The sequence below is a fragment of the Drosophila eugracilis genome, unplaced genomic scaffold, assembly GCF_018153835.1.
Source record: "Drosophila eugracilis isolate 14026-0451.02 unplaced genomic scaffold, ASM1815383v1 contig_649, whole genome shotgun sequence".
NCBI lineage: Eukaryota > Metazoa > Arthropoda > Insecta > Diptera > Drosophilidae > Drosophila > Drosophila eugracilis.
The window spans coordinates 1,047,677-1,292,983 of NW_024573535.1; the positions used below are offsets into that span (position 1 = coordinate 1,047,677).

General features: G+C 40.3%; 14 protein-coding genes and 1 long non-coding RNA gene across 23 annotated transcripts; 10 read left to right on the forward strand and 5 right to left on the reverse strand.

Moving 5' to 3' along the window:
- The first annotated feature begins 5,308 nt into the window (after positions 1–5,308).
- Positions 5,309–25,154, forward strand: LOC108109687 (cell wall protein DAN4). Of its 5 annotated transcripts, XM_017218289.2 has the most exons (7): positions 5,309–5,445; positions 8,725–8,921; positions 16,729–16,836; positions 22,144–22,511; positions 23,038–23,173; positions 23,249–23,473; positions 23,844–25,154. In XM_017218289.2, the coding sequence occupies exons 2-7, from the start codon at positions 8,775–8,777 to the stop codon at positions 23,907–23,909; spliced, it is 1,050 nt and encodes a 349-aa protein (XP_017073778.1). In that variant the 5' UTR covers positions 5,309–5,445; positions 8,725–8,774; the 3' UTR covers positions 23,910–25,154. The 5 variants fall into 5 exon arrangements, with proteins under 5 accessions (XP_017073778.1, XP_017073781.1, XP_017073779.1 ...); XM_017218292.1 differs by lacking the exons at positions 22,144–22,511; positions 23,038–23,173; positions 23,249–23,473; positions 23,844–25,154 and adding exons at positions 19,498–19,843; positions 20,177–20,667; XM_017218290.2 differs by lacking the exons at positions 22,144–22,511; positions 23,038–23,173; positions 23,249–23,473; positions 23,844–25,154 and adding exons at positions 17,903–18,248; positions 18,646–18,762.
- Positions 25,155–31,997: 6,843 nt separating this feature from the next.
- LOC108109666 (transcription factor 15) lies at positions 31,998–32,907 on the forward strand. The gene is made up of 3 exons (XM_017218245.1): positions 31,998–32,245; positions 32,466–32,596; positions 32,655–32,907. The coding sequence occupies exons 1-3, from the start codon at positions 32,013–32,015 to the stop codon at positions 32,747–32,749; spliced, it is 459 nt and encodes a 152-aa protein (XP_017073734.1). The 5' UTR covers positions 31,998–32,012; the 3' UTR covers positions 32,750–32,907.
- A 635-nt stretch (positions 32,908–33,542) lies between these two features.
- On the forward strand, positions 33,543–37,257 carry LOC108109703 (DNA replication ATP-dependent helicase/nuclease DNA2). Its single transcript, XM_017218332.2, has 3 exons — positions 33,543–34,271; positions 34,330–35,367; positions 35,426–37,257. The coding sequence occupies exons 1-3, from the start codon at positions 33,726–33,728 to the stop codon at positions 37,142–37,144; spliced, it is 3,303 nt and encodes a 1,100-aa protein (XP_017073821.1). The 5' UTR covers positions 33,543–33,725; the 3' UTR covers positions 37,145–37,257.
- Positions 37,258–40,709: 3,452 nt separating this feature from the next.
- LOC108109684 (serine-rich adhesin for platelets) lies at positions 40,710–80,183 on the forward strand. Its single transcript, XM_017218282.2, is given in 14 exon segments — positions 40,710–42,109; positions 56,822–56,885; positions 57,992–58,177; positions 58,298–58,812; positions 58,873–59,058; positions 59,125–59,390; positions 59,451–59,921; positions 59,983–60,933; positions 61,001–65,753; positions 65,867–66,329; positions 66,527–71,298; positions 76,034–76,538; positions 77,576–77,893; positions 79,265–80,183. Coding segments are annotated over 14 exon segments (13,977 nt in total). The 5' UTR covers positions 40,710–42,100; the 3' UTR covers positions 79,783–80,183.
- An 896-nt stretch (positions 80,184–81,079) lies between these two features.
- LOC108109636 (vitellogenin-2) lies at positions 81,080–82,696 on the reverse strand. Its single transcript, XM_017218212.2, has 2 exons — positions 82,406–82,696; positions 81,080–82,338 (listed from the first exon to the last, which is right to left on the reverse strand). The coding sequence occupies exons 1-2, from the start codon at positions 82,689–82,691 to the stop codon at positions 81,245–81,247; spliced, it is 1,380 nt and encodes a 459-aa protein (XP_017073701.1). The 5' UTR covers positions 82,692–82,696; the 3' UTR covers positions 81,080–81,244.
- Positions 82,697–84,254: 1,558 nt separating this feature from the next.
- Positions 84,255–85,881, forward strand: LOC108109634 (vitellogenin-1). The gene is made up of 2 exons (XM_017218210.1): positions 84,255–84,531; positions 84,598–85,881. Exons 1-2 carry the CDS (start codon positions 84,312–84,314, stop codon positions 85,695–85,697), a joined length of 1,320 nt encoding a protein of 439 aa, XP_017073699.1. The 5' UTR covers positions 84,255–84,311; the 3' UTR covers positions 85,698–85,881.
- A 1,531-nt stretch (positions 85,882–87,412) lies between these two features.
- On the reverse strand, positions 87,413–105,181 carry LOC108109682. 2 transcript variants are annotated; one of them, XM_017218279.2, is made up of 7 exons: positions 104,403–104,419; positions 104,064–104,219; positions 93,136–93,272; positions 92,566–93,075; positions 92,360–92,489; positions 91,732–91,881; positions 87,413–89,601 (listed from the first exon to the last, which is right to left on the reverse strand). In XM_017218279.2, exons 2-7 carry the CDS (start codon positions 104,125–104,127, stop codon positions 89,204–89,206), a joined length of 1,389 nt encoding a protein of 462 aa, XP_017073768.1. In that variant the 5' UTR covers positions 104,128–104,219; positions 104,403–104,419; the 3' UTR covers positions 87,413–89,203. The 2 variants fall into 2 exon arrangements, with proteins under 2 accessions (XP_017073768.1, XP_017073766.1); XM_017218277.2 differs by having other exon boundaries at positions 104,064–105,181.
- LOC108109683 (putative gustatory receptor 9a) lies at positions 94,002–95,927 on the forward strand. The gene is made up of 3 exons (XM_017218281.2): positions 94,002–95,459; positions 95,534–95,686; positions 95,748–95,927. The coding sequence occupies exons 1-3, from the start codon at positions 94,653–94,655 to the stop codon at positions 95,811–95,813; spliced, it is 1,026 nt and encodes a 341-aa protein (XP_017073770.1). The 5' UTR covers positions 94,002–94,652; the 3' UTR covers positions 95,814–95,927.
- Positions 105,182–106,149: 968 nt separating the features above from the next.
- Positions 106,150–117,389, reverse strand: LOC108109680 (collagen alpha-1(XI) chain). The gene is given in 12 exon segments (XM_017218273.2): positions 106,150–106,677; positions 107,281–107,396; positions 107,458–107,509; positions 108,186–108,296; positions 108,788–108,976; positions 109,050–109,238; positions 109,295–109,799; positions 109,931–110,028; positions 110,095–110,292; positions 110,294–110,579; positions 113,304–116,752; positions 116,812–117,389. Coding segments are annotated over 12 exon segments (5,745 nt in total). The 5' UTR covers positions 117,205–117,389; the 3' UTR covers positions 106,150–106,518.
- Positions 117,390–117,922: 533 nt separating this feature from the next.
- On the forward strand, positions 117,923–119,755 carry LOC108109705 (RNA-binding protein NOB1). Its single transcript, XM_017218334.2, has 2 exons — positions 117,923–118,094; positions 118,158–119,755. Exons 1-2 carry the CDS (start codon positions 118,020–118,022, stop codon positions 119,490–119,492), a joined length of 1,410 nt encoding a protein of 469 aa, XP_017073823.1. The 5' UTR covers positions 117,923–118,019; the 3' UTR covers positions 119,493–119,755.
- Positions 119,756–119,956: 201 nt separating this feature from the next.
- LOC108109706 (NAD(P)H-hydrate epimerase) lies at positions 119,957–121,418 on the reverse strand. Its single transcript, XM_017218335.1, has 2 exons — positions 120,709–121,418; positions 119,957–120,228 (listed from the first exon to the last, which is right to left on the reverse strand). The coding sequence occupies exons 1-2, from the start codon at positions 121,311–121,313 to the stop codon at positions 120,006–120,008; spliced, it is 828 nt and encodes a 275-aa protein (XP_017073824.1). The 5' UTR covers positions 121,314–121,418; the 3' UTR covers positions 119,957–120,005.
- A 481-nt stretch (positions 121,419–121,899) lies between these two features.
- Positions 121,900–176,170, forward strand: LOC108109686. 2 transcript variants are annotated; one of them, XM_017218284.2, is made up of 9 exons: positions 121,900–122,183; positions 122,958–123,023; positions 136,539–136,579; positions 152,792–153,858; positions 167,267–167,438; positions 168,013–168,150; positions 173,562–173,821; positions 174,033–174,125; positions 175,597–176,170. In XM_017218284.2, the coding sequence occupies exons 4-9, from the start codon at positions 152,911–152,913 to the stop codon at positions 175,699–175,701; spliced, it is 1,716 nt and encodes a 571-aa protein (XP_017073773.1). In that variant the 5' UTR covers positions 121,900–122,183; positions 122,958–123,023; positions 136,539–136,579; positions 152,792–152,910; the 3' UTR covers positions 175,702–176,170. The 2 variants fall into 2 exon arrangements, with proteins under 2 accessions (XP_017073773.1, XP_017073774.1); XM_017218285.2 differs by lacking the exon at positions 136,539–136,579.
- A 5,164-nt stretch (positions 176,171–181,334) lies between these two features.
- Positions 181,335–183,567, forward strand: LOC108109639. The gene is made up of 3 exons (XM_017218216.1): positions 181,335–182,648; positions 182,710–182,857; positions 183,386–183,567. The coding sequence occupies exons 1-3, from the start codon at positions 182,351–182,353 to the stop codon at positions 183,510–183,512; spliced, it is 573 nt and encodes a 190-aa protein (XP_017073705.1). The 5' UTR covers positions 181,335–182,350; the 3' UTR covers positions 183,513–183,567.
- A 1,491-nt stretch (positions 183,568–185,058) lies between these two features.
- On the reverse strand, positions 185,059–186,414 carry LOC108109649. 3 transcript variants are annotated; one of them, XR_001772524.1, is made up of 5 exons: positions 186,181–186,414; positions 185,808–186,112; positions 185,547–185,723; positions 185,279–185,481; positions 185,059–185,232 (listed from the first exon to the last, which is right to left on the reverse strand). It is a non-coding gene; the product is annotated as an uncharacterized LOC108109649 (long non-coding RNA). The 3 variants fall into 3 exon arrangements; XR_001772523.1 differs by having other exon boundaries at positions 185,059–185,204; positions 185,796–186,112; XR_001772522.1 differs by having other exon boundaries at positions 185,796–186,112.
- A 2,780-nt stretch (positions 186,415–189,194) lies between these two features.
- LOC108109696 lies at positions 189,195–235,462 on the forward strand. The gene is made up of 4 exons (XM_017218322.2): positions 189,195–189,795; positions 226,255–226,469; positions 227,832–229,134; positions 230,966–235,462. Exons 1-4 carry the CDS (start codon positions 189,531–189,533, stop codon positions 232,765–232,767), a joined length of 3,585 nt encoding a protein of 1,194 aa, XP_017073811.1. The 5' UTR covers positions 189,195–189,530; the 3' UTR covers positions 232,768–235,462.
- The last annotated feature ends 9,845 nt before the right edge of the window (positions 235,463–245,307 follow it).

A 245,307-nucleotide genomic window follows, 5' to 3' on the forward strand; every position in this document is an offset into this window, starting at 1 on the left:
ACTTCCAATTCCAATTCCAAGTCGCTCGATTTAAAGCGATGTCAACGTCGCCAGAATTAATTGATGCGCCATGAATTGCCATTCAATGGCAGGGCCGATGGGCCTGGCACTTTGGTCGGAGTACTATATATATATATATTATATATCTTCTACCATATATAGTCGCATTTCAGGGTCTTGTTGGGCCCCCAAATTAATCGCACAGGGCGAGGTCTGCAAATTTGATATGGCATCTTGGCATTTGGCTGGGAAATAAAACTGCAGGCAATGGCCAAAGTAATTGTATTTAATTTAGGTTCGTTTTTTATGTTCTTTGAATGTGCATTTTAGAGGCATTGAATAGGCAGGGCAAAGCCTTGGAAAAGTACAGAAAATAATGCTTAATTTTATTAATTACCATATTAATTTAAGGAGTGTATAAAAGTATATGTTAAATGCCCTTTTCTACGCGAAATAAAGGAACTCTAAACTTTGTTTACTAACTTATTATTGTGCTGTCAAAGAAGTCTTGCGGTATTTTCGCTAGCTGGCGCTGAAAGGGCGTAGTTCTTGTTTTGTATTCGTCGCATCAGGTCGTACTATATCTTTTTGGAAAGCTCATTTCACGCGCTAATACGCGTTTGATTGATTTTCTTTTTCTTTTAAGTAGTTCCTGAGTTATAGCATCGCAATCATAGAGCAAAATAAGGTGAAAATACGGCATATTTTACAGTACTTCTACAATAAAGGCAAAAATGCATCTCAAGCCGCCTATAAAATTTGTGCAGTTTATGGACCCGATACAGTTTCCATTTTCACCGCACAACGATGGTATCAACGTTTTCGTTCTGGTGAAGAGGTGATCGAAGAAGAAGCGCCACGCTCCGAGTTTTCTGCCAATAGGAAAGCGACCTTCTATGAGAAGGGCATTATGAAGTTGGCTTCTCGTTGGGAACGCGTCATCGAACAAAACGGCGCATATTTGACTTGAATCATTAGCATTATTGTAACCAATTTCATACCGCAAGACTTTTTTGACAAACTAATATTAAGCAAGAATAGTAAATAACTTAAGAACTTAAACAGAAGAGAACAAACCATCATCACCCGCCTCAGACTAGGACACTCATTCTTAACGAACGCCCACTACCTCGACAGAACAAGGAACAACGTGTGCCCATTATGCAACATCTCTCAGATTGACATCCCTCCCTTTCCACGCAAAGATCCTTATTCCTCAATAATCCTGATCCAATCACCTCCATAGCTAACCCCACAGATACAAACTCTTTAAACATCCTCAAATTCCTAAACTACTCCCATATCACCTCCCAAATCTAACTAAATCAAAGTTTTTGTAAATAAAATGTAAATAGTAATCCATAGCATGTATATACTCATAAGCCAAAAATTCACCAGCCATATTCTAACTTAAGCCGAGCTGAAGGCCCTAGCTGCTATTGCTCCTAGCCATTTGTTAGCTCTTAGTTTTAGCTAATTGTTAGCCTTAGATACAATAGTTAACAAAATTTTTAAAAAAATATTTAAAATATATATAAATATTAAAACAAATATGTAAAGTCTATATATGTATTTAATATATTTTTTATATAAGGCTAAGAATTGGTTTAAAACTAAGAGCTAACATTTGGCTAGGCAGCTAAGAACTTCAGTTAGGCTAAAATAAGATGATGGCTTTTATAGATTTAACCTAAGCATATACAAAATATTAAAAGGGCCTGATATTTACATTATATTTACAAAATATGTGATTTACTTAAGTTTTGGAAGGTGATTCGGGAGTTGTCTAGGAACTTAAGAAGGTTTAAGAAGTTTGTATCTGTGGGGTTAGCTGTTGCAGTGAACGGATCTGGACTTTGTAGGAATAGGGATCTTTGCGTGGAGAGGGAGGGGCAGATATAAAAGATAAAATGGATGTCAGTCTGTTCTTCGATCTGTCAAGAATATATATATATATATTCCAGTTTTAGCTAACTTTTATATGTAATTTTAGAGTTTAATTAAAGAAACTTTTTAGGGGCAAAAATGGCTATTTTGCTTAGAATTGTTAAAAATTTATTCGAGCACAATAAATATGTTTAAATTTTAAATAAAATAAAGTATAAATAAATAATAAAACAAAACTTTACATTACAAAAAATCCAAATAAATATTTTTTAAAGTTTTCTTTACTAAGTACCTAAGAGCTAGAACCACAAATTAAAAACAGAAAAACCACAAAAATTATTCATTTTGGGATTTATCTCATATTAAGAGACTCCACAACTTTTACAGACAAAGTTCAAAGATAAGATCACATGCAAATAGCAAACGCCTCAGTAGGCGTGGCATTGTCATTAGAACAACAACAACAACAACAACAACAAGAACTAGACAATAGAGGCAGAGGCCATTAAAGCCAATTTCGTTGTCATTTTCGATTTGGCAGCTTTTTGGCTTTGCAAAAGCGAACGACCCAAGCCACTGCGACTAATTTCATAATTTTTGTATTTTATGCAAAACGCTGTCGCTGTGTATGTGTGTCAAAATCTAATTCACCTTAAACTGATTTCAAACGCATGCAACTTTTAGTGAGTTTAGTTTTAGTGAGTCTGACTAGTCGACCGACCGACCAACCGACTGACTGACTGACTGACTGCTCGGCTGCCTTCGCTTTTGATTTTCAGCTGTTTTTGCCTTGCTTTTGCTTTTGCAATCGCCGAGATACAGTATCTTAGCTCGAACCGTATCTCAGCTCTAGTTGAGCTCGGTACCAAGCGGCGTATGCGTAATTTGTAGCCTGCCATGCATGTCTGCCTGCACTTCCACACTTCTGCGCCAGTTGGTCGTTAACCCAGGGCGTACCGCCAACTAAACAAAAAACAAAAACAACAAATTTACTAAACAGAAGAAGAAGAAGAAGAAAAAAACCGCCAACCGGTTACCGGTTATCCTTCAGAGCGGCGACAGTCCGCCGCCGAAGGTAACGCGGTTGCCCAGTCAAAAAAAAATCAGAAAGAAAAAAAAAATACACACATTCATATATGAAAAGCAAATAAAAGAGCGATGTTCGAACCCATAATCAAATCGAAGCGAATCAAATCGAATCGAAACCAATGGAGTCGCATTGGGCACTAGCTTCCGGTTCACACTGCCAGCACAGTGGTCTCTTTAAAAAATGATTATTAATGTCTTGAATCTTGTAATAATCTGACTAGTTTTGGGGCAGATTTAACAAAAACTAGTAAAGGAAATGGTATGGCAAAAGATACTTTAAGAGGAAGTTTATTTTAATAGCGGCTTAACTTTTCTGGACAGGAGAACTTTTTTTAAAAAACACAAAAAGGTTATAAAAACACTTTGAGCTTATTTTTGCAGATAATTTATACTAAAACAGCAATAATAATATTAATTACCATATATAATGATAAAATAAAATATATATTTGCAGATCAGAAAGGTGGATTATAGACCTTTATCTAAGATAATGTCTCAGCTTAACTTAAAATGCAAAAGACTTTTCCTTAACATGGATTCTTATATACTTCTTATTAATAAATATATAAAAAATTATAAAAATATGTTTTATTAATCTTTATTTACCTACTAAAAATACATCTTCCCAAGAAACCCTCTTGGCCAGCCTTCACTGTACCCTAGGAATTGGAATTCCATTCACTCACGCACTGAAAACTATCAAAAATGTCGTCCATGCTGCTGTTTCAGCTTCTTGGGAAGGTCAGATTAAGGCTACATCTTCATCTCAATCATCATTATCATCATCATCATTATCATTAGCAGCTTAACGTTCATTATCATGATCGATCATTCAAGAACAAATCCGAACTGTCGCTAACCACAGATCGACGACATTGTCTTGCGGTTGGTCAGTATTCGATTTTTCGTTTTCTTTATTTTTTTATTTTTGCTGTCCAAAACTTTTGTGCTCTGTCGAAGGTTTCTGCTTCTGATTATCATCGAGTGGCTTTTGGCCAAAGTGCATGGCCAGCATGACAGGGCGGAAATTTTGTGGCCAACCTTTAAGCCCAGTTAGACCGAAGCCAAGCGGAGAGCCCACTAGACTGGGCTATGGTGGCGCAGTCCAAAGAATTTTGAATACTGAAACAAGTTCAGTGAACTTGAAGGAAGTTTTAAAGTGAAAAACTTGTAATCTTCCAAGGAATAAGGTTCTAACTTGTTGTTATGACGATTGTAATACCAAAGATACAAAATAAGAATGTTTTTAAGGGAGTTTAGTTCGCGTTTTGCTTGATTTTGGGTAACATTTTTCTGTATTTCAACTTTAACTTTTAAGAACAAGATAATATCTCATATCTGTATAGCTCCCATTCAACCCAATCCTTTTCATGATTGGGTTCAACCCTCTTAGTTCTTAAGTAACTGCAAACAGTAAACTTAGATATTCTGACTAGTAAGATGTCACGACTTCCATTAACCCCACGATTTTCAGGTGATTTCCATAAACCTCCATCATCTGGAGTTTTTAGTGGTTTTTCCGACTAACTTTCGGAATGCGGAATGGTAATGGGCAGGCAATCAAATGGAATCAAATTGAATAGTATGGATTGTGTGATTGGCCAAAATGCAGAGCCGACGATTACTTGGTATCGCAGGGAGGCGGCATATAAAAAATGAATCTTTGAGATGCGCAGCTGCAGGAGGTTGTGTAAGCCAAGCCAAGAGTCGCTGCTACGCTGCTACGCTGCTACTAAAAATAAAAATGTAAAAATGCTAAAAAAAAAAAGAGGGAAAATGGTGAAAATTGTAAAATAAAACTGGCTCTAATCCTGGCCACGGCCCACTGACAAACTGAGCCAGCTGATGGAGATTGACAAACTGACAAACTGAAGCTGGCAGTCACGAGGCGGAAACTTTTCGCGTAATCGTGTCGTTGTCGAAAAAAAAACAAAATGGGAAAAATACAAAAGAAAAAAATATATACAGGAGACACTCGTAAAAAATGAAATAAAAAAAAAACGAAAAGAAGAAGACAAAACACCACTAAAAACCACTCAAAAAGCCTGGTCAAGCTCGGCTCTCGGGCGACTCAAGCTTGACTTTGGCGCTCACTTTCGTTTTCGTTTCGAGCGGAATTCGAGCGGCGATCTGCGGAGCAGATTTTGGAGCGAATTGAGGCGACGCGCGAGCGGTACGGCGGAGGCGGTAAGGCGGGCGTTTTTTTTAGCGGCGCCGCTGCCGACGCCGCTGCCGAGGTTCGCCGCGCGCTTTGTCTCGAGCTTTAGTCGCTTGTGTGTGATAAAATCACGTTAGTAATCAATTGCAGGCCCAACAGCCCAGACCACAAAGAGAAGCAGTCGCAGTCAGTCGCACCACCGATCCACGATCCACTGATCCACCGATCCACGCAATTGTTGCTGTTTCTTTTCTCAAAGAGCCAACGGCGATACTTTTTTTTTCGGCTGTTTACTATTTTGGCCAACACGCGTATGTATCCCCACCAACAACAATGTGATGTGCTAAAAATAAAAATCTCTACAAAAAAAAAAAACACCAAACTCTTATCGTTATCGCGAGGATATAAACTAAAAACTAAAATATTAAAGAAAAAACGGAATGAAAAACTAAAAACAAAAACCTTTTACATGCCTTCATATTTTTTTTCTACATTTTTTTTGCTGTGCTTAACAAATCTTGAAGAACTTTTGGTTTTGTGAATATGAAAACATGGAAAACCCAAAGAAAACACCGAAAGAAAATTCCAGAGCCAACGAAAAAAAAATCACAAAAAAATCAAAAAAAAAAAAGAAAACCAAACCTGACGCGTGTGCTGAACTATTTTCGGTTTTGTCTCATTTCTCATTTGCTGCATTCATTTACCTTGTTTCGATTGCCCAATTAATGCGAGTTGGTTAACACAAAAACGTTTTTGATTGCCAATTTCCAAGTTGCGTTTCGAGAGGTTTCGTGTGCAGTGCTGAAATCGATTCGAAAAAGGGGGAACTGCCTACTACCAGGAGGGGGGAGGGACTAAAGTGGATCTATATACAACTTCAAGGAGAATCTGGCCAAGCCGGTTAATAGGTTTCCCAGAAGTCTTAGGGCTATATAGTTCCAAGACTTGGTTATTAATCAAACTGTTTTAGTAACTTACTATGACTTTAGAACTTTGAGAGCAAATCAGCCAGTTTTCGCCTTCATTTAGGCTAAATTCTTTATAAAGAATCGAATTTACAAAGACTAAACTGTAGTCTTAGGTTTAGCATTTAGCTGCTTATGATCATAGAAAATCTTTAAGAACTTAGTTAGGAACTATAAAAGCTGAAAAAGCCTTTGAAATATCACACATGCGCACCGTTTCCCTGAACCCCAAGCCAAACAAGGGCGAACTTTAATTGCAAAACTTGGCACAGGAAGTACACTACTTGAGCAGCATTTTGAGTGAGAGTAAAACAGCGAGTCACTTGTCTTAAATCAGATTTCGAAACCTCCCTCAGAGATCTGAAATCCGAAATCAGTAAACCCCACTCAAGCCTTGATTATCGGCGTTGTTTTTTGGGGCTTTGCCTTTTAATTACGACATGTCCATGTCGAAGCATGCACTCAATGCCAGATGCGGATTTTTTTATGAGTTTTATGATATTTGTGCAATTGCCAGTGAGTCGTAAGGCGTAATCATAAAGCCCCGAGTTCCGTATGCAAAAAAACAAAAAAAAACAAAAACAAAAAAACAGAAAAACAGAAAAACCAAACAGACAAACTACAAACCGAAAGGTATATGTCAAGTCACGTTGTTGATCACTGATCACTTTTCGGACAATTGTTAGAAGCAAATGGATCAGTTAAGAGACAGAGAGAGAGAGAGAAAGATAGAGAGAGAGATAGAGAAAGATAAAGAGCAGCTGAGAGCTGTGGAAAGTAAAAGCAAAAGGCCCCGAAAGATGACATAACATCTGTTGCCGGTTTTCGCTCTTTCTCTTTTGCTTTTCTGTTGTGGTCTCATTCGTTAAGTTTTTGGCTTTTGGCGCTTACGCCCTACTTTAACAGTTTTAACAACGTCTTCGAGCCAAGTTAAGACGAAGAAATGACGCTGTCTGACCATCAGCATTGCATGTTTGCCTCGAGGTGGCAATTCCGATTGCCCCCTTTCTCTACCCTCTTCTTCCGCTCTCTCTCTCTGTCTCGTTTTTTGTATTGCAAAATTGTTTGACTGATTGACTGATTGCCTGATTGACAGCAAAACAAAACAGCACAGCAAAGGCGGCCAAAACAAAACGGCCCAAAATACACATTCAAGTTCATTTCTTGCATGCCTCAGCTGAAGATGACTTGGTTTTTGGCTCTTTGATTTTGGCTTATGGCTTATGGCTTTTCGGTATTTCCCTCGAAGTCAATTATATTATTTAAAATGCTTGATGCCAGTATTCAGGTTAAAAACTTTTGAATTTCAAATTGGAGAATTTCAAGATTATTTATGTGGAAAATGGAAAAGTAAAGATATTATTTAAGAATCTAAAGTTGGCTTTGTTCTCATAAAAATTAACATATGTCTAAAGTTTAAGTTAAAGACCATCATAAATTGTGTTTCAAGACATGCATTTTTAGTCCTGATATAGTCTCTCTATCTATCTATTCCCATCTATAAAATCAAATGAGAATATTTCCATTTCAAAGTTCAAAGTAAATCCGCAAATAGCTTAATACACCTTTTATGATAGCAGACTCCACCTATTGGTGACTAATTCCGCAATCTTAGACATGCCAGTCAGATTTAACTTTTCACTAACTGATCTTCAATTGCCAAAGCCTTAACCTTTGAGCCTGCTAAGTCAGCTCAGCATTCGTGTCAAAGTCTAATAAGGCAATCAGCGATTCTAATTTGCGGTTTCCCTTGCTATGTACTTAGTTTCTCTCATTAAATTTTGGGATGAGTCATTATTATTTTTTTTGTTTTTGCATACTTATTGACCAAAGAAATTATACCCCTCGCGCTCTCTCTCTCTCTCTTTCTCTATCACTCTTCCTTTCTCTGTCTTCAATTAGAGCTACGGCTTTGGTTTGTTTTTAATGCATTTTCTCACATTTTTGTGTGTAATTACGGATGATGCCTGCCTTTTCGCACCTGCCCCTCTCTCGCTTTCTTTCACTGGGCCTTATTCAATTTCTTTTTAACAAAAGCCCAGCTTTGAAAAGCTTTTGGCCATAGAAATTGCACAAAAAATAAAAGCCAGACACACACACACTCACACACGAATACAGGTTGCTGGCCAAATATAAAAAGTAAAAACAAAAAAAAGGAAAATTACATAATTTTTGTTGTGATTTATAAATTGCTCGCCGTTGCAGCATACTGCTGGGATTACTCATACGCCGAGTTGCCCAAGAAATGTCCAATATTTAAACTTGACCAAACCGCCACCATAGTTGGCCATCGGCCGTTAGCCATTGGCCATTGGCCATCGCCTATTGACAGTTATCGTTAGCATCCGCATCGCTTCGAAGACCTTGGGGGCCAGAGAATAGCCAGCAAACCAAACAAACGCTCGGAAAAAAACCGAAAATCAAAAAAAAAATTAACAAACCACAGACTCGAAATCAAATATGCTGCTTTTTATCCGATTTTTTTTTGGCTTTGATTCCATTTTATTTGTTTTTTTTTTTCGTGTAATAAACGCGCTTGATAAGAGAAGGTCAGAAGGCCAGATGGCCTTATATCTCCGTCTTTGTCTCTGCATTATCACTAATAAGCATGCCATCTCTTTCCAGCACACCCACACACGCCCACGTCCCACACACACGCTCGCAACAGAGACAGCATGAGGCAGCCAAGCAGACAGCACATCCTGGCAGCAGCGCTACTCCTCTGCAGCGCCATCTGCCTGGTAAACGCCGTACCACTACCCCAGCCCGCCAACGGCAACAAGGAGCTGGATGTCCTCCAAATCCCGCTGGCCAATGGCAAGGTGAGTTTTTTAGTGATTCTTGGGGGATTAGTGTTGATATTTTTTAGGCATACAATTTTCTGTTAATTTATTTAATTAAATTTAAAGTGCATTTTTCTTTCTTTCTAATATTTTCCATATTTCTGGGGATATAATTTTACAAATTTTAATGGCTAAACTTAAGTCATTAATAAACAAAGTTATTGTTAGTATCAGTATCAGTATTAACTTCTCTTAAACGACTTTTATGTATAATTCTGACTTACTATATTTATATATATCCATCAGTTGATGCTCAAAAAACCTTTAGATAAGATTTTTATTCATGCCATAAAATTATATTAAAATAGGTTTAGGGCGCTATGAATTTCTGTTTAATTCTGGGTAGACTCTTTAATAGCTAAGTTAATAATTTTTAAAAATTTTCCAAAAGTGTTTTCCCTGAAATTACTACTTTTTACTATATTTACTTTAATGTAAATTAAGGCGATCATTACTGAATATTATTTTAAATGATTTTTTGCGGATCGTCGAATGGGTGTAGCCCTGATATTTCTCAAGCACTTTTAATTCCTAGGAATTACAAATAATATAAAAATTCATGCTTAGATTTAAGGATCTTCTTACCTTATCAAAAACGAAAAGAAAGAGTTTTAACATCAAGGCCTTATAGCTTAACAGAGATTTAACATCACTGCCTTACAGCTTAACAGGGATATAACATCAAGGGCTTACAGCGTAACAGAGATTTAACATCAATGTCCTGCAGCTTAACGGTGATTTAACATTAGGGGCTTAGAACTATCGATTTTTTTTGGCTTGGCGTTGCCAGATGCCGTGGAAGCAGTTCACTATCTATCGCAACATGATTATTATTTATGTCTTATTTTTATTTATTTTATTATTATATATTATTAGGTAACTTAATCATAATTTATTCAGAATTAAAAGAAAATTTTCCATAGTTAGATAGAGTTTTAACGGGTCTAAAATAAATCAAATAATCCTTTAAAAATTTGAGATTTTCTTGCCTAAAAAGTGGGCTTAAACTTTCAACTACTCCTTATATCTTCATGATATTATCTCAGATTATCTCAGAAAGTTAACCAATATTTTTCAGAAATATATTATATTTACGAAAAAAGGACAACTTTTATCAAAAGGGAAAACCATTTAATTCCATTTGATAAAATTCTAGGTATTATATAAACTAAACTTTTCCACTTTGAAATCATGATCTGATAAGAGCTTTTTCGTCTTAAATTCCTGCTAAAAACTAAAAGTAATATTTACTTCACCCCAAGTACTCACAATTAAAAAGACATAACTAAAGACTCACTTAACTTTACTTTAGAAATTAGCACTGAGGTGGCAATTCTTCTGAGAGGTATCAGATGTGATCAGAAACATACGAAATCTTGTTAGTAAAATGCCATTAGATTAGTTAACAATCAAAGCGGAAATCACACTTACTACGCAGCTAATTAAGGATGCAAAATGCATTTCAATTGCAGGTAACTAAAATTCTAAAGAGAGCTATCAAATTATATAAAAAAGCCTTAAGCCGAACCAATATTTGCAGGGCTGACTATATCAAGATAATGATAAAGTACCCAAAGCCAAACAAGCGAGTGCGTAAAACAAATATTATCTAAAGCTTTCATAGGCTTTTCCCATTCGTGGGTGGTTCGAAAAGTAATTGAAAACTTGCCCTAACTCGGCCTTATTATTTAAAACATTTAAAACGTGAAAATGTCGGTGGTAAGCCCTATTAAACGGTTAACTTGTGCCATGGGAATGCGGTAATAAAACAATTTGGGCCCATAAACTTCAGCCTAATTGGCCAAGTTAATGGCTAAAGTGCTGGAACTCTACGAGAGACTCTCGTTAACATTCAGTTGGCTCAAAGTAGCGCGTGCTGCTGCCTCAGTTGCCCTTTCGACCATATTTGCTTGACAAATTTGCACTTGGATTGGGTTGGCTTTTTCGGCAAGGGGGAGGAAGCGGCCAAACATGTTGGCTAAAACTTCCTTTTACTTTTTGGTTTTTGGTATTGGGTTTATAGTTTTTGGTTTTGGCTTTTGGCCAATTCGGGTCTCGGGGTCTCTGGGCCCGTCCAACCTGCGTGACTGGATCAGAGCTGCGATCTCTTCGAGAGCAGAGCAGACCAGTTCCAAGGAAGTTGGCACACTTGGTACCTGTTTCCTTAGTTGCTGCTGCTGCTGTAGCTGCTGCTGTATTTTAGACTCAGCTGGGTGTTGGCCTGGCCTGGGCTGGCCTGGCCAAAAAAACCGGACTCTTTGCCGAGCTGAGCGTTGAGCAAGCCGGACTAGAGCTCTGTTATTTTATTACTTAATTGCCTAGCAAGAGACAGTTCCCCACAATTCCCATTCCCATTCGTATTCGATCATCGCCGGGGATCATTGTATCACTGTGCCGGCAATTAGCACCCCGTACGGCCCAGCCCCCTGCTAATTTGTTGGCCAAAAACTATTCGGCCAGAGAGCTGTCCAGTTTTTAGCATTGTTTTATGTCATTTTATGGCTTTCACTTTGTGCAACAAATTTGCACAAATCTCCGAAATCCGTAAACCGAAATCTCCAGACAGCCCGAAGGCTGTGTAAAAAAAAGCGCAACTCGCAGTATTTGTCAATCAAATGGCTGGCATGCAATTATTATTTCTGAATGTTCGTGTGAAAAACCATAAATAAAGCACAAAATTGTTTTCCTGGTAAGAAGTTATAAGATTTTATATGTCATATTAGAGAGAAAACCAGTAAATAAACTGAAAACTGAAAGGAAATAAAATATATTTATTATACTGACAGATGCAGGGCCATAAATTAAACAGAAAAATGTGCAAAACTCCGGTAGTTGTTAACTAAAAAGTTGTTAAAAAAAGTAGTAAAGGGCACTTAACGTATAAGGTAGCTAAAAAGTATTGCATTTAAAAAGATATATATCTATTTAAATAGCAGCTATAAAAAGTGCTGTAATGATAGCAACCTCTGGAAATCTTTCACAAACCTTTTCCCTCTTAACTGCAGCTTGCCAAAGAGTATGAAGCAAGTTTAAGTCATGTTACCATGCACTACATAATACATGTTTTAAATGCCTACACCCACGCTAACATCTTTGAACATCTGCTGAGAGATCCAAAATAAAGTTAAGTCAAAACTTCAGCCCAAAAGCAAAAGTTACACAAAACGTTAAGCATTTGTTGTTGCCCAATTCGAGAGCCAAAACTGGGTCAAAATTTAGCCCACAAAACGCTGATACGTTAATGAAGTCGATATATATGTATATATATACTGCTCATATATATAGTTCAGTTTGACTATGAGCTGATGTTCATCTCGGCGTGTTGACATGCCTTGCGCCATAAATCATTTAACGAGACGATGACAATGGCGATTGAACTAGCTGGCAAGGAGAAAGAGGGGAGGGCAAGTCTAAAATCTGTGAAAAATCGGAGAAAAATATATAAATAAGCAGAGCTGCGGAGAATTTTCTTTGGTATGTCAACTGCAATGATATCTCCATTGTTGCCACTTTACTTGTATTTTTATTTGCTTGCCTCTTTGTGTCGCCTCGATTCGATTCGTTTGCTCACTGGCTTCCTTGGCAGCCAGCACGTGGCAAAAATGATATAACAACAATCTGATGGCAGGCAGGGGACTGCAAAATATCTCCAGTCTTTATATAGTATTTGTATTTGCTTGTTTTTGTTAGGAAAGTAAAGTTCTTCTTACTTTAACTTGAGATTTTTTGCTTTTATTTTATGATTCCGATTTCTGTCTTAGAAGAAATCTAGCAATGCTACTTATAGGTAATATTTAAATAGTATTTCATGAAGTTTCTTACTATTTTTTGAGCTCTCCTCACTCTTAATACCCATTTTTAATAGCATTTTAATGATGCACCCACCACCCACCGTCGAATAAACATTGTTTTGATTTCTCGCCAAGTGGAAGTCGACTACCTAGTGACAGACTTTCCGCTTATGTAACCACTAGCTCCTGCTCCACCCCCTTCTTGTGAAGCCCCTGAGGCAGGCAGTATCACCCCCCTTTGCCACTGCACTGTACAACTTCCTCTCTTCGCGCTCTTGTACACATATCACGCATACGCCGCATTGTACGACAAGTAAAACGTCAATTGCAACGGCATGTTGTTGCTGCTGCTGCTGCTGCTGCTACTGCTGCTGCTGGCAATTTGTTGGTAGCTGCATTTTTGTTAAGTGGCAAACGAGACGCGCTTGCCTTGTCTGTCATGTCAGTCAGATGGAAACTAAAGACAATTTATACGGCAGGGAGTCCAAATTGTAGTCTCTTTGGAGGCAAAGAAAAAATAACATTCAAGATATCTATGCATGTTGTCTTTTGCGATTAGCCAGTGCTTGAGAATAATTAAAGCCCGGCCATTATCCAATAGCCGTAGTTTAGTCTTGTGGCTCGTTTGATTTATTCATTTTCGAATTCCAGTTTCGCCCATTTTTCAATTTAATTTAATTGTGTCGCGTATTTTTTATTAGCCAACGAACAAGGCCTCATTGGTTGGCTAAAAGCCTTTTGCTTGCCTCTGGCCCAATGGATTACCAAATGGGCGTGGCAGCGATTTATCTGTTTAGATATAGAAATGAATCCAATGAGCGGTCATGACACGCACTGTCGATGAGGTCGCAATTTGCAATTAAGTTGGAATTTCAATTTGTTTTTATGGAATGCTTGGGGTTACATGGCAGCTTCTCACTAAAATTCATAAAAAATATATAAATTTAAAGCTAACTAAGTGATTAACACTCGTTGAATGAGATCAGTTAATGTTAATAAATATTAATAATTTATTGATTCACTAAGTAGATCAGACATTTAACTGATTAAAAATGCAAAATAGAAGACCAAAAGTTGGCATAGAAAAACTTTAAATTATATTCAGTAAAATCATCGCCCAGCCCAGCTTAGACTGCATTTAAGTTTATCAAAATATATATTAAAAATGGCTATTAACATATTTATCTTTCATAAACCATGACACATAATTTAAAACTAGATTTCCTTTATCAAAAGTGTTGGCCAAATCCCAGACTAAATACCATTTTAAGCACCGAATAAAATATCCACAAATTCAAAATAAAAAAATATACCAGTTTGCAATGTTAATTTATGCGCAGTCTGCCCCTTATCGAATCTAGTTTTTATTTGTGATTCGGGGACTTAACACCCGTCTATAGCTCTTTCTAATAGAGCTCGACTAAGGCAGTGATTTGTTGGATTTTTATTGATTCGAGAGGCGCCTTAAGTTGGTTAAGGTCAAGGCAATGTATAAGTCCAAGCTTTTTGAAAAGTCTGTTCAGCAATTTGTTTTCTTTTTGATTCTCTTTTTTAATGATTTTTTCTTTTTTTTTTTTTGGCAAGTTTGGCTATCGATTAGCGATTGGAATCGATTCTATATAAGCGGCGTCTTCCGCCTTGGCATAAAATGAAACTGAAAATGAAAATGAAATTCCCAACATACTGCCGACTGCTTAAAATTCACAGCATTCGCTTTAATGACGTTTGCCACGAGGCAGCTAGGCAGCCAGGCAGGCAGGCAGCTTCTGGGCCTGAACTCATTTGAAATTCATTAAGATGTCCCATAAAAACGTAACTTTTGCCTTAAGTAGTTTCTGGCCCCCCCAAACGCCCTTCTCTCTGGGCAATATCCAAACAATTGTCGCACTAAACTGACACTGACAGACAGCTTAAAATATGATGAATACTTCAGGGGAAAAAAAGTAAAAGAGATAGAGAGTTGGCAACAGTTTGTTGGCCAAACTAGCAAAAGTTTATTTTATGCTCCTCATCATCATAATCATGGTCGTCATAATCATCGCCGCTGCTGCTGCTGCTGCTGCTGGTGACTTCCGCCCGCGTGTAAAAGTCAACTTCCGCAGTGACTTTTGAGTCAATTAAACACTGCAACAGCAACATCCACTCTTCAGATATATATATATATACAGTCTGGGGATCCCATTTCGAATCTCTTTTGCCTTTAAGTAGCATTCCAAAAGTTAGCCGGGCTGAAAAACGTGACAATTTTATGGAAATACCCTGCAAAATGAGATTAACCGGCTAAGTTGTGGTTTCCAACGAAAGGCCAGCCAGAAAGGTGGACATACATATATAAAAGCCATTAACAATTGGAATAATAGGCAATGGATAATAATAATAAAAAAACAATGGTAGAATATAGACAATTGCCTCATTAACCGTGTCTATTGTCATTGATGATATATGGGATCCAAGTTGACAAGTTCGAGTCATTGTCTGCTGGAAGTTTATAAATATTTTGCAAACAAATGATTGCAATTGTTAAAGCTTATTATTTATAAATATAGTAAGAACCATAAGTTGTTAATAATGGGTGTATGATTAACTTAAAGGTGATTTTAAAACAACTAAAAAGAGCAAAAGATAAGTCCATAGAACTTAATTCGAATATATTGCTGCATACTTTCAGGCAGTTGATAATTTAAAACCCTAGAAAAGTTCTATATCGCATTCGTACGCTTTCTACTTATATTACTCGTAAATCTTTAATGCCTTTTCCCACTGATCAGACCCCATAGACTATTAAGAGTATTAAAACTTTGACTTTATTGTCCGATATTGAAATGGTTGCCCAGCACAAACCTATTTTATTTTTTTTTTAGCTTCCTCGAGGAGCGGCAGAAACTTTTCCAATTGTTAAAGTGTTGATGCTATATTATTAGATTGTGCTGCTTTTGAGCTGCTTGGAATCCCTTGCACCTGGTGGCACCTTGACAATTGTTGCAACTAAGAAGTTGCTGTTGCTTTTTTGCTTTTTTGCTGCTTAGTGACTCGTGCTGTTGATTGTCCAAAAGTTAGTTGCCTTCTTGGCCGCTCATTCAGCCATTCATCCACCGCCCACAAAATGCAATTTTAATGCAATTTGAAAATTTATTGTGCAATATTTTCTTAGCTTAGACAGCTTATTGCTGTTGCTGTTGTTGCTGTTGTTGCACAGTTGGCAATTGCCCATTAACGTTAACAACTTTTTGCAAAGTCATTTGGCTTTCTGGGCCTGGGCCTGGGCCTTTTGAGACTGAGCCTCCTGACTCTTGCTTTCTGTTTTTGTTTTTGTTTTTTTTTCTTGTTTTCGGGGTGAAGAGCACTACCGCACCACCACCCACTGAACTTAACTGAACTTAACTGAACCACTGCACCACCCACTAAACCTAAACAAGGGGCCACTTAATGTGGTGCTGCAGCGATAGAAGATCTCTTGTAACCACTGAAAAACCCCAAGAAAATTACAATTTACACTTGAAACTTGATTACAAACACAAGGGGGAGTGAGAAGATGAAGGGTTTCTCCATGAGGGGGGGGACTTGGGGGTTCAAAGGGGCGCCACTAGCAGCAACTCATTGTCTAAAGTGAAAGTTTTGTCAATTTGCGGGCACTTTGGGGTCTTTTGTTTTCTTTCGCCTGGCATCTGCTGCTGCCACCTCATCTTCGCCTCTGTTTCACTGCCAGATTATGCAACAGATGGTACGAAATTATATAGGTATTATTGTTTACCTCGACCGCAGACAAAGTAATTCACACCTGAAACCAGTCATCATTCGCCAACCTGAAACTCAACTAGTTGAGTATCAAATGGCTAAGGTCACGAAGAAAGGCTTTGTATCAAAATGCGACTTGATGACTGGCAGATTCTTGGTATTATTTAATATTAATTAATAAGATAAAGATTTTATTCAAATGGAAAAAAAAGAGAATGCTTGAAATGAAACTTATTTTGGATTTATTTTTGCATTTGCAGGAAATCGATGTCTTGACATTGGGCGCCAAAGACCAAGAAACATTGATAGCCGATCGCAATAAACGAACGATTGGACTGCTGCGTGAGCTGTTCCCCGACATCACCAAGGTAAGAGCTTTATAAGATATATAACTATATCTATATATATATACATGAACCATTAGCCGTCCCCCCCTCCGAAGACCCTCTCTCTCTCTCTCTCTCTCTCTCCGAAATGTCAGCCAAATCATATATATAATATTTTTATATATAACAATCCGCTTAGACAGTTTTAGCCCCCGGGGATATAGGTTCCCAAAGAAAAGAAAAAAGATAAACATAAACCTTTTGTCTATATGAAAGTGTATTGAATTTGGCGCCACGCGAAATGTTTTCCTCACATAGGAGATCAATATGCAGATCAATCGTCTAGTGAATAATGTATTGCAACGCGTTGGGCCCGTGGTTCTGGGCACGATTCTCAATCCGGGATTCGATCGGGGCCTCAATCCCCGGCAGCCGATCAAAGAGGACACTGATGGGGATGTTAAGGAGGAAGGGTCCAAGGACTATGACCAACTGCCCGAGGACCTAACCGAATTCAAGCCCGATGGCGAGTTCGCAAGGGAACGCTGAAGCGCTAAAGAAAGAAAAAGAAAGAATTAACAAACAAACAAAAAATATGTAGCCCTAAGGCTTTATCCCCATAAAAATATTGGCTTGGTCCCCTCCTCTCCTCCTGGAAATGTGTTCTACCTTGAAAATGTTGCATGTTTTTATCTTTAGGCTTAGCAAACGAGCACTCAACCACCCAACCACCTCCTGAACTCAGCATGCCAGCACCACCCAGTAGCAGAGGTTGAACCACCACCATCCACGCACACCCACACCTACAGACACGAACATAGACACCCACAATCTACCAAATAGACAACCACCCACAATTGAGTTTTCAGCCTGCAAACAAATACAGATATATAGCAAATGTCATCCCAACAATTGGCCAAGATCATCAAGAACAGTCAACAATCGACCAAATCTGCAACCAATCAGCTACTGCATCAGCATCTCATGTGGAAAGCACCACCAAACGAACCACCAAAGAATCTCATTTACCAGTAAACCAGTAAACAAAAATCAAAAACCAAAAACAAACCACATATTTTCTGTTGACCTTTCGCTGATCTCTTGCTAGGAAATCGATTCGATAGTCAATCGCATTATAGCCCAGGTGATTCGGGTGGCCGGTCCTGGTGTGCTGAATAGCATATTGGCCGGAAATCGCGGTGGTGCGGGTGGTGCAGCCGGCGGTAGTACAACGCCCACCTCCGATTTCGATGCCGATTTCGATGCAGACTTTGACGATGACGATGATGTGGCACCATCGAGCAGTCCAGCTACGAGGAGTGCAGGCAATGGTGCACCTGCACCACCACCACCACCACCGAACAGTGTCAACGAGGTGGAAGAAAGCCGTCGGGTGAAGATTGATCTGCCCACTTTTGCACCACAAACTGGAGGATCAACAGCTGGATCGAAAGGTGAAGAAAGCACAACCAATCAAGCATCTTCATCCCCAACAACAACAACAACAACAACCACCAGTCCCAGAACAACCATCACTAGTACCACTAGCACGCCAGTGGAGGAGCTGGTCCAGTTATTGCCGCGCTCCCTGGAGCCGGCAACAACCGCTGACCCGCCGATAACAGCAACTTTGCCTGCAACAACAACCACTACTACTAGTACTAGCACCACTGATTTACCCCCACCAAAAGAACCCACAACCACCACCACCACAACCACAACCACAGCCACAACCACAGCCACCAATATCCTGTTTCCCAACAACAACAGCATCGATGAACCACAATTGCTAACAATCATCGAAGATATAAATCGTTTATTAAATTCTACCAATTATTTTATTACAACCAGAGATAATCTAACAACAACAACAACAACAACAGCCACAACAACAAAGGCCACAACAATTGACAACAACAACATTACGAAACTATTGCCCGTCTTTGATTGAGCACTGAAAATACAACAACAGCAAATTTATAGATTATAAAGGCAAATACGGATTTGAAAGCAACAACAACAACCATCACAACAACAACAACAACAAGAACAACAACAACCACCACATAAGGATGATGACGAAGAACAAGAGAGAACATCAGCAACATCATTTAGAAGAAGCATTTTCGATTTCGATTATCGATTTCGATTTTTTTAGAGACCTTTGCTCATTCCCTAACAAACGTAGAAGAAAGCTACAAGCCGAAAGGGTTTTAAAGTGGTTCTAGAAGTGGCTGAAAAGAGTGCGAAAATGTTGCTGAAGAATTGGAATTTGAAGAATTGAAACTTATTATTAATCGGGACTAGAAATCGGGACAGTAAAAAAGTTCTTCTTCTCTGTAAATTTATTAAAAAAAACTTTCGAAAAACGTAAAATACCCAACTGAACCACTTTTGAAATCGCTTCGGAACCACGCCCCTCACTCCCACGTAGAATTCACCCTCTGAATCGCTCCACACATGTACCCATGACAAACCCCATTGTATATTGTTGATACACCCACCATATAGGCCCCAAAGTTCCTCCGCCCAAGCCCCTGACCAAAACACCAACCAACCACCCGCATTGTATGTTATCAAAACTGAACCACTGAAGCTAACTAATCTCCCCTCCCCTCCACTCAAATCTACTCAAAACTCTATGCACCTGCACCACCGAATCTAAAATCGTATGCGCACCACTTCGATTCGTGGTTGTTGTAGCAAATCGACGAGCAGGCAAACCGCATTATCTCTAAGCTCCTGAGAACTCTCGGACCCACGGTCCTGCGTACCGCCATCCAGGGCAATAGTGCCAATGCGGCCAGGACCAGTTTCGATGCGGACTTTGATGATGATGACAATGATAGCTCCAAGAACAGCACCAGCAGCACCACCTCCTCCGGTGACGACAGTGGCACTCGTGTGACCATCGAACTGCCCACCTTCGAACCGGATGATGAGAACGAGATCGATGCCGAGAAGAGCAGCAGCAGCACCAGCAGCACCAGCACCAGCACGAGCACCACCAGCTCCAGCACTACCACCTCAACCACCGAGTCCGATTAAAGTGCGTTTCATTTGCTACAACAACTGTGAGATAATCACAAAAAGATGAGCTAAAATGTCACCAAAATGTATCAGCAGTTGGTAAAACAGATAACAATGGAGTTTTCAAATCCCTTTTAGACATCCCTAAATGAGATTTGTAAACCCTAGTTATATCTGTCAAGCCATTAATAGAGCATTTTTCATAATCAAATGGCGTTTCATCATAACACCATTTAATATGATAAATTGCAGATACAATTTTGGCTTTGATATTAAAGAGCTCTATCACGAAGTACTATTGAATTGGCATTTAAAATTGGTTTCCATTTCCCTTTGAAATTTCTTCGCGCAGCACAACAACAACAACAACAACACCCAACCACCCTCTACAGAAATTGAAATAAACATTAAAGGAGAATGATAAAATGAAAGTGAAGTTCTCATTGAATTGGCATTGTTAACCAACACTTGATTGTTTTGAAATTACCTTTACAACACTGGTTTTTAGCACACGCACATACTCACCAGCTCTCTTCTCTCCCGCTGTCTCTGTTTTTCCACTCTCTTGTATCTCTGTCTCTTGTATCTCTCCATCTTTATCTTTGCCTTCTGTCCCAGCCATCTTCTCTTACAACTTTTCCCATTTCAACTTCCACTTCCAAACTATAAGCCATATCTTCTTCTTAAATCTATCCTGCCTTCTCTCATGCGCACCCTCATTCCACTTAGGTTAGTAGGTGTTTTTTTAAAAATTAAAACTTATATATTTTACATTTATATTGTATTAGTTGTGTAAGCCATTTTTTAATACATTTCCAAATATACCGATATAATTTGTATCCACTTGAGACTTTTTGCTCAAACCAGAAACAACATGTCGTTTCTGGGGATATCAAAACTCTGCAATTGGTGTCTATAAGTAGGCAATGTATTCCTCATTTCTGTATATACCACATTAAATATTCCCTATGCCTGCTTTAAGACACCTTAAAAGGGGGTTTTGATATCGCCAGAGACTTTCGAAAGCCCTCAAACCTTCACACACACTTTTGGTGCCCAGACAGACTCAAAAAATAAAAGCGTGTAAAAACCCCCCCCATTAAGCTCATTTGTCGCTCGTGACACGAAGGTTAATTGTGGGCACGGTTGGGTGTTTTTTTTTTTACCTCACCTCACAGCACTCGTCTGTACACTCACCACACTCACGAGTGCATTTATACATATATCTCTCTGCTCTCATTCCCAGCAATATATTCGATACTCGGTGTACTCATTTCCGCACTCATTTTCGCCGTCTTTGTTTTTTCCGCCCCGCCGCCCTGAATAAAGAAGCAAAAACAAAAGAGTTGACAAGGATTTTGTACTTAATTTTCTGTTGGCCAGAAAGAGAGATTTAATTGTCTTTTATAATTTAACCATAGAACTTGAAACGCTTGAAAAATATATACCCAAAGGAAGCGTGAACGATAGTCGATGATGTGTGAGAAAGTGGATTTCTAGACTAAGCGCTCCTCTCTAACTATCTATCTAACTCTTTCTATCTGTGCTGTCTCGCTCCTTTTGTTTTTCTCTTTTGCTTATTTTTGTATCTTTTTCTCTTTATTTTCATGTTCCATTAAAACCCGATTCGATTTGTGCAATGCAAATAACTCACCACCAAAACAATCAAATCAAATCAAATCAATCGAAAAAAAAATACGAACAACGCTCCACCGATAACTGATAACCGATAACCGATAACTGATAACCGATAACTGATAACCGATAACTGATAACCGATAACTGACAACCGCAAATGTATACACAAATACATCGAACGCATTTGTGCACGTATTCGATAACTGCCCATCAATCAATCGATCGATTTCGACACCACAATCGACCAAAACAAAACAACAAATCGCCTGTGCAAATGATCAATCAAAAACCACCTAACCACTCTGTCTCCACCTAACCTCACATTCACCCTAACCTCGCAAACGATGACATAACCTCACTTGTGTTGAACTCACCACACTCGACACACACACACACACTGAAAAAAAACTCGAATACAAAACGAAAAACACACAAACTACACGTCGCCGAATCCTACGCTTTGCCTTACCCTCAACCCCTCGACCTTGGGCTTCTCACCCACCACCCCCTTGGAACCACCCAATATCCTCTCCTCTCCCCCACCCTCACATAATCAACTCCAAAATTCGAAATTTCTAAACAAACACCCACCAACAAAAAAAACAAAAACAATGCAACAAATGCCCTATCAAAAATATCGCAAAAAAAACCTATGACAAAACCCGAAAAAAAAACCAAAAGAATGGAGCCACCGATACCCAGATCGACCTATCGGCCATCAACAAGCAATTGGAGGAGACTATCCGAGTGGCCCGTCAGGTGAAGGAGGCGGAAGCTGCCGCCAACGCTGTGGCCGCCCAGTCCCTGTCCCCATCCTCGTCCTCTGCCTCCTCGCCGATCGCCCAGGCGCCCATTCCCCTGAAATCCAACGAGCCCATCCAGCTGAGCTTCAACAACGAACTGCCCAGTGTCTCGACCTCCGCAGGTGTGAATGACAAGGCCTTGAGCACCAACGATCTGCAGCTGTCCGAGTCCAAGTCGCCGGCGATCGATGAACTGACCCTTGACTCCGCGGAGGAGACCGCCGAACTTGATGATCGCAACAAGAGGTAAGTAAAGGAGACATTCACTAGGTATTCAAGACACCAGGAAACTCATTTCAATGCCTAACTGCATGGCTTTGTATTTGATATACAAACTTCTTTTCATTTACTTAACTTAAAAAAAGATTTATAAAAAAAAGATATTTTAAGAACAACACTTAACTAATTCAACACTTTCCTTACCTTTTCACCCCTACAACAACTCAACAAAAACTCAACAACAAATCAACAACAACTCCACAAAAACTCAACAACGTTTCATCAAAAACCCAACAAATTGAAATACTTGAAACATTGAAAAACAATTTCACATAAATCAAAATTCAACAACAAATAACAAATATCTCATATAAAATATAAATATTTATAAAATCAAATCAAAACTCAACAAAATCTGAAATACACTCAACAACCACTCAATACGAATGGAATGGCCTCATCTCAACAACAAAATTCAACAAAAAATCAACAACTAACTTATAAATTGAACCGAAAATCAACAACAATTCGATTGGAATGGCTTTATCAATAGTAATCTGTTCAAAAGGTTCCTCAGCTTCGGCGGTGCGGGTCTGGCCGGCGGCTCAAGCGGCGGTGCAGGCGGCTCCCCCAGTGGCAATGCCCTGGGAGCCGGCGGCTCTGGCAACTTCCTGCTGGATGTGGTTAGGGTGAGTATCAATCTTGTTTGATTTTTAATGACTACTAATTTTCGACTTACCTAACTAATCCCTTACCAACTTCAGCTTTTCTCGGGCAGCGTTCAGACCCAGCAGGGCGATGAGGCGGCCAACTCAGTGGGCGGTGGTGCCAGCAGCAGTAGCAGCGGCAGTTTGGGTGGCGATGGAGATGCGGATGGCGATAGCACCCGCAATGCCGATGGCTACACCGAGGGCATTCCCGGCCCGGTCACGCGCCTTGTGGTGCTGGCCAACCGCGGTCTGGCCAATCTGGTCCAGGACTTGATACTGGTAGGTGTTTGAGTCAGACAAGGATTTAAATGGGTTTTCAAGTGGAAAATTTGTAATTATGGGAGTGACAGAGAATCAAATTTATAGTGAAAGTTAGTTCAGAAGGTGCCTAAAAGTATGCAATGAAAAATGAGCATTGTCTTTCAGAGAGAAAAGAATGCATTTTCAGACTTGAAATTTATTTTTGCACCCTTTGAAAGACTTATTAAGTTATCAAAATCATATAAAAACATTTTTCCAAAACCTTTTTAAGAATTTTAAATTTTACTTCAAGGCAATCCAGCCCTTCGATAGTGCCAAAACCTTATATTAGTATATTATAGATCTCATTTCTATAACCCCTCTAATCTCTAACCCTTTCTCTTTCCAGCGCGTTGCGGCCACCAGCGAGAAGTTCGTGAACTTCAAGGCCAAGCTGATAACGGCGCTGATCTAAGGTCAACGGTCAGCACCGGCCACGCCCTCGCCCGAATTAGTCAAGTCACCAACCTGTACAGAGTCAAATGCAGCAGATCACCCTCTCTATCTCGCTCTCCCCCTGTCTCTATCTCTCTCTCTCTCTCTGTCTCCCCCCCAAGAAACCGCTACTTCCACCCCCCAACACAACCTTCCACACACACATACAAGCACGGCCACGCCCACTCACTCACACGGAGACAATACTGTTGTGCATCATTCGATCAAAGAAATTTCCCGGCAATTTCAACATTTTTTTAAAAATTTTTAGCTAATTTTTTTATAACAAAAAACGGAATTAGTTTGATTAACTAAACACAAAAAAATCATAAAATTATAAGCAAAATTGCAAAAAAAAAACAAAAAACGAAAACACAAATCAAAGAATTTTATTTATATATACCAATAAAACAAAAAAAGAAAAATGAAAGCAAAATTATGAAATTATGAAAAAAAAAAACAACAACATGAAAATGTATATGTATAGAAAGAAGAAGAAACGCCTGATACAATTATTCCTGCCCTAGTACTATATCTTTCTACTGTCCCGACTATCCCATGATTTTCCAATTTTTCTATTGGCTTTTGTAAATATTTTGCTATTTGCAAATTTTCCTCACTTTTTTTCCTTAATTTGTAATTTGCGCCCTCGCCCCCCACAACCCATTTCCCACTCCTTTTTTTTGTGTATATTTTGTGTTCTATTAAAAAAAATCATGACTGTGGTGTTTTATTTACTATTATTTTTAATTATTTTAAACGAAAACGAAACGAAGAAGAAGTCGATAAAGATGAAGATGGATATGAAAATGAAAATGAAAATGAAAATGAAGTTGAAGTTGAAAAGGATGAAGAAGGCGAAGAGACACGTCAAGTTTCTATTAGAAGAAATATAGCCGAGCTTAATGTTTTTTTTATTTGCTGTTGTTGGTCAAAGAACCCCCCACCCCGAAAACACCCACAAACACAAAAACACACACACTCGCACATCCACTGAAGCATACTCAATATATAAACCGATCGATCCGATATGCCTATTATATACATATCTATATATATATATATAGTTCCGTTCTTGTTCGACTTCCCCTGTGCCCCCCTGGATTTGTTTGTAACTCCCCCTAATCCTAAGCGAATTGTGTTTTTCTCACTATGATTTTTTTCTAGCCTAGCTAAGTGAAACTTTCGAAAAATGTGTATAAAATAAAAGTGAAATGATTTTAAATACTTATTGTTTGTTGTTTTTAAATCTTAAGAGGGTTAATAACACGGTTTTGGGTAGCCTTTCTGGAAATTAACCGAGACTGAGATTTATCTAAGACAAAATTGGTCAAATAATCAATAAAAAGTTAACATTTTTACAGATAATTTCTGAAATCTTATACAAGTTTTAATATTTCAGAGAACATTTTATTGGCCAGCCTTCTGCAAATCATCAGAAACAGAGATGTATCTAACATAAAACGAATCAAACATTTTTCTTTTATGTACTGCATCCAACTATGGGGCTTGGCTTCGGATTCTAACGTCATTCGGATTCATGTCATTCAAAACCGGGCGTTGCGCATAATTGCAAATGCGTTACGTACGGTACGTTAGAAACAAAGCCCTAGAAGATGACCTCCACATTCCCTCTATTTGGGAACAGATAAACAGGCACTCGAGTCGGTACAACGATCGTCTCACAGCTCACACCAACCACTTAGCTTCTTCGCTGGCTAATGCAACTACCAGAAGACGTCTAAAGCGAAGGCATCCAGCCGATCTCTGGACAAGAGGACGACAAATTTCTCGAGTCCTAAAGCAGTAATCTAGTATTAGTATTAATAGTATTAGTATTTAGCATTGATCTCTAGCTGTCTAGTTATAAAAATTTGTTAATTTCCTTCCTGCTATGTATTTATGTTATTTGTTCATTGTTGTTCTCAACGTATTATAGCCATTAAGTTGGATGATTGACGTTTAATAAATGTATTTATTGTTATATCAAAAAAAAAAATGATCAACCATTTGTTTATTTTTTATCTAAGGCTTACAATTGGTTTAAAACTAAGAGCTAACATGAAGCTAGCAGCTAAGGCCTTCTGCTCGCAGCTAGTTAATGGCTTGGTTGTCTTTTAACTATATAAAATAATATATATAAATGGATGAAACATCAAATATATCAAGTGCCAATTTATATATTTTAAAGATAATCTTGAAATTATGAATAAAATTATTCAAGTTTTGTGATCTAAAACAACAGTTTTGACTCTCTTTTCTGAAAATGATCAGAAACTGAGATATATCTAAAATAAAATGGGTTAAGCAGTTAATCGAGAAACGCGGAAGGTGAGTTAATCATAATTAAAACTATAAATATTTTATGGATTTTTTTTACACACTTATTGACTATATTTTGTGAGAAATGGAAATCCATTTTTTCATATTTAGAATTTCTGGAAGAACCTTTTTGCAAATTATCAGAAACTTAAGTTATCTAACATAAAATTAGTATAATATATAATATATTAAATTATTATATATATTATTATTATTATTAAAAAAGTCTTGCGGTATAAAATTGGTTACAATATTGCGATTCAAGTCAAATCTGCGCCGATTTGCTCGATGACGCGTTCCCAACGAGACACCCACCCTACAACACCCCCCCCCCAAAAACGCCCCTCCCCCTAAAAAAAAAAAAACGAGGCGGGCCCCCCCCCAACCCCCCCCAAACAAAAAAATCTAAAACATATTAATACCAGGGGGGGGGGGGGAAATGGAAACTGTATCGGGGTCCATAAACTGCACTAATTGTATTGGCGGCTTGAGATGCATTTTTGCTTTTATCGTAGTAGTACTGTAAAATACCCCCTTTTTTTTTTATCTTAATATTAGAAAAAGAAAATCAATCAAACACGTGTTAGCGCGTGAAATGAGCTTTCCAAAAAGATATAGTATGACCTGATGCGACGAATACAAAACAAGAACTACGCCCTTTCAGCGCCAACTAGCGAAAATACCGCAAGACTTTTTTGACAACCTGTTGAAATATGATTTGTCGGGCAACAATCGATATACAAACTTTGGTCACTCTTAAGCTACCCTTTTATTGCTTTATGCGATATTTTCTTATGTATTCCTTCTTCTTGTATCTGCTTTTGAAGACGTCACCACATATTGTCGCGCAGCCTTATTAAACATATAAACTTATAAGTTACTCATGTTAAACATACAGCTTCTTATCCGAGTTCCACAATAAATAAAATATCATATAACCAACAGGTTATGGGCCCAGGGCTCGTGTGGATAAAAAACTGTGACATTAATTTAAATTACTGTGTGTGATTGCGAAAAAAATTAATGAACATGAGTGGACACGGGTTATGTTCCATCGAAAAGTTGGATGAGGAAAATTACGCGGTATGGTCGGTACAGATGAAAAGCATTCTGGTGCAAAGTGATCTGTGGCCAATTGTGTGCGGGAGAACTGTGAAAAATGAAGGGGATAGCCAAGAACAAAACGCATTGTTTGATACACGGGACGAAAAGGCATTAGCAAGCATATTGCTGGGTGTAAAGTCGTCGCAAATTAACTTCATAAAGAATTGCACGTCGTCAAAAGAGGCATGGGAGAAATTAATGAGTGTGTACCAGCCGCGCGGACCAGCTAGAAAAATAGCATTGTTTAAAAGATTGCTGCGAATGAGCTTGCTAGAAAGTACAAGTGTGCAAAGCTATATAAGTGAATTCTCGGACATAGTGGAAAAGTTAAACGAAATAGGAATGAACATAAGTGAAGACATGCTTACAATTTTGTTGCTAACCGGCTTAGGCAAATCATTTGAAAATTTCGTTGTGGCAATCGAGACGCGAGAAATGTTGCCGTCCTTATCTGACTTGAAAATAAAAATTATTGAAGAAGGACAGAGACAACAAGTGAAAAGTGAAGTTGCGGACAGCAGTGTGCAGCAAGCATTTATGTCGCGCGCGAAGAATGTATACCAAAAGGGTAATACAAAAAAGAAAAAGAAGTGCTATAGGTGCGGACGCGAAGGTCATTTTATAGCTCAGTGCAAAGAAGAATTAAAAAATGACAAAGACACAAGCACTGAGAAGAAGAGAGCCCTTGCTATTCTGGCGAATGTGAAGAAAACTGACAATTTGAGCAAATCAATGTGGTGTCTGGACAGTGGCGCGACTGTACACATGTGTTGTGATAAGTCGTGGTTCGTAGAAATGAGAGAGCACAAAGAAAAAATATTTCTTGCTGGCGCCAATTTTGTGTTGGCCGATGGCATTGGCACTGTGTGTGTTAGTGTAAAAAGTTTCACAATAGAACTGAAAAATGTGTTGTATGCAAAAGAGTTACAGACAAACTTTATATCGGTGGCTAAAGCAGTTGAAAATGGATATAAAGTCATTTTTGATAACCACAAAGCAGTGATTAGGGATAAACAAAATGTGGACATATTGAAAGCGTGCAGATATGGTGACTTGTTTATGATTGACATAAAAATGAAGCAGTGTATGTATTCTAATACAAACAGCAGTGCAATGTGGAAATGGCATTATCGTTTTGGCCATATAAATTTGTCAAGCTTAACTAAAATGGCGAGTGGTGGAATGGTGAATGGTTTAAAAACAGTTAATACAAAAATTGACTCAAACAGCAATGCGTGTGAGACTTGCGCCAAAAGTAAAATTAGTGTGAAACCATTTCCAAAGAAATCTGAAAGTCGTTCAGAAGAAGTGTTGAATTTGATTCATTCGGACATATGTGGACCAATGAACAAACCGTCTGTCGGGGGTGCGCGTTATTTTGCAACGTTCATTGACGATCACTCGCGTTATACAGCTGTTTATTTTTTAAAATCTCGTGATGAAATACTAAGCGCATTCAAAGACTATGTTGTGTTTGCAGAAAAACAACGCGGAAAGAAAGTAAAAGCAATTCGAAGCGATAACGGGCGCGAGTACGTGAGCCACGCATTTGGACAATTTCTTACTGAAAACGGTATAGTAAGACAGCTGACAGTACCCTATACTCCACAGCAAAATGGAGTTGCCGAAAGAGCAAATCGCACTCTGGTAGAAATGGCCAGGAGTATGTTGATTCATTCAAGCGCAGATGAGAGCCTGTGGGCTGAGGCAGTACAGACTGCAGCATATCTGCGCAATAGGTCAGAAACAAAAGCGTTGTGCAACATGACACCATATGAGGCGTGGGTTGGCAAGAAACCGTATGTGTCGCACCTCAAGGTTTTTGGCTCAAAGGCAATCGTATTGAATAAAGCCCATAAAAAGAAGTTTAGCCAAAAAGGTAATGAATACGTTATGATTGGCTATTCAGCAACGGCAAAAGCATATCGTTTGTTTTGTCCTAAATCAAGGAAAGTTATTGAAAGCAGAGATGTTATTTTCATGGAAAATAATGTAGGTGGATCTCCAAGCGATAAAATGGAAATGGCATTGTTTGATGATTTTGTAGCAGATAATCAGCAGGCACAAGACAACAATGATGAGCAGCTTCAGGCAGAGGATGATTTGGACGTCGGAGAGGATGACTTGGACACAGGAGATGATCAGAACAGTGATGAATACGAGAGTGCTATCAGCGATGAGGCAGAGCAGCCTGCTGTATCTGAAACCCGTGGACCAGGGCGTCCAAGACTCGTTAAAACTGGCAAGCCGGGGCGACCACGTAAGCAATACAACTGTCTGAATATGCTGAAGGCAGAGGATATACACATTCCAGCAAATTTGGGTGAGGTTAATCAGTCAGGAATGAAGCAGGAATGGTCAGCATCGATTCAGAAGGAGATGGATGCGCTAGAGGCCAATAACACGTGGGATCTAGTGGATCTGCCACAAGATAAAAGGGCTATAGGCTGCAAGTGGGTATTTGGCGTAAAGGTTGACAAGGAAGGCTATGTAGAGCGCTTTAAGTCAAGACTAGTTGCCAAAGGATGTGCTCAGCGCTATGGTGTTGACTTCTGGGAAACATTCTCACCTGTGGTCAGATACCCGTCCGTTAGAATGATCATGGCATTGGCGGTTGAGAAGAAGCTGCATTTGCATCAGATGGACGTATCTACTGCTTACTTGAACAGCGAGCTATCGGAGGACGTGTACATGCGGCAACCAGATGGGTTCGTAAGCGAAGAGTTTCCCGAGAAGGTCCTAAAGCTAAAGAAGTCTCTGTACGGGCTTAAACAAAGCGGCAGAGAATGGAATACTAAGCTCGACGCAGTATTGAAAAAACTTGGTTTTACACCGTGTGTCAGCGAGCCGTGCGTATATGTACGCAATGGACAAGGTAGTATAAATATAATAGCAGTTTATGTTGACGATCTTTTACTTGCCAGCTCAAATAAAGATGAACTTTTGGGCATCAAAGCATCAATCGCTAATAAGTTTGATGTTGTGGATGGCGGCCAGCTCAATCACTTTTTGGGCATCGAAGTTGAGCGCGATGGCGAAACTGGCAGCATAGCTATCGGCCATAAGCAGTATGTCGAGCAGATGCTTCATGCCTGGGGCATGTCAACATGCAAACCTGTAGCTACACCACTGGAGGCGGGTCATCAAGTCAAATGTGATGACGCCAAATGCAAGGCCATTGACGAGAAAGGCTATCAATCGTTAATAGGCACCCTGATGTATTTGGCTATAACAACTAGGCCAGACATACTACACTCGGTAGTGAAACTGGCGCAGCGCAACGCCAATCCTCACAAGGAGCATGAAGTTTCGGCAAAGCGCGTGCTGAGATATCTTAAAGGCACGGCTAACATGAAGCTTCACTATCAGGCTACTGGAAAGGAGATACATGGATACGTGGACGCTGACTGGGCTAACGATACTACAGATCGCAAATCGTATAGCGGGTACGTCTTCATTGCTGCTGGCGGGGCAATTTCGTGGGAATCCAAAAAGCAAAGTTCGGTGGCACTTAGCAGCACCGAAGCCGAGTACATTGCCTTATCCACGGCAGCTAGAGAGGCGATATATCTGAAGAAACTATTGTATGAAATGGGTTTCTTAGAAACCAAGTCCGTTTTGTTGTATTGCGATAATCAAAGCGCACAATGTTTAGCTAAGAATCCGATTTTGCATAAACGTAGTAAACATATTGATATTAAGTTTCATCATGTACGAGAGTTATATACTAAAAATGAAATAGATGTTAAGTATATAAGTACTAATGATATGGTCTCAGATGTGTTAACTAAAAACTTGCAAAAGAACAAACATGTAAAATGTATTAATGAAATGAATTGTTATTAATATGTATAAAGTATATGATTGTTGAGAAGGAGTGTTGAAATATGATTTGTCGGGCAACAATCGATATACAAACTTTGGTCACTCTTAAGCTACCCTTTTATTGCTTTATGCGATATTTTCTTATGTATTCTTTCTTCTTGTATCTGCTTTTGAAGACGTCACCACATATTGTCGCGCAGCCTTATTAAACATATAAACTTATAAGTTACTCATGTTAAACATACAGCTTCTTATCCGAGTTCCACAATAAATAAAATATCATATAACCAACAATATAAATATAAAATATAAATATTAAATATTAAATATTAAATATGGGTGGGTAAATGAATAAGTGACTGAAAGACTGACTGAATGACTGAATGACTTACTGTAACGCATGCGTGGCATGTGTGCGGTCCAGAAAAACCAAAAGAAAATATTGAATATAGAGAAGGGGAAGGTCAGGGTCTAAGTGCCACTTCCGTTTTCCACACACACAAACAACCAAACAAATTGGCCCAACAAATCGGGGATGGACAAATGAAGATGGATATATATATGTTACTTATCCTTGGATCACCAGCCACTTGATGCACAATTAGCACCGCACAAGTACGCAGCATTCTCCGGTTGTTTTGACAAGTGCGGAGAAGGCGGTGGAAGCGGTCTCGTTATTGTTTCCCATCTTCACGCACAATTTGTCGTCACTAGCCGATGACTTAATTCATTTAGCAGAACATAAATGTGCAGGCGGGATATAGAAGTGGATATAGTCCGAGAATCGGCCAGAGAGTCCGCTCAGTTGCTCCGCAAACGCTGTGGCTAACGGATGGCGGTCTCATCATCATCGTCGGCGGTCAACTATTTGATGGCTTTATTTGCCCAGGATAGTAATAGTAGTGGCAGTGTCAGCGGCAGTGGAGGCAGTGGAGCAGCAGCCGATTCCGAGGACTCCCAGTTGGGTGTGGAGCTGCAAGGCGGGCAGGGAGGTCAGGGAGGAAATTCCAGGCGGCGACCGCCAAGACAGAAAATCAACGCAAGGGAACGCTACAGAACATTCAAGTAAGTTGAGGGAAATCGAAGTAACTGCTGGTAGAAGTTAGAACGAAAAAAGATTTTAAATTTAAAAGTTTAAGAACATACAGCAGTGGTCATAAAAATAGCTATTTTTTGGCATAAATAAATATAAAACATAAAAATATTTCGGAAGCAAAATATTTCTTAAAATTATTATTAGCTTATTAACTTTTAAAGAATTACTTTTCCCACCCCTAAACTCCAGTGTAAACTCCGCCTACGAAGCTTTGAGAAACTTAATACCCACGGAGCCCATGAATCGCAAATTGTCAAAGATCGAGATCATCCGCCTGGCCAGCAGCTATATAACCCACCTCAGCAGCACCCTAGAAACAGGTGAGTTCTAAAATCCCTTAAAATAAATTAAGTAAATTGAAAATAATTTAATTAACAGGAACTGAGTGCCAGCCTTGCTTGCTACACAAGTACGAGAACGAGGGAATCGCCAGGCGGATCAGTATTTGCACTTTCTGTTTGAAAACCAAATGAAGTCTTAACTTTTCTGAATATTATATTTTAAACATCTGTTTCTTGTCGTATCTTTTGCATTTAAAGTATTTTTTAAAGAAATTTTTGAAATAAGCGCCAAAGCGAGGCGACGCCCATAGGAATTTTCTGGAACTAAATGTTGACAGAAGGAAACTGCTTGCAAAAACTGAATTGCCTTTCTAGATTGTAATATTTTTGTATCATTTCGATCTCTTATTCTTAAAATAAATAACAATTTTAATAAAATTAAATTATATATAAACTCTTTTCCTATTTAGGTAAAGTAATTCTAATAATTTCTAAAATGGGCTTAAAGCGCCATCTTAGATGATTTGCTTAAACTAAGTCTTTAAAAGCAAACTGCTTGCCAAAACTGAACTGCTTCCGTTAATATAATTATTTGCTAACTCTTGATATTGCAATAAAAAAATCAAATTAAAAATATAAAACAATTAGTCTAGTCATAAAGGTATTTATTTTTACATATTTATGTATTTCGTGTTTTTTTTGGATTACTTTCTAAAATCGTGAAGAACACAAAACATTTTAAATGGCGCCAAAGTGTCGCCCTCTGGTCATGTATTTTGCGCAACTCACCACACCCGCTGTGAGAGATGACAAAAAAACTAGCTAAATCAGATTTTAAACAGCAGGAGAGATAGCCAAATCATCTATTACCTTCTAGGTAAAGGATTTTTCTCAAATAGCGCATGATTGGTGTTATAAACTGTTGGTGTTATCTGTTATTAACATGCTTAACGGCGTACACCATCCTGAATTCTCATTAGAGACAGTAACAAAACGTAAAATAAATACTAGCTATTAAATAGCTGCTTCACACCGCGCAGTAGGTGTTTTGACTATTTAACCAGAAGTGACAAGCGGTCACATTATTTGCGCCAAAACGAATTCTACGCTTAACTGAAAAAAGTAAATATCTTAAGTTATCATTTAAAAATAAAAGAAAGCTTCCGCGATGGCCACAAAGCGTGTGCTGACGCCCATTAAAGCGGAAAATGGCAATGCCGAAGTGACATCTCCCAATCCGCAGAAGAAATTCAAGGAACAACTAGAATTTCCAGCAGATGAACTGGAGAATATTGATTGGGGCGACAATGATGACTTCGATTTGGAGGCGATTGGAGCTTTGGATTCGATAAGCAACCACCGGTTGGACCTGAAGCAATGGCAGCGATGCCAGGTGGAGGAAATGGAGCAACTGCCGAAAAAGCAGGGGATCAAAATACACGTTAAAAGGATTTCTGGCGGGGATCCGGAAACAGCTGTTTGCCAACTTCATGCCCCTTGGAACAGCATGCCATTGGCCGTCGGGGATACTGTCTCCCTGATAGGCAAGTGGGAACCGTCTGCAGGATGCTATGTGGTCGATAAGGAGCAGGGATTCTGTGTCTCGCAGCCGGATTTCCTTATATCCGGCACCACAGTCACCGGTTCTCTCTTTTGTAAGCGAAAATCGGTGCTGCAGGAGCGGTTCCGGGGTCTGGATTCTGGAAGTTCAGTAGTAAGTACCCTTCCTGATTCGCAAAACTCAACTAATCCTGGTCTTATTCCCCTTCTAGATGGTCATTGGCACTTTAGTCCATGAGCTACTACAAAAAGTTCTCCGGCAAAAGCTGTCCGTCAAAGCACATATCCAATCTGCACTGAAAGAGATGTTGGCCAGCTCTTCTCTGGCCCATTTACTCTATGCCAGCAATCTCAGCCAAGCGGAAATGGAGACGCAGTTGTACAAATTTGTCGATCCCATCGTCAGCTTTGTTTCCCAATACGTAAAGGGTGAAACGCCGACTGTCCTACCGCCAGAAGTCTATCGCGGACGCATCCACGAGATCCGTGATATAGAGGAGAATCTTTGGGTGCCTCAACTGGGACTTAAGGGCAAGGTTGATGTCTCTGTGAAGGTCAAGAATCAACTGCGTAAGGAGGAGATCATACCACTGGAACTCAAGACTGGCCGAGCCAGCTTCTCCATGGAACACAAGGGGCAACTGCTGCTCTACCAATTGATGCACTCCGCCCAGGGCAGAGACACTAAGTCGGGATTGCTTCTGTACCTCAGAGAGGGTCTCTTACGAGAGGTTCCCAGCGGAAGAAACGAACAGAGGGATCTCGTCATGCTCAGGAATGACCTGGCTCACTGGCTCACAAAGGAAATTACCATACCAGATGGCAAGGAAGATCCTTTGGAGCAAATGCAGCTACCCGAGCCCGTTTACCATCACAGCGCCTGCGGTAATTGCCCGTACAGCACCATCTGCTCTAGCTTTGCCGAAAGGGACGCGGATTTACAACTAAGCGAATCACATCCCCTCAAGAAACTAATGCCACAACTCTTGGGGCACCTAAAGGAGCCGGATCACGCCTATGTGCAGCACTGGTGTGGCTTGCTGGCTCTAGAGGAGCAGCACAATCGTCAATCCTCACACGCAAGATCCTTTTGGACAGAGGATCCTGTGAAGCGCGAAAAACAAGGCAGAGCCATTGGTCAATTGAAGCTAGTAAAGGGTCAAAAAGTGACTTTAGATGAAGGACGCTATCGTCAGAGCCTGGAGCTAGGTGAAGAAGCAGATGCCAGCCGGGATCTCAACCTCAGTGGGGTAATTTTGTTCTCAAACATCTTATTAGCTGTATGCTAATCCGTAATCCTTCTTTCAGTTCGACTTGGGTGAATATGTGGTGATCAGTTCTAGTTCCCGCCTAGCCATTGCCTCTGGTTATATTGCATCTATAGAAGCACGACGTTTGGATCTACGTCTGGAGCGAGATCTTAGCCAGCTTTATAGTCAGGAAACCTTCATTATGGACAAGCATGAGTCCCAAAGTTTTGCAACTTTTAATTTTACCAATCTTGGAATACTGCTATCCGAGGGTGAGCGTTTCCAGGAGCTGAGAGATATTATAGTGGCCAGGAAGCCACCAGAGCAGCACAAAGTTCTGCCCAAGATCATCCTAACCAAAGGAGCAACCTTGCTGCAGGACTTAAACAAAGTTCAAAGGGCTGCTGCGTTGCGGGCATTGACCACCAGCAGTCACCTCTTGATTAAGGGTCTTCCTGGGACTGGTAAGACCCAGACTTTGGTTTCCCTGGTCAGATTGCTGCATCTACTCGGAAAAAGTGTGCTCATCACAGCCCAAACTCACTCGGCGGTGGATAACCTTCTAATGCGTTTGCTGCCTTTTGATTTGCCCATGATGAGATTGGGTTCTAGCTCTAGAATTCATGTCCAACTGGAGGAGATTAGCGAGGAAAGGCTTACAAAAGACTGTAAGACAGTGGAGGAACTGGAGAAGGCCCTAGAAAAGCCTTCCATTGTGGGAGTAACCTGTCTAGGAGCTGGACATCCGCTCTTTCAGCGTCGCCAATTCGACTATTGCATTGTGGATGAAGCCACGCAGGTTCTGCAGCCCACTGTGCTGCGTCCATTGATGTACTGCAGCAAATTCGTCCTCGTAGGAGATCCAGAGCAGTTGCCACCAATTGTTAGATCCAAAGAAGCCCGTCAAAGGGGAGCTGATGAGACTTTATTCCAGAGATTGGACTGCGAACAAGCCACTGCTGTCCTAAGCTTGCAATATCGCATGAACAAGACCATCACCCGGCTGGCCAATGAACTGACTTATGGCGGAGACCTAAAATGTGCCTCGGACGAGGTTTCCGATGCCAAATTCCAAGTAGAGCTATCAAACCAAGCACCCCGCTGGGTGCAGCGGTCTTTAACAACCCACTTGGAGCAGTCTGTTACGCTGATAAATACCGGAGATTGCCTCGAACGTTGCCAGGAATTCATTCAGGCATCCCAGCGCTTGGCGAAGACGTGCTCTTCTATAGAGCAATGTTTTGGCGAGGACAAAGATGAAAATAAGAAGCAAAACTCCAAAAAGAGAATATCGAAATACACAAACTACTGTGAAGCGGGCATAGTGATGCACTTGCTCAGGCATTTATTAAAATCCGGCTTCGAGGCCTCAAGGATTGGCGTCATAGCCCCCTATCGCGCTCAAGTGGAGCTCCTCAAGAAGCTGGCCTTCAAACTGGATCCCCAACTGGAATGCAATACAGTCGATCAGTTTCAAGGCAGAGATAAGAACTTAATCATATACAGTTGTTCCAAGACAGGCGGTGAGGCTTTCGATATGGAACGCTCGCGGGAGGCCGAGATTCTGGAGGATCAGCGGCGTCTTACTGTGGCCATTACCCGTGCCAAGAATAAGCTCATTGTGCTGGGCGATATAGAGTGCCTGGAGCAATATGGTCCATTCCGCCGACTCTTTAAACACATCCCGGACAGATGTCGTCTTAAACTGGAGGAAGGTCGCATGGAGTTTGCCTGGCAACGGGTACAAGAGGATCTCACCAGCCTGTTGGAGATCTAGGTATTTGATTTAATTATCTTTATTACTTGTTTTTTTTTTGTGTTTAAAATTGGTTTTTAGGTGATTTATTTTAAATAGTATTATAAATACCAAGCATTTAGGTTTGAAATAATTCTGAATTGGTCTTCTTTATGGGTAGTTTATAGGATATTTACAGCTATTAGCTGCGCTGTTCCAATAATTTTTCGTTTTCCTCTTTCCGTCTCATTCCGTCGCCAACTGCAATATAATTTGTTCTTGTTTCTTCCTCGATCATCCTCGAGCTCCTTTGAATTCCACCAACACTTTTTCGTTTTCTCTCTCCGCCTCATTTCATAGATAACTGTACTTCTTTCTTCTTCGCTTATCCTTTGACACTTGCACTGGAATTCATTCCATATAACTTTTGTTTGCCCTTTCAAAATTATTTCGCTATTGGCGGGTTAGTAAAATAAACGATGAATTGGATAGCGAAAAAAAGTTTTTGTTTCTCTCAGTGCACAGCTGCAAACCAACATAAAAGCGTCACTAAATATGTGCAATTAATATAATTTGTTCTTGTTTCTTCCTCGATCATCCTCGAGCTCCTTTCTATTCCACCAACACTTTTTCGTTATCTCTCTCATAGATAACTGTACTTCTTTCTTCTTCGCTAATCCTTTGACACTTGCACTGGAATTCATTCTTTGTAACTTTTGTTTGCACTTTTAAGATTATTTCGCTATTGGCGGGTTAGTAAGATAAACGATGAATTGGATAGCGAAAATAAGTTTTTGTTTCTCTCAGTGCACAGCTGCAAACCAACACAAAAGCGTCACTAAATATGTGCACGTTTTCTTGAATTTGTGTTAGTTAAAGCGCTGCCATAAGATAAATTTGAGCACTCCTGCTTTAAAGACTCTTGAAACTGAAACGCTGGAATTACTTTTCTTATAGGTTATAGGCCTTAAAATATCTTACGGATTTAATAATCTGTTAATTTCTGAGATTCTTTACTCATGAAAAGCCCTCTTGGGGTTTATTTGTTAATAATTTAAATTGAAAATTGTTTGGAATAAAATCTAAAGAAGTATACTGACTAACCCTTAAGCTTTGGTTTTCAGGATTACTCAAAAATATCTTTTGATATATTGTTATTAAATCGCATTTTGTGTAATCCTTTAATCCCACGAAATAGCTTAATAAACAGTTTTGCTTCCTTGAACTATACTATATATATAGTTTCTTAATACTCCCACCCACTCCACTCAGTTAACGGTGGTCCGTGTGTGTGTGTTTTTCTACCTTCTCGGCTGCACCTTCTTCCTTTTCCTTAACTCACTACCCAGCACTACCCCTTCCAAACGGAAGTTGGGCACCTCGAGGTCTGAGCTGCTCCTCTGCGTGCCCTGAATGCATATATATATATAAGTATATATTATATATATGTATGTACATATGCCATATGGATACCCGGGAAAGGCCCTCTTGCAGCGGATGCATTTAACAGCCAGGAGCGAACGTGAGTCATCCTTGAGATGATTATCGTATCATTATCGTCATCCATGCCAGTGTGTTATGTTGGCCCCGGCCAAATGGCAGTTACCAAATGCGAGATTGATTGCCGTCCGAGGCAAGAAAGGCAAAAGCCGAAATAAAAACGAAACCAAATGAAATGAAATTCAATGAAATGAGAAGACAGCTCTAAAAATAAGACAGAAATTAAAGGCTAGGTTAGCTAACCGAAGAGTTAAATACCCTAAAAATTTGAACTTATTTAGTTAAATATTTTTAACCAGCAATTGAATCAACTTTTTAGGTTGTCAAATTTAATTTTATGTTATTAAACTTAAGTCAGCTGTAAATGCAGTTTAGGATCGCTCTTCTCCGAAAGATCAGATGATTCTACGAAAGCTGACATACAATTATGTAATATATTATAAATAAATGGGAGTGAGATAGTTTAACTATCGAATTTGTAGAGAAATTAGTAATTAAAATCAGGATCCCATTACTTAATTTTTGGTTTATAAAAGTTTAATTTTCCCTCACTTTCATGTAGGTCTTCAGAAACTCTTTAAGATGTTCATCAATTTCTGAGTGACTGTAAAATTATAATTGGTATTATTTTGTATACCTTTTGAACTCACAAAATTATATAGAAAATCTACTTTAAAATCAGAATTCAAGAGATATTTTTTAGGTTGAATTTAAGGTCAACTTCCTGTTGGTACTCAGAAACTTATGCAGAGTTAATTGGAAAAATAGATGGGAAAAAGTACAAGTAGTAAAGGACATCATTTAACTTTTTTTAATCACTAAGTCACTAGTTTATACTACTAAATATGCTGCTTTAAAATCAAGTTTATAATACCATATTAAAGTACCTTTTTTGGGTCACCTTTATGCACGAAGAAATAAGAATACCCTTTTGAAGAGTACGAAAAGACGAAAAACTATTGGAGAGCAGAAAGCGGGCAAAGTCGCTTATAAGATATTTAAGTTGGGAGTGGAGTGACAGAGAAAGAGGAAGAAAGGCCCAGAGCAGTAACAGTAACAGCCAACATAAACAAAAACAACAACAAGCATAGGGGGCATAAGCAAATCGCTTGATAAAATATTTGAAATTCATTTCGCGCCGCCGCTTGGCAGCCGTTGGCATTTTGATGACAGCATTTAATGCTTATTATGTAAACTCTTTTTTTCAAGAGGAAGGGAGGGGGGAGAGGGTATTGGGAATGAAGTGGGTCCAAAACAAAGGTCAGCCACAAAATTATTTGGGCACTGAATTGATTTTGAGTTCCGGCCAAACCCTAAATGTGGTTTTTTTGAAATACCCAGAAAGGCACACACACACTCCATCTCTCTCTCTCTTTTCCCATCTCCATTCATCCACTTGTGTGCGCAACAAATTAAGCCCATTAAGCGTCTTTGGCCAGCAACAACATCACCTGTTGCAATATATCGAACACTCCAATCCCAAGATGATCCACAAAAGCTTGGGGCATTATCTATAAAGCGGCTTAGAGTCTATGGGAAGATGCTGGCTGGCTGGCGAATGGCGAAAGGGAAATTTAGGTTTTGCACAGATTTCCTTGAAAATTGCACAAAGTTAAGTTAATAAATCAAGCGTTTGTATGTTATGAACAAGAGAATTAGGTGATTAAATTGCCTTTAAATGTAATTGCATTCAATAAAAGTAACTCCTAGGGAAGCCCCTTCAAATATAATAGAAATAAATACCGAACTTAGCCTTAATGATAAAAGATATAGCAATTAGTAATACTCTTAAATTTAATTGAGTTCATTTAAGTATTTAGAAAGTTACAAAAAATATAAATATTTTTAACTAATTAACGTAGTTTTAGGATATATTTTAAGGCTAAGTAGTTGCTATTTAAGTAATTGATTTAAAGAAAATTCAGCAAACTTGAATGCCCAAGAAAGGCTTTTTGTATGGCCTTAATGTTAGTTTATAAATAAATATTTATTAAAAAAAAATATTTACAGAGAAAAAATATATTTTCTAAAAGTAGATATTTACATACTCCCATAAATTAATTTTATATTTATACGAAAAATATTTTAAGGGGAATCACCTACAGCTTAGCGTTGTCTTAATTTGAAAAATTTGTTAGTTTTTCTATCAATAAAGTTAAACAAACCTTTTTAAATATTAAAAACATATCTCAGATAAACTAAAAATCCCAAATCACAACAAACTACAACCAGAATGTCTTGCACAATTCGCATTTTCCTCCATTATGGCCAACAATTAGTGGCCGATTTCACTGCCATTTAACGCCAAAACCGCAAAAGTGTGTCCATAATTGATAATTTTCTGGTCTCGAAGCATAATTAAAGCAGCGCCATTAGTTTTCAGTGCTTTTTGTTTGTTTTTGTTGGTAATTTTAGGGCCCAAGAACGACGTTTGTGTGTCTCTCGACTGCTGCTGGCAGTTTAGCTTGGCCAAAAGTGCCATGTTAACTGGTTTAACAGACGGCTTTTGCGGCTGCGCAGCAACTGGTTGATGTTGCTAGTTGCTGTTGCTGTTTGCTGTTTGCTGCTTGGCCTCTGTTATGTCGCATGTTGCTGGTTTTCTGGTTGCTGGTTGCTGCTGCTGCTGCTGCTGTTGGCCACGCTTTTTGGCCACCAAACGGATTCAGTGCAGCGGCGACTCTCGAACGGTATTGTTGGCTTTAGCGGTAACTCGTTGCTGGCCGTGCATACGAAAGAAGATACTTTTAACATTTTTTTTTCTTTTGATTTTGATTTTGATATTTGAGTCTCAGTTCGTGGCTGGAACTTTTCTTGCACATTTTTCTTTTTGTTTGGCGGCCTGGCTTTGGCTTGCCTGGTTTTTTTTACTGTTTTTCTTGTTGATTTTGCGTGCCTCGAGTGAATGTGGAAAATTTGCAGATAGTTTTTTCTGCGATTCGATATGTGTGTGGATTTAGTTATTCAGTTATTGGGCCAAAAAGAGCGCCGCCGCGCCTGGCCGAAAGTGAAAAACTTAATGCGCAGACGTGTGTAACAGTTTTTACTTTCGGCCTGGTTAAATATTTTTTTTTTTATTCGGCATCTCCAATAGTTGCTTTTGTTGGCTGCTGATGTTGTTGTTGTTGTTGCTGCTGCTGCTGGGAGGCAGTGGAGCATTTAGCCAAGATCTGTGCAGATTGCATAAAATACAGACACAGCAGCGACAACAACAACAGTAACAACAACAACTGCAACCGCATTTAGCCCAGTTTTCTGAGCAAATATTTTCCAAAAGCTAACGACAAAAAATCTCACACTAAATCTTAGCGTTATTTTTTCCTCCTCGTCGTTGTCGTCGCGTTTAACTGAAATAATAACAACAACAACAACGAGAGCAGCAGCAGCAACAGCAACAACAGCAGCAACAGCAACAGCAACAGCAGCAACACCATTGCCAGCAGCAACATCTAGCCCAAAGGAGCCTTGTATTGCCACCTCGACCAGCAAAAAGCCGCCAAAATGCTTCCGGTAAGTGGTTGCAGCAACTGCAAATGAAAAAAAAATTCACAAACAACTCTCGACATTAACTGCAAAACTGAGAAATCATTTTTATTTCGCTGTTTTTGCCGCTTTTGTTGCCTGCATTTTGTACGCAATTAGCGCAAATCTGGCCAAAAGTCGTAAATATTTGGTCCAGTTCAGCATATCGACTGGATTTCCTGGCCTGGGCCCCCAAAAAAGGGGGGCTGGGGTGTTACTTTTTTCTTTTTCTTTCTTTCGTTGGACAACCTTGGCAGGATGTGTAGTTCCGAAAGTTGTTATCCTTGCCCAGGGCAGAAAGAAGAAAAAAAACCAGGAAAGATCGCCAAACTGGTTCCTCTTCGTTCTCAGCTAACTGAATTATTCATCGAGGCCGCGTTTTCGATTTCGTTTGCCCGGTTTGACTTGATATTAAAAAATATGTCTCTCTTAGATGATTGCATAATTAATGTGTGACACATCGTGCTGGGCGCAAAGAATTCTTCTGGGCTTAACTATGAGTCTTCAACTTAGTAGCTTCTATGGAAAGTAAAAGTATTTTCGAAGAAGATTTGCTAATTTTTATGGGTCATCTTCTGGTTTTATAAACTTAGGGTGTGTTTCTTAAAGTTTTCGATATTGGAAATCATTAAAATCAAGATAAGATATTAAGATTTCAAATTATGTTCAACAGCCTGGTTAAGTTTGCCTTCCTTGTGCATATTTACATATGAATGCCTAAATCAAATATTTATGTTTACTCATGCTAAAATTTAGACAGCAAAAGTCTTTCTTAAGCTAGCAGTTTATGATTTTGATTTATTTTTATTACATTTCTACACATATCTCAATCTTAGTATTGATCTTTTTAGTTAGTATTTTCTGCCTATTTTGTAAGCTCAATAAAATCAGCTTTCTGTTGAGATGAAAATGAATGCTTGATTAGTTATCATTCAGGTGAGGAATTCAACGAAAAGTGAGAGGGACGAGGCAGATGCACGCCTACATAAATTGGTCTAAAAATCAATTTTTACGATCTCGGGTCTTATGCAATGGCGAAACTTTTACCAGATTAACACCTCTGAAGACGACGATTGCAATTCCCATGCTAATCGAAGCGATCGAGTGCAAAACTTTCAAACACGAACCAAAATCACACACAGAGAGAGAGATATGTACATTGCACGCATATTAAAAGATGATGATAGACTTTTACTACGTTTTTTTTTTTGCTTTTTTGGTAAGCCCAGGGGCTCAAATCGAAGTGAGTCTGTAGTACATCCGCTTGGACCTTCGATGAGGCATATATACTTTTGTAGCCCGAACCTATGATATTTCTCTGGCTCATGCAAATTTTCAGCTGCGCATGCGCAGAAAACTCGTTTTCGGAATTTGGCTTTTATTTTGTTATTTTTATGGCTCGCTTTTTGTTATTTTTGTCAATTTTCGGCTTGAACTTATTTTTGGCCACGTTATTTAGTGTAGAGCCGCGGGGGCGAAACAAGTTTGGCGACAAGTGCTGCATAGACTTAAAACCAAAAAAAAAATGATGAGTCTCAATCTCATTTGACGTCAGGCCGCAAAAATGCGTGAGAAGAGGAAATCGACTATGGCTTTTGTCTTCGAAATGGTGAGAGAGAGAGACGGAAATCGTTGGCCCAGCCCCAGAAAATAGCAATTTGCAAATTCATGCAACACAGTCAAACACAGCAGACACTGCAACTGCAACATTGCAATATCCCAACGCCAACGCAGCCGCACCCCAAAGACAATGACAGTGAACTGAAAGCAAGACGAGTGGATCTGATGCGATCCCAAGCCTCTTCCATCTGCTATATGCTATATGCATATATTAAATCAGCCGCCTATTCAAGCATCTGATTTTCAATTAAATACTCTTTCTAGGGGTTGCTTAGGTTTCTTTGTGATTTTTAAACCAAGCAAAAAAGAGTTAAAATCATGAAAAAGGTGTAATTTTTGAGAAATTTTGTAGAAGCTGCTTGTTAAAAGTTGGCCAATCTTTTGTTAAGTTAATAATCAAATTCTTAAGTTGAATTATCTTAAAATATTTAACAAATTTATGGCCTTCTTATAATCTTATTTTTTTACTATCTACGATTTATGGTTATTAACCAAAGTTAATAAGATTTGAAAATAAAAGATTTATGGCTTTGTACGATCCCATTAAAAGCTGGCTTATAAATCTTCAAAAATAACTAAAAAACTGCCAACAAATATAACCAGTAAATGATTAATTTCATATTATATTTTTGCATTGCAATAAATTAATAGCAAAACCACAAAGAAATAACCACACACAGTCATTAAGTAATGAAGAGCTCTGCAAAGGCCAATTATGCGATGTAATTTGTTTTATGCCAAGGCATAAGCCGGCAAACATATTGAAATTATACATCCCGAAGATGCTGATCTCGTATAGATATGTACGTATAATCTGACCCCGGAGGTGGCACATCCGCCTTGAAGTCGTGGAAAGGTTTCCAGATTGGCAAATCGGAATTCGCAGCCGGCTGAAAGTGAAACCCGATGAGCGAGCGGAGAGGTAAAAAGTGAATGTATATATATATTGAAATTGTCGAGCTGCGGGTGGGAGGGGGGTGTGTGTGATGCGTTTTGGCATTTTATTCAAAAAGCATTATAGAAGAGTGTCATTAAGTTACCGGTTTTTGGGCTATTAAACCGCATTGGCCTGAAATTCCAGCATTCCCAGTGCAATCGCTTTTGGTAATTGTATCTGTCAGATGCACAGATACACGTGCATCGCGGGATCTGCCTTCAGTTTCATTGCAAAATTTGCCATTTTTTTTTTTTTTGTTTTAGCTGCCTTTACTCGTTACGTAGACGCCATCGGGGCATCAGAGGGTTAAGTCAGCTAAAGGGGAGGGAAGCGCGGGTTAAGAGCAGAGACATGCTCCAGAGACCGCCGGGATGATTCAATTCCATGACAACGACAGCGACAACAACAACAACAACAACATAGCTAACCAGCCATGTCTGCGAATTGTGGTGGGCGCTAGGGGGTTAATACGGTGGCAGGGGGGGTGTCTACTTCGGCTTTGATTTGGGAACATGCAAATCATTAACACACCGACAGCCCAGGGGGTGGGTCGGGTGGTCTCTTTGATATCCGAGTCCAGATATCACACCGAATTCGGTTGCAACTTTCAACGTTTTGCAACCGCCCTTTAAGCTCTGATTTTGGTTTGTCTTTTGTTGTGGATTTGTGGATGGTACTTTGTAGCGGGTACTACTGTACTTTACTATGATATTTCTTTATTATTTATGAAGATTTCTAGTGATTAAAGGCTCTCAACGTGCATTTATTTATACATTTTTATAGTTCTTAAGAAGCTTAAAGTTGTCTTTGAAATGAAAAGAAATCAACTTCCTTCTTCACCATTAAAGCTTATATATTTTTATTTTTAATAATAATTTTTGTTTTTATAAAATATATTATCTAATCTTTATTAAAAACACTTTAAACAATAGAAAATAAATAAATGCAGTGGCTCTTAAGGGCCACCTCTTGGCCAATTTAAAATCATACTCAATGGCCAGACTTTCCATCTGGAAATCAGATTCCCACCCTTGAAGCACAGCCTCTGGGGCCTTTTGGCAGCACTTGAGACGTAACTGTTAATTCAACTGACAGATATATAAGCATATATAGCAAATATATATATATATATATATTATAAGTCGGTGTTTTAACAGACAGACTCATGGATCGGTTATGCGGCCTGAAGGTCAACGTGTTTCGCGGTGGGGAAAAAAGCAAGAGTTATAAATTAATTTATTAAGCCAGAGCAGCGGCGAGCTGGCCAAGTTCCACTCTCCGCATTTAAACCCGTTTGCCAGGCTAGCTGGCAGCAATAACAAAATAACAAAGCACTTGCTCAAATTCCTGAGTCTTGACCAACAACGGTCTAACTGACCCCCAATTGGTATTTAAAAGAATGTGACTGCATTTGCCACACGACCACAAATGGCCGAAACGAAACGGCTAAGCTAAAATAAATCAAAATGAGGAATGGCAGAGGGTGAACAATGGCCACTTTAATTGCCACAAGGATGGCGTCTAAATAAATAGACAGCTGGTGACAGAATAGTGGGGAAAATATAGTACAAAAGATCTATGAAATTAGTTTAATTTAGATTGTTTAAAATATATAATCAACGTCCATGCTCTGAGTTCTCATTTGTTTTCGTAAATGCTCCCTCCATATCAACTTCCCAGCCGATAAGCTTTGAGCGCTGGCGGCGCTGTTCCATTTTTCTTGTTCCTCTTTCCGTCTCATTTCGTTGCCAATTGTAATATATTTTGTTTTTGTTTGTTCCTCTATCATCCTCGAACTCCTTGCTATTTCACCAACACTTTTTCGTTTTCCTCTCTCCGCCTCATTCCTTCGCTAACTGTTCTTTTTTCTGCCACGCTCATCCTCGGACACTTGCACTGGAATTCATTCTTTGTAACTTCTCTTTGCATTTTTAATTTTTTTTTCGCATTTGGCGAGTGAGTAAAATGAGTGATGAATTGGTTAGCGAAAAAAAGTTTATCTTTCTCTCAGTGCACAGCCGCAAACCAACACAAAAGCGTCACTAAATATGTGCATGGTTTTTTGTAGTTGTGTTAGTAAATGCTCTGCCGTGAGACGAATTTCCTGCTTTGTAGAGTATTAATATAAGTCCTAGCCTAATATTACTTGGCTTCTCTTCATTTGTTTGAAAACTTTGATGACTGAATTGAGCAGAAACTAAAGAATGGATAAGAAGATATCTGGGTGCTTTCGATCTTTTCAAAAATTATGTTATTATATTACCTTTAATATATAGTTTAAAAGATTCAAAAGACATAAGCCCATTCATAATTGATTACTTATTATACTTTCAAAACTCTTCAATTTCTCCCTTTTAATAACTAATTTAAAACCCTTTCTAACTTCTTTCCCAATTACTATTTATTTTCTCATCTTTTCCACTCTCACTTCCTTTAATTTCCATGTAATTTTCATTTGCTAATCCCAACAATAATCAAAATATCAAAATAATGAAGAAAAGAAAAAAAAATCAAAGTCATGCTACGATCTAATTAAGTTGAGTCCGGCTAATCGGATGTAACAATGGCATTATCTTTATGGGCAACCAAATCTGTGAGTTAACCCGCCCCGCTCTTAACCCATTTGGGTTTCCACTTCACAAGCCGCTGAAAATCATCCAAAAATTAGCCAGTGACCAGCTTTTGACCTCAGCCTCTCTCTCTCTCTCTCTCTCTCTTTCTGTTGCTTGTCTTGAGATTTTCATCTGCAACTCCTCAACTTGAACCTGAATGTGCATCACGATTATATTTTTTTCTGTTTTCTTCTCGGGTTTTCATGTTTTTTCACGGGTTTCTGTTTTATTTTTTTCTTTTTTGGGGTTTTTGGTTTGTTGCCGGATGCGCCAGTCAGCTTGTTTTTTGTGTTTTTTTGGTTTAATAATTTCCACTGAACGAAATTGAAAGTGAGCCAAGCTACAGAAGGCGAAACAACGGTTAAAAGTTAATATGAAAAAAGGTATAAATAAATTGTATACTAAAGCCGTGTTTAAAAGGGCATAAAAGTTACGCAAGATCGCCGCCGCTCTTCGATTGAGCTTCTTTGGTTTCCGTTTGGTTTGGTTTCTTTTTCTTTTTTTTTTACATTTGGCTTTTATATTTGGCTTTTTATTTGGCTTTTTCATTGTGGCAAGATGACATAATTGGTTCAAATGGGCGCCAAAGGCAGAAGAAATGCTCGTGGCTCCTTTTTACAACTGTTGTGTTTTCTTTTTCCATTATGGCCAATGGCAATAAAAGCCAAAGCCAGCAACTGGTGGTGCAGAAAAAAACAATAAAACAAGATGAGCTGCCGTATAACACCTGCCGTTAGCCCCGGCTAATTTCGCTTGCCTTGCCAATTATCGCTTAGACCCGCTGATAATTGCAAAGTAAATGTGGTGCCACTTTTTGTGGCTATTCCCTAAGACAGGGCGGGGGGAAGATGTGTTGCTTTGCTTTGCCGAGGGGTAGGCGGTATGTAGAGGGTCTGGCAGACGTCCAACTTTCGATTTCACTTTGAAGTGGCGGGGCAGTTCGGTTCGGTTCGCAACTTACGCACCTGAATCACGCACCGAAAGGTGTCGCCAGCTTGCCATTTTGTAACTCGGCTCAAAGGCTATTGACTGGCAAAAAGAAAAGAAATGGTTAAGTAATAGTTGTTAGTATGCATTAACATAAGTTATCAAGAATTGAAAGGTGACAACTTGATATTTGGGGGATTTTTTGGAAAAAATATTGGCATTTTCAGACCAATTTGAGGTTTTAGATTCGTTTTTTTATGTCAAATACTATTTTGTCCTGTTAAGTTATACTTAAAATGTTTAAATTTCTAAACAAGCTTTAAAAAAAAGTATTAAAATTTTTAATATATTATATATAACAGAAGAGAAGTAGATATAAATATTTAATAATAATTTTCAATGCGTGAAAAATGCAAGTAAATATGATTTTTATAGTGAAATATTGACAATTTTAGTAAAGTTGTTTTTAAAATTTGTACAAAAAATATTCTTATAATTTATACCTTTCACCGTAGCTAATTTTTGATTTAATTTATATACTTCACTCTACTAATTAAATCACAAAAGTTTCCCTTTTTTTGACAGGTGATCTTTAAAAATGGCAAATTAAATTAACGCATAATTAATTGATTTCTTGTCTGCATTATATTTGTATTAGCTCTTTGGGCATTATCGTTTTCTTTTCAAAAGCTTTCACTACTGTATTCCGAACTTGATTTGTTTGCTTTTCTTTGACGTAACTGTGTGTGTGTTGACAAATCGCAAAAATGTTGGCCGTCGTTTTGATAAATGACAGTGGCAAAAACATTTCACTCAAGAAGAAACTGAAGAAACCGTAGAAACTGAAAAATGAAAAACTGAAGAAAGATACATGGGTTGCACTTGCAGTTTTCTGGTTTTCATGTCATGCAAATCCGCTCGTTAATCCTCCGACGACTTTTCATGGTCAACTCAGGTGTGCGATCCGAATGGCAATTAAGGTGACCGAACATTAATTACGGTATTAGCCTGACAGCTGGTCACACTGCCAGGGAAAGTTTATGACCAAAATGATTGAGTGATATTTTTTAAATAGAAATTTCTTAATGGTTTACTTCTAATTTTAATTATTAATATTTTTATTATTAAATATAAAATACAAAATAAACAGTTAAAATCAGCCACAAACTGCTATCTTATCTCTCAATTAATTTCTTTAATTTACCCGTTTTTTAAAATACAATTTTCGTGAGCCTCATCGCCGTTTAACCGCTTTTGACTTTCGCCAAACATCTGGCCAAAAGTGGCATCGCCAACCCCACCCCTACCCCGCACTTGACAATCTTTATCGCCTGGCAATTTGCGTTAATGGGGAAAATTGCACCATTAGCAGCGACAAATGCAAAGTGATAAGCAGTTCGTTCGGCCGGCCAGTAGGCGAAAAACGGGGTAACACTTAATGGCCAGATCCGATGTCTTGTTTGTTTTGACCAACTTGATGGAGCACCTTGAAAAAACGAAACTGAAACCAAAACCAAAACCAAATCCAACAGACATCAAAGACAACGCAATTGTATCGAAATGATAATGAATTGGGGGAATCGAAATTAAAATTCTCTGCCTGATTCCGACTGACATTTCACGTTTTATTTGTCTCGATTTGATTGGATTTCATACTTTGCGATTAGGCCAGTGAGTCATTCATTCCACTCTAAACGGATTAGTTCCAGTTTCGAAAAGTGAATCACCATCATCATCATCATCATCGTCATCATTGTCGTCATTGGTGTCCCGGAAGCTGGACACTCGAACGGTATCGATTCCATTGGCCCATCATCCTGACTGCTTAGACCATTCAGGCCTTAAATTGAATTTTCACGCTGCAGCGCCCGCCAAAAAGGATAATATTTTGATTCGACAGCGGAGTAGAGCTTAAGTCCGCTAAAATGCGGCCAAATTGAAAATGTTGGAAGGGGTCTCTCGTCCAAGTGGGAAAAATACTCTTACTTTGAAGATTATGTCGGTGATTATAGTCACAATTTTGTAAGTTTAAAGAAAATTTGATTGGCATTTATTAGACATTTTATTAATCAAATTTTAGGAAATTGTTTAATGTAATTGAAGATAACAAAATGTCAGTTTATAATATGATTTTCCTTTATATGTTACCTTAACCCACCGTAATAACTTCAAATAAAAACAAAGTTTGATTCAAAAATCTTTAAAAAATTATCACTTACAAACCCTTTGTGATTTTTTGACCCCAAAGTGGCCCAAACTGAGTACCAAAAAGCCACAAAAATTTGACGAAATTCTCATTAAAAGGCAGTCGCAAAATATTTGGCGTGTAATTGGATTTAATGAACTGCCCATTGTTGGGCTCGTGACGTGACGACAAACAATGCCGAATCGCAATGATGATAATGATGATGCTGATGCTGATGATGCTGATGGCGATGAGGATGGCCAAGAGATGGTACATCATCAAGGCAAAATGCAGACAATGGAACAAAACCGAATGAACTTGAATTCTGAAGTTGGCCAAATGCGAAATGCGAAATGTAAAATGCAAATTTTGACATCGATGCAGGCGATGGGTAAGCTAGTGAATGGATGAGCATTGACATTGATCACGGGAAGATGTGAGTTAGATCCACAGATGGATCGAAGTCGGATGATTTGGAGTTGGGATTTCTATTTTATTGGCGGGTTGGCGGGTACCCGGCCTTGACAGGCACTGTCTTTAGTTTTTCAGTGGGCCAGTTTCACAATCTAACGATTGACATAGACGGTTGGTTTATGGCTCAATTGTGTGAGAGCTGGAAAACCGCTTTTCTTTTTTTGGCCCCCGTTTGCTGACCCATAATGCATTGATCCAGCGGCCAAATAAAGATGGACATAATCTCACCCCAACTGCAGCATCCGGCGACATCAACTTTCGCTTTTCTCATCGTTATTGGTTTGGGGTTTGGGGTTTTTGGTTTTTGGTTTTTGGTGGCCTCCTGTCACGCCACAAGGCGATTAAGAAAGCCTGCAAGGAGCAAAAAAGCGGAGCAGTCCGAGTCTTGGCAACATATTGAGATGCATTGGGGGATCGGTGGACTAACCAACTGGTTCCCTAAGCGGAGTCAATGACTGGGTGACTTCTGCTCCGTAATTGGCAACTCTTGGTCAACGCAGAGTGCGTTTATTGGCAAACTGTATTTTCTTTTTGGCCCGGTCCGGTGGCTTTTCACTTGGCCAAACGATTCGACTCCATCGGTGGAGTGTTCAAACGAGATTTTCTGCTGGTGTCATGACCGACAGGTCAATTGGAGAAATTGGCCAGGCTATGTGTTATATAATTGGAAGATATCTTTTTTTTTAAGTTTATATATTAATAAATAATATTTAAGCAAGCTTACCGCTTCCCTATCTAAGATTTTTCGAAATATTTCTTACTTTTCCGTTAATTTTCCTCTTGCATCTTTGTCATTTGGCCTGGGCCTGGGTCCCTCTTCTATTTACCTTCTAAGCTTGATTATTGTGTTCTGCCGCTGGCCATGATTCAGTTTGGGTCGTGGCCTGGTCTGTTTGGTTGCCTAATTGAAAACGGCTTGGTTGGCCAAAGACTTGGGCTCGCTGAGATTGGGAGACTGGGAAAATGAATTCGCACGGTAATCTCGATGTTGGCCAACAATGCTCAACTTTCGCACGGCATAAATCCCTGCTAAATGCATGAGTTAAATGCATCAGCTTATCGGCAAAGATCTGTGGCATTGTGCCGGTGGTTTTAGGTTTTAGGTTTTCGGTTTTTGGTTTTTGGGTTGTGGTTTTGATTTTGGTCGTGCCACACCCATTCACCCTCTCAAGGCAGGCGGGAGGGCGGCTGTGTGATGTTTTCAAAGTGGCTCCGGTTCTCTGGACAAGTGGAGTGGCCTGTTCAAATGTCAAAACTTTTGTTTACAAAACTCTTCAGTGCGACACACCCGCTGGCAGCTTGCTAAAATTCAAGCAATCCCCCGAAAAGCGAACGAAACGGGGCGTATACGCAATGTCTCTTGGCCAGACATTGATCTCTGGGCCACGTTGTTGCTTTTGTTGTTTTGTATTTTTTTTTGTATTTTTGTGGGGCGTTGACATTGCGACGCTCTTTGGTACCTGAAACGTGACATGATGTGCGGCACATTCTACGTGCTACGGAAATTTCCAGTCAATTTCCAGGCGGGAGCGGTACTGCAGCGGACCCTCTTTGAATTTTAAGTTGCATTTAAGACTCAAACTGAACTGAACTGAACTGTACTGAACTTTACTTTACTTTATTTTACTTTTGGCCAAGTCATGCTGCTTTTCGGCTGTGTAAATGTGTAAATGCTGATCTGGGATGGTGGCCAGCTGCAGAGCTCTGGGATGGATTATGAATAGCCAGAGCATTATCTGCGGAATTTTCATATATGTGGCCAAGATTGATGGCCAGCAGACCAGCAGACCAGCAATTTACTCAAATATTCACACATGATTCACGGGTGTTCGACGTAACAAGCAACCAAAAGGAAAAGACAAGCTGTAAATATCTCCAGCAAACTTCACATAAATTTTGCAGTCGGAAAAAAAACTTTAAGCTTCCTAACAACATACTCAAAAACCAATGAGTCACTTTCGGGAATTTCTCATATATTTGTTTGGTAACCAAAATTCACTTCTTATGGCCAAAACTCCTTGTAAATTGCCTGTTACAGTTAAGACCATAAACCTGGCTGGGCAAATTAAAAAATAAACCATAAAATTCACACCATATTTATACAAATTTATGAACTGTTTTAAGTTAATGAAGTGCTTTTTTTTAACGGTATTCAAAGTTTCATTGTTAGAGCTGGCCAAAAACTAAACTTGGTTTAATTTCATAAAAGTTAATTATTGGCTACAAAACGTGCGAGTAAACGTCAATTAATTAATTTAACACTAATGACTAGGTGCAATTTCTTTAAACGCTAAGCTGCAGTTTAATAACAATTTTATTTTGATTAATTTGGCTTAAAATTTGTGTTAAATGGTATTGGCCAGCTGGTCTTTAATTTCTTATAAAACTTCATTTGGGAAAAATCCTAACTTATTAATATTGTACAACATTCCGAATGACTAATTTAAGCAGCTTTTAACTTGGCCAAAAGTATCCATGTGTATAGCCACTTGATTCATGTCTGTCAGTCGTGGAAACAAGCAACTTCTAATGGACGACAGCTCAAGTATCGAGTATTGAGTATCTGCATTGGCAATTCGCTTCTCATGATCGCAAAGTTCTCGAAGTGGCAAAGGCAAAGCGGCGACCTGCTCTCAATAACAGAAAGAAAAAAACCAAAACGAGAGCAACTTGCGGCGATTTATGAGGCAGTTAAGCTCGGCTTGATTCAAGGTTAAATCCAGATTTTATGCAAAGCCAACTGCCACCGAGAAACAGCCAATATGTACGCAACTTTTGTGCATTTTTTGCGCGTTTTTTAAAAGTTTTTTTTTTGTTGTTTTTGGTTTTATTTTGTCGTAATGCGATGCCTTACGTAAGCAACGGGCTCTCCAGCTGCAGTTGCAGTACACAAACATATATATATATATATATATCTGTATATATATATGTATAGGTGAGTAGTATGTGTATAAATGTGCCACACACACTGCATCTCCGCAAGTGTTGCAACTTGTTGTCGCAGCAGCAGCAGCAGCAGCAACATCAGCCAACTGCAGCAGCAACTTGTCCATAAATTGTACCGCCGCTGGGGCTGTAAATCCGGCCAAAAACGATTCTCAATTTTGGCCCGCTGTGGAAGCTGCTGTTTAAGCGCCCTGCAGCAACATCAACAGCAACAGCAGCAACACCAACATACCCGACCATGCCACATTTAGCCTGATTTTAATTGCCAACCGCTACTTGCAATTAAAAGAAAATAAGGCTGGACAGATACGAAAAACAAAAACAAAAAGCAAAAAAATGAAAAGCTGAAACTAAACTGAAAACAAATCTGGCATTTGCCTTTAAGTACATGTGTTGCCGATGTTGCTGCTGTTCACTTTGCGTAAAATCGACAAATTTGTCAAAGCAAAGACTCTGCTGGCCAATCAATGCGAAATGCGAATGCGAAATGCGAATGCGAAATGCCAATGCTCATGCGCATTGTACAATCCCAAATTGTTGTCATTTCATTTTCATTCAAGTTGTTTAGTTTTCGTACTTTTTCTCCATTTATTTATTTAGCTTTTTATTTCGTTTGGTTTTTTTTTGGCATGCAATTTTATGTAAGCAGCTGCTGGTGCAGTCGCTGCCATAAAGCAATGTTAAGCAATGCGTAAGGCAACCAAACGGGCCAACTACCAGCCAGCAACCACCATGTAAATGATGGCTATATATAAATGTAAATTGCCAAAGCGTTCCATAAACATATCTTGTTTACCTATGCTGGTCCAATGACCCAATCAATGTCCACACACATTTTTATAAATATTTCTTTAGCTTCGCTTCGCTTCGGTTCGATTAGCTTGGCACTGGGTAAATATGCCATTACCTCCCCCTATCTCTCTCTCAGCCAGAATTGTCTTTGGCTTTTGTGTTTTGGCAAAAAGAAAGAAAAACAAAAATGGGACAGCATTACCACCTCATCGAAAAGTATGCCGGATATGGATACAGCTGCGATTTACGGCTAAGAGGGGAAAGCTTCAAATCGCTAAAGAGCTCAAAAGCTATATATATATATGCACTCCCCCTCTCCCCCCACGATGTTAGAAACATTTTTGTGGCATTTTGCAAGTGCAATTTGGTCGCCGCTTTTAGGGAAACTCTTGGCTTGCATCTGGGTTAAGAACTTAGAAGGGCTACTACAGTTAAAAGCCAATGAACCCTACTTGAAGAAGGTTTATTCTGCACTCAAAGTTTGTGCTTCTATAGCAGCTTTTAGCTGGTTACTACTGATGCTGCTAAGGGCTTGCACATGCAACATATTAGCTTCCTCGAGACTTCTCACGATTATATGCTGAATTTTATATTTTACAATAAATTATTCTTTAAAAACTTAAGTTAAAAGTATTTCTTCTTGAAATTCTTTAAAATAATACAATTTTTCCTACATTTTGCCTCATTGAGTGCAATATTTTTTAAGTTTGGCTTAAACCAAGTTAGTAACCGACTTACATATGTATAAACCACTGTAGTTTTTCTAGTTCTTTTTTTCCCATAACTTGATTGATTCGACGTCTTTGTGATTTTCTGTGCCGCTTATTTAGTCTAAGATTTGTCGTGTTAGCTTTTTGTATCAAATTATTTATGCAAAAACCAAAACAAGTGAAACTAGTTTCGGTGAGATTAATCTTCTCTGACTTGTGAACAAAAATGTAGCCTTCAAAAATGGTGTTCTTCTTGAGAAGAGCTGACAGAAAGATCTTACTACTCGTACTAGCAACTGCCTCAAAAGGAAATCCAATTTTAGTTAATGACTTGAAGACTTCCCTTGGCTGATTGCCTTTATTTATAGATAATTGTTTTTTTGGCAACAAGAAAAGAAAGTTCCCCTCCGGCTGGTAAATGCAATTAGCAAACTTCACTGAATCACTGGTCAACTGATCATCTCATAGCCATATAGCATATATTATATACGGTATATAGAGAGGTTTTAAAGACGAGAGCTGGCCAGGTTGCTAATTAGTTATGAGCCTTAGCAATCCAACCTGTTCGTATCTCATCACAGGCAGATGTTTTTTCGATTGTGATGGCGATGTTGATGGCAATGTTGATGATGCCTTGGCTTGATCAATTTTTATTTCCAGGCACTTTGTTGGCTATGTGTAAAAATTCACTTCGATGAATGAACGATTACGGAGTGTGTGTGTGTGGTGTGAGCCCAAAAAAAAAAAAAAAAAACCGGCATGGCTCACACACACACACACACATACGCATACGCAATCAAAGTCGAGTTTTTGGTACGGATTGCTTATGTAATCTGGTGTGTTGTTTCTCTTTCGGTTGCTGACCAAAATCCGAAAAGATTTGGGCCCATTGTGGCTGCGGCTGCTGTTGTAACACTTTGGCATTTTAATATGAAAATCCGTTTAAGATATTTATGAGTGTGACTCACTGTGTGAGCCGCTCCACAAATACAAATACCAACAAATAGCAAATAATAATACAGTGTAGTACCGCTTCCTAGTCAGACCGCCCCTCTTATGACACTAACAAAACAGGGCGTGGCATTTGCATCTGATTAGCTCGACTCGATTTGCATATGAAATTCATCTCGTCACAATATGTGATTATGTAAGACGCGATTTGATGGGCGACCTTCATGGGAACCACATCTTTGAGTTCGTGTCTTTGGTCTTTTGTTTCGCCCAGATTTATGCGGACCTCACCGATCACCAATCTCCAATCTTCAATCTTCAATCTCCGATCTCCCGCGAATCTCCGCGACCTATCCATCGATGTCACTGTGTCAATGCTGATGGCCCATGGCGATCGCATCTAGCAATCTCGATATGCTAATTGGGGCTGCCCGCCGATGGCTTCCGCCTCGTGCTGCTGCTGTTGGCCAAAAATCTGTGGGGGGATCGAACTGATATAATTATTGGCCAAATTAAATGTTTAATGTTCTCCTTCCTCTATTGCAGTTCCGGCGTGGAGCGGCCTGGCAAACGCTCTTCCTGCTCTGCGCTCTCGCCTATTGCATAAATGGTAAGTGTTACTCTGATTATTAAACTATAATAAATAATACTAAAGAATTTGATGAGTTTTTGGCTAGATTTATGGTTAATTGGGTAAAAATAACAATAAAGCATTTCCTTTTGCTTTTATTGAAAGTTTTTTTATTTTTTGTATAATATTTATGGCTGTTTTTAACTTTTACAAAATTATTTCATTACGTTTCTAACTTTGGCTTCAGAAGCTCTACTTTAGGGGTGCTCAAATTAGTCCTAACGGCAGAGCATTCACAGAGCAAAACAAATACAAGAAAACATGCACATATTTAGTGACGCTTTTTTGTTGGTTTCCAGCTGTGCACTGAGAGAAAGAAACCCTTATTTTTGCTTACCAATTCATCACTCATTTTACTCACTCGCCAAATGCGAAAGGGACTCGAAAGTGAACTCAGAAGTTATAAGAAATGATTTTCAGTGCAAGTGTCTGAGGATGATAGAGAAGAACAAAATATATTACAGTTATAGACGGAATGAAGCGGAGAGAGGAAAACGAAAAATCCTAGGTGGAATGCATGGAGTTCGAGTATGTTCGAGGAAGAAACAAGAACAAAATATATTACAGTTAGCGACGAAGTGAGGCGGAAAGAGGAAAACAAAAACTGTAGGTGGAATAGCATGAGTTCGAGGATGATCAAGGAAGAAACAAGAACAAAATATATTACAGTTAGCGACAAATGAAAGGAAAGAGGAAAAAGAAAACTGTAGGTGGAATAGCATGGAGTTCGAGGATGATCGAGGAAGAAACAAGAACAAAATATATTACAGTTAGCGACAAAATGAGGCAAAAAGAGGAAAACGAAAAATTGCAAGTGGAATAGCGCCGCCAGCGCTCAAAGCTTTCGGAAGAGCAAGTTGATAGGAAGCAGGGATAATTTACAAAAACAAATGAGAACTCAGAGCACAGGCATAAGCATATCCATGCTCTATTTTATATTTCATTTAATTGCTAAGTGATGTAAACTCCCTCTAAAGCTGTTGATATATTTATTAATTATTATAATTTAACATAAAACTCAAAATATGCCTTGTAAACTTTTACTAAATCTCTTTGTTTTCCCTATCACTAACCATCACTAACAGAAGCCAGCAGCGAGGGTCGCGTGGTCTGTTACTACACAAACTGGAGTGTCTATCGACCGGGCACGGCCAAGTTCAATCCACAGAACATAAATCCATACCTGTGTACACATTTGGTGTACGCATTCGGTGGATTCACCAAGGACAACCAGATGAAACCCTTCGACAAGTACCAGGACATAGAACAGGGTGAGTACGGAGTCTGTCGTAAACACAGACACGCCCCCATTCCTTCCGGCGAGTTAATTTGACTCGGCTTTAATTTCCTGACCGTCTGATGACCATCCATCCCTCTATGACTCTAATCAGGTGGCTATGCCAAGTTCACTGGACTCAAAACGTACAACAAACAGCTGAAGACCATGATTGCCATTGGCGGGTGGAACGAAGCCAGTTCCAGGTTTTCGCCATTGGTGGCCAGTAACGACCGTCGTCAGCAGTTCATCAAGAACATCCTGAAATTCTTGAGACAGAACCATTTCGATGGCATTGATCTGGATTGGGAGTACCCAGCCCATCGAGAGGGCGGCAAGTCCCGGGATCGCGATAACTATGCCCAGTTTGTCCAAGAGTTGAGGGCCGAGTTCGAAAGGGAAGCGGAGAAAACTGGACGCACTCGTCTCCTGTTGACCATGGCAGTTCCCGCTGGCATTGAGTACATCGACAAGGGTTACGATGTCCCCAAGTTGAACAAGTATCTGGATTGGTTCAATGTCCTGACCTACGATTTCCATTCATCCCACGAGCCATCTGTTAACCACCATGCTCCGCTCTACTCGCTGGAGGAGGACTCCGAGTACAACTACGATGCCGAGTTGAATATTGTAAGTTTGAGTCCTAAGAACACATTATCTTACTATATAGATTCCAATATAATCATGCAGGACTACTCCATCAAATACTATCTGAAAGCGGGTGCGGATCGTGACAAGCTTGTCTTGGGCATACCAACCTATGGACGATCCTATACTTTGATCAACGAGGAGAGCACCGAACTGGGAGCACCTTCAGAGGGTCCAGGAGAGCAGGGTGATGCCACGCGCGAAAAGGGATATCTGGCCTACTATGAGGTTGGTTAACCTTAACAGCTTAAAGGGTTCTTAGAGTTATGACTAACTTATTCTTTTCCCATTCAGATCTGTCAGACCCTCAAGGACGACCCCGAATGGACTGTGGTGCAGCCGAATGCCAATGTTATGGGTCCCTATGCCTACAGGCGCAACCAGTGGGTGGGCTATGACGACGAGGCCATCGTGCGCAAGAAGGCCGAGTATGTGGTGGCCCAGGGACTGGGTGGAATTATGTTCTGGGCCATTGACAACGATGATTTCCGTGGAGTCTGCAATGGAAAGCCATATCCCCTTATTGAGGCGGCCAAGGAAGCTATGGTGGAGGCATTAGGGTGAGGCAAATATACTTTTTAGATATTTTCAAGGTTTTCAATGTTCTCAATCCCCTTTAGACTGGGCATCAACGAGGTTGCCAAGCCAAGTGGTCCACAGAAACCTTCAAGATCCCGCAGTCGCGATAATGCTGGAACCAGGAACCGTCTTAACGGCAAGACCGAAGCACCACCCAGCTCCAGGAGACCCAGTGCCACTAGAAGACCAACAGTGAGCTCCACCCAACCGCCACCGCCAAGCACCACCTTTAAGCTGACCGAAGCTGAGGGATCCTCTCTTTACATTGGTGGCCGTGCATCCACCACGCCACCACCACCAACGACTCCGGATCCAGGTTCTGACTTCAAGTGCGAAGAGGAGGGCTTCTTCCAGCACCCCAGAGATTGCAAGAAGTACTACTGGTGTCTGGATAGTGGACCATCTGGTCTGGGAATTGTGGCTCACATGTTCACGTGTCCATCGGGACTGTACTTTAACCCAGCCGCCGACTCATGCGACTTTGCCCGCAATGTACCCTGCAAGACCAAGAAGTAAATATAATGGTTTTATAATATTCAAAATCCTTTACTAAGCCTTCATTTTCCACCTTAGATCCACCACTGTGGCACCAATAACCTCAACAACCCCTCTGACCACGACAGTGCGTTCGAATCGAGTGACAGCTGCACCCACGGCTCGTCCAGTGTATCCACGCACGACCAGCAGCACCACAACCAGCACTACGACCACCACAACCACCACACCAGCGAGTGTCGATGAAGATCTCGAGTACGAGGAGGACACCGATGAACTATCGCCTAGCAAGTCAACGGATGCTGAGGAAGATCCACAAGTGATCAAGGAGCTGATCGACTTGATTCGCAAAGTGGGTGGTGTGGAGCAGCTGGAGAAGCATCTGTTGCGCAACAAGGACGGATCGATTACCTTGAAGGAAAATTCTGCCAATGGTGCAGCCACCACGCCTTCTACCATTAGCAAATCTCTGTATGATCGTGTGCTGAGTCGTCCTGGAACATTGAGTTCTTTCAGTCGCAATCGTTTCAAGCTCAGCGAAGCCACGGAGACGAGCACGGAAGCAACAGCTACCAGTGCTGCACCCAGTGGCAGCTCCAACAGCTACTCCAAGTACTCCTCAGTTCTGAGGGGCAACAGCCGACAGGGACCACAAAACGAGGGCATCGAGAAGCTGGCCGAGTTCGATGGCTTCTTGAAGGAGCGCAAACAATATGTCACCATCAATCGCCATCGATCTGCCAGTCAGGGTGATGAGGAGGAGCATGCAGATCAGCAGGAAGAGGAAGAGAACCTGGCCGAAGTTGAGACAACCACACGTCGTCCATTGAGCTCGGTAACGCCTTCGTACACAAGTCTGCGACGCACAAGGCCCACTACCGTGGCACCTCCAGCAGAACAATCCCAGGAGGAGGCGGAGCAGCAAACCCAGACTCAGGTCAAATCCTATGCCACCTTGAGCCGTACACGTGGACGCACCACGGCATCACCAGAGGTCACGGAACCAGCGCCCAGTTCGACAACTAATCGGTGAGTAAATAAAATACAAAATAAAATGATTCTTCTTTTGATTAATCGATAAATCTTCCCTTGACAGTTACAAATACTTTGAGCGCACGCGACCCACCAAGAGTGCCACTGTCGAGGATGCCGAAGATCCCACGGAGGACGAAGAGGAGGAGTACGAGGACGAGCAAAAGGACATTGTTACGGTACAGAGCAAACAAACCACAAACACACGTAAATATGCGAGCATCGGCCGCAGAACAACCACCACCACAACGCCAACACCAGAAACTACAACAACAACTGCCGGCACTGAGACTGCCAAGGCCAGCACAACAACAACAACCACCAACAACAACAACAAGAACCACTACAACAGCAGCAATAACAACAACAATGTGAAACTGAATAACCTAATACCAACAGAAGAGAACATCACAGCAACACCCAGCACCACCGCCCAATCCGAAACCACCACCACAACTAACGAAACCACTGAACCAAACGAAAGCACCTCAACCACCACCACCACCACCACATCGACAACTAACAACCTGCATACCACCACACCCACACCAATTGTAGCATCCACTGTCCCAACAACAACCGCCAACAACAATGGCATTAACTCAGACTCTCTGCTAGCCACCGAGCTGAGCGAAGCCTCGCCCACCCATCTCCCTCCCAGTCCCGACCTAGAGACCACAACGCCGACTACAACCCCCTCAACCACAACAACAACAACAACGGAACCCGAACTGGCCACAACAACAACCACACCGAAAACAACAACAACAATCACAGGCAACAACGAACTGAATGACGTGAACAACGTGGACGAGGACAGCGAGGTAACGAAAACTAAGACCCAATACAAGTATGCAACGACCAACCGTCGACGTATAACCACAACAACAACCACGAACAACAACAACAACAACAGCAACAACAACAACAATGCAGAAGCAGCGAACGATGCTAGTCCAACAACAAACGGTTTGAGTAGTTTAAATAGAATTAGAACCAACCCGGGCAGAAGGCAACCCCAACCAGAACAGACCCAAACCACAACCACCGAACCAAACCTTTCTAGTCCCAGACCCTTTGGTTATCCCCGACGTCGCACACGTCCCACAGCCAGCACCACCACCACCACCACCACTTCTCCCCAAACCGATAACGATAACAATACCGATAATAACGATAACGAAACCGATGCAGTTGCTCAAGTAGTGAAGAAGACACGACTATCCCAAGGGGATAGGCCCAAGGTGAGTGCCAGTCTTCCAACAGCAACAGCAATCAACACACGAACAAAAACCTCCTCACTGCACCACCAAGAATCCCAAGTAGAAGTAGCTGGTAACGGTGGCAATGATAGCTTAAGGCATGAAGTAGTTAGCTCTAGTTTAAGTCAATCCCAAAACCACATCGAAACCGATGTCCCCAGCACCACTACCCAGCTTCCTTTCAAGTACACTTGGCGAGCGGTGCGTCGTCCCGCGTCGCAGCGTACTGTGGTGCCTAATTCTTTAGCGGGTGACGACAAGGACTCGCGGCGCTTTGCCGGCAAGCAGTTGAACACCGTATCAAATGTGGAAGAGGAGGAGCTGCAAACCACCACCAAGTTCCGCAGTCGTCGTCTGAATTCCGCCGAAGACGAGTCCGAGGTGGCTCTCGAGGTGGCAACCCAATCAGCATCTCACGGTTCCCGCAGCTATCAAAGCATCCAACGCTCTGCTAGCAAAGCTTCCACAGATGACTCTCAAATCCGATACAAAGCCATCACTCGCGACTCCGAAGGTGGTGCTCATCTCAGTGCAGGACGCAGTTCAAGCTTTGTCAGGAATCTCGGTGAAGCTGCCAAACCTACACTTCCCCATCAGCCTATAAGCAGAGGTGGACAGATCGTAGAAAGCACCACCGAAGATGAGAATGTGGCTGCCGAGATAATCGATGATGAAAAGAGAGGAGAGACCAAAGCCCCAGCTGGAAGTGAAAATGCAGATGATAGTAACACTGCCACCGAACAGGAATCTCCCGAAATTGTCACAGAACCTGCACCACCACAGCTAGAAGTCACCACTCTGCCCTCAGAAACTGCAGATGTGAGCTCTTCAGAAGCAACGATTAGCAGCACCACTGAACAAACTGAAGCTAGCAGCAGCACCACTGAACTGAATTCTGTTGTTAACGAATCCAAGGATGCTTTGAGCACAGAATCTGGAAAGCAAGAAAGTTCGGATACCGAAAACCAAGAATCCGCTACAGAAATCAACTCTTCTGAAGCTCCTGCCAGCAGCTCAACCAAACCAACTGAAGACTTCAGCAGCAGCACCACTGAATCAAGTTTGGAAGCCATTGAAAAAGAAACTTCCTCTAATATCAGCGAAGACTCCACTGAGGTGCCTGCTAGCAGCTCAGAAGTGCCAGAGAGCAGTAGCACCACTAGCACCACAGAAGAAACTACAGAAAAACCCACTCGTCGTTCTTTCAACCGCGTTAGTTCAACCACATCAGAAGCCGTGCCGGAAGAAGAATCCACTTCCACCGTAGGCCCAAGACGTCGCGTTATTGTACGCACCAGGACCAGTACCACCGAGGCAGAAGACGAAGCCCAGACAACCACTGAGGGACCAAAGCGACGTAGTTTTTACAGAACCAGCAGTACAGACGCACCTATCAGCACCACTGAAAAAGAAAGTGAAGCCCAAACAACCACAGAGGGTCTTAAACGTCGCAGCTTTTACAGAACCAGCACAACAGAGGCACCCAGCAGTCCCTCTGAAGTAGAAAGTGAAGTTGAGACAACCACCGAGGGTCCAACCCGTCGTTCCTTCTTCAGATCTAGCACCACTGAAGCATCTAGCAGCACCACAGAGGAACAAAGCAGCACCACTGAAGCAGCAATTGACGTTGAGACAATCACTGAGGGTCCAACGCGTCGGTCGTTATTCAGAAGTAGCACCACTGAGACTCCTACTAGCACCACTGTAGCTTCCAGCACTGCCTCCACTGAAGAAATTAACAGCAGTTCCATAAGCGATGAGGCTGAAACAGATACCAGCACCACTCGACGTTCGCTTTTCCGCAATAAAACGCCGAGCACCACAGAAGCTGCAACCACAACAACTACAGAAGAAAGTGAAGTGAGCAGCTCCACCAGACGTAGCCTTTTCCGCACCAGCAGTACCACAGAAGGCACGACAACAACTACCACGGAAGCGGCCAAGGAGAGTGAAAATGAAAATGAGGCAACCACAGCTTTGCCAAGGCGCCGCGTTATAGTTCGTGGCAGTTTCAGACCTCGCAAGGAGGGAGATCTCTCCTCTCTTCTAGCAGCGGATGCCAACAAAAGAGCCAGAAACCACAGCACCACGAGCACCACAGAAACACCTGATGGTCATTCGTCTTCCTCCAAAGAAGAAGAAGCCGAGCAGGAAGAACCGCAAAGTGTGGAGAAGGTAAACAGTGGCCGAACTGTATTAAATGCCGTTCGTAACCGCACCACCACTAAAACCGAGAGCTTAGGCAATGGAGTCACGCGCACTCGCACCACCTACGTGCGCACCCTCGGGGCTGGCCAAAAGGTTGTTAAGCGCATCCACACCAAAACGGTGGAGGAGAAACCGGCGGAGTATGAATACATTGTCGATGAAGTTACTCACCCACCAACGCCGAGCACTACCCGTCGCACGGTGACCCGCAATCGTGGATCCGTGCGCTTTGAGAGCAATGATCTCTCTTCGCTGCTGGCCCTGGACTTTGCCTCTCGTAGTAACCGTAAAAAACAAGGTCAAGCTGAAACAACGGTCACCAAAACGAGAAGACGTCTTCTGAAGAAACCCAAAGAAACCATCGAACACGAAGAGGTTGAAGAATTCGAGTATGAAGCAGGTCAAGAAGCTGGCAATGAAGTGGAAGAAGATACGCCTCGTGTTAGCACCACAGCTAGGCCGATAATCCGTAGAACCAGACCGACTAGAGGCAGTACTACAACCACCACAACAACCACTGAAATTCCAAATGAAGTGGAGCCCAGCACTCGGAGGGCAAGCTTTGCCTTTAAGCGACCCTCAAAACCCAGCACAACCACTGAAGAACCAACTACTACTTCCACTGAACCCACAACCCCTTCAGAGGCTACCACCAGAAGGGTGCTCACCTTCAGAAGACCCGTGAGCACAACTACCACCCAGTCTCCAATTGAAGATGGGTCCACCGAGGAAGCCACGTCTTCTTCTACTGAAGGTACCACCAGGAGAGTTCTTGCCCACAGAAGGCCAGTGAGCACAACAACCACCACACCAGCTCCCGTTGAAGATGAGTCTACAGAAGATCAGCTAGCAGCCGCTAAGCAGAAGTTTGTAAACCGCCTCCGAACCAGCACCACCACGACAACAACCACCACAGAAGCAACACCAAGCACCACCGAAGAAGATTTGAGTGATCTTAAAGTGCAGCTTAGCAACGCCATCAACCGGTTGCAGTCAGAAAACAAACTAGAAAGCCAGACAGTCACGAAGGGAAGTGAAGCCTCCGAAGACGAAGGCGATGATAAGCTCTCTTTACCGATTTACCACAGAAGAAAGTACTATCAGTATGTGAAGGATTCACCGATTACCTATATAGACAAGTCGCCGGCACCACCGGATATTGAAAGTGTGACCGTAAACATTAAACAGCAAATCCACGACGTGTTCAATGTGAGTGAAAATGAGACACCAAATAATTCTCTAGGCGAAGATGGAGAAAGCGAGGGCCATCGCCAGGCGATGGAGCAGGCCAAGGAAATCAATGCCGAACTCGGTCATTTTTTATTGAAAACCCCCGGGTCAAAGTAGGTCACCCGGGGGCAAAGTTGGTCGGATCAGGAGAGGAAACCCTAGATGATGATGAGATAACCGCTGAGATCGATGAGGATGAAGATGATGAGGTTAGCGAGGGAAAACTCAAGTCAATCCAACGACAAGGAAAGACCTTTAAAACTATACCACTAGCAACAGACTCGAGCAATGAGACCTCCAAGATTGTAAGCTTCTCTCTTCTAGAAGAAAAGGAAAGAGGCGAAGAAGACGCCAGAGCTTTACGAACCTATACCAGATTGAACCGCACACGCTTGACCCCGTCCACCAGATTGCGCGAGAAGACCCAAAGTGAACCACTAGACACCACAACCCGGAGAAGCTACAGTGTTCCTCAGCGTTTCCGTGTTCGATCAACAACACCCACGCCAGTGGCAACCGAAAACAGTGAAGAAGTCGATGACGAAAATGAAAACAAATCTGCAGAAGAATCACTAGTGGGCAGTACAACTACTGCAGTGCCATCCACTAGCTTTATAAGAACCCCAACCAGAAGGGTGTTCACCCCCAGAAGACCTGTTAATGCTGTTGAGGATTCTAATTCTTCTGATAACGGTAAGTTTTGTTAAGTTTATTTTAATAAAGTTTGAAGTTAAAAATTAATGCATAGCTGGAAGCCGTAAAACTTAAAAAAATAAGCCATTTAAATCTTTCTACAAACTTAAACTTATTAAATCAAGTCAAGTTTTAACTTCAAAAAAATGAGGAAATTATAAAACAAAACTCATTTTTGAACGATTTATTCATTTTAGATAACGACAAGGAAGAAGATGTGAAGGTGGAAACCACAACAAGGCGTTTATATGCCGGCTTGACTAGATTGAGAGGAAGAGGAAGCACCAGCACAACCACCGAGGAAGCCACTGAATCAACCACCGAGGCTGCAGCCACAACAACCAGAAGCACAAGGCAACCTTATGCGGGCATAAATCGCAGAGTAACAACCACAACAACCACTGAGAGCCCAGAGGAAAATGAAATTGAAAATAATGAAAATGAAAATGAAAATGAGGATAAAAATGAAGATTCGACCACAGTAAGTTCTCAGAGCGAGACCAGTGAAGGAACAAAAGAAGAAAGTAAGGTGGAAAATAAAGAAACAGAAGAAGAAATTGAAAATAAAGCCACCGAAGAACCTGAAGACAGCACTGAAGAACCCGAATTGGAAGCCCACATAGACGATGACAACGAGATCCCGCTGGAGGAAATTCGACCTAGTACAGAAGCCACAACAACAACCACCAGTACACCAGCTAGCAGCACCACACGTCGTCAGTTGGTAATTCGTCGCCGCTTAAATGGCACCACAACAACAACAACAACCACTACGGCCTCCCCAGTTGCTGATGAAAATCTAGAGAACGAGATCGATCAAAATGATACGGAGAGCAGCTCAACACCAAAAGCGACAACGACAATTCCACCAAGGCGGCAACTTTTGATACGCCGACGCTTCAATGCGACTGCCGTGCCAACAACAACAACGACGACCGCAAATCCCAGTGCCGACAATGAAATAGATCAGGGCGAACCAACAACAACCACGCGGCGACCTATTCTGTCACGTCGCCGATTTAATGCGACTTCCATCAGATCAACCACGCCGGGATCAACGAACGGCGACGAGATTAGCACACGTCGTCCATATGCGGCCTTGAACCGCTCACGTAACCGCTTCACAACACCGCGAACAACAACCACCGACAGTGGTGGGGAAAGCGGCGATGATGATGACGACGACGATGACAATGAGGAAGAAGAGCAGGTTGCACCGCCACGTGCCGGCTTTCTTCAAACGAACCGCCATCGAGCTCTGCAACGCACCCCCGAAGAAGAGGAGGAGGCAGTGGCTGTGGTCACAGCACGCAGACCACCAAGCTTTGCAGGTCGTCGTACCACCGCAGCACCACAGAGGATAAGCTCTAGCACAAGACGCAATTTGGTGGCCATAAATAGAAACCTTTACCACCGAGCAGAGGAGGATATTGATCAGGATCAGAATGAGGAAGAACCCGAAGAGGATTACGATGAAAATGAAGATGGCGAAGATGATCAAGAAGAATCAGTAGATCCTCAAGTCACCAGCACCACTGCACGTTCACGACTTAGTCAACTGCTTGCCAACAGGCAAAGACAACCACTGAGGACAACCACCGAAAAACAGACGGAGACCGAAGCTACCCATACGAAAACTGACTCAGACAATGACGGCGATGATGGGGAGGAGAACGATGATGAGAATGACGATACCTCCGACGAGGTATCGAACAGTAACCAAACACTAAACCACAGCAACACTCCGGGCAGAGGCACCACTAACCTTAACAATCTTACTAACCGTAGCACCGCACTGAATGTAGCTAGTCAACGTAGTAACAGCACCGTAGCCAATTATATTAATCGATTCAAGTCAAACAGTTACACAAACAAAAACAACAAACCAGTCACAGTCACAGCTAATGTTAAGCCAGATAGTTCAGATAACGAAGATGATGGAGATGATAATGATAACGATAACGATAACGATGATGATAACGATGCTAGTCTAGAGAATGAGGGGGATAAGAATTCGAGTGGGGCTGGTTTGAATGCCTTAGGTAATGTTGTTAATTCCACACGACGCTTTCAGAATCGTTATCAATTGAGCCGCACCAGAGGCAGCACCACCAACACCATCCCAACAACAACCCCAACACCACAACAACAACAACAACAACAGCAACCCCCAACAACAACCACAGCCAGACGATTGGCATTTGGGGGCCGTCAGCGCGCCCAGGTAACTAAACTAACCCTAGTCGATGAGCAGACTGAAGAGACCGAAACTAAGGGTGATGCCCGCGATCATGGGGAAGAAGAAGAGGAGGAAGAAGACTCCAACGCATCTACGACAACAACAACAACAACCACCAGCAGGCCAACACCAAAGCGCATACGTGTGCTGAAATTCCGCAGACCCTTGAATAGCAATAGCAATAGTACCACCACCACCGTAGATAGCTCCACTAATAGCGCCACTGACACTAACCCAGACACCACCACCACAGCCACACCAACAACAACAATAGGCCAAAGCACCACCAGCAGCAACAGCAACAGCAACACCACAAGCACCACCGGCAACAAGCGTTTCCGCAAGATTGTACGCAAGCTGAGACCCGTAGACTCAAGTACCGCGTCCAGTGTGGATAATGCCGATGAAACCACCCGTAAACCTTTCGTTCCCAGCCACACCAGATTCGCTGATCAGGATAATGATCTTGTGAATCTTCGCCAGCGGATCAAGGACCAGCAGGCAAGAGGTGAGCCACAGGACGGTGTAATTAGCAGTCGATTCAAGACACTGGGCCAAAAGGACGATCAGGATTTGTCGGATTTGCAAAAGTTGAGAGACAAGGTAAAGGCAGAGCAGGCGAGGGGTGAAGGTGATCAGGGCGTGATCAATGATCGTTTGAAGAAGTTGCTGGCCGAGAAGGGAACGAGCACGACTCGCCAAAGAGAAGAATCTTCCACAGATGAGGAGTCTTCATCTGTTTCCTCGGCCAGACCCTTCTTTAAACGCAAACTGGTAGCCCGCAGACCCTATACACCACCCTCGGCCAGCGGAGGTACCACCAAGGCCCCACTGGCATTTAGCACCACAAGACCCACGGCCAAGTTTGTGCGCAAGAAGAACGGCAGATTCGATCCCTTCAACTCGAGCGTCCGCAATCGTGGCGAGGGCTTTGTGAGAAGCGATCCACGAGGCTCCAGATTGCCAGGAGCCGATCGATTCAAGAGCCAGGGCAATAATGATGACGATGAGGAGGTGGAAGAACGTCACGAGCGCCCACTGCAGAATCAGTTTGCAACCACTTTGCGTAGACCTTTTGTGCCCAAGACTAGACCGACTTTGGATAAGTCCAAGCCACAGCAGGAAGAAGAGGATGAAGAAAGCGAGGAGGATGATGAGGAGGAAGACTCTGAGGAAGAAGGAGACGAAGAGGAGGATGAAGATGAAGAAGAGGAGGAAAAGCCAGCGGCAGAAGAGGAGAAGCCGCAGGAGGATAACAAGCCCAAGTTCAATTCCCCTTACAAGCCAAAGGATAACCGAGCTCCACCCGGCAATCGTCCAACATTTGGAGCCACCGGAAGTGGAACAGGACCTACGGCATCCGGAAATGTACCCTTCAATCCACGCAATCGTCCATCGAGCTCGGCAAACGGAAATAGTACACCATCCAACCGCTTTGGCACCACAAAACGACCCCGAGTTGTTAACCGCCCGCCGGGAGTGGCCTCACCGAACCTAACCCTGAAACCCGTGGCGAGTGACTACGAACGCACCACGCCGTTGACACCACTGAAACCGGCTCCATTTATTCCCAGCAATAATAGGAGTTACGAGAGGAAGTACACTGGTCCATCCACGGAGGCCTCAGAGACGGCCAGTGAGAATTCCCTGATAGAAGATCTGAATATTGATGCACTGAATGCGAGAAACAAGAAGATCTTCGATAAGCACAGCAAGAAACACCCGGCCCTGAAGCCCAAGGTGGTCAAGGTGGAGTCCGAGACTGGAACAGAGGTGGAAACCGGAACGGAGGTGGCGGTGGAAGAAGAAACCACTGAACAGCAGCAGGAACAGGAGCAGGGCTTTGTGACCACCACACCCAGTACACCACCACCACCACCATCACCACCAGCACCACCCAGCACACAGTCAGACACAGCTACCACCACCACAGACACAACGCCACCAGAAACTGTAACCGAAACTGAAACTGAAACAGAAACCGAAACTGAAACTGTAACCGAAACTGAAACAGCGACCAATGCTAATGAAGCCACTTCCGTCAATTCACAGGATCAATCCTTCTCGAGCACCACTCAACCACCGCCGCCGGCCACCACCTTGTTGCATGTGTTCACCCTGCTCGAGGGTGAGGGCCAAGAAGAGGAGCCCACGACGAAAAAGCCAAAGATCCGCATTCCCCCTACCATACAAACGGAGGTGGTGCCAAAGCACAAGTTGATTGAGATTAATCGCATTGTGGAGATCAATTCCAAGCAGGCCAAGGCTGCTCAGAGGAAATCCAAGGCAAATCAGGACTTTAGCATCTTGAGGGTGGAGTCTCTGCCCCATGTGGAGCAGCTGGGCGAGATCAGTGTGGTGAAATACGTCCATCTTGTTGATGGCAGTGACATACAGGTCAACGATGGCCACAGCACAGTGGCGGATTATACGCCCACAGAACCCACCGTAGCGGGTCAAATTCCAGCCTCTGCGCCCGTAAGGAACTCTCTGCCTGATGCGGAAACAAGCGACTCGGATCGCAATGGCAAGTCTTTGGTGCCTGAAGTTCTGGCTGGTGCTTTGGAGACCTCAACCATCTCGCTGGAGGGACTATTCGATTCGGCCCGGAAGGGCAAGCAACTGAACAGCAATAGCATCGTTGCCGAGACGGAGGAGAGTACTACGATTAGCAGTAGCAGTGCTGCGGCCACCGAAACCGGGGAGACCACCACATCGGCACCCACTTACGTAAGACCCATTGTACCCCTCCTAAGACCCGAGTCCAATGAGTCCTCGCCCCTGGTCATTTCGATAGCCAATCTCGATCAGGTGATACTCAGCAAGGTGCAAAAGTCGCTGGCCGAGGGCAGCCAAACTACTGTGGCACCACCCGATGTTGCCAGCGATTCGAATTCGGCCTTCTCTGTGCGCCAGCCGCTGGTGGTGCAGGCCCCCATCAGCAGTGGTGCTCAGGAAACGAACACACTTAACACACAAGATCAAACAGTCAATGGTGCTATTAGTGTGAACATTGAACCAGTTATAGAAGCAACCACGATTAGGTCAGAAGACTATCAGGTCCCTGAAGAAACCACAATCTTCAGCATTGAGACCGCCACAGAGCCAGAGCCACAGATTAATACACAAACACCATTTACCAAAACAGAAGCCAAAAGTGAAACACTAACAGCCATGCCAGTTGGTGCTGTTATTATGGGTCAGTTTGGTCTAAATACACAAACAACAACAACAACAACCACTGCAGACAATAACAACAGCAATGAACAAAATACTCAAACAACAAGCTCAATTAGCAGTGACACTGTTAGTTCCGAAACGACCAACGCAGATAACAACCAGCAAGAAAATACCCAAACCAGTGATATTAGCAGTGGCGCTATTAGTTCCGAAGCCATTGCTGACAACAACAACAACAACAACAACAACCACCAACTGAACACACAAACAACAGTCACTAACAACAATACAGAAAGTGCACAAACAACAACAACAACAACCACAATTGACAATCAACAAGTGCTCAGAAGTGGTGCAATTAGTGGTGCCATTGGTGGCAATGTCAGTCTAAGCACAGAGACAACAGCCACCAATAACACCGCCAACAGCACCACTGTTAGCAAAAAAGTTAGCGAATCAGTTAGCTTTAGTTCCGAGACGCATGTGGTGCATCGAAAAAGATGGGTCGGCAAGGGGCGTGGTCGACGCCTGCGCAATCACAAAACAACGACGACCACAACAACCACCACAACAACAGAGACCCCAACCACGGTGGAGGCGACATTTGATGACACCACCACAGTGGTTCCAGAATAGGTCACAAAAAAAAAACAAAAAACAAAAGAAAAGAAAACCAGCGTAGTTAGTTATTTCTAGTCTTAGCCCTTATCCAGTCGCGATTTTTGTTTGCAAAGAGAAGAAAAGCTTCTGCCCAGCTTAACCCTTTCGTTGCCGAACCGTAGATAATTGGCTGCGTTGCTTTGGCTTAACAACAACAACCACAAAGCAAATGAAATTAAGTAAAAAAAAAAAAAAAGAACAACCTTTCGGCTGCTTAAATACTCTTTCGAAATCTTCCAGTGCTGCTGCTTTTAATTTGAATATTTTACTGTATACTCGTATGTAGTTTTTTTTTTGCTATGTAAATTATTTAAACAATTCGTATTCTTCGAGCTGCCATACCTAAAACAATCACAGCAACAACAACAACAACACCCACACATATACATCCACTCACACACACACATACTTTCACATAAATGCAGATGCAAAAAGTCTTTCCTTGGTTCAAATATATATAGTAACTCTAGAAATAGAGTCTAGATCTAGAATCTAGACTAGAAAAAGCGTAAACAACGACCCTCAGTGGAAACAATCTTGATCAACTTGAAATAACTTTTAATGGCTTAATACCAGGCGCAGTTCTCTTTCTTATTTCTATTTCTATTTCTATCTCTTTTCTAATCAATTTTTTTTCACTCTTTACCTCTCTATCCGAAATACTTTAAGTCTAGCTTTAGTTGTAAAATATTTATGCACAACAATAAAATAATGAACAAAAAGAAACAAACTATACAAATTATTATTGCCACAACAGAACACGAAAGACTCCCCACCCACCTTAACCCACCCACCCAATTGAAAACCCCAAAATGTATATATAGGAAAACCAAATGGGTTAATATTGTATATACATTTTTAAGACTTTATTATACTTTAACTTCTCAGGCATATAGATTTATATGTTTGGTTTGGTTAATCCAAAATAGGTTTGGTTTTTAAGGTAGTTAACAAGTTTTTAAGTTTTGTTTGGTTTTTAAAAATAATATTAGCATAAGCAGGTTACTTAAATAACTTTTACTTTCAAATTTGAAAACTCTTTTTGTGAAGATTGAGATTCCTCGAATATTGCCAACCTTTTCCTTAACAGTTTCCAGTTTCCCAAGTCGTGAAATGACCTTACAAATTTGTTCTCAGAAATCCCAAAGGTTATAGATAATGACTGTTCATTGGTAAACATGTTTTTGGCAATTATAAATGCATTCGGTTTCCCCTCGCCATCCTCATTTCGATGCTTTTCCAAATGTCACTTGTAGAATTTGCTTGTTATTTGCTTAGTCATTAGCCTGGGCTTCTTTTTCTTTTTCTTGTCTATAATTCTTTTTTTTGCCTTTGTTAAATGTCAGCCGGGCTTTAAGTTGGCTTTTTGTTGTATGAGCGGTTATTGCCACATGCCTATTCATAAGTACACATGCACTGTGTGTCTATATGTAAGCCTGTCTGGATAATCGGTTTCAACTTTCGATGAGTCCGCAAGATGTGCAAAGTCAGCGGGAAAACAGAAAAAAAAAAAAAACATACATAAAATAAAAACGAGTTCAGCTAAAACAATTTGCAAATTGCTAAGACACAGAGAGAGAGAGAGAGGGACTCTGCAGACGAGACATGTTTCATAATAGCTAGCAAGTCTCCTCGGAACGATAATTGCCAAAAGTCAAATCACGCGCCGCATAACAAACACGACGACGAACTGACAGGCGACACCAAAAATCAGGTTGACAAAAAGTCGTTAACAGTTTTTGTTTTTCTTGATTTTGAAGTGGAGGCTCTTGGAGGTTTTTCCTTTCCAAGTGCCCGTGAAATGAAAAATCCCATTCGAAAATAATAAAAAGCCGCACAAACAAAGGCCCGGACAATGAAGTGAAGCCATAAGAGAAGATCAAAGGTGTTGCACTCAGGGTAACAGGCTTTTGTCATCATCATCATCAGACTCTTGAAGAGTTCGTTAGGGAGTGTTTACACAGAAAAAGAGGTTAACAAAACGGTATCAGATAGGTGTGGAAATGTGATGCCACTTCAAAAACATGTTGATGCTTAAGTAGAAGATTATATTCGTTAGCAGTTGAATAATTTTTAACATTTATTTAAACTCCATAAAGCCAATGACCAACTCTATAAACTTGAACCCCTTTTCTTTGCCACCACAAATGAAAGGTCACTTTTCTCTTTTATTTCATTTGCCCTTGAAAAAGCGGCACCCTTTTCTCTGCCACTGCTTTCCCCGAACGCGTTCGTGTCTTGAGTCTTTCGTTTTGCCACTTTCACAATAATCCATCCCATTGAGAAGTCAGAAAATCAGCAGATGACGACGCCCTGCACGCATCATCACTCTCCGTGCTGACCAACTTGGCTTGCACAATATTTAATAAAAAACCAACCAGTTTGCAGCCACCAAAGAAAGAAGAAAAAAAACAAACAAACAAACAAGCAATCTGCTCATCTGCCAATGAGGAAAAAACCAACTGGGAATGTTGGGGATTCAGATTATGCAATCACATTGGCATGCAGTCGAATCAGCAGCTTGCCAAATACCACAAGATGCTGTCAGCCAGCCAGTAATACAGGCTACGATCTGTGGCGAATCGAAGAAGCAGCCCATCAGCGTTATGCAAACGCTGCGGCTGATGCGTATTTTTCCGGCCCATTCATTGTCTTCAAGGTGTGTGCGACATTGACACCAAAAAAATCTCTAAGCCAGCAACTCTCTCTGGGCGTTTTGTACAGTCTAGCTTGGGTATGAATGAACTACTACTATAGGTTGAAGATAATTTGAAGGGATGTTAAATCTTATTAAGTAGATAAATCAGGTTAAAAGTGAGTTATAGACAGATCAAAGAATGTTTGTAAGGTCAAGCAGTTGATCTTTCAAATTTGTTGGTTTTTTTCTAATAGAAAATAGCTTATTGGGAAACAGTTTAATGATAATTACTATATCATATCATTTTTATAATTACAATAAATACCACAAGCTGCTTTCAATGTCAACCAGATTGGTGGACAGAGCAAAACTAGCACAAAATAATAGCAAATAGCCAAGCAAATAACTTGTTATGCCTGTGTGTGTGTTATTTATTTTGCACTCGAACGTCCTTCAATTAAAATGCCTGACTGCATTTTTGCGGTTGTTGCTCCACTTAGCGGTCAAGACTTGATCTTGTGGCGATTGCCAAGAGAAAGTGCCGCTTGAAGGGTTTCCTTTCCTTTCCTTTCCTTTCCATTTACATTTCCATATCCATTTCCTTTCCCAATGCCCAGACGACAGACCCACAGAAGAAGAAAAACACAACACAAAAACCCAGCCAAACGCCAAACAGTACTAATTTATTTAAGGCTTTTGTAGATCTCCTATGTAGTTTCCTTATTGTTTAACTAATTCTGTAATTTATTAATATGATTTATTATTATTGTTTATAGTCCAGCATGTAGCGCGCTTTTGAATTGTTGTTGACTGCACACCGCCAGGAAAACGCACGAAAAAAAGAACACCACACAGCGAGTTGCAAAAATCTCCAAAATTCAAAATCCAAAAACAAAAAATTCCCCGAATGCTAAATTGAATATCTGTTTTTTTTTTTATATAATTTCATGTACTGTGAACCAACGACTATCGACTACCAACTGGCAGCTGCGTCAACCATCGACTGCCAGCGTTTCGCGGCGACCGGTGTTGAGTGTCCGCCGGCGGGTTATCAACTCACCGACGTCGGCAGTGGTTGAAGCCACCACGCAGCAGCCAGCAGAACCACCAACGACCTCCAAATACAACCGACTGCGCAGCAGACCCTCAGCAGCAGCCTCCGCAGCAGCAGCAACTACAACCGCAGCAGCAGCAACTACAGCCTTCCCAACAGCAACATCTGTTGCTGGCGGCAGAACCAGCAGCAACATCTACCTGAACAAGCTGAAAGCCAAGAGCGGAGCAACAGCAGCAGCGGCATCCGGTGAGGCAGCAACACTGACGCCAGCAACTAGCAACATACACAGCAGCAACATCAGCAGCAGCAGCAGCAGCAGCAATGACATCACACAAAAACAACACAAGTTCCAGCCCGCCAGCTTCGCACTGCGTCGCCAATTTCAAACGCGTCGACTGACAACCTTCGCACCGGCAGCCAACGGCGATGAGAGTGGTAAGTACAGTGGGAAAAAATCTTAAAGGTCTGTCAGAGGTGTTGCGGACTTTACCGCTTAATGTTTAGTTACCTTAATACACATATTTAAAACTATAAATAGGGCTTAATAAAACTAAGTTAAGTTAATAATAATAAAGTTAATTTTTATTAAAATTAATATTTAAAGAGTGCACAATCTCTTACTGTGCATGCACTGAAGTGTTTACAACTCTCTCCCTGCTCACATTTCTTAAGGTTTTTATTCGCGTTTTTATGCCCAAAACTTTATGTAAATTAAAGTAAAAAAAAAAGGCAGACAAAAGAAAGTATTTTTTGTTCGTTTAAAAATATTTTATTTACTATCTTTTGTAATGTACAGTACGAGGTGTGTTCAAAAAGTAAGGTGACTCTTCAAATTTCGCGAATTTCAAATTTTTCGATTATCGATTTTTTTGTTTTGTTATATTGGTACACTCTTCCCTAACATCTGTACCAAGTTTCAATGGAACATCCTCTTTTGTTTGGTTGTGAGAGGCGTAAAGTTACAAGTTATTTTGCGAGCTCGGCGATTTTTTGCTATCGAAAAATATGGATCAAAGGATTTGGATTTTTTGGCCAAAAACAACACCACAATAATGCCTCAGCCACCATATTCACCGGATTTGGCCCAATGTGACTTTTTCTTGTTCCCAAAACTGAAGATAATCGAAAAATTTGAAAAATTTGAAATTTGAAAAGTCACCTTACTTTTTGAACACACCTCGTATAACTTCTAAAAGGTTTCGATAATCGAAAAATTTGAAATTCGCGAAATTTGAAGAGTCACCTTACTTTTTGAACACACCTCGTATAATGAAAATGTTTTGTAGACTAGAAATTCCCACAATGAAGATTTATTTTAAGCTTTTGACAAGCCCATAAAAAATAACTGACTATGTGGGATAACCACTATTTATTTTTTAATAATGTTGCACCCTTTTTTTGGTTTATGGCTGACTTGTATATTAACGTATGTATGTACATATATAATCTGATGATAATATCCCACTATATAGCCACTGATGTGCCGAGAACCCAAAACCCGCTCTTTAAGCGCCGGCTCACCCTGATATCCACCACTCCACCAACTGCCCGCACCACAAATCCACCAAATACTGGTCTGGAAACCACCACCACTTTGTATTTGAATGACGACGATGAGGATCAGGTGGCCAAGTCGAGCATCCACACCAGTCGTTTCAACCAAATCCCCGAGCAAGTGCGTTCTCGCGAGGAATACGATTTGGCATTGCCAGCACAGCCACTGAAGAGCACCAGCACCACGGCTAGCACCACTACCAATGCGCCACTGCCTGTTATTAGCCAGGGCATAAGTAAGTATTTTATTAAAACATGAAGTTGGTATTATTACGTTGACGTTATAATCAATCCTTTATTGGATATAGCATAGATCTTAATTTGAACATACATACATATGTATGTAGATATTTTTTCCATTTTTAAGTGATAAGAGTTAAAATTGTTCTCTCCGTTTAAATGCTATTAGCATGCAATATTCATAATTTCCATTCCTTAAAGCAGGAGTGCTCAAATTTGTCTTACGGCAAAGCTAACACAAATACAACAAAACGTGCACATATTTAGTGACGCTTTTGTGTTCGTTTGCCGCTGTACACTGAGGAAAACAAAAACTTTTTTTCGGTAACCAATTCATCACTCATTTTACTGACCCACCGAATTCTAAATTAACTCAAAAGTGCAAACAGAAGTTATAAGGAATAATTTCCAGTGCAAGTGCGCGAGGATGATCGAGGAAGGAAATGAACAGTTAGTGACGGAATGAGGCGGAAAGAGGAAAAATAAAAAGTGTTGGTGGAATAGCAAGGAGTTTGAGGATGATCGAGGAAGAAACAAGAACAAATTTTATTAAAGTTGGCGACGGAATTAGGCGGAAAGAGAAAACGAAAAATTGAATGATTTCCAGTGCAAGTGTCCGAAGACGAGCGAGGCAGAAAAAAGAACAGTTAGCGACGGAATGAGGCGGAAAGAGTAAAACGAAGAAATTTAGCAAGGAGTTCGAAGAAGAAACAACAACAAATTATATTGCAGTTGGTGATGGGATAAGGCGGAGAGAGGATAACGGAAAATTGTTAGTGGAATAGCACCGCGAGCACTGAAAGCTTACGGACGAGCAAGTCGATAATACACACAAATCATATTTAAACTAAATACTGACCAATTTAAACAAATAAAAAAATAAAAATACAATTCATTTGGTCAAGTTTTTATCGTAATAAATTGATATTTAGATTGATTTTGTATTTAGTGCACATCATATAAATATTTTTATATAGACCTGATAAATATGTTTTGTTCGCTTAATAAAAATATAAATACATATGTACTTAATTATTTCAATTTATCAATATTATCTAATCATAGAAATATTCAAATATTTTTAAGATGTTCATAACGCGCTAAATTTTTGTTTCTTTTACATTTCTGTTTCTTGTTTTTTGATTTGGAGTTTTCAAGAATTTTTCCCAATTTGAATTTGAATAAATTACAATTTGCTGACTTTTTAAATATTAAACGATTCGCAATCTCATACTTTTTTCTTAAAATAATTTGCATATTTTTAAGAAGATAAATGAATAAAGATTAATGTAATATTTAAACTCCTCTACCTGAATTCAACCTTTTGTTAGCACTTCTGTAATTGATTGGTTTTAATCTTATTGCAGGACGCCAGTTGATACCACGCCCTCGCCGGCCGCAATCGACCACAGCCACGCCCGCGACCACGCCTACCTTGGGGTCATCATCCACGCCTGCTGGCCATTCGGCTCCACCTCTTTCCCGTCGCCAGCAGAGCCGTCGTCGTCCGCACAAGTATATCGAGGTTTATAGCCGTCCGCCGGCCAAAAGCGCTTTGTTAACGGCCACCTCGAGCAGTAGTCAGCTTTTGGAGGAAGGATTCCCAGTGGGTCAAAGTCAGGTGGCCCAGAGACGACGCAGTGGAAGCATTTCACCAGCCAAAAGCGACACCAAGGTCATTGTCCATGGACGTGGCATCATCGAGTGCCGGGCGCAAGGAAATTTCCCACATCCTCTCAATTGCAGGAAGTTTATATCCTGCGCCCGTTTCGAGGAGACAGGGGGAATCGTGGGATGGGAGTACACCTGTCCCAAGGGACTCGCCTACGACGGCGTCGGCGGGATGTGCACCTGGTCGCCCGCGAATCAGCCCTGCCGGGACTAGACTGATAAAACCACAGCCCTAAATAAGCCTCCAAAGCCCATCTACCCCCACCTCATCTGGAGACCCTTTTTCGCATTAGTGAAAATTCATTTCCCTACATTTCCCGTGTTGTATATGATTTTTTTCCCAATTTGTGATTAGTTCTGCTGAGGTTGACGAAAAAACGATGATGACGATGATTATGATCAGAATAAGGAAGTTGAAATTCTACGTTAATTATTCTTATTTAAGCTTAGTGATATCTGAACCCAGTTTTTTTTTTGCGCCTGCTAACTCAGTAGTAAGCAAAGGAAATATTGTCTGTAGTTTATCGTCCCATATATATATATGTATATATATAGCGCCATATATATATATGTATGTGTGGTTGGGCGTGTATACGCTATATACCATAATGGATAATATGCTTTCATTATTAAATAAACATATCGAGTAATCCAAATCTTTTTCGATCGATTCTTTGGTTTTAGTGGGTGGAAATGAAGGTTTTTTGGCTATTGATATCGAATAAATATTAGAAACTTTTATGTAGATTTTTTAGTAATCGTATAGCTTTCAAAATCTTTGAATGTATTTCAAAAAGGTTATAAGAAGCTATATATGTATACATCGGATTAATCGTTTCGTTTTCTATGTTTATTAATAAGTTGCTTCGCACAGCAAGTCCTGCTCGTCTTCTTTCCGCAATCGAACTCACTCCCAAAAGTCGGCTTCCAACTTTCTACCATTCTACTCAATTCGTGTGTGTCCTTTGCCATCTCTCTCTAACGAGTTATACAGCACTCTACGACTCTACAGCACAAACCTCACTCGACAGCAATCTATTGCTCTGCCATGCCTTTCACTCAATTACGAACTCCTGCTCGTCTTCTTTCCGGAATCGAACTCATTCCCAAAAGTCAGCTTTTTACCATTCTACCCAATTCGTGTGTGTCCTTTGCCATCTCTCTCTCTCTCTGCCATGCTTTTCACTCAATTACGAACTCCTTTTGGCTCCTCTTTTTCTTCGTTGCTATCATAGAACTAAGGAATACCAATACAACAAGCAGAATAAAACAGGACCCGTTCCGCTTGCTTTAAAAAGAGCAAGGCCCCCATTGCTCTGAAAATGGTAATTTAGTAGTAATTCATTTTGATCCGACATTTTCTTATTTCCAGGCTTAAATCTAACATTCTAAATCGCTAAAGTGAATATTAAAAAATTCAAAAAATATTTCAAAAATCCAAGAAAGCTAAATCTCAAAAGAAAATGAGTTCATTACTAGAATTTTCCAATTACTTAAAAATCTTTCAAATATTTAAAAATGCAAAGGTTTTTTATTGTGAATTAAAAAACGAAGCGTAACTATACATAGTGGATGCTAAGGGCAGAAGGTTCTGCTGGATGAGGATGAGCTGGAGTGGTTCGCTCGCATGAGGGGTGTGCGATCTGGTTGTCATCTATGGATCACTGATCGATGATCTACTGACGGCGGGAACCCTGGTTGGAGGAGGACTGGCGCCAGGGCTGGTGAACCTGGTGGTAGCCAGCCTGCTTCTGGGCGGGAGTGCTCCTGCCGAAGGGGCTCTTGGAGTTCACTTGGAGCATGTAGTCGCCTTGCAGATCGAAATCGGTGGCGATACCCATGTAGCCGCGCTTGCCATAGCCCTTGTTCTGCTTGTACTCCTGGTACGAGCTGGCGGCAACGGCGGGGAAGTTCCTCTCGTTTCCGGGACGCACGGACTCGGCGAAGTAGCGGGTGGCGCGCATGGCGGCCTCCACAACGTTGTCGGCTCCGGGAACTCCGGTCGAGGGTCCGTTCGGGTAGAAGTCAACATTGGCCAACCTCTGGCTGGTTCCCATTCCGTAGGCGGAAGTGTGGATGGCATCGACGAAGTCGGCATCACCACGGGCCAATCCAGTCAGCTTCTCCTCGGGCTTGCCGTAGATCTTCGAGGGGTCCAGGGCGGTGATGCGGCGCAACTTGTGTCCAGTCTGGCGGGTAAACTGGCGTCCAGCAACTCCGGCAACATGGGCAGCGGGTCCAGTACCGATCAAATGGATGATCTCCTGGGGCACATTCACGGTGTTGGTCAACTCAACCAGACGGTTTCCAATGATCTCTCCAACGCGCTCAATGTTCAGGGTGGCGTACTGTTCGAAGTCCTCGATGGCATCGCCCAACTGGATCACAATCAGGTCACCGGTTTTGGAGTCCTCCTGGTCATCGTTTTGCCTCCTGCGCTGGTTCTGTTGCTCCTCGCTGGAGCTCTTTTGACTCTGCTCCTCACTGGATGAGTCGGTGGTCGGGTAGGGCTGGAGGTTGTAACGCTGCTGGTAGGCCTTAACCAGCTTCCTGGTGGCCTTCTGCACTTGGGAGTTGGTCTCGGGCAGGCCCTGGATGAAGATGGTGACCTCGTCGTCGCCGAACTTCTGCTGACGCTTCACCTTCTCCACCAAGTTGTTCAGGTTGAACTCGATCTTCTGGCCGCGCTCGCCGACAATGTAGCCCTTAATCTGGCTGGGTTCCGGGGTGTAGTCAGGCTTGAAGACATGGTTGAACTGGGACAGGTGGTCTACGGGATAATGGGTTTAACATTAAATGGGATGTTCTAGATGATTACCAGAGATTTGCTAACTTACAGAGCTTGTCCAACAGCGTGGCGCCCTCCTCCAGGCTCATCTCCTGCAGCTTCTTGAGGCTAACCTGTTTCAAAGATGGCAGATCCTCGATTTCCCGGGGGCTCACCCAGTTGCTGGGCTGCTCCACATTGTCCAGGGAGTTGGATCGTCGGCCGGAACGGCTTCCAGACTGGGGGTTACCCATGGTCACTGCCAAAAGGCAGGCCAGAACGCAAAGGCTGCGCAGAGGATTCATTGTGGCTTCCAAGTTCGACTTTTTCAGACACCGTACCAAGTTGTACTGCATACCTAAACCCACGATCCCATGGGCTTTTATACCCCTTCGGATCGGCAAGTATATAGGTATATAATGCATATATAGACGATGGTGTAATGCACGCGCCGGAAGCAATTGATTCCAGCAACCGATTTCTATATCAGCACAAATATTGATTCGCCGCGTCAGTGGTTTTGCAACACTTCTGATCAGCTCTTTGATTTTTCCAGTCCCACAGATTTTCCTCAATATTCAGCACTTTCAGAAACATAAACAAAAGGCGGGTTTTGGCCAAAAGGGGGACGGGCTTGGACAAGGGGCACGAATTGAACTCATGCCGGGGTCAAGCTTAAGCTTTTGTTTATAAAAAATACTTAACAAATTTATGCTACTTTTGGAACTTATTTTGAAACTTGTAAGATTTTTTACTAAAAGAAGTTGAAAACTTAGATGGCTGATGGATAATAAATGAAGGGATTTATTTCAGATGCCGCCTGGACCTTTGAAACTTTAAAAATATTAAAATTTTTAAGAATTTTCAGATATAATTATCAATAAAATAGAAGATTTAAAAACAAACTGGTTAACTTTTTATCTCGAACTAGATAAATTGTCAAAGAAATTTGTACAGACTGCAGGATTTATCATACATCTTACTAGGAAATACAAAGTAAATAAACTTCATTTTCCTTATCAGTTAATATCAACAAATCCCGAAAAATTATAAATAAAAATTGTAAGTAAAGCAAGATCAGAAAGGTTTCATATTTCAATACAACTTAAGTGTGGTGTCATCGGGAATTTTATAAACAATATCTTTAAAAGTAATCAAAATTGGATCAAAAAGTATTTTTGCAGACAGCCCAGTGAAAAATTAAACAAAAAATCCATTTAACATCGGAAAACCTACTAAAATCTCTTAAAAGCTACAAAAACAAAGACTTAAACTAAGTGTGCTCCTGAATGGCATTTCTAGAGTGCATAATAAAATATTTAATAATATGTAAATCTTTACTATCTGGCCTGGAAACTAGAAACATTCCACACAATCCCTATCAAGGGCGAAAATCTGGAATCAATGAACTTAAACGCCTGGCCTTGAAATGGAAATGGAAAATTAGACCCCATAAATTAAGCAAAATGAAAGTGAAAAAAACACAAATTAAATAAAAATACTAAAGAATATTAAATAGTATTTAAGATTATGAGATATTAAGTTAAAATTGGATAGATTTTGAATGTAAATTTGAGCAAATCCGGGGCCAGACTACAATGTTGCAATCAGCGGAGCCTACAAAGTGATTACAAATTAAAATTATCAGGCGGCCGCAGGTGCTGCTAAGTCATCAGCGGGGTCAACTTATAGGTATAGGTATAGCCCGTGCCTACTTTTCTATACATTGTATATACATTTTATTCAGCCACCGATAGCATATATACTCATCCGATTCCCAGGCCCCAGAAACCCTTACTCAGCACTAGCGCCCCGATTAAACCTGACCCAGCGGAAAGAGAGTCTGAAAGTGGTAAAATGCTAAACGAACTTTCGGGGCTATATAAGCTGGTATTGGGGGTTCTGGAAAATCAGTTCAACTCGCTCAGTGTTGAAGTCGCATCCCCAGGACCGAATCCCGAATCCGAATCCGAACCATGAACCCCATGAGAGTGCTGAGCCTTTTGGCTTGCCTGGCGGTCGCCGCTTTGGCCAAGCCCAATAGCCGTATGGACAACTCTGTCAACCAGGCCCTGAAGCCATCGCAGTGGCTCTCCGGCTCCCAACTGGAGGCCATCCCAGCCGTCGACGATCTGACCATTGAGCGTCTGGAGAACATGAACCTGGAGCGTGGCGCCGAGCTTCTGCAGCAAATTTGTGAGTGAAATTTAAAGAAAATTCCTTTTAGTTTTCCAGAATTAATAATTCAAATCCTGTTTATAGACCACCTGTCCCAGATCCACCACAACGTGGAGCCCAACTTCGTGCCCAGCGGCATCCAGGCCTACGTCCCTAAGCCCAATGGCGAGAAGACCGTTGCCCCCCTGAACGAGATGATCCAGCGCCTGAAGCAGAAGCAGAACTTTGGCGAGGACGAGGTGACCATCATTGTGACCGGACTGCCCCAGACCACCGAGACCGTGAAGAAGGCGACCAAGAAGCTGGTCCAGGCCTACATGCAGCGTTACAACCTCCAGCAGCAGCGCCAGCAGGGCAAGAACGGCAACCAGGACTACCAGGATCAGAGCAACGAGCAGAAGAGGAACCAGAGGACCAGCAGCGAGGAGGACTCCAGCGAGGAGGTGAAGAACGCCAAGACCCAGAGCGGTGACATTATTGTGATCGATTTGGGATCCAAGTTGAACAACTACCAGCGTTATGCCATGCTCGACATCGAGAAGACCGGCGCCAAGATCGGCAAGTGGATCGTCCAGATGGTCAATGAGTTGGACATGCCCTTCGACACCATCCATTTGATTGGCCAGAATGTGGGTGCCCATGTTGCCGGTGCCGCTGCCCAGGAATTCACCCGTCTCACCGGACACAAGCTGCGTCGCGTCACTGGTCTGGATCCCTCCAAGATCGTGGCCAAGAGCAAGAACACCTTGACCGGACTGGCTCGCGGTGATGCTGAGTTCGTTGATGCCATTCACACCTCGGTCTACGGCATGGGCACTCCCATTCGTTCCGGCGATGTTGACTTCTACCCCAACGGACCTGCCGCCGGTGTTCCTGGAGCCACCAACGTTGTGGAGGCTGCCATGCGTGCCACCCGCTACTTCGCCGAGTCCGTGCGTCCCGGTAACGAGAGGAGCTTCCCTGCCGTCCCAGCCAACTCCCTGCAGCAGTACAAGCAAAACGATGGATTCGGCAAGCGCGCCTACATGGGCATCGACACCGCTCACGATCTGGAAGGTGACTACATCCTGCAGGTGAACCCCAAGAGTCCTTTCGGCCGCAACGCTCCCGCCCAGAAGCAGAGCAGCTACCATGGTGTCCACCAGGCGTGGAACAACAACCAGGACAGCAAGGACTACCAGTAAGGAGTACCCTTCGAACACTGGCATCTGGAATGGCAACAACCAACCAACCAACCAACCACCCAACCACACACACTGTAGTCCCTAAGTTGAACCCAAATTGGCCTTTTCTTGAGATTACTCAACTATGTAACGAACAAATCGCTAAATTCAGCAAATAAACGCTTCATAAAGAGCTTAAAAATAACACTAAAATGTTTAGTCATTGTATGGATTAAGAGGATTATAGAGCCGACCTGGTCGTAACTTTAGATATGGGAACTTAGAAGCTTAAAAATGGCATTCAATTATCAAGAAAAAATCAAAAGTTATCAACTTTAATTGAAGAATTTCAAGAACTTGTAACCTTTAATAATCTTGGTAAATATTAAAAAGCTTATTAAAAGAAAACATGGCAGTTAAAAATTATAACTCTTTATATGAATTGATGGTATGAACTACTACTAAAAACTAAACATAATTATGAAGAAAGCAGCTTAAAATGGACATCAGTTAATAACATAAAAGCTGTAAAATGGCATTCGTTTTCCACTATTTTCGAACTATAAAAGCTGCGGGTGAAGATATACCTCAAATTTTGATGGATCTGGTTAAAATAACTGGAACTGAATATAACACTCCCATCTGTGGTAATTATGAATACAAGAAACTGAATAGAAATAAATAAAAAACAAATAAAAATCAAAAGTAAGTATCACAAAATACGAGAGCAGGTAAGCAAATACAGTAAAAACGGATGGTCAAACGGGTACACAAATACAAGAAGGAGTGCACATATTTAGTGACGCTTTTGTGTTGGTTTGCAGCTGTGCACTGAGAAAAACAAAAACTTTTTTTCGGTAACCAATTCATCACTCATTTTAAGCACCCGCGAACTGCGAAATAATCTCGAAAGTCCAAACAGAAGTTATAAGGAATGATTTTCAGTGCAAGTGTCAGAGGATTAGCGAGGAAGAAAAGAACAGTTAGCGACGGGATGAGGCGGGGAGAGGAAAACGAAAAATTGTTGGTGGAATAGAAAGGAGTTCGAGGACGATCGAGAAAGAAACAAGAACAAATTGTATTGCAGTTGGCGACGGAATGAGGCGCAAAGAAGAAAAGCAGCGCCGTCAGCGCTCAAAGCTTTAAGGCTAGCAAGTCGATCTGCAGGGAGCATTTACAAAACAAATGAAAACTCAAAACAAAGGCGTTAAGATTCCCTGCTTTAAATTAAGCTTGTAAAAAGTAATATTCGAGACTGTATTAATATAATGACTCTGGTAATGAAAGATTAGGTTAATTAGTTTCTTTAAAATTGAAGCACTTAAATACCAAAGGGCCTGCTTAAAAACTTCATAAAAATGTTATAGAATAACTATGTACATATGTAATGAATAATTATGTACACCAAACTGAACGGCTAAAAAACATTGATATATAATATTTAATAATTTATAACTAAATGTGGCTATAAAATCCAATCTATTTATGTTTATTCCTATATTTTATAAATATAATATTTCTATTAAATTCTTTAAGAAAAAACCATTATAATTAGCCGAAAGCCCCAGCACCTTGGCTATTATCCTTTTCCTGTAGCTTAAAGTCTCAACATAGACAAAAAGCATAAAAAACAAAACAAACAAAAAATTATAAGTAATGCATACGTTTAGATTTTAATCAAACATAGGAAATAGGATCTCAGATTCGGTGAATGCAGGTTATAATCCCAAGAAACTTAACCAAAGATAAGAGTCGCAAATTGGTTTTGTAAACTTAGATTTATTTTATTGTTGTCTGTGTTTTTGTGGTGTCGAGGTCTAAGCTTCTTCACCGATGGCTTAGCCCCTTAGGTTAGAAAACAATTTCGTAAGAGTGATTAGGGAGCGATTTGCTGACGGGAGGCTGGCGCAATAACAATAAACCTCAACCTGAAGCAATAACAATTAGAAATACAGCCAAGAGTTTAGGTTCAGGGCTTAGGCGAGAGATTTTTGCTTACATATTTTCCTTCTATTTATTTTGGAATTTTTTTTTTTGGGGGGGTTTCTTGTTAATGTTTTTGTTTGTTTGTTGATTTCAAGTTAAGTGCACATTCCGAATTGTTAGAAATATTATTTCTATATACTTTGTAGTTGGTAGCTTTAGCAGATCAATGCAAAAAATGGTTAGAACCAAAACAGGCGGGCCAAGTTGGGCCCCAAAAATTGGTATAAGCGCAGGCCAAAGTGTCTTAAACATTAGCTACAGTCTTTCTTAAGATACCCACTCGCTATCTTTATGTACATCCCTCACACCTGTGTACATTCTTTATGTATATATATCTATATATATATATTTTGCATCGGTATATATACACAATATTCGCTTGTTTAAAATTAGTTTTGATTTATCTTTTATAACAATTTCATTGTTTCGATTTTGTTTTCTGTGAGTGGAAGCAGTTTTTGTTTGTTTTTCGTTTTTCGTTTTTTCATTTTTCATTTTTGAATATTTGGTTTCCCAGCTACTTTAACTACGTTCATAAATATTCCTATATCATATCATATTCAATTTAATTAGCTTTGAGGCCGAACTAAAGCACAAGGCGTTTTGCCGTTTATTTAAAATGTTTATCAAACGTTTCCTTCGGTTTTAAATATATTTATATATATCTATATATAGATCCTTTGGTGCGCTCTACAGTGCAAAATATTTGCTCAATTACAAAAATTGTTTCACAGTTTGTTAAATGTTTACAACGGAAAGGAAGGAAATCAAGACGATATAGTCGGCTATCAGGACTATTGGAGATCTGTTACAATCGAATATATATATATAATTTGGAACGCAAAGAACAAGGAAGCTTGTTTTGTATTTTATTTAACAGACAAACGGACTATTTCTAATATTTTTGCTGATTTTATTTCATTTCAAACTTAGTAACAGATCTCTTTCTAAGGATTTTGGCTCTAAGCTAACTTGTCCGCTAAATTCTTTCGGCTATATCCGGATCTGAACAATCCAGATGCTGTAACTCAGATGGCGTGTTCAACTAGGCAAAATTCAATATGGTTTGTCGTCTACTTCAGCTTCAGCAAATTCATGATGGCTAATAACTGGATTGGTGTTTCGTGTGCTTTATGGTAAATCCTTACAATGTCCGTTCAATTGAATTTGTATCACAGCAATATATTTGTTTTGGTTTATATTTATAATACGTGTATATATATATATACTATATAGTTGTGATTCGAGGGAGAAGCAAAACAATGAGCAATAAATCAACCGACTGCAACTTCGCTCTCTTTCTGGTGTTTTCTTGTTTTCGTTTTTGTTTTTGTTTTCTTTTTTTTTTTGGATTTTCCTTTTTTTGGTTTTGCTTTTTTGCTATTTCATTTTTCAAGCTTTAGACACGGAAACCGAAATGAAAACGAAAGTTTCGATCGATAAGCTCTATAAGTATGTGTCCTCGCAGATCCTAACTACCCGATCAAACCGCAATGCAACAACCTATGTAGGTGACCAGTTTTTGTACTCAAAAATACGTCTCAAATGCGCTTGATGGTGGGTCCGGTGAAGAAGACGGAAACTTTGCGCTTGAACCGTTCCATGGTGGGTTCGTGCTCCTCCTCGTAGTCATCGTCGTCGTCGTCCTCATGCCGCCGATGGTGCTGATGGTATTGATGGTGATGGCTTTGATTCTGGTGATGATGATGCTGCGGCGGCAAATGCAAGCGAGGCGGTGGAGGTGTTCGATGGTGTTGGCCAAAGATGATGGTGCGCGGAAAGGGCATGGCCACATCATCTTCATCCTCCTCCTGGTCCTCTTGCACAACAGGACCGCCCTCTTCACCATCACCCCCTGGACCGCCATCCGACTCGCTGAAACCGGGATTAAGTATTATGTTCGGTATAATCTCAATGCTGTCCCAACCATCTTGCATTTCTTCAAGGCGAAATCAAGGGATTACAAATTGTTAAACAATTTAATTGGAAAGTTTAATTGGATTTTGTTTTTATTTATGGAAAGAGAGAGAGGAAGAGAACAAGAGGAAGAGAGAGAGAGAAGAAAAACACATTTATTAGGCATATTTTTAATAATTGTTCTGTACTTTACCTTTTTACTAGGGTTTTTTCTTGTTTGTGTTGGCGTGTGAGAGTGTGAGTGTGTGTGTGTGTGTGTGTGTGTGTGTTTGTGTGTTTTGGGATGTTTTCGCTGAGTGTATGTGTGCAACAGTTTAACACAAATATTTACAGGCGGCGCTTCAGCCAAGTGACACTCGAAAAAAAGCGGCACTTTAGCCCCCAAGCGTCGCACAGGGCGTATGCGTAATGCAAGCAACAACTTTGTCTCGCTAAATAAGTGCGCCTACAGCGGTGTCCAAGATAATAGGTATTTGTATATTATTTTTGAAAAATTTCAATTTATCAATTTATTAAATTAATTTTTAGAGGAAAATTTAGATTCTTTTTAGTTTAATTTTCTTAATTTAATGAAAAATTAAATTTTTAATTTTTAATTTTTAAGTAAAGATCTTTATATGTAAAAAGTTTAAACTTTTCTTAATACTTCTTATTTGTTAAACCTTTAAAAAGCTCCTATTATCTTGACCACTGCTGTATATGCGTTCATTTTGTATTTGTTAAATATATCTCGTGTCTTTCTGTGTGTGTGTTTTTGTGTGCATTTTCTATTGAAATCCAAGCTGGAGTGTTCTCAAAACGAAACTAAATGAAATCACAACGAAATATTACATACAATCCACTCTTTTGGTTTTTGGAAAAGATTTAATTGTCGTGCTTTTAATGGGTTTTATCGTTGCAAATGCAAATAACACAATAATATTCGATAAGGTATATAGTTACATACACGGTTACAACATTGATAAAGCGCTTCCTTTTGGTCTAGGCGTTTGTTTTACAATATTTCATATTTAGCAAATATCATTTTTAGATTTAATTTTTAGTTAGCAGCTAAAGCTTAAAATTGGTAGAGAACTCTAGACGGTTTTTGCTTTGATTTCCATTTTGTTTCCATAGATTGCTTGGTTTTTTTGGCTACAAGTGCAGGCTATCACAGTTTAAGTGCTTAAAGCTGATTCCATTATTTTTTTTTTTGGTCTACTTGATTTGCTTTTTGGTTTAGTAAGAGAGGAAATTACACATTTCATGACTTAAGGCTAGGGGCTAGTTAGGATTTGAATAAGTTTAAGGGACTTTAAGGTAAATAAATACATGTCCTGCGGCTTTTTAATAATTATTCGAGTAAAAGCTAGAACAATCACCAATTTATTGCTCTTTTCTACTTTTATTATTAATTGCTTAAAGAAAATGATTTAAATTTAGCTAAGCTATGGCTACAAAATGTTTTACAGAATTCAATTGCTGATAAAAAGCAATAATTTTTAATATCAAGTTTATGTGAAAAATGATGAATGCCACTCTATCGGGGGAAATCAAAGACAAATTGGCTAATAAATTTCTTGTGAATCAATATTTGTTTCGCCTGCAAAGCCTTTCATGGCAAATACATTTATGTATGCATTTCGTTTTGTAAATATATTTACAGGTCACAGGAATCGTACTATTATATACACATATATAGTATATATCATATAGGGGAAGAGGGGGTGGTCTTAAATATATATATAAACAACATCCAACGGCAAAGCAAACATTTTGCGTCCGGCTGGCAAACATAAAAACTAAATGCGTTTAAAAACACAACATTGGTTATTAATTAATTAACAATAATAGCAGCGGCAACAACAACAGCAATGAGGCAATAACGACAACAACAACAACATCAATATCAATATATATATATAGCCATAACAAAACTGAACAATGCAGTTAAAAATAATGTGTGAATTTAATAACTAAAGTAAACCGATAAACAAAGCCAAACGGAAACTGAAAAAACATTTAAAAAACACGCGAAAAATAATACTTAAAATAAGGTGAGATTTGTTGCTGATTATCTCGGGGATTGTTTGCTGTTTTCTTTTTAACTGGGGGATATAAGATATTCTGGAGTTTTGGAGCTAAAGCTGGAGTTGATCGACTTAGTCTGTACCCATTTGCGCCGACTGATAGCACTCCTTGGAGAGGACAATGCAGAGTCCGATCGCTAATATCACAAGGGTTCCGAGCACTATGCTGACGGCCACTATCCAAATGCGTGGATCGAAATTGTCAAGGTCGGGTTTTATAAGGCGTATGAGATCTGGATCGGGTGTATGACAAACACAGAGACAAAGAGAGAGAACGAGAGAGAGAGAGAGAGAGAGGGGATAGATATATAGATGGACAACGAAAATTACCAAAAATACAAATCGAAATGTACTAAACAATGAGCTCTATACGTTTACACTTAGTTTAAGGTTACTCGACATAATGCTGTCTACCAATCAAGTTAACTAAAGTTCTGACCGCGTCTAGGATTGCAATTAGTTAATGGGAATTCGAATTGCAAACCCATCCGACAAGCCTTAATATATAGATGTTGACACCAATTGGAAATTAGGAATGATCAACTACCGATTAGAATTACAGTTTACACATTTAAAGTAGAATCAAAGTTATACGAAAATAGTAGTCATAATCAACATAATCTCTAGCCTGGTTTGATCCTAGCCTAGCCTAGCCTAATAGAGCCTAAGATCTCTAGGATTACGGTAATGGTCAGTGCCCGGAGTACTCACCCTCTTCCTTGGTCTCCGGCAGCGTGGTCACATTGGTGGTGACCACCTCGCCGCTGCCCAGTTCGTTGTTGGCCCATATCCGAAACTCATAGGTGGTATTGGGTGCCAGGCGATAGACCTCCATTTGCCGCTACAAACAGGTTTTATTTTTAGTTATTAACTTTTAAATAACTTCTTAAATTAAAACTCTAGTTCCAGATACTCACCACATTGAAGGCTATGTTAATGGGATCCATTCTGCTCCAGGCGTGCTCGAAACTGGCATTCGCCGGCGGCGTCTTGTAGGACACATTCCTGTACTCCGCCGTAAAGCTGCGCAACGGGTAGCCCCCGGATTGGGTCTTGTTGAAGCGCCAGATGAGGAAGCCCAGTATGGTGGAGGCCTTGAAGTATAGCTGCGAAACCGGACCCGGAACGGTGCGAACGATGAGCTCGGTTCGCTGATGGGCCTGGTATGCCACTTCCTCCTCCACTTCGGCTTCCTGCTGCGAGTCCTTGGGGACCTCAGATACCCTGACGCTACCATCCTCATCCTCCACTGGCTGCGTTTCTTTCTCCTGCTGACTTTGCGGTGAGGTAGTTGCTGATGTTTCTAGATTGCTCGTTGTTGCACTTGTTGTTGTTGTTGTTGCTGATGGGCGTGGCAATGAGGCGAAGCACACGTAGATTCCCGCATCCAAGGTGGTCACATTGCGCAGCACCAAAACACGACCGGTCTTTGGAAACAGATCACTTATTTTTGGTATTCTTTTAGAGGGGAAAACCTATTAGCTCACCTGGACTATCGTGCTGTTGTTGCCGTGCTCTTTCACCCACATTATGTTGCCCTGGGCTATGCAGGGTATGCTCACATTGCCGCCCTTGTCCGTCGTATATTCGTTGTACTTGATCGTCGAGCTGAGTACCGTGAGCACTGTAAGTAGATATCAAGAATATATCAGGGAGTTAATAATTAGTTTAAATCAATGTATTGGAAGCTTAAATGTTATCAATAATTATCATATCATGGATTATTATGAATTTATCACATCATTATGAGTTTAGATAACTAAGAGACTAACTCTTAGAGGCCAAAGTTGAAGATTAAAAAGTACATTTAAAGCTTATCTCTTTGCTAATCATCCGAAACTTCAAATTAGGAAACATAAAAAAGGTTTAATACGTAGACCAAGAGTAAAGTTCCTCATTTGCAAGATCAGTTATTTGAGCTGCAATCGCTTATCACTTTAATAAGGTAATAAACCCCAGTTTTCGTTTCTCAAATCCATAGACCAGGGGCGCTCAAAGTCGTCTTACGGCGGAGCATTTACTAACACAAATCTTGTGCGTGCAAATTACACATTTAGTGACGCTTTTGTGTTGGTTTGCAGCTGTGCACTGAGAGAAACAAAAACTTCTTTTCGCTAATTAATTTATCACTCATTTTAGTTACCCACCAAATGCGAAAAACACTCGAAAGAGCAAAACAGAAGTTATAAGGAATGATTTCCAGTGCAAGTGACTGAGGATGATCGAGGAAGGAAAAGAACAGTTAGCGAAGGAATGAGGCGAAAAGAGGAAAACGAAAAATTGTTGGTGAAATAGCAAGGAGTTCGGTGATGACCGAGGAAGGAAAAGAACAGTTAGCTTCGGAATGAGACGAAAACAGGAAAACGTAAAATTGTTGGTGAAATAGCAAGGAGTTTGAGGATGGTCAAGGAAGAAACAAGAACAAAATAAATTACAGTTGTCAATGGAATGAGGCGAAAAGAGGAAAACGTAAAATTGTTGGTGGATTAGCAAGGAGTTTGGGGATGATCGAGGAAGAAACAAGAATAAAACATATCACAGTTGGCGACGGAATGAGGCGGAAAAAGGAAGTCAAAAAATGTTGTTGATGGAATAGCGACGCGAGCGCTCAAAGCTTACGGGCTAGCAAGTCGATATGCAGCGAGAATTTACAAAAACAAATGAACATACAGAACATAGGCGTTGAGCACCCCTTCCTTAGATATTAATACTTAGTCTAAACAAGCAAGGTCATAATAATGACCAAAAGTATTGGTAAATTGTAGTAAGAATTGACAAAAGCTTAAAGTTACATACTAGTAGTAGATTGGTCAAGTTATTGACCCAGCCAAAAAGAAAACTGAATCAAACATTGGGGTCACCAAGCATTTGAGTCTTTCCCGCTGATAAATTAAAACCAATTAAGCGCCTGATATGATCTACTAGCACCTCCTCTTTGATTAATTGAAAGATACCACCCTTGGAGTAACCTTTCGGAAGCCTGGACACCACAGTTGGAAGCCCAATGTCGCTGTGGTTGGAACGCTCTATAACCGGCTATTTCCAGCTTTTCGGCCTGGTTTGCGGTTGGAGTGGGAGTCGATTGGGCCGCCTGTTGGGCAGTAGCTTCCTATTGGTCATTTTAATCGAGTTGGCCACTGAGATAGGGGGCTATTTCAAGGACTCGATTCCGGATGATGGACCCCTGGCTTCGTACTTTGTGAAAACCATTCAGGGAGTTAATGTGGCCTACAAAATGGTCCATGCCTGGATTGTCATCATGGCCCTGCTCCAATGTCGACGTAATCGTTGTCTGCTTGAGCAACTGCCTCTGGTGGGCAGTACTTCCTTTGCATACAGACACCTAATCCTAGAGCTTTTGCTAGTTGGATGTGCTCTGGTCCTGGTCTTCTTGGATTATAGTAAGGGCGGGGAATATCTCACTACTTTGCAATATTCTTTTAGCCTTCAAGCTGTCCGAGCTCGTTATCTGCAAATGATGCTTCTGGTGGATCGCTTGGATGGTCAACTGGAGCAACTACATCACCGGGTGATAAGCGGCACCATAGACTACAAAACTCTTCGATCGGATTATGCCCAACTGGCGAAATTGTCTCGTTCGTTGTCGAATCTCTTTGGCCTGTCGCTGCTCCTAATGAATATCCTTTGCCTGGGTGACTGGATAATCGTCTGCAATGTCTACTTTATGGTGGAATACCTAGAGGCCTTGCCCGCCTCCTGGTTTATCTTTTGTCAGGCCATGTTTGTTGTCTTGCCCACTCTCGGCAAGATCTGGACCATGTGCGCTGCCTGCCATCGATGTGTGGCAAAGGTGACTATCAATTTCCCTTCCCTTTTCGTTAGTTTAGTAATTTGAATTAACAATTTTTATAAATATTCCTACAGTCCAAGCACTTGCAGGAGCAACTGAAGGATCGACCTGGGCAGACACCTTTGGAAAGAAGTCATATCGAGGGATTTGCCCTGCAGATCATGCAGGATCCCATACAGTTCGATGTCTGTGGGATCTATCACCTTAACCTGCAGACCTTAGCTGGGGTAAAATGATATATATATATTATATAGATATAGCTAAACCGATATCAACCTTTTACTTTAGATGTTCTTCTTCATTCTGGAGGCCCTGGTAATATTTCTGCAATTCGTGTCCTTCGTGAGGACATAGGCCATGGACTAATAAATCATGGGGGCTGGGTGATATATCGGGGTCAGAGGTCAGCGGTGAGAACATGCAACATGATTTGCTTGCCAAAAGCAAAAGGAAAAAAAAACACAAAAAGTTGAACAGGGAAAGGAAAAAAAAAAAGCCACAATTTAACGTTGTTGTTTTTCTGCATGCAGAAAATGCTGAAAATGTTGCTGCGACACGCGAAGGTCATACACACACTGCTTACATATTTATGACGCTGCCTGTTTCCGCTTCTTCTTCTGTTTCTTCTGCTGCTTCCCCTTCTTATTCACGTTCGACAGGAAGCAGCGACAACAGCAACAACAAAAGCAACAGAAATAACAACAATAAACACCAAAGGCAACGTCATTCCTCCTCATATTTTATTTCTGGCTTTCAAAAGTCACCTAGAAACACGGCTTGACGGTAGGGGCTGGAAGGAGCTGTTGGCATTCCCATGGAAAGTGGGACTTAAAAGTTGCCAATATTGAAAAAAGAATTTATAAAAGGTTTTCCCTAAAATACAGAGAAAAATATTCAAATAAAATATAAACATATTTGCCTGATTTTATGAGAAATATTTAAAAAAAAAAAATTCCAAATTATTTCCCAAACCATGGAACTTTCCCAATTCTTGTTTAGATTTTCTTAAGTGGCTCACTTAACATGGATTCAACTTTTATGGCTGTAATATTTTAGCGTTTCTCGTATGGATGAAATCTGAAAAGTTTTCCGCTACACGAACTTAATAAGATTGCTTTTTTAAAGTTGCGGGTAAGTAATCCCCAGCACAAGGCAACCAAACAAACATTCACTAAAAACACATTCCCACACACACACACACACACACACACACACACACACATACGAAACAGAACAAACAATTTTAAGGTTCAACCTTGTCCAACTTGCAGGGCAGATGGAAGTCAGTCAGTCATCCATAATGTTGATAAAGTTTCGCACAAGCCAAAAATGGCCATAATAAGTTTGCACCGCCTGCCAGGAAACTACACGGTAGGGGGGGAAGGCAGAGGGCACTCTATGTATATGAGTGGGATGAAGGCGGTAAAAACAAAAGTTGCGCCCTTCCCATGTGGGGTTATGTAAGGCACAAGCTGCTTGCCGAAAAGTATGCACCACCCCCTTTCGGAAAATCCACCCACAGCGCCATCATCCCTTGCTGACGTCAGTTAATTGATTTCAACGCGAAACCAATGGAGACGTCTAAATCTACACGCAGAGAAAATGAATATGGTAATAAAAAAATATGGTAATAAAGCCTGCTACCAAGTAGTAAATACAAAAGATATATCTATCCATAAAACCTACTTAAAACGTTCTTTTAACTTTCAACATTTTGATACCCTTTAACATACTCCCATTTCTTTAAGTGTTTTTCCCAATCCTAGTCACTTTTTTGTATTTATTTTAAATTTGGCCCAGTGCAAGGTCACTCAATCAGTCAATCTATCGTTCAATCATTCCCTTTTGTCGATGGGCGAACCATCAATTGTCGAGCGATTTAATTAGGTCGCCCCAGGGCTTTTTGGCCATGACGCATTTTGGCCAGTTGCCTATTTTTAGACGCGCGGTTTGCATTGATTTTGCCATAAAAACAAAGCACGCCGCCTGCTGCCCAAGCTAAGAAGAGACCGCTAAAACCACAGAGAGTAAACCGTAACCCTCCCCCCCGAACCCGGCCATAAACGTAACCCAATCCGCCATCAAGAAACAAAATCCAAAAGACAATGGCAAAACATAGCATAGGAATCCCGGGCAAATAAATCCGGAGACAGACGGGCGGGCGACACCTTTTGTTTATTAACCGGATGCGGAACCCCTAGTTACCAACTATTTACCCCGACGACTGATTGGCTGGTGCGGAAGAATTTCCCCGGAAAAAGCGGAAAATGAGGATGGCAGTGGTTGGGTGGTTAGTTTGGTTTGGTTGGTTGGTTGGTTGGTTGGTTGGGTGGGTGTTGAAAAGCAGCAGAAAGCAACAGAAATTGCAACTGTGAAATGTAATAAAATAAAAATGTTTGCCAATTGGTTTAACAACACGGTGAGAAGTGAAGGACTTGCGATGGTTTTTCCCAGCCCCTTTGCTGTTTTTTCTCTTCTTCTTTTACGTTTTGCTTTTCCGCTTTTTCCCCCTATTTATTTTTATTCCCACGATGGCCACCCCAAAAGCAACCACAGCACCACTTCAGCACGCTTTTCATGGAACTGCGCTTTTCTGTAATTAATTATTTAAGCACTCGACTCGATTTGTGCCAAACTAGGGAGACGTCTAAGTACAGTGATGGATCCTTAAGTCGGATTCGGTTTTCTTTTAGGATTTTCTAATTATTTTAATGCATTTTTAGATTAATTTTTTAATGATAAATAACCATTAATTGGTTTTAAATGTGATTTAAAGTAAGAAAAAACTTTTCATTATCACTTAAAAGTAAGGAAAATTTTTTCGTATTTTGTTTCTTTTAATCTAAAATCTTTGTAAAATACATGGACTATTTATATATATATATATCAGTATTCATAATAAATTACTAACCCAATTAAAGCTGCCTCAAAGGTATAAAATCTGTAAATTGAATTTCCTTGCCTTAAGCTTACGGAAGTTTTCCTGTATTTCCCTGCCCCCTGTTTTGCGGCACGTTCCTCGTTTGGCCTGCTGCAGCCATTTTGCATAATTTGTGGTCCCGACTATATCCCTAATCCCTCCTAAACGTGCCATATCCCCCGGATATGCCCCTCGGTTCGGCGATTGAAGCAACAAGCGGCGAAATAAAGTTCTGCTGATGGCACCCAGCTGGGAGATCGAAGCTGAATGGCCAACAGGAAGAGTTCAAGGGTCGCCGGAGGGGCAAAACTTTTCAAGCACCCACTTGAGTATCTGGGCAAGTCGACCTGAAGTCTAGGTCCTTTTGAAATGTATCCTGATCCAGGTTTTTATTTTCATTTTTTCCCTATGTCAGGTTACGAGTTTTAAAATGCAAAAAAGAAAAAGGAAACTTCAAAGGTTGGGGAAATCATTTACGCAGGAAATTATTCTTTTCGAGCGGATTTCATTTTCATTTATTTGCCCATCAAATTTTCCAACTCAATTAACAGGGCATTTAAAATGTTTTTAAATATTTACATATTTACCTTTTTCATGGATGGCTTAATGGCAACAAATGTGGCTTTATATATGTATATCGAATTAAAAATGTAAGAACTGATGATCTCGTTGATTAAATAATATAAAAGAAACTCCATTCAAAGATTTTACAGCCACAGATTTGCTCCCTTAAGAGGTTTTTAAAGAATAAACAATCTTACAAAGATATCTACGAATTTCCATTAACTTTTACATGAAATCAATTTTGAATCCTTGCCCAAGTTGGCTGCCAACATTATTCGACATTTGAGTTATTAATTCCATTGCTCGATAACTAATTCGATTTGCATAATGATGAGGCATTAATGTTGTTCATCTGCATGTAAATAATTGAATTTGCGGAACGGTAAACAAAGGTGCACGTCTGCTGAATAATGCAAGAGGCCTTCTCGATTGATATCACTTCGGTTAATGAAGAGTGCCCGCAATCCTGTCCTGTGGAAAATGCCATCCTGGGAGACCTGGCAACTTGGCTCTCTGTCAGTTTTGAGTGGAATTGAGTATTGCAATATTTATGACTCCCCCAGCGAGTGTCGATTGCATTTCGTGTCACAGGCAAACGCCCCAAAAAAAAGCCGTCAACACATGGCCAAAAACAAGCAACAACATTGTGTGTGGGAATACATTTAGCTACACTGAGAAAAAGGCTTTTTTCTTGCCACTAAATCAGATATTAACTTATTTTAGAAAGTATTTTAACTCTGGGAAACAGTTGGCTTTAAGTAAGTTCTACAAAAAGGTAAATTTAATGTTAATTTTACTTTATTATGTGGCTGGGAAGTTGGTCATATTGTTACCTGCAGATTAAAATTAAGCCGATTGCTTAAAAATAATACAAAATACGATTAATACACTGTAATATATATGCTCTGAAAAATATTTGAAAAATTTTTACACAGTTTACTGTATTTTTACTACATTAAAAGCACATTCAAGTTTACAATCAAGTTAAATATTTCAAAATAATGAAAAATTCCTTTAAAATAAACTATTTTTCTTCGTTTTTCCTTTATATTTAACTTTAAGTAGTAACTAATAACAATAAATCTTGTTCGCTGTGTACTTATACGACAACCCTGACATTTTTATGGAGCTTAATAATGCATTTGGCTTAGAACGACCACAGAATGTCCATCGATTCCAGCAGCGACAACAAATGGGCTTGGGGGGCGTTTGAAAAAGGGGGTAAAGAAGATACGAGTATGGACAAAATGCAGTTTAAGCCAGAGAGGACCATTAAATTGGAATTTCATAAAGCTTTCAGGCATAAGTGCGCACAGCAGGGGTGGGTTAAGATAGAAAGTGGGGGGGGGGGAGGCACAAATGTCAGATGCAGCTGTTGCCCTCAAAAGCAGATTATGCGATTATTATTCTGCTGGCACAACAAAATAATAAAATAAATGGCACAACAAAATACGGGAAAGCAATGGAAATGAAAACAAATAAAAGGGGAGAATGTGCTGGGGGGTGGCGTATAAAAACAAACAATCAATAATGGGGAATTGATTTTAAAAGAAAATTGCAATATAATTAAGTGTCACAGAAAGGCATGCCGTAAAAGGAATGTATTGTTGTTGCCTACTTTTGGGCATGTTTTAAAGAGAAACAAGAAACCAACCATCCAAAACCAATTTAAAAAAGGCGAAAAATACCTTTGAACTTTACCTTCAAATAAGTTCACAAGCAAAAGAATGAAACTTTACAGAAGGAATTTACTTTACTTTCCATGTGGCTGCAGAAATTCTATGTTTGAAACCATTGAACTGAAATGCATTTCTAAGGACTTTACACATTTCGCTGCATTCATAAAAATAAAAAACATTTGCTCAGTGGACGTGGCACATTCTTGAATGGTCAAAGTGAAATGGAATCTACCATGGCCAAAATGCCACGAATGCGGCCCAATCAAACGACAGGAACAACTGAAAGGCAGACACTTGACTGCGGTACGGGGGGAAAGCCCAACCGAAAGCCGAACAAAAGAGTCATTCAATGTTCTTGTTTTTCCCCCCCATTTTACTTTTATTTCCAGCTCGTATATATTCTCTTGACCAGAAGCCGAGCCAAAGTCTAGGAGAAAAGCGACGGAAAATGCTGAAGACTTTTACTGCAATTCCCCGAGTCACTTTATTATTATTATTGCCCACGGGTAGAAATGGTGCACAGCAGCAGCAGCAGCGGCAGCGGCAGCAAACAAAATAAAATGCCAGAATTAATTAAAATTCATAATTAGTTGCATTTTGCATGCCAACGGGCCACGAGGTCACGACAAGAGCTAATCCAGCCTCTGGCTCAACTCGGGTTTGCCACACAGCACAGTGGCCTAAAAGTAGGTATAAATGGAGTTTAAACTGTGAACAGGAAGTAGATTCATAGAATTTTTTAAAACTATTTTGGATTTCAAGGGTTAAGAATAATATACATAATATAAGTTATAAATCAGAAAACCGATGTACATACTTCTGGAAGAATAATAAAGAGATCATTTTCTAAAACATTCCTTTAATATTAATTTCGAACTCTATAGCAATACTAAATACTCTGTTATAGATTAGTCAAATGTATTCTTTAATAATAAAAGTAAATAATTTCATCTTGTTAATATTATTCTTAAAACAAAACTTAATATCAAAACCTAACTAACACTTTCTAAATGACTTTTTTTAGCATGAATATTAACCTTTAAATAGATCATAGTTTAAACTTATTTCTTTCCTAAAACCCATCCGATTTTAAACTTCATTAAATTTCAAAAAACTTTGTCATAAAAACATCCTATTTTCGACCCACTGTGACCAATCTACGGCAATTCTCATTTCGCACTATATTTGCTTTGCAGGAGAGAAGCCAGACAGCAGATGAAGGATGAAAAGGGGCTAGTAAAGGGGAGGAGAAGGACATGGGACAGGGAACAGGACTTTCTCCGTAATGACGCCGACCCCGCCCACTTGTTGATGTTGTTTTTGTTGTTGCTGCTGCTGCTGTTGTTGCCGTCGCACTTCTGGTTCCATTCGGTTGGCATAATTGCAAAATGCATTTTTCTATTGCCTATTTCGAAGGGTTTTATGTGTGTGTTTTTGGTGTTGTGTTTGTGTTTGTGTTTGTGCAAGCAATTAAAATCAGGTCCAAACAAAAATAATCAAATAAGACTGCCACACACCATACCCTTAGGATTTTCACAGCAACCGACCAAGTGGAAAATCAATGCAGAATCAAATTTACACACGCCTGAATGAAAAAGGTGAATGTGAAAGGGGGTTCCGCTTTGTTGTGTGTGTGTGTGTGTGTGTGTGTGTGTGACACTCGTCCTTTTTTTTGGCATTGACATTGAAAAGCGACCCCCCAACAAACCACACTTTCCAAGCATTGTCTTGTCATACCCTTTGAAGGAAAAAGAGTCTTTTTGAATGGCTAATCAATAATGTCGTCTTAGAACTTTTTCAAATATTTTAAGAGTTTTTAATAACATAATAAATGTTTTTATTTAAAACTCCAAACACTAGAGATCCAAAAATTCTTATAACAAAGCCTGAAAATATGACATTTTGTCAGTTTTCGCTTTCACAGCATACTTTTAGACACCCAACAAAAACATTTCAAACCTCCCAAAAACTTATCCACTCTTCCGTTCTTCAACTATATACACTAAAAACTTCAAAATTCAGCCATGAATACGAAGAGTCTTATTTGGTCTCCAGATATTTGGAAAAACAGCTAAAACTTTTGGCCAACTTTTGGTTAGGGCATTCAAAACTCCGACGTTAGACGAAAGTTGGGACCCTTCTAATTGCACCTTGTGGCCTGGGTGGCAAGTGTCTAAAAATAGTGCCAGACCCTTGTTGCATGTGTTTTGCTTGGCTCGGCGTTGGTGGTGGTGTCGAAGTGCTGAAACCACAGTGTTGGGTCAACAAAAGTGGGAATTCAATTTTGATTGGAGGGCGAATTCTTGGCGGCATGTCCTTGACAGCATCTATCTAGAAGATCGCCTTGGCTCTTTAATTTGCCAAAAAGTTTCCAAATTGGTTGCCACACTTGGGCCCTACTACTCACTCTCTTGACAATTAAGACCAGAAAAATCAATTTGTCCAAATGAACAGCTGTGCGGGGCTTTGTCTTGGCAAACAGCAGTGCTGTGTTACCGCCTTTTGTTTTAATTAAAAGCAAACATTTTCGGTGACGACGACTATTACCAAATAATGAGTTTGGCCAAGTCAACTAACTGCCCCCATCTGCTTTCTTTCGAATCGTCGGGCATTCCTCGCTGAGGTTTTGCTGTTGCAGCAACAATTCAAGGATTTATACGCAATTTGCATGCAAATGAAGTTGGTCAGGCTACTGCTGCTGCTACTGCTGCTTTGGTTGGCCCTTTAAATGGGTTGGGATTAATGGGTGGAGGCCTGCCTGCGGGTCGGATTGTTAGATTGAGCCCAAGCTTAGGACCCACTGACTGAGATTAATTATCTTGTGCTACTGTGGGGTCACAATCTGTACTTAGATTCATGGCCCATCAACGGCAAATTAAACAACTGCGGAAATGGGCTAAACAGACTTACAGAAAAATGTCCTGAAATGTAAAAATTAGCTAGAAATTCCTAGGAGTTCCCTTGAATCTCTGTCTCTATAACTTTGTTAAAATTATTTTTAAGGCATTTAGTAATCATTTTTGTTATGACTTAAAAGTTAAATCAGAAGTTTAAACACCCCATTGAAATGTCAAATTTATTAAAGTATTTTTATTAGTATTATTTGTTTGGCACCTTCCAAAAGGGTTAACAAGCACAAACATGTTGAACTAACATACACCTGTATCATTAGGGATATAAAATTACGAGATGTATGTTCTAAGGTTTATCTTAATTTTCGTATTTCCCAGAGATCCCTGAGAGGTCATCAAAATTTCCCATATAAACCAGAAAAGTTGCTACAATTTATTACGCCCGTTGGTGACATCCCAACTGGACTCCAATTGGGTCAGCCACCCTGCACCCATACAGCTAACCAGAATGGCCAACTGGGCACGCATTAATCCCAATCGGGTAATCGGACCCGAAATGAGGGAGTTATGTAAAGTGTCAAGTGCTTACCTTGGGTGAAAAATAATAGATTAAACGATGACAACGTTAGCACGGAGCTGGAAGTGGACGACATGCTTCCATAGCACGCTTAAAGCACGCTTTACATAAGCCGTCGTTGCCCAGTGGTTCGGTGTCTCTCCTGCTCCTCGCTTTATCACCCCCTCCCTTTTGGCCAAAGCCGGCAGCAATCAACAAAGGCACAGGCACACAGAGAGAGAAAAATAATAAAAACAAAAGGCAAACGGCGACAACGCGCCAAAAAAAAAAAAAAAAAAACAAAAAACAAAAGGAAACCAAAAAGTTCTTTGCTGATTTCTAAATTCTCCTATTTTATCCTTTCACATTTACAGTTACTCCTATCGCGTGCGTTTGCTTTGTTGTTATTTTTTCGATTCTCTCTCCTCTTCTCTCCGCTCGCCTCCTTGCGCTCTTCCTCTTTCGCGACTCCTTTTGACGTAACTTCAAAGTGCGGCTGCTGATTTTCGGTTATTTTCGCACTATTTAGGAATTTGTAATTTGGATTTAAGCAACTTTTACTAAATGCTTTAAAACTTGAAAAAAAAAATATGTGGTAGTAGTATTTATTTAATTAAACTGCAGTTCGGTGTTTGGAGAATTGTTGATAACGGGACACTGAGTATGCTTGCCGTCCGCCGTTCATGTACCGTTGCGTTCGAGTTGCGTTGCTCGACTGAAACTGAAACTGAAGCGCTTTTAATTCGGCTTCGTCGTGCCAGGGACTCGGTAAAACGCCCGCCAGAGCTTGGCCTTCGGCTATTTACCCGCCAGATCTGGCCATTTCTGCATTACGAAATATGAGAGAGAATATTCTTGGTACCACAGCAAAGGAGTTATTAAATCGATTTTAAAGGTTTTTAAAAGAAAACTACAATGGTTTTGATATCATTAGGTGTTAATTTAGGTGTCTACAGTATTTAGTAAAGTTACGAAGCCTTTTGATTCCTTTATAGAAACCTAAAGTGATTTCAAGACTCAGTAGTATTCTTTAAGACACCTTTGAAGGAGATTTTATATCACCCTGGCATCCTCAATACTAAATAAACTCAAATTGTCTGAGACATATCAAAAAAATTTAACTAATTTAAAGATTGTGTAACAAAAGTCTCTGAAGATTTCAATACAATAGCAAAAGTGTCAAAAACAATGTTGCCAGACATTTTCAATTTGACTATAAATATTATTTCAGACACCTTTGAAAATGTATAAAAAATCTTTAGACTTCTGAAGCACTCCAGAAGGCATTGAAGAATATTCAGTTAATTTATTATTACATCTAAAAGGAATATGGTTAGAAGACAGATATGGTACAAAATTGAAAAACAAAAGAGAAAAATAGCAATAGTGGTAAAGCAATACTTGAATCATTTGCCATAACAAATAGTTTTAGTTTATTGTAACTTAAATTCTAGTATATTAACTTATTAACTATCTAATTATTAAGGTTATTTATGTAAATCATTTTTAAAACACGCACTATTTTTGAGTAACAAGCACTTCACATTCTAAGTTTGGTAAGAAACTGGCAGTTGGTTTCTTCGCGATTGATACATTTTTTCACCTCCAACTTAAATGAAATACGAGATATTATTTAGCTTTTTTCCGACTTCAACCAGCACTGACTGTCAATGGGTTCGTGAGCTCGAGAGTGGGTGCGAGCCATTGGTGACTACTGGTGCTGCTCCTCGTGATCCAACTCCCCCTGATCCATCGCCTCGACCACCCCCAGATTCAATTCCCCCCTCTGCATATGCGCCGCATGTTGTGCAACTCTGCCCGGAGCCGTCATCTGTAATTCACCTTGGCAAGCATGTGAGTGCGATGCACACACACACACACACATACACTCGCACAGCATCCAAAAGCTTAACCCATACCATCCACGCCTCCGCCTCCCAGCGAACAGCTGTCAATGGTTGTTTACAGAGCAACAGAGACAGCTGTCACGCAGAAAACAAGGACGGCAGGAGTTCAATGAACCCGCAAAGTTAAGGTAAACATTATGTTAATATACATCTCGTTTATATTTTGTCAAAACTAAAAAAAAAAAAAAACAAAAAAAAAGCGGTGGATGTCATTCGTTTCGAAGCGAATTGATTTAATTTACAATTAAAACACATCCATATTTATTCTATTTTGTCTAGGTTTTTGCTAACGCGGATGTTCGTGTGGGCCAACGAAATTGAATTCGTTTCGTTTCTGTAAATGCAGCACTAGAAATTACTGATTGTTGCAAAATTATACTGATGGCATTGGGATGATAGATGATTAGACGTAATTCGGGGTCTTTGAGCCTTTTGTTAAAGCGACCTGATCCCGATATATACGTACGTATGTATGTGGAAATGGTCTGTGTTTGGTACGTGGAAATGCTGTGAGTTTTCTTTTTTGTTTTTTTTTTTTTTTTTTTATGTTTTTGTATCTGTTGCGTGGCTGTAATTGGCGTCTAGCGACGCTTGATACGCTCAATGTATTTGGTTTTATTCAAAGCCCGACTGCCTGCATTGGGGTCCATCATGCGGTTCCAATCGGTCTGACCCACAACGAAGCCAATGGCTCGCATCTTTTCCTGCGACCGCTTCTCCTCGATGTCCGCCCAACGAACCTGAAATGGATTTTAAGGTTTTAGCAAATGATTTTTAGAAACAAGAAGGCCTAAAAGGTTTTTTTTTGTTGGCCTAAAATGGAATGTAATGTTATATACAGTTTACATTTCCATTTAAAACTCTGCTGACATTATACAAATATATCCTTCTTCTGTTGTAAAGTAAGTAAGTAAATTCTTACTAAATTTTAAGTGATTTAATCTAAAATCTAATATATAAATGAAAAATATTAACCTTTTCAAAGAAAACAAACAATTAAACTTAAGTTAATCTGATGAAAAGACTAAACTTGAAAAGAAAACGATTTTATAAGTTCTTAAAAGTAAACAAATCGAACTGACTTTAACAAGGAAAATGTATATTATTTATAAAAAACATAAATTCAATATTTCAAAATCAATTCTGTATTAAAAAACTAAAACAATTGTCATATAAATCTTCACTTAGATCTAAAATTCTATATAATGTGATGATCTACAAGAAAGCAACAGAGACAGCAACATCCTAGCTAGCTATCCTCTTCTCATCCATGTAAAATAAAACTCTGCCAATTTTGTACTTTCTTTTCATATCCCTTAACACAACTTAAAGTTTATACTCACAATCTTCTTGCCATTGGCCGAGGTTCTGCGTGGTTCCCAATCCTCCAGCTGTAGATAATCGGCCATGCTAGCGGTCCGTCGGTTCTGCATCAGGCGCTTGGTGCCATCCAAACGGGCTGAAATCAGAGGAGTTTATAGTTTGCGGAAGTAACTAAGGTAAGAAAGTTAGGGACTCACCTAGATTATCCTCGGTGGTGTCACATTCCCATTTGCTTTTCAGGAAGCCGCACTGCACGCGAAGCACACGAAAGGCAGAACGAAGCACGATTGGGAGCCGGATTAAATGGGTTGAAATGGGAAAATTTCAGGAAAATTTAGAGGAGTTTTTCGCCGACACCAAGCCCACACAGCCAACAGTTAACTTATTCTACTGATTTTTTTTTTTTCTTCACTGACTGACTGGATTAATTATGGTAAAAACGCGCGATAGTATTTATACTAACGGATTTTATATTTAATGATTTTTAAATATAAATAAGTACAATCTAGACCCTATAAACAGGTCTATGATTATCAACAATTTGATAAGAAATAGTGACAGCTTAATACTTAATTTACTTCATTTGAACAATCTTATTATTAGTGCATATCTGTTTAATTTATGTTTATAAAATATTGTAAAAATCACATTTAACCAAATGGCAAAACACAATTTCACAAGCAAAGTTTTATTACTAGCAAGACACAAGGTTACTTAAGCATTTGACAAAGACCACAAAAGCTGGCAAACAAAAAACAAATTAAAAACTATAATTCCCTGCAAACGATAATTAAAAACTTGGAAATGGTCACAAAAAAGCAGTAAAATATACAGAAACCCATTATTTCTTCTCGGTCAACACCTAACGTACACATATGCCACAAAATGAATCCAATCAGTCGATGCAATTACAGCTAAGACTTACATCATTGGAGGCGTCGCCGCTATTGCTGTCGTCTGTACCCTCGACAGCTGCATCCTCGGATGCCGCTGATGGTCCCGCAGTTGGCCCATCGCCGGCGCAGGCATTATCGTCCTGAAAGTGAAACGAAGCCGCCATAAATCAACAAAACGTTCGCTTTAGCCAGCTTGCAAGAGTTGCCTTTACTAAAAGCTTAAACGTAAGTTCGTAATTGCTTCTTAGACTAAGGCTAGTGTGCACATATTGCTTGTCATAAAATGGTTATGGTATATCATATATATTGAGTGTATAGAATAAAGATTTGATTTGATTCCAGTGAAGAGCTTAGTCTAGGTCAGGGCGCATTCCTATAGCTTTGAAGTTGCGTTTGCATTTTTTTTGTTTTTTGTAAAGAACTTGGCCCGGCCAGGTCAGAATTTGAGATATTTTCATTAATATTGATCGCTTAAATTGTAAACATGACTAGATTGTTTTTTGGTTTAAAGTTTCCGGACTGTCCAACGACCCACTGGCCAGCCCCACAAGCCCCCACCGGCTCCAGCTTCGCAGCGACATGGCCACAGCAGTCACTGTTGCATCGCACCGCCGCCTTAGCGCATAGTTACCGTAGCCATATCCTCAACGTCTTCCATCTCGACAACGTTTTCGAGTAGCGTGCTCACATCCAGTTTGATATACTGCAGCGGTGTGGGGCACCAATTCTCCAGCACCGCCCGGATCTCGCTCTCGGTGCGCTGGTGCGAATTTCTACCCTGACAGGTCTCCAGATCGCAGTGCAGGTCCACTATGTATGGCTATAATAAATACAAATTATACATATTCATATATCCTTAAAGATAAAATATCGATTTTGTGATCATGACCCACCACAAAATTAGAATCTTTGGCGTTGCAATAAAATTCATTCAACGTGCGCAGCGAGTTGTTGTTGCAATCCACAATTACGAAATCATACAGATTGTCGCTGAGCGTCTTCTTGAAGGACTTAATGAGATATTGCATGTAGGTCTCCTCCATGCTGTCATCGAACTCGTACAGGATCTCTTTTTTAGGTATCTGCAATTAAAAAGGTTAGAAACAACTTTCCTATAGCACATTTCAGTTAATCTAACCTTCTTGCCCGTTTTGGGACATTTCTCCTCGTAGTCGTTTTCTATGATGAAATAGTCATCGATGCTGAGAATGCGCGGATTGGCACCGCCCATCTCCAGCTCCTTCTCCTTGATGAGACGCGCCACGTACGATTTGCCGCAGCCAGGAGGACCTCGCAAAATGATGCAAATGCGTTTGGGTCGGGTCAGGCGACCGGGATTCAAGAGAACCTCGTCCACAGAGATGGTATTACGATTCTCGTTGGTTGGAATGCACATCTCAAGATGGGAAGCTGTCCCAGCATTAGATACTTTATCATTGGCATTGGCCGCGGAGGGGAAAAGTGACATGGTTGCCGGCGGTGGTTCCGACCATTCATTCTCCCCGCCAAACTGTCCGCGCTCCGGATTGGCGTTGAATATTAATTGATTTTGATCAAACTGCTCCTGGACATTGCCTTGGTTCCATTTGTTCATTGATGGCGGTGGTGGCATATCGTCGTTATCGTCAGGGTAATCCAGTTTACTAATGGCAAAATATAAAGAGATAAGATGCAAGTTTTTGATTTTATAAACACAGAAAGCTGATTGTGAACGATGGAGCGGCTGCAACGTTTACAACCAGCTTAAGAAGGATTAAACCATTCTTTGACTTACTCTTCGCCATCGGATATATCCTCGAGATCATTTGGTTTCTTTCCTGAGAACTCATCGCCCTGATCCTTGCATTCATAGTGGGCTTGCTGCTGCTGCTGCTAAGGAAATCGTTGGCAGGATTAGCGACCTAAGTCTAGGCTTCCAACATTCGGCTGACCACTTACCTCATCCTGTTCGGGATTTGAAGAGCTGTTTTCTTCAATGGATTCCGATTGCAGCAGTCCGACTTGCTGTTGGGACAATCGTTCCTCCTGCTGTTTAAGCTGTTTGTTCTTTTTTTTATTCTTTCGCTTGAAGTTTCCAGTTCCTGCTGCCATTCCACGATTTGGCCCTCCCATCATTCCATGGTTTGTACCTCCTCCCTCCTCCTCCTCCTCCTCCTGCTCCTCCTCCACCCATTCCCATGCGATTTTGTCCCAGAAACGAGGAGTGGCCGTACTCAAAGGTCTTCACCGGTCTAAACTCAGGCATTTGGTCAGAGGGAACGGGACTGGAAGCCCCCTCGATGAGATTTCCATCGCCCGACTTGTGGCCATAATCGATCACCTTGGTAGCCGTTGGGTTATTGGAATAGTCGAACACCTTCATCGGTCGATAGATGGGCTCATTCTGGCTGTCATGGCTGAAGGGGAGGTACTGATGCTCCGGCCTTTAGTTTTTAAATTGATTTTTCAGTTGATGGAAGGCGGTGGGTGGAACACACCATTGGCGTTTTTAGTATATCGTTTTGTTAGGTTCGTTGGATTTGATTTTTGGTAGCAGTTTTTTGTAGATATTTTTTTTTAAATTTATTTTTTATAGTTTTTGGAATTTTGTTTTTAGTTAAAAAATTTTTTTTTTTTTTAGAGGTTTTCAATGTTTAAAAACCAAAAGAAAAACACTTGAACTTTTACTTCGGTTGAAATTTACTAAAATAGTTTTTTTTGTTTTTTTTTGGTCAGTTAAGATAGAGGGCGTGGCAGTTGGGGGCGGGGGCCAGAGGGGCGGTTGCACAATCTAAGTACATGTCCCGCTCTGACCAAAAATTTGCAAACGAGCATAAATTTTATACGTACGTATATAGTTTGGGCCTAAGCTTAAACTAATCATAAGGATTATCCTTATCATAAAAAAGGAATTAGGACATTAGACATATATCGTATATATTTTTTAAAAACTTTCTATATATTTGCATATTTACTTTGCTAAATCGAACAAATTGTGGTTTTATTTTGGGAAATGGTAAAGCCAGAGAAAGTAATAAGCGGACAAAGTATTTAATATTAAAATTGTTTACTAAATTTCTTAAAGGATTGCAAATTAAATCACTTTAAATAGACTCATTAACGGACCCCTTGTGGTATCATTAAAATAAAGCGGACATAGAAGGTAGTTAACTATTTTTATTATTTTCATTTTAAAGGCAGACACTGTTGAGTGTTTATCGGACAAATAGTGTGAGTTTAAGTCGGAGAAATCGGAGAAACGTTGGCTTGCCTGAATAAATTATTATATATATTCATTAAGTAACTATAATTTTCTAGATTAAACCATTTAAGAATCATAGTTTCATTGTTATAAATATCCAAAATGAAAACTTTAAAATCGGATAACAAGAAGCGGACAAATTGTAGTTTTATATCGAAACCTCATAGAGTGCGTTTTTCAAGTTTTAAGACTTCTTTTTTGGTTTACTAAACAATAACCAATAATGGTCGATGGTAATTTCATATTCATTCAGTTTATTCAGTTTTTTTTTTTTGTATAATATTTTGTGAACAAGACTTAGACGAATGACAGTATTTTAAAATAAATATTCTTTAAAATTAACCAGAACCCAAGTTAAGCAATCGGAAATATGTCAAAAAGTATAAGAAACAGCGTAAGAGGTTAAGAATCAGACGGACGACTGGCCAAAAATCTGCCTTAGCTTAGATATTATTTTATTCCAAATAACAATGATTGTGTTTTACCATCCTTTATTTGATATTAAATTCATAGCAAAGATTAAACTATAGCTTATATACGATCTATATAATTTCAGGCTATAGAAGAACTAAGCTTTGCATCAAACTTGACTTCAAATTTAACTCATAAAATGTTCAATTTTAAAAACAAGGAATGTAACTTAAAGGGGAGAATATATTTTTATATATATATATAAATGAATTTTCCAATCAAAGATAAATAGGTAAAAACTAAAATCGGGCAGGAAAGTTAGCCTTATTAATGATGCATTTTCGATTTCATATTCGTTTTCTGTGGATCTGGCAGATGTGTGTGTGTATGCTTAATTTCCAGTTCCAGGTTTGGTATCTGGAATCTGGGATCTGAGATATATATATATGTCTGCCCCTTTCGATAGACGCCCCTTAAACTCAGAGTTAAGTTCCTGCGCTGCTGCTGCTGCTGTTGCTGGAGGTATTTACCGCCCCCGTTTCTTGCTGCTCAGACAATGATGGATCAATGATTAATGATCATAGACAGAGATCGGTGGATATACCATCGGGGGGCATCGCCAACAATCAAATACCATCGTTTACATAATCGTTTTTATGTTGGTTTTTTTTTTTTTTTTTTTTTTTGTTTGGTTTTGGTTTGTAACATTTTTTAAATTATATGATTTTTTTTTTTTTTTTTTTTTTTTTGTATTTCAGTATTTTTTTCAGTTTTGCATAGAAGTAGAAGAGAAGAAGAAAAAACGGGGTTGGAATCGAAATTCCAGCATTAACGATAACTAGAAAAAGGCCTGGACAAGTAATCTACATAATATTGGATGATATCGATGCAGATAGAGATAGAGAAGAGTGGACAAAGAGCGGGAAAGGGGAATTCTCTTAAAAGGAAAGCCATATAAATCCTTTTTTTTTGAATTTCAAACAGACTCACACGGATTCTTAGACATAGGAAGTAAGGAGAACACACAGTTTGGTTAACAAACAAAACGGACAAACATATTTTCTTTTTGGGTTTTCCTCAACGATTATTATTATTATTATTATGTATAAAAAAAACACATAAGAAATGATTTATAATTGCAAATAGCAGCTTAACCGTTCCAAAAACAATTAATTACGAAACCTTTTTACAGAGAATTTGTTATCATGCAACCCTAATTAGAATTTCCCAAATCATCGAACATAATTGACGATTATACACTAATCCGAAGACAGAGAGAGAGAGTAAAAGCAATCTTTGAATAGATAATGCCCCCTATATATCTTTATCAGGCAATCAGACAATTGATTTTGGATTTCAATAGTAAAAGTGTTAAGGGGAAAGAAGAATCTTCCCCCTTTTCCCCCCCTTTGTTTGTCAAGTTATATTTAGTTTATACATTTAGAAAAAAGAGTTAATCAAGTCAAAAACTTAGAAACGGATGGAGGACACATACCCGTCATTCCAGTTCTTCCGATTGTTGTTCTGTCCTCCCGGACTGCCAAAGTTGTTGCGGTTGGGGAAATTCCTGGGACCTCTTGGTGGTCCTGCGCCAAGGTCATCGTCGCCAAATGCTGGTCCTAGTTTTCCGCCCTGACGGCGGAAGGGGTTATCACTGATTGGTCCACCACCGCCACCGCCATTGAATCCCCGATGGTTGGGACCGTTTCCTGGTCCAAAATTGGGTCCTGGACCGCCAAACGGCGGGCCGCCAAAGTCATCGCGTCGAGGTCCAAACGGACCACCGGGACCGCGATGTCCAAAGTTACGAGGACCTGGTCCCGGACCGAAATTCGGTCCAAAGTTCGGACCAAAGTTGGGACCATTAGGCCTGAAGTTTGATCCTGGACCGGGGCCAAAATGCGGGCCTCCTGGACCGGGCCCATTGGGTCCAAAATGCGGTCCTCCTGGACCAGGACCAAAGTTTGGTCCGAAGGGGGGTGGTCCGCGTGATCCTGGCCCGTTGGGTCCAAAGTTTCTGCCAGGTGGACCATAACCGGGGCCATTGTCAAAGTCAATAAAGTTGCCGCCAGGCACTTGATTCGATCCAAAGTTATCAAAGCGGGATCCGTCGTTGGGACCAGGACCTAGACCAGGTCCAGAATTTGGCTGACCTCGGTGACCAGGCCCAGGACCAGAACCCGGGCCTCCGCCTTGAGCCTGCCCTGGCGGGCCTTTGTTGTCAGTATTGTCAGCGGAATTCTCATTCTGACTTGTCGAGTCGCGGGAATCCTGCGACCTAGAATCGTTTCCACCATTCTTCTGGCGCTGCCACTCGGCGAACGACAATGGACGTCCATCGGTTTCCGTTTCCCGATTCTGTTGCTGTTGCTGTGGCTGTTGCTGTTGCTCCTGATCCTCCTGCTCATTCAGCCGACCACGCTGTTCGCGCTCCTGAACATTTGCCACCGCCTGGGTGAGATTGTTGAGAAACTTCGGGTCCTTGAGGGCTTTGCTTAGCGATTCGTTGTTTTTGTCCGAAGAATCATCCTTGGCTACAGAAGCGTCATTAGTTACTTTTTCGTCTGAATCCTTGGCCCCCACATCAAACACAGACGATGGATTCTTGTCAGCTCCATCGTCAACCAAATCCAGACCAGGGATGCCGTCGCTCTTCTTAAAGATGCTGCCCATGGGCGTGTCTTCAACGGACTTTTCAGCTTCCTCTTCTTCGTCATCGTCGTCGTCGTCGTCCAGGGAAATGGTAAATATTGGCTCCTCCGGTTCTTTGGCCTGCTTAGCAGGAGTAGAGCTAGGTCCAGGAGATTTCCGGCGCTTACCGAGGTGATTGGATGTCGAAGGAGGCTGCACTGGTTGAGCTGGCATCACTGGTGGAGCCGGCGCTGACACCACTGGTGCAGCTGGAGCTGCAACTTCGGGCGGCGGAAGGACCGGAGGAGCTACTGGGGGAGCTGGCGTAACGGCAGCAGTAGCATTTACATTTGAAACAGATGATTGGTCATCCTTGGACTTCTCTTGTCCTGGCTGTGTGTCCAATTTCTCTTGGATGGTTTGCTGAGTGGTTTGGTATTGATTCTGCATTACTGGTGGTGGCCCTTGGTTGGCTCTAAAGGCAGGAACTCCGGCGCTTTCGAAGGCGTGATTCTCGTTCGCAAATGGGCCAGGATGCCCAGGTGGTCTGTTGCCATGTCCGAAATTGGGTCCAGATCCCTTGTCACCGAATTTGTTTGGACCTCTGAATGGTTCATCATTTTTCTCTTGTTCCTCGGGTTTCGGTGGCCCAGAACTTTCTTTTTGTACATCTGTAGAGGATCCTGGTCCTGTCGAACCACCCATCTGCTGCTGGCGACGCCGGCGCATCTGCTCCCTTCTATCCACAATGCGACGGCGCTGTTTCTCGAACTCTTCCTCATAGCGGCGATACTCATCGCGATCGGGATGATTGGCATTAGCCCGTTTCCAGTCCTCGAACTGCTGCTCCCACTGGTCGAACAGGCGATCGAAGCTGGCTTCGTCCAGGTCGGAACCCTGTTGTTGGCTACGGTTAAAGTTGTTCCGTTGATTGAAATTTCCTCGATTTTGATTATAGCCTCCTGGACCGGAATCACCAACTCCTCCTCTCTCATCTGAATATCCCTGGTTTTGGTTGCGGTTATTTTCCCAACGGTTGGTCTGACGACGATTATTATTATTGCCAAAATTGTCTGGTCCAGGTCCTCCTCCTCTGCCACCAAAATTATCCCGGCCTTGGAGGCCTCCACCGATACTGCCAAAGCTGCCTCCGCCACTGCTAAAGTTACTTCCTCCTCCGCCACCACCACCCTGCTCCTTATTATTGTAACTATTGCCAAAGTTGCTGTTGTAGTTGCCCGTCCGATCTTGGTTAAAATCTAACTGCGAGCTATTGTTGAATGAATTAGAAGTGCCTTCTCCTCTTCCTCCACCTCGTTCGTCCGGTGGCCCCCAGTTGCTTCGATTGCTCAGAAAACTGTTCTGCTTGCTGTTAGCCTCCATTGGTGGTCCGTCCATATCGGAATTATTTTTTGGCCAGCGATTCTGTAGCTGGCTTGTATTGCTTTGACGCTGCTGCTGATTATCCTGCTGGGGATCCTTTAAACTCGGCGGAGGTCCGCTCATCCAGCGATTCTGGAACTGCTGATTGACACTATGATCGCCGGGCGGTGGTCCGCTCATCCAGCGGTTATGCTGCTGATCTGAACCAGACGGCATTTGATTGGATGGCCCATCCCAACGGGCATTGTTGTCATTGCTATTGTTTACCGGTGGCGGTCCATTCCAGCGATTGTTCTGTGGCGGTGGCCCATCCCAGCGACCTGGTGGTACGGAAGTATCGGGCGGTGGACCACTTGGATCCCAGAGAGGACGATTATTGTTACCTCCACTGCGGGGATTGCCATTTCCCCACTGGTTTTCCATCATGTTTGGCGGCTGCTGTGGTGGAGGTCTCTGCAGCGAAGGAGGTGGCTGCTGGAGATTTGGAAAGCCATGGTTGTCCGATCCGACATTATTGTAGGTCATCGGATTTATTGGCCCGCCACCGTATCTGTTGGGCGGTGGCTGCTGCATAGATGGTGGTCCTGGCCACATGCCTTGAATTGACTGGTCGTAGGCAGACTTTTGAGGTGGCGGCGGCGGCGGCTGGTTGTACATCTGCGGCTGGGCCGTAATCTTACCTGGCACCGGTTGCCCAACTGGGATGGGATTCGGTGTGGTCGCAGGAGCCGGTGAGACAGTAACGCCCTGGTAATAGTTCTGAGAGACGGGATAGGCTTGTGGCCCTGGGGCAGGGGCCACAGCGACCACAGGGGCTACAGCGACCACAGGGGCGGGAGTTGGCGCAGGTTCCGCTGGCACGGGTGCGGGAACACCTTGGACAGTGGAACTCGAGGCTACGGCAGCGGCGGCGGCCATTTCACGTTTGTACTGGATATTGATAAGGGGTTAACAAAAGGGATCCAATAGGAACTTAAAAAAAAAATTACCTGTTCGCCGTACTGGGCATGCCATTTAGCGTACTCCGCCTGGTAGGTCTGCCACTGATGCCAGTGGTGCTGCAGAGCGTATTGTTGCTCCGGGGTCATGGCTGCGTATTGCGCGGCCGTATACTGTTCGTAGGGGTTACCAGCCCCGGCCCCACCAGCTGTGGCCTGTCCGCTGACATAGGGGTTGAAGGCAGCCGCATCATTGGTCGATGGTGTAGTGGTATTGGGTGGTGGACCTACTCCTGCAACTGCCGGCTGAGCGGTTGCTCCCGAAGACGCGTCAGCGGGTGGTGGAGGGGGCGGGGCATCTGGCAGCGGCGGTGGGGCCGACGGTTGCGGAGGAGGTGCAGATATCGGAGCCGCTACGGCGGTCGGTGGCCAATGTCCCCACATTCGGCCTTTTGCGATGCCGGATCACGGATGCCGCACTAGTTTTCGTTTTTCACTTAATCCGGCGTAACAATCCCGTTGTGATAATTCCGTTCACTTTTTAGAATGTACGCTCGCAATCTAGTTGAAATGAGAATGAAAACTTCGCCATTTTTGGCTTGAAAACTAGTGATGGCACTTGCCGCAGGGGAGTTACAGTGTGCCTGCGCTGTGGTGATGAAAAAATAATGTATACACTTTGAAATAAGATCAAATTCAAAGTATACACTTTGAAATATTTTTACAATTATACATACAATAGTCATTAATTTAATCAATATCAAATAATAAATCAATACATTTCAAAAACATGAATATTAACCTAACTTACAAAAGATAAAAACTGAAATTACGTTATGTTGAGATTTCAATGATCTATTATCGAACCTCTGATAATACAAAAGCCAAAACTAAAATTACTTTTTGTTGAGATTTCAATGATCTATTATCGAACCTCTGAAATTTTTAAATAATTTCAATTAAAACTAATAAATGTAATGTAATAAAAACTCTTTTTGTAATGTTTTAATTGCAGAAATAAATTGACAAAAAAAATATATATAATATTATGATATGTATGTATAAAGTAATGTCATCAATAGTGAATATAATAAAATATTTATTAAATAATAAAATTAAATTTCTATCCCGATAGTAAATACTTTTTGGCATTTTTAGGATAATTTCTAACTGACACATAACGGTCACACTATTCCCAACACGTGCTGAATTGTTTTCCTTGCCGTGTTTTGTTTTTCATGTGAGAATTACCCCGAAAAATGGCCGAGACGAGCGGAAAGATCAAGTTCCTGGTGGCGGACACCACTGCCTTTATTAACGCCGTGCCCCTGAACGTATGTTATCCATAGATTCTCCCAATCTAAACCCATCTAAACCCCAACACCAATCATCTCCAGGAATATGCGGAGCAGGTGCTTACCGTGCCAGATGTGGTAGCCGAGGTGCGCAACAAGCGTCAGATACGTCGCCTCTGCGTCCTGCCATTTGACCTACAGGTGCGCGAGCCGCGCCCTGAGAGCATCAAACACTGCGTGGAGTTCGCCAAACGGACCGGTGACTATGCGAGTCTTTCGGGGATCGATCTTAAGGTCATCTCGCTCACCTACGAACTGGAGGCGGATACCGTAGGAACCGACCATCTGCGCAAAGAACCCGTAATGGCCCAAACTATCGCTTCCAAGGAGAAACCCGAGGAAATGCAGGATGCTAGTAACAAGAGGCTTGTTGGTTGGTATATGCCCGAAGGAGAAGAAGAGGAAGACTCCGAGGAGGAGGAAGAAGACTCCCAGGAGGAGGATGATGGCGCAGAGGAAGAAGACGATCAGCCAGAAGGCGAAGAAGACACTGTTAAGGCAGCCATTGAAGCTCAATTAGCTGGCAAGAAACCCCTAAACAGCCAATCTGTCCAATTTGAGGAGGATCAGGAGCCCAGTCAGGAAGAACTAGACAAGCTGTTCGAGAAGCTCAAATGCGCACCCAGCGCCGAGGAAGAACAGGAGCTTTCGGAACTGCTTGTTTCCCAGCCGGCAGAAGAAGAAACAGAAGAGGCAGAGCCACAAGAGCCAATCAAAAGCCAAAATCTCGAGGAGGAAGTGGGTGATGATGGCTGGATCACGCACTCCAATATCAAGAAGGCCAAGAAAGCCCTAGAAGGCAAAGTGGAAACCGACGAAGTACCGCCCGTGGCTTGCATGACCACCGATTACGCCTTACAGAATGTCCTCAAGCAGCTCAATCTGCACCTGGCCGCCCTGAATGGCAGGATCATCAAGCAGCTACGCACATACATACTGCGTTGCTATGCCTGCTATAAGACCACCAGCATCATGACCAAGGTCTTCTGCCCCAACTGCGGCAACAAAACACTGAAAAGGGTGGCTGTTAGTCTGGACGAGAACGGCCGTCAGGTGATACACATCAATACGCGCCGGCCGCTGACCAACAAGTACAAGAACCAGAGTCTGCCGCGTTTCCAGGGCGGCAAGCACTCAAGGAACCCGATCCTGTTCGAAGATCAGCCCATGCCCAGGCAAATGCCATCGCGCGTGGCCAAGACCAAGACAAACGCTCTGGATCAGGATTATACCTCTGGGTTCTCGCCCTTCGTACTGCGCGATGTGGACTCCAAGTCCGCTATGCTGCGCTCCAAGGGAAACCTCAAGGAGTGGGCCAGGAACAACAACTTTGAGGAGGACCGCCGGCGCAAGAATTACAATCGCTTGTATAAATAGGCATTTGGGAAACTACTACTTGGCAAGATGGTATTAATATCTCTAATAACATTTTGTTGACTTTCTAATTTTAGACTTTATATAATCTGTAATATATAAAATAAAAAAACAAGGGAGAACCTTAATCTTTAGATGAAATAAATGCATTTCTAAACCTTTACAAGGCAAAAGCTGAGCTACAACTTTTAAGCTTTTGACCAGAGAAACTGTTTTAAATATTTATAAACATTTTTTTGAATAGAAATAAACTATTTTTCAAACTATTTACCGAACTTTTAATCATTTTCACTAAGGGTTCCTGTTTAGGAAACTTTACCCACATCGAAACTTATGTTTTCTTTACATTACCAAACTTTAATGATTAGTTCTTTCAAGTAAAGATTTTCATTTACCAGGTTTTTTGTCCAAATTAGACCTTTCACTTTTGCAATGTCACACCTTTGGCCATACAACTATCCAAAGACTGTAGCTTAGAATTCCATTTTTTATTTGGAAATCGTATAAATGTATAAATCACAGCTTGACGCACAGCTCGTTGCCCGGATACAAGGGCAGATTCAGTCCATATTTACGCTGCAGGGCGGGAGGTACGAATCTGCCGCCCAGGTAGTGATGTTCCCCACGAAAGTGACGGGCACACAGTTTCGGGGCAGTCAGAGATATAAGCAGAGCTGGTTCCAGATCGCATTCAGTCACTTTTCCCTTCTCCACGTCCCAGCCGCTTGGAATATCCACGCTGCAAGGAGATTGTATGATTAGTTTTTGATTTCGTATCTTTGAATAAAAGGTTCTTGGCTAATTCGGTTTCAGTTTTCTGGATATTTGTAAGATTTCTAGAGCTTTCGATTTTCATCCGCCTTTTAAGATGGATTTATGCAAAATGCAAATGGCATTCACATAGTAATTGGGTAAAGGCAACTCGAATTGGAAAAGATTTCAAAGAAGATACAAGCTTGTCTCCATTATTCATGGATCTGTGTGTGTATGACAATAAAGTGAGGTGTTCTGAGTAAACGATTTCATACATAAAGAGACATTTCTTTTCCATGCTATGGGGATCGAGAATCGGTTTAGGCAGGAGGTATGGTGTATTTCGAAAATAATGAACAGAATAGCCTGACTATTGGATAGTAAGCCCAATCCTCCTAATCCCTCCTAATGAATAGAATAACTGATGTGAACCCTGATCTTTATATGAACTTTGAACCCATCGCACCTTGCAATTGGCAGTTTGGTTTGCTGCATAAGTTCCACAACGGCGACGAAGTCCGCTCGAACGGGTGGCTTGAAACTGAAACCAAAAAGGGCGTCCACAATAAGGTCGTAGTCACAGGATGCACTCTCCACCGAGGGACACTCTTTGACACTGAGAATCTCCATCATTTGGCATTGGTGGCTGAGATTCTCGAAAAGGGGCTTCGGTGTGGGCTTGGGATAGTATATGGTTGGTGTATAGCCCATCAGGGAAAGGTGCCTAGCGGCCACCAAGCCATCACCTCCATTGTTTCCTGGACCACAACAAACCAGAATCCGAGGATGCTTCTCTGCCGGGAAACATTTGGCCACAGCGTGGGCACAACTCAGTCCCGCCAGTTCCATCAGTTGATCCACACTGAACTTGTACTCATTGAAGAGCTCCTGGTCCACGTCGATGGCCTCTTTTTGGTTAAGATACTTTAAGTCCATCTTATTACCGGTGTAAAATCGCTTGGTTTCCAAAGGTGACACTGGTTTCTGTTTAATTTCTGGAATTACGAGTGGATGGAAAATGCGGGAAATGGGCCTAAAGGATGCACCAAGACGCTGGCAAAGCAAGCTCATAGGTCGTTATTTTAAATTGAATGTAGTTTTACTTAAAAATTAATTTTCCAAGCTTTTGTTTCAGAAATAATTTGCAAAGTTTTTAAACAGCTGGCTGCAGAGTTGCCGGACCACTGACAGTGCTGCTCTAAAATTTTTAGTGATGGCAAATTTAGATCACCAAAAGTAGCTAAATTTAAAAATAAATTTATAAATATTTTATATAATAAGATTCAAAAAGCCTTTAAAGAAAACAATTTTATTTTTAAGAAATTCATTAATAATTTACTTGTACTTTATTATATTATTATTATATTATCTATAAATATGTATTATTTATTTATTATCATAATTTATTTAATTTTATTATTAAAAATAAATAACTATATTAAAAATGATTAATGCACATTATTTAAAATTTAGGTCAGAACATATTATAATATCCAAAAACTAATCGCTTTTAAAAATAGCTAAATGTCCTAAACTAAAACCCCGCCAACAAACTTATCCTACAATCACGATCTTGGGTGCCGATCTTGGCTATATACATCGCAGATATTATTTAGTACATTTTAATAAATTCCTTGGTATATTCCATGCTACGCATTGCGGTCACTCTTCAGTATCTTGTTTTCGATCGTCGATCGTTGCGGTTGTTTCGCATCTTCTCTCCGTTATCGTTGTTTTTTCGTTGTTATCCGTCGGTTTCTTTTAGCGGAGTTTGTTTTCAGTGGATTTGTTCTGTTTTCGTTACGCTTTTTTTTTCTGTGCTATGAGTTGCACGCACGCGCAGGCAACAAAATAATCAAAGAAAATAAAACAAAAAAACGTTGCAAGTTGCAGCGTTCTTTGACGTCGACGCAGCGCAGGCGCAGCACCAGCAGAACAACGGTAAATGTCGACAAGTTTGTGCAAGTTGCGCGCGTTTGCAGGTGTTTGTTGTCGTTTGCCCGTCTCTTTCTCACTAATTAACTGATTTGGACAAGCAAACAAACGTTGAAAATAATTAAAAACTAAGTTCAAGACAAAAAAATACTCACAAAAGTGATAAAAACAATAATAAAAGTGATTTAAATACCATAATCTGACAAGAAAGGTTAAATTTTCAGCAAAAAAATTCAACAAAATAAGAAATAAACAATAATTAAGAAAAATGCTAATGAATGTCTTTAACAGTGATTTTTATACTATAATTTAACCAACTATTAAGTTTTGTACAAGTTAACAAAGAGCTAAAGATGATTTAATAGCAGCAACAAGCCCATAAACAATAAATAAATAATTTAATTTAAAGTCTTGAAATGGAAAAACCATTTAAAATCTGAAATTGTTTCAATATTTCTCACGACAAAACACAATAATCACTTAAATTAAATGAAACAACATTTTTATTAACATTAATAATGTACATTTTATTTATTTTTATGTAAGAAATGAAAAAATATGATCCAAAAATGATATCAAACAATTATAAAATATTTTTTAAAAGTGAATTTCAATAAATAACCTAATTTAAACCTAAAAACAGGTTAATAAAATGCAAAATCACAAAAAATCGCATACGTACAGATATTGTGAAATTGTGCAGAAAAATCCCCGTTTTAAGTTTTTGTTAATCATTTTTTTTTTTGTTTCTGAGTTTTTTTTTTTGGTTTTTATTTCAAGAATCAAATGGAATTGGATTTCGCCTCAACGCGCAATTAATTGGAATTACATTCAACGGGAAGTGAGGTAAGTTCGTTGGTGCTGTTTCCATGTTTAATTATGTTGCGACACGTTCGCTGAGAACTTTCACTGCTTTTTTTTTTTTACATGCACAAACAAAATCGGAAAAAAAATATGAACCAACTGTTGGCTTTTGGTCGGGGGACAATTTCTGTTTCTGTTTTGGCTTGCATTTTGTTTGTTTTCGATTTGGTTCGGCTTTGGGTTTCTTTTCTCCGGTTTTGGCTTGCGCCGTGTGGAAATTTCCGGATTATTATTTCAGTGTTGTTACCTGCCACCCACCCGCATTTAGATAGATAATCTATTTGCAACCTATACACTTCGAAAAATGGGGGTATATTTGGTTTATTAATAATGGAAATGCGAAAACTATGCAGAAAACTGTGATGTGAAATGATAAATGACGAATTTTACGATTATTTCTTGGTGTTTATCAGTTTTTGGGTTTCCCTTACATATGTTTTTATAATTATTATCCGTACCACACAATTTTATTGCATTTTGTCTCAGTTTGTATTTCGTTTCAAAATTATAAAAATGTCTCATAAATGCCTGGGAATTTCAATGCATTTGTTTCCCATTTCCTCCCCTTTTTCACTGCTGATGCAAATTTTTCGGCTCGTTGCAGCAGGTTTATTGCCTCTTCCCCGTTCTTTCCTCTCCTCCCTTCCTTCCTTTGCTTCCTCAAAAGCGAACAGGTAACCGAAATGGGGAGGGGTAGGTGAGAGGTAAGAGGTGAAATAAGGGATACACCAGGTAAACGCGATCGCAGAGCATAAGCAAAAAGCAGGGAAAAGCAGCAGCTGCTCAGCTACATATATTTTACCTTTTGTTTGGCTCGCTTTTTCCCTCCAAATGCTTCTTCTTGCCGGCTTCCTGTGGCCACAGTGGGTCGAAATGTGGGAAATTACGTTAAAAATTTATATATAGTTGTAAATTTATCCAAAGTAGAGTTAATTATTGGGCAAATTTGTCATTTTAAACAGGAAAAATTAAGTTTAAGTTTTTAATTTCACAATTTAAATAATAATTAATTATATAATAAATTGCAGATTAAGTTAAAAATTTTATTAATTTGGCCACCTTAAAATGTAAAAAATTATTTCACTTAATTTTTATCTTAATATGTGGTTGCACTATATTTCTGAAATATCACAAATATTAATATGTATGACTAACCTACGTAGTTAGTCTCACTTAAAAGTAACCACATATTGATTTACATTATCTCTATATTAGTCAATTTGAGTCTCTTTTTTATCAGTGTATCGTATGTAAAGGATTTATTTCAAATTTTGCATTTTTAATCATAAATTTGCAGTTATTGTCGTCTCAGTGGGCCTCGTTTGTTGCCTTTCTTTCTGACCCACTGTGCCATTTTGGTGGTGCTGATTACCTGGTTGGCGCTTCTTCTTCTTCTGTTTCTTCTACAGCCGTGATTTGCTGGCTGTTGTATTGTTGTTGCACTTATTGTTGTTTATTTTTCTCTCTTATATTTTTCCACTTCTTTCGCAGTTTGCTTTTATTGCTGAAATGTGTCTCGACAGGCGGTTTTCTTTCTTTTTTTTTTCTTGTTAAGGCTATATACGTATGTCTCGTAGCTTACTTTTTGTGCATTTATGGTGCCTGCATTTTTTGGGGCTTCTCTTTGGCTAAAACAAGAAGAAGGAGAAGCTGAAAAGGCTGACAAGAAGAAGAATTAAGCTGCAGTTGGCCTTCAACTAAACTTTGACTTCAACTTTGTTGTCGAAAAGTCGAAAATGCATTTCAATGTGTTGAGTTCGTTGGATTCGAGTTGTTTTTATTTTCCCAAAGCTAATTGAAAAGCTTCTTATATGCACTGTGCAAAAATAAGGGAGCTGCAGTTACTAGATTAATATTAAATTAATATAATATTTTATATTAATATTTTATCATATTATGTTGATTAAGATTAGGCGATAGTAATAAATATTTACAAATATTCATATTTAAGTGCAATTTTCTAACATTTTCCATGTGCCTCAGCCAGGAATAAAGAAAGAGATGGTTAGTTTGTTAGCGAAAGAGACAGCAACAGGCTTATCGCATTCACATGAGCTGGAAAAATGAAAATGGAAACTGAAAGTGGAATTGATAAGCGAAAATGGATGACAAGTTGAATGGGTTACAAAACTAAGTTGGTGAAAGAGAAAGACGAGGGCCAAAGAAAGAGAGGTCAAAGCTTAGTCACTCACTTGCTGACATTCTCTTTGATTGCCGTCTCTTTCTAGTCATAAATATTTACAGCTTGTCTTTGTCTTTCCCTTTTTACCCTATAAATAAGTATTTATATCAAATTCAGTTTAATTTAACAACTTAATTTTTATGAAACTTTAATGAGTATCAAGAAGTCGACTTTTGGAGAGAATATTTGTTATAAAAGAACAAATCTATATAGAAATATCTCGAAATTCTTTATAACATGAACTGATGGATATCAGATGGTCGTTTGGATGCCTTTCTCTCCGCTTCTACTGTTGAACCTTTGACCTTGATTGCATATCGGAGTTGTTGCCGCCGAGTGATTCAATCGCTTGTTCGACAATCGCGATCGCTGGCGCCTATCAAAGTTTCCCCACCCCATGTAATGCCATTTGTGTTCTTTTTGTGCCACGATTGTGTTTCAGAGGCCAACTGATACTGATAAGTTTCTATTCCAATGAAAACAATCGAACGAATACAGCAGCAGCAGACGCGGCTGTGGCAGTGGCAGATTGCAGGGAAATACTGAAATGCCAGGGTTTTTTTTTTTTTTTGGGGCAATGGCAATCCCATGGGATTAGGTCGGCCTATCTTTTATTGTTCTGAAACGCAGCTTAGCGGCAGGTAGGCAGACCGTTGTCCACGAAAAGCATTTTAAAGGTGGAAATATAAAATACAAAAACATGAAACACCAAAATGTTGCCTCGGACAGCGAACCAGCAAACAGTTTTCAGCAAAACTCATTGGGGAGTGCTAGAGGCTGGCAGGAGGATGCCAAAAAAACATAAAAAAATATAATAAAAACGTAGCAGTGCAACGAAGTCCTCACAGTATTTAGAAACAACGAAGTGTGCCTGCTCTAATTTGTTAAATTAGTTAAGAAAAATAATGGAAAATGTGGAACCTGCTTAGAAAAAGGCAAATTACTACTTGAGTGTAAGTTAAACTAAACTTTTAAAGTGTTTTCTTAACTTTTTTTATGTTTAAACGAAGTTCTTACAACTCAAAGAGTCTTAATAATTATGTTTAAAGGTTGTAAAATAGTTTTTGAAGATGTATTAAGAAGCTTTACCAATTTTTGCAACTAAGAAAGAGAGAAAACTTGAAGTAAATATAAAAAGGAAGTATTTATAAAAAATCTCTATAAAAAATGCACAACAATTTAAGGAAAAGCTAAGCCAAAAATGGATTTTTAGTCCTGCAAAAACACTCGCACCGTCGAAAAAAGGGGGGGATAGTTACTATATTAAGAGGGGAGACTTGGAAAAATAGAGATAGAAAATGTAGGAAACTAAAAGCCGGATGGATTAAATTGGGATTTATGCCCAAACGCACTCGTGGCATATGTAATGCACCCCTCATCCATATTTTTTCATCTGTTTTTGGGGTCCTAAGCCCCTAGTTTTCCACTCTTTTTTTCTTGTTTTTTTGGATAAGTTCCACCTGTTCCCTCTTTACTTTTTTTTTTTTTTTTGTTTATTTTGGCTGTCGAGGGCGGGCAGATAAAAATGTTGAAACAATAACCAAGGTAATTCCCAGGAGGCATTGCCAGGATGCCAGGATATAACTGCCACCTCCTGTCCCCGGCCTTTCCGAGATTTGGAGCATTTGCAAGTATTTTTCGGGGGTGTTCCTGCCCCCATTTTTTTCTATTTCTATTTCGTTGTTGTTTTTTTTTCCAACTGGACGAAGTTATCCCTGGCAAAGTGTTGTACATTTTCAGCTAGCGCCCATATGGAAATTGCACTTCCTGGGGCTGCCTTTGGAGGGAAGAGCGGGACAGCGGAAGAGCGGGAAATCGGAAAAGCCGGGACGACCAGGATGGTTGCATATGCACTTTTTATGTAAGTCAGCAAATTGACTCTGCTTTCCGCACATTTTCCTGCAATGTGAGTGGGTTAGAATTTGGGCTGGGGAAAAATGGCGAAAGATGTTGGAAGAGATTTGTTGAACGAAAAAAAAAAAACAGAAGAAAGCGGTGGGGAAGGGTAGTGCGGAAAAGCCGTAAGAAAGGTTGTCTGAGTGGAAAGCTTTAAAGGATTTTCCCTACTTCAGTTTTATTTCAGTTGCAGGCTCAAGAATTCGAGAAAAATAAGTCTTTGGAATAAGTTGAAGGTTTCCTTGGTTATATTGATAGGTTGAAGTGATATCTGGAAAATGTCTAGCTAGGAAATCAAACAATTTTCCAATAATTTAAGAATATTTTGCATATTATTTGTGCATAACAAGAAAGTACTTGCAATTGATATTAAAACCATTAAAAATCATTTAAATCAGAGTCATTAAATTAAGTGCTTTGCAATTAAATGATACACTGCGGGAAATAAGTATATGTATGGATGGAAAATGGCAAATGAAATTTATATGAATTAAATATATATATATATATATATCCTAACCCTAAATCCGCAACGCGGTTGAACCTCCATTAATCGAAATGATAAATTATTATTCCCCTGGCGTGTGAAAAGCTGGCGGAAAAACGCAGACCAGAGCAGTAGCCTATCCCGCCCGCCTCCTTTCCATATCGAGTGTGTGTTATGAATTACTTTGACCACTTGCAATAATGAGATGAAAAACAATTTTATCGCCGCTGTCGGTTGTTGTGGTTGCGGATGATTTTTTTTTTATTTTCTGCAGCTACCAAATTGGAATTCCAATTAAATGGCTCTTGGACTGGGAAAATTGCATTAAAATCCCCGCGACATGATTCAATCAAACTGGGGGAAAATGAATTGTTGCGGAAAGCCGGCAACAAAGTCAACAACAATAGCGGAATACGATGATATATCTGTATCTATATCTATATATTAAGATATATGGCAAATGATAGCTTGCATAATGCAAGGAAATCTGAGGCTTGGCTTGGGTTAGAAAGTAGGAAGTCCCCTGGGAATCGGTTTTGGAATTCCTCCTCAAGCGGCGGCACTTCAGATGGCCTTGCCTTGCCCTGCCCTGCTGCCCCTCTTAACCCCTTCAATTAACCCTATCAATTGAGATTGAGCCCACACATGCTCAGGCAATCATCGGTGGCATTTTGTAGCCCACAAATTAACATGTTTCTCGCAGCCAACGCAGCTAAATGTTGCAGGTTTCCCGAGTTACCTGTTCCACAAAAGGAGTGGGCCCCTCAAAAAGGAGGTGAAGTTCAGGTGCGAAATATGAATGAGAAGTTGCAAGAAAGATTGTGAAACCAAATCGGAGTCACTCAATTAACTCAACTTAAATCAGTTTAATCAATTACCAGAATTTAGTTAGTAAATGTAACTTAAAAACTAGTTTAGTTTGTGATTTAAATGTGGTTCATGGAAAGAGCTTAGTTAGTTTGCTATTTAATTTAGTGTACGTTTTATTTTCCCTCATGTTTCCGCAGTTTTATTATGCTAATTTATTTAAAATTTAATGTTAATGCCGAAACGTGATGAGAGCTGCAGGGAAATGAAGGTTTATCAGAAATCAAAATCGTTTAATTGAATGCTGAAATAGCAATTAAGTTTATCAATTTGATTTAATTAGTATATATCTCTATTTATTTCACTAATTTTTCAGGGGATTATTTTTGTATTTTACCCCTTAACCCTTTTTTTTATAAACTTTAAACTTTAAACATTTAATTGGTTGCCAAAACAATTTGTTACATTTCAAATATTTTTATTCATTTTTTATTGATAGTAAAATAATTATTAGAATGCCAAAACATTTTTATGCATATTTTTAGGCTTCTTAAATGAGTTTTAAAGTGAAATTTAAGCCTATTAAGCCAATAAATATTCCACAATCTTGCCCCTAAATTCTTGTAAAAAATATTCTTGCACCTGGAAAATAGCCGGCATTTTGCAGCCTGGCTTAAGAATATTTGCATCTCGATTTTCACGACTTCGTTTGGTTTGGAAACTGCTATCCAGGGACAGTAAAGGATTCCAGTGGGTAGAAGAAAGCCCTTTATGAGCATAGTTTCCTGGCAGTTTCCTTTTTAAACACAAACACATTGCAGTTAACAACAAACAGAATGTTTGTTAAAATGAAATGAAACATAACCGCAAAAAGTGGAAGACAGACATGGGACCCCTCTTCCGCAAAGTCCGCTCTGTCCCCACCGTCCGCTCCCCGAAACTCTGACAACCAACTGTAATTGAAGTTGAAACAGTTGAGCCAGTAAATTGTGTGCTATATAACATGACAACAGCCACAGCAACATGGCAAAAAATGAGGCAAATGTGCAATTGCATGAGATGCCGCAGGGGGAAATGGATGGGGAGGTATGTCTTTGGTGGGTAGAGGAAAAGTAGTCAATGTAGAGGGAGAAATGGGTTAAGAGTTTGAAGAAATTTCAAGGGACATACGCTACTTTGACCTAAGGTTATTAACTCTTTAAACTTCTTCCTTCTTTACTTCTTCAAAGAAGGATTCATTTTACTAAGAAAAAGTCTTGAAATATCTATTTTATAACGCACATATAACGTATTGATATCTCTAATTATTTAATGGATATTGAGTAGATATCATTCAGTTCAGTTTATACCCAAAAGCTGTTTAAATATGCAGAAGAATTCCTCACAGTGCCCATGTGACATGTGCATTGTTTCATATAACTACTCGTCTCCATTGCTGCTTTGTCTCGTGTCAAAGGCAGAGCAGAAACATATATGGGGGATCAAGAAGGAAGGGGACTCCCCTTGTTGGCAAATGGGGAAAGATTCGACCCTTCTGCCCTTCCCTTGTGAGATGTCCAACAGCTGATGGCAAATGTCAATCTGCAGACAAGTGTAGGTCAATGCAAATTATGAGAATCGAGTGGCATGGCTGGCTGGCTGGCTGGTAAAAGCGAAAACCAAGACAGCTGACAGACAGCCGATTGAGGAGGGGATTAAATTCTGGGGAGAAAGGGTGACGAGCACGACACATTTTCAGGAGGTCACCACTTAGGCGGATGAGCCGATCCGAGCAAAGTATCAAATTAAATGTCAAACGGATATATATCGACCAAACTGGATTCCCTTTCAATAAAGGCCAATAATAAGGGATTACCATAGGCAGAATAATACAAACATAAAGATAGAAAAGTTTGGGTGTTTAAAAATTTTGAAAAATCCATAAAAGAATTAGTAAGTCTTGCCCCATAAAAATCCAACTGAAAAGATAGCAAAGTAAAAGCCACGAGCTGGAGAAGATTTACTGCCTGGCATTTGGGAATTGCCCAACCGGGCATCATCCGAAAACCACCTTCACGTAGTTATTTATTTAATTTAACATTTTTCAATGTTGCAATGTTGTTTGTCGTCTGGTTTCGGAGATTTGACAATGCAAACGAAGCGATAAGCGGAAAGGAAAATCTGAAAAATAAAAACAAGAGAGAGAAACACAACCGACAAACCGAAACCGAAAAACCAAAAAACTGAGAAAAAAAAAGCGGAGTTTGGTTCAATTCCATTTATCATTTACGCATGATAAGCCCGATAAGCATTCCCTCTGTGCCACCCACCCTAGCACGCCCCCTTTTCCCTTGACAACTCTTGCCGATGTATCTTCGCATTGGTGTATGAATCTACTTATTGTCATCCAAGGGAATTCGAGATGCGTGAGCTGGCAAATCGCTGGACCTCGACTGTAAATATCGAATTTGTTTTTGCGGAAAAGTTGGCTTGCCAGCTGGAAAAGTTTCGTGGAAAGAGGGTTTCTTTGTTTTTCCATATGGATAGGGGAAGTTTTTCTGTTGGCCAAACAAACTTAAACTAATACAAATTTGATTGACTATCGCTGGGTGTTAACTTGTATTGATCGATTTGCTAAGTAATTTAGTTGATATCGAAACTATCGCTTTGTTTATCGATTGATTTAAGTTTCTCCCTTTAAGCTGATTGAAACTGATCTAAAATTATGTTTTTTTCTATTAATAGACTTGGTTGGTAATTTAATCATTATTGCGTATCTAAAACATAATCGATTTATAATCGCCTGACTTGTCGATTACTATCACATGTTTCTTAATCCAAACTTGATCGAATATGATATATAACGTAACTAAAGTTAATATTAGTTATGGCATATCTGTGACCTAATCGATTTTAGAGCTTTTTTAGAGTTTATTTTTCACCCGAAATACTTGCTATCGCACTTGCTTATCATTTATATAATTTATTTAGTGTTTCCCCGCTGATTAAACACAATTGAAACATATTTATTGATAAAGAAGTTCATTGAAAATCCCTTTTTTTTATCTGATTGATTACTTAATCGCTTACATTGATTGCCTCTTGCTGGGTATCATTAATCTTATCAGTTTGTTGGGCGATCATTTGATGGGTATGAATCGTTTCATAAGTGGTTAATAACAATTGTTTTTCGATTGGCTTTTATGCATATTTTATTTGGCAACTATAGCGTTTCGTTTTCCGCACGCTTTCCTCTTGAATTTTTAAACATTTTCCATCTGCATTTTCTCTTTTTACCTCCTACTCTCTCCCCTCTCACTTTGTTCTGCTGCATTCGAGCGAGGGAAATCACCTTGATTTCGTGGGTTAGTTCGGTTTGGCTTAGTTGAGATGATATGGGGGTTGAGTTGGGTTTCGGGCTTGGGCTTGGGCTTGGGCTTGGGTTCACTTTCGTTTTAGAGCCACCTAAAACGACCCTTCCCCCCAACCCGTGTTAACCCCGTTTTTTGGCCCTCGGGCCACAAAAGAGATTACGTTTTGGCCCTACGAATTGTGTGTTGTTGCTGTTGCTGCTCTATCTGTCTCGCTTCAGGTGTTTATTTTGCAATGTACCCGACATGTGTACCTATATGTTTGTATATAAACTACAGATATATAACTGTATATATATATATATATGTTGGTAGGTATTGTTGCTGCTCGTTCGTTGCTCGTTACGCTTCAGTTTGGAAAATCACGCTTTATTGCATTTCAAAACCGATTTGCTATGGCCCATGACCAGTTTACGGGGGGCAAATGAAAAATTCCCACACAGAGCAAAAAATAAATACAATACCTGTGAGAGGTTTTTTTGCATATCATCTTTGGTTTATTAATTTGCTGATTTTCAATTAAGGCGGATTAAAAGTCAGACAATTTTAAGGAAATTAGAAGAGTACCCGAATAGGAGTAAGTGATTAACTTCGATAGTTAAAAAGAAGTAAGATATTAAATAGAAATATGGTAAAAATGTACTTAAATGTAAACTTATTAATAGTTAGACAAACGAAAGAGTCAACAACTTTCAATAGGAGAGTCAGTCAGCTTTAATGGTTATAAAATGAAAAATAAAATCCGATCTTAAAACCAATAAAATCCGTTTCTCTTGGTGTAAGTGCAACATCTGCATTGATAACTTTTATGCATCTATAAAAAAAGATCGTATTCCCAGTCGAAAACTTACAAATAACAATAAAAACAACACTAACTTCCATCAGAGACCGCGCAAAACAGGAAAAATAAACTATCAAAATCAATTTGCTCGCCAAATGCGTAAAAATCATCAACTTTCCATAATTACTTTAATAGCCATCGACTCGAAGGAGTTCGCCAGCGCCTTTTTGTTTATGCTCTGCTTTTGGCTTTTTGCGTTAAACAATTAAAAAACCATTTGGCAGGAGGGCAATATGACAGGGTAGAAGGTAAAGAGGGGACAGAGGGGAATCCCCTTGCCACGTGACTCACGAATGGAGGCAGAGAGAGAAAAAAAAAACTGAAGCTAAAAATAATTATAAGAAATTCAGCAAAAATGACTAAACGATGGAGTTTCTGGCTCTATCTATCTCTCTGCTTCTTCTCTACTTCTTCTACTTTTTTTGGTTTTTTTTTATTTACTTAATTTATTTACTTTGTTTTTTATTATTATTATTTTGTGTTGGTTTCTGTTTTCGGTTGTTTTTGTGTGCGTGCGAGGGGTTCATGAACCTGTCGAGTGTTTATCAATTATTATTATGGGAGATTTGTTGGCTTGTTTGTGTCGGCGGGTCGTTGGGATGGCACAGTGGAGTCTGGCTAGAGTGGAATTAGGCTAACACAACTTCTAAAAAGGTGGCAAACAAAATATCTATGCACCTGCTACAGTGAACTTACCTGCTAAAGGCAAGGCTCTTTCAATAGCCTAACTTTACTGTAGCGAAAAGAAATTGCACACAAAGTACGAAGGGGAAACAGAGCAAGAAGAATGGCAATGGAAGAATGGATGAATTAAAGTGCTGGCTGGGGGGGGTGAAGAAGGTAAAGAAGGTGAAAAAGAGGCGAAACCAAAAAAGGGGAGCAAAAAACTAAAAACTCGATTTGCGCACCAAATTGACTGTAAAATGTGCAATCTGCAAGTTAATAATCGCCAGACGAATGTGCCTGCAATTTGAGCAGGACGGCAACTGAAAACTGCAATAAAAGCTGCATAAATAATACGAAAAGCCACACATAAACATAAGCCAATTAAAACAACAATAGTTGTACTAGACGTATACGTAATATTAAACGAAAGCCAAATAAACAGATGAAAAAATGTGGAGAAAACATAGCTAAACAAGCCGAAACATAAACAACAATATCAGCAACATGTAACGACAACAGTCAGGGCAGCAAATAATGCAACAACTATAGCAACAATTTCCACAACAACAACAACAACAATAACAACAACAATTTCCACAACAACAACAACAACAATCGAAACTTGGCATCAGTCAAGCGGCAAATGCGAAAAAAGCACTTGAAAATGCTTTTTTCCAAGCCAAAGACTTTTGCCGACAAGATGACTTTTGGGAGTGTACCTAGTACAGTGCTAGGCATAACCATAATGTGTAGTTAATAATAACTTGACATTGGATTATGGAAGTTTCTTGTAAGTTTTGATTTTCAAATCAATCTTACAAAAAATTTCTTAAAGTTTGAGTTCTCTTTGAGCTTTTAAGAATGTAAATTGGCAATACAGTCATGGGTCAGACCTTCTTATTTGGAGGCCCAGCAAGAAAGCGAATCTGAAGTGGCGGTAGTTGGAAAAGAAGGAGCAATAAAACATCATAAAGTCCCCGAGACAAGAGCGCGAACCCGTTCCCAACATTCATTCCAACAATGCAGAGCTCAATTACAAAATAAAAAAAAAAAAACGAGGAAAATAATATAATTTCTGTTTGTATTGTTGCAAAGGCAAAGCTGAAAAGTGGGGGAAGGAGATGGAGATGGAGGTGGAGTCTCCCAAGTGATTCATAATTTGTAACTGCTGATGAAAGGAGTGGGAAAAAGGTTTTGAAAACAAAAATAAAGAAATACAATAACATTTTTTAAAGGGCCAAATTTAAATAACATTTTCAGATATAAAAGAAATATTAAATATTTAACAATTACTTTTATGAGATTGTAAAATATATTTCCCTTGCCTAACGAAAGTCTAATCAATAATCCATAATCATTCGTTAGCTTTCGTAAATCCCTTTCCAATCTGCTAATTTTTCTTATTTTTGGGCGTATGCAATTACCATTGATTAATGTCCAGAGAAAGAGAAGGGTTCGCTGGAGAAAAGGAGAAAAGAAGGAAAGACACTCCGAAGAAAGTAAGCCTTGTAATTATTTCTCCATTGATTGAGGTCTGGTCTTCCTCTTTTTTTTTGGTAGTTCCCTCTTCTTTCTTTTTTTTATACCCGTTACTCGTTTTTTATTGCCGTTGGCCAATTTATGGTAGTTAAGCTTCTCCTTGGTCCTGTTCCTAGCACTTCCTTCGCCACTTTGTCGGATGTTGGCTGTTGGCTGTTGGCTGCTTCTGCCTGCAAATGATGCTGTAATTTATTTGCCTTTGTCATTGCACTTGGCTCGGGTCTTATAGATAGTTATATACATATATATCTTTATATATAGGTACATATACATATACCCTCCTGCCTGCCTTTTCCCCCTGCTTACTCCCATCTTTTTGGCCACTTGTGGCAGTTTTGTTGGCGGTTCCTCGGCGATGCCTGCGAATGGCTGCTCATAAATTTCTGTTGCCTGCATTTGCGTATGTTGCCCATCGTCGGCGCAGCTGCTGCTTCTTTGACTATCGATACACTGGAGAAATAAATTGAAGGAAATTAGATTATTTTTTATTTTTATTTCACAAAAGAGATGCTTTTTTTATGTTTGTTTTGAGTACCATTTTTGGGTTAGGGTTAAAGCTTATTGGTTAGGTCAAAAAATAAAGAATTTATCGATTATTTTCTAACGAAATTCTATGTTGAATCCTATCCTGTTATTCGTTATCACATTTAAGAAGTTAATTATAGGTTTTAATAGCAAAATTTACTAGAAGGAATACGATTTTAAAATAAATTAAAGTAGCAGTTGTTAAAGTTAATACTGATATAGGGTATTGGTTAGACCCCAGAAAGGTTATCGATTATTTATCTATCCTAGCATTTTCTTCGTTAGCATATTAAAGAACTTTAAGATTGGTTTTTAAGGTAAATTAACTTCAAGCAGGCTAAAATAATACTAACAATTGTTAAAGTTATTACTGATATAGAGATGGGAAGACATAAAGAAAGTTGTCGATTAAGTTCTGGACACATTCTACAAGCTGTTGACCATTTCAGAATATTAAGCTTGTTTTTTCAAAAAGAACAAAATTAAGAAATTGAAAGATATATAATTGTAATACAATTTTGCAGAAGTGTTCTTAAGATATCGTTAAAGCTATCGATAATTTCGATAATTTAATAATTTAATTATTTAATTTATCCAGAAATATATATGTAAGTCCAGAATCCTGCCTGCCTGCAGTATAAAACTCAATAAAAATTCCATAGAATTTTCTCCCCATGTATTCCATAGCAAAACTCCTCATGTCGCCCGCCTCTGTCTTGTAATTTATGTGAGGATTTTTATGGTTTGTTAGTTTTTGCAACCATAATCCAACCTATCCACTCTAGAATCTGCCACTCCCCCATCTCGCCCCACCCCTTCCCCAGTCTGGCCACTACTGCTGTCTTATTGAACACTTGCAACATCATGTTTACCTCACTATGGTTAACCCCCAAACCAACTCCCCGCGTTCCAGGCCCGTGCATTCTTTTAGATTTATTTGTTTGTTGTTTTCCTTCCTCCTCTGGCTGTGTTCCGTTTCGGGTTTGGTTTCTTTCATTATGATTTACTCGCTGCCCTTTGTTGGTTCATTTGTTGCTTAACCTTTTTATATGCAAATTGGTAAGGGCAAGGAACTTGTGGCTAAAATGGGGATGCCTGATGACGGGGCGAGGCAGTGAAAGTTGGTATAAGTCAGCACTATGTTTGTGATTGATTAACTTTATATGCTTTCTATTAACTGATTTTGTAATTCTTTACTTTGCAGTTAATCTACTTGGGAAACGCTTTGTTTTTTAATTTTATTGGGTAAGTGAATATTAAAAATTAATTTTAAATTAGTTAGTTTTCTTTAATAAAAAGTTTCCTCTTTGCCAAGTTTGTTCATCATCAACTTGCTGATGATTTTCGCATTTTCTGGTCCCTTTTTCTTCTGCCAAAATCAATTTTTGGTTCGTTTATGACGAACAAATATTTATTTTTCCCAATGCATTTTCACCGAACTCCCAGTTTTTGCATATTTTTTTCGTCTTCTTGCAATATGCAAATCGAGTTGGAGATATATAGCCGCCATATTCCTTTTAATATGCCATCGCATTTTGTCGCCTTCCGTCGTTTTCTTGAGATATTTTGTGTTAATTTCTGGCTTGCCGCCAAATCATTTCTTCAGTTTGTTTACCTTTCGTTGCAACTTCTTCGCCGGTTTCCTCCCCCCCTTCGTATTTATTTTCTTTCTTTTTTTTCGGTTTCTTTTTTGCATTTAATTGTGTTGATTTTCGCGCTTGCCATAAGGGGAGATTTTTCTTTTCTTCTTTTTCGGTTGCTGAAGAATTCTTTATGTGTTTCTCTTTTCCGCGTGTGTGTGTGTGTGACACACGTGACCAAAATTAGAGTCGATCTTTGGGGCGGGGGTCTCACTGTAATTGCCTTTAATGTCTCGGTGAGAGTGAAGCGAATCGAGAACTTTCATCTTTAAGATGTAGAAAATGTTGCCCTGCAAGTTTAAGTTTTAGTGAGCGTTTTTAAGTAGCTAAACTCTTAAATTATAATTAAAAATTAACCAAAGACATTTGAAGAAAATCGCGTGCCTCACGCGTGAGTATCGAACCGAGTGAGTACCCAACAACTTGGCAACGATTCATTACGAACAGAAACGAAACGGAGAAAAAAGAGCATTCCGTGACTGGCACTTGCTACTCCGACTGCGGTTACTTATTAACTTTTATGGACCATATATAAAGTGCAATTTTCCCCATTTTCAACAAGCCGCCAGCGGCTGCAACTCATCCCTGGCAGAGAGGGGGAAGAAAACCAGTTAAGAATGGATGTTGCTGGGACAGCAAGTGCCCAAAATGTATACCAAAACTAAACCGAGGCACTAACTACAGAGTAGTACCGACTACCGTCTAGCATCCGGAGAGTCGCATTTCTTGGCCATAGCAATTTACCAAATATGTACCTTTCACTTTGAAAATCGTAAAATGTCACAAACTGTTCAATAAAAACACAAATGACAATAAAAAATCCGATAAACAAGCGAAGGAAAATGGCAGCCGAGACTGAGACTGAGACTGAGACTGCTGTGCCTTTTCCAGCTCTCCGGAGTCAAACTCAGACTCAAACTTAAACTCAAACTCAGGCATCGACAACAATGCAAGCCATTGCATAAATTATTGGAAATTTATGCGAAAATTACAGCAACAACTCTGCCAGCAGCGGCACAACGTTGCCTGGCAACGGGAATCGAAGATTTAAAGCCAACAAAATGCTTTAAAAAAGTGTTCAGGAATCAGGAAATATATCAAGTATTTTTTAAAGATTTTTTTAAATGTTTTTAAACTATATTAAAAAATATTTCACTCAAATTTAAACTTCTTTCCTGCTATGAATTTTGGTTGAAAAAGAGTTTCTTTAATTTTAATTTTTAAAAAATGTAATAATTCAAATAATTAGTTAATAAATGTAGAAAATCTTTTGGCAATTTTATAGATTACAAAAAAAAAATAAATTTAGCTTGAAAAATTTATTTATAATTCATTTTTCGAACTAAACTTGTTTTTAAACCAAATAAAACTCTCTTTTTTACTTAAAAACTTCTAAGAGACTTTATTACTGCTTAATTTATAAACTAAATCTCTATTTTTAAGGGTATTTAAGTATCCCTAAAAGTTAACAACAGTTTTAACTGGGAAGATTGAGAATAAAAAATTGATTTCCTTTCGTTAAATATTCAATTTTTGAATTGCCACTTTTGGTTTTATTTTGTATTTTTGATGTTGCAACCAAAATAGAGAGCGTAGAGATAGAAATGGAAAATTTACATTGATAACGAAATGTTGCGTTTTTAAAACTGTGTTTTTTATGATCCAAAACGAACGTGATCCCCAATATGCAACAAACAACAGCAAACACAACAAAAGGGGTCAACAAGTTGTCAACTTTTTATGATTATTTTTTGTGGCTTTTTGTGGCTATTTGCATTTCCAAGACGCTTTTCTTTATTTCTTTCAATTTTATGATCGTTTTTGTTGTTGTTTTGTTTTTGTTTTTTATTTTATAAGCTTGCCACCGAAGCGTGTGAAAAAAGGCAAGCGAAGAAAAGAGTGGAAAAACGACTTGGCCAAGCAGAGGAAACTTTAAGCCAACTAATGAGAAATAAAACGAAGATGAAGAAGAAGTGGCCCTGGTCTTTGTCTTAGTTGAGTTTAAAGAGGAAAGAGGTGGAATAGGAAAGAGGTTTCTTGTATTTGGTTAATGGCTGAGACAAAATGAATTGGTTAAGTTGGCGGCCAACTAGTTGGGGAAACAAAGGTGATATGGGGGAGATGTGATGCAAGGGCGGGCCCTCGAGGAGCTGCGATTAGGCTTAGGCTTTTCTTACTTAATTATTACTTAAGAATGCATTTGTTAATCCCATGATAATCCATAAAATAAATTAAATTTTTAGAGGCAAAAAAAAAGGTTTATTAACCTTCCTTTACCGAAGGATTAACTCTGCCTCTGGCTGGCCGTTAATGAAATTCCAATACACTTTGTTGGTTTCTCTTTTTGCATCTCAGTAATTTTCCTTAATTATTATTTGTTTAATTGCCTTCGTTGTTGTTCGGATTATATATATAATATATAACTGTAAGGCATATCTATATATATATATATATTTCTTTCTACCTCGACTTTGTTTGCATTTTGGCTTAGCTTGGGTTTGCTTTTCTGATTATTTAAATTATCATTTCTGGGCTTCTTTTTTCGTTTTCTTTCTTTCTTCTCGTTGGCTTTGTTTTAATGGCTTTCCCACATTGTTGTAATTAAAATACGTTTAACGGTGTTTTGCATATCGTTCGCTTCAAAGGAAAAGCCTACGAGCTGCCAGCATTTCTTCAAGAGTTTTTCCGCTTTTTCTTTGGCGTTTTGTGTTTTGTGTGCGCCCCGCTAAGAAGGCGAACAACAAAGTTGGCAATTGCCTTGTACAGTGAAAACAATTTATGTGTGTCTCGAGTGTTTTATGGGCAGCGAAACAACTGCTGAACTCCAATGATGTCGGCTGCAATTAAGTGTGCAGCCAGCCCCTATAGTTTTATATGCCATATACTATATATATATATATCTTTATGTATGTGCCTTTTCGTTTGTTTGCCACACAAGAAACGTGCCAAAGTTAAAAAACAACTTTGCAAGTCAGCTGCTGCCGCTTCTCTCAATTAACTTTGCATGCATTTAATTGCTTGGACAACGAGTTTAATTTGATTTAAAGAAACCAACCAGCATTGCATAAGAGTTAGGTTGCATATGTGCAAAGGCTGTACATAAGCCGTGGAGTCTTTGAGAATGGAAAGGTGAAAATGGCCAATTTTCCATTAGAAATTCAAGTGCCATGAACTAAAGTTGATTGCGGTAAAAACATTCTTAGAGGTTTTCATTTGCTTTGAGTATATGCATGGAAAATGCTTTTCTTCTTAAGATATTTGCATATTTTATATCGAATTACTTAATTAAGTTAAATGACTTTGATTATTATAACAGGAATGTGGCTTTGCTAACTTTATTAAAACAGTTTTAAGTGCCGTTTCTATATGTTAAAATAAAGAATAAAAATTAGTATTTCTACCATTAAAAGCAATGTGAAAAGCATCTGAAAACCTTCTTATATAACTTTAAAAACCTACAAAACCTTATTTGATTTTCCATTCCCGCTTTAGTCTTAGTTTGGCAGGACCCGAGATAAGCCTCTTGGCAAACACTTAACTTTAATTTCGTTGCCACTTAATTTTGATTTATTTGCTTCTGTCATTCGATGTCTTTGCCCCGCGCGCGCCCAACCATTTTCCATTTCCCATTTCCCCTCGGTTTAAGCATTCATTGAGCATTTTTTTTTTTGTTTTGGTTCTGTTTTTTGGGCCTGATTTGACATTTAAATGCTACAACGATTCGTCTGCTTTGAGTGTCTGCCAGTTCTCTCTGTTTGTTTGTTTGTTTGTTTGTCTGCCTGCTAACTTGGCTTTCATTTCCGTGTGACCCAAATTCAAGAGACGACAAATTGGCAAGAGAGAGAGAGAGAGAGAGAGAGGCTTCCGTTTGGCGCCTCAATTGCCATTCACCCACGGCAATTAAATGGTCTTCATTTTCATTTTCATTTTCATTTCGCTTTTCAAGTTAACCTCTCGCCGACAGCCCACCATAATATTAATTATAGTTTTTGATGCTCAGCACTGGCTGGCCATTCAATTAAAGAAGCTTGACAATTAATTAATTAATTAATTAAGTGTCGGAAAGTTTTCGTGTGTGTGAATGCGGCTACGCTGCGACTGGCTTTTCGGGGGGAAACGTGTCATGCCGTTTTCTTTGGCTTTCAAAAAAAAGATTATAAAAGGCATAAAGCTTAAGTTTCTTTTGTTAAAAATAATATGGAAATATGATAATCAGTTTAATGAGCAATTTATAGAATAAATTCCCAAATATTTCAAAAAAAAAAAATGTTAAATAAACTTTTCAAGTTTAATAAATAAAAAAATAGAAATGGAAAAGGTTCGAGATTCATTGTTAAAGGTATAGCCTTCATTCGCAAACCGATTCATTATCGGGGTTTACGCCCAATTGACTTTCGATAAAGTTGCGAGGGTGAAGCCAGTAAGCCCCTACCAATCCCCCTTCTTCTTACCTTCTCAGAACTTTGGCCCCCTTTCTTCCCCCTTCTCATGTTTTTAGAGTGCAGCATGAATGTGGCCCCGCCGCCGTCGCTGTTGGCTGTTGTTTGTTAGCCTGTTCTGTTTGTTTTACCTTTTTTTTTTATGGCCTGACGCCAGGAGTCAGCTTCCTCTGGCCCTACGTTTTCCGCCTTATTTATGTATGCCCGTTGTGCTAGTATCTTCTGGTGTTTTTTTTTTGTGTGTCGCCAAGTTCAGGCAATGAAATTCATAAGATGGTGAAAATCCGCTTGCCACCCCCCGCACTTTTTTCGGGGGAAATTTATGTTTTTAAATATTTACAGGCTCTCTCTCTTTCTCCCAGGCACACAGCTGTTGTTCTTTACTTAATTATAAGGGGAAAGGTTTTCCCTCAGATTTTCATGTTTAATGGTTAAGCTAATGTGTGTTTGGTTTTTCCTCTGTTTCTTCTGTCTGCATTTTGATTGATTAATGAAGTTTGTTTGTGTTAAGGGCTTGGGATTAGTGGCTTTCAATTGTGGCTTTTCCTTTCAGTCAGTTTGATTTTTGTTCCATCTTTGACTCTTTTTTTTTTTTTTGGAGGGACAGAGAAGGGGAGGGCAGATCTCACTGATTTTATTCCAAGGTTGCGCCTGTTCACGATCAAAGGGCTGCTGCTGCATTGTTAGCCAACTCCACCTCCAACGCCAACTCTGATTTCGACTCCAAGTAAAGTTATCTCAAGGTGAAGTCCACAAAAAAGCAACCGCAAAAGGTAGAAATACGTATAAAAATCCCCCATTAAAGGGCATAAAACGCCAAGGTTGGCTTGTTGAGTTTTTTTCGGTTGATTTTTGGTTTTTGGATTTTGATTTTGGTTGTTGCTTTTGCTGCTGCGAGTGCAATTGCAAATTAAAAATTGTTTTTCCATAATTATTTCCCCTCTTTTTCTGTTGTGTTTTGCTGCTGTTGCTGGTGCTGTTGCTGCTGCTGCTGCTGCTGCTGCTGCTGCGGTGCCCCAGTTGATTGGCTTGTGTACGAAAAAGGTTGTCCACGATTGTGTCAACTTGTCGCTCTCGCTTTTTGGACACTCTGGCAAACAAAAGATATATATTGGAATAAAGAAAAAACTGAAAATGAGACCAGAAAAATGTTTCCCGGTTATGCAATCCCCCCAACCGACTGTCTGCAGGCCAAAACGAAACGCTTTTTGTTTCAGCGTCGTCGGGCGATTTTTAATTGTCCTCTGTAATTGCTTTCGAAAACTTGTTTGGACAGTCTTTGCAAATATATGTTTTTCTTGGGCTCTAAAATATATATAGTTTATAGTTTTTAGTAAGCTATTTTTTTTAGATTTATGAAAATATTTTGAGTTTGCGATGAGTTTTAGGGTTTTTGATGTATTTTTAAAGGTTTTCCCCTGTAATTATTTCATTTTAACTTGCTTAATTTATTTTAAATATTAATCATATAAATTCTTAATAAATAAACAAAATTCTTACAAAATTGTAGTCTCATTTTTCATTCTTAATATATATTGATTTGATTTAAAATTAGTTCTTAATTGTAAATCTAAAAACCAACTTTAAAAAGCATGTAAAATTTTTGTTAATCTCGCAACTGCGAGAAATCTTTCCCGTTTGTGGGGGTGCTGTCCGAAATGTATTAAAGATATAGCTCCTCGAGACAAGCTTGATCGGGCTGAAATCCTTTTTTTGTTTTTTTTTTTTTGCAGTTTCTGCCATGTCTGTGCCCCCACGAAATGTCACTTGCCACAGGGCTCTCTCCGCTATTTGCTAGTTGCTATTTGCCATTTGCCTTCGCTAAGGAATGGAGTGAAGTGGAGTGGAGGACTGAGCTCCATGTGTCATTTTTATCGCTTCACTCCATGGTAGACCCCGAAACCTCCAACTTGCAACCAAACCCCCGCTCCCACTGCCTTCCCCCCCGCCGCTAGCCGAATCCGGAGTGCTCCAAGTGGCGCTGCATAAAATTGCCAACTACACAATCGCAGTCTGGCTTGGTTTTTATGACTCAGAAGTGCTTTACGCTGTGATTGAGTAGACAGCCGACCGCAGAGGCGGAGGGCGAAAGGGGATCAGCTCCATATAGATGGGGTATAGGTATAGGCTATATGTGTATGTGTATTTGATGTGATGGTAGAATAAAGAGGAGCCATGAAAATGTGGAAATCGAAATTGTGAAAGTTAAGTAAATGACGGCAACTTGTCGCTGGGTCTATATAAGTACAAGTACTCCCCAGTTCGGCGAATCATCAACTACCACCCACCCATCGGGGAAATCGGATATATATATATGCGAGTATATATAAATAGATATGGTCGTGATTCAGTGGCAATCAAAGAGGTACCAATGAATAGGCAATGGGCACTTTTTATCGGCCAGGAAAGGCGATAAAATCTTAAGTATAAAAAATATTATTACCCTTGATTTGATATATTTATAAGGTCTGGGTTTTAGCTTAATCATTATTATTATTATTATTCCAACTTATCCTTCAGCATTTGGCATCTTCTTGGTTTCGTTTTCAGTATTTTGTAGTTAGAAACTCAAAGTTTTAAAGTGTTATTGGGCCAGCCACATACTTAGAACCCTTTTTCCAAAGATTTATACCCTCGTGCTGGGCTATCTGATCTGGGAACCCTTGTATCTTTGGTTACTTCACAGTAATTTGCAGAAATTTGTTGCTGCCTTGCCCGAGATATATATATATATATACTCGTATATAGCCTGGCCATGATAGCCACTTGCCACTTGGCCACTGGCCGCTCTGGGCTGCACTTACCTGGCTTACCTGGCCAAATTCCCAGTCATTTGGGTTCACCCCAAGCCCCCTTCTTTCGCCGCCGCCCTCTCTTTTTCCACGGTGGGGGGCAGTTTGTGTTGGCCATTTCGGTTGCCGTTTTCGGTTGTTATGGCCACTTGCAACATACACACACACACACACCAAGAGCAACATCATCACGTAGAAAGGTAGACGAACAACTCGAAAAAAGGCAACGAAACGAAAGAAAAATATCTGAAAAATTGATTAAAGTTCTTGCAACGCGCAAGCGGCATCAATTACCTGTTGCGGTTGGCTCTGAGGTTTGGCAACAACAGCAACATCGGTGGCAGCAGCAGCAGCAGCAGTTTCAGCAGTTTCAGCAGCTTCAGCAGCAATACAAACATCAGCAATACAGCGAAACACAGCAGCAACATCAACCGAAATCAGGTGAAGGAGAGATGAGGCTGCGGCTGCAGCGGCTGCGGCAGTGGCTGCGGCAGCTAAGATGAGGCACAACCGAGCGAGGCAAAGTTAAATATGATTACAGCGCTTGGCTTTTAGTTTGAAGCATTTTTCAATATATGCGATGATAAAAAAATTCGTTGTGGTTGTTTGTTGCCGTCGTCGTTGTTGTTGTTGTTGTTGTTGTAGTTGTTGTTGCGGCTGCTGTTGCCGGTTGGCATAATCAAGCTAAATTTGTTGTTGCCGCCGTTTCGTGAGTTGTCTTCGTGCTGCATCACTGCACTGCAAGAAAAAAATGGCTAAGAAGAAGTTTATTGGCTTTCACAGTGTTTGCAGATACCAAAAACTAGAGCTTAGCCAGTGATAATGTCTAGGGAAATGATTTCTTACTTTAGTTAGCTTGAAATTTTTAAGGTCTAATGTTTCTTAATTAAGCTAAGGATATAAAATATATTAAGTAAACTTACCTGATCAATCAGATATCGTATATATATATATATATATACTTCTCCAGATCATTAAACCTTTCGGTGTAAGAGAGAATTTCCAGTTTTGAACTTGGGCATGGCTTTTCTTTGGCTCTCCCTCCTTAATTTTCAAGCTGTCTCTGTCTCATTTTTTCTTTTCTCTTCTTTTTTTTTTTTATTTTTTTTTTTGATTGATGATATTACATTTTCAACTCATGTGTGCGCCCTTCTCTTTCCCACCCTCTCAGGCCATCTCGCTCGCACTAGCTGGCTGCGAAGAAAGCGCTTAACTGCTTTTGAATGCTTTCCGTGAGTTGCATTTGCCGCCGCCAGCAAAACAAAAAAAAAAGAAAAACTGAAAAAAATATAGAAAAAATACAGAGAAAAATATAAGAAAAATAAAAGAAAAGACAGCTGGTGGTTGGGTTGGGGACGACCGGCTTGTTTATGTAAAAAATGTAAAATCATTAAGGCAAGCACAGCGGCTCAGCCAGCAACTTGTGGCCTCGTCTTCAGCTTGGGTTCTTTCTGGGTTCTTTAGCCATTGTCTATGGGAGGAGGGGGGACCACAGTTTGACAGCCACTGCGGTTGAATGGCAACCAACAACAAAGGGAATCTTTAAAGCTCGTCGCAGCTTCCACTCTCGAGATGGAAACACTTGAGCTGGGAGGCACCTCCTCCCTCTCAATTGTGTAGAAATGCCAGCTAGAAAATCGAAAATCTAACCGCAATGTGGAAGACTGCGAAGAAACGACCGAAGAAGCCAAGCCAAGTCTCCAAGTCTTTGTAGGCAAGCCAAGATGAAAAGGTCGAAGCAGTTGGCTTATAGGCAAGTCTGAAATGGCTAACTAAAAGTTGGTATTACAAAAATATTTAAGGGACTTTATTTATAACTTTAAGATGATTTCATAATATAATACAAAAATGGTAATTTGGGTATCTTTAGATACAATGAGTAGCTCAAGAATTTGATGATTAATCAAACAGAAAATGTAACTTCCGTAGGCTTAAGATTAGTTTCAAATATTTGTTTTACAGCGAAGAAAAGAAAAACTAGTTTTTTCTTATTGATTTTTCAAGTGATTATTTATTTAAAGAATTTTAGTTATAGATTCAGAATGCAGAATTATGTTCGACTTTTGTTAGATTTAAGCATTTTTCAAAGGAAGTTTTTCTACTAATTTTGAGAGTACTTCTCATTCCTTACTTTACTATATTTACGTAAGACCTCTGTTTATAGGTTTTTTCTTTGGTTATCGCTGATTTCAGACTTGTTTATTTCATTTATTTTTTTTGGCCCAAACAATAAGAGAAAATTCCCTTTAGATTTCGCAACATTTTCAACGTTTGAAGTAGCTGAAAGTTAGGCTCGGGAAAAAAGCGAGGCAAAAAGGCAGGCAGAAAGAAGACCATTTGCTGCATCATTAATGGAGTCAGTTTAGGGGATTGAGGGGCTTCCCATCCCCCTTTCCCCATCACTCTACTACTACTCCATCCCCCCTTTGATCATTGGGTAAATATCAACAAGCGTCCGTCCATGTCTGCGACTAAAAGATTTTTTTTTTTCAATTCCTGGAATTTAATCAAGGTGCATCTGCAAGCCGGGGAGAAGGAAAACGAGAGGAGAAAAAACGAAGACCGCTGGCGGTGGTCGTTGTTGTTGTACAACTCTACTATATTTGTTGTTGTTGTTGGATGTGTCTGCCCAAATAGTTAAAGGGCAAAATAAATAAACGTGGTTGTAGTTTTTGTTGTTGTTGTTGCTGTTGCCGGCCGACAAATGTGACGACAACGCCGACGACGAAGAAGCAGCAGCAAACAGCAACAGCAACTCTTGGCTATAATGATGTGCCGATAATGAAAGAGCAAGTTAATGTCGTCGTTGCTGTGTGAAATCATTTTGTAGATGCGCGTGATGCGATAATATTTTCCACACCCCTCCCCTGCTTTTCTTCTCTTCTTTTTTTTTTTTTTTTTTTTTTTTTTTGAGTGTTTCATGTTTTTCCACCTCACCTAACCATAGCCAAGAGAAGAAGCTGCTGCTGTTTTTGTTGTATCTGCAAGATACATTTGCGCTGCAATGACATTTAATTGTTGCAACACACCACACAGCACCTGCAAAAATATAGAAAATAAAAAAGAAGAGGAGATCTGGAAAGATTTCACACGCCCAGAAAATCAAATGGGAAACGAGAAAAAAAATAATATAGTGTAAGCAAAAACGGCAGAAGCAGCTGCTTTGGTAAGAACCTAATCAATTTTCGGGAACAAAAGATATATGTGCTGGTATAGGAAAGATCAACCGGAACAACAGCTGTTGCCCGGGCATCTATTGTTTTTTGTATCCAATAGAAATGTATCTCATAATTCAGAAATCTTTAGAGGGTTCGGTGAAGCGTTTACCTGCTCTAGAAACTGCTCAATTGTTTTCGAAGGATGCCGATGGCGATGCCGCTTAGAAAACCGGTTTGGTTCCCAGATTTGTTTGTTTAAATTTTACACCTGCAGAGATACTGGATATCTCACACAGTCACAGTCACAGTCAGAGATTAAGATACATTCATACGACCAGCAATTACCACAAAATAGTTGCCCAAAAATACCATGCAGGGCTTTGTCAAAAAAGCAGATTAACATTTCCTAGGCTTTAAATTTATTATTACAAAATAATTTAGCCAGAAAATCATATTCGAATTTCCCGATGGCCATGGAAAAGGACCAACAATTTGCGCATTGCCCTTATTAAACATTCATCGTTCATTCAAAGGGCTGTGTATGTGTACCCGGGGACTATAATAACAATGAATACAAATTAAAGACCATCAGAGGCATTATGATGAGTGCATAATATGGGCAGATTCATTCGCCAGATTATCGAGTGTATGGAAAGGGGCTCAATAATGATACGCCCAGCTGGAAATTGAAGTGCAAAGAGGCGGCATGACGTAAACTAAAAGGGAAAATAAACATAAACTTACTAAGACCAGATTAATTCCTAAAAATTATCAAAATAAAATAAAGTTAGGGAAGTTCCTAGATTATTTTAGGCAGATAAATTAAGTTGTAATCCTTTAAATTTCCTTTATAAAGTCCTTTAGTTTTTCCAAGTATTTCCATTTACTTAGCTTGCTTGCCCATCGTTTTTCTCTGCCAATGATTTGTTGCCTATTCCTGAGCGCGTTGCTAATTTACGAGGCTAATTTGCTGCGGCAACTTATTCATTGCGCTGCACTTGACTGACTCAGTTGTGCCTTTTATCCCCACCCCCATTCTTTTGTTGGCCATTTCCTGTCACGTCTCTGCCACATAAGACAGCAAAAACAAAAACACAAACAAAAGAAGAGGCAACAGAAACAGCAGCTTGAACGGGCCAGGCCAGAAGAATTTGTAAGGAAAGTTTCGTTGGATCCAAAGGAGAGATGTAAGAGGGGGTCAAAAGTATGCCAATTGCCAGGGTCAGGGCCTAAAGACGAACAAGAAGCAGAAGACGAAGAAGCCAAGCGGTAGCCAAGGTTTCCACTTCATCTCCTTACTGCTCCTGCTGCAGCTGCAGAAAGCGGAAAGTTTATCGAGTTATGTGCAACAAAGTGACGAAAGGAGATGCTCGGACAAAGGGAACTGAACTGGGGAGCGATTCATCCAAGTGATTATCCCAGTTCAGGCATCTTTGGCAGGCGATATCTCATTTGGTTTTTTCAGGGATTTCTTATACCTTACAGGGTGACTAATCGGAGAGGGAAATGAACTGTAAACTAATTAAGTTATTAGTTTGATTACGATTTTAATATTTACTTTGATATGGATAGTGATATTCATATTTCTATGATAGATATTTAGATAATCATTTTTATAACCAAAAAGGAATATATTAAACTTGTATTGATTATAATAAAGGAAAGGAAACCAATCTCAAATAAAATCCAAGTAAACTTGCAACTAATTTAACTAAATGGGACTTTTTGCATCACTGGATATCCCCCTTTGCTATTAAACATTTTAACTATGGCTAATGCAATTATTGGCAGACGCACAAGTGGCCAGGAGACGGTGGGCGGGTTAATGAGGTGGAGATTCCTGGATAAAATACGAGGAGGAGGATGGAAAGGAGGACAAGTTGGCTTATTTGCCAGAAGAGATCATCGCAAATGGGTTGGCAACCCGTTAAAAAGTCAGCTTTCAATGGCCCTTGTTCGGCGTCTCTCTCTCTCTTTCTCTGTCTCTCCTTTTGGCCATCCTGTAGATACTCCTCTTAATTTGCCACCCACCACCGCGCCCTTCATCCTTGACATCTTTTTGTCTCATTAACATTTGCGCCACACAATCAACGGCAGTCGACGAGACTGGACATCGTTCTTTCGCCCGCTGTTGTTGTTGCTGTTTGTATCTTTCGTTGCTTATTCACACTCTCTTTCTGCTTTGCCCTTTTCTTCTTTCCCTTCTTTTCCCTTCGCCCAATTCTTCTGCACTTTGGCTGGATAATGTGCAAAGAGCACAGTGGTTCCAAGCTTATTATTACATTAAAGATCATAATAAAAAAAAAATGTATAAAATATGTCGAATCATAAAAAAGAAAGATAAATTTACTATAATCACTTTTTGTAATTTATTTTTGAAAATAAAAATTATTAACGTAAATGAAGTTGTCTAAAGAACAGCTGTCATTTATATAAGTAAATCATTTGGAAAACCCCAAGTATTTTAAAAACATATCTCTTTTTTTGACACCAAAGTTAATTAAACATTTTTTTTAATGACCAGCGTCTGAGTGCAGAGAAGCTTTTCCTCCTGGAAAATGACTGCGGGTTAGTCTTCACTTAAGTTCCTCTGCTTTTTGCCCTTTGCCATAGCCAATGACACCATTTTTTGCTTTTTCTGTCAGCTTTTTTTTTTTTTTTTATTTCTGCTGTCTGGGCGCAAATTGCAAACTGTTGCTTCATTTAGTCTGTTAATAACTTCAATTCAGAAAATAATGATTTAAATTTTGAGCAGTCAAAGAGTTTGTTTTTCCATATTTTTTTTTTTTTTTTTAGTTTTGTTACTTTTTACTAAAGACAATAATTGTGAAAAAATTGGCTTCTTTTTCGTGTATTTAATTACAGAAATGAAATATTTTATAAGATTTTTTCAGAAGCTTGTAATTGCTTTTTTTTTTACAGAGTAGGGTATTCAAATCTTCGCCTTGATAGGACACACTTTTTCTGCTTTTTCTATTACTCTTCATAATCCCAACTTCTTTCGCGTGGGGTATTTTAAACTTCGTTTTGTTAGCACCCTTTCTGTTACTTTTTATTATCCCTACTTCTTTTGCGTAGGGTATTTAAGTATTCGCCTTGATAGTACCCACCTTTTCAGCTTTTTCTATTATTTCTGATTATTCCAACTTCTTTCGCGTAGGGTATTTAAGTCTTTGCCTTGATAGGACCCAATTTTCCCGTTATTTCTTATTATCCCAGCTTCTTTCGTGTAGTGTATTTACATATTCGCCTTGGTAGCACCCACTTCTTCTGCTACTTTTTATTATCCCAGCTTTCTGCTGCAATTTCAATTTAGTCTTTGTTTTGTTCTGTGCTTTGTCTTTTTCCTTTATTATTTTTTTCTTTTCTGTTGTTTGTCATGGTTGGATGTTGCTTTTGCCGCTGCTGCTGCTGCTGCTGCTGCTCCACGCGATGTTGCTGCTGCTGCTACAGCATTTGTTTGACAAGCACCACGTACAACATGCTCGTTTGGCTTGGGGTTTGGGGGCATATGAGTTGGCTGCAAAATTAAAAATGATATGGAATCAACAGGGCAGGGAGCTGGGGAAATTGGCAAGCAAAAGATGCACTCGACCATGTTAACCAAGGGCCGAGAACTCGTTGGAGTGACTAAAAAAAAGAGTCAACTTTATGACGTGTACACAGCGAGTCCGAGGCAGATACAAATAAAAACAATTAAAGGGGGATTGGAATTGGGTTTGGGATTAAAATTGATTAAAATAAAATGAGATAAAGATCTTTAAAAGTCAAAAAGATAGACCATTTCGTTCATATCCAAGGATATATGGCAACAGGTTTAAACTGTTACCAAAACTGGCAAACTAAAGTTAATTGAATTTAAGCCATTAAAATGTAAGCTCTGTTTCACCTTTCGGCCAACCTCAATAAAGTTGGTTCGCCTCTTTCCATTTAACCCCTTAACTTTCCGCAACGATCGTGAAAATTATACGCTTTTTTTATGATTGTTTTTCCATGGTTTTTCCAACGTTCGTTAGTTGCTGTCCGCGCGACTCTCTGTGGAAATGCTGTCCCACTCTCCTTTGTCATTTATGCAGTCAGCAATATGACAAAATTCTCGATGCAACGACCGCAGCGGAGGTAACAATGGAAAGCAGAAAAAAAAAAAAAAAAATGCAAAAGAAAGGCACCTGGAAAAAAAGCTGGAAAATAACAACGGCTGAATCATTCTACCTTTATTTTTTTTTTTATTTTGTTATTTCCTTTTTTTTTATATTTTTGTTACCCTGTCTATATTGCGCATTCTTCTGGCATTTTCTTTGGCCATTTGTTTTTTATGACATTTTATTATGACGTCAATAGGAATAAGCGTTTAATTGACAGTTGCTGCGTGGTCCTTCCTTGGCTCCTGTGGCAGCTTTTCCTTTGCTTCCGCTCTTGATTCCTCCCCATCTCTCTTTTTGTTGTTTGTTTTAAACTTTCATTTCTAACTTTATGGAAATGTCTCGAACAGCAGAAGGTTTTGCGTAGTTTTAATGTATGGAATTGACAGTTTTATTGCTGTTCGATATGTGGAAATAATATGTTGCTGACGTTGCATCATTGTTGTTTGTGACTTTGTTGTTTCCGTTTGGGGTCTTGAAGTTGCAGGTATACGTTGTAGCTATGTTGCAGTTGCAAATTAATGCATACTAGGGTAATATTTGAGTTTTCTTGAAAAAATTTGATGTGTTTTTTTACGTTAATATAGTGATTGATGGCTTTTTATGGTTAAAATACGATTTTATTGAGCTTTCTTTATGAAGATAGTATATCTATATCTGTTAAAAAAGTTAGGTAGTTAATTCTACTATTTAATAGGTACTTTGTAACCTGTTAAAACTGCCTTGGTTACTACTAAGTTCTTTCTTAGAAATAGGTTTTTCCATATTTCTAGTATAATTTTAGTTATTGTTTTATAATTCTCGCATTTAATGTAATATTAGCAAATTTTCCAATAATTTTGAAACTTCTTAAACTACAACATTTCCCTCAATGTCTCGTTTTGACAATGTCTCTTGCCCGAAGAGTTCTTGTTGTTTCAGTTCCTGTTGTTTGTGGTTCCTGTTACTGTATTTATAGCAACTTAAGTTGCTCGAACTCCTCCTTTTGCTTCCGTTGTGGCTGCAACAGTTGCATCAACTGATATTGCCCCGCTTGGTGACTGGCGACTGTAGTTGCAATTGCGGCTGACATATCCCATTACAGTTTCCGTTACTGGTTTTTAGTTGGCTCAAAGGAGATGCAAACAGTACGACATCTGCACATGCAAAAGAGTTGAAGAAAATGCTAGGCTATCTTCTATACGTATATATATATATATGATTTTTACTGCCGATAAATGCAACTCTCTAAAACTATTATATATACATATATTTATATACGTTCTTGTTCTCTGTCTAACTTGCAGCTACGCAAACTGGTGGAAAATTGTGGCAAACTTGTGTCGTCCCCCCAACTGTCATTGTCTTTGGCATTGGGCAACATTTTAATTGAAAAAGTTTTGCCAACTCGCACGCAGGGAGAGAGATGACTGTGAAATTGGCCAAGCTGTTTGGTGGCGTCACCGGCGGCAGTGAAGTACTGGACTCTTCGGGCAGCCACCAGCAACACCAGGAGCAACATCACCAGCAGCAACAGCCACCGCTGCTGGCTGCACCGCAACAACACTTGCAACAGCCACCACCTCTGCCGCCACCGAATGCGAATATGAAGAGCCTAAAGTATTACGAACACCTGCAGGCCACCTATGACTGCCACGATCTGATGGATCAGGATCAGGATGACTACGAGGACACCTGTATGCAGAGGAATCATCCCTACAACAACTCCCAGAGGCCACTCTTGGGCGATAGGCGACCCCAGCTCACGGTGATGAGTGTGGGCAAGAAGGGCGGAAAGTCTGGGATGCCACAGCAGAATCAGCCACTGGCACCACTGCCTCCGCTAAGGAGCTACATCTCACCCTATGTGCAGCAGCAGAAGCGGGACAGTGCCAAGGGATTGCATGGATTCAATGACTTCGATGCCCTGTCCCAGCAGTACAACCAGCACCTACAGAGTCCTCACATTGGCTATCCTTATGGCAGTCCACCCTCGCCCACGGCTCAGTCCAGTGACTTTTGCTTCGATCGGCAAACAGGATTGGTCATGTTACCCGGTGCCGGCGGCCAGGTCATCTCAAGCAGTTCCAGCAACTGCAGCAGCTCACACACCACCTCCACCTCTTCGCCCACCAGATATTATCCAGATAATTCCGGCAATTCCATGCTATATCCTTCACGTTTCGAGGATGACTTCTGCATGCGTCGTCCTGCCGTGCTGGAAAGCCCGGCAATAAACGTCACAGCAGCTGGAGGAGGACCCTTCATCTTTGGCATTGCACCAGAGCAACAGGTCACGGATTATGGAAGCAATCCGCTGCCACCAACGCCCCCGCAGCTGAAACAACAATCTGTGATTAGCCGAAGTCCTTTGGTGAGTTATCTTTTGGTATTTTAATTATTTTTTTTATTTTGTTTATTTTTGAGTTTAAATTCATTCAAATCTATGTAGCTAGGTATTCGATTTTTAACAGATTTAGGGATATTCGAAAAGGTGTTAAAAACATCAAAATGTATAAGCAGGAAAAATAAAAATTGTAAAGCAATTTAGTAAGGATTTTAGCCACAAATTTTGAGAATATGTTAGGTTTGAGGGTCACTTTTGGGTCACCTTTCTGAGAGAGAAATTTAGAAAAACATAGAAGTAAACATAGAAGACTAAATATAGAAGAAAATCTAAACAATGTAGCAGAACCTTGCCATTTTGCAAGTACAACATTTCACTACAACCCCAGCTATCCCACTTACAATTATCCAACCGTAAGATTCAATATACTCGTATTTAAGAAAGATTATCAAATCTCACACCCTTAAACATATTCACATATACACCCAGATTATCAAACCACATATTGATTACAAAATAACAATAAAAACATTGAAGATCTTGAGCTACAGATCGTAGCTGTCATAGCTCAAATTTCTTCGCTAGCTCCCAAACTTAATTATTGCTTTGCCAGGGATGCTCAACTTCGTCTCTATGGCAAAACGTTTACTTACACAAATACAAAAAAGAGTGCACATATTTAGTGACGCTTTTGTGTTGGTTTTTAGCTTTGCACTGAGAGAAAGAAAAACACTTCTTCTTGCTAATCTATTCATCATTCATTTTACTGACCCGCCAAATGCGAAATAAACTCGAAAGTGAAACAGAAGTTATATGGAATGATTTCCAGTGCAAGTGCCGGAGGATGATCAAGAAAAAAAAAACAAGAACAGTTAGGGCAGGAATGAGGCGAAAGGAGGAATAGCAAGGAGTTCTCGAGGATGATCAAGGAAGAAACAAGAACAAATTATATTACAGTTAGCATAGGAATGAGTCGAAAAGGGGAAAACAAAAAAGTGTTGGTGGAGTAGCAAGGAGTTTGAGGATGATCGAGAAAGAAACAAGAACAAATTGTATTGCAGTTGGCGACGGAATGAGGCGGAAAGAGGAAAAAGAAAAATTGTTATCGGATGTCGATGTGCAGGGAGCATTTACAAAAAGAAATGAGAACTCAAAGTATAGGCGTGTTGAACATCCCTTCCAGATCCATCCCATCCTTTGGTTAGCTTTGAAATAAAAAGTAAAAAGCCTTTGAAATTGTTTTAAGATTAGTTCAGTTACATGATAGAAAGATCTTGTTTTGCGCCATCAATACCCGATTCATCAAAATCAGATAACTAACAAATAAAAGTTCACCAATAATTAAATAAACCGCTTATTTTAAGACGTAAAGTTATTAGATCAGAAGTCACCTTTTACCGAGCTTAAAATTATCAGTTCGGGGCACCAATTCCTCAATTTAGCTTGTTTTTAATCATAAAAAACTGCCAGTAACGACGCGTCTTTATCAGCAATTCGTAGCTAGTCATGGAAGAACAACATAATAATAGAGTCGTCTCCAACAGAAGCAACAAATTTTAGCAACTGGACAGGTCTGTGAAAAAGCCTTGGCCAGAAAAACCTTTTCTTTGTTGATTTTCGTGGATTTTTTCTCACACAGTAAAGTGGGTTTCGATGGGTTTGGGTATGAGTTTGTGTTTGGGGGAAGTGTTATGAGAATTTCACAGCATGCAAACCACCGCTAGGAAGGGGGTGGGTGAACAATCGATTGTTCTTCTCTTCTTCATTATTATTTTTTAAGTTTTTCATTGCTTTTCTTTTTCTTTTTTGCTGCTGCTGCACTCTGTTTTGGTGGCTTAAGAATTTACCGTTGTTGCTGCTGGCGTGGGTGTTGCTGACGCGTTGCCGTGGCTGTTGCAGCAACTTGTACTGCTACTGCTGCTGCTGTTCGGATTGCAACTCCTTTCAGCATTTCGTATTGGGACGTCTGTCTATTTTGATAATGGCCAAAGATGCTTCTCGTTCACCTGGCAGACTCGAAGATGGTCAGTGGGGGGTTAGGATGAGGCATAAGGGAGTGTTAAACTCACAGACGGCGGGAAAACAATCCTCTTGCCACTGCCACTCTGCAGCATCCACACGAAGACAAAGCCCATCAATGTCTGAGCCTGTGTCTGGTTGAGCTTTTCATTTCAACAGCCAGCAGCTAGCAGCCAGCAGCAGGAAATTCAGGACTTTTCAAGGCCCTACACTTCACTCCATTTTCACCACCCGTTTTCCCACCCCAACGTTGTGCAACTCTTCGCCCATTAAAGCCAAGCAAATTAAAATGTTGCACAAATAAAATGTAAGGGCCTTTCCACGTCTCTCTCGCCGTTCTCCATTTCCCATTTCCACGCAGGCAGGACGAAAGGATTCCTTGGCTGCAACGGGCGACTGGATTAAAACACATTTCGTAAATTAATAATGAAATTAATTCATGAATAGCAAGTGTGAGCGAAAGTAAGGGCCCTCCCTTCGCCCAAAAATCGCTCAATTAAAGGCCGAAATGGGCTCGTAAAGGAAATGAGGAAAAACTATAAGATAAGGAGAATGGCAGATAGGGAAGGCAAAAGGAAAACATTCGTTAATTTGCTGTTAAATTTAAACTTAAGAAACAAATGTAAAATATTAAGAATTTTCCGTTGAAATGATAAAAGAAATTTTACAAAAATTATTTATAAATTTTCTTCAAGGAAAAATCCTTTGAAGGTAATTATTCTGAATGAAAACCTTTTTGGAAAATCCCTTGGCTGTAATGAGACAAAATTGGCCTGGTCGAATGTGCTTGGGTGCCTGGGTGTGGGCCCAGTTAAAAAGCAAATTACGCTAATGAAATGTTTTAACCCTGATGTGGATGCACTTTACACCACTCCAAACTCCCAGGCAGGCCAACGCTTTTCCACACTTTTCCCCATCCGCCTTCCCCTTCGCCCCTCATTGAGAACCGCAAAAGTCGCCAAATGTGCCGGCGAGGGGGAAGGGAAAACCACAAAAGTAGAAACTGAAACGAAGGAAAAAGAAAATTTCGTAATTACACTTAAGTTGGTTAATTGTCGGACAGATATTCCGCTTCTTCTGCTGCAAACTTTTCCGCTTTTCCGCCGTTCACGAAAATCATTTTTATGGCCATACTAATTATACAAATGTAATGGGATTTATTTTACTTTTTTAAATGGGTTAACTTAAAAAAGCAGAATGCCAACTAAAATATTTAAAATATTTTTATTAGATTTTCTCTTTACCTTTTTTAAGGGGTAGCCAAGGCTTCGATTTAAGTTTTTTTTTTCGTTTCGTTTTTGTTAGCCTTAGTTTTGTTTTTATTTTTTGGGGCGATAGGCACTCAACGTCGACACTTTTGGGGAAAACTTTAGTAGCATTTCCATGGGGCAGAGAAAGGGGCTGAGTTTGGTGGAGAAAGCTGAGTGCATGTTAGATACCGATACATGCAATCTCTGTGTTAATTACGCTACTTTCCCAGATTGCCAGAATGCGCAAATAAACAGAGGGATTAGCATAAAATATATATATATATATATAGGTAGAGAGGTAAAGAGAAAACGCGAAAGGTAAAGACAGTTAGCCAAATGGAGGAAAATGAGTTTTCCAATTGGATTTATCGAATGATTTCAGGTTATCTTCTTAGAGAATAAAAATGTCTATAAATAGGGTATATAGATTCAAGTTGATTTGAACTTTTTTAAGGACACTAATGAGGTTTTTCGGTCAGCCCCAGTTCATATACTATATCTTCTATATATGGCAACAAGGTTGCGGTCTAAAAATCAGTCTCAGTCTCAGTCTCAGTCTTAGCATCGAGCAACATCGAAAGCAAATCAAATTGAATTGCAAAAAATCGTCTTCGATTACACGGCCACAGACCATATATGCATATATCTATATATATATAGATTTATCGAGTGTATATATATATATCGTAGGAAAGTCAGGGAGAGGGGAGTTTTGAGGCTTTGAGAATCATTTTGTTTTGGCATTGCAAGCTCAATGGGCATTTGATAAGTAGCGCAATATCGATTACACTGGCCAACAAAAGCAGGGTGAGTCAGAGCTATTATGAGTCACTGTGAAATGGTGCAGCAATGGTTTTTTAAAGCTTCTCAACGGAGACTTCTTTGTTTATCAAAATAAATAATTTTTAATAGTAAAAGAGGGTGACTTACCTGCAGCTCAGTGTCGTTGCTTGTTGCTGATTTACCTGTTTTTCTGTTTTTTCTCAGCTTGTTATGGTTACTGTTCTGACTGTTGTTGTTTCTGCTGCTTAACGTCTTTTTATCTCTGTTTGTCTTTGTTTTTGGTATAACATTGCTTTGAAAATTATGCCACTTAAGATCAATTTACCTTTCGGCCATAAAACAAAAGCAAAGCCAAGCTCTGACTGCGAACAAAAATCCAAATAAAATTTGTTGTCTGCCGCAGCTGCAAATGTTGTCGGCTGTTGCAACTTGGGTAATTGAAATCACTGTTGCTGTTGCTCTTGCTGTGTTGCACTGCGGCAAAAATTTGGGGTCAAATGAATGGTTATTTTGCGGTAATAAAAACAATTAGCCGTTCATGACCCCGATTTGGAAATTGGTTTTTAAGGTCATTTGAAGATTTTTTCCTTCTTTTTTTTTGGATCTTGTGATTGTTGAGAATCAAGAAATTATGTTTTAGATATGATTTTTAGTAGTTTAATTTTTATTATTATTAATTTTAAAGAATTTTATTGAGAGCTAAACAAGGAATGAAAGTTTATTGAGATTTTTAAATGCTTTTTTAATCATTTTGAGTAATTTTTAGTATAAAAACTGTAAAGAAGATACTATAAAAATGGATTAGAATCAGAAATTTCAATGATAAAAATGAGTTTTTTTTATTAAGCTTTTACTTACTTCTCATACCAACTTACATCCATTTTAATCTCTCTAATTTTCCTTAACTTATTTGTTCTCTGTAGAGTGGTTGTTACTAGCAAAGTTGTCGCCACATAGTTAAGTTGTTTTGGCCCGCGTCGTCGCACTGTCTGACAAAGTTAAAGCTGCAAATCGCTGCTGTTATGGGGGGTGTTTTAAGGGGCAGAAGGGGCAGAAGGGGCAGAAGGGGGTAGGTAAAGTGCAACCTGGCGCGACCAACTGGCTGGCCAAAAGTCGAGGTGCTCTCTGACCAACCTAGCCGGTTTCAGCGACCATGAGACGGCACACAAATGCATGGGACAAACACGCACACAAACACACTCGGGCACTTGGACACTTGGACACTTGGACACCATTTAATGCCGCATCTGGACCAGGTCTAGCAACAACATCAGCAACACCACCACCATACGCCTGTTGCATTATTTGATTAAAAAGTTTGGCCCAAAAGCCAGCCCGACATCGAGTCTACTTTTAGTTTTATGGGCCCGCCTTCTTCGGTTTGGGAAAGTTGAAGGCGTCGTCGGAACTTGAGTTTCCGGATTGATACGATTCCGGCGGCTCTAATCTTGGGCAATCTTAATGCCGAGCTTTGTCCCCGGGAGTAGGTTTAATTAACTTGATGGGCTGGCATAAATGCAGATGCTGTGGCTGTTGCAGATGCATTCGCATCTGCATATCTATCTGTCTCCGGCTGGGCAGATCGGAGCGTATTATATATATATATATTTATGTATATATGTATACCTCTCGGGTGATGCGGCGAGACATCTGCCGCACGAGTGGGTTGCTTGTGGCATTCAGTTGCCGGTTAAGTGCGAAATTGGGGTCGTCATCTTCAGAGTTGCACGGCGAAAGAGATAGGTGGATATGTAGGCAGACAGTGGGAGATAGGATTATAGTATATCCTTAGGATCTAAGTTGGATAGTGAAGATATAGGGGAAAGATATAGAAGAAGCTGCTTATAAACTATTAAGTTAATAATCAAAATAAACACCTAAATCTAACTTAATTGTCATCTTAAATAGTTTATTTCTTACTTAAATGTTTAAATAAAATAGAAAATAATTTATTAACTATCCTTAGCATTGCGTAACTTTACCAAAAAAACCAACTCCATTCAATAGATTGCAGTTAAGAAATAATTTATAGAGTTTTCAGCTTCCCAAATCAGTTTTTTATAGAATTTTCCACATTAACGGCAGTTTGCTTTTCAATCCAATTAAAATCAAGCTGCTATTGTCACGACCACAGGTGTTCTTTTCAACGAGGGGAGTGAGATGGCAATAGCCCCACTACAGCGCTGTCATCGCAGTCGTTGCATGTGTAATTTGCTGAATTTTTAATTATGACACAGAGCGCAGCGCAGCACGAAACAGACATTCAGACAGACACTCAGATAGATGGAGATACGGATCCAAATCCGAAAGGTAGAAACACCAGTGAGGGAGGGGGGGGAATGGGCAAAAGAGGGCTGGTGGGTGTGAGAGGTGGCTATGTGTGTTTGTGGATTGCAGGTTAATCTGCCGTGTTGCATGTTGCATTTGCCAGTTGGCAACTTATCTAACTGTCAAGCGGGTCTCCCAAAGTCGCGTTAAGCCCCATGTCGTTGGTGCTCCTTTTCCCTGCAACCAGCTGCTATCAGCTTCGAGTTCTCACCTCCCCCAGCTCCCTACTCCCTACTCCCAAATGCCAAATCAATGTGGCAGCAAGGTAGGGAGGAGACGGGTTAAGGCTTACAGATATTGCCGGATTAGATGCGATTTGGCATTCATTACTGCTGCCATTGGAGCAGGGAAAGCTCCCAGGCAATGCTTCAGCTTCAAGTGCTGAATTATTATAAATGCAATATGTTTTAGTAGGTACTAAGTATGTGAGAGCCAACTAAGTTAGACTTAGTGAGGGATTTTCCAATTAATTAATAAGTAAGTCAGCCTAAAAAACCCTAAAAAATATGAAAAAACTGCTCTCTTTTTAAGGACTTTTCATTATTTAAAACGAACAAAATTTCACATTTAACTGCGAAATATTTAAAGAAAACAAGCATTTGAATATCAATAGAAATGCATTTCTGTTTGCAGCTAGTCATTTGTATTATTTCGTTAGTGAAACTCTTTCAAGCCATTTCCTTTTTGCGGAAATTTAAAACAAGTCACTGAATATGCGACAAAGCGAGACTAAAAATTTGAATTTGAATATTGAATATTCATAAATTTGTGTGTTTTTTTCTATATTTTCCATATATTGAATGTTGTTTTATTTAGTTTATAGTATTTATTATTTTTTAGTTTTTTATTACCCATTTTTCCCTTTTTAGACAATTTCCCTTTGCCACTTTGCCATTGAAATCTGTCTGTCTGCCATTCAGTGCGGTTGCCGCATGCGGCTTTTATTGTTTTGTATTAGTGTTGCAGTTGCAGTTGCGAGTTACGAGTTGCGAGTTGCACTTGCGAATGCATTTTGGCCATTGATTGAAATTGACCAATTCGATGCGGTGGCGCTAATGCAACAACAGCAGCCGCAGCCACAGCCGCCGCCAGACTAACATATTTTTTTGTTAATGGCTGGGAGTTTCGAGTTGGAAGTTTGGGCGATGGAAAGCTTTTCCAATTTGTTGACAATGACAACAAAGAAAGTGACATCAATGTTGCTCTTGCCACGGCCGGCTGTCAATGCAATTCAAATTGACAGCTGCAGTTGTCGCCTCTCGGCCCGATTTTCCAGTCTTTTTTTTCACACAGCCAGCAGGCTCTTTTTTAAGCTGCCAAAATCAAACAAACAAAAGAGGTGAGCACAGGGGGGGCAAACACAGCCGGCAAACAATAAATTGTGGTGGGGGAGGGGAGGGGGGTGGGGTGGAGTAAGCGGGAAAACCAGCAAACTGGCAACAAGTAAAAGGCGCTTGCAATATTTTCCTTGTTTCTGGGATCGTTTTTTATGCATTTATTAATTGCCAACGTCCGCAAAGCCAATTAACTTGGCCAAGGACCAATTTCATTTTCGCTGCATACTCTCGGGCAGCTGGGTAAAAAATGCCAGCGAACTGAGAAGAACAAGATAGATGTGAAGAGATTTTACCTGGTCGGGCAACGTGGCGTATGAGTTATGCGGCAAAACAGGAGTGGCAGTAGCATGGCTAGTAGCTAGTGATTTACATCGCACTCTGACATAATATTATTTATTAGTTTGTGTTGCAAAACCCATTGGGAAAAACTTTTCAACTTTAATGTTTGCAAAAGAAAAAATTTTGTAATTTTCATTAGAAAAACATCAGTTGAGATGTCAAAGGTTTTTTTTTCTCCCCCGTTTTTGGTTTAGCAAAACTCTACAATTTTAATTTGCATTTTTTTGCCGTCAAAGTATGGAATTTAATTATTTTTCAGCTTACAATTTATTTAGTTTGTTAGCCTGGAAGCCACTTTACCATTAACATCTACATACGGGAATTCCACTTTCCACGCTCACAAAAGAATTTAATTACACTATTATTGACTAATTTTTATTGCTCTTTCGCTTTCAGCAGTCTCTCAGCTATGTCTTAAATAGGTTTATGGAAAATCTAAGAAAATATTTAAAAAATTAAATTCAAAATTTATGATTAAATTGCAGGTAAAACCTGATTTACAAGCACTCAAAGCTTTTCCTCCCCATCATTGGCCGCTCCCTGCAACCATTGCGTAATAATAATATTATCACGTCCCTCCCCCCTTTGAATTTTCCACCACCCTGACTTTTCGGCCAGGAGTTTCTGGCCAGAAATAGAAACTAATTTCATGTCCATTTTGGCGTACAACAATTTGGCTCGTTGGAATTGTTGCTCTGCTGTTTAGTTTCGGTTTTGCGGTTATGCTTTTAGTAGTAACCGCTGCCACGCCCCCGAAACCCCCCGCTTCCATCTTCTCTGTGCTTTTGAGGCAATAAGTGGCATGCCATTAAATAGACCGCAATTTTATTAGTTGTTGCTGCCGCTGCTGCTGCCGCTGCCACTGCTGTTGCATCAAAACAAAGGCAACAAAAAAAAACAGAAACAGAAACAAAAACAAAACGAGGTTACCAATAAACTTGCCTGGCAAAAACAAACACACTTTGCGTTTCATAAGTAGACGAGAGAGCACAAAGCCATCAAATTAGAATTTTTAAAATCACGAACAGCACGGGGCCAGTAGTAATTTCGCTTCCAGTTTACGACTCGCAAAATATTGCCAAATGCCGAAAAATGAAAAGCGTAAACTATTCCGTAAATATCATCTGTCAAAATGCTGTCGAAATGCTGGCGAATATTTTGGTTTGCGTTGGAAAGTAAAAATACCAAAATCCAGGCCACCAAAAATCAAATTTACATTTTAATTGAAGGCAAATTTTGATTTCCATCTCCGAACTTTACATGCGAAGAAGAACTTTTTGGTTTATTTCAGTTTCCATTTCAACCCAATTGAGTGTGACAATAATCTAGAGTATTCCCAATCATAATCCATAAATAATAATTCCATCAATTTCGATTGAGATGTTTGGGGCCAGCAGCTGGTTTTCCCCCTCTGAAAAACATTTTTCTAATATATTTAACACAAATTATAAACGCTTTTTCCCTTGAAAAGTTGAGTTGAGTGTTTTTGTTTTTTTATTTTGAAAAGAAAAGGGGAATTTAAGAAGCTTTAGCACTTTTCCCGCCAATCGATCTTTCTCTCTCTCTTTCTTATCTTCCATGGCCATCTCTTTCTTTTGCCAAAACATGTAAATTACAATTCATGCGGCGGCTGTCAACAGTTTTCTTACGTTTCTTTCTCTCTCTCTCCTTCTCTTTCAATATTTTTGTAGCAAAGTGTAGAAAAATAAACATTGGCCATATAGACGACAGGTTTTTTCTGCTTTATTTGCCTGCTAAAAAAATATATTTGTCTTGTTTTCCATTTTCATTTCGTATGCATAGAAAACTTTGACCCATTTTTCAAGTTTACTGCCCTCCAACACCACCCACCGAAGTGGCCTTGTCCTTGTGTTTTAAGCATGATTTACAAGCTGGCCAAAACAAAAACTTTTAATGGCCAAGAAAGGCCGGATGACAACACGAATGTCGGCCGAAAGGTTACAACACTTGGCCAGCACAGACTACAGGCTTAATCTTAGATTTTCTTGGATTTATTGAGCAGCTGCTTTAAGGTTATTTTCTTTGATTTTCCTTATAAGATAAAGGTTTATTTTTAATACTAACAAAGTTACTTCTTTAGCCATTTTTGGTATTTTCTTAGCCTTTATCTGCATATATTCCCTTTGTCTGTTAACATTTTTATTGGCTGGTTTTGCGTGGTTAACTTTGTGCTGAAGTAACTTTCTGAATAAAGCCAGCAGTTGCTTGCCTTTTCCGGGCAGCAAGGAGTTCTCTACCCTCCCTTCCACCAGCTTTGATTTATTTAATCCTTATTGTGGCTGCAATTGCAGCTCTCTAAAGTTACTTCTTGTCTCTGCTGGAGTTTTCTTAAAATCAGCCGCCGCCTCCCCCCCAACTCAACTACCAATCGGAGGCTGGGAGAAAAAGTTTTTCGGTTAAGAGAAAAAATATTATTTACATTGCCACAGCCCGCTGAGAGGCAGGCAATATTTTTTCAACAATTATTTGACTCAAGTTAAGGGGGGGTCCCCGAGGGACAAAACATGCCTTGGCTGGCAGTCAAGGGTTAAGGCGTCAAACTTTTAACTCAACGGGAAAAAAACAGTGTGGAACCATTTCGAAATAAAATTATAAGTACATAAGTAAAACCAGTAAAGAGAGTGGCAGAGAGAGAGAGAGAGGAAAGCGATGGCCAAAATGAAATTATTAAAAAGTTGCATATTTACGATGACCGACCAAAAAGACCAGGAGCAGGAGCAGGACCAGGAGCCAGAAGAAGTTTTTCCTTTTTTGCGCTAGCCCACGGGAAAAGTGGGGTTTTCTGACATGACCGAACGGCCCTTAACGTTTTTCCGGGGGGTTTATTTAGTTTAAGACGCACATGGCAAAGTTTCCTTCTTTTCTGGCTGCCAGCAAAGTTGCTGTCAAGAGGAGAAACTTGGCTTTCGGCTTTGACTTTCGGTTTTATGTACCAAAAATGGCCAAAAAAATAAGGGAATTATTTTTAGTCAGCTTAAGGAGGAGGAGGAGCAGGAAGAAGTTAAGTGAAAGGGAGCCGGAGACAGACGTTTTAATTTAATTTGAAAGAAAGCTGGCTAAATCCTGTGCTTTATTATTATTTTTGTTGATTGAGAGCTGTGAATAAGGCGCCGGAAAAGTTGGATGAAAGCCATAAGGAAAACGCCTTCGAACCCAAACCCGGAAAACTAGTGAAAATAAAGGTAAAGGGAGAGTGCATAAGTAGTAATTTGTTATTTAAAGGTTAATTGCCAGATTGCCAGATTGAATGATTATATATATATTCTATATAATTCTTTTCAATTTCCCTAAAAGGTCAAACCTTTTTGGCCTCACTGCCATCGATTGTGTGTATTTTTATTTCGAGCTCTCGCTTTTCTCGCTTTCCTTTCCCCAAAAAATTCCACCCCAACTTAAAGTTTCACATTCGTGTGCTTGTATGCGATATTATCGCCTAACAAGCGGAAAAGCGGCAAGCGAAGGATGGAAAGGCCTGGAGAGGAAAAGCCAAAGGAGAGACGACCTCCTCAAGTTGACAACGACAAAACGCAGAGCAATTTAGATATTGATTTAGATAGCGTCTGGCAAATATGTTTTCCCACTTGAACGAGAACAATATTGGGGAAAACAGGAAGGAAGGTGTATATAGACTCCTTGGCTTTTCCTGCCTTCGATAAGTTGTCCTTGCAATTGGCAATCAAACAATGATTGATAAGCGTAAATCCCCCAACATTAGCAGCTAATATTAACCCATTAATAAACAAACTGAATGCCGCTTAAAGCTTAACTATTTAACTCGTTTTTTAGGCCACTTCATTTATGTATAATTTATGGGGCTCGTTGGCTATGCAAAAAGTTAAATATATAAATTAAGGTAGTGGAAAAAATGACAGAGTTTGCTGAAGCGGCAAAGTTGTAAAAGGGTGTAAAGGGTAGATAAGTTTGATAAATATAAAGTAAATTAAAGGAAAACCTATCAATGAGTGGCCTATAAACTTACAATTTCTTACTCTTAAAACCTTATATTTGATGTATATAAAATATAATCAAGGGTAACTTCAAGTCCAGCTACTAGTTTAAGTTCCATTATTAATTCAAGTGCAGATTTTGTTGGCCATAAAACGATTTGATTTAATCAAAAACAAAAAGCAAATAGTAATAATTGCAAACTGTTGCTCGTAAATTAAATTGTTAAATTCTTGCAAAAAATAAATAAAGAGAAAAGGAGAGAGAGGGCGTATATTTGCCCTTGCCCTGCTCACTGAATAAATCAAACATGCTGGATATTTATTCACTCGGCTAGTGCCATAATTGCTGGCCAACAAAAAATAAAAACCGATAAAATAAAAGCTGAATGGTAAATTGAGAAGTAATGAAAGGAAAACTCTGTCCATGTGAAGTGAGAAATTCCAAGGAGCAAGCTTAAAATGTATTTTTGGTAAGTGAAGGAAAATGCTGGATAAATGTGAAATGAGTAAAGGCCTTGCCTGGCGTATACGCAATTTGATCTTAAATTGGTAATGAAATGAAAAGTTTGGTAAATGGCCAAAGATTGAAATATTTATTTCATTTTAAAGGGGAGAACAAATTTGGAATATTTATCAAAGGATATTTCTGGGAAAGACCAGAATTTAATATAGAATAAATCAAAAATTTTCCAGTGACATATTCCAAGAAGGTGCAAATTGTCCTTCAAAGTTAAGAGGAACAACCCAGAGTGTAGACTACAGCAATTGAAGTTACAGAAGTTTAGAGCCCTGAGAGACCTGTCGGTGGCGTATACGCAATTTTACCTCACTGTGCCTCAGAAATCAAGAAGATGTCTTCAATTCCGGTGTTGCAACATTGCCAGCTATTTTTATTCGCCTGTCAGTCATTCCATTTCCATTTCCATTTCCATTCCTTTCTCCGCTTTTCTCTTGGTTTCCCCCATGTTCATCTGCCACTTTCTCCACACCGAAGAGCAGCTGCTGTCTTCTTGACTAATTTATATGTGCATATTAAATTAGTCGGGCGAGGCAAAAGTGTCGCGCTAGGCATTAGTTCACACCCTCTCTTTCTCTCGTTTTAACAACCGAAAGGACCGCCCCAAATGGCTAACACCTATACACACACACTTGCTCACACACACTCACACACACAGCTGCTTCAATCTGTTGGCTTTCATTATTTAATTGCCACTCTTGGCAAATTTCTAAGGCACACCCGGCGTATGCGCAATGCGGCTCGAAAATAATCAAATTTTGATGGAAATCTAAATGCATCCGAGGGAAATGCAGACAATTTTCAGTATAAATATTAAATATACATAGTTCTAAGTTCAAATTCACTTAAATTTGTATTTAAAATTGATTGTTTTTTTTCTCTTGTTTTTTGTAGCAACAATCGCTGAGCGACACCAGTGCCGCCAGCAGTGGCAAGGGCTCCAAATTCTTATTGCGTAAGCGTAAATCAAAGAAGACAACCGCAGCAACAGCAGCCGCAGCAGCAGCAACAGCAAGAGCGGCAACAGCTGAGGCCGCAACGTCGGCCAAAAAGGGTGGCAAAAAGGGTAAGTTGTTACCAATTTAAGGTTATTCCAGCGAAACTTTCGCCAAGGAAGAAGAAGTTTACTCGCCTACCGAGATTTATTTTGATTGCCGTTTACAGATGGTTGTTGTTTATGGAATTGGGTCATAAGAGGGTTAATTATAAAAATCTATTTTTGATTTAAACTTTGAGTTAATTATTAAATTATTAATTTTAAGCTTATAATTTTTATTAACAGTTTAAAACATACTAGAAAAAATACTAAATAAATGCCAATTAAATAATAATAACTAATAATAAAAAATAATAATGAATAATAAAGAAATACTAAAATAATAATGAAAAATCACTGAAATCTAACGCCAGGATCTTAAGGTTTCTATAAGTATGCAATGATTTATTAAAAGCGTTCGTTTTTACTGCATACTTTCAGGAAGCTTTATGAGGGACATGAGGGACACCTGAATAAGATTAAGAAATTTAACTAAAAATAAATAAATAATAAAATAAAAATAAAAATAAAAAATAAATAAAAAACTATTTATTAAATTAATTAATATATTTAATTTAATATAACATTTTTATGTTCTTAACAGATGTCACCCCGACACAGCCTTCGATCAAGTGCGTCCTGGTGGGCGATGGAGCCGTGGGCAAGACTAACCTGATCCTTTCGTATCTGGAGAACCGATTCAATCCGGAGCACATACCCACAGCCTCAGACATTTATAATGGTGAGTTCAGCGTTGACGGCGCCCCTTCAACAGGTCTCGCCACTCAGAGGGCCTCCGTTTCTTAAACGGCCTCGAATCCTTCTCGAATCTTTTTTTTCTTTTTTGTACTTTATGGCTCGACCTCTGCGGCCTTCGTTTCGATTAAAGGAGAGTTGGTTGTGGATTGGGCCCTTGGTGCTTGGTGCACGTATATGAATTTTTCATTTTGTTGAAAACCAATTTGTGAAATCTTTACCCGAGTTTTCCGTTTTCCGTTTTCCGTGTGAAGGATGTGCCAGCGGTGGGCGGATGTTCCAACATCTGAATTTCGTTGGGGTTACAGTTTTTCAGATGTGTGTGTGTGTGTTTTGTACTATTCACGAATTTTAATGAACGGAAAATTGAAATTTGCGGCTATTCAACAGAAGCACAAAATGTGAAAACTTGACTTTGTTTTCGGGGAGGTGGATTCCCAGTATTTTTTTTTTGCCCCCCCCACACCTCCTTCCATGTGCAATTGATTGAATTATGCTTAGCCCAAAGACCACCCCTCCTCGCACCTCTCTCAGTTAACCCTTATCCCTTAACCAGCGTGTCTGGCACTCGAGACTGCCGGCAGCCAGTTTAACCCCTCGCCGGGCCCCAGGGGCTGATTTTAATAAAATTTTGCATGAATTTGCACTTCTCTGCACGCTCGCTAGCTTCCCCAAAAATTGTGTTTCCTGTCAGTCAGTCAGTCAGTCGGTTGAGTGTGTGTGTGCAGGATAAAGGAGAAAGGAGAGTGAGTCCTGGCCAAATTCGCCCTGCAGATAATCGTGGAATAATTCAACAGATTCAACTAGGTGTACTACACTGAGTTGCAGGCAAATTTCCAACCATTATTTGGTATTTTGGCAAGGCTTTTTCAATATTTGATGGCTCTCTTTGTGGGGAAATTTAAAGTTGATGTGGTTTTTGGATGGTTTATTAAAGATTTAGACCCCTATTAGGTTATAAAATCAATGGAATTTATTTTTAAAATTTTTGCTTGAATTATTTTGATATTTTTTGTTGCTTTTTGATTGGTGGAAAGTGTGGTAGGAGGTTAGTTTTGTTTTTCTTTTTCTTATAAAAAGGATGGCAATGTTTTGAAAGTTCATGTCTGTGACCAAATAACCTTCATTTTTGTGTATAATCTTTCTATTTCTCTTCCTCTTTTTGAGTTTGTAAGTTCATTTCATTTATTTTAATATATTTTTTTTAACTTTTTTATAACTTTGCCACAGAAAATAACTCAAAAAGATCTTCTTGAGAGGCCTTTGCCTTTTTGAAAATGAAAATTCCCATATTTGTTCCCTTCGTTGTTTGATTTCTTTTAGCTTGTTAACCAATTCAAAATTGTTGCTCGACATTTTTGCCTATGAGTACAAAAAGAAATATACCAGGCCATCGACAATTGCCCGTTTGCCTGTCCTGCTAATTGAATCCCCTTTTTCGAGTTGAGCGAAATGCCAGGATTGCAGCTTTATTTTTGGTTTGGGCTTAGAGTGAGGGGGGTGGGGAATTGTATTTGAAACATTTCATTTGCCCTAAAATGCCAGGGATGTCACTTTTTTAGCCAGGGGTTTGGCTACACCAGCTGCTTTTGTCCCGGTTTTGTCGTTTGTTAAGAATGAAATTACGCATACGCCGTGTGTCCCCCCTGGCCTGGCTTTTAGCAACAATTGGCCGGGTCTGTGAATACCGGGCATAGCTGGCTCTCAACTTTCCGTGGAATTTCAAGCTTTCCCCCCTCTAGACTCTCTCTCTCTCCTGAATGTGCACTTGTGCTTGCCTTGCCATCTTCTTTTTTTTCCTTGCATATTTTGCCAGGGGCCCAAGTCTTTGGCATAGTTCTCCGGCCATTAGGCATAAGTTTTGGCAACTAATTAGGGCAGAAGGTTGGCTAATTGACTGGCTCTAAGTGCGTCAAATTGTTGAATTTATCTAGGGATAAGGATGAGGGACACATACTAACGTAGATCCCCTAATCTGTGACAAATGCTGGCAGAAAAAAAGGAAGAAGGAGTAGGAGGACGGCGGCTCAATTAGGTGTCAATAAGGTTGAGTCAGCAGGAAGCAGAAAGAGCTCAGCTGACTTCTTGGCTCACAATTACACAATTGCTCACTTGAACATATGTGGAGGGAGGGGTGTGGCTGGGTGGGGGGGTGGTTTTCCTTGGCAGTTTTCCCTCAACCGCTAACGATGCTCGCTCGCCTTTTGTCCCGACCTCAACCATTGTCTGGCTTTCCTTTTCGAAGCACTCTCCCGGAGAATCGCTCACTTCACTCTCCAGTTCAGTTCACTGTTTTTGTTCTCCATCGCGTAAAGCGATTTTCAGCTGAGCTGGCAAACAATTTCCCTTTTGTGGAAAGCAAAAGGAAAAAAGAAAAGGGAATGGCATTGAATGGGCCCTGTGTATTCCGGCATTGATTTCCACTTTTACACTTTTTGGCAGCTAGAAAATGCCAAGAAATACGGGCGGGTAACTAATAAAGCAACAATGAGCCCGTTCCAAGGAAATTGCACAATGAAATGATGAAAAGTGATTGGGACTTTTCCCACTGTTATTTGTCAGGTGAAGAAAATGCAGAAAATGGCTAAATTTTCCGAAATTTAATAATGAGAAGATAAGCCAAGAAAAGGGTTTAGCTTTTGGATTTCACTAGAAAACTTTAAGAGAGAAAATGATGAATAGACTGGACTTTAGTTTACTTTAATAAACTAGCTGAAAGAATTCTCTGGTCAAAAGGGGAGATGGCATGCCCATGGGCCGGAAAATTCACCAGCACCAAAGTGAAATGAGGTGGACGTTTTTTGTTGAGCTCCATTAAACCAAAAGACGAGGGTTTTAGGCCACAGATGAAGTCACATCAACGTCAGCCTTTCGTTGCCCTGAAAATGTATTCATGAATTTCATACGCTGCACAAATTAAATTTATTTTACATGAGCCCTGGCTCTGGCGACCTTCGCTGCAACTGAAAACCAGCCACCAGCCACCTGCTACCCTGCTACCCTGCTAGCTGCAACCTGCAACCTAGTACGTGCTGCATGCGGCAGGCTGATTAAAAATCCCCGAGCAGGGCGGCCGGGCAACTTTATTTACGCAGGCCAAACAGTCGGAGGAGGCTGCATTGAATGAAAGGTTGCCATGATTAACTTTTAGATAGGACATGGACACAGTCCGCGGGGTGAACGTTGAACGGTTGAACGTTGAACGCTGAATGTTGTATGTGGCATGTTGGTTGTTGGCTGTGGATCTAGGATGTAGGATGTGTGGGGTGTGAGAGATCGGCAGGCTGGGTGAGCGCGAGGTCAAATCTGCTTGACGGGGCGTGTAAAAACAAGCCAAGCCTCAGCACACTGAAAAGAATTAACAAGTTAAAAGGAACTTTGATAGAAATGACTAGGAAGATGGTTTTTTAGGATGATATTTCCTATATATATATAGTATATTATCCTAAGTCCAAATCAGGGAATAATCATGGAACATTGATACTAATAGTTGCCACTTTAATAGAGTTTTTAATTTAAGTTTTACAAAAGACAGCTTTCAAGGGTTTCTTTTTCCATAAATAATCTTTTTAAGCTATAGTTATATTTTTATAAATAATTTAAGTATATTTCTTGCTTTTTTGGGCAAAGTTCTAAAAACTTTCTTAATATTTTTTGATCAAGATCTTAATAGTTGATTTTTCTTGGAAATCCAATTAAACATTTCTGAAAAATAATCAAAAATTCTATAAAATATTTCTTAATATTTTATATATCTAACCTTTTTATTAGTTACTTTCTTTTTCCAATTATTAGAAAACTAATCTTCTATTAGTTACTTTCTTTTTTAACTTATTAGAAAACTAACCTTCTATTAGTTACTTTCTTTTTTAACTTATTAGAAAACTAAAACCATTCTCCTTGTGTAGACTCGGCAAATGGGAAACCCCTTCGACACTCTCCTGAGCATCATTGAAATCATTTTCGCCAGCGTTTAAATATGAATGTTCTTTGCACACATGGTAGGTGGCTGTGCTGTGGGTGGGCTATGGCGCAGGGCTTTCCCAACACGCTTTACTAATTCACTTGCTCTAGCTGACGTTTCATTGTTGATGATGCTGTCCCACGCCCCACCCCCCACACCCCATGCCCCCATTTTCATTTTCATTTTGATTTTGATTTTCAACTTGACGCTGTTCCGGCTAAGATCCAGTCTAGTAACTAAGCAGATGTTATCTTTGCTCTCTAAACAACTCTACTCATTAACTGAAGGGAGAACCAAAGATGACTTATTAACAGTTTTAACCCGCCTTTGTTTTCTCTACATTTTTAATTACCATAACTATAATTAGTCCTTGTTTTATCCGGCAATTTGCATTTGCGGTTGTTTGGTTGGAATTTAAGCTGGAAATTAGTTGACCACAATGGGTTTTATGAGTATTCCGCGTTATGTAAATGGCAGAGTGAGCTTGCGAGAAAGTTTTACTAAATATTTGCTTTTCTAATTAATTAGTTTTTTCAAAAAATGAGTACTTTTAATAACAAATTTAAGATATTTTTAAGAGATTTGTTTAAAAATCTTAAATTCTTTCACAATTTTTTACCTTGTTAATAGCTTACTTTTGGCTAAGTAAAGTCAAAAAAGAGACCGAAATGAAATGAAATTTTCGCCAATTTTCAGGCATTTCGAATTTTCCAGCTTTTCTGGCTGATGGTGGCTTTTTTTTACATAAATATCTCTGTGTAAGTCTAAGTGCCACCTGACGTATGCCTGTGTGTGGCTTTCCACTATAACTAAAAGAGTGTATATGTGTGTGTGAGAGAGTGTGTTTGAGTGTGAGAGTGTGTTTCGAGTGAGTGTGTGGCATGAGCTATGCCAAAAATTTGCACTTGCGTGGAGGAGACAACAAAAGGATTGGCAAAGCATTTTAAATGAAATTAAATTCCGACAGGAAAATGCAATCACAAAGAGATGCGAAAGAGAAAGGGCCCGTAGTGAGAGTAATTTGCATATTTTTCAATTAAATTGAACCGAAATCAGGCCAAAGTGTGTCCAACAACTCAAACCAAAGACAGACACACAAATCAATTGATTCGTTTCCGAAATAAAAATGTGAGAAAAGCAAAAAGGAAAGGGTATCTCATTGAGGGATTAAGCTAAAGATCTTGATTTTTTGGAAAAAATTTTGATTTTTAGTTGATGTTTTAGGAAATATATTGCCTACTTTCAGGGTTTTTTGCATTACTTTTCTTTATATAAGTTAATTAACTTATTAAATGAGATTTCTGTTTGATTTTTGGAAGCTTAAGTTAAGGTTTTCTTAAAACTTGCTGATTTTTTCACTATTTTTAAGGCTAAAACACCTCGTAACTTATTTATTTATGAATAACAACTCTCTTTTATTTCTCCCCCTATAGCCGATGTCAATGTAAACGAGAGTCCAGTGCACCTGACCATATGTGATACTGCCGGCCAGGACACCTTGGATCCGTTGAGGGAGCTCTGCTATCCGGACAGCGATGTCTTCCTGCTCTGCTTCTCGGTGGTGAAGCCGGAAACGTTTCGGGCCATCAAGGCCAAATGGGCACCGAAGTTTGCCAAGACCAAGGCCGCCCTGATTTTGGTCGGTACCCAGGCCGATCTTCGCACCAGCCCAAATGTCCTTAACAAGCTGCAGGTGAGTGGGACGTGGAGTGTGGAGTGCGGAGTGTTGACTGGAAGTCTTCGTTTTGAGCTGATTTATTTATGTTTTTGGCTGCCGCCTGTGGGCGGACTTAATCATTATTTATCTCTGGCTCTGCGATTCAAATATTTATGAAATTCTTATTTGATTCCATCTGCCTGGGAGCTAACTTAATTTCGTTTTCCCGCTTCTTCCCGCTTTGCAGACAAATGGCGAGAAAGCAATTTCATATACAGACGCCTGGGATTTGGCAACAACAATTGGCGCAAAATACATTGAGACTTCGTCAGCCACACAGGTGAGTTGTTAGTGGTGTGGAGTCGTCCACTGGCAGAAGGGCGGGGAAAATGGTTAAGCGAGGTGGTTAGTTGATAGATGGAAGGAGAACCTCATATTAATTAAAGCCAAAAGGCAGACAAGTCATTGCTCTGGGTCTGCGGCTGTCTCGGGTAAACACTTCAAAAAAAGGTGCTCAGGGGAAATGTGGATATTCGAATGGACATAAAGATACCCTATAAAGTTAGGCAAAAAGATTATTATCTGCTTTTTAATTAAAAGGAAAAGAAATTGTAATATTTCTCTTATTTCTATCTAACCTGACTCCTTAAACTAAACAATATCTTGTAAACAGAAAGACTTAAGGACCTTAAGCTTAAATACAAACATAAACCTATTAAAGGGCATACCCTTAAGAGTGTGCAGGATAATCCGGCGAAAGAAGAAGCCTCCTGCAGGAAAATAAGAAAAAAAAATACAAATTCCGCAGCCAAAAGGAGGCGTCCTCCTGCGGGAGGAGGCAATGGCTGGTCGTGGTCCTGGTCCTGTTCGCTTTTTATCCTTTTGAGTCGCCTTGTCACATGGCATACGAACACACAGACACACACACAATAATCATAATTGTGTGGTTAAGAGGGGGGGATGGGGTAAGTGGAAATGTGGAAATGGGAATCCCCTTGTTTGCCCCAACACTTCCGACTGAATGCCGTCGCTCCTGTCAGCCGTGCATTGCACTTTGCGTGGATTTCCCCGAAGGTAGCACCTTCCCTTGTCACGCCTCCTCTCCTTTGCCAGTGGAGAGGCGGGAGTCAGGAGTCGACAAAAGAAGGCAACAACGAAGATGAAGCGATTGCAACAAATTATAAAGCACTTGGCACCGCCAACCAGATGAGTATGACGATAATAACGACGACGACGATGATGATGATGATGATGATGTCGACGAGAATGGTGACAATTTGTTGTGGAAAAGCTTCGCTAGTTGCTGGAAAATAAGACACACACTGTTATATAAAACCGCGATTAAGTTGCATTGCCGCCAGAGGGGAAAATCTGTCCGAATTTGTGGGTTTTTTCAAGACTTTCATCTTTACAGGATCACAAAAGAGATGTTTGCCACTAATATGGCAAGAATATGTACTAAATATCAATTATTAAATTCTGTTTTAATATGATAATAATCTAAAATGATAATCAATAGCCAAAAAGTAAACAAACACTAAATTTTAACCCCTAATAAGTTAATAATTAACAAATAAACAAGTCACAGAATCCAAAAAACCAACTAAGATTAGCTTTGAAATGAACCAACTACTGAATGAGCTTACAAATACTTAGTTAATTAAGAGTAAAATACTAAATTAAGCATGTACGACGAGTATCAACCAGACAATAGTAGTAATTAGCAGAATGCAAACAAAGGAAGTTTTTTTTTGCTAAGCTGTATTGATTTAATTGGGCAGTGATTAATATGCGTATTATTTCGTTTGCAGGACAAAGTCAAGGATGTATTCGACACAGCCATTTGGGAGGGCCTAGTGCCCACCACCCTGCCGCCCACGCCCTCGTTCTGGAGGAAGCTCTTCTGCCTGGCCTGATGAGGAGGACAACCACCAACCCACTCACGATTTATTATTTTTTTTAATTAGCTATATTTTATGACTATTATTTATATAAACAAAAAAAAAAAAAGAAACACCTTTGTTTAAGAGATTTTCGTTTAGCAGTGCTCGCACACACAGACTGATCTACACATTAACTAAAATAATAATTAAAAAAAAGCTAAAAAGAAATGTATTTTTAATGCCCAAACGAATATGCTATCATTATAGGTTTTAGCCTCTTACTCGTATTCATGTTCGTGGTTTTCTCTCATATATACTTTATTATTATTATTTTTTTTTTTGCCTAATTATAGTTTTTAACTATTTAAATTTGATTATCGCTCGGACCCACGACTATGTTACATCATTCCATCCATTATTAAGCATTAAGTTTTAAGCGAATATTTCAAATATTGTATATCGAAGGCAGTATAAAATATAAAAACGATGCAAATCCACTAAATGCTCTTGTCTAAATGGAAGTTACAAGGGGAGGTAAGGGGCTGAGCAGGTTGCACATCCCTTCAGTTTTTCCAAATAATTTGGCACCCTAATGCCCTAAGTGCTGGCAAAAATAATAATAAATAGCGAGGGCATTACGAGGGCTCCTCGTCTCTCGGATTCGAGTGCAGAATCAACAAAAACAACATTAGCGTTTCTCTCTCGATTCTCGACTCCGTCAAGTAAGCACACACATTCAACACACACATTCAACACACATACATTCAGAACACACACACACACACACACATATGCAGCTTAACCTGAGGGTAAAGTTTTTGGAAGAACTGAAGGAAAAACTTGTCAAGTTTCCTTCACCACAGTTGCGAGGAGGCTTTCCAAGCTGGTCTGCAAAAATTTAAGAACCATTAGGGAAATTAAAACATTTTTTTATTTGCAGAAACAGTAAAGGTAATATATTAAATGAAGTTATTTTAAAGTTCTTAAAAAGACTAAAGAAAAAACGAACTAACACTAAAGATAAAAACAATTTTATCTCACATAAAAAGTCAATGACCTGAAAAAGTTTTAAACTGCAGATAAACGCCTTTAATGAAGCCTTTCCTAGCTTTAATAATAATATTTTTCATCATTTTAATTAATTATTTTTCATACTAAGAAGACTCCATTTATTAAAGCCTTTTTTCATAGACCGCTTAAAAGTAGGCAAGCTTTTTCCCATTTCCTTAAAATTACAAAATACGAAAACCAACAGCTAAAAAAATCACTTTGGAAGCCCCATAAAAGTTGCAGTTTTCAGTAGCTTCCTTGCCACAATTTTTTTGTACTCTCTAGTTAGGTTTTTTTGTGCATCGTGAACTTGGCAGCGGGATACCAGACAGAGGCCATCAAGTGTTGCGCTGATGCTGATGTCTTGATTGTGCAGACATTTCCCCCCGTTAAGAAGAAGGGCCAAAAAACCATAACCAAAAAGGGTTAAACATTGCAAGTAAGAGCAACAGTAATAACAAAACTGAAACCAACCAGCTGACGGGCAAGTGCAGTGTAAACATTTTCACATTGTCTGGCCAAATCTGGCAAGCAAACAGTTAATGTGCCTGTCGACAGCAGCATCAGCAGACGCAGCAACATGCAACAGTTCAGTTCAGTTTTAGTCCAGTTTTTGCGTAGCCCATAAAATGGAAGATTCGGTAAGGCGACATGACGCCAATGCAGAGGCAGATATGGCAAAAAAAATCATAATAAATCAATAGCAGAACGGAGGAAACTTGGCCATGTCATGTTCCTAAATTTATGGCTACTTACGAGCACAAGCAATAAATACACAATTTATTAGACAAATATTTTGGGGCCAAGAAATTACGTATACGTACGTATATGGCCCTGCTAATGATGCATATCTCCAGTTGGTCGGATAACTGTTTGTGCGTGTGTCTGTAATGTGTGTGTGCTTAAGTTTGCTTGTATTTGTGTTCGTCCTGTCCAGATGTCACTTCATTTTGAGGGCGTCCTATGAAATATTGAGCAGATCACAAGGCCTTCGGGCCATGTCAATCGATTTGGGCCAAATTCCGTCCCACTTACGATTTGCTGCCCGGCGGCAGCGTTGGTGCAAAGTCGAAATTCAATTCAAGTTCCATAATGAAAAATGTGTCTGTGAAACTGTTGAATGGCTTTTCCCACTTTTCTTTCTACTCCTTTTTTTTCTACTCTTTCCGATTTCTGAATTATTTTTCGTTGCTTTGTTTGGTACGTGCCAATAAAGAGCCGGCCGGAGTCGAGGCACGCGGCTATTTATGTGGGTCATTCACGCGCACGGGATGTGAACCGCATCCGTAGTCCTTCTTTGTATCTATGTGTGTGTGTAGGTGTTTGTGTGTGAATGTCTGACTGTGTGTGGGTAATTTACTTAGGAATAGATACAGATACGGATACGGATACATGTGGCACAGATACGCGGCTGCCAGACACGCCACTTGAACCCCTGATTACGCCCGGTAACGGTCGCTGGGTCGCTTGGTCGGCAGGTGATACCCTGTAAGGACTTTTAGGGTTAGGTAGGTCATTTTTACACTTACTAATCATTGCAGTAAATTATTATTGATTGCTAGATAAGTTAGTCACAAACTTTTATCTCTCAAACACCACTTTGGAAATCGGGTAAAGATTGGTCAAGTTATAGGCTGTGGAAGTTAAGTTTTGGGTCACCTTTCTGGAAGTCATCAAAAAAGTAGTTTCGTTTTGGGCTAAAAAGAGGCAACTACTAAGCAGTAAGCTAACTTTCATAGGTAGACGATAGCCTTTTGGTCAAGCAACTTGCTCTAAAAAAATCAAGTTTTTGGGTCACCTTTCTGCTTGTGGTCACAACCTCATACTTAGCCAACATAAATCTCTTTCTGTTATATAATTTTCTTAGTTTATTTTCCATAAATTGATCATAACTGAAGAATATAATGATGAATTATAAGAAATTTTGGAATATTTATGGGCAAACAACGGGTATGTCGGTATTTTGGCAGTTACTAATCCGGACTGTTGGCTTTCTTGGCTGGCTGGCCTAGCCGGCATTGTTCCCCTCTGGCAAGTTGAGAGCTCTTGCGATGAGGCTAAAACTTATAATCATGGCATCATCAACAAAATTATCGTTTTGCCACAGACAGCGAACTCACACACACACAGACACACACTCGCATATGTGGTGGGAAGTGGAGGTCCTGCACAGATACACTCGCCATTTAAGAGCATAAAAGCGAAACGTGCTCGAAATGTGAATTACTCGCGCCCCAAAACACCACACACACACATCCACATACATGAACGCACACTGTTGCACTTCAAGTGCCTGACTGTGTGCGTGTGTATATGTGAGTTGATTTTGCTCTTTGGCTCCATTTTGGCTCATAACTTTAACTATTTTACACGAACCCAAGGAACATTTACTCGACTTCTCCCTTTGTTTTCCCTCTTTGTTTTTCTTGCCTTTATTTAGTCGCTTTGTTGCCTGCTTTCTTTTTGGGGGCGAGGAAAAGCTTGATGGGTTGAGGGCTGAGCTTGTGGATCTGGCACCTTCAATATCTTTTTTTTCAGATTTTTTCCTGATTTTTTTTTTTTTGGCAAATTAACAAGCCAGCAGGAGTGGGTGGGAGGAGGCTGTGGGAAAATGGCGTTAGCAGCAGTTCCATCTTCCCTTTTAAACATTGATTTCCTGGAGCCTAGGTACAGGGCGTAGGTGTGCACAGAAAGAAAAGGAGTTTTTAAATATAATGTTGATAATAATAATCAAATAGCAACTTAGATATATCCTTTAATATTGGAATTATTTTGATTAATCGATTTCAAGTTTAATAACCACTTAAAATTAGAGTTTCCCTTGGTTTTCCTTAAGAAAATCCTTTGTAATCTTCTAATTTAAGGAGTATTTCCAATATACTTACTTAGTTTTTAATATAAAATATTAACATTAAGCAGCTTAAATACATTTTCCAGGTGTGCCCATACATACATAAACCTACATATCCGTGTAATTGAAGCATCGAAGAAATCGCAATTCGCACGGACGCATTTCCTCGCAAAGGCAAACAACAAATAGAGATATATATATATACAAAAAAAGCTGATATGGAATGCTGAAAGAGAGGCAAGGAGTGGGCGCGAAAGAGAAGGCACTAGACTGCTCCATTCGGCAGCTGCTGTGAGCGGTGAAAACCTTTTTGGCGCTAATTGCAATTACACGAAATATTATTTGCACACATTTTCAGCCAAAGCCGCAATCAGTGCGAAAGAGATGGGTCGCAAGTGCCTGAAAGAGACAGCAGGCTCTGTAAGAAGAAGAAGAAGAAGAAGCTAACAGTTTAATCAGTTGAATGAATGCCAAGTCCCAGGACCCAAATGAAGGCCAATCGACAGGGATTATCGAGGAACTTCACTAATGATCGCATACAGTGCGGTTCATTGGCGTAAGGAGTGTGGCTAGAGCTGTTTTTTAGTTTAAATTCTTAAGTTTTACCAGTTCTGTGGCAAATATTAATGAATGCGTGGTATGTAGTTCAAAGTTTTACCAACAGATGGCGTTGTAAAAGGTATAGATGGCAATTCACTAATGATCGCATACAGTGCGGTTCATTGACGTAAGGAGTGTGGCTAGAGCTGTTTTATAGTTTAAATTCTTAGGTTTTACCAGTTTTGTGACAAATATTAATGAATGTGTAGTATGTAGTTCAAAGGTTTACCAACAGATGGCGTTGTAAAAGGAATAGATGGCGATTCCTTTGCAATTGGCTAACAGATTAAGGGGTATCTAATGGTCGCGCACTCGACTTTGGTGTTCCGTCTTTCATTTTGAGTGATATAAAAACTATCTAGATAACCTTAAGGCAAAGATACTCATAGAACAGACTTAACCCACTAACTGAACTTCAGAATAATTCATCTGTCTGTCTACTAAAAAGTTTTAATATGTTAAAAATAAAAAGAAATAAAAAACAAAACATTTCCTAAACAACTTTAAACTAATATCTAATCAACTTTTAAGAGAATTACTCATAACCTTAACCCATTTCATTCTGGGTTGTCCCATTTTTGCTTCCATTTCTGACCTTCAGAATGCATAAATAGGCAGGAGAACAACAAGGTCTGAATCCATAATGGGATGCGAGACCATCACAGGATTGTTTGCCAGTCTCATCCATTTATTTGCTTTTTCAAGTCAGCACCTGATATCCTGCCACCAGGTAACCCTACCCTGCTCCTCCCCCCATTCAATCGCTTGCCACTCCGCCACTGTCAATTCCAATTGCAGTTGCCATTCACAATTGTCTGGCATGTCGGCTGATAAGCCCACTCTATGGCACTCCACCCACTTCAGCCTGACACCCCCCCAACACCATTCCCTTAACCCCTTTTCGGCCCCCTTAACCCCCGACAGCGTGCAATAAATCAAACATCAAAGCGATGAGCCAACTTGAAATGGACTGCAAATTTATGCAGCGACAGCTCTCAGTGCCCGATCCCAAAAACCCGATCCCCATTTCAATGGCAGATGGCGGAACAACAGGGGCAAACAAATCAGAGGCTGCCACACCCTGGAATTCGCTATATAGAAGGACAGGGTTTCCTGTCAGGATTTGTTAAACAAATAAGGAAGTTAATATGAACAAATATTTAGAAAGTACGAAAAGAGGGAAAACACTTTACTAATATTAATATCTAAAAAATAGAAACAAGTATTTTATCCTCATTTTAATACCTATATAAGGTTCTATACAACGTAACATATTTAATTCACTGTTTCGTCATGCTAATCAAATATTTTTTAAGGGCCAACTTAGCCCTAATCGAGGGATGTCAGTTATTCATATGCAAATGAGAGTTTCCATTATAATTTCCACCTCCACCTGTTTAGTTTATTTGCGCCTGCATACGATTTACATGCATGCGATAAAGTTGATTAAATGCAAAGTGGCAAATGGAATTTCATTCCCATTTTCCCTTCCTCCACCTTGCGCAGGCAAAATATTGAAAAACTTGAAGGTAAACAGAACAACAAGCTGGGGGATCCGCACAAACACAAACAGGAGGCAGAAAAGTCAAGGAGGGAAAAAACCAACACTGGGAGATTTTGGTATTTGCTTTGTTTTTAAATCAGAAGAAGGTAAAGTATGAGTTAATAAAATGATTACTGAACTAGAAAATCAGATGGTTAAACCTAAAATAAGTCTTTGTACCAAAAGAAAGAGAGAAACATAATACAATCTGATATATAGAAAATAGAAATCACACAGAGAACTATCATAAACTTGTACATAGAAAGAAAGACTCAAAATACTGAAAGGTATACAGTTTTCTTCCAGTGCCTACGGTTAGCAGCACATATTGAAAAAGTTATGAACAGGAAATGAATCGGAAGCTGACAATATTCTCCGACGACGAGAATGGCGGTGATTCAGCAGTGGGGAATACGGACAGCAGACCATTTCCATTCCAGGCTCTTCTCTCTCGCCCACTGACCACTTTTCCATTGCTCTGGCTGACTGGTGACATCGCTGGCAGCCGCCTAATTGGTCCGTAATGTTAGTTTATCAACAACTGTTTTTCTCTCTTGGCCTGCTTTCTGCTGTTCGTTTTTTCTACCAGAGAATATAAGCCATCGAAGGGCGAATGTGGCAAAGCAGAAGAGCTTGCAATGGCCGAGGAGAAGCACCGCATGTTGTACCAAGGTCAGGATCCCAGTCAGGATCTTCACAAGCAGCGATCTTTGTCTTTGTCGCCCTCGGAACCGCCTACCTATGATGATGCCATGGCCACGCCCTCCAGCTTTGGAGACTCCGCCGATCGTGGACGCACCTTTTTCGCGGAGCCACAACATCTAAGAGATTGCCTGGATGAGATGCCCCATTTGGCGGATGAGGACAGTTCGCAAATGTCAGGCTTAGCGGTCAGCAACCAGATTCCGAGCTTGCCCTCATCGCCTCCTGTGCGAAGTGAGTGTGGTTCTTCGATTAAATTTCTTTTTATACCTTATTTTATATATTTAATTTACAGATTTCTTTATCCTTACCCCTCAACCCAAATTGGGCAACCAGGCGATGATCATCGTGTGTCCAGCTTGCGGTCAACGGGGGCTAACACGCTTGAAGAGGTCACCCAATTCTCGGACCAACACATGGGCCCTCCGGCTGTGCACTTTCGGGTTAGTACAGTAACGTAATTTGTTATCAAGTTATTCCTCTTGAACTAACATTTAGCTTAAAATCGTTAACCAAAGTTGGTAGTTTAATTAGTGATGGTATACCGAAATCTTTGGCGCGTGGTTAACGTCTAACTTAACAGAACTTACAACTTAACAGAGATCCGGGCTTATAACTATCGATTATTTTGGTTCAGCGTTGCCAGATGCCGCGGGAGCAGTTCACTATTTATCGCAACAATTTCTAACATTATCACTTTTGTTCATTTGATGTTAGGAAAGGATATATTTTACAAGCCAAACAGATCGAATTTAGTTTGATTATCCTTTTTCTTTCTCTATATTAACATATTTGCCCAATTACTAACATAACCCACTACTCATTTTAGATAGGATTACCATTAAGTAACTTGAAATCGTTTTAAAAAGACAACTATAACGAAGTACTAAGCATCTACATTAATAAACCACTAGAAACCTTAAAGTACCATTATATCCACCCAAAAATCTCATATATCCTTTCCCTTCCAGTTGGTGCTGCTGCGCTTGCTTGTGTCCATACTTATGGAACGGCTGCCGGACGACGAATCATTACTGCTCCGCCTGCGAGATCTTCTTGGGTGCACATTATCCCACTGGCAATTGCTGCTGGCGGTAGTCCGGATATAGCCTCCAGTATCGTTGCCGGAATCCGGCCGCTAATTGTGAAAGTTTTCCGTGTGTGAATAAACCTGAGTGGGCGGCACGCTTCTGACCGCCACAAGGACGACTCGGGGTTTATTCGCTTGTAATGAGTAACGGAGCTCGAGCACGGCCGGAAATTGTGCGCCGTCAAATCGAATTGCCTACCTAAACCCAACGTCCTTCGTCCATCCCTCGAACCCTATCCAACACCATTTCCATACAGCACCCCTTCATCCAAATGATGCATAACTGGCCTAAACAAATTGCCTCATCATCACTCTGGCTCGCACATCCTGCCACCAAGAGCGGATTGTTGTTGATGCTGCTCGTTTTTGATACCCAGCAAAGAAAGGGTATTAGGCTTGGTTTACGTTTTTCACTTTATGGGTTAATGTTTAATCGTAGATCTGGATAAAATAATATTTTAATAATCTAAACTCATTTTTGTTCTTTTTTTTTTTAACAGGTTACATTTATTCAGAATTAACAGGTATACTGCTACCTACATATGTGGCAGCTTGAGCAAGTTTAAAAAAAACTAAATATTTTTTTTAATATATTTATCAATTGGGAAAATGATTTTTAGTCTATTTTAGTTTAAAATATATATTACAAATTTATTATTTATAAAATGAAAAAAGTGTTAAAAACTGTTAAAATGAAATGCGTCTAAAAGTATGCAATGGAAATGTAACTTCTGTACTCAACACTGTGAGACTCCTTCGTAAGAGCTTTTAGGACTCTAATATATTAAATAAAAGTTAAAAACAAATGAAACCACATATTTCCCTAAGAGATTATTCACCCCTTACCAAAGGGTATCCCAAAATTGAAATCATCTCCTGTTGTTTGGCTTCCAGTTGGGCTTTTTGTTTTCGAGGTTTCTGCCTATTTCAGTGCTTTGCGGAGCTTTGTTCAATTTTTGGCCTGCAATTGGCCAGCGGTGGCAGCGAATTCAATTAGCGCCCCGTGGGATGCAGCCTGCCTGCACTGCTAACCTGGCCTTCGAATGGGCCAAAAACTGGAAGCCCACCACGTCGGATTGACTGGCCAGAACTGCGGGGCCTTGAACAAAAAGCAGAGCTCGACAATTAGTCGGGTCAGGATGCCGCAACAACAATTATGGCCATAAGAGCATTATGACCAAGTTTGGAATGATGTGGGAGCTGTGCCACATTCCCATCAAGTATATGCCGCTTTGTCCACGCGTCAGTTTATTACTGCCGCTGCTGCCGTAATAACAATAAAAATAATAATAATAATAATAATAATATGTAATGGGAAAACAATGAAAATGAGCTGCCAACAGCACTCCGCCCCAATAAGTTGGCCCCTTTAATTAGATTATCTTGCTGCTGGCTGGACTTTTGTTTTTCCGCCTGCCATTAAATTTCAGGAGTCACAACTTTTGTAAAAGTTAAGCAGATCTTATAGTAATAATAATTATACTTTTAAGCTAAGCTTCCTTTTATTTAGTTAATAATCTTAATTTTTGTTAGCATAAATGAATCTTTGGCAAATACGCTGAAAGTAATGTCTTTTATTATTTACTTCTGATTTGCATCGAGCTCTTGAAGATCCAATAACCTTTTGTAACAGTCAGAAAGAGCCCTTGATTTTTAGTCAACACCTAATGAAAAAGGATCATGATGGTCCAGACTCTCTTCTAGACCATAAAACCAGAACGAAAAAGGCTAAATAATATCAGTAATGACACTACGACTTGACAACGAGACTTACCAATTAGGAATGAGATTTCGTTTAATGGACACCTGTCAATTGATGATTTTCCGGGAGTACTCCAAAAGTCTTATTGTCGACACCAAGAGCACTGATCTAGACCTCAAAGAGTCATCTGTGTAGTTCCAATGTGGTGAGCTTACGGAACAGCCAGCTGAATGACGATATTAGTTTGATAGTTTGGTCCAGGCTCTCTTATAGCCCTAAAACCAGAACGAACAGTCAAGTAATAGCCATAATGACACTACGACTAGACAACGAGACTTACCAATTAGGAATAAGATTTCGTTTAAAGTGGCTCCGAGTTGGTGAGCAAATCTGACTCCAAAAGCCCAGGCTTCCAATTACCAAGAGGAGAGCTGCTTTTTTGGTCAGAACAACGTCGGGTCAGATTGAATCCCTTCTGGCTTAACGAAGAAACGTTGATGGAATGGGATTTGCGCAGCTGTTTGAAGAATACAGTAGGGTCAGAAGTCAATTACTAAGAAATACCAAGCTAAAGGTATGTGCTACTTACCACTAGACTTACATGATTACCAATTAGAACGTAAAGTATCGAAGCGTAGGCATCTTATGAGGACTAACGCTGTGATCTCTGTGTCGGCAACATTTGTTGTACCCCTGGAAAATCATACATCGGTGATCAACTGGAAGATGCCCAATTTCGAAAACATGGCATTCTACAAAATAACACGCTTAAGAAATTGGGCACCTGTCAATTGATGTTTTTCCGGGAGTACTCCAAAAGTCTTATTGTAGACACCAGGAGCACTGATCTAGACCTCAAAGAGTCATCTGAGTAGTTCCAATGTGGTAAGATTACGGAACAGCCAGCTGAATGACGAGATTAGTTTGAGTTTAATAAGTTATGGTAAAGCAACACAAAGTTCTGAGAATCTAACCAAATTTTGTAGATCCCTTTTTGTTACAACTATAAATGTTTGTTCATGACTTGCCTATTTCAGTTTGCATTTCTGACTAATGGGAAATACGACCGAACTGGTTGACAAATGTAAGTAGAATGTTCTATTCGATAATCAAAGTGGTGACACGCTAACTCGATATATTTATAGAGTTGGTTAATATCACATTTATGTGAGCTTGAAGAGGTTTTGCAAAGGAATTTACTTTTTGTATGTTACTCTTTGTTTAGGTTTAGTTTGATCATTCCGTTATTTTCCTACCATGAATTTCATTAGATATTTTTAAACGATATGTATCGACCAAAGAGAATATTCGATATATATTCTATATATATATATATATATCGATAATGTTCGATCAAACCAAGCTTCTTTTTACTGTTTGTGAGCAACAAAATTGGCCTGGTAAATTGTCTTCTTCTGGCCTTGTTTGAAATTTTATACCCCGTCGAGGTCGAAGTTGAAAAAAGAACAAGATGCCTTCTGTTAGTTAAACACTACAAATTATTCTTTATTCTTTATTCTTATTTTGAGAAGTCAGATTTTTTCTTAAATCCTGAAAAATATTTTCAGAATATCATAAACAAATGAGCACGAACAATGAGAGGGCTTAGAAATTGTAGGGAAAGTGGCAAAAAGTAAATGCAGCCGAAAAGTATGCTAAAAAAAGACAAACATTTTAAATCAAATTTTCGGCGCGCTAAAATTACGTTTAAATTTCAAATACAATCCGAATGTAACTTTCTAAAACTATATAAGCCACAGGGGATTATTTTGTGTCAACTGCAAATCTAAAAAAATACACAAAAAAGTGGTTTATACATGGGAGAGCCGGTCAGTTTTGGGTATTAAAGCTGGCTCAAGGGATTTCATAAAAGTGGAGTTTTTTTTAAAGACTTCTTTTTGTTCTGCTTCCTTACATAATTAATTTGCCTAACTAACTAAATATATATAATAATATTCATATTTATTAATATATATTTCTGGCCATTTAGGGATAGCATTTTCCTAAAGCACATTACCTTCCTTACCTGCAACTCAGGGCATTCACAAATATTTTCCACTTTTCATCGACTGATTTGATTATTTGCAGATGAAAATTGCTGTTGGTTATCAATAACCCATCGTCGGCGGTGCTCTACCTTTGTATTTTATCCCGCCGTTCCGGCAGTAACACTGCCTGTTCTGGAAAATTTCGATGTTTTTTCCCGTAAGCTCCGTATTCTGCTGCGGATATTTACGGATATTTCGTGGATATTTGCGGGTCGTCGGCGAGTCGTTAACGCAGCTGCAACACCAGACACAGATGCAACTCCCAGAAGGGGCGGGCGCTAATCAAATTACCACACAGCCGCGCAAATCAACTGCAAAATGTTTTAATTAAGAGCGGAAGAAACGGCGCAGGGACTGGGGCTGGGAGGGAAAGGCTGTTTCGCGAATGTCGAATTCGAATGGCAAATTGCAAAATTGCAATTGCAATTGCAATTGGGATGCAAATCGACGCACAGGAACCGACAGCAACAGTTAAGCCCAGCAGCAACATCACTGTCCGTAATCGTGGCCCAAAAGGCTGGACCAACAGCAACAGTAACTGCAACGGCAGTAGCAATAATGGCTAACTGTTCTTGATCCGCGGGGCCACAGGTCATGGTTTACAGCTGCAACAGTTGCTGTTGCAACTAGCAACTGGCAACCAGCAACTATCAACGGCCAACAGGCAACAAAAACGCCAGCAGCTGCAATAACTGCCAAACAACAATGCAACTTCAATTTTTGACAAGTCGCAGGGTCAAATGCTCTTGTATTATTTTATATTTATGTTTATATTTTTTATACCTAGAAATGGTTGAAAATTGATTAAGATTTTGGGTAAAAAGTTAAGGGAAACCTTGAAGAACTTTTCCAAGATCTGCTTAAAAGAGTTGGGCAAAAATGAATAGCATACATTTAGGCTGCTATACTAACTGATAGTGAACTAAACTATAAACTTCATAAGGTTCTTAAACATAACCATAATATGCCTCCTTTAAACTTTGAGTAAAGAAACCTTTATTCTATAATTTATTCAAAAATCAAACTAAGAATGCTAAGCCTTGCAGAGGAAACTCAAAAACTTAACCAATAAAATATTTGTGAAACTTAAAATGGAAATAAAAGATTTTTCCCTACTAAATGTTTAACATACGTTAGCCTTTATGTAAGATTTTTAAACAAATACTTTGTTTTATTTAAAAGTGCCTTTACATTTCTAGTAATTCTGTCCCCAAGAAGGTTTTATCATTCCGCGTTAAGCTTATACTAGAACCCTTACCCAACCACTTTTTCCATATCTACTCCATAGCTAACTCCCATAATGACTGAAAAGATAATCAACAACTTTTCCCTAAGCTAAAGCAAGTAGTTTTATGAATCAAGAGCCAAACGAAATGATCGACAAATTCTTGGGCACTCAAAGCTAACAGCAACAGTTGTGTAGACAATAAAAACGATTTCGAAAAACACCATCCTGCGATTTCGATTTGCCAATGCCAATGCCCATTAACCATTATCCATTATCCCGTTTTCGCCGGGAAGTCCATGTTCCTGCTGCCTATTTTCATGGAGTCAAAGGGACACCCTTTGCCCCCCCCTACCCAAAAAAGAAAACGGAAGAACCGAAACCGAAAAACTCGCGTCACGTAGCCAAGCAAATGAACTGCAACTGACTTCTGGCTCTGCAACTGCCGCCTTTCTGCACCTTTTGGCCACGTTGCCCCTTCAACTTTTCAGATTTTGTGATTCTGAAAACGGCGCAGGCGTCGGGCGACACTGGACTCGGAACTCGGATTTGGAATGGGACTCGGAATTCGCCGATGCCGAGTCCATTCACCAAAACAGAAGTTCGGCTCCTGGCGTGTGCGGCATGTTGCAAGTTGGCAACTGTCGACTGACAAGGCTATATGAGTGTATGGCAGCGCATTTGGTGGCTCAATTGCGCCTCGCACGTTGGCCAGGCAGCAGGTCCTAGCGGCTCTCCAACGGATCCAACCAAAAAATCCCGACAAATCGAATCCTTCGTGACCGGCTTCCGAATTACGCGTACTAAGCTAGTGAAATCCAAAATCTGAAACTGAGACTGAGCCAACCGAGTTTATTAGCCAGCTTCCAGCGGCCGATTCGATAGTGTGTGGTGTGTTTTTTTTATCACCGTTTTTTTTTTTTTGTTGCAAGGAGGCGAGAAGGAGAAGGAGATCCTCTACCCCAAGTGCAGACGCACAGAAACAGTACGGTAATCCCCCGGCGAGCCGAGTGTTATTTCCGCTTCCGTGTGCGTGCAATTAGTGGGCGGAATGGCGGCGCAGAGCCGCCGATACCGCAATCCCAAGCCCAAATGCTCCAAGACATTGTCGCTGGTGGCTTTGCTTTTGGGCCTGACTGTAACCCTGGCAGCCGGAAATGACGCCATTTCCGCAACGAAAGCGGGAAAGGACATGCAGCAGCAGCAGCAGGAGCAAAAGTTGCCGTTGCAGCAACGCCATCAGCAACCATCGGACATCGAAGACGACAGCGGAACGCGACCCGACAAGGACTTTGGTTTTGGCGCCTATGCTGATGGTAAGTGAGAGATGGTTTTTCTTTTTTTTGGGAAGAGGTTTGTCTCTCCGAAGGGGGCTGACCACTGAAAGTCCCCAATCGCCAGATGACTCAATCACTTTCGTTTCCTGTGGCACTGGCAAAATGGAAATTAGCCTGCCACACTCCACAGAGACGTTCACGTGCAGCCAGAAAAGCAATTTGAGTGCTCTAAGTGGTCACAAAACAATTGAGTGTTTGGCTGCGCCAATTTCAAGCTTTTAGCCGCAAGTATATTTAATTTGATTGGAAAACTTGGCCATAAGTGTACGGGGAAATCAGCTATCAGCTATCAGCTATTAGCCATGAAGACAACGGAGTGTGGGTAATTGAATCAAGCACTTTGTATTCCTGAGTAGCAAAGACTATATAGCTATTATTTTCAAGTGGAAAGTCTGCTCTAGCAGGTGCATTTATTATTTATTATAATTACCAAATCCAAGAGTACCGAGGAAATTGTTAAGAGGTAAACGGTTTAGTTTGCGTATGTTAAGTAGATACTAAGCTTGGTAAAGTTAAAGTATATAGTTTAGGGATTTTTTAAGTACAAGAAATGATAAAGATGAAGTCGAAAATGTGTATTTTTGTGTCTTTCCTTTTATACTTAATGTTTCTTAAAGACAAGAACTTGATTTGCCTTGAAAATCATAAAAATTTAACCAACTGCCTATGAACTTTCTTCTTTAATTTGAATATTATTTGCCAGTCTTAAAAAATTGAACACTTAAGGGGCAGCTAAAAGTACACACTCTCTAAGCCCAAAGAGTATCGGGAAGTGTCAACTTCTCACAGCTAGAGCGATTTGTGTGTTTGTTTATTATTTCGACCACTGATAAATATATAATTTTTGGTCATGGAACGGGCTGAAGCCTCACCTTAGGACACAAACAGGATGGCATTCCCCTGTGCTGCATACTTCAATATTAAATCATTTTCAGGCTAGACAAATTCCAGAATCGTATCTTGATAACCAATGAAATTCAGTCGAGGCTCTCGGATTTTAATCAGAGATTTTCCAAATAATTTCTATGCTGGAAATTGGCAAACTAACAAATGCCAAATCGTCTGTGATAACATAAGCAATTTAGGGGAATCTCTTATTATATATGCCACTATCAAGTTGTCAATTGCGAATCGAATATCTATATAGATATAAATGTATATATATATCAGATTCATCTCAGCCATGATATGTCGTCCGAAATGTTTGGTTTGCTTTGCGAAAATTGCAATTTAAATGTAGTTAACAGCGTGAGTGTGTGTGTTTGTGTGTGCTTTGCCACTTAACAGCTACACAAAAGTCACACAAACATTTTTGGGGAGAGGGTAAGTGGGAGGGGTTGGGTGGCAAAGTGGGTGGGTGAAAAAAGGCGGTCTGACCGCACCGACAAACATTTCGAAACGTTAAATTTATTTATACCACTTGTAACTGCAAAATGTAATTTTGTGGAAATCACAAAATGTATGTATGCCACACACACACACACACATACATGCCCACACGGCGTATGAGTAATCCGGCTGGCAAGCAATTGCATTACTCATACGCAGTGTGGGTCGCCAGCTCCTCCACAAATGTATGCTATTCATTTTTGCATGTCAATATGCTTAGCCACCCCCCCCTCTGCTGCTATTCCCCATCCATTGAAAAGCAATTAAATTCGCACAAGCACATGATAGTAATACAATAATTGCAAGTGCCACACATTCGAATGTGTCTCTTTTTGTGGAAGTGGAAATGGATTGGGAAGGGAGAGGGAGGAGTTGAAAGAGGAGTCGAAGTCCTTCACCTCCTCTGACTTGTTGCACCATCGACTGCCAGGCACTTCATCATTCCGATGAGATCGAAGCCACTCGAAGCGATGCGTTTGCACTTTAAATAGCCGCCGGCCAAAGGTAACACTTTTCACTCTTTGCCTTTGCTTTTGCTGTTGCCTTTGCTTTTGGTTTTGCTTTTGCTGCATCCGTTTAGCCATAAATTATAGCCCGATAAGGGTGTTTGTGTGTGGCACGTGGCTTATGGCAGGTGTGCGGGTGTGCGGGTGTGCGGCATATGCATGTGAGTGTGCGGTACAGGTGCGGCTTTTGTTTGTGGTACCCCTTATGGATCGAAGTCAGGGGTAGATTCGATGATGTGAAATGGATAAAAACGGGATATTCATGTAAGAGATAGACTTGTATTCCTTTCGGTTAAGATTAATATAACATAATATCAATATTAGCTAACTAAAACTAAACTGTATAAGCCAAAACTATATTTGATATTTAGAGGATTTATTAAATATGTAAAATCTGCCAAATCTTCCATGTTTTTATCAGTAAAATAATCCTTAAACTATAATCTGCAAAATCAAATCACTTTTTTAGACAGAGCTCTGACCTTTTCAAGCCACAGCAGAATATGTTTTCATTCTGCAGAACTTCGTTAACATTTCTGACCTTTTCATTGCACATACTCAGTATCTGCGCTCTCGACCCTGGCTAATTCCGTCCAGATACTTTTTGTTTATTTTTGGCTGAGTGCTAACATTTCGCTGATTTTACAACCGCGACAGGCAGCGTTGACAGCCGAATAAAAAGGGCAAAACCCATAAAGCGGTTGGCTTGCAAAGTTCGAAGTGCTGGAATTGGAGAAGTGAGGGAACCACCCTCGCTTTTTGGTTAGCATCATCACCGCCGTCCATATGGTCCATATTTAAACCTGGCCATAAACCGTTTGTTTCCCGTTTGCTTGTATGTTTGCCTCCCTGTTTGTTATGTTGTTTGTTTGCTAGTTTGTTTGCTTGCTTGTTGTCGCCTTCCTGATGGCCTTTTGTCACCTCCCACTGCCTTTTCTTGTGGGATTTGTGCTTTAAGGAAACTGCGTTCGATGTTGATGGTCCAATCAACCGATCTTTGCTGTTATTTCTAAAGGATGTAAATCCTAAACATCATATTTTGTTTTACATTTTTACCCACAGCTTATCAATAAATCACAGATTACTTAAGCCACTAATTAAGCCAGCTAAAAAGTACTAAAAAGTTAGCAAAAATCCATAACTGGACTTTAATTTTGGTAACATTTATATTTATTAGCGTGAAACGAATTCTGCTCTTATGAAAGTTTTCCCTGGCAGTAACTTTCATTGTTGGCGCAATTCACAGCCACTGAATTCATGGCAACTGCTGCATTTTGCTAATCTAAATGGTCTTTTTTTGTGTGTGTTTCCTGCAGTTTTTTTTTGCCTGCCTGTTTGTCTGCTGTTTTTCCAACCGCTTTTCCAACGTTTTTCCTGCTGACTACTGACTGCTGCCTGCTGAGTGCTGCCCGCTGGCTGCCTTGTTGTTGTTGTGCTGTCCATAAGCAGATAATCAAAAGTAAATAAAAGCATTTCTCATTGTGTGACTCGCAGACGGCGCAGGGGAAGCCCCGCCAAAGGAGACAGATTAAGTAAATACTCGCACATTTTTCTGAGCTCAGGAATATTTTTGAAGTGCCGAAGGCCAGGGGGGAAGTTAAAAGGAGCTCTGCTCAGCCTTTTTGGCATTTTATGAATTATTTCGCAGCTCATTAACGGGAACACGTTTAAGTACTTAAACAATCAACGCCTTTTTGGACCGCCCCCCGCCCCCTCGGAAAACTTTCTGTCAGACATAGAGAGAGAGAGAGTCAATCTCTGAGGCTCGCATCGCATGTGAGTTTTGGTCGGCTGGGATAGGTAATTATTTCAACGATTATTGGGATTTGTTTTGAAAGGTTCTCAGCTCTCGGAGAAGAGCATTTAATTAACTCTGAAGACACTTTGATTGAACCAATTAGGGTTCTAATCACATTAAGCAGAAGAACGCAATCGGCTTAAAACACCCCAAAACTCTCTTTCTCTCCCTCATCTTGTAACATCTGAAACATCGCCATTTGTTGGTTAATCAGCTTAGGATTAATTAAGCATAGCATTAAGACAATAGGGAAATGTTTTTGGTCTTCTTAAGTTTGCAAAATTTCATTACACCTTGAGGGTATTTACCTGGCAAAACATTATTGCTGTTATTAAGTAGGTGCTTGTTGGGAAATGTTATCTTGGTTAGCTTCTGTTTTTGGTTTTAAAATGTTTTAATACTGCTACCTGCATCTGGTTTTTAGAACCCTTTTAAAGGTTGTCTGGAACTTTATTTCTACTTCTGTCAGATCGCTCATTTTCATGGCATATACTTGAAATTTTACTTCCTACTAAACAGATTTTAGAACCTTATAACTATTACGTTTTATTACTAAAATTATCCAAAGCTAATGGCTTCTGCTTTTTAGTTTGCTAAATAAAGTTAAGTTTAAATTCCAATTATTGTTGATTTCAGGCTTAGTCGCTCTGGTTGGCTCCTTTTGTTGATTCACAATTTGTTTTCCTTTCCAGCGCGGCGAATATATCAAATTAAATTAATTAGGTTTTTCCTGCCTGCGAGTGTCTGCGAGTGTGTGTGTTTCTGTGGGCCATAAACCGTATTTAAACTGAAAATCGCATTAATATCTGCAACATTTTCGTAAATTAGCCATGTTTCGTGAATCTGAATCCGATCCTAGGGCTTTTTGCGGCCTGCTTAATTGGCCATAAGACGCACGAAACCTGAAACTTTATGCCACAATGGCCGCATACAAAGCGACTTGATTAGGATCCTTTATGTCCTTGTTCCCAGCATGGAGACATCGAGACAGGGCAACCTGAGCAGCCAATTCAAGTCATACTCAACTCATGCGAAATCTGCCATACGCTAATCGAGTGCAAAGTGCTCTCCTGTCCTGTCTCCTGGCCCCCAATTAATAATCGTAGCCTAACCCAATGCACTTGTCGTCCGACAATTGTCCTTACTCACTCAGCCTAATTAGCCGGCAATGCATTTAAGGCCAAATGACAGTGCTGCACTGGCAAAATTATTGAATTCTCTTAACGGAAAATGATGTAGAAAATATTCATTAGTAAGAAGTTTAAAGAAAATATTGGAAAATATATTCAAAAAGCTTAGCTAAACTCAAGGAGAGGCGCGGAGAAAGGCTCTACTAAGAGGGTGTTTAGCTTAATGCCAAACTTAGGTATCAAATTAGCATTGCATTAACTCAGAGAGGATATTAATATACATTTAAGACTAACAGAAGTATAACTTACACTTTTTCCTCTAAGTGCATACATTATGCCTAACAAATTATAGGCCAATTGGGTACGCCCACTTTGGGTCCGTTCCTGGTCTGCATTCGGCTGGGGATTTATTTTTATATGCTGCTGCTCGTTAGGGATAATACACCATCCGTTTTAGGCGGCGCTTTTATCGCTCGCATCACCAGCATCCTTCGTTCCCCCTCCTCCTCCTCCTACTCCTTCTTCTCCTCCTCCTCCTCCTCCTCATCCTCCGACTGCATGCGTTAAGAGCCTGACTTTGTCCGGGAATTGCTCCAAATGTCGTCGTCGTCAACGTCTTTGCTGCACTGCACCGACCGAGATAATGCCAGAGAGCAAGAGATGCTAGAATGGGGAGCTCCTTAAGTGCTGGCTATGCCCGGAACAATTTGGCACCACATTGCGTATGATTAATATAAATTGTTTGGACTTCATTCTCGCTTGCTTTCACCCTCCTCCTTCGTCTTTGGCCTGCTCTCCCATTGACACTCCATGAAGGCGTGGGCGGAGGGGAAGTCCTGAATTTGCGAGCACTTAAAGAAATTGCCATACGCTCTTGGTACAGTAAAGCCTGCTGTTCATGGCTTGAGACTTATCGATAACTTAAATGCTAAAATTGATGAAAAATGGGGTAATAAGCTTAACTTTAATGGGTTATTTTTAGGGACAGCTACTAAATAGCTTATAAAATATTAAGATAAATTATATAAAATATGAAATTAAAGAGGAGCAAATGCTAAGCTCGTTGCAACACCTTATTTCCGAGTGTTGTAGTTCCTTTACCAGCGATTTGACTTATCGATCGAGCTGCCAGCTCAGTCATGCATTTTCCTCGAAACTTCGCTGTCTATACATATGCTCAAAGCGTGTATTTTGCTTTTTGGCTAAGGAGGTGGTACTGTTGTTGTTCCGGTTCCGGTTGTTGTTGTTGTTGTTGCAGCTGCCACATGCCATGGCCCAAAGTGTCACATTACTGAAAGTGCGACAGCTACGGCGAATGCCAGAGAACTCTTCTTCTTCAGGCTATCCGCCCGCTGCCTTCGAATCTTCTCCTCCTGCAGTTGTGATTGGGGTGCTGCTGATGCCGCAGGGGCAGCAGTGGCAGCAACATCGCAGCAGTAGTAGCAACAGCAGCAGCAGCAGCCACACGCACCCAGCTCAACTTTGCTATCATTTGTGGTTTTTGCATGTGCCGCATGCAGCATCGCCAAGTGCTGGCTACATTGCCACGCCCCTCTTTTCCACTCCCGCACCGGAACCTTACGCAAAAAAAGAAAACGGAGAAAAGAAAACTACTATACTGGGCAGGGAGAAAAAAGAAGGAAAATTGCATAAAAATCGCGTACACGCTTCAAAAATTCAACGGCCTGCCTATGAAAACGAAACGGCAGGAGGAAAAGCCACAGGCGCGGACGAAAGAAAAGCCGGGAAAAGTGGAAAGCACGGAAGGGGCAGGTTTTGGGGGCCAGTGGTCTGGACGCAGACGATTGTTGCAGCAGCTTGTTTAAATTTTATGTCCTGGCTTTTCATACTTGTTAAGCCGCCCGCCCAACGCTCAGCGAAGGGGCGTGCCAGGTGCTCTTTACCTCGTTTTTTCTTTTTGCCTGCCTGCCTGTTTCCTCTGATGCACGGCGACAGGCGAGAGATGTTGCCGCCGGCACAAACACACACACGCACGCACACACACATCCAGGTGTGGCACAGGTGGCAAAATGGTGGGCCATAAAAAAACAGCATCCGAAAATTGTTCGCTCCGACGCACAGATTCAAGTGTAATTTTTGCCACCTCGCGAAAGGCTTTCGGGTGGGGAAATGCACTCCCGAAACTTGAGGAAACTTGTTAAAAGCATAACTCAAAATATTGATAAGAGCAGAGAAGATAAGTCTAGAGGGGGGTGGTAAATAATGACAGGCGCACTTTTCTTCTTGATTTTATCAAATGCCAGAAAACAAGTTCCAATGATCAGCTTAAAAATATTTAATAAAGATGTTCCTTTGTCTTTCTTTTTCTATCAAACTTAAAGTTGGCCATCTAAACTTAAGGCCAGAAGTGGTCCGAGGCAAACTGAAGCCCACTTGACTCATATACTTATCTAGCCAACCGTTTCGCTCCCCACAAGGCGCTCAATGAAGTGATAAACTGGCAACATTTAGTCCCTTTGTCTTTTCCCCACTTTTTCGCTGCTTTCTTTCGCCTGCCTTGTGTTTTATGACTGAAGAAGTGAAAGCAAAACAAACAGAAAAGAGGAGAAGGGGACTGAAAAAACTTTTAAGCGCAACGAAGGGAAAACTCAGGCTCAAAAATCAAATGACAATAAACAAAAAAGGGGGTTGGCAGGCGTGCAGGGGTGCAGCCATAAAATAAATTAACCTTGAAGTTCAATGCGCAACTCAATTTGCTGCCTTCTGGGGCAAGGGCCAAGGAGTCGCCCTCGAAAATTGTTGCTTATTGCTGGGAAAGGAATGGGAGAGGGGGAAGAGGCAAAGAGTTCATAAAATACCAGTCAACCCTTTAATCCCCAGCCGCAAGTCTTGCTTTTATACGGCTTTCCATGATCTGTTTGCCGATTGAGCCATTTTTAAGGGCTTTGAAGTTTCTGGCCAAACTTTGGGTTTAAGATGTTAATCTTAAATTTTGTTTAAGTTTTGCATTTTTGTTAAAGAAATATTCAGTTTTTATAAGAGCTGAGAAGAAGATGAGAAGAAACTGAGAAGAAGCTGAGAAGAAGCTGAGAAGAAGCTGAGAAGAAGCTGAGAAGAAGCTGAGAAGAAGCTGAGAAGAAGCTGAGAAGAAGCTGAGAAGAAGCTGAGATAAAGCTGAGAAGAAGCTGAGAAGAAGCTGAGAAGAAGCTGAGAAGAAGCTGAGAAGAAGCTGAGAAGAAGCTGAGAAGAAGCTGAGAAGAAGCTGAGATAAAGCTGAGAAGAAGCTGAGAAGAAGCTGAGAGGAAGCTGAGAAGAAGCTGAGAAGAAGCTGAGAAGAAGCTGAGAAGAAGCTGAGAAGAAGCTGAGAAGAAGCTGAGAAGAAGCTGAGCAGAAGCTGAGAAGAAGCTGAGAAGAAGCTGAGAGGAAGCTGAGAAGAAGGTGAGAAGAAGTTGAGAAGAAGCTGAGAAGAAGCTGAGAAGAAGCTGAGAAGAAGCTGAGAAGAAGCTGAGAAAAAGCTGAGAAGAAGCTGAGAAGAAGCTGAGAAGAAGCTGAGAAGAAGCTGAGAAAAAGCTGAGAAAAGGCTGAGAAGAAGCTGAGAAGAAGCTGAGAAGAAGCTGAGAAGAAGCTGAGAAGAAGCTGAAAAGAAACTGAGAAGAAGCTGAGAAGAAGCTGAGAAGAAGCTGAGGAGAAGATGAGAAGAAGCTGAGAAGAAGCTGAGAAGAAGCTGAGAAGAAGCTGGGAAGAAGCTGAGAAGAAGCTGAGAAGAAGCTGAGAAGAAGCTGAGAAAAAGCTGAGAAAAGGCTGAGAAGAAGCTGAGAAGAAACTGAGAAAAAGCTGAGAAGAAGCTGAGAAGAAGCTGAGAAGAAGCTGAGAAGAAGCTGAGAAGAAGCTGAGAAGAAGCTGAGAAGAAACTGAGAAGAAGCTGAGAAGAAGCTCAGAAGAAGCTGAGAAGAAGCTGAAAGGAAGCTGAGAAGAAGCTGAGAAGAAGCTGAGAAGAAGCTGGGAAGAAGCTGAGAAGAAGCTGAGAAGAAGCTGAGAAGAAGCTGAGAAAAAGCTGAGAAAAGGCTGAGAAGAAGCTGAGAAGAAGCTGAGAAGAAGCTGAGAAGAAGCTGAGAAGAAGCTGAGAAGAAGCTGAGAAGAAGCTGAGAAGAAGCTGAGAAGAAGCTAAAAAGAGGCTGAGAAGAAGCTGAGAAGAAGCTGAGAAGAAGCTGAGAAGAAGCTGAGAAGAAGCTGAGCAGAAGCTGAGAAGAAGCTGAGAAGAAGCTGAGAAGAACCAGAAAAGAAGCTGAGCAGAAGCTGAGCAGAAGCTGAGAAGAAGCTGAGAAGAGGCTGAAAAGAAGCTGAGAAGAAGCTGAGAAGAAGCTGAAAAGAAGCTGAGAAGAAGCTGAGAAGAAGCTGAGAAGAAGCTGAGAAGAAGCTGAGCAGAAGCTGAGAAGAAGCTGAGAAGAAGCTGAGAAGAAGCTAAAAAGAGGCTGAGAAGAAGCTGAGAAAAGCTGAGAAGAAGCTGAGAAGAAGCTGAGAAGAAGCTGAGAAGAAGCTGAGAAGAAGCTGAGAAGAAGCTGAGAAGAAGATGAGAAGAAGCTGAGAAGAAGCTGAGAAGAAGCTGAGAAGAAGCTGAGAAGAACCAGAAAAGAAGCTGAGCAGAAGCTGAGCAGAAGCTGAGAATAAGCTGAGAAGAGGCTGAAAAGAAGCTGAGAAGAAGCTGAGAAGAAGCTGAAAAGAAGCTGAGAAGAAGCTGAGAAGAAGCTGAGAAGAAGCTGAGAAGAAGTTGAGAAGAAGCTGAGAAGAAGATGAGAAGAAGCTGAGAAAAAGCTGAGAAGAAGCTGAGAAGAAGCTGAGAAGAAGCTGAGAAGAAGCTGAGAAGAAGCTGAGAAGAAGCTGAGAAGAAGCTGAGAAGAAGCTGAGAAGAAGCTGAGAAGAAGCTGAGAAGAAGCTGAGAAGAAGCAGAAAAGAAGCTGAGCAGAAGCTGAGCAGAAGCTGAGAAGAAGCTGAGAAGAAGCTGAAAAGAAGCTGAGAAGAAGCTGAGAAGAAGCTGAGAAGAAGCTGAAAAGAAGCTGAGAAGAAGCTGAGAAGAAGCTGAGAAGAAGCTGAGAAGAAGCTGAGAAGAAGCTGAGAAGAAACTGAGAAGAAGCTAAGAGGAAGCTGAGAAGAAGCTGAAAAGAAGCTGTGAAGAAGCTGAGAAGAAGCTGAGAAGAAGCTGAGAAGAAGCTGAGAAGAAGCTGAGAAGAAGCTGAGAAGAAGCTGAGATGAAGCTGAGAAGAAGCTGAGATGAAGCTGAGAAGAAGCTGAGAAGAAGCTGAAAAGAAGCTGAGAAGAAGCTGAGAAGAAGCTGAGAAGAGAATTGCCTAAAAGGCTGAGGTCCTTTGGCAGAGGGGCACCCTTCTCACGTTCCCTTTTAAGGTTATAAACTGAAAATACATCACAGAAACCCCTTTAGATTGTTCCTCCTAATGTGTTGCCCTTTTATCCTAACGGTACAAGCTTAATTTCCATTCTGCTAGAAAATATAAGTAGAGCGTCGGGGCAAAGGTCAAAGTCTCAGTTCGATAATTACCCATCATAATAGAGCCAACGAATCGCTTCGACCGCATGCATTATTGAAAGGCTGCCCAACGAAGGCGAAGACAAAGCCCGACCACAAAGCAAATTTAAACAAAATTCCACCTAGTGACCCCTACCAGTGCATGGTTCCATGGCTTGGCTGGCTTGTTTTTAGGGTGAAGGGTTCAAAGGTTCAGAAGGGGCTTCAGGGGCTCTAAAGGGGGGTTAGCACTAACCGCGACCGGACCGATTCTGAAACGCACAAAGTCCATTTACATAAATGGTTATCCCCGATTGCCGCCCAGCTACCGCACACACATCGGCACGCACACACACACACACACAAACACTCGCACACGCACTCAAGGCTTACCTTTGAACTTTGGCCACATCAAATTAAATAAAAGGTTAGCAGCTTGCTGGGCGATGAGGTAGGGCGAAGTTTTTTACACAGTATGATGGATGTTCCGATAGCAATAATGCTGTCACCGACATGCCCTTGGCCTGGCAGAGCTTTCTAAAAATAAATAAAAAAATATAAATTCTTAGTTAATAGTTAAATTTCTGTCTTTAGTTTAACATTCATTTCAACTTCTTTTAAACTAAATTACATTTTAATTAAAACTTTCTAAGGTTTCCCATTTAAAATGACATCGCTGCCAGGCTAAGCTCCTTGAACTCACTGGGCATTAGACTCGCCCCTCCCTCCACCCATAGACGACGCACCAACGTCAGTGTCCTTTGAAATATGGTAATGACCACAAGCAAGGACATCAATCGATGTTGCCGCATTTGTTTTGCTCCATACACTACTTTGCCCTATTAATATTTCACGTTTCATATTCGCATTTACCTGCCGCCCCACTCTGGCGGCTCATTTACCTGACTGGTTCGGTTCGGTTCGGTTTGGTTTGGTTACACCGACTGGTTCCGGATGTCTGGCCGTGTCAGCGGAGTTGAAAAGGGTTTTTTTGTTTTTCCTCTGTTGGTGTTGTTGTGCTCGCATTTCCCATTGGCATCTTCCGCCGATTTCCCGGTTTGCCAGCTTTCCTGCCTCTCTCTCCCCACCCATCCTCAGTTTCAGTTTCTGTTTCAGTTGCGGTCGGTGGATGGGCGTGTATTTTAATTGTGTTGACTTTGTAAATGATCCATTCATAATGCTACTCGAAGGCATTGCCAACGTCATCGTCGTCATCATTTCCATGGCCGTTCGGCCTGTTTTTAATGGCCGCATTTAAGCCGGGTCCGAACAGCCACAAAGCTTGTAAAGAAGTAATTGAGAGATTTACAGCCATGTTTTACCCTATGATCTTGAGGTTAATAAATGTTTTTTTTTTTTGGCCTGACAGGATATTCATAAGCCAGGACTTGCAGATAAGAAAAGATATGGCCATGAACAAAAGTTGTCTTTGAGTGAAGGTCACGACTACTCCTGCTTCTTAACCAAAATGAACAGCTTTACTGTTGTATCTCTTATGGACTTGTTATCCTTTCTGTTGAGTGTATTGTTCATTACACCCCTTTCTTCGCACTTACAGGGTGTACGACAAAAAAAGTCCAAGCCAGAGCAAATGAAACGAAACGAAAATCGATAATGAATTAATTTCCAGGCACCGAAGGCAAATGGCGCAGACAAATTTATGACTGTGGACTGGGACCGGCATTGCAATGATGTTATAGTGCCTTCCCGCCCCCCTGCCGCCGCCGCCCCTGTCCAGCAGCAGCATTTAACATTTACTCAATGGTCAGTCCGTATTTTCCACCGGCCCTCAAGTCCAATAAGCCTCAGTTCGACTGTTACGGCCACTGAGAGCGTTTAAAGTTAAGCCTTTCGCTCAATATCAGCACACAGCGAAAAAACAAATTGAGTTTGATATTAACTTAATGTATTTAAGAAAGATTTTACAGGTAGTATGATTATATCCCCTTACCAGGTAGACATGCCAACGCTTAACTTCAAATAAAACTCTTTTTGACTTCTCTAATTACGTAAATGGCAGACAATTTAACTTTGCCTATTTCCCAGTTGCTTGACGAAATGCCCTTAATTAAATATAAAATCCTCTACAAATTGTAATCACTTTGTCTGTGATTTTTGTCATAATTGCAGTCAAATCTCAAAAACTCAATCTTGGGCAAAGTTTTCGGTGAACCTCTAGGCTGGCTTGGGCCTTGGATGTGTGTCACAGCGTGTGCCCCAAGTCCTGGATCCCTTCTCTCACCTTTTCCATTCCTGCTATTTGTTTAGGCTCCATAGGGGATAGGGGGGATAGGAGGGTGAGGAAGTAGGCCTGGTTTCTATTTGGTTTTAAGTGGGCAAATTGCTTATGTGGGGCATCTACACCTGAGCCGGCCTAACTGTCGCAGGGCAACCAATTAGTGTCAATCAAAAGTTTTCAATACCCTGCCTAGGGCTTACATATCGCTATGATGGCTATATCGGTCTAAGGGGGTACCCTATATATCCTTTGTTTATACAAATTAAGGGAAATATATTAATAAATCAACTTAACTTGGTTAAAACTCCCCCATCTTCTGGCTCTAACCAATATAGAGAGAGTGTAGTAAAGATCGTTGTTCCCCCCGCCGAAAGCAATAATTTTTTTAAGTAGGGCATTTCGAAATGCCAACATACCGAATATCTAATTGAAATGTATGCAAACGGGGGGGCTATTAGATATGCCCCAATGGCTTCCAAAGGGTCCTTTCGAGGGCCTGCAAAAATGCCATGTCAGTTAGCCAAGTTAGTCAGCCATCAGTCGGCGTCGGCGAGATGGCAATCGAGTCGCATTAAAAACTAATCGCAGGCCATGCATGCGGCTCAAATGATTAAGCGTTCAATTTGCCAGCACTCGACATGCAATTAAAGTTGCCTCTAGAAGTGTGTGTTGGGTTTTCTTTTCGGAACAGTTATTAGTGTTTGCCTGTGTGTGTGTGTGTGTGTGTCTGCACTAAGCTATATATGTATGTTTGCCAACCTGTTCGTGCTGCACGTGTTTGTACATGGAATGCAACTGTAATTATGCGCACGACTGACATACATTAGCCACCCCAGAAAGAGTAGAAAGCGGGGTGTATTTATAGCCTACTTAAAGGTAACTAAGACACGGCACGAGCATAAGTCAAGTGACTATCTTTCAAAGCCCGTAAAATGGGATCACCATATGCATCCGAGGTGTTTCTAAGAAGGATAACCACGAACACTGCCGGTGGCGAGAACATAAATCCTTGGGTTAAGATAGCCCCAAAAGAAGAGCTCCTTGTCTGTCATAAATCTTGGGACTAACCAAAAAGGAAAACTCATAAAGGAAGTGGCCTGATCTTGGTCACTGATAGGGCTTTCTCTTATCTTTTTCAATAAAAAGAATGCGTCTTGAAAACCTTACAAATCTTCATGGATTTGCAGTAACAAAAGTAATGCATTTATTTCCTACATTTACTTAAGAAAGTTGAAAATTCCTTAATCTGCTGGGAACTTTGTAGTATTTCCCCCATTCACCAGGAAATCTCTGGGGCCTCACTCTCTGGCCCCGCTCCACTGGCGATCCTCGTTCCTTGGTCTGGAAACTTTCGGTCGTTCCTCATTGTACAATTTGCTCTTCGGCTCTTGTTTGACATGCAAATGCTGCAGTTTAGTACATAAAGTTTTACCGAAACATATAGAGTACATAGTCGCCAGTGCATGTCCGAGGGATGGATGGGTGTGTTTGTATGAGAAATGAGAACATCGCTTGGCACGCGAATTGTGTGGCAACATTTTGTTGTTTAATTTTTGTGTACCGACAGCAAATTGAAGGCCCAGTCCCTCCAAAAAAGCAACCCCTTACCAAGCCCCCCTCGAAAACCCTACTCAAACTCAACGCTTGGACGTTGGCAATTTGCTGCATACAAATCGCGACTGGCAACGCCGCTGCTGTGATTATTGTAGTTGCTGCTGCCGCTGCTGCTGGTGGCAGCCAAAAGAACTTAAAGTAGGTTACTTACTACCACGCACACATAGGCATCTTTAAAGGCACTGCAAGAAATATGTTCATAATTTTATTTTTAATTTAACTTTAAAAATAACATCTTAAACTAAACTATGTAGAGTTTTTGATATTGAGTTTAAGTAAAGGTTAATTAATAAGATCGAGAGTTCTGTGCAGCTTTATACAATTTTTATACCAGTTACTCGTAGAGTGAAAGGGTAAATTAGATTCGTTGAAAAGTATGTAACAGGTAGAAGGATGCGTTTCCGACCCTATAAAGTATATATATCCTTGATCAGGATGAATAGCTAAGACTATTGAGCCAGGTCGGCTTGTCCGTCCGTTTGTCCTTCTGTCCGTATGAACGCTGAGATCTCAGGAACAATAAGAGATACAAAGTTGAGATTAACCATGAAGATTCTTGAGGTACCGGGACAGTGAAAGTTTATTACAGCATCCTGCCACGCCCACTCTAACGCCCACAAACCGCGGAAATCTTTGGCATCTATTATATTATTATGAATGCCTTCGTTTGACCTTGTATAACTTATTTCTGTTAATATCTATCGATTTACCAAAAGATTTTTTAAATCGGAATATTATTTCGCTACTTATGAAGAAATTTAGGTTTTAAGGCCTCACATGGTTTGTGACGTCACTATCAGTTACTCAACATGCTTCCTCTGACAATAGGTGGCGCCTTGTGAGTTTCCACTAGCAAAATTCATTTCTTAAAATTGTGTCAAGCAGTTATGGGTATCTTATAGTCACTTGACTATAACGTTTCCTCTTGTTTATTCTTGAAATATATATGTGGGTTTTCATTTATTATATTTAAGTTTATATTATATTTATTGATTAACTTAAGTTAACTTGACTTATTTTTTAACTAACACGTCGTCGCGTCGTATGTGTTTCTTATTGGCTCCTCTTATTGCCGTCTTTTCTTAAATCAAACAACGCGTCTTATTAGCTCCTCACTGAGCAGGTCTTTTTGTCGTCGCGTCTTCTCACCAACTCCGCGATCCTCATGTCGCTCTCTTGTCCTTAGCATCGTTCATCTCGTCGTCGTCTTCTTAGTCTGCTTCTTGATCATCTCCTTCGCCAGATGGCCAATCGTTACTTGGTTTCTGCTTCGTTGTCTAGGGTCTTCATCTGTTCTTCTTAACCATTCCCACATAAATTTTTGTTTGATATTTATTATAATTTTTTAAGATTAAATTAAATTAAACTCACTCTGATCATAGCTCCACCTTTGAGACAAAGCAGTTTGTCTTTATCTTGTTTATTATTTAGAAAATACTTATGAAGAAGCCAGTTTAGTTTGGTTTTAGTTTAGTTTTGCTCTTGAAGATTATTTAGTGAAAATTCAAATGACAGAACCCAAAGCTAAAACACATATAAAATAAATTAACAACAGTTGGTCCTTTCTTCTTAGGCATAGTTAAACAATTTAAAAGTTAACTAAAAGGATTCCAGACATGACCTTCATGGTGGTCAGTCATATAAGCTAGAGATAACCTTGTTTAGAATGTGGGTTAAAAGAAGGTTATTGGTTACCAAATTCCTTTAAGTGCAGGACTCACGTTTAAGTGCCATATGTTGTCAGTTCGATCATAGCAAAACTATCTATTTATTTATTTATTATTTATCTAAGGCTAACGGTTAGTTAAAACAAAGAGCTAGCATAGGGGTAGGAGCAGTAGCAGCAGTAAAACTAAAATGTAAACACGGCAAAGTATAAAATCCACATTGCAACTTTCTATTATTATCCACAAAGAGGTTCAAAGTCAACGCTTAACTTTCTATATTTAAAAACAAATCTACAGCGAAATAAAATAGAAATAGAGAATGCCTGTTGACTGTCTCACGATGAGTCGACTTTACAGACTAAATTGATTTTTGCCATAGCTGTGTTTTTTAATCAAGACATTAAATCGAAGCTGAATATAGTATTCCGTAAAGACATTAAACATATGTTTTAAAAACCTAAAAGACTCAACAGCCGACTACAGTGACTATAAGATTCGCGCTTTTCTGATCAATAATTTGACAATTAAATACCCTTCAAGACAAATTTAATTTAATTTGAATAGACAATCTTTTACTAAAGGGCACTCACCTTAGGAGAGGTCTTGAGGGTCCCTCCATTAACATCTTAAAGTCCTGATATAATATGCGATCAAATATCAGCAATATACGTTTGAGAGCTATAGGCGAAGAAAGTTGATATTCCACACAGAAGATTTCCATATCGTGATTACCATTACAAGGTAATCACACACGTAACTACTACTTGAATTGCTTACCTAAAGTTGAATCCTGATTTTCTTTCGGTGCACCCGGCAAGTAGCAATCGTGCATACTTAAGTCACCAGACCAGCCAAGCGTCCTAGCCACGCCCCTCTGCTACGCTCACCGACGCTGCCCCCACCTTCTGCCCCACCCACGCCGTTGCCATCACTTTTAGGTGCTGTAATTGAGGCAACTTTGCAGCAAGGCAAAAGTTGCCGCATGTACGAATAGTTTGCTGCATAATGACAGGCGCGCCGGCATGCATATTTATGCCTCAAAAAAGCCCCGCTTTCGCCCGCTTTTCTCATGGTTTTGCGTCTTCAGTCGAACACTTTCCAAGGCGCGGAAAGTCACGCTCTATTGGCCCAACCAATGTGGCCAAAACGAACGAGTTGGTCGGGGTGGGTTGGGGGAAGGCACTTTTATTGGGCAAAATAAAAAAACAGAAACCGGAAGAATCCCCCAGTGAAAGGACCTCCCAATGCGCCGAAAGTGATTAATTATTTAGAAAACATTTCAATAGAGTTTGTTTGATTTCAAATGAAACCGCAATGAGAACAGCAGCTGCCAAAGTTACTTCCGGTGCTCTTGCCTCTCTCTCCCGCTAACTGTCTATCTGCCCCTCTCACATCTCCTACGGCCAGTCAACCGCCAACTGTGGCCAGCAATAAAAAATTTTACAGACAATTCGCTTTTATTGCATTTCGTTCGCACAGCCAAAGAGGAAGCGAGATGGAGCGATGGGGAGGAAGGGAGAGAGACAGACAGACGGTTGATTGTAGCCACAAAAAAAAAAGTTAGCGCTTGCAGTTTAGTTGGCTTTAAGTTGGCTAAGCTAATTTGTTTAACTAGTTTCTGATGATAATTTATACATTATTTTGCCTTTTTAAATGCAATTTCAGAGGTAAAAACTTTCAATTTGATTTTTAAACTGTTTCCTCTTTGTAAGCCGTTTTAGTATTTACATTTTCAGGTTGTTGTTTATAAATAATAAATATTAGTTTTTCTTAAATATCGAATGTTTACTTTTGAACCATTGCTGTACACTTTTTCACAGAGTACTGTGTATATTTTCATTACATTTTCTTTCTGCACAAAACCAAAACGAATATGTTTTTTTTAGGACGCATAAATCCTAAAACCGCATTCCAATTTTGGGCGACTGATCAGTGGAGAAGAGAAAGCTCAAAACCGCAATCAATAATGTTGCACATACCCCAAAAAAAAAAAGGAAGAAAAAAGTCGCACAAAAAAAGAACTTCCGCTCGCAGAAGGCTGTAAAAAATGTGCTGCATACTTTTAGGCAGGCGCAAGCCATAAAGTCAAGAGGTGGTTTGTTTTTTATTCCTTCGTCTCAGATAGAGGGGGGTTCGGGACAAGGAGTGGCCCAGAAAGGCGCCAACTTGAGGTGTTTGCCAATGCACTTGTGGGGTCTAAATGAATTAAAAAATCGAATGGAACGAGTTGCAAGCGCCAGTGGAAGTGAAGCAATGAAAATTATCCAAAGGAGAGGCGCCTGGAAAATTGCGCCAAACGAAAGGAAACTTTAACAGCCACTGGAGGCTCGCTGTGGGCGGGGCGGAATACAACAGCTGCATACAAATGCCCAATGTATGTAAGTGCTGCGTGTGTGTGTCGAGTGGGGCAGCAGCAAAGAAAAAAATTAATTTAAATTTTTATGATGCCATAAAAATAATGCATGGCATGTCTGGGCCCCCAGCCAAAAGGAGAGACACCCAGTATGGGTGGTTGCGGGGCATTTTACTGGGTGGTGCAGGGTGCGTGGCAAGGCTGAGGCGAAGTGAAGTGGAAGCTGGCGCACCGTCCATGGCAAAAAGCAAAGGCAATGGCGCCACGTTGCCCCAATTAGCTGCACACTGTGCCCCAGCATGTGGGCATGCCAGCAGAGGTTGTGCACCACCCACACGCCGACACATATACACACACATATACACTCTCAGCCGACTGGCAACCTAAGCAGCATGTCATTAGTGCCGCCTTCAAAACAAAGCAACGAACACGCGGAAATGCGATGAACAAAATAAAGCGCCGTGGCACACAGAGAGCATTAAAAATTCCTGCAACTTGGTCATGTCCTGGCAATATATAAGAGCATATAATATATATATATACCCACTCGACTCGGAGCAGATCTGGCAGTCTGTTAAGCAATATTTCAAGCAGTGACTGCTAGGATTTTTGAAGGAAAACAGGTGGTTTATCAAAAGTGGCAAACGGGAAAATAATGCTAGGAATTTTGAAGATAAATAGATTATTTTTAATATTAAATATGGTTAGAGACTATTTTTTGGCAAAGTTGTAAATTCAAATAACGTGTATAAATATCAAAAATGTTAGAAATTGCACTTTGGAAGTCATTATCTCCACATTATTAGAAAAAGTGACAGAAAAGTTCTCAAAAAGTTCGCTTTATGCTTTTAAGATGAGTTTAAAGACAAAATAATCTGATTTTTAGTTTCCTTTAGGAACTTTATAGAACAAATTCATCAAGATAAAACATTATTGAATACATTTCACGTTCATTTATACTTCTATTCGCCTTAAAAACAAGCTCTACTTATAAATACTTCGAAATATAGAACTTCCATCTCATTTTACATAACTAACCCAAGGATTTCATCACTTATCAGTCCCATTAAACAATTTACTAATGACTTGCAGCTGGTTAATAACGTTTTCCTAAGTCAATTCGATTTACACCATCCACATTATCATATATTTTTATATCTTGAGCCAACAGTGCGTATACGCAATAATCCTTGATAAGCTTCAAGCCGGCAAATAAGTGAAAGCAAACCAAGAGAGAGCGAAACACAAAAAACTTAGCTCCTCATTTGCACTACATACCGCAACAGGATAGATTGCCACGCCCCCACCTCCCCAGCTCCTCTCTACAGCCGCCCACGAAAGCGTCGGGGCGTAACAATGAATACAAATGAGTCATTTATGGCCAACAAAAGGAGCACGGAAATACACGTTGCTCTGTGGCCAAAATGGAAACGAAAGAAGGCGGAAAAACAGGCAAACAGAAAAACAGAAAAAATGTCAAGGCAAGGACACATCAAGCTGAATTCTCGCCATAAGGTTAACAATGGTATGCTTAAGTATCAAATTTATGACTGCGAAATGCAATTAAAACCGAGAAAACCATTTTATTGCAGTTTATAAATTACAATTAAAAGTTTCGTTTATATTATTGCTCGTTGGTAAGTTGGTTTTGGCATTTATGGTTGTTAAAAACTGATGGGAATATGTTAAATAAATTTATGATAAGAATTTTCAACTGAAAACAACTGAAAAAATCAGAAATATGTATTTAAACTTAGTAAGTAATGATACAGCTTATGTAAGCTTCAAGTCCTTCAAGTTTTCTTTACATCACATTGCCGTTTTATAAACCCAAACATCCCTTCACCATGTTCCCAATTTCTAATTGCTTTCCGAAAATTGCTTAAAAATTGCCGAATTTCCTGCCTTTCCTTTTCCTTGGCCGCCCCAAGCTGTGATTTATTTGACACACTGCACATGGCACACGGAAATGTTCTTTGATCGTTTCCGGTCATTTCTCATGGCCGAAATTCGGGTCAATTTGTAATCCTTGCCCTCTGATCCCGCCCCGTCATCCTCTCTTCTTCTCCGCCTTCACAGCGTCTGGCGGAGACATTAAGTTAAAAGTGCGGACTAGAACGAAAGGACTAGCAGCAGTCTCGCAGTTTTGTTTATGTTTCGTTTTGAAATTTATTGTTATGAGCACTGTGGACAGGACTCGTAGAGGTCCTTGGGCTTTAAGTTGATGAAACGTCATAATTGGCTGGGCGTGAACTTTGACTGGAACTTCGATGGCAATTAAAATCGAAAATTCCAATACACGCAATGCGGGGGCAATTAAGAGACCCCCAAATGATTTACTTATCGATTCGCCACCTTCCGACTCCTTGCTACCCCGCCGCCAATATGATTTACTGCAACATCTCGACTATAATGCTGACTTTAATTGACTCTCAAGTCGGTGGGTGGTTCAGGAAGATCTCCGAGGAGTCTCCGGGAGTGCACTCCATAATTTAAAGTCATTTCATGCAATGAATCTCTCGCCTGCGGGCATTATGATTTTGGTGCTTGGCTTAAAAAGTTTTGGTGGCTTATTATAAGAAATTATAAGTTAATTCATGTTAATATTAAATATTAAATATTAAAATTTAAACAAATGTTTATATTTTTGCTGTAACTTAAAGGATATTTGTGAACCTTCCTACCTTAATACTACAACTTTTTTGTAGGGCATTTCATAGTCACTATTTTTAGAGTCTCTCTCTCCCTTCTTTTCTTGCTGCCTTTCATGTTTCACTTCCGTTTCGCTGGCAACAATTTAATATTTGAAAAAGCGCAGGACGAAGCCAAAAGAAGGAGGCGCCGGGCCAGGAGAAGCAGCAGTTGTAGCTGCAATGAAAGAAGAAGCAGAGCCAGCTCAATGCAATTAATCAAAATGCTGGCCGCGAGTCCTAGTCCTTGCCCCCTGCTCCCATTCTACGCCGCCACCCACGCCGAATCACCCACCGAACAAACCCAATTTCTATGTTCTTTTGCTGCCTTGTGCCCCTTTTGAGTTCCTTTGCCAAATGGACAGAAAACAATTTATGGTAGATGAGTTTGAAGAAAGTAGAAATCTTTTTTAAAATCGTAAAAAAAAAATCTCTCAAAGATTTCGAAGAACTTTAAACTAGAAGAAACTGAACTCGGAGTATCAAAAAATGTATTTTTTATAAAAATTGTATTTTATATATATTTTGTTTATTGGAAAGGAATTTTTATCATCCAAAAAAGGATTTTTATTAGACATAAAAATGAAAGTGAAAAAAATGATTGCCTACTTTTAGGCAGCGTCCTGATGCAGATCCTACTCCCCTGAAATTTCTGTTCTTTTCTGCCAGTGTTTGGAAGTCTAAGTGCGAGACATAAATGTATGTGTATGCTGAAAAGTGGTAGGCGGGGTTGACAAAGAGGCGTGGTGGTAAGGGGACCTCAACCAGTCCTACGATGTGCAATGCAAAAACGCAATTCGTAGGAACTTGGCTGAGACAGGAAACAAAACTAATTATCGTTATAGCAAAATTTTTGTTTTACGACTACTGTAAATCCCCGCCTCCTGCCCCCTGTCACTCTTTACATGTACAAGTAAAAGAAGAGGGTGAGGGGGATGGGGATGGGGATGAGGCAATGTAAAAAGGGGAACCGGAAACGAGGGCGGGGCTATGGCAAAAGCGATGTGGAGCCGCCCATATTTATAATTACTGTTTGCACACTTAACGAAGACGCCAAAACGACAAAAAACAAGAAGAAGAAGAAGAAGAGGAAGAGGAACTATAAGAAGAAGAAGAACATGTTAAACAAGAAGAAGAAGATTAAACTCTACAGCATGACGAACGAGAAAGAGAAAAAGAAGAAGCAGAAGCAGAAGCAGAAGCAGCGACTAAAACGGCAGACAACATTTTTGAAACTTCATTTTCAAAATTATGCTCATTAATCATGAAAAACAACCGAAAATGTTGACAAGCTCAAGGGGTATGAGGGTAAAAATTGAAAGTGGGTTGGTTTAGGGGGTGTCTATAGCGTAGGTGTACACCCTAAGAGGATGTGCGTGCAGATACTCGTACATGTGTGTGTGTGTGTGTATTGGCTGTTGGCGTGTCGCATAATACTTTGTTAGGCCCCAACACGCAAATCAGCCAGAGAAATTGTCACACTGGAAAAACAAGAGCTAGAGCGGATGGAGGCGGAAAAACGATGGGAAAATGGAAAAGGAGTGGGAGGAGTAGGGGATAAAGGCCATTGGGGCAAAGGTGAAAACTTCAGCTTCGATAGGGCGTCAGGTTACAGGTCCTTAAGTACAGTGCGTTTCGGATGGATAGGACAAGTTAACGAAGCAAGCCCTTAGGATAACACATTTAAAATAAAGAAATAATTGGAAAACAATTAAAAACCGATTTTTAAGGGTTTAAAGACTCCTATATACTACTATCCTAAAGTTATATATATGAAAAAGGGAACCCTTCACCCAATACTCTTTATGATTAAGCTCCTCTAATCCCCTTCTAATTATTTCCAATTAAAACTAATAATCGCCTGCCATTTGCATTTCCTAAAAATCAGCAAAACAAATCAATAATTTCCTCAGCGAAAATCGAAGGTTAGACTTAGAGCTCTTGTTTTCATTCCCAGGGGATAATTGCCAACAATTACGTGTGTAATTACAATACTTAGCCGCACTGTATAGGGCAACTAGTCCAGTATATGGGTAACCCAATTAAACCCTCGACCGTTCCCTGGCGACCTTGCACGCACAGCCAAAGGATTCGTGACATTGAGTTGGAAAAACTAAGGTGGAAATGAGGGAAAGAAAGGGGGGGGGGATGGAAAACCAAGAAAGTAAATTGGACTTGATTTACGAGCAATGAATTAATGGAAACCCAGCCAGCAGATAGTGGAGCCCACTTTAATTTTCATATTCGCTTGCCAGAACCCTGCCTTGAGCCGTTGCCTGTTGGTGTATATATCGGAGGGGGGGCATTATCTGACCATTAACCATTAACCATTATCTCGGTATCTTCGGGTTCGACCTTGGGTCGCAGCTGTTGCCCGACTCACACGCACCACAAATAAAACGCAAATTGTATAACCAAGCCCAGAAAAAGAAACCAGCCAAGAATATAGAGAACTAACAAGGGATCGATGTTCTATATACCCTATATTTTAGGGCAATTTAAAGGAGGTGAATAATATATAAGTTTTTTAATTGGTACCTAATAAGAGCTTGTAATTGCAGGTGATTAGTTTCCCTTCTTAATTTTTTGTACGTAATCGAATTTACATTTTTACCTCAAAGACTTTCACAACTTTTGTGGCAACCTAAACAGGATCATACCCTTTTGAGAAGTTGCAACCTTAGAGCCTTAGCATTGACATTGTCTGTCCCTGGCCTTGTTGGTCTTTCTCCTCCCTGTTATCCCTCTCTTCCTGTTATTTCCCATTTTCTATGTTTTATCGTGTTTGTTTGGCTCTTTTTGGGGCTTTCAGCGGTCGCACGTAGCAAATTCCATTTACGTGTCCTTGAATTTTGCCTAATATTATTTGGTCCTGCTTTATCCCAGCCAAGGCAAACTGTAATAGAAACAGAAGTCGATGTAGAAACTAATAATCAATATGGCAGACTGCAAAAATGATGGAATCGCATCAAATCAAATCGAATAAAACGGAATATAAAGCCGGCTGAAAGAGAAGCAATTTGTGGGCCCATTTCCTTGACAACAGGTGGCGTCTGTCTAGGCTGGGATTTTGGCCACGAATCGTAGAAGGTGGCTTAGGGACTCATAACCGTGGGTCGACGCATTGGATTAATATTTAATTAAATTGATAGGCTATCCTGGATTCCAGGATCTGTTGACAACAGCCTGTAGAATGCTAAAAACGCTGACAGCCCAGTGATTTATTTATGTTCCGCGGTGGGCTCTTTGGGTGTCTGTCTGTCTACTGTCTGTCTGCAAATATTAATTATATTTCCACTGGAAAAGTTGGCAAAAAAGCACTTAAGCCGAAGGAAATTGAGCTCGTTGGGTAGCTGCACGGCGGTTTCAAGCTGTTGGAAAGCTTGAGCCATTGAATGAAGTGGTTTTAAAGGTGTAAAAAGGACTCTTAACTTTCTAGGCTTTCTAGACTTTCGTTCACATTTTCCCTAATATGTTTTTAAACTAATTTTCCTGACCTTCAATCTTATTTTTCCTTACTTGCCAACAATTTAACTTTTGGCCAGCAAGTGCTGCTAAATCATTGGTCAAACTGCCTATTACAGATTGTTTAGTGATTTGCAAAAAAAAGAGGAAAAATTCCCAGACTTTGCCAGCGCTTTTTCTGCGCCACCGTAACCATAGTGTGTGCACCTTAATTGCGCCACAAATACGTGGCATGCCACCGTCAAGGATTGCCAAAATCTCCTTTGCCCTTGCGGTCGGTTCACGCTTTTCTTCATGGAGACACACTACGAACCCTACCAGCCGAACTCCACTCTCCTTTCCCCGCTTTGGCAGGCCTGCTTTGGGCCATAAGTCTCCCAGACAAGCCAGGCCAAAACCGAAACTGAAACTGAGGAATGGAAAACCAAACTGAGTTCGAAAGGGTACGCATTAGGGTGATGCGGCTTGCAAAAGATTCCATTTACAGATTCGATTATTATATTAATATAAGAAAGAAATTTGGCATTAAATTAGAATATACACTTAAAAGTATGCTACATTATTTTATAAATCAAAAACTAAGCATCACAAAAACTTCTAAAGTAGTTTTTACTATAAATAAATATTAAGCTACAAATTCCAACTAACTTTCCAGTGTTTAATGAAAGCAGCTTTTCTGTTTCAAAGGTGGAAACACCCTGCTTTGAGGCTGATGTATGGCTCTGGTTAGTTAGGATCTCCGCCGAAACTTGGAAACGTTTTGTAAGCGCTCATGCTGTCAGTCGTTTCTCCAGTTTTTCGCCCCTTTTCCCGCCTTTCCTGTACATCCTCGGCACTTTGTGCTTTGCAAGGCGTATGTTTTGTGTTTCTGGCAGAGAGTTGTGGAGTTTGTCATCCGCATGGCGACAGGACGCGCCGAACAAATGGACCAACAGCCCGAGTATCTGTGTCTCGTTTATGATTGCATTATGGCCAAAAACAGCTGAAGTTGATGCCACAGCTCACATGTAGTGAAGTCCAACTCTATCCCTCTCCCTCTCTCTCTCTTTCTCTGTGAAACAGGAACATCAACAGCTACAGCTGCGTAAATTTGCATAATTCCACAATAAGCTGTAAGCCGGCAAAAGGGAAGGTTTTTGGTTTGAGTGAAAAGTTTAGAGACGAGAAACTGTTTCGCCAGACTAGAAAGTTTCATCGGCTTGTAAATGATGTTTTCCTGCAGCCACGTTGGTGGCATAATGGCGAGGTGGGGGCTTCATGTTGCCAGGGATTTATCAGTTCGGATCACTCTCGTCTCCGTTCACAGATTTTGATGACTGGAGCGTAATCCATCAACAGTTGGACAGTTTGTGGCCAGAGTCGGTCACAACCAGTGACGCTCAAGAGTGATAAGTGCGGATTTGGGCCAGGCCAAAGCAACTAAGCTAATTAATTACGTTAGTTTGCGTGGCGACTGAAAAACATGCCCGAAAGTATGCAGCACAAGCACTGTGACTTGCTGCTTTCTGTTAAGATTTTTGAAATGAATTAACTTTAAATTATTTATAATAAGAATTTTATTGAGTAAAAGGAGTTCGATTGTTGTATTTTTAAAAACCTAAATATTAAGCTAAACAATTTTTGTAATATTAAATTTGACTTGAAATTTCAATAATCATGAATTTTCCCCTTGAAATCCCTTTAATTTCCAAACTAAACCTTAAATTTCCCCATCCATCTTTATTTCTACCACATCTTCTCGCATATGAATTCCCAGCGCATAATTTGTTTACTGTAACTTAAATCAAATCCCATCGTAATTAATTTTCTATGAAACCACAAACTTCTCAACTCTTTCGGGCTGACAAAGCAAACAGTTCCACTCCGGCAATCCCTTCATGGCGGCCAAAATCATCTGCACTCCACCGCAATGAAATTTTAATCTCTCTCTCCCGCTGCCATTTCGTGGGAGTGACATGGGCGGTGGGCTAACAAAGAGATGGGGAGGAGCTGACAGAAATCCCCGAGGGTTTTCGCAACGTCGATTACGTCCCACCTCCCTCACGGGCAAAATGTCGAGGAAAAGGACTTGTCGCAGGACATGTGTTGCAAACAGCCTACGTTTGTTGGCCAAAGTGTTACTGTTATTGCTGCCAAGGCAGTCACTTGGCCAACACAACAACAATAACAACAAAAACGTGGTAATCTTGGTATTAAACCTGCAGGCAGGATGAACTCGCCCTGAAACCAGCCAGAACTTTAGTTTACTTGAGGAAAACACTAAAATGCAGGATTATCAATGCTTTGCAATAATCTTTAGTGATCATATTTGGTATTACTTCTAATACTTGTGGCTAAAACATGTCACAAGCCTGGCTTTTGGCCTTTAAATTGGCTAGGAAAAATTCACCTACTCAACCGAAAGTTGGTCCTGCCAGAATTTGCCAGCAATCATTCTTGTTTGACGTCAGTTAACTCCCAAAACCAAAGTATTCTTGAGTCAATGCCAATTAAATCGATGACAGCATGACAATGGAATTGTGTGTATTAGCCATGGCCAACGTTTTTGCCCAACCGAGTTGCATTGGTTTTGTCCCTCATAGGAAATCCTTTCTACATGAAGAATAATTCAGTTTGTTAGGGGAAAAACTCTTAAATTTCTTAATTTTAAAAGAAGTTTTTAATTTAGCTTAAAAGTGACTTTTTCCAAGACTATTTCTGCTGGGAAATATTAATTAATTAAAAATTTATAAAGCCAAGTAATTCAATATACAAGCTTAATTAGCCGTAGTCCCATTTCCATTGTAATAATAATTTGGAAATATTTTCCCCTGTGCAGTTGTCCCTTTGCCCAATGCTCCTCAGTCTTTGTTTGCATTTGTTCCCTTGGCTGCGTTGGATTTTATGAGCTGGAGAGGAGTCAGTAGGGTAGAGGTGGACCAGAGGAGGACCATGAGCAAGAGCCTCGACTGGAGTTCAATTAATTGCTCGTCTCGGCCACGCAGCTGCCATGTAAAGGCCTTGTAAACAGGCCGCTTGGGCCTGTGTTTGTGTTTGTCCATGTCTGCGTTTGTTTCCCTGTCTGTGTTTCTCTGCGGAGCATTGGCCATGTTGTTTGCCCCGCGTCTTGGTCAAAGAGCAGTTCCCTTGCCCACCCGCCCCTTCATTTTCCCGCTCTGGAATGTGCGTGGTTTTGTGTGCCAAAACGCTTAACACTCCAACGAACACGGGGCCTCCTAAAAGTTGACGAACGGTCAGGAATGGGAGAGGCAAGTGGGCAAGATAGGCGTACCTAGGGGCGGGGCCAGCTTGAACTGCTCAGTGAAGCGCCATAAAACCGTAATCGGTTTAATGGACATATCACATGGCCACTTGCCATGCAACTGCAGCCATGAGCTCATGAAGTTGACTCAAAATGTGAGATATAGTCCTTGGTTTTGGAAGGGGTTCTCACAAAGGGTTTTTTTTGGGTTTAAGTTCAAATTTGCTTGCAATTTTTTTACTTTTTGGAAAGTTTAATTTATGTTCATTTTGACTTAAAAAGAGGTTATAAATTTTTGTTTTTTATACCCGTTACTCGTAGAGTAAAAGGGTATACTAGATTCGTTGAAAAGTATGTAACAGATAGAAGGAAGCTTTTGCGACCCTATAAAGTATATATATTCTTGATCAGGATCAATAGCGAAGTCGATTGAGCCATGTCCGTCTGTCCGTCCGTCCGTCCGTCCGTCCGTCCGTCCGTCCGTCCGTCCGTCCGTCCGTCCGTCCGTCCGTATGAACGCTGAGATCTCAGGAACTATAGCAGATACAGCGCAAGTTTATTACAGCATCCTGCCACGCCCACTCTAACGCCCACAAATCGCAAAAAACTAAAATTGCTGAAATCTCAGGAACTATTGCAGTTAGAAAGTTGAAATTCAAAAAGTATAATCTTTAGATGGCAGCGCATCTTATAGTGGTACTACTATCCGGCCACACCCACCCATACGCCCACAAGGCTCAAAAGACGGTTTTCGGATTTTCTAGAAAAGCTGATATCTCGGTAACTATAAGAGATAGAAAGTTCGGATCAAGCATGTATGTTTCTATGATGCTCCCAATGCGAATTGTTTTTTTCCGATCACGCCACGCCCACTCTAACGCTCACAAAACCCGAAAAACCAAAAATGCAAAAATCTCGAAAACTATAAAAGCTACACAATTTTGCTTAGGAACACGAATTTAGGAGATGCCTTTGCAACTTTCCACGAAGTTGCATCCGGCCACGCCCACTCTAACGCCCGCAAACCGCGGAAAACTGTGGAGTCTATAATATTATTATGAATGCCTTCGTTTGACCTTGTGTAACTTATTTCTGTTAATATCTATCGATTTACAAAAGATTTTTCAAATCGGAACATTATTTCGCTATTTATGAAGAAATTAAGGTTATAAGGCTCCACATGGGCAGTGACGTCACTATAAGCATACTCAACATACTTCCTCTGACAATAGATGGCGCCTTGTGAATTTCCACTAGCAAAGTTAATATTTTAAAATTGTGTAAAACAGTAACGGGTATCTTATAGTCGCGGCACTCGACTATAGCGTTTCCTCTTGTTTTTAATTACTTTTTTAGCTACTTTTTTAAGTACAGAAATGAAAAATCTGTTTTAGTATTTTTTCGAACTAATTTGAGTTAAAAGTAAGTTAGGTAACCGTTTTACTATCAAAGTACTATTAAGATATATTCTTTAAAGTTATTCGAACTAGAAAACTAAATACTTTTAAGTACAAAAATTTAGATCAACAACTTTGAAGTTTTTAATGATCATTCTAACCCCTTTGAAGTCTATTTTAGACACAATGCCTTTTTAATCCAAATTAATTTAATATTTCAAATGCCTAAACTTACAAAAACCCTAAACTAAATGTTCTGTATTTGAAACATAGTATCTTTATACCTTATTACTGACCTTTATCCTATATCATTACCCATCTAACACGTACCAAAATATGCATTTTCCCATCTAGAGATATCTCCTCCACTTCAGTTGCCTTTCATTCTAGCCTCGCCCACTGTTCGTGTGGCTTTTGATTAATTTAGGCTTTAATTCATTCCATTATAAGCCAAGAGGCATAGGGAATTTGATCACCTGTTGCCCCAAAACGTTGCATGTATGTATGTGTGTGTTGGAGTGGCAAAAGGACGTCTTTGAGAATTTGCTTATTGGCCGTAAAGAAAATGGGAAGGAAAAGCCGGGTAAAATTGTTGCTGAGCTCAAATGAAGTGAAATGAGAGAAATCGGCTTAGCTTAAGTCACCACACATTGCTGCTTCCCCCGAATTTGCCTTTTTCCGCCTGCTCGCCCCAACCAATGTCCATCTGTGTGGCAAATTACTTTCAATGGCATTAAACGCTTTCACAATCCCTTGGAAAACCATCCCCACTTTTTGTGTTTTAGCAGCACACCAAACACCCACCCACTTCCACGCCCTTAAGAGGCAGCAACAACAACAACAAGGGAAACAGGAACAAGGACAACATAAAAGCAAATCAAAGGCATAAAAAACACGATGAAACAACAGGTTGGCCTGCATATACAGGCAGAAAAAAGAAAACACCGGCAATTTTATGGGTATACATACTCGTAAATACATACATATATTATGGTATTTTTGGGGCTAAAACGAGGTGGGATCCTAAAATATTAAAGGGAATCAACTAATCAGTTTAGGTTTGTAGAACATTTCCTACGATTGCCTGCCCATGCTGATATATTAATCATATTCAAAGTTTGTAAGCCTTTAAAGATTTTTTCTTCTTGAGAACCCCTCAAGCCACCCTCGTTTCCTCTTCAAGTTTCACACTTCACTGTACTGAACTGCTTATGTCTGTTGTTTCAGCCGACTTGTCTTAACTTTTTATTTGCCTCTTTGCTTTCTTTTTCCGGCCTAACGAGGTGGTTTTATGGATGCTCGGAAAGAGGACATAAAACATAACCCATATACGCATATCATAAATTTGGGGATATATATAAACATAAATATATATATATGTTTTGTTTTATTTTTCTATTATCGACTCAGACTTTGTTTTTTCAAAATATATGAGAAAATAACAATTTTTGTATATATTTTTTGGCCCTACTTAAAGTTGTTACTAAAATGTTTAAATCCCAAAAGTCTAGAATGTCTCCCTTTAATTTGTTATTTTTGAAAGCGTATTTTGTTCTGTTTGCCTTGGCAAATTTTTGTTTATTTTCCCTCTGGTTGCTCATTCCCAAGCATTATTTGTATACCCTAACAGAGAGTAGTTGAGGTGGGTTAAAAAACTAAAAAACTCAGAAAAAGCCTTTTTATTATGTTATTTAATAATTAAACAGCATTTTTCTTAAAATCTTATACCTATAATATATTTTTACAAGTACTTGAAAATTCCTAAGAGGTTATCTCAAAGCATCAAGACTTGTAGAGTATCCAGAGTTGAGTTGAGTTTGAGTTTTTCTAGTTTGCAGTATTTTAGCCGCTGGCTTGTATTTCCAAATATTTTGCTTATTTCCAGTTGCTTACAGGTGACAGGCAGGCAGGAAAATGAAGAGGAAACTGAGGAAAGGGAAGTGGAAGGATATGCCGAAATGTATAGAAAAAAATGTGTACGAAAAAGCGGCATAGAGAGAGAGACAATAAGTATTACGAAAATGGCTTTGTCGGTTTATTAAGCATATTTCGTAGGAAATTTTAATGCGAAAATCCGACTTTTCTCTTTGGCTCCCCATTTTCCACCCTTTGTGGCCTCAGGGTTCTTTTTTTTGTGGCAAAAACAAAAGAAGGAAAGTTGACATTTTCACTGCTTTTCCGTGCCCCATTTTTATAAATTTCTCTGTTTTTATTTTTGTTTTTTTCCCTCCCCCCACACACACACATCTATTTGCTTTTTCCTTTTTTACGTTTTGGGTTTTTCTTTTTGCTATATATTTATCGCATTTTGAAACAACTTTTTGTTGTTGGCCTTTTTGGGAATATGTTGCAATTTTAGCATCATAAAAATGCAAATGTGTTGGCGTGGCTGAAAGGCGGGGAAATATTAAGCCGATTTAAATGGAAAGCTTGGGAAATTTTGCACTTTTGGTTGCCATCACCCTCCACCCTTACCCCTTCAATATGTGCGTTTCAGTCTGTAACATTAGCTTATGCTTAAACATGCCATGACATCGATGAATAGTTAAGGGCCTCGCTAGGGGTTGGGGTCAAAGGTTAGCGAGTTGTAGTCCCGTCTGCACTTTCGGATGCGGATTACAAAACACTGGCCATCACTGGCAGCACCTCTGCTATGCCAATGTCTATAGAAGTGCCTTGTAAGCCACACAAATCCTATTTGGAAATTGAATTGCATATTCATATGTCGATATTCGATAGTTGCAGCGATTTGCAAGCCTTCCATGCCTGGCTATGTTACCTCTTAGCCAGCCTCAAATTGGGATTGTTTCACTGGCATTTTTCATGCCCTGCAAAACAATTTATGTAACAATTTCACAGCTTACTCATGGTGAGTTGTCAGCTGAACGAAATTCAAAACAATCAAAGGGGAAGAGAAATCTAACGTTTTCACCTGAGGAAAGAATTTTCTTTTTTTTTTTGGAAGTTATAACAGCAAGAGGAAAATATATATCAATTTGTGGTCACATGTGATATACAGTCTTAACCTATAATTTCCCATATCATAAATTTTGAATAATCAAATAACTCATACGCCACGTTGCACAAGCAAGTTTTTGATTATTGAATGCCTTCTTATGCAGCCATAAATAATTACAAGCAATAAGTATGAGCATAATTTCTTGACATTGATTTGACTTTGCCATGCACACATCATTTGAAGTTGTCAAAATATTACTCATACGCCAGGTTGCACAAGCAAAAAGAAACTGCATACAAGTCAAACCTGAAAGTCATAACAGCTTCCCGAGACGTCAATGCAAATTGTTCAAATTAGTTCTCTCTCTGACTTTCTGCTCATGACTTTGCCAGCCATTTGGGGCGACGGGTAAGTACATTACGCATACGTCACGTTGCACGCCCAACCCGAGTTCAACGCAGATTACGTTTTGTTTGTTATTATTTTATTGACAAAACATCACGACCAGGACGAATGTCGATGACATATATTACGCATACGCCTTGTGGAGCATGGAGCATGGCGAAAAACAAACCACCGAAAGAGCCAGCTAGAGGGATGATGGCTGATGGTTGAAAGGACCAAACTAAGTCCAAAGTAACTAACAACCGCCACCCACTAGAGTTTTTCAAGGTCGCCGCAGGGTGGAAAAGTGCCCGACATCGGGCCAGATGTCAAGTGAGAACGAGAGAACGTTGGCGGCGGCGGCTAACTTTTGCATTTCGCCCAAAACAATTTCAACAATTTTTGGTATTCCATTTAAATCGAGAGGGTGGTGGCTTGTTGGGAGCCCAAAGAACTTGTTGTCGCATCAGCAACAACAAGAACAACAACAATAGTAACAACAAGCATAGTTTGTGCCGCACATTGTTACGGTTGCGGACATTTTAATTAGACTTTAGTGGCTTTTGTGGTCGCCATTGTTGTCTTGCTGCCAACTATGCACTAAATAAATTTAAATGCCAAACACACTCAGACCCACACGCACATGCACATGCACACACACACACACACGCAGAGGCCCAGACAAGAGGCACATGGATGGCACTCCAGCTCACGCACACATGCAGCATATATAAGATAGAAAAAGGATCCAAAGGATCCCAGCTTCGCGCTTCACCACCACAACAAACTGACTTCGTATAAAGTAAACAGATTTTATTAAAGGTAATGGAAAGATAATATTGTAAGACTCATAAAAATGCAAAGCTTTTTAGATTGCAAAAAGTAACATATAGCTAGCTCTTAATAAACAGGATTTCTTTGTGGAAGTTGGTTTATATACTAGTAGAAAACGAATCAAACTTATAACAACAACAACAACTGAAAACTATTTAAAACCTTTAACTGCTAATTAACATTGAAATAAAATTAAATGAATTAAATTTCCTTTTGACCAGAACTTGCTTTTGGCATCATTTATTTATGCCAAAGAGCGAACACAAAGATAAGAGCCTTTAGGTATACGTTAAAGCCATTATGGCTGGGATTATTCAACCATTTCCAATCTGAGGGCACCAGCAAAATTCCATGCGAAAAGTTATCTAACGCAGCTTTCGTTTATTTTGTTTGCCATTCACAAGCGGATTTCCCTTGGCTTTTTGTTCCTGTTTCCTGTTTTTCAGGTATTTTTCCTCATTTTCTAATAATCCAACATTTTTGTGGCTTGTTAAAAAAATGCTCTTGCCCGGCTTCGACTGCCTAAAATTGGCAGTTTGTTTTATATATATTTTGCAGGGGAGCTTTGAGGAAAAGTGCTTGCAGGCGACGGCCGACAAATTGCTCAGTTGAATGGACAAATAGATCGTTGGATAATTATGCGAAAAGTTGTGAACGAAAGGCCAAAGGTGCAAATGAGAGCCGGGGCGAAAAATCAACAGGCCATAATGGGTTAATTTAGGGCGGAGTTGGGCGGTGGGCAAACCCCGCTGTGCTGCACTGCAGGAAACTGAATCATCTGTTCGGTGGCTCGTCTCTCTATTAATTAGCCTAAAGTGGATAGAGGAAATGCCCAGCGAGAGAGAGAGAGAGGGAGAGGGTAAATGGAAAATGGAAAACGGCTAGGCAGGGCTAAGCTTAGCGGCGGACTGTGGGCCTGCTAAAATATGCAACATGCTCATTACAAGCATAATAATTAAACTCCGGAGTGCCACAAAATTCAAATATGCTCTGGCAGAGTGAGTGGTGGAGGGGGGAAGACGGGGTTAGGGGTCAGTTTGTTTACGCGATTTCATATGACATTCATACACGTACTACATGTACTCTATATAGATGTGCGTGAGTGTTTGGCATGGATTTGCGTTGTTTGCCTGGGAAGCTATGAAGAAAAACAAGCGTTCCGCAGGCAAAGTCAGTACAGAACGTGCCCCAGTCACTACCCGCCCCCTCCCATCTAGTATCTCCCCTGTAATCCCCCTTATCTGCCCCCTTTGGGTCTGCGTGCAAATTAATGCGACATTTATTCATTATGCCATGAAACAGTCATAGAGGGAGAGCGAGAGGGAGAAGGCAGTGCGCCTGTTTGTTGGTCAGAGGGGTGCAAGGATAACCAGGCGGGAGGGCTGGTGGACTTGTGGGGAGTGGAAGGACAGATGAAGCAGCCAACCACTCGACAGCCGGGCAACAAAGGCGATGATGACACACCACAAGCACAGTGGGATCAAGAGGGTAACAAATCGAAGAAACCCTTCAATTTGTTAAATCAACTTGGAAAAGTTTAAGGTACATCCGTAGATACATTCGTATGGTTAGCTTATCATTCTTAAGCAGCTCTGAAGACCTTTTGACTATCAGAACCAAATCAATCGAAAGAGAGTTAAGATAACATATTAAGTAAACGAGTGTATATGTCACCATTCAGGAACCTTTTTTGCAGATTTATGGAGAGCCTTAAATGTTAAATATCAAAGAAATAAGTTAAAAGTTTAAGTTTCTATATCTAAGTAAATGCCTGACCTATAATATTCCCAAAAGTGATCCAGTTTTTCCCTTTTCCGCCCACTGTGCCATGACGATAACCTCAATGCGGCGCCCACTTCAGCGCCTCTGCCTACCAACCTACCAACTCCGCAGACCGTGCTACGTAGTCCATAGTCCGTAGTCCGCATTCCTCATTCCCTCCGTCTCACTCTGTCTCTGCTGCCGTTGTCTCCCTCGCTCCGACTCCGCAATGTGTCGCCGCAGAGCGTCGAGGGACATAAAAAGCATTTGCGTGATTTTATTTCGCATTTTTTGCTGCTCCCTCACTTTGGCCCAACTTTGCCTTCACCGCCGGCGCTTCTTGCACTGTTTGCCACCGCCGGGGAGTAGGCTCGTCTCCGGAGATTGGCTGTGTGTGTGTGTGTGTGTTTACTGAGCTTGTGTTAATTTAATCACAGTGAAAAGAATTTAATTAGTCAAATAACACAGCAAGAAGAACAGCAGGAACAGGAATAGGAAAAGGCGCGCTGGCTAATATTTCCATAATTCCAGAACATCCAGAACGTGGCAACATCTGGCCTGGTCAAATTATTAACTTGGCCGAAATCTAACAGCAGGTGTGGACAATGGCCAAAAAAGATATAAGATAGGGAAGAGAAGTAAAGAAGTTTCCTGAGGTGATGCAGTGTCCAAGACACTGAGAAAATGTTACTCAAAAGGTCATGTTTTTTAATATTTGAAAGATTTACAAAATCTTTTTGCCGAAAATTATTAATAATTTTATTTTTCAGCAATCAACACAATTTAAAATACCAAAAATCAAACTCAAAAACAAGTCCAAATCGGAATGTTATGATGTTTCTTTATGTGCCTGCCTAAAAAAGTGAAGGAAATTTCACTGGCAATTTGCGCTGTCTTTTATCGCTCGTTTGGCCCCATACACACACTCACACATACACACAACATAATGCCATTTTTATTTTAATCCTGGATGTGTGTGAGTGTGTGTATGTGCTTCGCCCCACGTCACCTCGTCCGCCCCTCAGGTCCTTTCTTGAGTTTCCCCAAATGGCAATTCAGTCAATGACAGAGCATAAAAGATCCACCGCCCGAGAGGGGCACGAAAAGAGATACGAAAGAGAAGAAGGAGAAGCGGAAAAGAAAAAGAATTCTTGTCTATTCAACTATGAGCGAAAACCTATTTTGCCCAGGTCATGCATGCGGATACACAGGGATATATCTACATATATCTGCATATATATATCCGCCGGCAGGGCGACCCCAAGTGGAAGTCAATTCAAGCAGCTTACTTTTATTTAAGTAAAAGGCAAAAGAACACACATCCCCTGGAATATATATATATCTATATCTTTTTGTTCGGAATGTACTTGAGATGCTATGGCTGCGCTGACCTTTTCTATGTTATTTTATTGTGGGGATTGTGGCATCTTTTCTGGCTGCCCACCTGAACGACGCCCCCGGGTACTTTTGACTTCCCCTTTCTCGCCTCCATCCACTTGCTCATCTCGCCTCCTGCTTTCTCCTTGCAGATTTCAATTTGCAAGAAGAGGCCTCCATTCCGGAGGACATATTTGACCAGCACGACGGCGACATTGGGGATGAAGATGCCGACCCGGCCCACATCCAATATGCTCCATCTGCTGCTGCTGCTGCTGCCACCGCCGAGGAGAACGACGCCGAGGATGATGATGATGATGTGGGCCTGATGGAGGAGGACGACGATGCATCCGAGGCAGCTGATATCGTGAGTACACACATGACAATGCACTTGCAGAAATATTCATTGTTAAACTAAGATCTAAAATAATCATTTTAGTATATAGAATTTAAGTAATATCTGAATCTTAGGAAGCCATTGGGCTAAGAATACATTTTAGGTTTGTTTCTGCATTGGTTGACCTAAATTCTGACCTCTACCATGCACTCTGCTCTCAAGTTGTTGTATTTTTCGACCGAAATTCATGCTAAAATGTATACAGCTCGAAATCTAAATATAATGACAGGGCCTTCTACCGTTTTGATGGCGTTTTTTTAGTGTACACAGACAAGCATAAGTACACACAGATGCTTTATAGAGTGGCCGAGCCTACAGTCAAGTCCATTGCGAATGAGGTCAGTTCTATTGAACGAAGTGGGGCTGCTGATATGGATGGGTGGGGGCAGTGGTAGCCGAACCATTGAAATGTCGCACAATGCGAGCGGCCAAGTCAAATTACTTTTACCAGCTGAAGAAGAAGGTGAGGCCACGCCAGAAAGTGCCGAGAGATGGTGGGCCAGAGCTTAGACCAATACTCAATCCCTGCATTGAAATTCACTTGAGCAAAAAATGAGAGCAAAGTCGAGCAAGAGCAAGAGCCAAGGCACTTGAAAGCATTTTTGAAACCAAAATTAAGCCACAAAAATAATTGCCATAAAAGGGGACAAAGGCAGGCCCTTCAGAGCTTAAAATCAGGCAAAGATTTGGCCTGAAACAATGGAAGTGCTACTACCAAAAACCAAGCAACAGAAGTCTTATAAATAAAATAAATAACAACCGAAGCTGATGTAATGAAGACTGACGGCAAAACCTATAATCCGAATCCCAGCCAGCGTTGTGGAAAACGGAAACATCGTTTGGCACTTTAAAATGCACTCACTACCTCGTTTCACGATTGCATTGACAATTCCTTGGAATTGCATTGCCCCGGAACTTGCCGTTCTCCGCTCCTTTAATCAACGATTTGCAGACACTTGAGTCGAGCACACAGGAGAAGACGTCAGCCGAGGGCTCCGGAGAATGAAACTTTCATTTTATTGTCATTGCTGCACATGTGCACCCACACCTGAGATGAGAGATCCCCAGGAGAGAGAGAGAGAGGTCCCAAGGAGGAGATTTCCTGAAGTTCATTTCGTTTTTTCTTTCCCGTCTTAAGCTCTTCTTCCAAAACTCTGCACTGCAAGTTTTTAAGCTAAATCTTATCTTTAATCTGTAAAAATTACTGTTAAATCATTCTTAGATATCAGATCAGATAATCACACTAATCTTTCATTGATTGTTATTAAACTTAAGTTTAGTGGCATTGACATTAATCCGATTTTCCGCTCTGTACGTTGCCACTACTTCCAGATACTCGAATCTCAAAGGCCCACTTCAAGGAATTTCAGTGTTTACCTGGACGCTAAGAAATACCAAAATACCAAAAGCAGCAACAGCAACAGCAAGAAGCGGTCCAAGGATAAGAAGAACAATATAAGCCACTACAACTACAAATTGAAAAACAATAAAGACAGCCGGCTATCCAAGGAAGCTGGCGGAAAATCGGAAATGGCCACGGTTCCGGGTGGCGGTGGCGGGACAAAATTCACTTCCAGCGAGGAGGACAGCGCGAACTTTGGCAGGCAAAGTTTTGCGTATAAAAAATTGAAGAACATGCACGAACAGCCAAGTCAACAGGAACAGCAGGGGGACGGCGACAGGAAGCGCGGTGATGATGGCGAGGGAGAAGATTCTCTCGAGGAATACCCTGCGTCACAGCTGTTCGATGCCATTGAAATATTAAATGAACGAAAATTTAATAAACCATCGGCCCAATCAATGGACAAGTCGCAATCGAAAATGGAGAAGCAGCAGGAGAAGGAGCTGGAGCAGGCGAAGTCCAGACAGGTGGATGAGGCCATTGGCGATATCGAGGACAATTTGGATAACGAAGAAATATTGCCCAACAACGACGATGAAGACGAAGACGATGGCGAGAACGAGGACGAGGACATTAAGTCGCCCATTGACAATGATGAATTGGCCAAAAAATACCCAATAGCCACATCAACAACCACCAAGGTCCCAACCACTTTGGCTACATTGAAAACCACCAGCAGAAGCAGCACCACAACCACCACAACGACAACAACATCAGCCACCTCGACAACACCAAGAACTCCGCCAACAATTGGCCGCAAACTGAAGAGGAATTTCTATGGTCTACCCCATCCAGAAACCAGATACTATGGCAGCTATGATATTGGCCGGGTTCGGGCTGTCCAGGACGACGATGACACCGAGGAGGAGGATGTGGGCGAGTTGCACTATTACGACACCGGCAGCAATCCCAGAAAGTTGGTCCGTTTCGATCCGGAAAAGTCCGAGGAAAATTACTTAAGCAGCTACTATCCTGGCAAACTGAATGCAACCGAAAAGAAACAGCAGCAGCAGCAGCAGCAACATGTTGTTGCACAGCAGCAACATGCAACACGTTACGTGGACGACGACTATGCCGAACAACAGCCGCCGGCGGAAAAGTCTACGTTGGAAAATCCCTGGGAGAAGTCCGCTGAAAAGCTGGAAGAGCAGGAGAAGCAGCAGCAGGAGGAGCAACTGGAGAATGGCAAATTGGAATCTGATTTGGAATCTGCATTGCAGCGATATCACGAGGGTAAGTCGCTTCCACATAAAACTGTGAAATAAGCAACTAAAAATAAAAGTAAAAATAAAAGCAAGATTGATAGACGAACTAGAATGCTGCAGTGAAAGGCACAGTGGGAAGGAAGTAAAAAAGTTCTTGGAAAAAGTCAACTAAAAACTTCACTTGACTAGGGAAAGTTGTACAAGTTTTTATACTCAAAAATTGAAAACCTCCCAAAAATCGAAATATTTTTTAAAGTCTTTGCCAAACTTTACCCATTTTCCAGTTAAACCTCTAAAAGTTACCACTGTGCCGCATTCCGTTTCCCTTTGATTGGCGAACTAAACGAAATGCCTTTCTCAATGGGAATTTTCGGACGCTGGCAACCATCTGGTTTGGCCCCACTGTGCCGCATTCCAGTCCAAGTTCGGTTTCGCTTGGCAGTTTTCGGTTTTCGGACCCAGTTAGAGATCCCATCAAAGTCAGCTATGTGGCTGAGTGTACGGTTATGTGTGCCTGCCGTAAATTGAAAATATGTAAAGGAAATCCCCAAAGCAGCATTCGGCATTCTACAGACGCAGACCCTCAGACAGAAAGCAAAATCCACATGCATGGTCATGGGGCAACGATAAGTCGAACTGTTGCCAGGAAAATAGCTTTAACTTCAACGTAAATGTGAAAAATGCTCGAGGTCTTGGCTTAAAGAGCAACAACAACAGCAATGTGTTGCCTTAATTAGTTTAGTCAAAGTTAAGTACAAAATGTATGCAAATTTTCTTTCAATTTTTTCCAAGGCAAGAAATCAAACGGAAAAACTTGAACTTCCTCTGGGGCGAGTGCTCACACCTCCCCTCTGCCATTTCCTGGCATTAAACAATAAAGCTCACAAAATAGCAAATATCGTATATACGAGTATATATATATATATATATATGTATATAGCAGTAAACGGAAGCAACAAAATCTGTCCAGAGGATTGGCCAAGAAATGAAGTTCTGCGGGGGAGGCGATGGCGGCAGACGTGCCTTGACTAGAAGAAGGAAATGCCCGGGCTGATTCGAGAGTTCCGCCACAAATTCGTTGGCTATTCCTTGGGAGTCCTGGCGCCTCCCTCGCTGGCACAAATCAAGTTGAAATGAATTTGTGTGTGGTTCTTCCGGGGCTGGGCAGGGGTGGTTGCGGATTGGGGATTTTGTGTGGTTTGTAAGGATTTCAGGACCAACATTGAGCTGGGTCAAACGAGAAAGAAGGGCAAGATTAGCAGGCAAAGCCTTACGTACCCTGGAAAATAATATTCAGCCAAGAAGCATATAAGAGCTGGATGTCCTAAGCAAATGGTGAACTAAACCACAAACGGAGTTAGGGTCTGTAACAAGAAAAGGACAGTTAACCTCATCATCCTTCTTTCAGATTACTAGCAGTGTCTCCCTGGCCATTTGATTTTACAAGAGTATTTTAACAGTTTTTAATACATTACTATTTAAAGAAGAAACCAAGGAAATCCTGAAACAAAAGTATCTTTGAAATAGCAGAGGTAGTAATAGTGTTATGACCTCTAGAGGGGAAGTTTGGCTCATCTTTACGCCAGTCTTCGGGGCCTTTGGGAGAGCCAACAGAGAATCAGCATTATAATGAAAACTTCTTAAGGTCTGATCAACTTACAAGGAACTACAGAGCAGTTTTGGGTCACTTCATACTCTTGCCAAACTTCTTGCCATTCCATACCACCCTCTTAGCCACTTTTCCAGAGTACCAGGCAAGAGAAGCTCTTGTTGTCCGTTGGCCTAATAGAAATCTATTACTTCCGAGCCCTAAAAAGCGTGCCGAGACTAACAAAGATTTTTTTTTGTTTGCCTTACAGCTACTGCAGCCACGCCCACTACCACAACGGCCGCCTCATCGGCGTTTGAGCGTTTCAAGGCGCTGCGTAGAAGTCGCCAGCGGACGGGGCACAAGATCCACAAAAAGCGTTACAAGGACTATCTGAAGAGGCAGCATCCGAAGATGGAAGTGACAGCGCCCCCGGAAATGGCTCCAGCAGCCACCATGTCAACGAGACACCTACAAAAGTTGCAGAAGGAGCGAGAGCGATCCACGCACTCGGCACCGATCTTCGCCTTGGGAGTGCGACCCCAAAGGCCAATGGTGGTCACTGGGAAGCCCTTCTACGAGGGACAGGTCAACTACTACGACAACCAGCAGCAGCTGGACGTGGATCTCAAGCATCATACGGAAATGGAACGTTTGATTGCCCACGACAATGGCAATTGGTATCGCCGCATCAGTCCGGTTTTGAGGAATGGCGTCAAGAGTGATCCGCCAGTGAAGGACCACCACCACCACCATCACCACCACAGTGGACATCTGGGCAACCACCACCACCACCATCATCATAGTCACAATCACAACGGGGCACACACTCACCATCATCACAGCCACCAGAAGTCGACGCATCTGAGGCCACGACCTAGTAATCCCTATCAGAGGAAAGCTCCATCAGGAATAGGTGCCCCCAGTCCACCACCGCCACCCACTCCGCCTCTTCCACCGCCGAAGCCCCAACTGGGCCATCAAATAACCGAGCTGGAACATCTCGAAAGGTACTACGCCAAGTGGCCGCATCTAGCCCGGGTGCAGTTCCAGGTCTACGATGAGCACTATCGCGAATCGCATCCCGAACTCTATACCGACTACGAGGATGACTACGAGAGTGCCGCTGAGCTGGAGGAGGCCCAGCAAGAGCGCGGTGAAGAGGCCAATCTTCCGCCCTACATCAAGAAGTACAACAGACGGAACAAGCAGTTACTCAATCTCCTGGAGGGCACACTACCCACACCCACCATGAATCCCGGCAACTCCTTGGGCAGCACCGAAACCGTGCGACTGGATGATGAGTATCTGAAGGAGAAGAGGCGACGTTACCACCAGCACCAGCGTTTTGAGGATTTGTTTGCCCAGCAAAAGAATCGCTATAGTACCACTCAAGCCACGCCCAAAGAAGAGGTCACCATGGCCAAGGTGGAGGACTCTAGGGATGTGGGATTCAAAGAGAGTCCAGTGACATCCACAACGACACCCAGCAATCAGCTGCCCGAAGAAGATGCACCCGCAGATTCTGGGGAAGAAACAGATCCTGCACCCGAAGCCCTGGACTTTTGGCAGCGGGAAATGGCCAGCAAGGCCAGTAAGACGGCAGGAAACCAACCGGCAAGTCCACAATCTACCACCACGCCCAAGCCAGCGCTCTTCAAGCTCCCTTCATATCCTGCCATCGCTGGCAGCTTCTTGGGCACACCGCGCAGTCGCAGCCGGAGTGCCCAGTTCGTGGCCAATGTGGCTGGACGGGGTCAAAGTAGTTGGCCTCGTTTGGAGACGGGCAATTCCACGGAAAAGCCAGCTTCTGCCGGAGGAGGATCCCCGGTAGCCGGAGGAGCTGGAGGTGGACGGGGAGATCCCTCGCCACTAAACTCCTTCGTTTACCATCGTGTGGTCGATGGCATTGGCTTGGCGGGTGGAAGTGGATCCGCCATCTCCGGCTTCGTCGGCAGCAGTAGAGGCAAACAGTCGCGACTGCCATTCGTGGCCATCACGGATCGTCGGCTGGAGAAGACGCTGGCGGAGCGACACAAAGACTTTGAGCAGAATCACTTTCCGATGCCTTAAGCCGCGTATTTGTGCAGCAATGGAAAAGCTAGAAAAGCTGGAAAAGCTGGAAAAGCTGAAGAGGGAGAGGAATGGTAAAGGAAAAATTAACGATGAGTTGGTAGCTGAGGGTGGAAAGGGGAACTTTCGGGGAACTATTTTGAAAAGGAAACCAGGAAAGGAATAAAGCCATATCTTAAAAAAACAAAAAGAATTTAAAATTGTGAATTTTTTAATTATTTTATTGGTTTTTTATACCCTCCAAAGCTTAAAAATCTAATCAAAGTGTCCTGTTAATCTTATTTTTTTAGCTTTTTAATATTTAAAGTGAAAAAAAAGTTTGGGAAAAGCGTAAAGCGTTTTGTTTAAATTTTTTATAATTTTTCATAATGAAATGTTAATTTTAAATAGATTTATGTTTAACTTAAATAAAAATAAAGTCAATTCCCATTTGAAGCCATTTTCGAGCCACAATAAACTGATGCCAGCCAGCTGTTAAATGCCATCGAAGAGTCAGTTCCCATTCCCCTTTCCACACCTGATATACCAACTCAAAATCTAAACATAATTCTAGAACTATATTATAGTCGCCGCTTTCGGAGGTATTATTTTTGGTGTTTTATGTTTTACAAGGAGCGAAAGAAGCGAATCAAAAAGGATATAGAGATAATGGTCGAAAACGAGTTTTTTGTGTGGTGAATAAATGAAGAAAATTAAACGATAAACGTTAGAAAAGGTAAACGATAAAATAAAGAAACAACAACAAAAAAATGAAATGTAAAACTAAAGTTAAGCGAAAAACAATTTTTTTTTTTTTGTGTATAAATAGTGAAAAAACACCTGTAGACGAACACAAACACAAACATATATACGAAAGAGACACACACACACACACACGGACACTCAAAGAGCTGTTAGAAATCAAAAAGTGATAACCGAAGAAATAATAATCATTTTCGCCTTAGTTTCGATTGGATTTTATTTAGTTTTAGAAGCCTTGCTTTTGGGTGTAAAGTAGCTGAAACTTAGAACAAATTGTTAAAAAAAGAGCCTCTCCAACAGTGCTGTCAGATGAGAAAACCAAAAAAAAAAATAAGAAAAATTTAACGTTTATCGGTAAATCAACAGTTAAAAGCTTTTAATTGATAATTTTTGCTTGAATTTTTGGCCACAATTCTTGGTTTTAACTTTTTAACTTCAGAATTTACCAATTTCCAAAGAGCAGTTTTTCATGTAGGAAACAGTCAGTTCTTACTGACCAAAACCTATCTATAAAAGGGATGAAAAGACAGCACTGTTCTCCCCAAGCACCAACACACACAGACACAGACACTGACTGCTTTACTGTTGCCCTGGCACGCAAAATCCATCGAAATAGGTTTCAAAATTAAAGGAAAAACAATGAAAACACAGAAGAGGGAAAACGAAATTTGGCAGAAGACAATGTTGCACAAAACTTGAAAAGTATTCAATTAGCCAGAAGAAAACAAACAATAAGTTTTAGTGGTTAGCAGAAGGGCAAGCGAAGAGAAAACATAAAGTGTAAAACAACATATCAAGGCGGAGACAAGACAATGTTCAGCAAGGATTGGAAAATTGAGAAAATCGTACAAATTGGGAACTTCAAATATAAGTTTATCATCTTCTATCGTTTATTTATGTTAATTGTTTTCTTAACTTAAAAAATATTTCAGCATTAGTACTAGTTTTAAATGGCATCTAAAAGTATGCAATGATTTTTTATACAACAAAACTAAGGACTTTCTGTTTATATTTTGTGTTCTTTTTTCGTAACTATTAACATTTTAGTTATTCTAAAACAAAAATGCATTAGTTACTTTGGAAAATGTAATCTGTTAAAAGTCTTAAAGTTTTCCCAGCTTGTAAGGATTTTCCTTTTGGGCAGTATATGACACGCACACACACAAAAATGGAAAAATAAAAGTGCAAAAAAGGGAGACGATGAAAACTGTGGAAATTCCCCCGAAAATAAGTCGAAAACTTAAGAAATGAAAAATACTTTGTGTAGAAAAATAAAACAGAAAACAGCAAAAAAAAAACCAACGCATTTCCACAGCTTTAGCCGAATTACGAGTTTTTATACACACGCACACTGACACAAAGTATGTGAGCGGAAATAAGAATTTCATAAGCAAGGCGAGAGGACAAAGGAGAGGGCCAGAAGGCGGGGCGAGAATGCAATGCGGTGTAATTAACATATCAAAAGCGAAACGCGAAGAGCAAAAAGAAAAGGCAAAAGCGCCAAGCAATTAAAACTAAGCGCGGTGGCAAATATTTCTCAAACTGGATTCATAAAAGTAATTTTGTTTGATAAAAAGCTCAGCTCAGCTCCGGAGTGGCGGAGTAGCGGAGTGGCTCAACTTTAATCTTGAAATACTTTAAGTTGAAGGGGGGGAAAAAAAAAGGAAAACCGATTTCGATTTTCCGGATTCGCGGAAATGTTCGCTGTTTGTTTGTTGTACAATTTAATTGGAATTTGAGTTGAAATGAAAACAGGAGAAGAGCATAATGGAAAAACCTTCAAAGGTATCAGCGTATCAAACAAACGAACAGAAAAAAAAAAAAAAAAAAAAGAAAGAAAGAAAGACACAACACAGACAACACTGCAACATATACATGTATACACATCTCATTATGTGGTAACATTTTAATGGAATGAAATTCAATAAAGCAACAATTTATTATTTACGCATAATCATGGTCTGCCTTCTTGTTCTTGGCATGGGAACTCCGCCCGGCCGCCACCGGCAGTCATTTAATTCAAATAAAATATTCAGCAATTAACGCGCTTTTCCCGGGAATGGGGTCATGTGTGTGGGTGTGAGTGTGGAAAACCTTCTTAGCCCCACTTCGTTTTGAACTTGGTAATGTTTCTAGAACAATTATGGATCGTAGGGGTTAGGTCGCTTTGAGAACTGCCAAGTGCTGGCAAGGCACTGGTAAATATATCATTAAAGTTAACTGCTATCGAAAGTGTAGATATATCATGTGGTATATATAGATAGATAAGTAGATAAATAGGTAAGGATTTTAGACACCTTTGATATAATTTTTAAAAGCATAATGAAGTCTAATTAGGACAAAGATAACCTCTGTTGCAGTTTCTCTAACAAACCATTAAACGTGCAAGAAGCAGCAATTTTCAAGTTTTAAAGTAAAAGATGATCTCATAAATTATACATATTCTAGATCAGCATCAAGTCGAGTTGTTCTGGTGATGTTCGTTTGTCCGAGTCTAGAAGTGTTGAAGAATAGCCATGACTTTATAACGGAGCCATCGTAGGACTGATAGGGATATGATTAAAAAGAAATTAGTTCGTTATAGAAAAGATCCGTGAACCCTGTTTAGCGTTAGCGATTCACTTGATTAGCACAACCTAAAAAGATTTTCTTAGTAGTTCAACCTACATTGCTTAGATTGTTATTGTTATTGTATTAAGTTATGATGAGTATTTTGGTTTGATCGATTAAGCCGTATTTTTAGGAATGTCGTCCCTTAGAAGGTTTATTTATTTAAGGCTAACCATTAGTTAAAACTAAGAGCTAACAAGTGGCTAGGAGCAATAGCAGCTAGGGCCTTCAGCTCAGCTTAAGTTAGAATATGGCTTGTGAAAGTTTGGCTTATGAGTATATACAAGATATTACTAGGGATTACTATTTACATTTTATTTAGAAAAAATTTGATTTAGTTAGATTTGGGCAGTTGTTTAGGAATTTAAGGATGTTTAGGGAGTTCGTATCTGTGGGGCTAGCTATGGTGGTGATTGGATCAGGAAGAAGACATCTATGGGAAAGCTGGAACATAGGAGTTTATTTTCAAAATAGAAAAATTTAAAATAACTTTTAAATTTAACAAAGTGTTAAAGCCATAGAAAGCTTTATTAGATATTAAAAACATTTTTAGAACTAAAAACAAAACTCTTTCAATAAAAATTAAAGATTGGACTTGAAGAAAGTATCACCTGGACGGTTTCCGGCTCGATAACAACACTAAAATATTTTCCCGCCGAAATGATATATCATATATATCCCATTAAATTCCCCATGCCGACGATCAGACCGAAAGGGTTAAGGGGAACGAAAAGCCAGGGAGACGGCGGCAGCTCGTTTATCAATCGCAACGGGCGTGCATTTAATTACTTAAACGCTTATCGAATAACGGCCACGCACAAATCACCGGCAAACTGAAGCATAAAGCCCCCGACGCAAAAGAGATAGCTATACCCAGTAAGAGAGAGAAAGACAGAGAGAGAGAGAGACTGCAGCAATGCATTTGTCGCTGCAGTTTTTCAATTACGCCGTTTTATTTCACCTTTTCCTCGCTCACGTGTCAGGGGTGAAAATCTGTCAGTTGATTTGCATAAAATGTTGCCGCACTCCATTGCGCTTTCTATATATGTTTTCCCGTTTTTTTTTCCTCTCTCTTTGATTTTATTTTATTTCCCCGTACGTCGTTGCACATTTGCCAAATAATTCCAATTCAATTTGCGAATCTCTCGTTCAAGTTTCGAGGCAGTTTCAGTTGCCACAACTTTCCGCCCGGAATGAAGTTAAATCAAATGTTTTATACGGCAGCGATCGCGGAGAGTAGCAGCCAGGCGGGCACTTGCACTTCCCTGATGCTTACAGGGTATCTTGGCGGGAATTTGAATAGACACGTAGCCGGAGACCAGACAGCCAAATGGAGACATTGCTGCAGAGGCGGTGGAGCTACCAAAACCGCCGCCTCAAGGCAAAGTCGCGCAGCAACAACATCGCACTGGGAAAAGAAGAGTAGAATTTTATTTTATTATAGTTCTTTAAATGAAGAAATTCGAATTATAAAACTTTCCTAAACAGATTTAGCCACTACTTTTAACTACTACTTTTACAGCATACTTTTGAGCGCACTTAAAATTGGCTCTAAAGGCAATTAAATTAGTTTTTAAATGCCTTTTAAGGATACAGAACAGAGGTGCAGAGTTAGATTTAACCATCTTCTTCTATTATATTATTTTTCGCAGTGCATCAATGTCGTAAAGGTGGTGGCTCAAGTTGAAGGCAAACTGCTTGCGGCGCTCTTTCAAAGCGTTTCAGAAGAGACAAGGAACTGGATGAGGGGGGAGTGGAGAGGTGGGAGCATTTTCCTAGTCGTGCCAAGTGCAGCAGGATTTCATGTACCTACGTGTGTGGCCCCGTCTGTCCGCCGGTCTGGCTGTCGGTTTGTCTTTGTCGCTGGTTTAGTTTAACTCCGTGTCTGTCTGCGTATGTTTGTAGATCACTGAAAGGAAATGTTGGTGTTAAGCTTGGGAAAATGAATTATCCACCTAAAATAAACTAAAGTCCTTTTAAGATCTTAAGAATGGTCATTACTTTGGTTAGATGGCACTATGATCTTCCCGTCAGCGCATTTTTTACCCCAATTGAGTTTTATTTGTAGAACTCGTCTAGTTTTTCATGGGAACAATCAAGGAAATCTCTTCAAAGGTTAAACAGAAAGGTGTTAGAAATAGAACCTTCGGACATCAATAATAAATGCATTTTTGTTCACATCTTTTAGTTATAAACTTTTTATTAAAAATTGATTAAGTGTAATTTGTTCTCCATATACTTTTGTAGTTACGTCTGAGTTACCCACAGTTTTCCTTAACCTTTTTTCTTTTACTTGCATTTTCCATGTGCGACAATGTAACACAAACTCACTCACACACACACAGAGAGAGAGACAAACGAAGCTGGAGAAAATCACGTAAACAGATTTTTGTTGTCTCAGCAACCGTTTGGCATTCCTCGGCTTTGCCGCACGTTTCCCCATTTTGTTTTCCTCAGCCAGGCATTTTCAATAATTAAACATTTGCGTGCGAAATGGCCGCGTAAAGTTCCTTCCGCTGTGAAATCCAGCACCGCACTTTTGCCCAGTTTCCTCTGAAAGTTTTCCAACGCTTCTGTTGTTGTCGCTAAGCCCCCGGAGGTCCGCCGCTGTCTCGCAATCATAATTATAATAATTATAAAAACAATAATTAAAGCACATAAGCACTGGGATGTCGGTATTTTGGGTGTCGGCCGAGAGGAAAAGGGAAATATTTAATTGAAATTTTAATAGAACCTTAAGCAGGGCACGTAGGCGAAAACTGGGATAACTGCCATTGCCTTTGTTTGTTTTTCTTTTGTTTTTTTTTCTTTCTTCTTCTTTATATTTTATTTTCCTGGTCCTGTTCCTTTTCCTTCTCTTTTGGGCCGGTGAGCAGAGTCTGAATTTTTGACAAGTTAATTAGGTTGTTTGTTGGTCCGTCCCTTTGCCACACCGCTTTTCGCCGTTTTCCCCCCGCTTTTCCTCGGGATTTCTCTATTTTCGAGGTATATTTTAATGTACTTGTGATAAAGTCCTTTTAATTGCCGCCAGACAACACCTTACTTCAGCTCAGCCCGGCTTACCTCAACTCATCTCTTGCAGGGCTCTTTCTCTTCTCGGTCCTTTGGTCAGTACACACACACACTTTTATACACACCCCCCCACTTCACAGCCACCACACCCATCCACATACACAAAGACAAAGCCTGGCGGCAGGCAGTCAAGTTGTCAAAGTGGCAACAAAATTAAGCATACGCCATGTGGCCCAGCCCCAAGCCTCTGAAGAGAAATAGTGAGGAAAAAGGAATATGAGCAGTCCGGCTGTGTGGTAAATATGCAAACATAACTAGAAGTAGGAATTTAACCAAAGAAAAGTTGCCAAAAGACCTAACTTCCTGCTGGAAAGCATTCATTTTCGCAAGGAGCTGGTAATAAATGAAGTAACTAAAAATAGGTCAACATTTTAAGGTAATAAATTGTATACTCCAAACTATATTACATTCATTTTGATATTAATAATTAAGAAAGGCGTTCATTTATACCGTTTACCAGCAAATTTTATAAATATTTCAACTTCATAAAGGTCTTTGGGGTGCTAAATTATGATTGCCTTCCAACAAATTCCACTTCAATCTACCGAAAGTTGTCATTCATAGTCAAAACGAATTCCAAAGCATTAAATATTTGATATTAATATTAATATTCTATAACCTTAAATTCATTGTCCAAACAGTCAGAAAATAATTCTAAATAAATTGAAATGTGTTAGGGAATTTATGGCATTAAAGTGGCCATAGTTAATGAACCGCAGCACTTCCGATTTGATATTCAAAATTAAATTCCCTTCATTGTCAGACAGTGTTCGTTTGAGGGCGCTCTGGCAGGATATGCATCCATCTGTTACCGCACTCCTTGCTGCCCTTTTCGCCCTGCTGCGGCTTTCATTCTCCACCAGTGACGTCCATGTGGTCCTCTCGCCAGAGTCGCCCCAAAGAAACGAAAACGAAAAACGAGAAACGGCAACAGACTGTCACGCTGTATGAACGACCTCAAACAAGACTTTTGCGGCGTTTTTTGAGGCGGTTTAGAGGGGAGGCAAATGGAAAACCAGACAGGAACGACTGGCTCCACACCGCATTTGATTTCTTTTTAATTTTCGGGCGTCTTTTCGGTGATAGCCTCTCCTCCCCTTGGGCTTTAGATTTTTGTTATTTAAGAGCCAGAAAACATTTGCATAACGCTTTGATAATTAAATGTAATTGCTTCCCAGCCGGCAGGCTGAGATCCAAGTATCTGATTCACTTTGGGCTTATATGCTGGGGGGAATTACGGTCGGTTACTTTCCCAGCTGCCATGTTGATTTGTCAAGTTTCTTATCATTTTTCTTGAGGGGAGAGATTACATCCTGGCCGGATTACCCCTCGAAGTTAGTCCTGTTTTTATGACACATAATTATTTTTAATGCTCACTTGATAACTGGGCCTCTGGCATGCTTCGCTTTCACCCCACTTGCAACTCCAAACTAATCCGCAGACCCGACATTTGCCACGCTTACATTTTTAATGACGCTGCCCACGCTGCGTATACGCAATGGCATTTCAATTAAAATCCTTTCACTTGCTGAAAAGTTGCTCTGTGGGGTTAGCAGTTAATCCATTTTGATATCCGCAATCCGCTCGCTAATTAATCAACTTAAATCTATGGCTCTGTATAGAGCTAGAGTTGGCCTCCTGCCTCTTTAACCCCCTTTGGGGGGATTAACTCTTTCACCGCCCCTTGGCCCCTTGCCCCCTTGGCCCTAGATGAATGGCTAATTTATTAATGTATCAGTGAAGGGAACAAAATGGAGAGCTCTCTTCAGCTGAAAATCTACTAGTTATTGAGTGGAGTGGCAAGTAAAAATGCGAGAAAAAATCACTACGGAAGTTAATGCAGATTTTAAATCAAATGAGAAGGGGCAATTATACATTAAACTACGCGAATTGAGAGTAAAATTCGAATTTTACACTAAAAAAATAAACATTTTAAATGAGTTTAGGAACCAAAGGTTTTTTGTATCAAGAATATATTACAAATTAAGAAAGTTGAAGACCATAAATGGCTCTGAGTCAAGCCAAAAAATGGGAAAATTTAAAATTTGAGTAATATTTAACCCATTAAGTTAAGGTTAACCGGTTAGCACTTCCCCTGACCGCTCCACATTTTTTTTTTTTGGTTCGGTCCGGATTTTACTCCTGTTAACAAACAAGTTCCGTTCGACTTCGAGTTGGGGGATATTATAAATTTCTCATAAAGCAAATTCAAAGCGAAAAAGAGTTGAAGCCGAAACGAGGGCAGGTGAGGAGTTGGAAAACTGGGGGAGAACCTGGAAAGGAAAATCGAGAGGGGTGCATGTGGAGGAAAGCGATGCTGCGACAGCCAAAGGCAAACCGAGTTATCGTCAGCGCTTTTCCAACTTTTCGCCAGGGGAGCAAACACAAAGAGCGAAAGAGAAAGACAGAGAAAAGTATGGAGAATCGGTTGGGCGGGCCAAGGGGGCAGATAGAGGGGAACTTTGCCAATTTTTCACGCCTTTACCAATGTAAATGACAGATTTTTATGCACGTTTTATGCTCTCGATGCGTACACGATTTCATTTTCAACACTTTTCGCATCACTGCCTTCTCCGATTTTCCCCCCAACGTTTTTCTCACTTTTTTTCCATTTGCCCACTCTCCTCTGCCCACTCCCAATCATCATCCTCTGTGTGTCAAGTAGTTCCCAGGGCGAGAAGGAGAGCGAAGATAAGACCAGGACGAAGGCACCGAGAAAATTCAACCAGAAATCACATTTTGATCATATTGATTACTGCCACACGGGGAAATCTTTAAAGGGTTTTTCAGTTTGTTCAGATGATGATGATTATTACTTAAAAATTGTTTAATATTAAACCTGCAATAAATAAAATAATGCATAAATAATTTTGTAAAAACAATTTAATGTTGATTTTTTCGCCCCTGGCATGTAAAAGAAAAGTGTTTCTCAATTGATTTCTGGAAAATGTGTTTTCTTCTTAAAGAAATGTTAAAGGGGGGTTTTGCGGCTGTCTGAGGTTTCAGGGGAAATCCCCTGGGAAGAGCGGGAACACCTCCATTAAAGCAAAGGCACCGACGAAAAAAAACCAACGAACAAGGCAAGTAATAATAATACACGAAACTTCCATTTGCCCCTGTCATCATCACTTTTGCGGCAGTCTCAGCGGCACCTGGTTGCCACCCCGAACCTCTGACCCGTTCCCCTTCCCTCTGGGGTGTGCGTGCGTGCTACCATGTGTTGGGGCTCAGCTTCAAGTGCCCGCCGCCGGATTGAACTTGAATTCGATGTCTTCCTTCAAGGAATCCCACGCACAATGCAAATATCAGTGCTTTTTCACCTTTCCACGAAAAGCATTAAAAATGCACCAAGCAGAGATTCCTGGAAGGGGGGTAAGGAGGGGATTCTGGGCCAACATATTGCTGATTTGTTGGCCCATAATAAATCAGGGGCATAAACGGCTTATGGCCGAACATGAGTACAACAAATCTCACGAGTACACTTAGAGAAACTACATCTCTGTTGGTTAAGTTTATGAATCGGGAAAAATAAGAAATATTTTTAGGAAAATGGAACAATTTTTAGCAGGATTACTTAATAGTTATATTCTATAATAACTTAAATTATTTTACATTTAACCTTCCAGTTTATTAACTCATAAGAAGCAGCATTTTTGTGTGCAAAGTGTAGCTGGGAAAATCAAAAAATGGTCTTAAATCGGCCCCCCAAATTGAAGCGTTGAAAATGAACTATGAACAATTTATGTGATTATTTTGCCCGACACTCCCTATATAAATCTATATATACATACTATATATATATCAATGGGATTGTGTGCTCGGCATGGCCAATAATGCGCCGTAAGGCACGGAAGTTTACGCTCAATTTAGTTGGCAAAAAAACCTACATATCTATGGGAAAATATCCATATATATATATATATATATATATATGCTTTATGCTATAGCTATATATGCACATTTATATTGGCTTTCAGTTGCAGCAGTCAGGCAAATAAAATTCAAACACAACAAAAATATTTATTTAGTTTCGAATTGGGTGCGAAGGGGCACCGAGGTGTGCATATCCATCACTCGTCCAATATTTGCCTTCAACATTTCGAATTCAAAATGCCCGAAAAAAAACAATATTGGCCAAAGATGCATATCGAAAATGGGAATTATTGTGACGGGGATAAAGTGCATAAAAACTGCAGGAAAAACGAATATCTTAAAATATGAATGAAAAATCCATCTCGAAAGTTTCTAAACTCATGCATAGGAGCTAATGGAGACTTAAAAACATAAAATTAAAAGGGAAGGCAATTTAAAACTATTAAATGATAAAAAAAAACTTTACCATTTCCAAACCAAGTTCAATTCCCAAAGATCCTTCCCCCATTTCATGGCCCAACTTAATTTGAGTGGAGCAGCCATAAGATGTTGCATGAACGACAGATTGCCACGAACGTCGAATGGCGTTGCTCTCTAATTTAGTTTTAAGCACCCCGGCCTATAAAGCATTTTTACGATGCATGGTAATGTGGCAAGCGATTTGTGCCCCCTCAACCTCTAGGGAAACCCCTGGCTGATGTTTGCAATTGAATTGCCCGAGAGCCCCCCCTGCCCATTTCCATTTCATTCCGTTCCGTTCCGTTTCGTTTCGTTTCAGACGAGACAAATTGCTCACGCCTCGCATCATTTCACTTCCGAGCCGTTGATGGATTTGTCACTTTATGACACTTGGAATGGGTGATTCGGTGATTCCGGGAGGAGGAGGCGTTCGAGGTTTGCGAGGGGACTGGGACTGGCTTTTTCGGGCATATTGCCAGCCAACGGCGCAATGCGCTTTTCCCACACTCGCACACTCACTTACATACTCACTCTCTACTTACGTAAATGTCGCCGGGAGCGACAAGAATTTCTGAGAGCTTCCTGTTCGGCGACCCCTAGGCAAAAAATGCACTCTTCGATCTGACATCGTAATGAGATCGAAATTGGGGAAGGAGACGAAGGTGAGAATGGAAAAGACTCAAGATTAAAGTAAGGGGAATGTCAATAAATTTCTAATCACAAACATGTAGAATTTTAAAGCTTTGATGGTTTAATGATGGATTTGATATATTTATGTAAAATAATCACTATACCTACCCAGGCAGCTTTGGCATGGCTTGAATGAGCAAAACACGTAACATAGGTAACAAAATTTAACATTATTCACATCAAATACATTATTAAGGAATTAATCTACAGATTGAATGTGTTTTACGACTCTCGATGGGAGGTCGTGTGGGTGGTATCTTTTCAGTTTTTTCTTTCTGGGATTTATTGTTAGTCCTTTTACACATGTATTGGGGTTAGACGAAAGACTACTCATATCATTTTCCATCATTCTTATCCAAAGTAGAGCTTATAAACAGCAAATAAAAACAGCAAATTAGAAGATCAAGCTTTTAAACAGTTTCAAAAACTTCAAAGCGCCAAAGCAATTTGACAAACAAATTGTAGTGAAATTAAACTAGTTAAATCCGAAATAATGTCATCTATAAATTAATAATCTTAAGCCAATAAAGATAAAAGCAATTAAGACAAGCAAATAATGAAGACTTAAGCACTGGCAACCCGCAAAAGCATTTTAAACAATTGCGGATTTCCATTTGGAACTGCCAAGCCCGCCCGATATACGAGTATTGCAGTCATTTGAAGTGAAATACGCTCCAGTTCGGTAAGCTGCTGGACGGATCCAAGTGGCGCCTCCCCTTAAAACTCAATTCAGAGCTCTCTGGCCCCGTCGATTTTCGACCGCCAAGCCACGAATCGCTGAGGAATGCGAGAAGTGGCAGCGGAAACAAATGGGCCAGAGTCAGTTCACAAAGCCGGAGGGGCCAAAAAGCGCATCACAAGTGGCCGGGGGTGGTGTAAGCCCCTTCAAAATGGGGCGTTTTATGGGGGGCATATCAACGATGATTGAACCACTGCACTGTACACTCTTTTCATGTGTGTGTGTGTGTGTGTTTGTTGTGGGCCCGTTGAAGGGCCCGTTGAATGATGGGGACATTGCATATGACAGAAGCGACTGAATGCCACCCATGGCAACCCGAAAACGGGGTGTCTGGGGATCCCGGGGACACTAGCTGT

Coding starts and splice junctions, on each gene's coding strand:
- LOC108109687 (XM_017218288.1), top strand. CDS start 8,775: ATGAGGCAGCCAAGCAGACAGCACATCCTGGCAGCAGCGCTACTCCTC. Junction 8,922..16,728: donor TCCCGCTGGCCAATGGCAAG/GTGAGTTTTTTA, acceptor TTGCATTTGCAG/GAAATCGATGTCTTGACATT. Junction 16,837..17,902: donor TGTTCCCCGACATCACCAAG/GTAAGAGCTTTA, acceptor ATCTCTTGCTAG/GAAATCGATTCGATAGTCAA.
- LOC108109666 (XM_017218245.1), top strand. CDS start 32,013: ATGGCGGTCTCATCATCATCGTCGGCGGTCAACTATTTGATGGCTTTA. Junction 32,246..32,465: donor GAACGCTACAGAACATTCAA/GTAAGTTGAGGG, acceptor CCTAAACTCCAG/TGTAAACTCCGCCTACGAAG. Junction 32,597..32,654: donor CAGCAGCACCCTAGAAACAG/GTGAGTTCTAAA, acceptor TTTAATTAACAG/GAACTGAGTGCCAGCCTTGC.
- LOC108109703 (XM_017218332.2), top strand. CDS start 33,726: ATGGCCACAAAGCGTGTGCTGACGCCCATTAAAGCGGAAAATGGCAAT. Junction 34,272..34,329: donor TGGATTCTGGAAGTTCAGTA/GTAAGTACCCTT, acceptor TTCCCCTTCTAG/ATGGTCATTGGCACTTTAGT. Junction 35,368..35,425: donor GGGATCTCAACCTCAGTGGG/GTAATTTTGTTC, acceptor TCCTTCTTTCAG/TTCGACTTGGGTGAATATGT.
- LOC108109636 (XM_017218212.2), bottom strand. CDS start 82,691: ATGCAGTACAACTTGGTACGGTGTCTGAAAAAGTCGAACTTGGAAGCC. Junction 82,339..82,405: donor CACGCTGTTGGACAAGCTCT/GTAAGTTAGCAA, acceptor ATTATCCCGTAG/ACCACCTGTCCCAGTTCAAC.
- LOC108109634 (XM_017218210.1), top strand. CDS start 84,312: ATGAACCCCATGAGAGTGCTGAGCCTTTTGGCTTGCCTGGCGGTCGCC. Junction 84,532..84,597: donor CGAGCTTCTGCAGCAAATTT/GTGAGTGAAATT, acceptor TCCTGTTTATAG/ACCACCTGTCCCAGATCCAC.
- LOC108109683 (XM_017218281.2), top strand. CDS start 94,653: ATGTCGCTGTGGTTGGAACGCTCTATAACCGGCTATTTCCAGCTTTTC. Junction 95,460..95,533: donor GCCATCGATGTGTGGCAAAG/GTGACTATCAAT, acceptor ATATTCCTACAG/TCCAAGCACTTGCAGGAGCA. Junction 95,687..95,747: donor ACCTGCAGACCTTAGCTGGG/GTAAAATGATAT, acceptor CTTTTACTTTAG/ATGTTCTTCTTCATTCTGGA.
- LOC108109682 (XM_017218277.2), bottom strand. CDS start 104,127: ATGTCGTCCACTTCCAGCTCCGTGCTAACGTTGTCATCGTTTAATCTA. Junction 93,273..104,063: donor TCTATTATTTTTCACCCAAG/GTAAGCACTTGA, acceptor ATCTACTTACAG/TGCTCACGGTACTCAGCTCG. Junction 93,076..93,135: donor ACAACAGCACGATAGTCCAG/GTGAGCTAATAG, acceptor CTGTTTCCAAAG/ACCGGTCGTGTTTTGGTGCT.
- LOC108109705 (XM_017218334.2), top strand. CDS start 118,020: ATGGCCGAGACGAGCGGAAAGATCAAGTTCCTGGTGGCGGACACCACT. Junction 118,095..118,157: donor TTAACGCCGTGCCCCTGAAC/GTATGTTATCCA, acceptor AATCATCTCCAG/GAATATGCGGAGCAGGTGCT.
- LOC108109706 (XM_017218335.1), bottom strand. CDS start 121,313: ATGAGCTTGCTTTGCCAGCGTCTTGGTGCATCCTTTAGGCCCATTTCC. Junction 120,229..120,708: donor ACCAAACTGCCAATTGCAAG/GTGCGATGGGTT, acceptor ATCTCCTTGCAG/CGTGGATATTCCAAGCGGCT.
- LOC108109686 (XM_017218284.2), top strand. CDS start 152,911: ATGACTGTGAAATTGGCCAAGCTGTTTGGTGGCGTCACCGGCGGCAGT. Junction 153,859..167,266: donor TGATTAGCCGAAGTCCTTTG/GTGAGTTATCTT, acceptor TGTTTTTTGTAG/CAACAATCGCTGAGCGACAC. Junction 173,822..174,032: donor ATGTCCTTAACAAGCTGCAG/GTGAGTGGGACG, acceptor CCCGCTTTGCAG/ACAAATGGCGAGAAAGCAAT.
- LOC108109639 (XM_017218216.1), top strand. CDS start 182,351: ATGGCCGAGGAGAAGCACCGCATGTTGTACCAAGGTCAGGATCCCAGT. Junction 182,649..182,709: donor CTCATCGCCTCCTGTGCGAA/GTGAGTGTGGTT, acceptor TTTAATTTACAG/ATTTCTTTATCCTTACCCCT. Junction 182,858..183,385: donor CTCCGGCTGTGCACTTTCGG/GTTAGTACAGTA, acceptor TTTCCCTTCCAG/TTGGTGCTGCTGCGCTTGCT.
- LOC108109696 (XM_017218322.2), top strand. CDS start 189,531: ATGGCGGCGCAGAGCCGCCGATACCGCAATCCCAAGCCCAAATGCTCC. Junction 189,796..226,254: donor TTTTGGCGCCTATGCTGATG/GTAAGTGAGAGA, acceptor TTCTCCTTGCAG/ATTTCAATTTGCAAGAAGAG. Junction 229,135..230,965: donor ATTGCAGCGATATCACGAGG/GTAAGTCGCTTC, acceptor TTTGCCTTACAG/CTACTGCAGCCACGCCCACT.